We start from the raw sequence: 241591 nt of genomic DNA, 5'->3' as shown, positions 1-241591 counted from the left end.
AAACAAAAAAATGTTTCAGTCTCATGTGCTGAATCCCACGTGAGGTGGCCATTCTAGGTTGTGGATTTCCAAACCTCTATTCCTGGTTCTTGGGAACACTTTTCACAATCAAATAATCACATGACACAACCACACAGCAATGACCCATGACCCATAAACCAATGCACAACGGGACAATTGTAGCGCTAACTATACCATTTGTTCTCAAAATCTAATTGCATGCTGTTTATGTATTTAATTGAAATAAAAAAACTAAATCTGTTTAATTTGTATGCATACTTTGGGTCCTTTATATTGTTTGGGGCCTTTATATTGCAAAGCAAGCCACCTCTAACAGAAATCCGAAATTGCGGAATAAGCTCGTCTTTGTTCTTAAAATACAGACTGCATGTTGCAACAGTCCCGCCGTTTCACAGTCAACTCCCAGCATGTACTTAAAAAAAAAATCGACCTGGCTGCGCTGGAACCCACGTTCCCTTGACGAACAATTGCGTTTTGTTCAAATCCAAGTGAGCCCGGGTACCAGATGGTGCCACAATGGGCTTCGGTTGGGACAGGCTTGAGTTTAATTGGTGGGAATTTGAATAACTGTCACACGCCCGGCGCGTGCGACGTAAAAAAGCCGCTGTCGCAGGGCCGCTCCGTGGCGTCGTCGGTGTCACCGCGGGACGAAACGGCCGTTAGGGACTTAGTTCTCAGACCCCCGTCCCCCCCCTCCCTTCCCTCCACTGCCCTCCCCCAGCCCGGTCGCTCCGAGTACTCTTTTACATATAAAAAAATATATTATTGTTATTAATATCATTATAACTTTGGTAGATAGCATGTATAAGTCGAATATAAAATGTATGAATGTAAATATCATTTACATATATAGATATATATATAAAAACATTGAATGTAAGACCTGTTGCGCACGCGTCACACAGACACACACACATCCCCTCCATCCCCCGCGGCGTGGGACAGACTGTCTGCGCGGCACGCGTCGGCCACGAGCCCTCAACTCTCCCGGGACCCGCCACCGCCACACCCACCACCACACCCACTGCAAAGGGCGCTCGAGCGCGAAGCGATGCCACGGGATAAGGAGACGTGTTTAATTGGCGCGGACGCGTGCGGCTCTTTCGGCTTAATTGACGTTGCGGAGCACTGCGCGGACTTCACGGTCACATCAAATATGGGAAATATTTTTTTTTTATTACTATTGTTTTATTAGTGATAACATAGAAAATCCTTCAATTAACAGTTAAATCAACTTATACGCTTTGACATATAAAAAAAAAAAAAAAAGTGAAGTGATACACATGTGATACACAGCACACGATGCACACAGTGAAATTTGTCCTCTGCATTTAACCCATCACCCTGAGAGAGCAGTGGCCACCAACAGTGACCAACTGTTTTTTTTATTTATAATAAAATGTGAATAGTCCTGTGAGATAATATGTAAAAAAACGAAGTAAAAAAAGAAAAGAAAAGTAAAAAAGAAAAAGTCAGGCATATTGTAAATAAGAAAGCTCTTTTATATGTTTTACTCACACAGCTCGGGGTCCAACCTTTAGGAGACTCTGCCACCTATCGGCGACGTGAGGAACCGGGGTGTGTAGTAGCCTAGTGGGTAAGACACTCGCCTATGAACATGAGCAAGACACTTAACCCTAAGTGTCTCCAGGGGGGGACTGTCCCTGTAACTACTGACTGTAAGTCGCTCTGGATAAGGGCGTCTGGTAAATGCTGTAAATGTAACGTGTAAATGGTACCGCTTTCAGCCAATCAGCGCGCAGGCTTCTCTCCGACCAATTATTTTCATGCAGTCGGTTTCACTCACAATTAAAACCTTACAAGGAAATAAACTTAATTTAATTTAAACCACCTCAATCATCATTTGTGAATATTTTTTTTTAAATCGAAACGTGTGATTTTAACTGCCATAAATGTAAATTATGTCAAGTTGTTTAATTTATTGTGTTTACTTATTTTCTTCATTTTATAAACATTGTTTCGTTTATGGGTAGGAACCAAGTTACATTCCGTGTTGCACACAGTCACATTTAAGTGACGCAAAAGGGTTAAGAAGCTAGAAGATGCCGTAAATTAAAGAAGGCATAAATAAGTTGTTAAAGGTGAAAGTAAGCTGTGAAGAAGAGAAAGAAAAAGTTGGAAGTGTTTCGTGTTAAGTTTTGTTCTAAAGCAAATTTATTCCCTCACGGTTACGTGCAGCCAGCGAGTTTGACGGTGGATTTATGGTGTATTTATGGTGGATTTTATGGTGGATTGGCGGAGAAGTTTAACAAAGGAATAAATCCATCTGTGACTGATGAACCGCGTGTATTATCTGGAGGGAGTAAAAGGGGTAAACCCTAAACGAACGAGCCTGCCCCTTTAACGCTTGAGCCGATTTCGGCGGGCAGAATATCGCCGGAGGCTCCTCCCCTTTATGGATTATTCAACAAGTTGTCGTGTCGGAGTCGGCGGCGCCGAACTCGGCTTGCGAGCAGCACCGCGGCCGGGACGCCCGCTCGCTCCGCGGGGGGAAAGCGGTCGAGTCGAGTCGAGTCGAAGGGAAGGAAGGAAGGAGGGCAGAAAGACAGGATAGTTTGGTATTTCCCGGAGAACGGGTGACATGCCGCCGGAGCGTGTGGTAAACTCCCGGCTCGGTCGGAGGTAAAAGGCTCGTTTCAACGTTAATGTCGAACCGCCAGCGAAACGCGAGCGACTTTGGCGCAGCCCGTCTTTTTCAAAGGTGCTAACGCGGCTCCCAGACTCGCTTTTCACGCACAAAAAAAAGTATTTTGTTGAATAATTTACACCGCGTTCGCCTTTCGCATAATTATCACGCGAGGTGATTAAAAGTTGTGGAAATGGGCGCGTTTAGTGTTGAGTGTAGGCTGACGACGACGACGAAGGTCTCCCGCGTGGGAATCTGTGTAATGAAGGCGACCGCGTGTTAATTCGGCAGGAGAGTTACTACACGTTTGGCGGCCATGAACAAGGCGACGTAGGGCCGACTGCTCGCTGCCATGGTGGTGGAGCGGACCCTCCTGGCCGCCAGGCAGGGCGACGTGCAGGCCCTCAAGGTGCAGCTGGCGGACGGGGCGCTGCACGGCGGCCTGACGGACCTGCTCGGCGCGTCCCCGGTGCACCACGCGGCGCGGGCCGGGAGGCTGGGCTGCGTGCGGTACCTGGTGGAGGAAGCGGGCCTGGCCGGGAACGGCGTGGCCAACAACGGCGCGACGCCCGCACACGACGCGGCCGCCACGGGCAACCTGGCCTGTCTGCAGTGGCTCCTGACGCAAGGGGGCTGCCGAGCGGCGGTAGGTTCACTCACGGTTTTGCCGGGTGTTGGATGGGTTCTCAGCCTGTCCCTATAAACTGCTTTCATGACCTGATCACCGCCCCCCCCCCAGATAGTCCCAGATAAATCCGTCCTCTTAGGGACAATCTGTTTGGGAATACTCTGTTCATAAATGAACCCTCCAGGAATCAGCACCTCGGACAGCGGCGCTGCATTATTCATCGTATTTCATTTCGTTTTCATTTAATTTACAGCATTTATCAGACGCCCTTATCCAGAGCGACTTACAATCAGTAGTTACAGGGACAGTCCCCCCCTGGAGCAACTTAGGGTTAAGTGTCTTGCTCAGGGACACAATGGTAGTAAGCAGGGTTTGAACCTGGTTCTCCTGGTTCATAGGCGACTAGGCTACTACCACCCTATAGCAAAACACTATAGGTGTTTTATTTATGCTGTAATTAATTACTATAGGTGTTTTATTTATACTGTAATTATTTATGCTGTAAAGACGCGGAATGCATGTAAGCAGGTATCGGATGTCTGTACAGACGCCAGAGGGGGGTTGAGGGTTCAATCGAAGCAGTTTCATCCCTGTGTTTTGCTGTCACAGTTGGGCAAGTGTTTGTAGTATTTTGAGGGGGACTATGCTGCTGAAAGGCTTACACAACTCTGCCACACCAGCACACCTTAAAGCGCTGGTCTAATAATCTTATGGAACATGTTTACCGGCTGGGTTTAAGGTCAATAAACGAGTAAAGCCAGTGGCGTGGTTGTGGCCGTGCATGATTTTGAGACTGTTCCCATCATGCGTTGTTATATGAATGAATAGATCAGCATTTACATGTAGAACATTGCCTATTCATGTCTATTCTAATCATCTTGAAAATATATCGGTTGTGAATCAAGAGGATTCATTGGAGATTGCCGAAGCTGGGTCCCCTGTCTCACAATGAGGGTTTTTTTTACTGAAATTGCACAATGGTCAGATGGTGGTGGGGGGAAAAATTGAAGGCTGTTCTTGGCTGTCTAGAAATGTAAAAAATGCCTCTCAAAGCAGAAAGATTTATCCATGTGCAACAAAATGATGCTGGTTCTTCTGTTTTGAAATGCTTTTAGATGAACCTATTTACTGTTCAAAAGTTTAGGGTAATTTAGAAATGTCCCTGTTTTTGTTGGGAGACAGTAGTTATATGCATAAAAAATTAGTGAAAGCTCCAGTCCCGACATTGTATTTATTATGTTGTAAAACTTGTAATGATGGAATATCTACACACACGTAGAGAGGAACTTTATTAACAATTAACAGAGTTTCAGTGGATGCTGTGTTTCCATCCATTATTAGGAAACTATTTGCAATTATTTTAGTACAGCTGAACAATAAATGAGGCAATAAAACTGGTAAAAATACAACTAGTACAGTATCTAGTGTATCTGCAGATGTCTGATCATTATTTTCTGTTCAAGCCTGTGTCAGGTTTATTACGGACAAATAAGGACATTTTTAAATGACCCTAAACTTTTGACTGGTAGTGTGTAATTTAGACAAGCTTATAGGGACTGCAATGTATTTTAGAATCAAAGAAGTTTGTGGCGTTTCAACTCTGGTTTTGCTGGTTGCTGCTTTGGAAATGTATCTGTCACATGGCACACTGGGCAGCCATTTCAGCTGGCATGGCCACAGCATCGAGGCTGCAGAGAGGCTTTGCATGACCAGAAGACCTTGCCTATATATAGTACAGAGGAGACGGAATTAGAGCCCATTCGGCAGGAAGTGTGAAGGTGTTCCCTCACCACTGTGTGCTGGACAGTGATCTTTATGTCATAAATAGGACGACAAAACCAGAAGACGATGATGGGCCACCTTCTCTTCATGGTGTAATCTTTTTTTAAAATCTAATTACATGTAGGCATTTTTGCAGAGGGGTTATCATGGATAATCTGACCAATCTATGGCAGTAAAATGTGTGTGTTTTTTTCTTGATTAGCTGTTAGTTCTATTTTTTCTACACTCTGTGGGACTGGATGAGGATTTGTGCATGACTGAATATTGGGCACCCATGTCACCAGTTACATTTACATTTAATGCATTTATCAGCCCTTATCCAGAGTGACTTTCAGTAGTTACAGGGACAGTCCCCCCTTGGAGTAACTCATTGTCTTTCCTTAGACCATATATGAAACGGTGATGGTAGTAGCCTAGTGAGTACCACACTCGCCTAAGAACCTATTGAACCCATAAGTGGGTTAAAATCCCACTTACTACCATTGTGTCCCTGAGCAAGATACTTAACCCTGAGTGTCTCCAGGGGGACTGTCCTTATAACTACTGATTGTAAGTCGCTCTGGATAAGGACGTCTAATAAATGTAAAATGGCATACTGGGACGCCTCACAAGACCGCCTGATCCAGTCATTTTGCCCAAGCCAGTCAGAAGCCTGTTAAATTAAAATCAGTATAATAAGGCCTACAGTGCAAAGTTTGTGCAAAGTTAAGAACAAACAGCGATTCATTTGCAGCATGTAGCATGATTTAGAATGACGCTCTTTGAAAGGCTATAGAGTTTTGTGAGCTGTGTTGCCTCATTTCCGTGTTGCTAAAATGGAAGAGGTGGAGACTGCCATGCAGAGTAACCAGAGCACATTCCCTTTCTCTCACTGACATCCATTACTGGCAATCTATCTTCAGTGGCAAAATGGAGCACTTGAATGGCTGACACACATGACAGAACAATCTCCTTCATCTAACCGAAGGGGATAAATGAATGACACTTTGAACAGGCCTGACTGTTATCATAAATTATGTAATTAGATAAGGGTTTCCATGCCAGAGTCTTGCATATCAAGTATAGTTTTGGTGATACACCTATTTTTAATGTAATTACTGGAATGAAATATTCAGATCTGTGCTAGTTGTAGGTAGTAATAGTACATCCCAGGTCAAGGTGTTACCCTATTGTCATACATTTCTAAATATATGTGGAATGTTGGATATTTTTTTGTGCTTGGAATTAATTGTCAATATTGACTATTCAAAATTGCAAAGCTGTTAAAATAATATGTAAAAGACATAGTAGCTGTCTATGTTAAGGCACATATTAGGAAGCATGCAACTGTAGGTTCAAATGTCCCACTATATTACAACAACATTTTATTTAGCCCAAATTCACATACAGTGGGCTTTGACATGCCCTACAATTCACACTCCACACATTTTGACCCTTTGTGCACACAAGGAAAATGTTAGAAAGGGACCATGGCAGTGTGTAATGGCAAGGTTGTTATTAAAATTGTCCAAAATTGTGCATTGGAAAGATTAAGATTTAAATGAATAAATGAATGATTGTTATAAGCAATTGCATTTTAATTACATTTTAATTAGGAGATAATCACCATGCGAATGTCTGGCATTAGTTATAAAGTATGGGACTTGTGTTTTAATAGGCTTTATCATGGTGAGCTGTGACCGTTTGCATCAACACACGGCCCACGGTTCCATTTAAGCTGACTTGCAGAAAACCCTCGTCTGATTAGTTCCTCTTTGTTATCCTCTTTCAGGACAAAGACAGCTCAGGGGCCACTGTTCTGCACCTGGCTGCCCGCTTCAGTCACCACGAGGTCATCGATTGGCTGCTGAAGAGTGGGGAAGGGGACCCCATGGTTGCCACGGAATCAGGGGCCTTGCCTGTGCATTATGCTGCTGCTAAGGGTGACCTTCCCTCCCTGAGACTATTGCTGGGGCACAGCCCAAAGTAAGAGCTTTTAAAAATTCAGACAAGTCATGCTTTCTGTTAAAATCCTTTATAGTATTAATAATCTGGGCATCTGCATCAGTTTCTTTTTTAACAATGGGCTCTACCAAAAACATCTAACTGCAACGTCTCTGTAATTAAAGGGGTTATGGGAAAAGACTAATGCTACTGAAATGGAAAAAGGAAAAAAAAATTGAATCTGGTATTTACTGAAAATTACACATTATTATACACAGATAATTTTGCTGCTGCTGCAGTCTTGCTCCTGTTTTCCCCGGAGCCTGTGGCCTTCCCGCTAATTGCTTAAGTTGTTAGCTCCGTTTTAAGCGGACTTACGCAGAAGCTTCTCCTCTCTGTAATTTAGGGTTTAACATTTCAGACTGTTTGGTCTGCACACAAGATATTTGGACTTTAAAAATACTTTACTTTCCTTGTCTGGTGTTGGTGCCAAGTGACTTTCCCTCTTTGACCTGTGCCAAGCAGGTGCTTGATCCTAAGCCTCCGCTCTGCAGTGCCTTGATATCTCAGAACCACAAAGGAAATAGATTTTTTATTATTTTATTATTCTGCCATCATCAGTTCAATTGTTGTTTTCATTTGTATTTAGTACCTCATGAACTTTAAGGGGTTAATCAATGACCATCTCTTGGCACCAATTCAGTGGATGCTGGCACCCATCTTTTATAAAAAAAAAAGATCTACAGTACTCATTCCTGGTGATATAAGTGATATATTGTGCAGTTCTTTATATTACTGTGCACTGTAAGAAATAATGTGATAAATTGCAAGCCCGTTGTTGCTTATGCAATATACTTGCAATATATATGCAATGTCGCCTCAAACAAACCACTAAAGAAAGGATTGCTTGGCTCCAAAACAGCCAGAACACGAGGCAGCAGGTGGGTGGATAGGAGGAAGCAACAGAACATGCAGAGCTCAAACCAGGAAAGGAGGCACACAAAAGGAGAAAGGTGAACACAAAATGGTGAACAAATTCAAGATCTAGATCAAAACCAAGATGAGCAACCAACACAATGGCAGTTCCATTAAATCAAAACAGTCAGAAGGGATTGGTCTGTAGTATTTATAACAATGTTACAAGTGTTCTTTATGCATTAAAAGGAACAATTCTGTGGCCTCTCTGCTATTTATTCAGTGTGTTTGAATGTTGAATGTGTGAAGGGGGAATATCTGAACCTTGTCTTATCTGACCGGGTTCAGGTGGCAGTTTTGTTGCTGCTGTTAGATAAGCGAGTGGTGTTTAAAGCACCTATCAGTAATGGAACATCTGTGTTGGATACCCCTCTTTTCACATTTGGAGAAGAATTGCTGCTTGTTGTCTTCTGTTAGCCATCGAGGACCATAAAGCCATAAAATGATTGGAGGATGAGCCAAGCGGGCCATCTCTTTCTGCCGTGTTAATGTTTAACATGCCGTGACAGTGGGGCCTTTATTGTGGTTGTAAAGTGATTTGTAGTGTCGTCCATTGTTATCATGCCTTTTACTTATCAGTAAGAAGAGTTAGGCTATGGAGTGTGTTCTTGTGTGTGTGTGTGTGTGTGTATGTTCTGAGACTTGAATCAATAACCGAAAACCAACCGGGCACATTGACATTCTTAATACAGATCATATATGATAATTGTATGAAAGTTTTGTTTTTAATTTTATTTGTAGATAGGTATGTACTTAACTTTGTCATCAAAAAATGTTTAATGGTAATAATAATGCCAGCAATTGGCAAGAGCATGTAATGACTTTTTGAAAATGCCATGTACTAGAGACGAATCAAATACTGTCTGTCATTGCATAATTAAAATGAATGATTAAAACTAATGAGCCAGAAACCATTTCTATACCAGATGCCACCTCCTGTTGGTTCTGTAGATTAATTTCACAGTGTAGTTTATACAGCAAGCTGGAAATCTTGTGAAATGTGGCATCGCTATTATCAGTGGAGTCAAGGCAGTCTCATGAACGTGTTGCTAATTATGACACTGACACTGACTGTATCAGTGTAGTTAGCAGGGAAAAGGGGATGGGCCTTGACAGACGTAGATGCCTATTGGAACAATGGAAGCACAATTTATGAGACTGTGTGAAACTGCTCTATTGTCTTCTATAGCACACTGGGCTGCATGGTTTCGACTGTTGCTGATAAAATAAAAACACAATTTGAATCAGCCCACAATAAAATTCAAGACATTTACCACGAAGTAATGCAATCAATTAGTGCAGATTTAGAGCCTTTAGAGGTGCCTAGACTCTCCATCACTGCAGTGCAACAGTGGTTATGTACTAATATCAGGTAATAAAAGGTATGGAATTTTTAATCATTTTGGTTCAGATGATCCATTAGGCCATACAAACGGAAGCCATGGAGAACAAAGTTGAACACACCGATCTCAACCTCTGAAAACGACTTAATAGCATTTAGTCTGGGTGCATCTTGAGTGGATTTAAGCAGAACTCAGAGGGGACCGGTGACATATGGCCATCTGTAGGGCACCACAACAACTGTGTTCTTCATTAGAAGCAGCCATTTCAAAAAGGTTAGAGGCTTAACCAATGCTTACGATCGGTAACGTTTGCTTAAATCCATGTTTTCAGGTAGGACGCATAATTAATTTCCAGTTCACTCAGTGACAATTCTATCAGTATATTGGTCATTAATGATAACTAAAATCTTCAGAGTGTGTTGTTACCACAAATCCTATATTTTTTTAACAACAGATAACATTGCTATACTGAAAACCTGCATCTATACCAACTATGTAAGGAAAGAATGGGAGGTGAATAACTTGCAATATGAATATCTTTTAAGTATAAATATTTATGTACACACACTTGTGTGGGCCACTATCCTCCTTTCAGCATTACTGTATGTTTTCACACAGGAGGAGTTTCGGTTTTGTCCACTCTATGAATTATTTAAACAGGAAAAGCCACTGAGAGCTGAATTGTGCTCTATCAGGCGAAAGGACCATTAGTGTGACTATACCTATTACATTACTAATGACTGAGGTAACAGCTGAGATGCGACCTAACTGCTATTTACCAAATGCACATTCAGCTCTAGAGCATGCATTAAAACATAAATATATTTCCTGCTGTTATTGGTTCGTTGTAGTGTGGTATAAAAATCTTTTGGGTTTATACTCACTTTATGGTATGTGATGTGAGAGTGAGAAACACAAGTTTAACCAGGTCTATGTACAGGTGTATTTGGGAGTTTGTATGTATATGTATTTATATGTGGATGTGCATGCACATTTTAATTTAATCTATGGCAATTAATATAACCTTGGTTGTTCCAGTGGCTTAAAATGTGCAATTTCTTTCTTTTGCATGCTTGTATAGCAGTTTTTATATTAAAGGCCATTATTTGATCGATGTGTATGACTGTGAGAAGGCATGCATGAAACAGAATATATTACTTATAACTGTTTTGTTGCAGGCAGGTACTGGTGCATACTGTTTTAGTTTGTTATGTCTATGCATGTAGATACATGTGCGTATGTATTTGTGGGTATTTTGTAGGTGTGTGTTCGTGCGTGTATATTCCCTCTCATGCAGTGCCAAACTGTTGGGTTTCACTCATGAATGATTCAGCTGTCTGTGCACTTCCTGAGGTCCGAGCTCGTGATTAGGTGGCCTTCCTGTCTGAAATATTTAACACCTGCTTGTTTTTATGTGCGGCCTGTGGTCACCCCCTCTGCCCTGGTGATTAATGGCAAAAAATGTATTCGTTCATTGACGTGTACTAAGCAACACACGGTTTATTTCTGTTTCTCCAGTTGTGCATTCATGCAGCAGTATAAGTTGGTTCGTAACACTTGTGTTTTTAATGTGGCATTGAGGGATGGAAAGGGGGAGTGGCCAGCAGGTGTCTCACAGTTCCTATTCCTTCCTCCAACTCCCCTTTTCCTCCTTGCTTGTAATGCCATTTGTTAACCATGAATATGCACAGAACCACTTGAGGGCTAATCCTCTTAGGAGACTCTCTGCTAGCTTGTCAGTCAAGGTCCAAATAAAGCTTGGCCTTATGGGATTTGAGGGCAGGCACTTGCTCACTCCCTGAACTCCTGCTGCGATGCATGAGAATTAGCCTTCCTGGCCCCGCCACTGACAACTCTGCCCTAGGATCATGACGTCATTAGAGTCTATCTAAATGAATTTTTAGAAAATTCTCAACATAATTGTCACCACTAAACACTTCTGCAATTTAGAGTAATTATGAAAACTACATGGTAGTCTTCAAAAATATACAAAGCATATGACAAACTTGTCCCTTTGCAGGGCCGTCAATTTGCAAACAAAGAATGGTGCCACTCCCCTCTATCTGGCATGTCAAGAGGGTCACCTGGAAGTGGTCCAGTACCTGGTGAAGGACTGTGGGGCAGACTCAAGCATCAGAGCCAATGACGGGATGACTCCTCTGCATGCTGCCGCTCAGATGGGTCACAACACTGTTATAGTGTGGCTGGTAAGAAACAAGGGCAACCATCCCCATATCAGCAGTGTGGATAGATAAGAGCATATAATGTCATTAGGATCCTTATGATTTAGATAAAGGAATTGCCGAAATGGGAGGTCTAGGGATGCCAAGGGTATATTAACCAGCTGAACATAATAAGAAGGTTACTCATCTTGCAAGCCTGATGTGGTCATGTTGAGGGGGTTGGCTGAGAAAAGATTTTCCCAATGTGTTCACTCAGGTAGGTTTGGGTTCTTTCGGGAGTAAAGCAGACATCTGAATGAATGAATGATATGAAATGCAACACAGTCAAGCTAAATTTTTATATAGGTAGCTGCAGAGATTCAGTCTGTGTTCAGAATTTCACCTCTTTACCTTAATTCAGTGTCAGTTTTGAGAACTAATTGTTGTCATTTGAGTACAAATCAATTTTGTTCCTCTATAAGATGGGCAGAGTACACTTTATTTGTGTATGTATGTGTGTTCCCACACAGATGAGCTTCACAGAGATAAGCCTGGCAGACAGAGACAATGATGGTGCCACTGCCATGCACTTTGCAGCCAGTCGTGGTCACACTAAGGTCCTCAGCTGGCTCCTGCTTCATGGAGGGGAAATTGTTATGGACAGCTGGGGAGGGACGCCTCTCCATGACGCAGCAGAGAATGGAGAGCTGGAGGTGGGTTCAGTCCAGGAACCGGTGCAGTAAGCTCCATACAACAAAAAACCAAACAAAAAACTTATTCAAAAACTCTGTGGATCCTTCCTGATAAATTATAGAATTTAGTGCTAACATTTTAATCCACAAATACTGTCAAAATCGCATAGTCTTTGAAAAGTTTGTAGGTTATTTAAAGAGATTCCAAATGAAAGCTGTGTTGTTTGGGGTTTTATTTTTTTTGGCGGGGGACACCGGACCTAGAGGAAGTTTGAATAAGGGAGAAAAGCCACCCAGACAAAAGCATGTCTGTGTAACTTCATCCCCACAGGGAAGCCGTGCTGAGCAGGTAGATGCTGGCATTGTCTCTCACTTTAGGAGGTTCACGTTTTGCAGCTGTTGTGAGTGCATCGGCTTAACCCCTTTCTCAAGTCACAACCCTCAAGTGGCTCAGATAAACAAACATATGGCTGAGAGGAGAATGTTTCTCTTAAAGGCCTTCACCACAAGAAGAATGTAACGTGATATTTTTCAAATAATATTCATACAGTACATTTCTCTGCACGTATTTTGTAATGTTTTTTTATGCGCTCTATATTCTTTATTGGATAGACAATAAATTCAACAAATATATTTGTACTCCAATAATATTATATACTGTAATTACACAAGAGAAATAGCCTGTCCAATAATTAGTCTCTTAACTGGGTCAGTGCTTTAGATTTGTGTTATTTTCTGAGCTTCTGCCTCATATCTACTAATTGCAGGTTCCTTCTCCCTGGATCAAACTAGGGTCAAGTGTGTCCTAAGTGACGATTAGAATTCAGCTCTTTCATCTGTCCCTTTAGTGCTGTCAGATTCTGGTGGTAAACGGGGTGGATCTGGGCACCCGTGACCAGGACGGCTTTTCTGCTGCAGACCTGGCTGAGTACAATGGACATCCCCAGTGTGCCAAGTACCTGCGCACTGTGGAGAACATGGTGAGGATCAACATGACAAAGACTGCAGACATGGAATTTTGCATCTTATGGTGATGACGCCATCTCATTAATTGATTAAAAAATTATTAATTGATTAATTTTGTGACCACAGATCTGCTTTTATAAGACATTGGGGAAAAATACTTTGCTATTTAAAATCGCATGCTGCAATTGCCAAAGAAATATTACACCACTAGAGCCACTTTAAGCCAACTGGTGCTGGATTGTTTAACATGTTATACTGAACTGCTAGGAACACAATGCTTATTATTTTAATCTTCTTGAATCTCAGATATGGAGTACTAGCAGATTTTTAATGGCTTCATGGCATTACTGTGTATATTATTTCTGCTGCTCATGTTCATCTAGCAATAGTGTTGTACCTATTAGAAAGTTAAGAAAATTGGAAGTGACACACGTTTCTTCAAATTAGTTGATCGAAAAGGGAAGGTCAAGGCCAGATACTGGCATTAGCTAGAAAACCCCAAGTAATGTATTCAGGCCACAATGCTACCAGCCTAAGATGCTAGTACCTGATTTAAAAAGTACACCAGAAAACAACCCGAAAATCACATATTTAGTGAAGAAATAGAAATGTATTAATAAAAGAACTTTGTCAGTTCAGTCAAAGAGAGTTGTGGATTTTTTATCATATAATTTATCATACGCAAATATTGTGATAAAGCACACTATGCTTCTAATCTCATAAAATATTTTATTTGAGTTTGCAGAATGTATTTCATTCATGGATAGCTATTTTGTTTGAATTGAAATTAATGTTTAATTTTCAGACCAGTCAGAAAAAAGTAGTGCTGATGGAAGAAGAAATAACTTAGATTCTCCAGCTTGTGTTGCAGAGTGTGGAGCATCGTGTGCTGTCCAGAGACCCCTCTGCTGACCTTGAATACAAGCAGCCTGACTCAGGACATTGCTCCCCACATGCAACCATTTCCTCTACGCTTCCACCCGCACGCTTTGACCTGGGCTCACCCTCCAGCTCCATGTCCAACTACGACTCGGCCAACTCCAGCCAGTCCAGCACAGGAGAAAAGAGGAGCTCCTCACCTCCATCACGAATCCCAACTGGTCAGTACTGAGGATTCAGACAGCAGCAATATACAAAACAACTAATGTGCAGGCAGAAATACAGCATCTTGCACTACACTTGCTCTGCACCTATACAGACAATATAATGTTCATGTACAGTGCTAACAGTCATCAAATGGAAGATGAAATGACCATGTTATCATGATTATAATATATTTGCAGTATATGTCTTGATGTAGTTCAGCCTGACCAGAATTCAGCTGAGCTCTGTAAATAAATAGACAAAAGCAGAGTGTAAATAATACATGAAGGGATATACAATATGCCATACTCTGTGTATACTCAACATTCCTGCATCTTCACCACTAAACATGTGGTCCTAGCCCTCAGTCTTTATGCAGTGAGTGTGTGTTTGTGTGTGTGAAGCTGTCAGAACAATGGTGGGAAAGTTTGTGTTCAGTGGGGTGGAAGACATTTCCTTGGCTCTCACTGAGGTCCCATCTGCTTGTCATTGCAACACTGACCTCCAGTGGCGACACAGTGTAGAAGAAATAAGGACACAGAAGGGTATTGTTTGACTGGGAATGATGCACCCCCCCACCATGGGGAAAAAAATGTCTTTATAACTTTGCATTCACATTGTCACCATTGTGTACTGTGCTCCTAAATTTAAGTTTTACTATTCAGTATTTGCAATACTTTACCATATATCTATATTTTAGACCATAACCACATGAACAATATTGCCATTTATATTGTGAAGTAGCGTGAATTCATGTGGATTTTAGATGAATCTGGAAAAAGAGACAATCACCTGTCTGCACCTCTTTTCCAGGTGGGCCAGAATCCACCATCACCGACATGCAGACCTACATGGACATGCTGAACCCAGATACTTCTGCTGGTGGAGGAGACCCCAACAGTGGGCTACCACCTCCGCCTCCACCTCCATCCTTCCCGCCTCCTCCCCCTCCAGCTTCTGCCTCCCAGCCCCCACCTCCTCCGCCCAACTACCCCGCCCCTAAACCTCCGGAGGAGGAGTCGTCTGCAGAGATGTACGTGAAGGTGAAGAGCAACCTTCGTCGTGTAGATAACGACACTTCAAAGAGAGAGGTATGCTGGGCATGGTTTGCAAAAGTGTGCATACTATATCATACTAAACATGGCGAGTTGTACAAGTCTGCTAAGATCTTAACAGACTTGTTTTAATACCTTTTGCTAAATCTGTTTTGGGCTCAGGTTTGGCATGAACACATCAAGTAGAAAAACAACATTTATTTAGCCCATAATCAAATACAGTATGTCTCAATGGGCTTTGACTGTCCCTCTAGTTGACACCCCCCACACTTTTCTGCATCAAATATTCTGCATCGTGCATTGAGATCATATTTCTTATCTTTGCAATATTTCTAAGTTGAATGGATGCTAATGTCAATAAGGACACAAACTTTACTTCTGTACTTGATGAGATAGAAAGGCTGTAGGCCCAAATACAAGAGCCTCTGTCTTATCAGGGTCTAACTGAAGAAAGTTGGTGAGCATCCACTGTCTAATGTCCATCAGACAATCTGTTCAGCTGCTGTCTCTTGTCTGGCATTGCGGATCAATACAACTGTGTTTACAATCGGCATAGCAGTGAAAATGAATACCATATTTATGAATGATGTGACATAAGGTAACATAAAGGAAAAATAACATCGGACCTAAAATGGAACCAGGAGAGGGCTATTCCCTTGATCCCAACAACATTCTCAAACAACATTCTGGCTGGAGCTTACAGACAAATGAATAATTTTAAGAATAGGATTAATAACAGCAGGTGCTACTTGTTTAAGGAAACTTGTAGGAAGCAGATCCAATATTACATTGATTTGATGATGAGATTAGTTTAATTAATTCAGGCTATTTAAAGAGGCTGAAGTGTTCTAATTGGGGGTCTGCTATAGGAAGATTATTTTCTATAGTAATGTCAATATATTTTAAAAGCGAAAAGAAAATGTTCTGAGATTATCTCGGATTGTGGAATAGTGACCATGTCTTCTATATTTCAGGCAAAGTTCATTACAAGACTGTGCATGTGACCTATAATAGGAGTATAATAATAGGTTTATTTGTGACCTATAATAGGTTTTATTAAATTCTGTTTAACTACGACTGAATCTAGTATAGACAGGAACAAACAGGTATCTGTGAGTTATTAATTTAAAATTCAAAATTCCAAATGCAAAACTCCACATATTATATGATGTACTGATATACCCAGATATTGTACGCAACATGTGAAATCACTAAAATATTTTGCTCTGAAATTGAACTGGTATTTTACAGAGTATGACATCTGTGAGAAGGGGTGGGGGTTGCAGTGTTCTGTGGTGGTTTACACCCTTTTATACAGTCCTTTAGCTGTGTTGCCATTGGGAGGGCATAATTAAGGCCAAAGGTATTAAATGCAAGGAATTAGGTTTTGCAACAATGGCATGTTTGCATTGTGTGTCCCAGTACTTTGTGTACTCCAAATTCCTTTGCTAGACTGATACACCTTGAGCAACACCAAACACAAAGTTCACAAAAGAGGGACGGGAACAAAGCGCACTTGTGCTATTTGAAGAGTGGAATTTGACTGATTCGGAGATTGAGGGATTGAGATTGCCTTTGGGGTATAGAGTTGTTTGACAGAAACACCACATGTGTTTTGTAGCTATAGACATAAAAACATTAGCCCCATAACGTCTGTAGGTGCTGACAGCCATCCCATGTAGTCCATCCTACATGAAGAGGAGCTGCCTATGGCGATAAATTAGGATATAAGGGGGTTAAAGGGATGAAAGTGATGAAAGAATATTGTGAATTGCCTTTTTATAATTACAATTACATTAATTACATAAAACTAAATATGGTAGTTTTATGTAATTAAAGGTCCCATGACATGAAAATTGTGAGCTTATTTAACATTAATATGGAATATGACCTGGACTTTTTAGTTCTATCCCACGAGAACCATGATTTCTTGTCAGTGCAAAATATTGTGGTTGATGAATGGTGTTGATGACGTAATTTCTGTGAATGCCCCCTATAGGCCACTCTCCTACTCGTCCCGCCTCTCTCCTCCTCATTAGCATTTAAAGCCACACAGACACAGAAATGGCTCATCCTTGGGTGAGTGTCTGCCCCACAGCTGAATTTCAGAAAGAGACTTCAGATACAGTATTACAGGACCGCTAAAAAGAATCCCTTTAATAGTGTAGTACATCCATACTGCTATATTTTGTTATGTGTGTATTTGCTGAAGGTTTTAGTAACTTTGCTGTTTTATATGATCTGAGGACTGGAGCACTGAAAACTCAGTAGGACCTTTTTCTTTAGAATTTTAATAGCTAATAGATAATTTATTAAAAGTATAGTTAATTTTGGTCTTTTTTTGGAAACAAGGTGAACATGATTTTTTTTGTGTAATGACAATATGAGTCATCTGGATACTGTTGCACTCCATTAGACAACTACATACAAGCAATTTACAAATTCAAAGACTAAAAAAACAACATTTTAATCAGGTATATGTTCACAATGGCCAGACTATTCCTTTAATGAGCTGCAAGTCGTGCAGACCCTTCACGGTCTTTGAACTTTAGGAACAATGGCTCTGAGCATGGGCCGTTGGGGAAGACCTCTGAGGCACTAATGAGAGGAAGGAAGGGACAACGGACAGCGGTGTCCCTGCTTTTGGATCAGTGCACACTGCTGTTATTGTGCTCTGTTGGCCTTAACAAGAATTATACTGGAGGGGCCTGTCTGATGGGCTAAATGATGCGCTCAGTGTTAATTTCTCTAATGAAGCCTTTGGGTTTGTATTGTTCAGGGAGATTTTGCTCTTATTTCTATTTGTTTTTGTTTTTTGTGCTTTTAATATATTTTTTATGTTCCCACCCCAAAGATAAATGTAATGCCATGGCTTTCCTGACCCCCCCCCCACCTCTGAACACAAAATGTAATGCTAATCCTTACTGTCACATTACACCGAACCACATCAGACCTGATCCCAATCCTTTACCCTTTGAACCCAAGCAGCTGAGCCTACACATTCTCTCAGTCAAACTTCCACTGCCACACTGTATCCATCTGTGTGTGTGTGTTTTAATGACACTGTCCACCCACCTGAGACCTGCAGCCCGGCCCTCATTAGTGGCAAAAGCCCAGGTGGCCCTCCAGCCCCCCAGGGCCAAACATAGCTACTGTATTAATTGAGTTTACTGCTGCACAGCAGAACGCGCAGGTACCAAAGCGCTGTGACACTCGGGGAAAACCGCCTGCTCCGGACGCCATGGCAATGCACTCGGGCGAGGCAAACACCTCTGTGTTTTCGGTTCGACGCGCCGCGCGGCGCCGCAAAGATCTGACTGCCAAAACCACTCAGTACAATGAGGTGAAATTAGTGCGCACGCGGCATACCTAAAGATGGGCTTTCATCGTATATAATTGCTTGCATGACAATATATAATGCCACGCATCTATAATGCATGTTTTGCGGTTAACCCGACTCTCTGTGATCACTGTTAAAACTCAATACTGCGCATCACATGGTATGCTTCCTTTGCTGAACTTATTCGTAACATTATGAATGGTGAAACTCTAGCTTGTGAAGAAATTCACAAGCATATCTCCTACTCATGCTGCTAGGTAACGAAAATCCCTCCGCGCAGCTAGAGTATAAGGTAATCTGTAAGCCGGCGTGACGCGAGCCCTGGCGGCCATGTTGGAGCCACGGGCTTGCTTTGCATAAGGGGGCCCTGGGCTCCCTGCGCTCCGGTTGGTTGGATCGGCAGGCGGTGATGTCATAGTGCCACGGTGCAGTAGGTGTTCTTTATTGATGAGGGCTGCTGGGTAAAGGGAGAGGACAGGTAGAGTGACACAAGGCTGTTGCGACGCGGGGATCTGGTGACACCTGCGCATTGACAACACCGCTGGGCTTTTCACCGGAGCTGCGTGTGGAAGACGTCGGAAGCCGGACGGGTAAGAGGCTGGTTTTTGGGAATGTTGGCTTCTCTATAGAAACAGTAATTACAATGCTGTCTTATGTTAGGCTTTGGTGCAAAATTTGGGGAATTTTGTGTAAGCCATAGATTATCCTGTATGTAGGAGAAATCGGATTTTGTGGTGCTGAGTCTGGTGTGACTGCTGCGTTTATGACTGTGAGTAACCGGTTATTTTTTGGCATATTGCAATTTTAAGTAGTTGAATAAAGTGATATGTTTGAAATGACCATAAAATGTATAAACTGCTTAACAGTACTGCACACCAAGGGTGTCATTTTTTCCTCTATATGCCATTCCGAGTAAGTTTGTGTATGAAGTGTTTTACTGGTATATGTACTCTGATAAGCATGGCAGTAATTATGAATAGGAAAATTTGTGGCTGAGTCCGTGAGTGTTTGAGTGTGTGCGCAGCTGGGTGGTGTCCGGACGTAGAAATGGTCTCCTTCCCTGGAATCGTCACAATCAGAACCCCCACACCGCCCCATCTCATGTTACATTTCAAATGGGTCCAGTGGGAAAAAGGGCCTTTGACCGGAGCAGTGAGTTAACAATGGAATAATAAGGGAACATTACACCAGAGAAAGCCCCCCCTGATAAAAAGAGTCCAGGCTGTCAGTCACTACTGTCAGTTCAGTAACACAATTGTTAACAAATTTCTCTGCCATGTAATTTGATATCAAAATTGTTCACTAAACAATGTGATTTGAACATGGTTTTATATTAAGGAAATCGTTACTATTCTAATATAAGGAATAATAGATAATAGATTCAGTGTTACAAAGTAGTATTATCATAATGTTTTTTTTTAATCGGAATGCAGTCATTTGTGGCTGTTAGAAAGGAGGGACCTGTTGAGTAAAAGCTGAGTTTCCATGCAAATGAATTTAGGTAAATAATCTGGATTTACCTAAGTATTTACCTAAACAGCAAGAAAAAGCAGCTGTTTTCTTTTACACTGAAGACACGGAAATTTCCAGACCAGTTTCTCAGCAACATCTGCCCATGTGGAGATTCCTTAAGCTGTTTTTCCAAAAGGTTAACATTAGGTTAGAGGTATGTCCATGTTTAGGTCATTTGCCAAGGAACACTGCAAGGAATCTTCATGAAGATTTTTTCTTTTTTGTAAAGAATATGTAATTATACTTCACAGCATGAATTACAGGGAGATATTCAGAAAAAAAGAGAATCCAAACCATTTAAAAATAAATAATGAATGGTCTTCATAAATTAACAAAGAAAAAGTTTAATAATAATTAATTTATGAAGCCTACTAATTTTTAAGCCAAATAACTAATGTTTTATTTAATTCATTGTAGAAGACATTACATGTTTATCTCCTTTCTTTCCAAATCTCTCCATTGGACCATGTATCTATGTTCTCAGTATCAGTCTACCATTGGAAGTGGGTCAGGCCCATTACTTTGAGGAGGGGACCCTGGACTGGGTCATGGTGAGCCAGACAGATTAAGCAGATATCTGTGACGCCCTAGACCCTGCTGAGGTGCTCGGTTTCTGGGGGGCGCACTGGGGCCACAGTGAGCTCTTTCACCCGTCCACAACCTCCCAAGCCAGCCACTGGGCTGACCTTTGGTGGGGGAGCTTCATCAACCAGGATAAACTTGAGCTTTCCAATGAGCATTATTGTTTGTTTTTTATAAATCTCAATTATGTAAGTTCTGCTAATACGTTCTTATGCAACTTTGTTATGCATTTTCTCAGGCAAGAAAATAGTTTTTTTTCTGTCAGCTAAGACTCAAACAATCAGTATTCAGAATTTACCATGAATTCCCAATACAAAAGTAAACTATTGAATTAATGTACTTAGGCTCACACTAAACCTCTTAAGTTCCAGCTGTTGAACCAAGATTGGGATATTTTGGACTGGCACAGATTTAACATCAATCACTTTACTTCTGTCCCAGCTACAGAGGGAGAACCCTGAGCGGCTGAGGAGGGTAGACTCGAACAGGAAGTCACGAAGCTTCAGCAAACAGCCAAGCACTGGAGACTACTACAAGGCTCTGGGCAGTGACTCCGCAGAGCAACGTGGGATCAGGAGAATGGCACCAAATGAAGAGGTACCTTACAGATGAGGAATTCTGGGATATGTCATTTTTTCATGATTGAGGTATAGTGGATGATAAAACACAGTCGTTTCCAGTGATGTTAAGGCCAAATAATTAAATTAAGCCTTATGACACAAGGCTTAAATTGTCATGTTGATGTTAAACTTATGTTTGATCAACAGATATGTTGCCTGTGTTGAAATCCCATTTAAATATCTTAAGCTTGATTGGCAGAAGATGATTATTTAAAAAATATGAACAATTGTGGTATCATTGTAGCAGGACAGAAATGACGGTTCCACCTGATGGTACATTTTTATTTATTTGACCAGTTCCACAGTTTGTAGTCGTTGGTTGCTCCCAGTCAGACACTCAGATGTTCTTGTTATTTTATTTTTCTTGTTACACCACGGACTACACTGTTTCATCAAAGTGTATGACACTCTCTTATACAAACAGAAACACACACACGCACACACATGTCATCCTCTTACAAACCCCTGCATCACTTCACTGCCAAAACACTGAAGTGTCCACAGAAGAGTGTTTGCTGAAATTGTTGGTGACTTACATAAGAGTGCATAGGAAAGCACCGCGCTTTTGTCTTTGGTCTCATGCTGGCCACGCCCTCGATTTCTTTGAGATGTGCGTCACTCTCCAGCCCTGTGTAAACCTTAGAAGGGGAGAGAAACTGACAGGCCAAACATGACAACACCATCATCAGGGAAATAATGTGAGTTTCAGGAGTAATTTATTAGTGTGAATGTTGTTAGCATGTAAATAGTACAGACAGAACCTATGGGAGCTTTTTAAGAAATGTTTAAAATTAGTAAAATGTTGTATTCAGAGTTTAAAATAATTGACCTGAAAAGTCACTTTTTTTTACACAATTAGCTTTTAACAATCTTGCAGATGATGAATAAATGAAAGGTTTGCACTCAGTTGAGTTATAGTGTAATATTTAGTGGTTGATTAATGATATGTAGGCAGGCATCTTGCAATGCCTTCAAATGGTGTGCACGCGTCAGGAGGTCCCTAGTGAGGGGGGCGTGACCTCAGAGCTCTCAATGGAGTACACTTTTGACCACTCAGGGGTATAATCTTCATTGAGCCTATTAGCATCCCAGTGGGGCGTCTCCTGGTCCCTGCCTGACAGATGGCACCACACCCTGACCGCAGCTAATGACGGATCGCCGAAACGTGCCGTCTGGAGCCCGCGCCCATAATTAGGGGAGGGACAGCGGCACGTGCCGGCAGGGAGGGAGGGCCGGAGGTCGCGGGCCCTCAGATCGGTATCTTTGTGAAAGGCTGCAGATGGGCCTAATTGACTGGGAGGGGCAGACACGAGCGGTGGGAGAAGATTCCGGAAGGAGCAACAGATGTCCTATAACTCCTGCCGATCTGTTGCCATTAATTCCCAGTGAGATTGTTAAACCTTGCCCCCCTCCTTTTGTGCAGAGTGTATCTTTTATTGTGGAGCGAGTGAGGGGGGAAGGGAGGGGATCTCATTCAAAGCAGTGAAGCAATGCAGAGCCGGGCTCCTGGAGCAGACTGGACATTTGAAATGCAAAGTCTGAGCTTGAGTGTACGGCACACCGGGGTCATGGTGAAGGTGGGGTGTAGTCCTCATGTTACGTCACCCTTTTTGTGTGGTTCTTCATTGTTTTCATTCGTTTATTTACAGGGTTCAGCGGTCTTGGAGGAGACGCCGGAGAGCTCCCCGACCCCGGAGAACGGTGCGGCCGAGGAGCTACCCCTCCCTCCACCTCCCCCGCCTCTCCCCATGGGCAGTCCCAACCCACCTCCGCCCCCACCTCCGCCCCTCCCCACAGAGGCGCCTGTCTTACCTCAGAACACCTCCGCATCTTCCACCTCCTCTACCTCCGGGTCCAACGAGCGCCGCCTGTCCTCCTCTGGAAGTGAGTTCATTACTTCCTGTTCTTCGTCCGCCTCCGCCTGTCTGTACAATGACAGCGTCAATGCATGGGCATGTTCAGTCGTCATACTGGTCTTGTAGTGTTTGTTTAAGCCTTTGTGTCAATGGTAAGGGAAGGATCACATCTAATCCAACAAACCAGTCTGATCCAGCCTGTTGTGATTTTTCACTCGTTTCAGTTAAACCAAATCAAGTTTTACTGCTATTACCTTATGAAACGTGGTCCAGTTGTAGAGAGAGGCAGAATGCTTGTCATGTCACGTCTAAATACCAAAAAGTCTACATCAAACTGAATAGGTTAGCAAGGATGCACAATCATGACTGTTGGAAGGGTCCAGTGGTCAGTTATAGCTCTGGCTGAACTGGACTTGATTGAGTTGCTCCTTGCTTCTGTCACTGAGCATCATTGCCCAGAGCCCCAGAACCAGCTGATTTTGTACTTACACTACAACTACGGCCCTATGATTTCTGCCATGCGAACACACAAAGTCCAACAAATAAAATGGAATCAATCATAAAACGTGGAATTCCATATAATGGAGAAGCTGTGGCAAAGAGACTGCAAGTGTCAATTCTGGAGCACTTGATCGATTTGTTCCGCTCAAGCTCAGCGCAGGTCAGCAACTCTTTATCATGCAAACAAAACAGCTGATTCAAAATGTGATTTTATTAAGATTCCAGTTCATTATGCAAGTGGGAACAGCTTTTTTGTTTTCCAGGTCTTCCTAATATTTATTTATTTGATACGTTTTTATGTTGATTCCAAAAGGAAGAATGTGTAATATTGTGAAATAGTTCTTATTATTTACATGTAAATGCCCAGGCACTTTGTTGAACACTGATTAAATGTGATTTGTCATATTGCATTCACTCCATAAATCACTCCATAAATCACAGATTTATTCACAGATTTATTTAATTTGCAGTAAACCACAAGTTATGTATTATTATAATTATAGAAATAATTAAGGTGAGTATGCTCTAGTAATCCATAATAAGGCATCATCTACAAACTGTAGATGTTAGCTGCTACCTCTGTAAAACAGATCTACTGTGTAAGACAGAAATGCATAATTCAAAATAATTCAAACTAATCTATTAATGTCTTCAACAAAGTCTTGTATGCCCCTAAAATATCTTGTGCACGTTTATGGTAATAGCAAACGCTGGAGCCAGGCCTGGTTTGGTTTTTTTGATGTAGGCCCTTCCAGGCCCCAAACCGCCTCGAAACGGCCCTGCTCAAGGTACATTGCTGTCTTGAACAAACAAATGGTTTGTATTTTTTGCGGAATTGGCTACGTATGATTAGGCAAAAAAGTAGATGGCACAGACAAAGTAGTAAATCTTTGAAGTGCACTGGCTGTCCTGCCAGGAAGGCAGTGTAAACATGAACCACGTCTGGCTGTGCCTTTCCACATAACTGTTTAGAAATTTATGGCCCAGGGTCTTGTGTTACCTCCTGAACCGGTTTAGTATTCATTCTGCCATTTGCTTAATTGTGTGTCCTCCTTGACATTGCTGACACAGCATAATCTGCAATGTAGTGTACGGAATTATGATTTTTTTTTTTTTGTTTGTTTGTACTTTATTATTGGTGGCTGAACGTTGCACTTTATAGCCAAATGTGCACTGCTTTGTAAGTACAGTGTAAATTTCATTTGTGTTTTGCTGTTTGCTAAACGCTATTTTTATTAGTCTTGTGAAGCTATGTTTGTATGTCAGTTTAATACCTGAGCAGCCCTCAGACAACATGCATTTCTGTTAATGCAAATGATCACTTAGGGGGAAAAGCTGCTTCCACAGCCGCATACAGTTTAGCGCACGACTCAGTGCAGGTTTCAGTGGTTTTCGCTCGGCCAGCGTTTTTGTTTATGTTCCAGCCACATCATATTTGCCTTATCCAGCTGGCGCATGAATGTGGTGGGGATGTGGTTTTGTTCACTAACGTGGCTCTACTCTTCTCTCCTTCTGCTGTCTTTTCATCCTCTGTGCGGATGACTGTTTTCCTGCTATTATGTCACCGTGTCATCTCTCTCTCTCTCTCTCTCTCTTTATCTCCCTGTATTTCACCCTCCCTCGCTTCCGCTCCCTGTCTCTGGAACACCTGGCTGTTTGCATACATCCTCTCCTCCTGCCCCCTCTCTTTCTGTCCTCTCCTTTTTCATTCTGTACCCTCCCTCCCTTCCCTTTTTTTTTTTTTTTTTGTCCGTCCACACACGCTCCTCCTCCTTTTTTCCCTGTTTGTATGTGTCTTTGCCCTCTGCCTGTCCTGAAGGAGGGAATGTGTCTTCTGCTCACCTGTCCCCCCCTGCCCAGTCTCCAGGTCCGGAGTCCCTCAGGCAGATGAAGAGTAAGTATCCGGAAGCGCCCTGATTGCTTCCTCGTGAGAGGTGACGTTTGTCGTGTGTCCCTTTTGGCTGACAGTGTAGCGCATGTGCTGCTGAGACGCACATGTTTGCTTTGTGGAAGAACTGGTACATCCGATTTGTTTTCATTCATGATCAACTTAATGGGACTGGCACAGGTAATCGTTAGATATCAGGGATGAAGAGAATCTGGAAGAACGATGAATACTCAGCTGACGCGACCTAGGGCTGCGCCTACCTGAATAAACAATGCCTCCCTCCGGCGCCTGGCAGTGCCCGCCTCCAGAGTCCAACCTCCACCACAGCCCCCATGCTAGCCACACCTGCACTGAGGACCGTGGGCTGTGGACTGGGGACTGCTTAAGACCACACATGCACTGTGTCCACTCCCATAACCGAGAGGCTGAGGTTGAGACAGGGGTGGTTACCATGAGGATCTGTCGGGGTCCTAAACATGAAGGTATCTTTCACAGAATTAGACATTAATACAAAGCTACAGCTGATTACAGCTGTCATAATCTGAGAATTTAGGATAATTATTTTCTCTATTTAAGGATCTACAACTTTGTATGTTAATGATTCTAATGAATGTTGATAGTGATTTCAAATGGGCCATAAAGAGTTTACATAAAATATATTTTCATTAGAGACTTGAATTAATTTTCAGTTAGTTGTAGTCACACAATGTGTGTGTGTTCACATTCGCAGGTCATGGGTGATGGTTGTGCTTGTGAACTCTTTTGTTAAACAGTGGCATCACTGTGCAGTGTGTGTGTGTGTGTGTGTGTGTGTGTGTCCCAGAAAGAGCGAGACAGAGAGGGTCATGGTGATTGTGGACTTAAGTCCATTCCCAATTTGGCAGTCATCCGCTGTCGTTGTTAATTACCGCTGATTCCTTTTCGATTTCCCCCAACTGTGAGGTGCTTCTAATAGTCTCAGGCTTTTTTTTTTCTCATCAGAGCTGAGAACAGATAGAGGCAGCGGGAGGACAGCAGTGGGACAGGGGGTGAAGGAGAACAAGCAGATTTAGAACTCCGGTATGAAGGAAGGAGTCAATCGGTTGTTCGATTCAGTGCTTTAAAGGAGGCCCGTGTTTTTTTCACAGCAGGTAACGTACCAGTTACAGTTTTACTGGATGGTCATTTTGATATCAGCTGCAGCTGTAAGTAGATGCTTCATACATCAGCCTGGTAGCAGCCAGCCCTGTTGATCATGGATGCATATTGTGCATTTAGTTGTCCTCTTTGCCTCATTCATTATGCATTAGCTCTGATTATTCTGTTTATTCTCGTATTATGTCATGTTTATTCTCGTATGGTGATTGACAAGATGCATGCATATCATGTTTTTTTCAATTTTTACATCATTTGTAGTAAAAAAAAAAATTTGTAGTAAAAATTATTTTTATATTGAGAATCAAAAAATCTAATCAGTCATTTGTTTAATTGCTTTAATCTGATTTTTTACTGACTGTTGCTCTTTATATAGTATATAAGATTCCTGCAGTTTTAAATATTTGTTTGTAATTTAAGCTTTTCTGCATCCAATTTTGAAAACAATGGAGTACCTTTTTTATAATGTAGTTATTTTTGTTGATGTGTTGAAGTAGTTGTTCATAAATCTGCTACTGTTGGTGCAATATTGTGATCCTGGGATGCTGGGTGACCCTGATCCAGCCATTATGTTTTCATATCCTTTGTTTATTTGAAGTATTGCGGTTTCTGATTGGCAGGCTCTTTGGCCCTCTCTGGGCTGGACCAATGAAATATTTAGCCGTGTGGAGCTTCTATCCGTCTGCCGCTGTCATTCAGCAATTCTACTCTTTCTTTATCACTCCCTTATTCTTGTTCTCGTTCACTCTGTCTCACTTTCCCTCTGTCTTTGTCTCAGGTTCAAAATCCTTCAACATGATGTCTCCCACCGGTGACAACTCGGAGCTGCTGGCTGAAATTAAAGCAGGGAAGAGCCTGAAGCCCACACCTCACAGTAAAGGCTACACTACCGTCTACTCCAACAGTGGGACGCCAGGAACCAATGTACGTCCGTTCCTGGGCTAGTCCACCCAGAGAATAATAAATATTACTTGCAGAATATAAAATGTTTTTTTATAGGCCACATGGAATGACTTTTTTTTTATAACTATTAATCCAATTTATTTTTGTGGCATGAGTCGAGTGTTCCTCTTTTACTGACAGATTAACACAAAGTATGAATGCAGTAGGCTCACTGAGTGTTAAAATAGTTTGTCAGCGTTCGCACCAAAATTCCATCCATCCAAGAATAATAACCTGCTCTCATTCTTTTTAGAATTTTAGTTCATCATGTGCTTTCCCAGATTCACAAACGCTTGCCATTTGCTGTCCCTATGTTTCTTGCTGAAACACAATTTTGTTCGTAGCAGCAGCATACAATTTTCCATTCTCCAGAACCATTAGTGCTGTGTTCAGTTTGCTCAGTGTGTGAATATAAAGGAGCCGAAGGCGGTGGGCTGTGCACTCAAACTCAATGGCCTGTCAACAAACCTTTTGTTCATATGACAGCAGATCCCGGATGTGTGAGTAATTGTCTAGTGATGTGCAAAAAAATGGCGGTGTGTGTGGTTGTTACAATTCTCAGGAACAGTTAATGCTCATTATTAAACATTTATGATCAACAGGGAAAACGATACATAACTGTGAGACGTTTTTCTGAGCGGGTAACATTTCTTCATAACTTTAACAACTGTTTATGCATCTTTCATTTTACATGCCGGGGCTGTGGGGCATATCACTGAGCTGTCAAAAATTGTTCACTTTCCAATGCATGTTGCCTGATAAATCTCTTTCCCTACTGATATGTACTGAGTCATGTATGTATGTACTAATCAAATACCTGAAATGCTATGCTTAGTTTCAGAAAAATCTCTTTTGGGTTGTATTTGGCAATTAATCTCTTCTTAGTAATTCTGTCTTATGTGTCTATGTTTGGCTGCCATGTGAATTTTAAAGCTTTCCTCTTGGCTATGAACTAATTTCACACAATTATATAACATTAATGCTTTCTAATCGGCTAATTGCTCTGCTTTTAGTCAGGAGAAATAACTGTTGAATGCAAGGATGAAGGAAGTAATGTTTCTCATTATTCACTCTCATGCCTTTACAGCCTGACAGCCCCACATCGCCGCCACCAACCCATGAAGTCCAGTTAGCAAAGCCTTCAACACCACCTCCAGCCACCTCATGCCCTCCTACACCCCCCAGCTGCAACAGTCCAGTGTCACCCAAGACCCTTTCATCCTCCCAGAGCTGCGAGCAACTGTCTACAGTGTTGAATGGCACTGCGGGTACTGGGCAGACACGAAAATCTAGCCTGGTAGACGTGGAGGCCCTGGTGCCCACTCACGATGAGCAGGGCCGGGCCATACCCGAGTGGAAGAGACAAGTGATGGTGAGGAAGCTGCAGGTGAAAATGCAAGAGGAAGAAGATAACAAGAGGAAGGTAGGCAGAGCCACAGTGTTCCGGTTTTGTGGGATTGTGTGCTAAGACAAGTGATACGCTGTGGGAGTTGTTAAATAGCCAATCACATTTGCAGTGTATCAGATTCATGAAATAATTTCTAATAAATGTTACTTACACAGCGTATAACTAGACTGCTATCCTCCTTTCCCAAAAAAAGCCTGGTTCAACAACAATTGGATATGAAAATAAACCACTGTTTTCAAAAGGAGGGTAACTGAACCAGTGTGTGCATGACTTCTGTGTGTGTGTGCAGGTGTGTTGTATAAAATATATATTTTTTGATCATCGGAACTACATATTTTGATTGATATTTGGGTTGACATTGTGGCACTGATTAGACAGTATTTCTACAGTTTGTCCACATAGATATGTTTACTGTATGTGTACCCATAACAGATTTAAAAAAAATTGTGAACACTTTGTTGAAGACTCTTGAGGTTGATGCACTGAGAGGTTGATTGCCCATAAGCACAGTGGTCTCAAACAGCCACTACTTTTCATGTATGGCCTTGTTCAGTTACCTGAGGTAGCACCAGGTAAAATGTGCCTTTGTTGTGAGGATGTAAGTATGATTGCTTCTGTCACATGCTTTTAGAATCAACTAATATCAAATTTTACAACTCAGGCTTTTGGATATCCCTAATCAGAATAATTTCAAATAAATGTTACATTTCTGCCGAGGGTAGAACACTACACAAGAGTTCTTGATTCTGAAGCTCTTTTAGGAATAAATTGTAATATGGTTGCTGAAAAATAGTTGTCTTCTGTGACTAGTCTCTGTGGTTTGTAGGCAGATATTGTGAAGACACCAAGTCACTTACACTTTCGCTGGTTGCTGCATGTTTGCTATCTCTTTTTAACTTTAATTTGATTTCATGTAGACATTATCTGGAGAGTGTGGTGCAATGGATACTTTGAGGCATTGCTGCCCATCCCAGTACTAGCCACACTAACTTTATGCAAATCGACTCTGACAGTCGCATTTTGAAAAAAAATGAAAATGACAGTCACGTGTGGCTATCACTAGAGGATGGCGCATTGCAGCTCTAAGTTCTTACATGGTTATTCAGTGGTGTGATGCTAGGGCCTAGTCACACTGCAATGCATATCTCTGGGACACTTGCGATCCGTTTCCTATATCTCTGTAAGTCTGGCAGAGTACAAATACAAAAACCAAAATAAAGTCAACTAGTGATTTATTTCTACAGTGTAACTATCACACACAAATATCGAGGCCATATCAGTTGCATTTGAGGTCATTTAAAGAGAACTCTGAAATAATAGGTCAGTGCCATTGCACCACTAAATCCATGTACGTTTTGGAGTGAAGAATCTTATGAACATGCACAAAAGAGCCTGGACCTGCAACCTGAAGGACGACTTCCCCCTCCCTTTTTTGTTTCTTTTGATCCTTGCTCTAGTTTGCTGCCAGTGGATATTACCAATCCCAAGACTGGCATTACTCCCATGTGCACAACGCTATCCTTGGGCCGTTTGGGGAGCTCATGACGGAGGATGACCTCATCCGCATTGAGAAGCAGATTGAGAACCTGCAAGTCATGCACAAAGTGACAGAGGTGGAGAGAGAACTAGAGCAGCTGGAGCGTGAACTACATCAGCTGCTGCCGGTGTCTGCAGCCCTTAACAGCGAGCACTTTTCAGTCAACCCGAAACAGGTCCATGGGCAGGCCGAGGACTTACCGGCCTGGTGCAGCAAGATCTCCACTCTGCTCAAAAGCATGGCGATTCTGCTGGCCACTCTTGGAGGGAAGGAGATAGACATTCTGGATCTGGTTGCTCCAGGATACACTCATGACGATGCAAAGAACATGATAAAGGCTGGACAGGCCATCAATGGCAACATTGGGAGATCGCAATCATTCTCCACGAGAGAGGAGGTTGAGAAGGAAATAAAGCAGTGTGGTGTTTCTGTGAAGAACCTCAAAGCCAACTATGAGCTGCAGAACCAGTCCAAATGTGCGGATGATAGCCTGAATCGTGTGTACAAGCGCAAGAGGTCTCTCCCGGTGGTGAGTGAATGTGGTTTCCAGTCAGAACCCATCCTGGAAGATGACCTGCTCTTCTTACCATCTGACGTCCAATCTCCTGTCAGCAATACCGAGTGCTCAGACCTTGGGTCAACCCTGCCTTTAGTGGATGAGCCTCTTATTACCCCCACTCATGTCCCTGTCACATACACACCTACTGAAGGTGCATCACCATTGGCACAAGTCAATGGCAATGGTCATTCAGCTAATCTGACATTAAACCCAGATCAGATGACGCGGAGTCTAGAGGTGCAGACAGATCTGAGTTATGTCCAAGAGTGCATCGAGATGCGAAAGGAACGGATTGTCTTCCTCTTCCTCGAGCACTGGAGGAAGTACACAATGTCAGAATCCTACAGGCCTAAGTATGCTGGTCGATCAGGGAATCTGGGAGGTGGCCAAGACCTAACTCTGTCTGACATAGATGGAGACTTACAGAGTGACGATGACCGGCTTCTGTACTTCATGAAACAGAGGCAGGTGGTGGGCAACCTTCTGGGCCACTGGAGGAACATCATGAGCCAAGTCCCCACTCGCCAAATTCGCCGTCTCAGTCGTGCTCAAATGATCTACTGGCCAGAACACTTCCTGCCCCATATCAATGGTGGCCCAGTGGACTATAACAACCTCACTCTTGACCTCTTCATGCTAGGCTACTTCCAACTGCTTGAGATGAACATGTCTCGTAGCGAGAGAAAGTTCCGCCACCTGCTGTGCTATGAGATGTTCGATCGCCTCGGAAGCCACAGTTGGGAGCTGATACGCAGCTTCCATCGTGAGGTCATGGAAAGCATTGAGCATGGGGCACGAGACTGGTCAGATGGCTTTGAGGACATAAAGGTGAAGTATTTTGGAGATTCATCAGAAGGTGGAGGCTTGCTGAGTGCTTCTGAAGTTGTGTTGGTCCCTGAACTGCTAAAACAGCAGGGTCATGAACAGACAGTTACACCACAATCTCAGTCCATTGCTGGACCGAGTGAGGACACTGTCCAGACCCCTGTGCAAGATGCCCCGAAGACCAGGAAAGAGAGCATAGTGCAGGACTCTGCTCAAAGTTCAACACTGGTTTCTACTCAGGACGTAGCGGCAAATAATGTGACCACGGTAGAAGAACACATTAAGGAAGTCTCTCACCAGGCTGAAGGGCAGAATCCTGTACAAGAGAACTCTGTACCAAACGGCGAACAAATCCATAACGACGCTCAGAACACCTTGATCAATGGGACACATGACCCAGGGAATACCAGCTCTCCACAGCCACCTGAGGACATAACCCCGGTTCAGGCCCAGGCGTCTGTGCAACTAGTGGTGGAGGGTCAACCCGCACCGCCAAGTGAATCAGCGCTTGTAGCGACTGAGCCAAACGAAGACTCGATCCAGCTCATCTACGAGCTCAAGGAGTTCAGCAATGAAGAGATCATCAGATACATAGACCGCAGCTTTGCCTTCTGGAAGGAAAAGGAGGCTGAGCTGTTTGATATTTGACTGGAAGAGATGGTCTATAGGCAGTGAAGTGTTCTTGGATAAAGCTACAGTCACATGTGACTCAGGTTGGCTAGGTTGACCCTGAAGGAGGATTAGGAAGAAGGGCTAATGCTGCTCCAGCCCGCAGCATTAAACACAGATGAAGTCACTGTTGTGCTGCTAAGAAGACCACATAACCATTTTTGGTCATTTTGAGACTGGTAGTATTGAAACACAGCAGATGGCTGTTTAGTGTAAATGTATCATTTAAAAACTCTGCAATTTATCTTGAATAGCCTGTGAGACCTTTTATTTTCCAACTTGATTTTATGCTTATGATTTTTATGAGCAGTTGAAAGGTTTTGAGGTTTTTGTATGGAAAAAGTGTCTTGTTCTTTACTTATTTTATATAACATCCTTGTGTTTTTTCTGTAGTTAAACATTGTGTGTAATGCATTTTGAATTGAATGCAAGTGTAAAGCTCAATTTTGAGCAAATTTGTTTTTAACTTTGGCCTTGTAATTCCTTTAAGTCAGAGTTCCAGGGGGGAAAGTTTCATGTTTGTTTTTCACAGTAGCTCAAAGAACCTTTGAATTACAAAAGTTTCTCTCTAGAATTTACCCCAGAAAAGCCGTTCACCTGATCACTCAGTAAAATTCATCAATCAATTACAATTCCTTTTCTCAGTAAAATGTCATTTTAAAATGTGTTGTGACTTGTGTAATAGCTTGAACCACTTTGGCAATGTTTATTATGAGCAGGGCAGTCACACAATAACTATACTTTGTAAGATAAGATAAGATCAACCTTTATTAGTCCCACAAGTGGGGAAATTGCATTGTACTGATCAGTACTTTGGTAATGACTTAGCATCTATTTTTTTCCATTGATCAGTAAGAAATATTTGCATCATGGATTTTGGAAAATGTCATGTTTTGGTTTAGGAGGAGTTAAGTGTTTTATTATTGAGCAAGATCATTTTGTTGATTTTTCTGTACTAGTAAATAGTATTTGTCAGTGTGTGAATATTGTTGCTCCTTTGGCAAAAGAATGATTTTTAATTTGCTTTTGTATGGAATTTTGTGAGGTTTGCAATAGTACATAAGTGTGAAGTGTGTTATACACCTTGTCATATAACAAGTTTAATAAAGTTTTGAGTGTGGAAAGCATACTTTTATCATTTTAGAATTTTATGAACATGTTTGAGGCAAACCATTTTAAACTATTTAATTGCACATATAAAATTCAGACATAGATTTTTGGAAGGGAACAACTTTAAATTTTTTTATTTAAAGGAACAACGTTTTAATGTTCATTGTCTTGAAGAATTCCCCTTAGACTTAAATATAAGCTAAATATGTTGGTAGCATTTTACCATGTTGAATTGTAAAATTTTCTAATTATTAATTAATTAATTCTAAATAAAATCTAATGAAAATGATAAATATACATATACATAGGATATAAACAGACAGTATTTTTTCCTGCATGGAGTAATTGTTACATCTACTCATTTGCACGAGTAACCCTTTTAGTGCTGGCTGGTGCCGTGCAGGCAGTGGCTTACAGCAGTAATGAGGTTACATCACAGGTTGCGTGTGGGTGGCATGGCACAGTTAACTGTAGCCGTAGATCCTGAGCATTTGAGGTCTGAGGCTAACCAGCAAGGATTCTGTTTTCGGTGCTCTTTCAGTCTGTTCTGTAGATGAAGACGGTTCAAGACCAAGTACGATTCATTCATGCATAAATAGAGCAGCAACAAATGCATGCATGGCAAACACTGATTAGTGATTGCAAGGCCAGATAGCACCGGGCATGTTTTTGCATGTATGTGTGTTTTGGAAGGGATTGGGGTGTGTGTTACATGGTTTCACCTGATATATCAGTGTCGGATAAAACAAAGTATCAGCATTTCAGGGCCAGATCAAAACAGTACACGGTATGAGAAAAGTAAAAGTAGTATAATACAGTTCGTGCTCATCAGGTACGTAATCCCCTACAATAAGTCTTTAGGATAACTGTGCCAAATGTTTTTTTTTGTTTTTTTTTTGTGTATTTTCCCAATGACCTGTATCTCTTTCTTTCTTCAAATATTCCACACGTGGGAGATTTCTATTAATATTTTCATTCCATTATTCCCAGGGGAATAGTAAATAATTAAGCATAAGGATTATCTTACTTGGATAGCAGTGAGAAGCACTGATGAGGGCAGAGTCAGGGTAATCTATCTACAGCTGTTAGAAATTGAGATGGATGCCTTCTCTGCAGCGATCTGAGTACTCCGCATCTCTCAGTGTCTCTCTGTGAGAATTCATCGCAGCCGGTATGAATGAATCTGTCTGTGAAAGGAGAGAAATAAATCATTCTGAGAAAGGATCGTGATTAGGACATTTGGTTCTGATGGCGGCCCTTTCTTACCTCAGAAACAGTCCTAGAATAGTGGGAACGTTCAAGTGCACACTTGAACGTTCTGCATATTTCTGAAATTTAATGGAAAGGTTTCTTCCTACCAAAAGCTAACTAAAAAAATTCTGAAAACCCAGAAAACATACTTGATGTGACATGGATGAACATGGTCTATTTTGCCCTGATATAAAGCTCTGTGTGTATCTCAAGCAGGCAGTATTGTTTCACTGTTCACTGACAGAAGTCAGCGAACATTTGCATGCTATTAAACCCAAATGCACGTTGATGATGATGATGCTGAGAGCCAAGCGCATTGCATCCATTTCGGCAAAGCTTGATGTTGTCTGCATGGGTTTAGGAGGCTTTAGTGGTGGAACAAGGTTAGAAGTGTCTTCTGCTGTCTAAGTCTGAGGTATGCACACTGCACATTGGCCTTGTGTAATCTGGAATTATGCAGTAAAGTATACTTACTAGAGTTTCTTAATTTGTTAGCACCAGACAACTGTTTTCCCAGACAATGATTTAGTGCTTCTGAAAGGTATCAGTGCCAATGCTGTGGTGCTTTATGTCATGCTTGTACCTCAGTGACACTGAAGTCCCCGGTCTAAGCTAATGTGCACAATATCTTTCCACCTTGTGTTTCCTGTGTGCTCCCCAGGCGGAGGAGGAGGCAGCAAGGTTGGCATCAATGCCTGCATGGAGGAGAGACATCATGAAGAAGAAGATGGATGAGGAGAAGTAAGTGATCACAAGTGTTTTCTATTCCTTTTGTGTGCTATATTAAGCGTTTCTGCAATTATAGATCATAAATTGTTTTTTTTATGTTAAATAAAATGTTAATGACTGCAATATAATTAAATATAACTATAACTCCGGAAGTGTTACTTGCTTAAGTTTTGCTGTACCTTGTGGAGACCTTTTTTTTTTTTTTTTTGTACAGACAATGCTATTACTACATAATAAATGTTGCTTTTGTCTTTTACTCCTCCACAGGGAACTAAAGAGGTAAGAAAATATCCTTTCCTTATTTGTTTAATACCTGTACTTGTTGTTGGACCTTGCAGGAAGTTGCTGTTTCATTGGTAGCCATGTTGCCATCTGTTGGTAAAAGAGTACATTACACTTCAAACACAACTATTATAATCCATTGGTCCATAGGTTGAGACTTTTCTGCAAATGAAGGGGTGATGATAACATTACAGCTTTCCCATGACTACACTCAATTTTTTTATTGTTCAAAAGACAATGTTAATCATTTTTCTTTTATGAATGTCAGTTTACCAAATTATCAAACAGAATAAACATTAAATATATATATTTGTATCTATCACAGAAAAGAAGAGGAACGCCTTAAGGAGGAAAAAGATAAAGAGGAAAGGTTAGAGTTGGAGAGACTTCGAACCTTAGGCTATGATGAGACTAAGCTGGCACCATGGCAACGGCAGATCATATTGAAGAAAGGAGACATAGCAAAACAATAGAGACCCTGCAGCTCTCTCTGTTATCCTGACACACACAGCTTCTTCACAACTCTGTGAGACCCAAGCGGATCGAACTCTGCCAAGTGACGCTTAAAATGATCTGCACCAGAGTCATGGTCTTTTGCACACATACAACATTTTAGCATTAAAAATAAGTAGTATTTTAAAATGCAGCATTGGTCCTTAGCGCATCCTTAGTAGATGGTTACTTTGGATTGAAAGAGTAGCTCAAAGTAAGACCCAACATGTTAACTTTCTGGCTTTTTTTACTAAGAATCCCGAGTTTGCTTAATGCTAATTTGTCTCACTTGCACATTGCATTTCAAATATTTGGTTTTCTTATGTATGTGCAGCTACAGAACTGTTTTTGTCAATTCCATGCAACTGCATCCTGTCCTTCACTACATCCCTACCACTTCTGTGATATAATATTTTTTTTTACACTAAATGCATCACTATTATGTTTATTCTCCAGTACATTGGCAAGAAACATACACTGGCAGTAAAGACAATAAGTTCCAAAGAACACCTCAATCCAGTGAAAGTGATTGTCATTATGAAACACTGCAGCACAGCACACAGTGACACAAAAAAATGTGTCCTCTGCTTTTTTACCATCACCCTTGGTGAGGAGTGGGCACCCATGACAGGCGCCCGGGGAGCAGTGTGTGGGGGCGGTGCTCAGTGGCACCTCAGTGGCGCCTTGGCGGATCGGGATTCGAACCGGCAACCTTCAGATTACGGGGCCGCTTCCATAATCACTAGACCACCACTGCCTCAGTCACCTGTATGTTAAAATATATTGCTGCTGAGTGATGATATACCTTCCACTGGATATAAAAATGTTTTAAAATATGTGGGAGTTCTCTTTTTTTTTATTCTTTACTGAAGTATGTTTCACTTTGATGCCTTGACTTCGTAAGTGTGTGAAATTTTATCCAATTTCATGTTCACAATAACGAACCAGTGAACATCATTATAATGACCATAATGGTCACAGATATGAAAACACCCATTAATTGGTTGCTCCTTGCAGTAAATTAATTTACCATTTCACCATACTATTAAAAATTCTTTAATAACAGTTTCCCATAAGCTTATAAAAATGGAATGTAGATTTGAATTGTTGGTAGAGACTATAGAATATATGGACTTCAGAAATGTGCTGGATGTTTCTTTCAGAATCTGTATAAATGTGGTTAAGGATATTTGTCATTGTCATATATTAGGTGTACATTTTTGCAAATGTAAAGCTGTGTTAATATAATAGTGATGTATTGTCTGTGTATGGTCTGTTACCATTTGGAAACACCGTTGACTTTATTGGATGCCATATCGATGTTGAAAATTGATGACATGTAAACATCATTGCCATTAGAAAATTTTCTACACTTTAATGCTGTATATAGTAAGACCAGAACTGTTATGGCTCTTTACTGTAACTATGTTCTATAATATTGCTGTTACCAACCTTGCTAGAGTAGAACACTGATTCGTTCATGAAAAACTTCATTTTCAGACTGTCAAATATAATTTAATAAAAATTAAATACACACTTTGAATCACTTTTTATATTTATCCTTGTAATTCTTTAATTGTGTATGAATATATTCTGTATACAACATACCTTTTGACCCATTCATGTTTCAGACTGTTAGCGGATTTCAAGTTTATTCATTTATTAATTTTTCTTTGTTTATTATGTTTCTGTGACACGTAACTGAAAGAAGGATGAAGATTTTATTTTTATTTTACAACTAATAAACTTTTTATCATATTATATTATAGATACATTAATGTGAATGTATTACATTCCTAAAAAACTATATTACATTTACACATTTACATTTGCGGCATTTATCAGACGCCCTTATCCAGAGCGACTTACAATCAGTATTACAGGGACAGTCTCCCTGGAGCAACTTAGGGTTAAGTGTCTTGCTCAGGGACACAATGGTAGTAAGGGGGATTTGAACCCGGGTCTTCTGGTTCACAGGCGAGTGTGTTACCCACTAGGCTACCACCACCCCTTGTTTATATATTAAAGATTATAGATACCACTCAGCAATGTACAAAAGTTTACACTTAAAGCATTTCATATTAATAAAAAACATAACTAAAACTGTCCTGTATTTCAAATGCAACTTGTTGAATTAGCAAAAGTCTTGCCTGATGCAACGAATTCGCAATGATACGGAGTGCATGTTGATTGGTGCGCACATTCTCAGTCCGGCGTATCATTGGCCAGCCCGGCTGTCTCCGTGATTGCAGCCCCGCCTCTGCCATTAGTACGCCGTGCTGTGATTGGTGTCGTTCCACGCGTTCCTGATAGCGGCCAGCAGCGCTTCCGGTCCGGCGTGTGTGAGGTCTGGAAATCATGGCGGATATCGTAGCACTCTTCGCATCTGTCGGACTCAGCGAGCAGAAAGCGAAGGAGACCCAGAAAAACGAGGCTCTTAGCGCGGCTCTGAAGGATGCCATTACTCGGGTAAACATGCGGAAACGGAGCCAAGAGCAGCAGGGTTGCTAGCGCTCGTATAAATGAGCCTGGGCGTCAGGGGTTCTATCATTTCATCCTACTTATGGAAACGTCCTACCAAAGGCAACTGGGCATGCGCACGCCCATAAACGCATGCTGCCATCGCACGGTTTTCAAAGTAGTTAAAGGAAAGGTCAAATACTTGTGTTTCTGAGCCTTCAGAACAAACCTGTAGTTTTTGGACAGTGTCATAATTAATATTCAAACATTTAAAACACTGGTGGTAGGGCAATCTAATAGGTGTTTCTGAGCTGTCAAAACATACTACTTGTGGTTATGGACAGTGTAATAGTATCATTATTATATGAACAAGTTGCACATCGCATTTGTACAGCTAGCAGGAACAGTCGCTATTAAAAAAATCTGCTGCGGTAGGAAATTCTGACAAGGTAGGACAAACCGACAGAACACCTGTTCCAACGTGTTCTCTGCTCACATTAGCCTGTCGCAAACATCGCTGAAATCTATATACTGAACCTGTCGCCTAAACACATCTGAAGTTACCGAACCACGTGCCGGCTCGATCGACTTTTTACTCTACTTACAATTTATTTGCATGGAGAGGTCTGATTCTGTTCCGCGTCGCCAGGAGCTGCGTCATTTACCAGACGCCCTTATCCAGAGCGACTTACAATCAGTACTTACAGGGACAGTCCCCCCCCCTGGAGCAACTTAGGGTTAAGTGTCTTGCTCATGGACACACTGGTAGTAAGTGGGATTTGTACCTGGGTCCTCTGGTTCGTAGGCCAGAGTGTGTTACCCACCAGGCTACTACCACCACAGCATGTAACGCCAAAATATTCGCTTGACAGCGGTGTCAAATGACGTGTCGTAGGCGCAGATGGTTTCGGGGTCTGTGGCGATCGACAAGGCCATGGGGACCCTCCTGTATGGCATGGCGTCTCGTCTGAGAGACCCCAGCCGCCTCGGCTTCCTCACCGAATACATCGCAGAGCGCAGGATCAGCACGGAGCTGCAGCTGTCGGGTAGGGATGCGCGGTGTTCTGATGTTGAGGTGTGTGTGTGTGTGTGTTGACTGTTGTTTTTGCCTCAATGCAAAGCTGCGCTTGACTTTGTGAAGAGCCACCCCCAGGACCCCTTAGATCGGAGCACGTTTGAGTCTTTCTGTGGCGTGGGTGCGGTTGTCACACCCGAGCAGATTGAGGATGCGGTAAGTTAGCGCATAAAGCTTTTGAAAATGTTATTTCTTTGTTGTTATTATTATAATTATTTCCGTTTGGCTCCTTTTTCCTATTGCTTTCTTTTTCTGCATGCAGGTAGAGCAGGTGATCAAGAAGTACAAAAAAGAGCTACTGTCGGACCGATACCGCTTCAACATGGGCCTGCTGATGGGTGCGCTGCATAGGTCATTTTTATGTGGTTTAAACAATGTCCAGGTGGAGTTTACAAAATGCTGCTAATCTTAAATCACATCAATAACTAGGGAGTTTTTCACTTTTTCCCTGCTTGTCCCTTTCTGTTCAAATTCAAATTCTATTTGTCACATACATAGTCATACATGGTATGATATGCAGTGAAATGCTTTGATCAAAATGCTTTTGTAGATCAAGATTAAAGATTCTTTATTTGTCACATGCACAGTTACACAAGTACAACGTGCAGGAAAATGTACCTGGAAATGGGTTATTAGTTTAGATGAAAGAAAAAACTTTGAGCCAAGCAAATATTAAATAAATATTTGTATTAATTTTCTTGTAGATGAATGAGCATTTTTGTGCATGGGCGAACAGTGCCATGTCATTGATAATCATGATAGTTATTTCTGTTACAGGTGAAGCAAGGACTGCTCTCAAATGGGCTGATGGAAAGATTATAAAGAATGAAGTGGACATGCAGGTATTACCCTCTACTTTCAAGTGAGCTCTGCTAAAAAAAAAAAAAAATCCAGCTTTTGTCAGCTGTGTTTGCTCTGCTGTGGAAGCCAGTGTAGTTTTACTGTTAAAATGTAACATGCTTTTTTGACATTCATGCTGACTGGATCTGAGACCTTAAGCTCGACTGGTTTTAATGCACTCTTGATGTATTATGCAAGAAAAAAACCAGTGTGTATTTCTGCAACTATCAGGATTTTTTTTTCCTCCTCGCATGAATAGGTCCTCCACCTCTTGGGTCCCAAGACTGAAGCTGACCTAGAGAAAAAAGCCAAGGTGAGAAATGGAAACCTTCCTACTTGTAGCAGTAGGTTGCTGCCCTCATAGCCCCGGTGTCTTCGTGTCTAACAGTGACCAGAAGTGCTTTCTTACTTCTTTAGTTCATGTATTGATCATTTTGCTCTGCCACATTTTCCCATGTTATAGCTGCTGTGTAAACAAGCAGAAAAGGACACATCAGATGCATATCATATTTATGCAAATATGACTGTTTTAGTTACATTTCATTTACTTCGATTCCCAGACTCCCAAAGCCAAAGCGGCAGAGAAGGAGAAACAAGATGTGGAGTTAACAGCAAATGGTAAAGGGAGTAACTGTTCTGTTTGATGGGTGGATGGATGGATAGTCTGTTTTTCCACATCATTTTTTTCATTTTTGTGTTTTTAAGGAGAGGTGAAGCTGGAGGCCAAGTCACTCATGGAGCAGCTGAGAGGGGAGGCACTGAAGTTCCATAAACCAGGTGAACAGCCACGTAACCTGAAGCTCCAGTTGTTCCGTTATATATATATTTTCTTTATGGCTTACATCCATCCTGCTGTGTTACTGTAGGTGAGAACTACAAGACTGAAGGTTATGTTGTCACACCCAACACCATGAACCTTCTGAAGCAACATCTGGAGCTAACAGGTGGACAGGTAAGGGTGTGTGTGGTGACTTCACTCAGTAACAGTGATTTTCCACATGACTGATATGACTTTTCTTTCTTCTCAGGTCCGCACTCGTTTCCCCCCTGAGCCCAATGGCATTCTGCATATTGGTCATGCCAAAGCAATCAACTTTAACTTTGGGTTTGCAAAGGTATGGCTGAAACTGTGAGGATTAGTTTATTGCTCATTGCATTAAGCTTGTTCTCTGAGCCCTTAGCAAGGGATTGGCCATATGGGGGAAAAATTATAGACTTATTGGACGATTAGATTTTTATTTTTATTTTATTTAAAAAAAAAAAAAAAAAAAAAAAAAAAAAAAAATATATATATATATATATATATATATATATATATATATATATATATATATATATATGTTTTTTTTTCTGCTTTACTTAGCAACCTTAGCCAATCAGGATGCTCTTTGTCTAACATGGGTTACATGAACAGGCACTACGCAGTGCAGCTCACATACACACATTCTCTCTCTCTCTCTCTCTCTCTCTCTCTCCCTCTCTCCCTCTCTCCCTCTCCCTCCCTCCCTCCTTTGTGTCCGTGCTTCTCTCATGTGAGTGATGCACACGATACCGTCTTGCACAATGCTCTTGTTTGCTTTAGTTTCTGAGATATTTTATTGAATTTGTGGGCATAAGGGAGCCGCTATCAATATATATACGAAACTCATGGAACTTCTGAGATACTTGGGATATTTGGCAGCTACATGTCTAGCCTTAAAAGTAATGTGAATACATAGAATATGCTAGTTTCTGCCATTTTTTTTATTTTTTTATTGTGACCCGAATTACTGCCATAATTTTAACCAGTCACACAGTGAGATTTCCCCAGGGCATGCCGTTTCTGTGTGTGTAGCTTTAAAGGCTAATGAGGCGGAGAGTGGCCTATAGAAGTGAGCGGGCATTCGTGGAAATGTCATCAACACCATTCACCAACTACAATGTTTGGCGTAGACAGGAAGTGCTCATTTTTACATCCAATCACCGAGCAACTACAATGCTTTACATGTTTTAATGACTGTCTGTATAGTTACTTTTTATGAAGTGGTGGGAAATTCTCTTGGCCAACAAAGCACGAGAAACGGGAGGTAACCTTTTTCCTTATGACAACATAAGGGGAAGCAGAATGACCAAATCACTTTTTACAACTCTCGCCATTTCTAGACACTGCATTTCTAGACAGTCTAGGAGATTTTTATATATATATATATCTCTTTTACACTTAAAATGTGTTTCCTACATTATTCTTGTGTACAGATTTATTATGCATATGTATATTGTTTATGGCAGAAAAAATAAAAATAATCTGTTGCAGTCTAATGATGGAATCTGCTTCCTGCGCTACGATGACACAAACCCAGAAAAGGAAGAGGAGAAATATTTCACCGCCATCAAAGACATGGTGGAGTGGCTGGGTTAGTCTGCACATTCATGTAGATGTAGTAGCACCGAATTTTCAGTATTTATTTTGTATTGTATTCTATAAATAATGTGTTGTATTTCACTGTAATAAGTGGGGACTGTGATTTCCAGGTTATAAGCCATACATGATCACGCACGCCTCTGACAACTTCCAACGCTTGTATGACCTTGCTGAGGAGCTCATTCGCAGGTGGCCTTTCATAAACTCTTCTTCTCTAACACGCACTCGCACGTTTTCTTTTTTGACTGCTTTTTCGTTTTTGATGTGGCTACAGTTTCTATTTACATTTAGGCTGATTATCAGACCCCCTTATCCAGAGAGCCTTACAAACACTAGTTACAGGGACAGTCCCCCTGGAGACACTCTGAGCAGTGTCTTGCTCAGGGACACAATGTGTAAGTGGGGTTTGAACCTGGGTTATCTGGTTACCAGACATAGTTTATGTGGAGTTTGTTACCCACTAGGCTACTACCATCCCTACTACTAGGGCTACTGCTATCTTGCATATGAATTTATTCTGGCTAGAATTTATTTCTTGATTCGAGTGATTTCTATCAAGGCAAATCTCTCATCATGTTTTTTGTTTAAGTGTGTTGTGTGCATGTAATTTGGTAGACCTTGATGAAAGTTTGTGGATACACAGGGGCCAGGCCTATGTGTGCCATCAGCGTGGAGAAGAGTTGAAAGGGCACAATGTGCCCGCTTCTCCCTGGCGTGACAGACCGGTGGAGGAGTCGCTGGTACTGTTCCGCTGGATGAAGAAAGGTCTATTTGCAGAAGGGGAGGTGACCCTGAGGATGAAACTAGTCATGGAAGATGGCAAGATGGACCCGGTGGCGTACCGCATCAAATACACACCTCATCACCGGACAGGAGATGCCTGGTACACATACACACGCAAGCCAAGCTTTACAGCTGGTCTATTAGCTCAGTATGCACAAAAGCTTTTTTTTTTATTTATATATATATATATATATATATATATATATATATATATATTATAAGTAAGTTTGTTTTTCTGGCAGGCTTATTTTATTTTTATTTAAGATTTTTTTTCTAAAGCCATAAACTGTGATACACCACAGAATCATTCAAAAGTTTAGAAACACCTCATTTTTCCAGACTTACTTTCATGTACACACATTATGTTGCCTGATTTTGCCTTCTCTCTCTTCAGGTGTATCTACCCTACATATGACTACACTCACTGTCTCTGTGACTCGATAGAGCACATCACACACTCCCTCTGTACCAAAGAGTTCCAGGCCAGGTACGTGACCAGAAACAGGAATGCATGGCTTCAGCCTTTTGTGTTTTATTGCCAATTGTGGTCTGTCAGTCGATAAAATTTAGCAAAGAATTACTTGCTATTAACTATTAATACTAAAGCTTGTTGTAATGTTTTAAACTATTACAGAGACAAGAGTGGGAAAGAGACTCTGGTACGCATTGCACTTATGTTGTAAAGGGGTCAATGGTTGTAACCCATTCTCTTTGAATGTGTTGATTTCCTGGATGTCAAAGTGAATTGTGGGTCCATCTCCTTGTTTTGCTTGTGATTCCTGAGGAAGGAAGTTAAGAAAATATCAACCTTTTTTATTTATTTCGGGTTTATTATGGGTTGAGGCGTAGTCATGAATGATTAACAATTGGTTGCTTGCGTGCTCCCTGTATGGCTGACATGCCCACCAAGCATTGACAACGCGTACGTTTGAATGTACAGTAAGCAAAACTGGGATGTTAAATGCCATTAAATTCTTTAAAAAAAAATAAATAAATAAATTGGAAAACCCTACTTATTGTTTTTTTTTGTTGATCATGTGACACTAAAAGACTACATTTGTGTCTCCTTCCACTCCAGGCGATCTTCCTATTTCTGGCTCTGTAATGCACTAGACGTGTACTGCCCTGTGCAGTGGGAGTATGGCCGACTGAATCTCACCTACACCGTCGTCTCAAAGCGGAAGATCATCAAACTGGTGGAGACAGGAGCTGTAAGGTGAGAACTGATTTTACAGAGTTGTGCTGTGTAGGCCTGTTTTGGTGATTAACTCCTTGGTAATTTTGTGCTTTAGAGACTGGGACGACCCCCGACTCTTTACCCTCACTGCACTCAGGAGGAGAGGTTTTCCTCCACAGGCCATCAACAACTTCTGTGCACGGGTATGCACAGAATAATCTCACAATTATGTGAAATAATAGGAAAGCATGTAGACATAACAATTATGTTAAATCAATGTTTGGTTATCTGATATATAGATATTTTTTTTTTGTTTTTTGTTTCTTATCTTGCCGTTTCAGGTAGGGGTGACGGTCGCCCAGACAACCATGGAGCCGCACCTGTTAGAAGCCTGTGTAAGAGATGTATTAAATGAAGAGGCCCCCCGTGTCATGGCGGTGCTGGAGCCCCTTAAAGTCACCATCACTAACTTGCCTCCTGATACCAAGGTATGCATACAACCTGACCTACCCCAGTTATTACATGGCTCACTTAGTTATCAAAATTAATTGCCATTTACGGTCTTTCCAAATGAATTTCACCCCATAGAAAGAGGTGCGCGTTCCGAACTTCCCACTGAATGAAGAAAAAGGCAGCCATGTTGTACCTTTTTCAACAACCATCTACATTGAGCAGAGTGACTTCAGAGAGGTGGGTTCGCATTTCGTTTAATGTGTAGACACTTCCTGCATCAGAGGTTCTTGTTCCTCTTTCCGGTGCCTTGCATGAAATGCGGTTTATCAGTAGTATTAGATTGAGAAGCCCTCACTTTAATGATGGTAAAATGTTACAAGTATCTTTAAAAAAAATAATAAAATTAAATAAATTTGCCTTCTTTGTCCCCTACAGGTGATGGAGAAGGGCTACAAACGTCTGACTCCAGAACAGCCTGTGGGCTTGAGGCATGCCGGATACATCATCTCTGTTCAGCGTGTAATCAAGGTGGGGGATGAAACTGGACATAGTGTTAAAAGAACAAGAAGACGATTTATGACCTCTTCTCAGTGCACAGGCTCTTGTTTTGCCCTCACCATCCTAAGTACGATTGCTTTTTCTTTCAGGACTCTGGTGGCCGTGTGGTGGAGCTGGAGGTGACTTGCTCCGGCACAGAATCTACAGAGAAACCAAGAGGCTTCATCCACTGGGTCAGCAATCCTCTTCAGTGTGAAGTGCGCCTTTATGAACGCCTGTAAGTTTCTGGCAACCGTATCTCAAGGTTATATTTTAGTTATTTCTGTCATCTTATGCATCCACTGTGTGAAACTAGAGTTACGGACACAAGTGTCTATCTACATTGGCAATTGATGGAAGTGTTGCTCAGATTTGAACACTTGCATTGGGCTTCTTACTCTGTGATGTTCTTTAAACTGAGTCACACTTATTTTCTTCTTAAAGGCAATTTAGTGACCTTTTTTGACAAATGCGTTGTATTCTCCACTCTGCCTACAGCTTCCAGCACAAAAACCCTGAAGACCACACTGAGGTACCTGGTGGTTTTCTGAGTGACATCAATCCAGTGAGCGCCTTTTTTTATATTACTTATTACTTTTCATTGCTTTTATTCCATCAGTCATGGTATTAATGATGTGCTTTTTTTTCTTACCCAGAATTCACTGCAGGTGATAAGCAGTGCCTTGGTGGATCAGTCTGTGGCTTCATCGAAGGTCTTCGATAAGTTCCAGTTTGAGAGGCTGGGCTATTTTTCTGTGGACCCGGACACCACTAGCCAGAAAGTAAGATTCTGAGATATTTGAATGGTAGAGGTATAGTCCTCATTTTTTTTTCCACTGGTAAATGAAACATGGTAACACTTCATCATTTGTAACACGCTGTAACATTTTCTTTCTTTATTTTTTGCACAGCTGGTGTTTAATAGAACAGTTACACTCAAGGAAGACCCTGGAAAGATCTAAGGACTGCTTCAGCATCCAGTGAGCAACTGGAGGAATGGGGTTTCTGTTCTCTTTCTGCCTCCTTTATGTGCAGCTTCTGCTTCTGTTGAACCTCATGGAAATCTAAAATGAAAAAGAACATTGCACGAAACCTTTTAATATAAACTGGTTTTGTAAACACAGGGATGTGGTTCTTTTGATTATGAAACGTTGAATAAATAAGTATTTAAGTAAGAATTTTTAAAGGCACACTTTTTTTTTCCCGTTACAGCCCCCATTTTGGATTTCATAAATACAGTTTTTATTTTCCGTAAATTTTCACATTGTTGTGTAGACTCAGCTAGGCTTTTCCAATTATTAGTGTGTTATTACTAATTTCACAATGACAGTCATTTCACTTTCAATCCCTCTTAGAGGGCTCATTACACGGTTTTTAACATTTGAATCGGGCATGAATTACTTGACTTGCCAATGAACAAATTATGACCTCTAGATAGTACTGCTTTACTGCATCCTAAGTAAGAAAATAAAGCACGCGTAATTTTAGGTGGGAATAAAATTTTGAGCGTGGGAATTAACGACACTTTCAAAGCGCTTGAGATTTGACCGGTCCACCTTAAATGAGGTTTCGGGACGAATGTTATGGGAAGAACGATGGGAGGATCTTGCCCGGCACATGGTTTCCTGTTAAGGCGGAACGATCGTAACATGTTTGGTTTGGAATGTAACGCATGGGTCTGAATATTTCTTTAAATTTGAATTCATCTTCCGTAACTTTGTGTGACTGCGCGTTGTGGTGACAAAAAAACCCACCGTGTACAAGGTCACATTTCAGGAATGATGCCTTTTCTAAAAGACCCTTTATTCAGACGAAGTAACGCGGATTGGCCAAATCTCGCGATGCCTGCACGTCGCTTCCTGACGCCACCCGATTGGTGCAGCGGGAATTGTTGTAAGATGGCGCCCAGAGAGGTGTGTGTGTAAGAAAGGCGAAAAAAAAAATAATTCACAGAAAACGCACATTTGAAAAAGCGGAAGAGGAGACATATCAAGCGCGCGTTTTTACACCGACACGGCCGGCCGGACGGGGGGCGGGAGCGAGACGCAGGTGAGTGACGGAGCCAGCGCGGCAGTGCAGCGACCCACAGCCGCTCCTCCGCGGCGTCTCTCTTTGTGGACACTCGCGTTCCGTCGGCACGTCGGTCGCAGCCCGGGCCGCTACGGTCGCCTTCGTCCCCCCCCGTCAGCTGTCGTAGCCGTGCGTGTTTTCTGTATGGCTGCGCCGGAGCGAGGGTGGGCGTCCCGGGGAGGACCCGAGACGCAGCCCTCCGACGTCCCGCCGCAACGAGAATCTTCGTTTTTAAAGTCCAGACCTTTTACGATCATGCCCGATATTTTACCGAAAACCTTGGACCGGACACGATTATTGATTTTTAAAAAATTTGCATTTATTTAACAAGGCGCGTCTTAATTTAAGGTGGTATTTTTTTTGTTGTGAATGGATCTGTTTGTTTGACATCCGACGTGTCAGAAATATTTGATCATGCATCGTATGTAAACGTTCAGGGAATAAACCTGTTTATCCAACTCCAGGGCATTTGTTAAACTGCAAGTCTACTCATTTCTCATTATTGCGGGATGCTCCTTCTCCACGTCGTTGTGCGCATGCGCACGCACTCAATGGCTGTTTAATACATTAAATGTTGATTTCTGATGTGAGGACGTGTCAGTGCCGCCGCTTTAGATGACTGTCGTGGTTCCATCTTAATTTTATCTTGCACTGTGTTGCTGCGTAAATAAGTAATTAATTGAATTCAACATCTATTTAAGTGATGCATTTTACGATAATCCATCCCAGTGTAATAGAATCTGTAATAGAACTCCTTGAGGTCATTAAAAGCTTGTTCATACATTATATTTTATATTATATATTTATAGAATATCAACATCAATATCTTATCAGTATTAACCAGAGCCACTTATTTCAAGACCTTTCCTTGTTAAAGTCCATGTATGTATGTGATTTGCCATTGTTTGGAATTTTTTTACGATTTGAGAACATTTATTTGAATACATGAATATTTATGGCATTCAGCAGACACACTTTTTCTTCAGCGGTTAGAATATTGGCAGTCAGATCAGGCGGGAGCAAAATTCATTTTTTCCAAATGAGAAAGCTGGATAAATTGAAACCAGTTCTTTGTATGCTGTAATCCACGCCTTTGTCACCACCCGGTTGGATTACTGTAATGCACTTCATGTAGGGGTAAATGGCTCCCCCATCAATGGGGGCAGTGGTGGCCTAGCAGCTAAGGAAGGTTGCTGGTTCGAATCCACTGAGCACAGCAGCGTCCTCACACACTGCTCCACGGGCACCTGTCATGGCTGCCCACAGCTCGCCAAGGGTGATGGTTAAAGCAGAGGACACATTTCGTTGTGTCACCGTGTGCTGTGCTGCAGTGTTTCACAATGACTTCACTTTCACACGTAAACATGAGCACATTTCCCTATTTTAGCCTCATTCTACTGGTTGTCCAGAGCTTTTAGGATTCGTTTTAAAGCCCTCAATGGTCTTGCCCCATGTTGCCTGTCTGAGCTGCTACACCATTATACACCCTCGCGCTTTCAGCTCAGCTGATCAGCTAAAAAAGTATATTTTTTATTTGTATGTATTTATTTCCTTTTATATTTTAAATTGTGATATTTATTTTGATTGTTGCTATGTCTTTTGTCCATTGTCTTTTACTTTGGTCCAGCTCCAAGATTGGAATAATGATCAACCCTTGCATGTGTGATGTCTCCCAGTGGCCTGCAGGGGGCAGTAGGTGGCGCTGGACCTTGCCATGAATAACTCCATGGAGGGCACAGTGTCGTTTGAGGAGCTGGTGCGCGTGAAGGCACGCAGCGTACCCCAGCACCGTATGAAGGAGTTCCTGGAGTCGCTGGCCAACAAAGGACCGGAAGCCTTGCAGGAGTTCAGCCCTCAGGGCACCGACAGCAACACCCTGGTCTACCAGCAGGGGTCCAACTGCATCTACACTGACAGCACAGAAGTGGCTGGGTCTCTGCTGGAACTCGCCTGTCCAGTAAGAGGAATTGTTCATGCTTCTCCCTCATGCTTTCTAATGAACATAAAAATATTTATGATGGTGACTAAATGTGGCAATAATTTATTGACATGAGCCTTGCTGATAATTTACATAGGAATACGTATTTTAACATTCAATACTGTTATAATGGTGTTGAACTCCTCATTGGCTGGAGCAGGTTCAGGTGCAGGTGCAACAGATGCCACAGGAGCAGCAGGTATCGTCCACACAGGTCACCCAGGTCGCAGCATCGCAGATCTCCCCTCAGCTGACAGCAGCCATCCCCCAGGCTGGCGAACAACAGATACAAGTGCAGGTTGGTCCGTGCTGCTTGGCCACGCGTGTTCGGGTTTTATTTCCCCTGGTCTCAACATATGTCCCCTCTCGCAGGTGCAGATTCAGGGCCAGCAACCTCAAATAGGCCAAGTGCTACAGGTACCCTCCCCTTGCCAACAGCAGCAGCTGCAGGGCATTACCACGGCAACACAGCTGGTACAGCATGGTGAACTCACAGAAGAACAGCACCAGCAGGTAAAAAAAATCCTCTTAAAATCCTACTGTTTCACCATAGAGTGTGGATTTGGCAGAAAAGTGCAGGCTTAGATGCATTGACTGGTGTTACTTTGATTTGGATCTAGTCAAAGTGTAGCAGGACCATGTGCTACAGGGACAGTCATAACAGTAGTAAGTGGGGTTTGAACCTCTGACTTTGTGGTCATCTGGTTTATAGGTGAGTGTGTGACTCACTAGGTTACTACCCCCCTGTTTAAAAGTGCATGTAAGGTTTTAGAAAGGTTTGTCAGGTTAGAGAGCCAGTTGTTTTATGAGGGCGTGTATGACCTAACGGGTAAAGAAACGGACCTGTTATTGGAGGGCTGCCGGTTTGGATCCCAAACCACCAAGGTGCCACTGATGTGACACTGAGCAGCACACACTGCTCCCCGGGCGACTTTCATGGCTGCCCACTACCAAGGGTGATTTCGTTCTGTGCTTTCCCCCCCCCCCACTGATCTCTTCTCACAGATCCAGGCTCAGCTGATAGCAGCAGTGGCCAGTGGCCAGCAGATTCAGATCCAGGCTGTAGGGGCTCTATCCCCGTCTCAGGGCTCTCCACGTGGGGACATGGACAGGAGGACGGCGGGGATCGCCACCACCCCCACCTCAGCTGAGGTCGTCATCCAGCCGGCCAAGAAGCGCAAAGTGGACCTGCCTATCACTGTGTCATACGCGCTGCCGGGGCAACAGCTGGCGACTGTGTTGGCCATCCCACAGGGACAGCAACAGAGCTACCTGTCCCTGCGGCCGGACCTGCTCACCGTGGACAGCACTCACCTGTACAGCACTACGGGCACCCTTACCAGCCCCACAGGTGTGGGTACACACTAGGGCATTAACAACGTTTTTTTTCAGATCGACTTATCCGCAAGTTGTCGTCTGATGGTGTCATTTTTGCGTGCGCAACCCCAGCAGTTAACTACTGTATTTTACATTCCAATCTCCAGCTTTTTTTTGTACATCCCCTCAAAAACAATAAGTCCCCTTTTTAGCAGTGGGGCAAAATAATCCAGGCTGGAGGGCAGCATGTGACGCATGCCGCTGCATCTTTAGGTGTCTGACCACCTTCCATCATGCTGAGAGTGGGTATTTCTCTCTCAGGGGTCGTCGGTTTGTGCCTGTGACATCGACGTGTCGACACACACACACACACACACACACACACACACACACACATATATATACACATGTGCGGGCAGTAATTGCAGTATTGAAATCTGGTTCTGGCTTATGCCGCATCTGTGTAGGGATGGTTTTAGAACCAGAGGTAGGACGAGGGGGGGAGTCATAAACAATTATTGATGTGGTTTTGAGGTTGTCTTTCTTCTAACTGGTGTCTTTGGTTTGTCAGAAATGAAAATAAATTAATAATAATAATAATTTAAGTAACATAGGTCTATCAGTACATCAATACATTCAGTTATAATCAATTATCAAAGTAGATGCCAACTAATTTATTCATCGATTAGTAGTCATCATGCCATTATACATACAGATGTTGCTGTTGCTTAATTTGCATTGAAAGAGCGTGGCAGAAGGGTTTATCTTAGCGGGCTACAAAGGTTTATTACAGATCCATGACCTTTAATAAACCAAAATGTCCATGAAAGTCTAAAATGCGCAGCTGTTTTGACAACCAATCAAGTTATCAAAAAGATTAATCAATGATCTAAAGTAACCATTAGTTAATAATCATTTCTGTTCCTGTTTCTCTCCTTCTCAGGTGAGACGTGGACAATCCCAGTGTACTCGGCCCCGGCACAGCAGCAGGGCATCGCCCACATCGCCATTCCTCAGGATGCCTACGGCACCACCGCATTGCAGGTCGCTGCGCCAACACTCACAACCACCGATGACAAAGACAAGCAGCTAAAGATGGCGGTTGCCAGCGTCTCCACGGGTGCCGCTTCTGCAGTTTCCACAGCGACGTTATCCGGGGTGGTTGCGGGACAGGAGGAGACGGTACAGACGCTGGCGAACACACTCTTCCCTGCCCAGTTCATGAACGGAAACATCCACATCCCGGTTGCTGTGCAGACAGTTAATGGCACGTATCCTAACGCTACACAGTCACTGCAGATCTGGGACCCCCATCAGCAGCAAATTGTACAAGCGCAAGGGGGAGTGGCCACGGAGCACCAACTGCAGGTAAGGGCAAGAATGAATGCCGCCTAGCGAAGGTGATTGAATAAAAGCAGAGGAAACATTTTTGGGACAGTGGTGGCCTAGCGGTTATAGAAGAGGACCTGTAATCGGAAGGATTACTTACAGAGGAATCACTTCACTTTTTATATATGAAAATAGCTGCTTGCTCATGATTTGTTAGTGTGTTTGAAGTATCTATCCCTTCCTGCCGACAGGCTCAGGCTGTGACAGTGACCGAAGTGGAATCTGAGCCGCAGGCTCCACCTGAGCTGCTGTTGCCCACCTCTCTGAAGCCAGATGAGGGGTTGGTGGTCTGGAAGCTGTGGGCCCAACACAAGAATTCAGAGCTGGAGAAGAACGAGCAGACCAAACTTGCTCCTATTGGACGTGAGTCAAAATCTGAACAACACATGAGACTTACTCATAAAAACCCTGCTAAAGTTCCATAGTAAAGCTTTTGCAAAATGCTATCAATGGGTAAAACGTTTTATATAAAACCATGTAAACTACAATGCATGGAAGTCCAGAATATCAAGTCTAACTCTCTTTTTAGATTCGTAAACTAATGTAACCAACAATTTTATCACTGAAACATGGTGAGACAGTATAGCCTATAGCAGGGCAATTGTTTATCACGTTCCGCGGAATGTTCTTTGATAATTTCCAGATCTGTCATGTACAGTGTTTTATTACAAAAGTTATTATTAAGGTTCCATTGCTACAGTGCTTGTTTGCATGTGTACAGGTCGTCAGCTGCTGCGGTACCAGGAGGACCTGATATCCTGTGCTGTGGCCGAGCTGAACGTGGCTCTGGCAATGATGACAGAGGAGGCGCGAGGGATGGAGGGGGAGGCGTATGAAGCTGACGTACTTTACTACATCTTCCTGTGTATACAGAAGGTGAAATGCGGACAATAGAACCTTTCCACTGAAGAGGAGCTACTTCACAGTTCCTTTTACTATTGTCAGCAGTATCCCCTTTTTTGTTGAATTTGCAATACAGGATTTAGGATTTATTTTGGTTCCATGAACACCTCTTTTGGCGGGACTAATTTGGCTCCTTTACTGCTAGGGCCTATTACAATCCCAGTACCACTACTAGGAATGTAAATGTCCATTGATTGGCCGAATGAATGCTGTGAAAACACAGGGACTTGCCATTTTTATAAAGCCATGCAACACCATGTGGACATTCTCACAAACATTCCTAATGCCAGTTCAAATTCAGCCAGAAAACAAAAATGGCACAGGTGGCTACTTCCACACTTAATGAGTAGATTTTTTTTTTCCTCTCGTTTTTTTTGTAGTATCTGTTTGAAAATGGGCGAGTGGATGATGTGTTCTCTGACCCCTACTACTCACGCTTCCACCAATGGCTGCACAGGATACTGGAGCCATGGAAACCCAGCATTCATCCACTAGGTAAAAATACGATGATGTCACCCTACAAATTCTGAAACTACTATGAAGTAGGCTATCTGGTTCTTAAGTTATGTTCTCTGGAAAATTATGTTTTTATTTTTGTAGTCTTTCCCCATTCCATCATTTGAATTCCTTTCCTGATCACAACAGTAAATGAGACCAGTTTGTCAACATTCCAAACACTGTTATATGCAAGGTGAAGGAGAAATTTTTCATGGTTTCATCTGTCTTTGTAGGTTATGTCATGCCCAGCCATGTGACCGAAGAGATGCTTTGGGAGTGTAAACAACTGGGAGCACATTCACCGTCTACGCTATTAACCACCCTCATGTTCTTCAACACAAAGTAAGCGGTCCACAAATATGATCTCTTTTAAATACACTCTTGTGTAAAGGACACTGGTGAAAGGTGTGCACTGCCTCTCTGCTCATGGTTAATCAGCAGAACATAGTAGTACCCCTATAGCCCATCAAAATTCTTACAATTGTTATTTGTATTTATTATTGTTGTTATGATAATATGTATTTTTCTCTTTCCTAAAGGTATTTCCAGCTGATGTCGGTGGATCAGCACTTGAAGGTTGCCTTCTCAAAGGTCCTTAGGCACACCAAGAAGAACCCTTCCAACCCTAAAGACAAGAGCACCAGCATCCGTTTCCTGAAGGGGGCCGGGCCACACCATTTAGGCCAGAAAGGTGTGGATCAGTCCCTCTAAGCTTTTTCATGGATTGTTGTGGCCTGGTTTAAAAAAATTTTGTTTTTTTGTGGCTGAGGAATTTGAAGTGGACCTGCATTAGCTAATTTAATCTTTTTTTTTTTAAATATGTTTGTGCACATGTGTGAAGTGACCGATGACATGTATGCTGAACAGTCTGAGCACCCAGAAAACCCTCTTCGCTGCCCCATCAAACTCTATGACTTTTACCTCTTCAAATGGTGAGCACTCACTGAGACTGACTATAATATAATTGCTAGTGCTTCAGAAACAATAGCCTGGAAGCCTGTGCTCACATAAGCTTCTATGCAGGTTTTTATATACACACACACACACATACACACACACACACACACACAGTACAGGCCAAAAGTTTGGACACACCTTTTCATTCGATGTGCTTTCTTTATTTTCATGACCATTTACATTGGTAGATTCTCACTGAAGGCATCACAACTATGAATGAACACATGTGGAGTTATGTACTTAACAAAAAAAAGTTGAAATCAATGAAAACATGTTTTATATTCTAGTTTCTTTGCTCTGATCACTGCTTTGCACACTCTTGGCATTCTCTCGATGAGCTTCAAGAGGTCGTCATCAGAAATGGTTCTCCAACAGTCTTGAAGGAGTTCTCCAACAGTCTTGAAGGAGTTAGCACTTGTCGGCCCCTTTGCCTTCACTCTGCGGTCCAGCTCACCCCAAACCATCTGGATTGGGTTCAGGTCCGGTGACTGTGGAGGCCAGGTCTCCACTTTTTGTTGAGTACATAACTCCACATGTGTTCATTCGTAGTTTTGATGCCTTCAGTGAGAATCTACCAATGTAAATAGTCAGGAAAATAAAGAAAACACATTTAATGAGTAGGTGTGTCCAAACTTTTGACCTGTACTGTATATACCAAATATATGGTATTGAATCTGAACATACAAGCTTAAACATATGTAAATTTCAGTGTAGATTTTATTATGAAACTTTTTTTCTGCTCGCAGCCCTCAGACAGCAAAAGGCAGGAATGATGCTTTCTATCTGACCCCTGAACCTGTGGTCTCGCCGGACAGCCCCATTTGGTACTCGACGCAGCCAGTCTCGCGTGAGCAGGTGGAGCACATGCTCACTCGCATCCTCGTGGTGCGGGAAATACAGGAAGCAATCACCATGGCAACGGGGAGCCTGCAGTAGAGACTCTGCACACATGGACCTTTTTTCTGTTCTTTTCCACGTCTCTGTCTTCGGTTTTCAGTTTTCTGCATGTTCTTGTGTTCTCTGACAAGACACGGTCTTAATTACGCACATTAATGAGCCTTACAGACAGGAATATCTTTGCCAAAGTTTTGTCATTTTGCCTTCATCCATTGTTTGCTTAATAACTTTTAAAAGGTCTTTTTTTTTTGTTTGTTTTGTTTTGCCTTTTGAGTCTGTGACCAAACCCATGTAGAATACGTTACTGAGATTCATTTATATTATTTATATATTTTTTCTGACTTGAATCATTGTTGTTCTTCAGTCTTTGTCCAATTTTCTCTATCTTATGTCTTTCTATTTGTACCAAGCTGCACAGCGTTGCCAGAAATGATTAGTGACTGTGTGTCCTCACGGGTGCGGACACACAAAACCCACAATTCTCCTTTTAGTGTCAAACACCTGCAGAATGGCAAGGAATCCCACCAGTAAACAGCAGCACATTTGGCTCTCTCTGTGCTGAAAGACTCTGAGAACTTCACAGATCTTCACGGCTCTCATCTCTACTTCACAATAAAGCCTCTGTAACCTACGGCAACCTCACGCAGCCTGGTGTTTCATGGGTTGACCACAAGGTGGTGATGTGGTGAAAAGACTAAAGAAGACCATCAGAAATTTCTACAAGATGCTTCTTCTGCACATACAGATGTACATGGACTGTGGCCCTGGGAGGGACTGTATTATACTTTCAGATGTGTACCGTACATAAAAACAGACTTGTTCTGATTTCTCAGTCTGCTTAGCTTTACTTGCTCTCTTTTATGAACAGGCTCATAAGAAGAAGCAAGAACATCTTGTCTGTTGTAAACCTTCCAGGTGGGTTGCACCTTTTATGGGATGGGTTGAAACAATAAGTACTTTAATTAAACAATCAGAACTTGCTAGGCTCCTTTGGGCAACTCTACTGAAACTCCACTTTGCTTAGTGTCTTCAGTGAGATACTCCATCCAGACCACTGAGCTCCTCAATAGAGAGTCACCTGGTGTTGGTGATAATACACACAAACCCATCACAGTCCAGGCATTTCTCAGATGACTGAATCAGAGTACACCTCCTCTCCAAAACATACAGGGAGTGCAGAATTATTAGGCAAGTTGTATTTTTGAGGAATAAATTTATTATTGAACAACAACCATGTTCTCAATGAACCCAAAAACTCATTAATATCGAAGCTGAATGTTTTTGGAAGTAGTTTTTAGTTTGTTAGCTATTTTAGGGGGATATCTGTGTGTGCAGGTGACTATTACTGTGCATAATTATTAGGCAACTTAACAAAAAAACTGATCTGTTCACCATCAACATTGCGTGCAGCAGCAACCACAGCCTCCCAGACACTGTTTAGAGAGGTGAACTGTTTTCCCTTCCTTGTAAATCTCACATTTGATGATGGACCACAGGTTCTCAATGGAGTTCAGATCAGGTGAACAAGGAGGCCATGTTATTAGTTTTTCTTCTTTTATACCCTTTCTTGCCAGCCACGCTGTGGAGTACTTGGACGCGTGTGATGGAGCATTGTCCTGCATGAAAATCATGTTTTTCTTGAAGGATGCAGACTTCTTCCTGTACCACTGCTTGAGGAAGGTGTCTTGCAGAAACTGGCAGTAGGACTGGGAGTTGAGCTTGACTCCATCCTCAACCCGAAAAGGCCCCACAAGCTCATCTTTGATGATACCAGCCCAAACCAGTACTCCACCTCCACCTTGCTGGCATCTGAGTCGGACTGGAGCTCTCTGCCCTTTACCAATCCAGCCACGGGCCCATCAAGACTCACTCTCATTTCATCAGTCCATAAAACCTTAGAAAGATAATTCTTGAGATATTTCTTGGCCCAGTCTTGACGTTTCAGCTTGTGTGTCTTGTTCAGTGGTGGTCGTCTTTCAGCCTTTCTTACCTTGGCCATGTCTCTGAGTATTGCACACCTTGTGCTTTTGGGCACTCCAGTGATGTTGCAGCTCTGAAATATGGCCAAACTGGTGGCAAGTGGCATCTTGGCAGCTGCACGCTTGACTTTTCTCAGTTCATGGGCAGTTATTTTGCGCCTTGGTTTTTCCACACGCTTCTTGCGACCCTGTTGACTATTTTGAATGAAACGCTTGATTGTTCGATGATCACGCTTCAGAAGCTTTGCAATTTTAAGAGTGCTGCATCCCTCTGCAAGATATCTCACTATTTTTGACTTTTCTGAGCCTGTCAAGTCCTTCTTTTGACCCATTTTGCCAAAGGAAAGGAAGTTTCCTAATAATTATGCACACCTGATATAGGGTGTTGATGTCATTAGACCACACCCCTTCTCATTACAGAGATGCACATCACCTAATATGCTTAATTGGTGGTAGGCTTTCGAGCCTATACAGCTTGGAGTAAGACAACATGCATGAAGAGGATGATGTGGACAAAATACTCATTTTCCTAATAATTCTGCACTCCCTGTAATTTACTCATACATACGTAACTTGCTCTATCTGAAATTATAGTCCTTGGCCTGAATATTGATCCACACCTTAAGAATATTTGGATAAAATTGTGTTCTTATGTACAGTACACTGTCATGGTTTCTGTAATTTAATTTTTTTATTTCATTTAATTGTTTAGCACCATGTAAAATCGTTGTCCTTCCCAATCCCATCCCCTACAGTCACATTTGTCAGTTTGTCCAGGTTTAGCTCCATCTCCACCCTGGCCCATGGGTACACTGTATGAAACGATACTGTGATCCTCATGGAAGCTTCCAGACCACTAACTTTTTAGTCCGTGACTGCTGGAAGTGCATGTGTATTGTGTGTGTGTCTTATTTCAAGGCTCATGAAATTGGCAGAAGCAAGCAAATCTTTCCAAAATTCAGTCCATAGCAATGTCTCTGTGTGTTTGTGTCTGTCATCATGCGTCTATTGGTGGGTGTTTGCTGAGGTTTGTGGGTTTGTGGAGTGTGGCCGCATCCTCCTGAGCAGGTTTGAGGGGTGTATGACCCTCAAGTGCGTGTGAAGGGCCTGCAGGATGCTCTGAGATGGTTGCTGTGTGTGGCTGTGAGCTGTTTCTGATTGGTGGGCGCGTCGAGTCGATTTCCTGCTGTTCTGACTCCTGGAACGGGGCTGACTCTGCTGCGGAACAGATGTGTGCAGATGTGCACCCTGGGTCCTGTAGGTACAGGGACGATGTGACATTTCTTACTTAATCTCAATTGAGCAGAAATATATGTCTATATTAATGTGTGTGTGTGTGTGTGTGTGTGTGTGTATATATATATATATATATATATATAGACACACATACACACACACACATACTTACACACATTTACAGCATTTATCAGATGCCCTTATCCAGAGCGACAATCAGTAGTCACAGGGACAGTCCCCGTCTTGCTCAGGAACGCAATGGTAGTAAGTGGGATTTTAACCTTGGACTTCGTGTTCATAGGCGAGTGTGTTATCCACTAGGCTACTACCACCCCATGTTATTTTGATGAAATGATTCAGTGCACTGTCACTGGTTCTAAAGCTTCTCACAGTGAGTAGCAACCTCTAGAAAAATTAGGCATTACAAGTACTGCCATTATGTCAAGCATTAAAACAGAGTAACATAGTTCGTGTTTAACTTGTTAACACAGGAGGCAGGTTTATTCCTACTCCACCAGCGAATTAAAAGTGAGTTGTCACTGGACCCTCATTGCACGTCCAAGTCAACACCACAGTGGTTAACTGACCACAAAATCAGCTGAAGAGAAGGGAACACAGGTGAGGGCTGAGGACCTCACAAGATCTGGAGAGATTTAGCAAAGAAGAATGTTCTCCACAGCCTTGCTCTGTGTTCTCCAAACATATGAAAGGTCACAAGAGAAGACTCTGTGCTGCTATCTTGGTAAATTAAGGGTGTATAAAAGTCTAAAAGATGCAAATGTGCCAATAATAGTGGAATAGTTCTCACCGTGACTGAGGATCTTTATTGTCTGCACCCAGCCAGTGCAGCAGACACTTGTGTACACATATGTACTGTTCCTGGGAAAACACAATGCACAGGAAAGCAAGAAAATGAACGATTTATTGTGTTTAGGGTGAGAAAGTGGGTTTAGGCTGAGAAAGTGGGTCTTGTGTATGTTTCTGATTTAAACTGCACGCTTATTGCATTAAGTCCCCACCAAAAGTGTGGGTGTGTGTTTCTCACCAGCGTCTGCACCATGAGCACTCTGTGCCGGCGCAGGTCTTGCACTGTTGCCTTCACGTCAGGAAGTATCCCACGCACACACAGTTGCGTCAGCCACAGTAATGCTACGAATGAGCCCGAGCGACCTACTCCTGCACTGTACACACACACACACACACACACCTGTCATTATCACATAAGGTTCCTGACACACAGATACACCCACTCATAACCCAAGGGGGAAATGGAAACAGGAAGTCAGTTTGGTTGAGACGCACAGAGTGCGCTCAGATGGCGAGATTTCCAAAGGTTCAGCTGCTGCTCAAATGTTGGTGGTGGTTTATCTAAAAGATGAGGAACAACCAAATGCATCGCTGTGCTTTGTAGAATAAACAGCCGTGGGATTTAAGCAAGTGGAAACAGTTAAGATTAGTATTTCGTCATATATGAAAGAAATGGAACCGGCTCTGAATAAAATTTTGATAACATTAATCCAATGTGATTTATATAAACTCATAACTTTAATTATTTTTTTTTCCTTTTTACGCCATATAAAACCCTTACATTTTCTACTACACTATTATAACCAATCCATCTTTTTGTCAAATCAAGAGAGAAATAAACATTTATGTAAACTAAGTGGGATTTTCAGACCTGCAATGCACCACAGTAGGTCCGAGGCGCTGCGTGTTGTCCATGTGCTGTCGCACATGCTCGACGAAGGCGCCGAGGGAGGAGAGGTTGTGTGGGACCCCCTGGTCCGGCCAGCCCGGATACAGGTAGTGAGTTACCTTCCGTCGGCTGGAAGAGCCGCTCTGGAAAACATCAATATGCTTAATAGCCAAAACTGACACCATGTGGCTGGTGGCCTGTGGCGTAAGCCCCGTCTAGCATGCATGGGTTAAAGATCAGGGTGCACAGTGTGTCTCTCTCACCTGTTGCAGGTAAATAGAGGTGATGTATGACTCAGGGCAACGCTTGCATGTTGCTGTTGTTACCTGGATGTTACCATAGCAGCCTGTCCCTCTCTCTGGTGGCCAGTACTGATCGCAGAGAACCTGTGGGTCAGAAAAGGCTTAGTAAGACAAGTGTAGAGTACAAAGGCCATCAAATTACCTACGTTGGGTCAAGGCATTGTCGTGATGGATGAGGGTTACTGCAGCATGCCTGTGACTGGCAATGCACAGGAAAGCAAGAAAATGAAAGAGTTGTTGTGTTTAGGGGCATACCTTATCAAACGTTTATACACTACATGATATACACACACACCACCATAGGATGTTTATGGTTTTCCATCTTAAAATGTGGTGTGACATCCGTAGCATTAGATCACAACAACACTTTTGCTATTTTAGGCAATTAACTAGTCTGTTTTTTATTAGGGGTTGTGGGAAATGTTTAGTACAGTAATGTTATTATATAAACTGGAGGGTAGATCACAGACATGAGACATTTTTTCATCATCAGGTGAGGTGAAAGTGAAGTGAACACCCATTTATTGTGTTTATGTGATGCCACGGTGCACCTGGACCACAAGGTGGCACAAATCGACAGCAGGGGTACCAGGGGTACCAAAGGTGCTTCTGGTTTAGACCCATTATATGATTGGATTCATACATCAGTTGTATGGATGTATGGATATCAATCAGATCCATCCCTGTCATGCTGTGTATATGTTGCACATGTTTGTTTTCCATTTTTTCTTTTAGTTTATTAAAAAAAAATCTTCAATCATGTTCTGCACTTGTGCCTCCTTCATGCGGCATTACAATTCAGGATATCCAGGAACACTCCATGGTTGCTTGAAAACCACCTAGACATCAGTCTAAAAAAACGAATCAGTCTGATGTGGAGATCCAGTAAGGACGAAAGCAAACTGTGAAGCAGATCACCTTGTGTAGAGGAGGACACTTTCATTAGTCTCCTCTGTCTTTTGAATCCAAACCACGGACCACAAATCGCCGCTGCTCACCTTGCCGCTCTCCCTCAGAGCGGTGACCATGATGATAATGTGCACGTTCTGCTCCCACACCATTCTCCAGAAGTCAGCCATAGTATTTCTCAGTGGCCCTTGGGTGCAGATGAAGTCGCGTGCTGAGCTGCCACCCTAAACACACAGGCGCACACACGCAGTCAGTCAGTCAGTCAGTCCAGTCCAATGAAATACCGGCTGAACTGTTTTTTTGTCAGTCAATTAATAGGTCAAATGTTTTAGTACTGTCAAAGTAGACGACTAATTGTCATTTTGGGTGAAAAACACATAGTTCTCATGTTTTGTAGTTCTATGTATGGGTTGCATAGAAAAATAAAAAGTCACAATGGAGGGTTGGACTGACAGGAGAGCGTGACCTCTGAGACAGAGTTCACTCACAGGAACATAGCTGGCGTTGATGTAGTCTGAATGCAGTATGGACTCCAGCAGCGATAACCTCACCCTGGAGTGGTCGTCTGCAAGTGAAAAGCAAGTGTAAGGACCCACCTTTACCCTGGTGTTGCACTACAGTTCTGTGGCGGGCGCAACCTCACTCACAGGGTAAGATGTATGGGTATCGGTTCTTGTTCTTGTTCGCATCAAGTTCTCCTGCTCTGGTGGAAAATTCCTGTCCCACATCACACAGGTCCTGAAAATATAAATGGGCATTTTCTTAAATGTTCTTTATTTAAACTCTGGTGTTTTTTGACCTGCACCTCAAACTGCTGTTTATAGCCCGCGTTGTCATTGGCTGCAAGCTCCTGACAGTGCTGCTGGAATTCCTGTAGGATGTGTTCTCTGGAGAACGTCCGACCCCTGGAAGACAAGCACACTCACTAACCACACTAACCAATCTTCAATTAACTGTTTACTTTACATTTACAGCATTTATCAGACGCCCTTATCCAGATCGACTTACAATCAGTAGTTACAGGGACAGTCGACCCCCCCTGGAGCAACTTAGGGTTAAGTGTCTTGCTCAGGGACACAATGGTAGTAAGTGGGATTCGAACCCGGGTCTTCTCGTTCATAGGCGAGTGTGTTACCCACACCTACCAGCCCTACCTGTTCATCTTATAATACTCCCCACAATATCAATAGGAGAGCATGTCATATTTTAATATATTTCAATAATTGGACTCTACGGTTGTAAAGATTCACAAAATTATCTGTAAACTCTCACAAGCATCATATCACAATCACCGGTGGGCGTCATTCCATTTAAAAAATGATGTATTTCCAGTTTCCCAGTTCTCTCACCTCATGTTCTGAGGTGTTGCCAGGTTTCTCAGCTGTCAGAAAAGTGATGTAGGTGAACCAGGATTTTCAGGTTCAAATCTCAGAAGAGCTTAAGATGCTCCAGCTCTCACACCGCAGTGTCATGACTCCAGAAATCCCATAAACCTGCATGAACAGAAAGAAGAAGAAAAATCCCTTGGTGACAAGCCATTGGTGTAGGTGTATCATTTGAGTCCTGTTAATTATAATGACATATAGTTGATAATTCATACGTATCCATTTTAATCCTTGATTTCCTAGCAGACTGGAATAGGTATCTGGTGTTATTTCTCTCCATTCCAAGCTTCATTTGTTGTTCTGCTTCTTACTGTACTGTCTGTGCGCCTTTGTTGGCTTTGTTTTGTGTTGGCTTTGTGTCTGATTGTGTCTAATTTTCTCGTTTTGCTCATTTTCTTGCCATTTGCTTCAGCTGGGAAGCATGTAGAATTATGTTTTGGTTCTTATCTTATTTTAATCTCACACACACAGTAGAAAAGCAGGGATCTTCTACACACAGTTGTCTGTTCTGGTTTTAAATGAGCCTTCGTCCATTTGACCGCGGCTCACAACACCACACAGCTCCAGGCACAAGCTGGCAAAAAAATCTGCCCTGACAGGTTCCCACACACCTTCACCACAAACAAACCTCTTACAGACTTACTTACCTTCATGGAGCTATCCTCAGTGATCAAGAACGTTAACTTTGCACCTCAGATCCCATGTGGCTGCGGGTCTAATCCATGCGGTGGTGGTTCTGACTGGATGAACATTTGTATCTGAGTAAAGAAAGAAGACACATTTCCTGGTACCTGTCGGTCCGGTTCCAGCTACGTAGCCTCCGCCGGCTCCCAGCCTGCCGTGCAGTGAGAAAGGGGCGTGGTGGACACCGGACAAGTGGGTGGAGCCGACAGATGGAAATCCTCAGGGCGGGACTGTGAGAGTTTCTCTCTTGCTCACACTTCCATTCAGTGTCTCTGTCGCATCTTAGATTTCACTGGATATCCAAGTCAGTCCTCAGGGCCTGGCAGCCAGTCTAAAGACGTCTTTCTGGTCTCTGTACCTGGTCAGGTGCACTTGCTGACAGGAGCTATTATGGTGGTAGTGGCCTAGTGGGTAACACACTCGCCTGTGTACCAGAAGACCCAGGTTCAAATCCCACTTACTACCATTATGTCCCTGAGCAAGACACTTAACCCTGAGTGTCTCTAGGGGGACTGTCCCTGCCACTACTGATTGTAAGTCGCTCTGGATAAGGGCGTCTGATAAATAATGTAAATGTAAATGAGCTGGTTATCGGGCCCTCCGGACCGGTTAAGGATACGAATCGGTATTTTAATCACGAATTCAGATCAGATCAGAATGTGGGTTCAGTTCGGGACGCTGGACACACGTCTCCACTGCTCACCACTGCTGGACACCAGACAGAGTCACGACCGTCCCCTACACCTCACTAACAGGACAGTCTTCTGCATTCTGTGGACGTGCAGTGCCCCCTAAAGGAAGGAAAACGGGTTCTGCTGCACCTGCATAGAAAAAGGATGTTGGAAAAAGTATTTGCACCGATTTTCAGGACGACAACGTGGGCTGCGATCTTGTAATTATAGACAGAAGGTCCACGGGTCCGAAACTATGCAAGATGAATAAAAAGCAATTTGTCCCACTGATGCTCAGCTCTGGCCCGTTTAAAGGGAATCTAGTTTTTTATCAGACCACAACTCGTATTCCTGTCCGGGTTTCCCGGGAACTTGTCCCACGTCCACTGGGGACGTGTGACCGCGAGGGTCGAGCGTGAAAGCGAAAGGAAGCGGATCCCGACGTGAACGGTACCGTCCGCGGGTCGACATCGGAACTGAAGAAACAGAATAAAGAGGACGGAAGCGGGGTTAAAACGGTATTCGGAACGTTTCGCTGCTTTCCGGTGTTTACGAAGGTATGTTTACGACAAATGACGACAGAACAACTTTAACTTCTGCAATGCAATCTATCTATCTATCTATCTATCTATCTATCTATCTATCTATCTATCTATCTATCTATCTATCTATCTATCTATCTATCTATCTATCTATCTATCTATCTATCTATCTATCTATCTATCTATCTATCTATCTGTATATTTTGGCATCTAGGGAATATACACTTGTCAGCAACAAATCTTAAATATCCTTTACATTGACATAAATATGTTAGTGTCCTGATATTCCTAATGTTGATTAAACCAATTTGTTATGCTTAATTATATACAAATGCAGAAAAAAAAAAGATTACTTCACTATCGCAACCTTTTCTCCAACTCCTTCACAAGGTCATTAAAACATCCATCGGCGCAACCAGAAGTCCTTCAAAGCCCAGATATGGAGGAACGTTGAGGAGGGGACGGTAAGTCTGTAAATGACAGTCTGTTTATGAAGACCTTGCGAGTTTGAAGATTTATGTGTAGAAAAATGAAGTTGTTAGACGCCTATATCAGTATAGATCAGTTCTATATCACAGTCACTCATTCAGCTGAAATGGTCTAATGATGTCTAAGTTTGAAATGTTCCTGCTATTTTCCAGCTATTTTAGGGCGGAGTGCCGGACTGTTTGTTTTTGTCCACGCTGCTCTCGTATGGATGGTTCCTCCTGTATTAGATCGGCAGCTTTATTTGTGGGATACAATGCCAATTTTAAACCATTTTTAACCATTTCTTTTCATATTCCTTTAAGAATAAGACCCACTCATGTGCCTTCGGATTCATGTCTACTGCAAACAACAATGAACCCTTCAAAGTCCAGAGATCTTGTGAGCAGATGAAACCAGAACGAGACACCCATTGTTCAAACTCCAAACACGTCTTTCATTTTTAACACGGTGGATTAAATCTCCTGCAGGATTCAGATGGCATTTAGAAAATCCCGTCTGTGCATGTGCACGTCCTCCTTCTTCTTTGCAGGCATTTCCCTTTGAGGGAGGGTCATTTCCTTCGCTTTCACGGGACCGCAAGCCGGAAGGGCCCGCCGTCCCTGTTCTCCAGACGTCCTTCAGCCACCAACAGGAGCAAGGGCGGGAGCTCCACAGAGCCGATGGAAGATGTTGCCAGTATGCAGAGCACCCTGATGCTGTTCCTCTTTTGGTTTGTGTTGTTGTGTGAGAGGGTTGTGTTTTTACGTTTAAGTTGCATTGCAGGGCTGTTTAAAGATCCCGATAACATGCATTTCATGCTTCCAGTGATCAAATTTAAAAGAAGCCACGTCTTGTTTCTAATATAATTGTAAAGGCCCTGGTGCTACTTGTTATGTAAGCTCAGGAGGCAGCTCTCAACTCCTTAAAAGCGGAGATTCCCTCTAATGTATCTGGGTTCGACAGGCAAGAAAAGACAAAAGGAGCTTCCCTGCTGCAGCTATCAGGAAAAGAGCAGCAGTTACTCCAACCATATAGTAGCATTACGCTGCATTCCATGCATTTCACGCATTTAATATCGTGAAATGTAATCGAGATGTCAATGGATTGCTTAACTTTCATCAACAGCAAAGACCATTTCCGCAGCAGAGACATTTAGCACCAACTCTGCTAAAAATACAGATCACAGTAACATGCTGGTTTGCCACAGAACCGTGTGAAGTTGCAACTCTTTGTGTAGGACGCTGTGTGTGTGTGTGTGTGTGTGTGGTGTGGTGTGGGGTTTAGATCCTCGGTGAAGCTGCTCATCTGTCACAGGGTGGCAGTGTGAGGCTGACACAGGACGTTCAGGACCCATGACGAGTTTGTGGCCATTTGCATCTCGGCGTCAGCATCGTCATCATCATTTAAAAAAGGACACATTTCATAACATGTTTTCCAACAGCCCTCCACACGAGAACACCACCTTCTCAACCCCTCCATTTCATTGGGCTCGAGAGGCTTCTGCGTCGGCCTGACCTTTGATCAGGATTGTTGTACGCTTAAACAAGCCGTTGAGTCAGATGAATTTTACTTTCTACGATTTTTGTTCTTCCTCTTGCTCACCTGCTGCTGCCTGCAGCTCAAGCGACACTGAACAAACCGCATAGCAACACCCAGACACACAGCGGTTATTTCAAGAGTAAATCTGATCTTAGACTAAATAAAAAAAACACGCTCTGCTAAAATGTGGAACATGCACATTTAGTCGGATGTGCAGCGACTGTTTGTTGTGAAGATGAAGAGACGGCAGCAACATTTTATTTTTTATTATTAATAACACATTCTTTATATTCTTCAAAATCAAAATTCAATTTGCCATCGAAAATGTTTATTAGCTGACATTGAGGAAAAAAAGGCAGAAATATGCATTATTGTTACAATAATTCTCAATAACTAATGAATGCATTTAGACTCACTTAATTATTTTAATAGACTTCAAAAGTAAAAAAAGCAGCAGCTTATCTTGTCAAAGGAGGGATGTTGGTGTTTAATTCAACATATAAAGACATGGAATTTTACCTTCACCTTCATATTAAGCAGGATTAGCATTAATTTGCATTTATAGGAATATATCATAGCACAGAAGGGACAGGGACCAACTTCTTCTTCTGCGTTACTGGATATGGACGCATGTGAATGGGAAAGAACTGGCTGAATCGCGACATAAAGCTGTCCCCCTGTGCTAGGACATATATGCAGTTATACGTGACAGACAACTGAAAGAGTGAACAGGAGAGTGATCCAGTTATCTGTCACTGAAGGAGGTATAAATGGTTCCGGACGACCCCTGGAGAAGTGCCGTTCGCCTCCGCTTTCTCTTTACTGTACGTGGGAGTCGGAGGAAATCCCCTCGCACCAAGTTATCACTCCCCAACCCAGATCCCAGGCCCCCCAGCGACTCCCCGTCTCATTCTCTCCCAGCTCCCCGCAGACCACTTCCTCGCGATCTTTGATTGTATTGGCTTAAGTGTTAAGAACTAGGATGGAGCGGAGACTGGTTGCTCTCCGTGGGGCCTGGAGCCAAGTCTGGGAAACCCGGATGACCTCCTGATCATTCATCCTGATAAATTCCCAGGAAAATAGAGACGGCGGACTTTTAATTACATGGACTGTGCCCTGAAATTTGTTATCTGATTAAAACTGTGTGTGTATTTCAGAAAATGTACCAGTGTCTGAAGACTCCAATAGACAGAATCAACCTCATCTCTTCTTCACGGTGAGAACTCTATTACCTGCTGACCTTTGACACTGAATCTGAGGTTAGCAGAAGGGCGGAAATCCTTTTTTTCTTTCAACGTTCTTTTTTTCTCACTTTCTTCTTTTCTTCTGTCTCTCTTTCCTCCGGAGCTTTACCAGCAAAATAATTCCCCGAACTTGTAAGATATCCTTTTACACCAACACCCTCCACATCCCAGGATGAATTTCAAGTGGGGTTGTGCAAAGACAGAGGAGAATGGTGGGGAATTAAAAATCTATTTGAGTGCTGGCCAAGTGTGAAAATGAGAACTGTTACCAGCGAATGGTGCACAAATTAGATTATGATCCGGCAATAATCCCAGCGCACTTGGACTGTGTCCGATGGGGCTGGTGGGAGATGAAGTCATCTGTGGTAATGAACATTTTGGCTTTTTCCTTCCTGCACTGGTTTTGTTCTCCTGCCCTCTCGCTCTCTCTCTCTCTGTATCTCGCCCTCTCTCTTCTCCGTCTCTCCGGTCTGCTGTTGGCTGCCATTTCTCATCAGGATTATTTGCTTCTTGTAAGCGCGTGCTAGCATAAATCCCACCAGTGATGCAGAAACAAACAAATGAGACTAAACAGGATGAAGGCGAACAATGACAACAAGCTGCTGTGACCTGTAGGGTCACGCTGTGTCAATTTCTCCCTGAGCCCAGGCGCCTGACAGCGGACTTAAATGCTGTTAAATTGAATTGTTGTCACCCCTCGCTCTCTCCCGGGGGAAGCGGGCTGGGAAGTTGGTGTCTGGCAACTGTCCCGAATGCTCCGTGCGTCACCGTGCTGCTGTTCCGTTTTTCTCCTTCCACCTCACAGGTGTTTCGGGGAGATGACGCCTTGCGCAGCAGCACCATTTGCGACCGCGGCGGCGAGGGCGGCAGACAGACACCAAGCAATTCAGAGGAAGAGGAGGGAGACTGAGGAGGTACACCATGCACGCTGAAGTGCCGACCTAACCACCACCCATCGTAGCAGATCACTTCTAACTGCAAGGGTCTGTGAGGGGTTTTAGGCATTCTGGTTTATCAGTGGCCTAGCAGCTGCAGTCTCAATAATAAATGTACCGTAATAAGGAAATCAACCAAAAAACTGGTTTAAAAGAATCTATGACTTCCATAAAGATTGGTGAATTGACTTTCTGTCACCTACTGGTGAGGACTGTGCACAACCATTGCAGGAGCAGTAAATGACGTGTATAGAACTCATTAATTAATAAATACAACACATATGCTGCGTATGTGTTGTGCACTTTGAACAGTTGCAGGAATGGTGCGTTACGTTTATACCGTCAGGAGTTGCTTCAGGGAGCAATTAGAAAACGAATGAAGTGGTTTTTAAGTGGACTGAATAGCACACAGTAAAGCACCCCAGATGATGTATCTGGCCCATGGGCCAGTCTTGGAGACATGTACTGTGACTACCAGACATTTCCGAGCCCTGCTGAATAAAAGTAAAGAAGAAGATGTCCCCATACTTTTGTCGTCTATATAGTGACCACTCATCACCTACCGAATCTTTTACTTCTTTGCCACTTAAGAGTCCAGCCTCAGGGGTGTGTGGCCAGAGTGTTAGCATATTTGGCAGATAGCTTTTAGGTCACTAATTAAGACATTTAAATCCAGATGGTAAGACCACCAAGCCAACCAGCGCCCTAAACGAGTAATTAGAGAGTTCCACTCTGACCCCCCTCCCATGAACACCTGCTGTTTGTTTCTGACACTCAGAGGTCCTCAGAGGGCAGGAGCATTGTAGGGACTGTTCATTAGGAGAGCCCCGAGAGGGTGTGTGCGGTTTTGGGGGGTGTCAGTCTGTACTGAGACGGCAAGGTTGTGACTCATGCCCTTCGTGTAGGAATGTTCGTGCCATCTCTGACTCATGACCCTCACTGTGCTCCTTCACACCACACGCGCTCATCTGACCGGCTATCCTGAGTAGGGTAGTGAGGTGTGTGTGTGTGTGTGTGTGTGCGTTTGCATGTAAGCTCATGCAAATGCGCTCTCTCGCACAGGCACATGTGTGTGCATGTTGCTGCGTGTTCGTGCACTAGTTTAGATTAGAGCCTACACTACAGTCTACATTAGCGCAGCACATGACAGTGACTCAGTGGGTAGAATGAGAATAGCTCCCAGTCCTCCAATCTCCATGGTTACCGCTGGTGAGTAGGTGCTGTTCAGAGCTGATTTGGTAACAGGTAGCTGAAGCGCGCAGCATTGCTGTGCATGTACACACACACACACACACACACACACACATAAAAAAACAGACACACTTGAAGGCTGGTGCAGTGCCTTGAGAGGAACGCTGTGTTTGGGGGAGGGGTGTGTGTGGTTGAATTTAGTTCGCAGATTCATATTGATTGGCAGGAAATTTTTCCCATTCAGTGACACCCATTATGCAACCTGCTATGTAACAGTTTTATGTAACGGGAAGAGAGGTCAAAACAAATAGCTATAGACTATTTTGAGTCCGTGAACGTGTGTGTGTGTGTGTGTGAAGGGGATGTTGCGTCTGCGCGTGTGTGCCGATATTTCATTCGGAGTGGACTGGAGCGTGTTGGAGTGCGACTGTGTCGGTGTCACAGTGTGTGTGTGTGTGCACCCCAGGTTACCGTGTGTATCTTTTGAAATCACTCTGGAAAGGTCACGTACTAATCCTCCTGAATAAGTTATGGAGTGTGTATATTTGTGTGTGTGACTTTACAGTGGATTAGCGGCACAGCCAGTCTCCCGCTCTCGCTGCATTCCTCGCTGCTAATCGAGGAGGCTGATTGAGGGACGAGGAGAGAAGGTCGAGAGGGGAAAAAGGGATGGGTGGTGGTGGGCGGGGAGGGAGGGAGGGGTCGGGGATATCTTTAGACTACCCGTCCTTTACTGAAGGGCTCAGTTAAAACCTCACATGTGCTTCCAGGAGAAGCTGACAGCTGGGCTCTGCGCAGAGGACATGGGAATCTCATTACGGGGATCTTTTCAGCTTTAATGTGTTAATAAGGTCTTTAAGGGGTGTTCCGCTTTAAAAACATCAAACGCTGGATTCCCACAGATTCCACTCGCTCAAGCGATCGCGCGTTCACACTCTTTCCTTCCTACATCTATCACACACACATTTGAGATTGGCACCTACTCTCAGAATTTTCTCGACTGACTGTAGGCTAGTCAACCATCAACCTCAAACTAGTTACTTTAATTATGTTTTCTTTCTCTAAATCCAAGTTTAGAAAAAGTAGGTGTCCATGGCCGACGGTTCTCACACCCCCTGCAGTCATTAAGTGCCAAGTGTCCCATGTGCAGATGTCCCACCAGTTGTCCCACAGGTTCTCCCTTGTTCCAGAGTTAAGGAAAAACTGTTATGACATGATGATGTGAACACATTACACATTGATTCTGTGATTATTGCATATCAATTATATAAGTTTGAACATGATTTGGTAGTGGTGGGCCTAGCGGGCTGTCATGGCTGCCCACTGCTCACCAAGGGTGATGGTTAAAAGCAGGGGACAAATTTTGCTGTGTCACTGTCTATGGTGCTGCTGTGTTTCACGATGACAATCACTTCACTTTCACTTATAATTTATATACATTCACAGATAAATTGGTATTTGCTCTTGAGTGACAGGTGTACCGGCAGGACTGTGACACATGGTGATGAAGATGCTGATAGTTTAAGACCCGTCCCTGGAGCGGCCCATCCAGCTGTCCCTACGGGAGAACCTGGCTGACATCGGCCTGCGTTGCGTGGAGGCCATGCAGGAGTTCATCCAGGAGTATGACTACAAGGAGAACACACTGATCCCAGATGAGAAATGAGCTTCAACACGCCGACTTCACTGCAGACAACCAGCTCCACATCACTGACCTCAGACCTGGCTATATTGTAGTAAATGATTAACAAGCTCTGCTACTGGAGGGAAATGCTATTGTGCCACAGCCTTTGTGTCCGTTATTATTATTTTTTGAATGCAGCGATGTATGGTGTCTTGTGTGGAAACACTGAAGACATCCCTGAGCATGGAAATCCTGACTTTAGCATTAGCTCCGTGCTGTTCTTTGTTCTAATGGGTTGCAAGATGATTTTAATAGGACAGCATATGTATTTTATTTGTAAGTTATTTAAGATAAAGAAAAAAAAGAAGAAAAAATAGCCGTGATAGAGGATAGAATAAAATTGTGATCCAGTGCCTGTGTAGAAGTATTGCCGGGTGAAAGTTAATGTTTCCGCTGAGAAACACTGAAAATATCTCATCAATATTTTGAATTGCCAAAATGATCATGCTCATGCACCATTGTACAATTCAAATACCCCTAGTTCACCTTTGTACTTCCCCTTTTGTTTGTAATTCCACTGATACAAAATATGATATATTAAATATATATTAAGGTTGTATGTTAAAGTTGTATCTAACACTGGATATTTAAAATTAAATGTGTACATTAAATCTTCTGGTTAAATCTTCTGGTTTTGTCTGTCAAGATACATTTAGAATATTACTGCTTATCAGATTAAGAAATTTGTAAAGTCTATCATTCTGCTAATGAAATGTGTGTAAACTGATATAAACATGACTTGACTATAGTCTTCAGTAACTCTGAACACAAATATAATAGACTGCTAGTTAAACATGTTTTCACAATGGTTGAATATGTGTTCTGGTGATGTTCCCTGGAGACCAGATGAGGTGACTGATGAGTACTGACAAATACAGTTTCATTTGACATTTTTGGTCCATAAAGCCAAACAACAGTCCTCTTGTGATGTGTACTGCATTTTAACCATCTATAGTATATGGAAACCCTCTTTCCATAAAATATTTCCGGTTCTAATACCAAAAGTATGTATACAACAAGTATACGCTGTCTGGGCAGGAGAAATGGGCAGATCTTACAACAAATGAGCAAGCATATGTCCATGTCTGGACGTGGTCACCGAGAGTTGTCTTATCCAATTAGCACAAGCCTGTGACTGGAACACAAGTCAGCCCGGGGAGCATATTGAGGAAGGAAGCGGGTTAGGAATGCCAAGTAAATGGTCAAGCCAGGGAAACTACTGAGGCAAAGAAAATCCAGAAATAGGCCTCTAAGTGCAAGGCGTGCTGGTGCTTTTTCGAGCAGTTTCTCCTTTTTTCATTTTTTTTTTTGTAAACACAGTAGATATTGCCATGTCCCGAGAGCACCTGCAAACCTTTTCTTTTGTACTAGTTTTCACGTGCAGGTTATTGAAAAGACTTATGCTGAAGACGTTTTCTTTGTGTGTGCTCAATGTGTATAGTTGAGTTGGTTGAGGATGACACAAAAGCTTCTTGTGCCTGCTGTTCACATTCTTAAATGGAGGTGGGAGGAAAGCCTTTATGGTGCACAGGCACTCAGCTGGAAGAGCGCAGCACTTACGTTTTTTTTTTTTTTTTTGTAAATCGGGGCACCGAGCTCACAATGTGTGTACAGCACCACCTCCACGTAGGTGGCACCGACTCGATTTGTCCCACTTTTTTTTTTTCTAAACCAGAACGGTAAAGGCTAAACAATAAAGAATGATTTCATCACTAGCAAAAAGTATGACATTAGGGAAATTAAGCTCATTTGTGTACATGAAGTTAAAAATAAACTAGGTAGGATACTAATTATATTCAGTTGAGCAGTTTGGTAATACTAGTTAATCAGTCGGTCAGTGAATATAGTGAAGTGATTGTGAGCAGTGGGGGAGCAGTGTGTGTGGACTGTACTTTGCTCAGTGGCACCTTGGCGGGTCAGGATTCGAACCGGCTACCTTCTGATTTCGGGTCCACTTCCTTACCCGCTAGGCCACCACTACCCCACATGAAGACCGAGTACGGAGAGCAAAGCCAGTAAGGAATCATTGCTTGAATATATAATACGATAAAACAAACCACACTGTTGCTCAGGTCTTTGTTTGAAGAATCCATTATTTTTCAAGTTTAAAACTATTTTAAATGTGTTCATTTTTTCAAAGAATTTCCTCCTGCACTAGTGTTTTAGGATTAGAAATATGCTCTTCTACAGGTAATCTGTCAAAAAATCTGCCCAACTAGAACAGCTTCATATTCATCATATTATTTATTCATAATTAGAAATAACTTATTCTGCATGTGGATATTTTCAATGATGAGGCTGCGGTAGAGCAATTTGACAAAGAAATAGTGACAGGAGTGACAGGAGTGCACATTCCCCCACACTAGACACAGCAGAGGGTTTGTGATGATCTGGGCAGGAGACCAAGGGAATATGGGCTCATGCTTATCATGAAAACTCTTTCAAGATGGCTGGAAAAGTATCCCAGGGGGCTACTTTGTAAAGCTGTTTGGTGCCTTTCAAGGGTTGATCAGAGTCAAGAATAAAATATTTGATTATTATTAAACATTAATCTTTAGCACTTTGCACTGGATTTAATTTCCAGATGAAGAAACAGCACCAACATTAACAGAACGAGTCCCTCTCAGCTCAAGTGCATTGATGCAAAAGGAATTGTCATTTAAGCATACAGAATATTGCAAAAAAATAAAAATGCATGAAAGTGTGTCTTCATTTAGAAAATGAAGCAAACAATCAGCTTTTTTCAGCGGCGATCTCCATCTTTTGGTACTCATGCTTAAGAATATTCAGATGCAGATGATTTACTCTAATAATCCTTTAATTCCAATACAAGACAAGAACAGCAAGAACACATGCAGGCAGCTTGGTTTCTACATCCTATGATACAAATAATGCATCTGAAGATACAAAATATATAAATATTTAAAGACCATATTTACATTACATTTACAGTACTACACCCATAACTTAGAGTACTTTATTTCACTGTACATCATTTTTTAAGAGTTGGTAAATTGACGACTTGGGGGTGGGGAGTGGGGTTATATTGCATGAAACAGGACAATACTGAACATCGCTGTGCTGGAAAGGCCAAGAAGAAGAAGAAGAAGTAGAAGAAGAAGAAGAAGAAGAAGAAGAAAAAAACCTGATCATATTAGCCTGTCCTTGGTGCCTTATGGTACAAGCTTTAGGAGCAGAAAGGGCAAGGAGGTCTATTTATACAGCGACGAAGGTAAGGAAGCACACTCGCGCGCACACACACACACACACACACACACACACACACACACATACACAGAAAAATTCACATCCAAACAGAGGCCCTGTTTCCTCAGCACACTGTCCAGTAAATGGGAATATAACCTGCTTTTCCGTAAAGCTGTCCTACAGAGGCTGTACGATCAGCCAACGAGTCTAAATCACCATCTAAACCACATCACTTCCTGCAGTTGGTGCAGAACTATGACTAGCAACCCATAATAGCAGCTCTGATTTGCTATCTTGCATTAATTTACAGCAATGTTTCCGGGCAGCAGGATTGGTATTTGGTGAGACTCGTTAAGCCAGGTTTCAAGTCCTCCAGAGTCACATGACCAGGTTCCTTTCAAATACATTCTGTCTGTCCATTCTCTGTCCAGTCCAACCCGCACACACAGAAACAGAGAACATTCTTATTGCACAGTTTTTCTACAAACATATTTCTGAGCTCTTAGACATATAATATGTAATATTTAAATAGGTAAATGTGAATACTCTCGTACGTCTGTGTGATATTTAGGTAATTGAGTCCACTTCATCCTGTGCAGACAGTTGTATCAGGGTTATTTACACACATAATCAGAAGGTAAGAGCTGTTGAGCATATGGACGGTCCAGAGCAGCGGGGTCTTACAATATATATAGCATTTCCTATGGCAGTAGTTCTTGTGTCATTTTAGACAACTGGGCTCCGTTAATCCAGTAGAATCAGGCAGCATCCAGCCTCAAAGATTCACACATACACACTGAAAAACATCAAATGAAACACATACAGAACACACACGCAGTACCTCAGTTGGGGTACATGCAGACGTACAGTACATGCAAACTGCATGCACACACACACACAGACACAAAACAAAATAATAATAAAAAATATATAAACCTACACAAAAATGACACACATGTGACCTTACACACAAATGTGATATAAACACACACACTCACACTCCTAGGAGATGATGCAGTTCTTGCTCTTCCTGCGTCGGCGTGTGTGGAGTTGGCCATGGACTCCAAGTGCGGTCGGGCTGTACCTGTGCCTCAGCTCCTCGTTGTCAAGGTAACGGAGTGGGACGGGCCGGGGAATGGGCTCTCCGAGGAAATAGCCTTCGTCTCCAGACTCCTCTGAAGACGAGGAGCAGGTGGAGCACCAGTACTCCTCCTCCCCAGGCTGCTCCTCCTCTCCAAACCCATTCATGAAGGGCCCTGTGCGTTGAGCCCCCGCCCCAGGGTTCTGAAGAGTGAGGTCAGAAGTTGTCCGAGGGCAGGGCCGGGGGTAGAACTGCTGCCGGTACCCAGAATTCCCCCCAAAGGGATCACGAGACATTCTAGAGGAGGCGAGCCGGTCGTAGTCCTCACGGAAAAAATGCTGTGGCCCAAAGTCTCCTTGGAAACTAGCCCCCTGGGCAGCTAGGTGGAGGGCATTGTCGGAGCGAGAGCGGCGTGACTGGCGGTTGCCGCGGTGATGGTGGCGGTGATGGTGGTTGTGATGGCGATGCCGTTGCTGTGGAGTCTCCTGTCCATTACCTCTCCGCTGCTGTGGAACCCTTCGGTCCATCGCAGGTGCCATGTGTACATTACCCATGCTCCCCGCCAGGCCCACGTGACCTTTCATCTTCTCCTGGAAACTCACCCCCCTGGACTGATTCCAGTATTGGGGCGGGTACTTCAGCCGCACAGGCATTCCCAGGTCAAAGAAAGGTCGCGAGGCAGAGGTCAGCGACTCTGTGCTGCGGAACTGCATGGAGGAGTTGAGGGTTCCCATGTTGCTCTTCTCAGACACATTCATGCCTGAGTCTTTGCTCAAATCTGGCATGGAGAACCTCGAGAGATGTTCCTGACGCTTGCTGCCACCATCCAGTGAGTTGCCTGAGGGAGGAAAGAACACAATTAAAAAAACAGAACAAAATTTAGGTTGTTAATATTTAATATGGTAAATAATAATTTTAGGAAAAACCCAAAATTGATCAGTGTTAGACTGTAACCATAAGGATCTCGGATTAGGATGTTAGGTTTTTGATTGGGAGAATGTAAATTAAGCTAATTAAGAATGACCACTTACCCCCAACCCATCATTTTACCAATTCTTTTTATTAATATATTCTATTATTTCAGATTGTTACAGTTTCTTATTATTGTTTTGGATTGATTTAATTTTATTTGTTGTACTATTCATCCTATTATGATGGTTTACTACATTAACAAATCAAGACATTTCAAGTGACCCCAAGCTTTTGAATCTGTCATGATTGGCATTTCGTGTATGAGATGTGCTTTGGAAATAAAGCTCCTTCTTCTTCTGTCTTATCACTGTGGTACCTGTGGCGTAGGACACAGACAGGGAGTCCATGGACCCGTGTGGAGTCTGCTCAAGCGGGGTGAGCTGCTCACTGTAGCTCATCTCATTAATGGGTGTCCGGCTCCGGAGCAGGGGTGGCCGGACCTCCCGTGGAAACCCTCGGCCACTGATGCTGCGCTTGTCAGAGAAACCAACGGCACGATTGGACGTCTCGTTGAAGCTCATCTGAGTCTTCAGCTTTGGCGCGCGGAACTCAGGGTCTTGGCCATGGTGCATCCAGTTCTCGTTGAAAGAATGGCCCCTCAGGGCGGCCATGACCGGTGGCTTTTTGGGATTGCCCTGTGGGGGCTCCTTGGGCCAGGGATCTGGGAGGGTGGAAGGGTGAGGACCCTGGCTGGCCTGGCTTGGGGTGGAGACATAGGGGGGGCGTGGGTTGCACTGCCCCAGAAGCTGGTGTGGGTTTGGAGGAGCAGGAGATGGGTCCCTCTTAGGGGTATCATAGGGGTATGGCTCATCACGGCTCATCCACACGGCCTGTTCTCGGTTCAAACTTGGGGTGCGACTTGGGGTGCGACTTGGAGTGCGGCTGGGCGTCCAGCTGGGGGTACGACTCTGGGTGGGGCTGCCGACCGTTAGGAGATCCATCTGCACCGACACAGGGTCCATGTCGGTCGAGAGACGGTCTGGGTTACTAATGGACTGCTGCAGACTTTCACTCTTGGCTTTGCTCCCGCCGCTGTGGTGACCAATGCGAGCGCTGCGCCGCGACTGGCGGGAGCGGGCGCTCTGGAAGGCAGAGTCGGAGGAGTCCGACTCTTCTGGCTCTTCCCCTGCACTGCAGGAGCGTGAGCAGAAGATCTGGCCCTGCTTCGGCAGGAACGGGCGGCCCAACAACGACTGCTTACAGCGGGCGCAGCAGAAGCACTCCTCAGTCGCGTGCCAGTGCTGCCCGTCATACGTCATCTGACCCTGGTCGATACCTGCAGGCAAACAAGAGCCAACCATTGTTCCCATTACACAGCTTAACCAAATGTCAAGATAGTACATATCAAAGATCAAAGTCCTGCTTAGGTACATAAAATTAGTTTAATGGGTGACCTCACTGATTTTAACATCACATGTAGTCTGGTGAGAGTTTAAATCACTTACAATGAGGAAATAGAACTGACAGTGAAGTGAAAATGGAGTGATTGTTGTTGTCGCCATAAGCAATTTTATCTGTCTGTCTGCAGATCGACAGATGCTTGTCTTTCGTAAAACACTGCAGCACAGCACAAGGTGACACAACGAAATGTGTCCTCTGCTTTTAACCATCACCCTTGGTGAGCAGTGGGCAGCCATGACAGGCGCCCGGGGAGCAGTGTGTGGGGACGGTGCTTTGCTCAGTGATACCTCAGTGACACCTTGGCAGATCGGGATTCGAACCGGCAACCTTCTGATTACGGAGTCGCTTCCTTAACCGCCAGGTCACAATTTAATCTTTAAAGTGTATCTTCTGTGTGTCAGAAATTAGGCACAACACAAAAAAGCCACAACTTCAAAATACTAACAAGAAATTTAACCTTGCTTTTCATCACTTTATTTCTGTCAGTCCTGAACAAAATCTTGATGCGCCCCAAACACTATTTTTTTTTATGTAGCATTTATGTGCCTTATGTAGTTTTATGCAGCACAAGACAATGTCCCATAGTTTTGCTTCAATTTTTACCATGGTTTCTCTGATAATAAATGCTCAGATTTTACTGAAGTTCCCCTTTCCAGTATAATTGATATCAATGAGTTGATGTTAATACGAGTTAATGTTTTATATTTGTTTCATTGTCTTCATTTTCAAATAAACTAGAAAAAGTGCAGAATGATAATTCTGCATGCACACAGAGCCTGTGACCTGTTTCACAGCAGCGCTGTGTGTTTCCCCTGCTGCAGCTGAGAAAGCTAATAATCTTTAACTGGCTCCTTCTGCACCTCACGGCTTTGATTTTCACTGGTCCCAGTTCACTCGTGATGCAGCACCAGACCCAGACAAATAAAAAAAAAAATACAGCGCGTTCCTCCCTGCGGCACGCTCTCCGAACAGCTGTGCAGCACCCTGCTCCAAACCACATTTTTAATCAACACTGTAACAGCCATTGTTTTGCCAAAAGGATTTTTCTTCCGTTTGCCTGTACCCGGTATGATTCGAGGTTGTCCGGCATTGAGAACGTTCCGTTGTATCAAATGTTAAATGTGTCAGAGCTGAAAAGCACCTGCTGCATGGATGAAAATGGGGCTGTAAAAGAACCCAAATTCATTTAAAAATGAGGAAAAAAATAACATATACAGCCTAGAGCCAGATGAAACGATGGCTTTTATTAATAAGTAATTGAAAAGCAGAAAGAACCAAAAGGCACAGACAAGCAATAACTGAGATATTAGTCAGCAAGAGCAAGAACTTGAACAGAGGAATGAATGACAGCAGACAGGAAGAGCACGTAAGACAGCGAGGAGGAGTACCTATATGCTCCCCGCATGCATCACAGTACTCTGCATAGAGCGACTGGAAGCAGTTGCAGCAGTGTGGCCGGCCGTCCTTCATGATGTAGCGCTGCCCACCCAGCGGAGCCGCACACTCGTAGCAGCAGAAGTGCTTCATGTGCCAGTGCCTGCCCTCCGCCTCTGTGCACTCATCAGCAAAGATGATCTAAAGTAAAAAAATCAAATGCAATAAAAACACACCAGGCACGATACCAACAGTCATGGTATGTGGTGCACCAGGGGTGTAAAGACTTTGTTGCTTTGCTTTACAGGGGACCGTGACCGTTTCGCACAGAATCCGTTCAATGAAATCAATGAGCCTCTCCATGGTGTCATAGCACAGCAAATCAGTGAGCTTTGCCATAGTGAAAAATTGACTTGTGTGTGTGAATGAGATAGGGCATCTGCTTTGGCAGAGAGCTGGCTTTGATGACCATCACAAACACAACCTGCACCTATTACAACAATCGTTTGATAAGAACTTAACACCTTAAATGCATCCACGTGAAGACTATTGCTTTTCCTATGGAATCAGATCAAATGCGCACAATCCAAAATACACAAATCTATGTAAGATTACACAGATTTCTGTGAATGCTGTTGTTTTTATTTGTAAATTGTTTAATTTGTATTTACCCATCGCTGGATTTGCTTGTGTGATTTTCAGATTAGTCCTTTTAATCAACCACAACAAGGCTTTTCAAAGAAACATTCACGCAGGTCAATGGTCAACGTTCAACATGGCCTGGCGTATCGCTACTCGATAAGAAAAAGATTGCTATGGTCCCTTATCAATTTACCTGCCCATTTCAGCCTTAGATTTAATTCACCTAAATTCTAAAGTCTAAAAACATTGATCAGTGATCTGATTCCATATTTTCCCACAGTTGTATTCCTGGATCCAGTGGTAAGCAGTCATTTCCAGGGTGCAAAAAGCACAATTCATGGATAAAAGAACTGATTATGTTGCTGAGAGGATGAAATTAAAGTATTATTATGCATTACCATCCATGCCATGTGTGTTAAATCATTTAAAAATAATTAAAAAACATTTTGTAATTAGAAATATGCTTACAAGCAAATCATTTGCACATGACACTTACATGCTAAGAAATGAATGTTAGTTATGAATGTTAACTTATCACAAATGTACATTCAGGGTAATGATGACTGAATACTGAATATTAATGCCATAAATGTATCATTTATTTGTATATACTGAATATTAAATTGCCATAAACGTATCATTTCTTTGTATATTTCCTGGGGGGGGAATTTGTCATATTGGTGTTTTTGCATATTGGTATGTATCTGAAGGTCAGATAACCAACCTACCTCATCGCAGGCAGAACAGCGAGGTTTGAGCCTCTCGGAGTGGTGCCTGCCGCAGTAGATCTTTCCATCCTGGTGGAAGTAGATCAGGTCCACCAGCAGCTCGTCGCAGACACAGCACACAAAACAGTGAGGGTGCCAGCACAAGCCGTGGCCCACCCGTGATGCAAACACAGCGATGTCGCCTCCATTTATTTGCCCTCCACACTGATGATGAATGAGACAAAGGGAATGTTCAATAAGCCTATTAGTTGAAATAATCATCTAAATTCTTCTGTCCTCATAATTCGGTGGTTATGTAAGAGAAAATCTGTCCGCTACATTGGATTGTTAATTGTTTTCCTGAGCATGTGATGAGTCAGTATATTATTAATGCAGTTCCCTGTACACAAAGCAATAATGCGGTGTTGTGTACTACTACCGTAATCACATATCTGGCTGTTAAGATTAGATGTGTTGTTACTGGAGTACTGATGCCACTTCAGTAGTTGTGATTTAGTGCAGCGTATATGAGTTGATGCGTGTAAAGCAGGGGTCTCCACTGTCAGGGCTACCCTAATGCCAGGATTTGTGATCCCTGTGTCATGCAATGTTCCATATAAGATGCTTCACCGATTTAATAATTAGATTAAAAATATTAATTTTTAATTAATATGCCACAAGGTGCTTTGTTGATATCCTGTCAATTAACTAAATTACTTGTCAAATTGTCAATTATTACTGATTGAACTCAATAGATTAAATAATTTATTGAGTATGAATGTAATGATCCTGCTCAGAACAAACAAATTTAATAGCATTTCGGTAACCCACACCCTCTCACATGTTGACTTTAAATAAGGATTAATTTAGTGCAGTATTAAATCATTAACATTAATTTCTGATGTGTGTTGGATGTACCTGCTCACAGATGGCTCCTGTGATTGTCAGTGGGAGGGGCCGGACGCTGCCACGCCCCAGATTGTCTCGTTTGCGCTGATTGCTGAAGATCTTGAGCTCTCTTTTCTCCTCGTCATCCAGTGTGTTACAGTAACGCACCTGACAATGATAACAACATAATACATTTTCTACGTAGTTACCAATATCCTGTGTATTAGCTGGCACTCAAATTCTGCTGTATTTTGGCGGTAGAATCCTGTGGATTCTGCCCAAAAATACATATATACTGTATTTGTTTTTGTTCTTTTAACTATTTGAGAACAGCGTGTTGACTTTTCTACTGTTTTTTTATGTCTTAATGAACAGCACAGTTCAGTTTGGTGGGCTGTAATGTCCACACTTTTTTGGTCTTTCATAGGGTGTCAAAAGTCTGTTACATGCTGGCTTTTAAATACTACCAAAACAGCCAGGTACTACCCTGACCTTGACCACTGTGATGGCTACATGGGTCAGACTTGTTCTATCCAGCACATCCCACAAATGATTTATTGGATTGTTAAGGCCTCAAACTCAATGTTGTGTTCCTCAGACCCTTTTTGAACCCTTTTTTGTGGTTTGCCAGGGCACATTATCCTGCTGAAGAGGGCACCACAACCAGGGAGTGACATTTCTATGAAGGGTACATTGTCCTCAGGAATGCTTGAATAAAACCGTGGCGTTCCCTTTTCCCATGGGGCATCCTGCCCGTGGTCAGATGCGGTAGATGAGACCGCAAAGACACGTCTCAGTAGCTTTGGGATCCTGGAGCACTGAGAGGCAGACTGAGGAATGATAACCTGCCTTGATATACATGTTTATATCAGTGAATATGACCACTAATTTAATGCTACTTCTACACATAATGAATGGGGTGTTGTGAGCTTTGTTTATTTATTCAGTTCAAATGTTTAATTCATATATTCCACATTTATATTAACTTAAAAGAGCTATCCATGGTGCTTATAGTAATGGGGGTGACATTACATATTCAATTGATACATTACACAATAAAGTCAAAATAATTGCACTGTAAAACACTAGTATTCACTGTCACCAGTATCACTAACTGCAACTCAGGACTGTTTTACTTTACTCTCCTATCATCATTTTTTTTCCATCGTTACCAGCACTAAGAGCACAATTTCACAAACGGGTCATTAAAAATAGACTCTGAAGTCCCAGGTGGACTCCTCACATGAAGCTCTTTCCAACCAAGCAGCCCCCAACATGAATTTCAATTTAAAACTGTAAATACACAAACTCACACTGTTGCTGGCGTGGCGTCTTTCTAGAGGCCTGTAGAGGCCTGTACAGTAACGGCCGCTCTTCACTGTCGGCTCAGTAAGTTTAAGATCACCTCAGCAGCACTCAAGATCATTAGCCGTCAGTTTATACATCAAGAAACGGAAGTGCGGCGGCGGCGGTGTGCTAACCTCGTTATCGTGCGGTGGGAGCTGGTGCAGGAGCTGCTTGAGGCGGTGCTTCTCGCCAATGCTGTTCACATACGGCACCTTGTCCTCTGGCAGGAAACTGTAGTACTGATGGACCTGCAAGGAGACAGAACCACCCATCAAATTTCAGCCACCTCTGCCAATGTCCATTGACTTTTAGGTGCAAGGCGGGAGAAAATTATAGAAGCAAAATCTTTTCACTTTAGCAATATTTAGAATTATAGCTGCTGTTTCATATCAGCATGAAGAAATGACAGGCAGTATGCCTGTAGTACATTTTTGAATATACAAGACTGTCCTGCTAATGAAGAGTATTACAATAAGTGACTGAAGAAATTGAAATAGTGGTTTATTACATAGATTTGAATTTTGTAGCATTAGAAATGTTACTAAGAATAATTGAAAAGGACCATTATATTGACAGATTAAAAACCACATTAGTTTGAATCATCCTTGCTTCTGACTTATGATCTGGTTGTTAGGGTTCATTTCACTCATCAGGGGGTAATACCCAACATCTTACAGCCCTGAATGGTGTCTTGGGTCTCCAAAGCCACATTCTATAATAAAAAGCAGTGACAGGAAATAACCAATCCCGCTTGCGAAACGGGAGTTGGCTGACGGGCAAAAATAAATCAAGTTCACACACAGAAGCTGGCAGTCACCAATCAACCTCTGATCTCTGATGGTCACCTCAAAATCTGATCAATTCCTGCAGTCTGAACTAGGCTTATATGGAGTTGTTAATGATAATTAAAGCCAAGAGGGTAGAAATAAAATGTTTTTTTTAGATATATTGAGGTCCAACTAGGGACAGTTTACATTTTGCCATCCTGTTCCTCCGGTCAGCTCTGTATGATTTGCTACAAGGGTGCTTATTGTTTTGGCCATCAAGCTGCCGTTTGGTCTCGCTGTTCATCAATTTCTCAGCAAAAGCCTATTTATGTCCCACAAGCTGTTCCAAGCACGTTCTCCGAATCATGACAGTAAATTGGGCAGAGACGCGTGTTGATAATTAAGGATCCGAGGACAAGAACGCCACGCAGATTCAGGAATAAGCAGTACAGTATGCAGCAGTAGGCCGCCGGAAGCCGGCTCGCTGCTGGCCCCAGCGCCACCGGCTGCAGCCTGAGCTCAGCTGGACGTGCCGCCGCAGCCATGTCTTTTGTTCGACTTCAGAAAGGAACGTCTCCGGCTGCTCCCGATGCTCTGGAGTCTGCGCGCGTGGCTGAGCCAGGGGTTATGGCAGTCCCGTGGGTTCATTGCTGAAGGAACCTAAGCGCACGCGATCCCACTTGTCGGTCACACTGGAGGAGACGTGGGTGGGGTGGGCGGGGATTGGTGGGTACGGGGACCCCAAGATAGGCACTTTTAATGCTGTTTACCTCAGCAAGTCTGAAAGACTTGAAAGAAAAAAAAGAAAAGAAAAAAGCTATTTGAAAATGCGGCCCTTTGTACTCCTCACATTTTCCGCCGACCGAATACTGCTGAGTAATTCAATATAGAGGGGAAATGTGACAAATGCGACGCGCGCCGCATCTTGTAATCTTCAAGCGGGGCGTTGTAGGGGCGTCCGACCTTGCCTGTTAAAAGCTTTATCTGTGTGGCTGATTGTGGACTGAATTTTATCCACTCATTACAGGAACCCGCGGGATCGTGCACACACCGAACACAGATCTCTTCATGGCCAGGTTCCGAGCGACACCGGCGCCCATGCAAAATGCATATCCCCATTTACGCTTTTCCAATGACTGAGCAGCCGCACCGACCTCCAACCGACGCCCGAAGCACAAAATAATACAGGAGGACATGGTGAATAATGCAGCGCCTGTAACTCCTACACTGCGCCAGCAGAAACGGTGATATGGAGGCTACGTGTGAAGGGGTGGGGAGTGGGTAGCGCAGCGGTGATGACGGGGAGGCTACAGGCTGGCAATAAAGGGGCGCTGTGGTACTGAATTAGACATATATCTCAGATGGAGTCTGGAGAGGCTTGTGTCTGAAAAGAAGACCCAGCAAGACAAATGCTGGACAGATGGAGAATTGAAGCGGTGGCCATTTTACCCCCAAACCCAGACGGAGAGTCAAAACAAGCTGTGCTTTTTAAAAAAAAAATTCTAGATATTCTGAGGTTATTATGTCTGATGCTTGTGCAAAATCCCATATCTCAAGTCTCATTTAGCTTTGGAAAAATACAGTCAAATGGCAGACAGGATAATAGCAGCTCTCTCTCCGTCACACACACACACACATACACACACAGAGAGTGTAAGGAGTTGTGTTGATCACACCATCAGCTATAAGTAAGAAATCTGCATATCAATATGCGCAGCATCAAAGGGAGGCATCATCCTCACAGTCTATTCAGGTCCAGCGGCATCATTCTTTCAACAAAGGTGTGTGTGTGTGTGTATGTGTGATGTTTACGTGTTGCTCGCATGTGTAACATACTCAACATAACCACGTGTGGGTGTATATATAAGCATGTGCATATGTGTGAAACTCTGTTAGCAATGTTGTTTTTTTTTTGTAGTTGTTTTTTTTGTGAGTGTGTGTGAGAGAGGATAGGAGGAAAGGAGAGAAAGTCGTTTCTGGCGCTGGGTCTGAAGAGCTCTGTCAGTATCCTGGCAACAGCCCATTGTGTACTTAGGAGGTGTGTGTGTGTGTGTGTGTGCGGGAGGCAGGTAATTGGCCGGACCGGATGAGCCTGGAGCTGATAACTGTGACACTGCCAACTGTAGATACCCTCAGAGATACTGGGATAATCACGGGGGGTGGGTGGCCACAATGAGGATGGGAAGGGACTTTGGGACATGATGATGCTCAAGTTAGTCGGTAGATTTTGGTGGATAAACACTGATTGCAGTCTCGTTGGGTGAACAAAGGAGGAGCAAGTGAACCATGACAGTGGACTTGCTGTCAAGCACTGCAGATGTACCACACACTGGACCTGAGTTTCCTCCCCATGTGCCATGTGATGAGAACTGGCCTGTATTCTGGGAGGTGTGCCAGAAAACTGGCCTGTTTGCTGGGAGCAGTTCAGTGTCACCATGACTGCGACATGTATAGGTGGTAGCAGTATAAAAGAAAAGTACAATGCTCTGTTTTTTTTTAGAATCATCAGAATCATTAAAGCAGAAGCCGTCTCAGCAGCCTTGTATAGTCTAGAGTGATGGTTTAAAATTTGTATATTCTGAACTACTGCATGTGAATTCAAGATTAAAGCCCTATTTGAAAAAAAAAATGCTGTATATTGCCTTGTGCACAGTATTGCTATGCATCATGATATACTGAATCATAACCCCCCCCAATACCATGATATGCAAATTTTCTTCAGACTCCTGTCACTAAGTCTAAAAGCTGCATTGACACACCACCTTGCATCCAAAATCTTGAGTTTCCAGATGTCATCGTCCCCGGACAGCTGAACATTCACACTCAAACATAATATTTACATCAAATTTAAGGCAGATGCCCCTGGTGTGTATCATAAATGCATATAGCTCTGTTATCAGGGCATAGTCCTAAGTCTGAATTCTGCTAATGTGCTCTTTTGAGAAAACAAACAGAACTTGCCAAATCACTGATAAAAAAAAATTACCAAAACAAAAAAGCCCTGCTCACTTGACCTTTCTCGTGTCTCACATGTGTCACGTCTTCAGCCAAGTTTCTCTCCCTCAATATCCTGTCTTCCTACTGCAGGACCCTCTTCATTCTTCTATTAAGATCCCTGGACCCCCTCTCTCTCTTCTCTCTTCCTCCCTCACTCTCTTTCACACACACACACACACACACACACATGGCCTTTCCTCGAGGACCCACGCTGTGTTGAGCTGAGGCACCGCCGCCGGGGGCCTCCAGGAGATTAATACTGTGGCCCCTCATTCATGTGCTGATAAATCCACTTTAGGACTTAATTAAAAATAACAAACTGGGCTCTATAAATAGGTTGATAACCCCAAAGCCCCTCATTGTCCGGCTCCACGCATCAGTGGGAGACGGAGTCCTGTCTGAGACAGCGGAGCACAATGAGTAATGCCATGCGAGGTGACGGAATTATTATGATACAGCGTCCATCTCTGGGGGTCTGTGACTACCCCCCCACTGGCTGAACAGCACATGGTGCACATGGTGAAATTTGTCCTCTGCATTTAACCCATCACCCTTGGTGAGCAGTGGGCAGCCATGACAGGCGCCCGGGGAGCAGTGTGTGGGGACGGTGCATTGCTCGGTGGCACCTCAGTGGCACCTTGGCGGATCAGCATTCGACCTTCTGATTACAGGGCCACTTCCTTAACCACTAGGCCACCACTGCCCCAGGTGCTGTATCTGCTGGTGAGCAGCATGATGATGCTACTACCATAATTCACTTTTTATTCACATTCTTGTGACCCGAGTAGCGTTTTTGTCCAGGACTTACAGTTTATCTACATGGTAAAATCATGCCTTACAGCTCCAGAAAATATTCCGATAATATTAAAATATATTACGAATTGACTAAAGTCCATGACAGTCAATTCATGTCAATTATTTCAACACCAACACACCTGACTCAACATGATGAGATACTGACTAGATGACCCCCTCAACCAAACCTCACCAACCAAGGAATGGTTTAAAAACTGGACTAAACTCTGTCCAGAACCATCTCCTTTCATGACTGTTGAAGCCATCCTCAGTTAAAATTAGATTATTTAAAAGTTTGTATAACTGTGTTTATTTAGTTGTTTAGAGACTGTAACATTTGATTTGGATTATTGTATTTTTTTAGCAATTTCATCTAATAAAAGTTATGATCACAATAGGAAATTAGGAAGATTCACATGTGATCAGTAGATCATGTTATATTTTAAACAGACACAATCCCACAAACAACTGACAATTGAGTGAATATGATGCTGTGGTCACTTTATTTTATCCAGGGTCATATTCCCATTAACACAATGCTCTTCAATGTCATCTGCTGCAAGCAAAGCAATGGACCCAGAACTCGGTTCCGCTGAACATAACCTAACGTCAGCCCATTCAAAGTCAATGAGAAGTGTCTACACAGGACTCAACCTATGACATGAGGTTTTCATACCTGTGAACATATGCAAAGTATGTATTAAGCATGCACAGCGTGTATGGCACCCATAAAAGCAAATTCATCTAACAACCCCAAATCTCACCTGTTCGGGTTTGAGGCCCGGGGGAACCCAAGCGTATTCCTCCAGCGCACAGCCTGAGTCGTCGTCGGATGTGGAGTTTCTCTGGAAGTCGTACATAAGCTTAGTAACTGCCTTCTCCATGTCCAGCGACATCACAGCCACGACATGCTGCCCCCCCCCCGAGCAGACACTCAACTCAGAGACCTTAGAGCCCAGAGACAGAAAGAGATGACACAGGGGACGTTAATGATTGTACATTTCAATCTTTTTGAGGCAACACTCACTGATTTTTTTGTCGGCTGAATTTCATATTCTCTGTGCAGGTACAAATCAAATATCTCATGCACCGTGCCGAATGACGGCAGTCATTAGGCGAAAGCATGGCTCTTGAACTCACTGCTCACTGAGTGAATAAGACATGCTAGGTCCAAAAGCTGGGTCGCACGGAGGAGGAATGAGGAAATTATGTACGGATGCACGTACGGAGCGGCGGGCGGACAGCCAGAGATCGCGCGTCCATTAAAATTCATGACAGCAGTCACAAACTGAGAAAATACAGGATCTGATGATGTCCCGCAGAATTGAAATGATCAGCAATCTTGCCCTCCTGGCCCAAAGCTGTCAGAATCGAAAATGAGCGCCAGCACACAGTGATACTTGTTCAGTATAAAACAATCTATTGAAAAGAGGGAGAATGGGGATTGTGGACACCTTTTAAATCAAAACACAGGTCAACAGTTCTCCTCCTGCAAATAAGGACTATAAGAGGGGTTTCCAGCTCTGTCTTCCACAGCCGGGTGCTGCAGCATTTCATCCCTTCTGTCCGTATAACTACTGTCCAGGGATTGTTAACAGATTAATCATCATGCAGCAGGTTGGAAGCCCCATGACCGGGATGGGACTGAGAACCATCCACACGCTCTCCACGACCATAAGCTCTCCTATCAGGGTCGCAGGGAAGCTGGAGCCCATCCCAGCAAGCCTCAGGCACAAGGAAAGGACAATGCCAGGAGCCAGACGTACATGCTCACACCGCGGCTAATGTACCTCACCCATGTGCACACGGTCAGAACAAGCCAACCCCTGAGAACACAGCAAATCTGCTAATGGTCCTTTCACACAAATGACAGGCTGCTAGGCCTGGCATAAAAACAAAAGAAAAGAGAAAAAAAGTGCAGGAACTGAACTCGAACAAACAATATAGTGCTGCTGGGTCGGCGTTGCATCCCATCCTTCTCTTGTTCTGACATTCAATGAAGAGAACCCATGAGATGTGACCCCTGTGCTCCATCTTGTTTGAACTGCACTCAGTGCCTTTAAATACTACCCTGCGTGGCCCTTTGAGTCTGCAGATATAGTGCCAAAGTAGCAAAGTTGGCCTTCACACAACAATGTTTCTTTCTACACAATGTACAGTCCACATATTGGACTGACCCTGAGCAGATGAGGTCCTACAGATGAAAAAAGGGGTTACCAGTCTTCAAGGGAGATAGTCCACAGGAAATGAAGGATGCATTTGTAGGAGTATTTGAAACTGGACAGAATTGCTGGCCAATTGGAATATATGGTCTTCAAATGGAGCCTTATGAGGTGGTATAGCCTCAAACTGGTTATAATGCATAGTACTGTCAATCCATAGCTATGCTATACTATCACCCATGTCTCAATATGCAAACATAGGAAGGAAATGGCTCTGCAATGCCAATACTGCACATCACAGACGACAGACCTTGGTAACAAGTCAAGCTGTGAATTGGACAGCGCTGTTCATTTGACATATTCTGTACATTTGTTCTTAGAAACTTGCTTCTTCCATCACTTCTGGATTTGTAGAGCACAAGCCGAGCATCTTGTCCAGGTTAAAATGGGTTTAAAATGCATACATGCTGGAAAAGCTCTACGCCTTATTGCATTATCTGGATGTGTTTGTCAGACTTTGAGAAGTTTAGTGCGAAGTAAGTCTGTGTATTATTCAAAATCTGGTTTTAATTGTCAAATTGTGATTTCTTAGAACCATTTGGAACCATTTACTCTGTTCTAACCTATATTGAGTACAATACTTTCAGGGGTGAAGAAAAGCTTTTTATGTTAAAGTATCAGTTTCATTTTGGCAATAAAAGTTTTAAAGTCTGTTCTGTTGCCTGAGAGTATTTGGCAGCCAGACATGAGGCAGCATCTGCTGTATAAGAAGCATATTGGCTCGGTGATTTATTAATTAATTGCTTACGTTTATTAGCTTACAGCTGGATTTATTAGGGTAACATACGTTCCTGCAAGATGAGGGACTATATTAGAGTCAATTTAAAACCACAAAGGAGCTCTGATGTAATATGAATTGTTCTGGCGTGAGCTTCTCTCCTCCTTGCTCTAGGGTACACCTGCGGGTGAGCAAGCGCCTGTTCACACCACAGGCTTGGTGGCTTCACTATGGCGTCACTGTCACTTACGTGGCATCACCGTGACATCACACTACTGCTTTCCAAACAACCGCTCTCGTTGTCACACATACACACCTCCAAATGCTATTTTAGCACCTCGCTTTGTGCTTAGGGTGAACTCATCCTGTGACAGCAGCGCTGGCGTTCCATCAGCAGGAGCAGAAGAAACAGAAAAGAAGAGAGATGACGGATGGATCAAGGGAAGGATAGTCACGTGGGAGTTAAGTAGAAATGGTCAGGTGGCGGGAATCACACAGTGCCACAACACAACGTACAGGAATGGGTCTCGATAATCTGCGGCGAACCAGAGCGATAGAGAGCTGCTGAGTGATGATCTGTAAAAAAAAAAAAAAAGAAAGAGAGAGGTTTCGAGACCAGCTGATCTTCCCACACTGGAGCCTAAACGCTTACTGCGACACACACTCGTCCAGCCTACAGAGACACTGTGCAAAAGGAAAAGCTTGATACAGACCTGCTAAAGACCCTGGCTTCCCCTCTGAATCCAGCCAACACAAAATCACAGAGAGAGAATAGAGGAAGAGAACGCGAGAGAGAGAGAGAGAGAGAGAGAGATGCAGCAGAAATGCGATGAAATGAAGAAAGAGAGCATAAAAAAGGGTTGCTAATGCAGAGCTGAAAGAAATTATTTTCTCTTTCACGTGTCAGGCTTAATCCAGCCCTCCTCATGCGTGTTTGTGTGGGGGCGTGTGAGAGAATGAGGGAGCAAGAAAGAGACGAGAGAGAGAGAGAGAGGAAGAGAGAGGAAGAGAGAGAGAGCAAGAAAGAACTCTTATTTATGTAAAAGGCAAAATGAGTGGACATTCTAGGCTAAAGCAGAGAGCCTGCTCATTGATCCTATCATATTAACTGTTTACACACACACACACACACACACACACACACACACACACACACACCCCTCAAAGGCTGTTTTCACATTTACTTCATCATGAAAATAAAACTAATCAGACTGTGGCACATCCAATCAGCTAAATTGCTATTTCATTTCCCCCATTTAATGAAACACAGCTTCCAGCAGCAGATCCTCCCAACATCATCCTCGTGAGTTAATGGTCGTTACGACGTCATCGCTTCCTTTTTCTATTGTTTAGCATTGGGTAGAAGTGCATTAGTTGGTTTCTATATTTGCAAATAAAGCCACTAAACAGCCAGCCCGGCAGACACACGAGGAACGCTGCAGCAACCCTCACCAGAGGGTTGTCTTTCGGGGTCTTGTGAGCCTGCTCTCGACTCAATCAGCACCAACAAACAGCGGCCCTCGAGAAATGACAAATGCTTCGTAATGGCCCTCTAATTGTGGCGGCTTTGTCGATTACAGGCCGTCATTAAGAAGGCGCGCATGCACTGCTGTATTCTCAGCTGTGCGGCTGCACTCTGCAGGGTTATCGCCGCCGGTGCTTTTACCAGTGAGTCAGTGCACAAGTCATTGTGCCCTCTTGTACCATTTATACTCACCAGATTAGTCACAGAAGGCATAAAACTGGCTTTGAATGGGGGGGGGGGCAAGGGGTGACCAGCTCCCCATTTAGAAGAATGAACTCTCCTGCAAAGGTCTTCTAAAGTCATCGTGGAATTGAGACAGTTCCTTCACACTGAAATTGAAGTGCCTAGATGACATTGACGCTGTGGTAAACGATGCAGTTTTGATTTGTTCCATTCCACTATGCTTCATGCAAGTAAGGAAATGACTACATGGATAATTAGATGGAAAAAGCTTCCAAGTTCCCCAAAACAACACAGAACAAGGTCACTTAGCAACAAGGTCACCTTTGGTCATATAGGATAACCTTGTTACACTCAACATCTGATAAAAATCTGTTTAATATATTTATGCGAGTGCATCTATGTCCTCCCGTTCTACTGCTAAATGAAAAGTGACTTGTGTAATTTTTGACACAGAAGTTTGCACTTTTCTCAAGTGACATTGTTTATGTGGCTGTCTTCGCCAAGTTTCTAAACTGACTCACCCAGGTCAGGATCACAGGAAAGCTTGAATCTATTCCATTCACTGGGCACTGGGCAGGCCCAGTGCTTCTTCTGATGATTGCATTGGGGATGACACTGATAACATTCCACACTAATCAGCCATTCAGGCGTCTATAACGCACAGGGACACCATCACCCTGGACGTGTAATCACAGGGCAAATGGAATCGACTCTTTCTGATTTCTCATGCGAATACTAGCCTGGATGTCTAAGAAAATCAATGCTGTCAACGTCTTCTTTTAAATCACAGACCATGCGAACCTGGGAAAACCTTACATTTATGGCTCTTATAAAGCAATTTTCTCCGGGTCGTCTGATTCTGATTCTTATGCAGAGCCACCCTTTCACCTTTTTCTGTCTAGAACCCAAGATGGATTCCTCTCCATTAGAGAAAATATTTTCCAGCAGACCATTCCCTCGGGTAGAGCTGCCACTGAGTCAAATGTATAAATGAACGCAGTGATTAGTATAAGTGAGGCGTCAGCGGTGCAAACTGGCCTGAGGTATAAATGTATCCAACAGCCATTATGACCCCCACCTCCTTCTCTAACACATTAATCGTTCTGATTGGCTACATGATTTTATTCCAGCCTCTAATTGTGATTCATTGTCTAAGTTGGTTTAAAAATGGACAATCAGGCTGAAAGGGAATGAATGATTCCCCTTATAGCCACTTTTTCAATAGAAAAAGCATGGAATTCAATAAAAAATAAAAAAAAGGAAATGTGCATGTTGGTTTGTTTTGTAGTGTTACAGAACGGGAAGATCATTACATTTCTACATTAAATTGTTTCTGTACGACTTTGCACGACCCAATAGACTCACTAGCAATTGTGAACTGCTGAATTGTACTGTACTGGCAGCCAGATTTGTTTGTCATATTCTGAAATCTGATGAGCCCAGGTAAATAGGGAGGAGGAACTTTTCCCTGTTGTGTGGACAACCATCCGCTGTGCTGACCCCAAAGTGGAGAAGCCAGAGAAACTCTACTTTCTTAGCTCTACTTTTTTAAAATGTGCTTTCAAGAAGACCTTGCATCTTAAATTATCTATTTATTTCTAAACGAATTCATATTTATTTGTGACAATAAAGCTTTTTGTCTTATAAAAATAGTCTGGTTTCCTTTTTGCACACACACACACACACACACACACACACACACACACACACACACACACATAGATGGAAAGAGAGAGCTTATCTAGTGACATTTCAATTCCACTTTATCTGAACTAACATTGGCCCTGCATTAATGTTTAAAGATAATGGCCAGGGTCTGTCTGACTGCTGCTTCATTAAGTAGCAGAGTGACGCTGAGCCACTGGCATTCCAGAACTCTCCTCTCTCTCAGCACCAGGGTTCTGGTCGCCATAGAGCTCGGCTCAGCACAGCGAGTCTCCGTGGAAACCCTGTGCAGCCAGCCCCATCTTCTGCTGAGTGAGAATCGGGGCGGGAGGGGCCAAAAACAGGATATCCGTCATTTGCTGAAGTGGTGGCGAGCAGGGCGCAGTTAATGAATACAGGGATCAGAGAAAGCTAGACACACACCAAACCTTGTCCACCGACCACACACACACACAGAACCCTGTCCACAAGCACAGTTTGCAGAGTCAATTAAACATACAGGCACACACACACACACACTGGCCATACACACAGTTTGTCTTGTCAATTTGCCACAAAGACACATATGGAAAGAGAGCTCTGAGGAAAGTTCATCACTCATCACTGTCGGTCGTTCTTTAATCAGTCGGCAATCCAAACACTCCTCCACTGCAACACTTGGCCCTCCTCACCTCCCTCCTCTTCCTCCGCACCAGACAGCAGGATGAGATGCTGCCACGGTAACTAAAGACAGTTGTGGCCAAGTGACAGAGGAAGGAACTTGATATATTTTTCAAAAAATATTTCAAAAAATCCATCTTAATAATTGTGAAAATAGTCTGACCAGCCAGACCAAACATGATGTACCAAACATGGTGTTCCAGAGGGGAATAAATAACTGTACAATGACAACCAACCAGCTCTAATGTAATGTAAATGAGCATAACAAACCTGTTTTCTTCCTGGAAGCAATTACAAACCATTCTGAAACATGAATCAATTACCTTCGCTTTAGCTTCTTTCTTTAGAAAAAGTCACTTATTTTTACTAAAAAATAAATAGCATTATATTATCAAGGCAATAAGCTATGTGGAGCCATTAGTCATAAAATAGACCAGGGACTGTTTTTTTTCTTTCACTTGCATTCCTATTATCTGGCAATTTGCAATTAGTACCCTCATTTCATCTAAATTGTTCGCACAAAAAAAAATTGTTGACTCATTTTCCCGCAGCACGAGTTCAGTGCCTGGGTCATATAATTGAGCCCCTGATTAGCTAATGAAGGTACAATATGCTGATATGTCAAACCCAAATGTGTCTCCATCCTTGAGTTTTTAAGCACAGGACCTACTGTAATTGATATTTCATTGATTAATCTATTAGGTGGTTGTTTTAAAACAGACAGAGAAAGACATGAAATATCATGAATAATAGAGTTTTATATTGGATGTTAGCTAAAATATAAAAATTGAATTTATGTTATGATGTAACATGAAAACAAATGAACTGGATGGTGCTAGTATGGACATTGGAAAAATGGGCAGGGATTGGCCTAGCAGGTAAGGACGTGGACACATAGGGCGTGGGTTCAAATCCCAAACTGCCACGGTGCCACTGAGGTCACCTTGGGCAAGGTAGGTTTTGTTGTGTGCACCTTTTTAATAATAACAACCACTTAAATTTGCACAAAATTAAGTCATGCATGTTTTAGATTTAGACAATCAAGTCTAGTGCAGTGTTGTTTGCATTATTTTCTAGTGCAGTGTTGTTTGCATAATTATCTTTTATCTAAGAAACAATTGGATTTTTGCAGCAAATCACACATAAAAATAAATAAAAATAAACCAATCTCTTCTAATCAACAAACCACCAGCTGACATGCTGAAGCGTATTTGAGGAGGTTATCAGCCTTTAACAACACTGCTGTAACTACTGATTGTAAGGTGCTCTGGATAAGGGCGTCTGATAAATGCCATGTAGGCTGTAAATGTAGGCTGTGGACATTCAAATTTACTCACCATGTCTCTCATTCCATGCCACTCAACATCTAATCGTAACATTTATCGTCAAACACATCAAATAGATGAAATTAAAATGTTGATTTTGCCCATTTTGTGCTTGTTAGTATTCAAGGACCCTAGGCATCTTCTCAGGGGCAGTGGTGGCCTTTAGGGGCAGTGGTGGCCTAGCGGTTAAGGAAGCGGCCCCGTAATCAGAAGGTTGCCAGTTCGAATCCCAGATCTGCCAAGGTGCCATTGAGGTGCCACTGAGCAAAGCATCGTCCACACACACTGCTCCCCGGGCTTCTGTCATGGCTGCCCACTGCTCACTCAGGGTGATGGGTTAAATGCAGAGGACACATTTCACTGTGTGCACTGTCTGCTGTGCTGCTGTGTATCAATCACTTCACTCACTGACAATCACTTCACTTTAACTTCTCTGCAATCAGTCAAGCATCAGTGTCGGCGTGATGGTGCACCATAAAGTACATTAACAAGTAGTTAATCACATGAATGTAAGCAGGATCAGGGCTTAACATCTAGTTTCTGTGAGATGCTTAAGTTGTTTCTTTGAGAATAATTAATTTTTTAAATAAATTCTAAAACATGTAGATTATGCCTTATGGTGTAAAAAACAGAGCATCAATATTCATTTTTTAATATCAACCATCACACAATTTTATAGATTTGTAACCATTTTGCCATGTATCATTAAATCCATATTTATAATTTATTCTCTTCAAAAGAACATTGTTCTGCTGTGTAATTTCTGCTTAAAACTAGTCACTGCCACACATTGTCCAGTGGTCTATTACTTTCATTAAATGGTGCAAAAGCTATTTTTTAGATATAAAATCAATACAAACTATTTCTTAGCCAAGATATGTAGTTCATTAACAAGTTGCGGTTGCCATGGCAATGCATCAGCGAAAGCAGCATAAGCATTTGTTCCTGCAAATGCCCATTTTCCAGAGCAAGCTATCAGTCTGGTTTGGCTGCATGTATAAGAGCATCATGCCCCTTACTAACCCACACTTAACACACACACATGGATCAAATCACTAAATGAAAGCTAACTACACATCCACACAGGGATTAAAATGGCACCCCCTGCACAGATCACCTCAAGGCCAATTCCCACTGTAATCCAATCAGGGTGGCTAATCCGGAAAAGGGATTGATAGTCTGTCTCTGTGTTGTGTGTGAGTCAGAGCGTGCACTAAATGGAAAGTGCGTAAAGTGTGAGGGCTGTGCCACTGCAACGAAAGAGGGAACAGAACAAAGGGGTAGGAAAAAAGCAAGACGAAGGCAACAGAGGATTAATAACAAAATCCCATGTAAGAGTCGCATTAGGCCGATCTGCAGCATCACCATGAGTGAGCTAATGAGTGAGAAGGCAGGCAAGAAAGAATGAGACAGACGGGCAATGTTCAGCCACCGATTATTTGATTGGTTTTTGTTTTTTTGGTTTGAGACCCTTACAACAGAGAGTAAAATAGATGTAGATTATACATTTACAAGCTCCTAAGGTAATAAATATTCAAACTGTGTAACTGCATATATGAAACAATTTTCTAAAGGGGTAACCTAGCCTTCTCCTAAATTTAAGAACATTTATTTATTTTATGTATGTCCCACAAACATAGTTTAAACCAAACCAAGGGTGTATCATTTTGATAATTATTAACATAAAGATATAATTGTTTTGCCAGTGCTGTGCATGAATCCATTCAATAGAGATATGTTTTCCACACTGATGAATGTGAAGGCTGATGAAATGACTAATGTTTATGTGAGAATGAACAGTTTTTCAGCACTCTAAAAAAGTAGTGTCAGTACCCAATTCACTCTGATTGCTCCATCCATTCTGCACAAGTGCTCTATACATCTGGAACAGGTCAGCCAATGAGGATGAATAATTTCTGATTTGACAAACCAGCATGGCTGGTACACAGTGGTACACATGCATTTTTTGAGATGAAGTTTGTTTGAACGATTCAATCAGTTTTGTTAACAAACAAGAGTAGATTCAGCCTAAAAAATAAAAAATTGCTTATTACAAAATCAATGTACATACTCTAGATCATTGTATATAGTTATTGTAACTGTGAAATGTATTCTACATAAAAACAGAACATTGAATGTCAACTCTTTCATTATTTGGAAGAACTAGCTATTGAAATAGCTATTTTAAGTGTAAACTAGTACAGCACAGTGTTACTATTAGTAAGTGAAGTGAAACACTGCAGCACAGCACACAGTGACACAACGAAATGTGTCCTCTGCTTTTAACCATCACCCATGGTGAGCAGTGGGCAGCCATGACAGGTGCCCGGGGAGCAGTGTGTGGGGACGGTGATTTGCTCAGTGGAACCCTGTCGTATCGGGATTCAAATCGGTAAGCTTCTTCCTTACCTGCTAGGCCACCACTGTACCCTAGTAATAGCAATGAGTATTAATTAGAAGTGGAAATAAGTAGTAATAGTTTTTCATTATGAAAATGACAGGCCATCCCACAAGCACCTGCACACACACACACACACATACACACACAGACCAGCTGGCAGAAGAGAGCACATCGCTCTACATTTTACACTCAGCAATTTTTGTTTTGTGTGTGTGGCTGAAGCATTTGTGTCTCGGGCCGCTGGGTAAAATGCAAGGGTTAGCATCTTTGAAATATAACATGCGGTGCCAAACACAAACACACACACACACACACACACACACACACACACACACACCAAAAAATGTGAGAGAGAGGGAGAATCACACAGAAGCTGCCAAATTCACTCTAAGCCTTCAGATCCCGATTCCAGATGAATGGGAGACAAGGGCATATGCCTTTCTAATTTTACTGGTACAGAGGAACCGCAAAAAACTTCAAAAGGACACACACACACACACACACGATCTGTGATTCCACAAACTGTAAGAGTGCAGCATCAGTAGAATCTTACATAACACTCATCTGGCTGGATACGGTGCGGTGATCCTAATAAGGACTGCCAGGGCCTAAAGATAAAACACGCCACCAAAGGCACCACAGAACACACACGCACACACACACACACACACACACACACACACACCTTCTTTTGTGTTTTCTGTGGCTATCCTTGACGTGTTAATTGCCAGAAGACTGCTGCAGAACACTCCTTGGCTCACCCCTCCCTGAAAAAGAACATTTCTCTGCCACTGAAGGCTGTAATTACACACTGACAAATTTCTGCTCCTTTCAAACACAATCTGAAGAAAAAAAACAAAAAAAAACGTGCACACACTTTCTTTTGCTTCCTCCTCCTCCTCCTCTCTCTCTTTCTCTCTCTCTCTCTCTCTCTCACACAGACACACACACACACACATACATACACACACACACACACACACACACACAGTGTGTGGGATGCCCTGAAATAGAAGTACCCTCTCACAGCAGGCTACTGGGCCAAAGGATTGAGTACAGCACAGCGGATGGGGGCTGGATGGATTATAGGTTTTCGTTGCTCTAGGTGTGGTGCCAAATAAGTAAGATCCTTCTGCCAAAGTGTCCCCCTCCCCAATCTGGCCCCCCATCTTCGGAGACAGGTGGTATAATGAATGTGTGAAGCGAATAAACAAATACAGAGAAGGGTGCTCGCTCTCTTTACAGCAAAAAAAAGCAAGAAATATAACAATGCAGGACACAGAAATGCACAGATGAACACACATATCCACACGAAACCAGAATCCAGATCAGTCCCCCGGCGGGCAGTGATTCAGAGGATGACGTTAAAGTGTGTTCGGAACACTTCCAACACTCTCGCATGCTCGCGGGCGGAATCTTTAATCTAACATACATTACTATTCCGGCAGAGCCTGGAGAAGAGCTTGTTGCTATGCCCGTTTTATCCTCTTCCTCTCCTCCTTTTGCCCTGTTTCTCTTTCACTCACTCCCTCCCTCTCACAGACCCCCCCCATCATCCTCGATATGCTCTCTCTCTCTCTCTCTCTCTCTCTCCAGAACTCTCTCCTCCCACTCATACCTGACAGCTGCGAGGTAAAGTTTCCACCACAATGTTCCGTTCACCTGCTGAACCCTTGCAGGTCATTCATGATGACCACACACTCACCTCACCTCGCACTAAAATCCATACCATACCTGTGAGAACAGGCGGTCTACGAATTATGTCTACGTATTATAAACGTATCTGTTACATACTGTTGTGGAACTATATTTACATTATCCAGAGCCACATACAATCAGTAGTTACAGGGACAGTCCCCCCCTGGAGACACTCAGGGTTAAGTGACACAATGGTAGTAAGTGGGCTTTGTTTGTGGTCTTCTAGTTCATAGGCGAGTGTGTTACCCACTAGGCTACAACCACACTACATAGCACACGGGAGAAGGGGGGGGTGTTTGCTAATGTCACACTCACTAAGCTGAACATGAGAACCCTTGTATAAATGTCCCGATAATCTCTCTGCATGTTTGGCTTGGCCGTGGTCCCGACATGTCTACAGCAGGGAAGTGCACAGTCATACCCCGTGGACGACGAGTATTAGGATTGTAAAGATGTGAGAGGTGGGTAGTTCGAAATAACAATACAAAATGGTAGTTTGTTCCTCTTTCTCGAGATACAGAAAACTAGCAGACATGTTTTGTGTGTTAGTGTAAATCCTGAGGATGCCACTGGTCCTTACACTAGCACAAAAGCCGCCATGCTAAAAAAGCAGTGCTGTGCTAGGCACCAGTTTGAAAATAGTGCTATATGTTTAAAAGGAGGTGGCATCAGCAGATGACGAAGCCTAAACCGCAGTAATGAATCAATCTTTTTTTGGGGAAGTTGCAGACCGGCCACCACCAAAAGCACCCTCCCCACCGAGCCCTTTAGCTGAAAAGCAGGAACATTTCCTGCTTATGAGGACATTTGGTTCTCACTAAGATAAGGATAGGAGGACACACACATTCACAACACACACAGAAATCCACAAGACACTCTCTCGCCGACTGATTTCCCAGCGCCACAAAGTGTACGTGTGGAGGAGAGGGGTTCTGGCTGCTTCTGATGGATGCGGCTAATTTGGTGCTGTTCGACCAAATAGACAAAAAATGAATGCAAGAAACCCACAAAGCAGCAGTCATGTGACCATGACTCACGTGCTCCTAAAGGTTCTGCTACATCTGCACCTTCCTCTAACAGCCTACACAGATCACGTTTTCTTCGAGCACGCTGAATAACAGACCTTCAACAGGAGGCTTTTCTCTAACGCCACAATGGGCTCCTTTTTCTCTTTTTAGTTCCTCTTACTCTGTTCTCAATGTGTCTTCTCTCAGCTAATAATGATTTCTGGCAGGTTATTAGGCCTCCTAACATGTGATTACTTGTAACGGCCCTTTAACAATGATCTCTTACCATCTGGGCGTTAGCGCTGTGCTGATGGGGCCCTGTCAGGGTTCTCTGCGTACCCGGCTGTTGTCTGCGCTCTTGGTCCATTTCGCAGCCGATTTAAAAAGGCACGAGTAATACAACGAGGAAACATCATTTCCCATTTCCTGAGATGGTGCTCTGAGAACGGGGCGAAGCAAAAGACAAAAGGTTCAGGCAAAGCTTTAAATCGATTGTTTGCCGGCTGAAAGGGAGTGCCGTTAGGTACGAGGGCTTTCATTTACCGCCGAACATCATCCGTGAGCTCCACGCGACAGGATCTTAAAAGGGTAGAAACTCAGAAACACAGGCAATCCTAACAAAGGCGTGGAAAACTTGTTGGACACATGACTCATTTAAGCCCAGTCTTGTCTCATTGTCAGAGTGATTTTTTTTTGTGTGTCTTTTTTGTTGTTCTTTTTTTTTTATTCAGTATTGCCTGTATTGTCTCTCGGCGCTGTGAACAAAAGAGTAGTAATAACTCACGTCAGCATCAAAGACTCACCATTAAAAAGTGACACCCTTCCATTTGCTAAAATACGAAGACAATGCTCCGGAGACAAACCGAGAAATCTCTGTACGTCAAGAGGCTGGCAGAGAAGGCCGACTGGGAGAATTACAGAGCAGGAGGGATGGAGGGGAGCTGGAGGGAACTGGGATTTTTATCCTACCTACAAATAAATCGGAATCAGAGTCACGTTTAAAGGCATTACACTGTATACACAACAAGTGCTAACATGCATATTGTGTGGAATTGCACAAAAAATATATATTTGTATATTTTCCGGGGTTTAAATTTAACCGTATCAAACAATTATTTAGCAAAACCTTACAAAGTTGGGATATGTGTGTCATTGATTAGAATTTTTCTTTTCACTTTTCTGTTGTTTGATGTATTCCATTTTCCCTCCAGGTGAGTGAGGACGATCCATATCTAGTGATTTAATGTAACATCGGAGATTGCTAGATGGCATGATTTTATTCCATTGCGCTCATTTTTAGGCAGCTATGCTTGCATAATTTGCAGTGCACTGAATGCGGACAGTAGCCTGTCATGTGGCCTACATGTGACAGTGAATGTTCGCTTTTACATGTGCATGTTTTACTACAATCAGTAATTTCATGTTGCACATAATTAAAGCAACAATTAAGATTTTGTCATAGACAACACATATTATGTGACCCTATGTGAACAATCAGAATTTAGTCCATTGCTGCATTGCCGATGTGGTGCGGTATGTAATAACCAGTGTAGGTATGGTATCACCATGTCAAAGTGGTCAATTATTTATAAGGGCGATGGCAGTAGGGAAGAAACTGTTCCTGCATTGGCTTGTTCTAGTGTGCAGACTTCTGTGTCGTCTGTCAGAGGGGCAAGTTAAAAAATACAGGAAATGGGAGTTCGAAAAGTCAGTGTAAAACAAACAGCAATAATTATAACAATGGCTAATTGGCAGTCAATATTTAAATGAACCTAGATGTGAGATGGTGCCTCCTGTAATATTTCTCAGTTCATATATTCTGTAAATGTCTAATTCCAGATCTTTCTGTTGAAGCCTACATCATCTTTGCAGTCCAAGATGGCGGCATGGCGGTGTGATGCGACAAGAGGGAAAATGCGCTGGATCTTGTTTTACACAAACATTGCCCCACCTCCATCTCGGCCAATCAGACCACATCACTGTTATGCTAATTTCATCATACAGACTGCTCGTCAGGCACTCAAAATCGGTTCTGTAGAAGGTGAGAACCTGGCCAGCAAGAGCCATTTCTGGTCTTCAAGACTGTTTTAAGTGCACAGACTGGCAAATGTTCATGGAGTCTGCAACTAATGGAGACAACAACTTACGCTTGGAGGAGTACAGAACATCAGTGAACAGCTACATCAGCAAATGCACTGATGACATTACAGCCTTCAAGTCCATCACCACAAGACCAAACCAGAAGCTGTGGATGACTGCAGAGGTATGTAAGCTGCACAAAGCTAGAGACTCTGCTTTTAAGAAGGGTGACATGGTGGCCCTAAGAACAGCAAGGACAAAACTCAAGCCATTACGAGGACAGTGAGGACAAATCTCAAGCCATTAGAGCAGCAGTGTGCACACGAGCAGAAAATCCACAGCCACTTTCAGGACAGCGGAGATGCATGTGGCAGGGCATCTAGGCTGTCACAAGCTACAGGACTAAAACCTCTGCCTGTGACAGTGGCCCCTCCCAACCAGATGCGCTGAATGACTTCTATGCACGGTTCGACACATGGAACATCATGATGAAGTTCTTTGAGAGGCTGCTCAAAAAACAGTCCCTGCTGCCCTCCACCCTCAACCCACTGCAATTCGCCATTCGTCCAAACCACTCCACAGACAACGAGAAGCTGAACAGTCTGACCACCTCCCTCTGCAACTGGATCTTGGACTTCCTGACTGAGAGAAGTCTGTCCCGATTGGGAACAGCATCTCCAGCAGTCCAATGCTGCTCACATGATGCACAGTTCCAACCACATCATCAAGTTCTCCAATGACATGACAGTGGTGGGTCACATCAGCAAGAACGATGAGTTAGTGTACAGAGAGGTGGTGCAACGACTAACAGACTGGTCTAAGGTCAACAATCTGTTTCTGAACTTGGACAAAATGAAAGAGATGATTGTTGACTTCAGAAGAGAATGGAGGGACCACTATCTACTGAACATTGGTGGATATTCTGTTCATCAAGTACACAAAGTTCCTCTGTGTTCATCTACAGAGGAACCTCTCTTGGTACCTCAACCCCAGCTCAACAGCAGTGTCTCTACTTTCTGCTGAGCCTGAGGAAAGCCCATCTCCGACCACCCATCCTCACCACCTTTTTTAGAGGGACCATTAAGAGCATTCTGACCAGCTGCATAACTGTCTGGTTTGGGAACGGCACTGCATCGGACCGCAAGACCCTACAGCAGATAGTGAGGAAAGCTGAGAAGATAATCAGAGTCTCTTTTCCCTCCATAATGGACATTTACCAAACAATCAGCTTTGTGAGGGACTCTACACATCCCTCACATGCACTCTCCACACTCCTGCCATCTTAAAAAAAAGGTATCAAAGCATATGGGCCCTCACTGCCAGAATATGCAACAGCTTCATTCCTCAGACCATCAGACACTTGAACACTCAGGGACTTTCCTCTCTGAACCGACAAACACACACTGTACCTCTTATGTTCAGAACATATCTCTATTACATTTCTATTACAGCATTATTCACACATTACCACATCAGCATTTGCATATTGTTACTCAGCACCTTAATTACCATTTTTTTTGGTGCTGCCTCTCTTCTTTGCTGTCTACATGTTTTATTTTATGTTATTCTTGTTATTCTTGCACTGCCTGTGTCCCATGTTTGCATTTAATGTAGGCGGTTTGTCTTTATGTCAGCATGTTACTCTGTTTAACTGTTACATGCAGCACCAGGTTCCGGGGAAATGTTGTTTCGTTTCACTATGAACTGTCTTACATGTATGTAGCTGAAATGACAATAAAGATCAACTTGAACTTGAATTTAAAACCTTTCAAGCCAAAAAATCACCTTGTGATCCTTATGCCAGTTCTCAGGCTGTCCTTCCTTGGACCACTTTTGGTAGGTTCTGATCACTGTATACACTGACTGTATGATGTTCCGAACCAGTCGTCTACAGTTTGGCCTTTGTCAACATTACTCAGATCCTTACACTGCTTCCAACACATGGACTTCATCAACTGATTGTTGAGATGCTGCCTAATTATATCCTGCAGCCTGACTTCAGTTCTCAGTGCTGAATATGAAGTGAAATGTATGAAGCACGTCTAATGAGAGAGGGGTGTAAAAAACTGCCTTCATAAACATGCAGCCAGTTGTCTGCTAGAGCAGGCATCAGAATGTATGGAGATGCTGAAATCAAGTGGAAGCACTTTTTTGTAAAGATGACCAAAAAGATAGACAGACACGCTCATTTTGCCTGGCACGCTCTAAAAAGCACATTCAGCCAGAAACCACATTTGATTGATATGAATAAACGTTGCCCCAGTTTTAACATGTTAATTTTTAGACGTGGTTTGATTACTGGCATCCATTATCCAAAATGTCATTCTAATGTCATCTTTAATTTTTGCGGGCTGTGCGCAAGCGGTGATGTGTTTGCCGTGTAAATCTGTTCCTTGTTATCTTCCTGCTATTGGCATTCAGTGTCTGGCCACTTGCAGGGTAATACACTCGGAAGGTTTGACATCAGTACGACTAAAGAAGGGTGGGAACAGAAAACAGCAGACGCAACAACAGTCCCTTAAGAGCAAAAGGATCAGTTTCTGTTTCTTTTTTCTGTCACAAACATGAGCTCCTTTGATGGTTCCAAAAGAATCCTTTCAGAATTGACTGTACAAATTGCATGTGGATGTACATATTATGCTGTCACGGTGTGGTAAAGGTGACAACAAATCAATATTGCCTTCACCATGTGATGAATCATTTAAATCCGGATGGGAATTGTGGCTTCCAGGATCACAGCGGCCCTAACCGCAGGACAAGACTGTCACTGAATGGTTGATGAGAAAATATCAGTAATGTGTCACGTTCTGTCATGTGATCTCAACCCAACTCATACATTGTAGACACCACAGCAGTATGAATTTTGGCAGCTTTTTAAAAATATATTTAAACTGATGAAAAGTAGTTACATTTCCGTCAATTATTTAATCAATGTTTACTCTCCTTAAACGTATTCAATTAGGTTAACAGTTTACAAAATACAGAATTTGAATATTCATAAATATTCAGTGGCATGTTTTAACTAAGAAATCATACACTGATATCTTCAGTATCTACAGTATTGGAACGGATGCTCAGATATGCAGGCAAGTGATCTCACTTGATCATCTAAATACAAGGAGTTTAGCACTTTACTGATATTCTTTGTATATTTGGTATAAATCAACCAGATCATACATACAATAAGGAAAATATTAGTTGTGGCTCCCCTTGGAACGTAAAAGTGAAGGAGGTCTCTTGTCTTGCGTCTGAAACATACTGCAAAAGGATCTAACATAAACTGCAATTGAAAGTGTAGTATTTAATTCAATCTAAATTCATTTTAGAACCATAATAGGAGTCTCTAAGGACTGGTTTAGCATAAGGCCACCCTCCACTGCTAATGAAATCAGTTGAGGCAGCAAAACTTGTTAAGGCCAGAGACCCTCTCTTCAGAAAATCCTTTTACGTTGGGTTACTCTACTTTTCATAGCAGCAGCACTGGAGTCAAAGCTATTTAAAGAAATGCAATTATTCCCTATTTCATTTGTGGTTCAGCAGACTGTTTCTCAATCGTCGACCAAGTCAATAATTCTCTCTGGTCACACGATCAACTCAACTTACTATGACCCTGGGCGCTAACAGCACCCTTTAAACACCAGGAATTATTCAGCTATTAATAAAGTAATTACATTGAACAAAGCCATGAAAAGAGACTTTGGGTTCACTGATGCATACTGGTGATGTTAAGGGGGCTTAAGTTCTTAATTCTGAATGAGGAAAGAGCATTTTAACATCTCAAAGTTAATGTGAAGTGTGATATATGAAAGGTTCAGACCCATCAAGGTCTGCCACATAGCTGCCAATTCTCATTGCACGACATCGAGTGGCCTTTCCACTGTAGGAAAAATCATTACAGTTGCAGCAAAACTCAATTACCATCAATCCAAGGTTGGCCCACTGAGAAAGCCGACTCGAAGGTCACCGTGTTTGGCTCATGTGCGGAATGCTGGCCTCAGGGCTCCAGGGCTCATGCCAGAGTCCATGGACAGTTGATGGCTGCAGTTGGGGCTTGGATTACACATGACAAAACATGTGGTCCTTCGCACTGTTCCTTCCGGTACACCTACATTTCCCAGGCCACATGGCAGGTCAACCATGTTCAAAGGAATTTGGCATTTTTAGCAGAGTTTTTTTTTTTTGTAGAAAAACAGAGTAGACATCATTTGAAGCTGATTTGCTTGCGTTATTTTGACCCCTGCAAATTTTCAAAAGACTCCCCGCAGAGAAATGGCAGACATTTCAAATCAAACGCAGATCTATTCAGATTCCAGGCCTCCCGTTCCTCCACACTTATCGCAGCTCCAACACAACACCAATACACACAAGCCCAAATGCCTTTTTGAAAAATGCTTGCCAGTCAGCAGGACCCCATCTTCAGAGGCATTTTGAAGGGGGTGAGTATTTTTATGACAGATTGCTGAGATGGCTGATGCTGCCAGAAGATCCTACATGAATATTAAACAGAAGAACACAATACGAGAGGAGGACAGACAGATGAACAAATGGACAGACAACATGTTGGAACAGATGAAGACGAGCAAAATACATGGAGAGAGCATGCAAAACACAGACAGATAGAGCCTACTGTTCACTCAACACACTCAGGCGAGAGACGGAACAAACCATTGGCCATTGCATTTAAATCCCCCAATCCTCCCCCCAAAAACGGCAGAAAACGTCTTTATCGTCACTGCTGTCGTCAGCACCATCGCACCGACGCTCTATATGTCAGTGGTGTTGTGCCGTCTCAGATTCACAGTCCGGGTGAACGGCTCTGACTCATGTCTCTTTACTGAGTCGGCTCAGATGCTGGCACCAGGCTCAACATGAAGGAGAACATAACATCAACTCAGGTGCCAAGACTTTACCCTGCCTGTGCTCCTCCCAGATGCCATACAGACTTGCCCAGCAACAGGGCCGAGGATAAGAAGAAGGGAAGCCACTGAAATATTAACCCAACACAATCGTTTAAAACGAATGAAGTTCAAAGACAAAAGATGCTGCATCTTTCACCATTTATAGCATATTTTCAAATGTGAAAAAAATTCATTCTGAGATGATCATCAAACTCTTTTACATTTACATTTAAGGCATTTGGCAGATGCCCCTTATCCAGAGCGACTTACAATGTGCTTTCAAGTTACCATCGAGGAAGTGATCAGTTCTAGTTCATTAGGACCCTCAGCTATGAATACAATCTTATTCGCTCTTGTTGTAAATTCTGTACACAAGTTAGACAATAAGAACGTTACAAGATAATCTAAATATTCTCTAAAGAGGAAGGTCTTCAGCTGCCATTTGAAAATACTCAGTGACTGAGCTGTTCTGACCTCGAGGGGAAGTTCATTCCACCACCGAGGGGCCAAGACAGAGAAGAGTCTAGATGAGTGTCTTCCTTTTACCTTCAGAGATGGAGGGACCAGGCGAGCAGTACTGGAGGGTCGGAGTATACGAGGTGCAGTGCGAGGTGTAATAAGGGCTGTGAGGTAGGATGGTGCTGCTCCATGTTTGGCTTTGTAGGCCAGCATCAGTATTTTGAACCTGATGCGTGCAGCTACTGGGAGCCAGTGGAGGGAACATAGCAGAGGGGTGGTATGGGAGAATTTGGGAAGGTTGAAGATCAGTCGTGCTGCTGCATTTTGTATTAGTTGTAGAGGTCGTATGGCACATAGAGGTAGACCAACTAGAAGGGAGTTACAGTAGTCCAGTCGTGAGATTACTAAGGACTGAACCAGTATCTGGGTGGCCTGGGTTGACAGATAAGGGCGGATTCGTCTGATATTGTAGAGAAGGAATCTACATGAGTGGGAAAGATAGCTGATGTGAGTCGAGAAGGAGAGTTGGTTGTCTATTTTAACACTTCATGATGAAGTGTATGTCTATGAATGACTTTTCTTAGTGAGGCTAAGGTCACTTCTCCCCAAGGTTTTACTGGTAGTGCTTTAAATTAAACAGGCTATTCTGGATATGTGCAACAAGAGTGAGAATGTAGAGCCTTTGAGCATCTGGCAAGTATTACATCCTGGTGCAATGTATTGTTCTGAAAATGTTAACAGAGGTAATGGTTTTATCATCCAACAATAGCAACCAACAGCTTGAATCTATTCTTGTCTATTTTTCCATAATGGAAAAATTGGGACACATTTAATGTTTTCCCCGCCCCGATTTTTCCTAATGTTTCATATATTTTCTTTCTGCATATACAGAGGAATTTATTAGCCAATTAGTGCAGGAAGCAGCAGATGGCTGTAGAAGAGGAGGCAGATGGGAAATGTAGGCGAGAACAGGGAGGTTAGCACCTTACAGTGACACCTCAAACACAACTATGCAGGACCAAGGCCTCCCAGCATCCTCTGTTGTGGTGCTCAGGGAAAAGTAGGGGGTGGGTGTTTTTTATGGATGGGCTTACACCACAACATCACTGGGTCCACACCTAGACCATTAGGAGCTTAAAAACCCGAGCTAATCTGATATCGGAGCGTTGCAACACTTTTCTGCCATCGTACCAGATGGAAGCAGCTGACTCTGCCAGCTACCAGCCTCCAAGGAGAAGCTGGAAGCCATCTGAGACATGGATACTCACACACACACACACACAATTTGCAAGCCTTTGTAGATGCAGCACTTCATCATCGCAGTTCGGTATTCTTTGCACATGCGTTTGGTAGGCAGCTTTTGTTTGTGTGTGTGTGTGTGTGTGTGGGCTCTATTTTCAAATGAGGTAAGATTAATGATTAATGACCAAGTGTACCTCAACCAGGCACGAAGGCATTTCCAAGATCAATACTTCATGGTCTGCCATTGGTTTGTCTGTCTAAGGGGGTCTTTTCAGGTTTCCCTCTCACTCCCATATTATAGAAATGATCCCTCGTTCAAGCTTGAGATTCAGCTTAAGACAGAGGGGGAGAGTAGGAAGACAGGAGGGAAATCCAGGGCTGAGCGAGGGAGAAATAAAGCCCCCCACTCATTACACCCTTATTTAGCAACAGTCTGTCTCCTGTCTCTCTCCCTCCACCCATATCTCCATGCGCAGATGTGCAGGAACGGCTCCCACCACAGACACACTGCAGTGCTGTTGCTGAGTAACTGCAGCATCTCATTCAGCCAAACACACCCTCATCTACCAGTTAAGTGTGTGTGTGTGTGTATTGATATGCACATGTTACTGTGTGTTGACTGTCTTATTGATTTTATAAGAGGCAGAGTGTACACCTAACTCTCCTGTTGGTCACTTGTAGGTTGTCGTGTACATGCGTCTGTGTGTAAGTCTTTTGTGAGTTTGTGTGTGTGTTAATTTATTAGTATGCGTGCGTGCAGAAGAGTGCCAGCAAGCGTCTCAGGAGGTCGTGCAGCTGTGACTGGGCACATTAAACCCCATCTGGCTTCTTCACACGCACACCCCAACACACTCTTTCTACTTCAACAGCAGTGCAATCAGTGAACAACAACGTATGATACTGGAGGGAACAAACTTCTGAAATCAACCAACCAAACCTTGACTGGCTGGAGAGGACTGGCTGGAGGCTGGTCCTCATCAGGAAGTCTATTGACTAAGACCATTGATCAGATCAGGAGTGCTTCTGCAAGTTTTTTCACATGACGGGAATAAGAACAATGTTGTTTGACTGAATGTGTGTGTAAATTTAAACTTGTCATGTGTGTAACACTGCAGATAAGAATAAATCCTGGATAACATGGCCATATTGTGTGTGTGTGTGTGTGTGTGTGTCAAGGGCCTGTTTTCTCCCTCTCTTCAAAAACCCAGTGACTGCAGTGGTTTGTGTTTTTAGATCATGGCTGTAATAGATGGGCCCCCAGGTGGCTGCATAAAGGGCCGAACATGAAGAGCTCCTCACACAGAGGCTTGGATGAAGAGGGAGCTTTAATGGTGCCCAGTGCAGCATTTCTTTGCCGGGGTTATTAAACGGTGTTTGCGTTATCTGTCCAACTGCGCATCCGACGATCTGATCCCACCCCCGCCTTGTTGCATGCAATATTTATTTATTTTTTGCCTCTGCTGTGTTATAATGAATAACACCATCATCATTATCACAACCTTCATAAACTGCCAGTCCCAGTGTTAAAATTACTGATGTGTGGTTCAAATTTCAATACATCCTAAATCTGAGGACCTCTGTCCTGTCGGCCAATAACCTTTCAGTGGTTCACAACCAGTCCCTTGACCAATCATGCCTCAGACCAAGACCCCACTGAAGCAAAAACAAACCTCCATGTCCAATCATGAGTGGAACAAAAAAGCTCTTTAGCCAATCATTTCTGTGGGCGTGACGACCCCTGGTGCATTTAAGGCTCCAGCTCTGCAGCCACGCTGCGTTGTCATGGCAGTCACGTAAGCAATGGGTGAGTGTGTGGGTTATTAAATAATAAATAAAAAAAATGAAAAAGAGAGAAAGACTCTGACTCAGTCATTACTATGGTAACCAAAAGCAGTTATGCCGCTTCAGGCACCTGCAAGTGATCTGTAACACGCCTATAAACAATTCAGCAGGGTTTAGCAAAAAACTCCTGCACACGCAATACACACCAGCACAACCCACATGCACTGTTCTCTCTGAAGTTGTGCGCGCGTTGGGCCACTGGCGAGCCGAGTTTAGACCAGTGAAGCCACTTCAACTGTTGCTCTGAGGAAGGTGTGCTGTTCCCCTCTCATCATTATACAGTACATCTGCGTTTCTATGGTTACTCACTCCTCCAGCATCCATGTTTCTGACTGGTAGACAGGTGGCAGCATCAACGTGCCACAGACCGGTGGTGCTATTCTTCAACAGTGTATACACACACACACACACACACACACACACACACACGCAAAAACAAATAATAGGTATGCAGCAGCTCCCTCTTTAATTTATAATACATCCTTGTGGTTATCATGGTAACAAGTATGTAACATATGTATTATAAATGTGTCTGTTTCAGGCCTGAACCATAAACCTATAACCATGTTGACTAATTCTCCTTTTTTTGAAATCTTATCAATCTTTGTGAAGACATTTGGTCCCTACTGGGATGTAAAGGTATGAACATACACTTGCACACAAACACACACACACATACACACACATACACACATTGTAAGTCATTCTCATGGTCCTTCTTTCTCACTCCTCAACTCAACACAGTTTCCATTCCTCCTTCTTTCTCCTGTGCTCCTCTCTCTCCTCTCCTACTCTCTGCGTTAAAAACATGGATCACACTTCACCACCCACACTCTCACAGAACAGACTTTCAGAGGATGTGTGTGAAGCAACACACACACACACTCATACACTAAAAAGCAAGTATGCAACACAAAATTGGGCTGGAAACACAAAAACACACACACTAATGCGTGCATGCACACAGATACACACACATGCAAGATTCTGTATTTTTCTATTAGTAGAAACTTAAAAGTGCACACGAGCTTGTGCCACACGAGCCCAGGACTAAACCTTACACTTATTACGCAACACAGCATCATCTCAGCAATGACAACAAAGCCGCAACTCAGCAGGGGAGAGATGCTGCGCCCAATATGAAAACTTTTCTGAAATGAAGCAGAGGAACTGGCATGGTGCTCACCTTTTCTTCAGATCTTTTTGCCGTTCTTCGTTTTCCTGTTCCGTGCGTCTGCTGCTGCGCTGCTCAGGGACGGACTGCGAGGGAATCGGGCGGAACGAGTGAAAGCATCACAGTGAAGGAGGGAAAGGCGCTGCTGCGACCAGCCAGGTTCCTGTGATTACAGAGAGATGGCAGACTTTCAGCAGCATCTCCCTCACTCCCTCCCTCCCTCCCTCTCTCTCGCTTTCTCTCCAAGTCTTTCCCTCCCTCTCTCTCTCTGTCTCTCTCTGTGTGCGCTGCTGTTTCACAGATTGACAGGCAGTGGAGGTGGATGGACACAACGCGTACAGGGCTGTGTGCAGGTCGCCCTCACAGTGTGCGCATGTGAGGCAGATTGTGCGTGAGAGAGCATGTGTGAAATAGAGAGAAAAAAAAGCCCCGCTGGAGCTGCATGCTACACCTCCCTCTCCCAAACAGCCAGTGGGAGTGAGTCATCTGCTCACAGCCAATCAGAGTGCAGCACAATGACACTAATTACGAACACAACGAGCTTCAGTGAGAGAGAGAGAGAAAGAGATTTGGGAAAAAAAAGAATAAAAATTAGAAAAAATATTAAAGGACAGAGGGAGAAGGGATGGCATGTGGGCGGGGAAGTGTGTTTATGTGTGTGTGTGTGTGTGTGTGTGTGTGTGTGTGTGGTGAACTTCACACACACATAGAATACATGAGTCATAAGACACTGCACATCAGTAGCTGTGCGCTATGTTATGCTGTGTCTAAAGAGCCATCACGTTGTCTGTAAAGGTTCAACAATTCTCCCAAATTCCCTGCTCACAGCGAAAAACCCAGAGGTTCCTGCTATAAGCCAAAAAGTTTGATGCCAATGGTTACTAATTTTGGCTGAATCTTTTTGTCATAATATTAAATATAGGAATGTTCACTAGTTCACCAAACAGGATTGTGCATAATTTAAACGGAAGAAGGGAGGAGACAATACCCTACATTAACATTTACATTTAAGGCATTTGGCAGAGGCCCTTATCCAGAGTGACTCACAACTTGCTTTCAAGTTACCATCGATGAAGTGATCAGTTCTGGTTCATTAGGACCCCCAACTATAAATTTTATTCACTCTTGTTGTAGATTCTGTACACAAGTTAGACAATAAGAAGGTTACAAGTTAATCTAAGTATTCTCTTGAGCTGCCGTTTGAAAATACTCAGTGACTGAGCTGTTCTGACCTCAAGGGGAAGTTCATTCCACGACCGAGGGGCTAAAACGGAGCAGAGTCTAGATGAATGTGTTCCTTTTACCTTCAGCGATGGGGGGACCAAGCGAGCAGTACTGGAGGCAGTGCTCAGAGTGGCCAGATGGGGTGGTTTGAATGAGTTTTTTGGGGGGAAAGTGGTGCAGAAGTATCGAGTTCTTATTTAATTAAGTTATAAAGTGAAGTGATTGTCACATGTGATACACAGCAGCATAGCACACAATGCACACAGTGAAAGTTGTCCTCTGCATTTAACCCATCACCCTGAGTGAGCAGTGGGCAGCCATGACAGGCGCCCGGGGAGAAGTGTGTGGGGACGGTGCTTTGCTCAGTGGCACCTCAGTGGCACCTTGGCGGATCGGGATTCGAACCGGCAACCTTCTGATTACGGGGCCGCTTCCTTAACCACTAGGCCACCACTGCCCCCCAAGTTATGCAGTTAAATAGAGTTTTGGTAGTTGAAACAATCAAGTATTGCAACGTATCATGGTAAGCGTGTTTTAAACTGTCCAGAAATGTCAACCACTTCCATGGTTTCCTTTTATACTTAAAACACTAAAGCTTGTCTTCTGGATTTAGGACATTACACATCAATAAAAAGGGCATACTTGACATGACATTAGCAAACATGCCCCAAGCTACCTTTGAATACAGAGCTTTTTGTGCCATAGCACACGTGAAACCATAAACACAAACAGAGCCACCATTTGCAAGCAAACAAGTCATCAGTGGACATGTAGCAAATTCATTATATTGCATAAATTGCAACACACAGAGCGGCTTCCTTCGTTACAAGAATCTACAGTTCGTAGAGGTAACAATGACCTTACACTAAAGGACTGACGTCTTGCACCTTCTCACATTTGCAGACAAGTCATTAAGCAGACTGTGGTTTTGCCACAGGCCCTGGAGTCTTGCACGGTCACTATTTGCAAGACTGTGAATATCTTTAGCCCACAGCTGCCTTTATGCCAGAAAGAAAAAAAAGAGAAGGTACAGCATTAAATGAGCGGCACTGCATCCTATTGACTGTTGAATCTTTGCAAGTTGAATAAAATTACATTAAAAATGTTTTAAAATCTGAAAATCAAAAGTTATTTGTCAAAATCCCTGACAACTTTGCACCAAACTACATGTTTTGGTGACAGTGAATTCATTTGTCTTAGTAATCTGGGTCATCCATCAATCTTTCATCAGTTTACATGACACTCTTACTTAACTTATTCAGTCAATACTAACAGGTTTAGTCCCAACATGGTTCTCAAGAGCACAATGAGTAGTGATTGGGTTGGAACTCATGACTGTGGTACAGCTGGTTGATACATGTTACCCATGAGTTTGCTTAGTCGTGTGGGAGAACTAAGGACTGTCTCACCTATAGGAACTGCTCAGCATGGGAAGAGACATGAGGTGACTGTGAAGAAAAATATCTGATTTATCTCATGTACGTGGATGGATAAAATAAGGAATGGAATTGAAAATTGTTGGAACAAAGTGCTTGTAATTAATTTGCTAAAAATTAGGAGATGCAGTGGGTATGGAAAGTATTCAGACCCCCTTAAATAATTCACTTGTTATATTGCAGCCATTTACAAAAAACTTTAAGTTCCTTTTTTTTCTTGTTAATGTTAATGTTTCCTCGCTAACCCCGTATTGACAGAAAAACACCCCCACAGCAAGATGCTGCCAACACCATGCTTCACTGTTGGGACTGTTTTGGACTGGTGATGAACACTGCCTGGTTTTCTCTACACAAACATAAGTGTGGGTAAAACTTGATCTAGATCAAGTAGTTTTAATTCTCAATTATATTTATAGCAATTATATATTTTTTATTAATGTTGCATTGCTATGTCTCTACTCTTATACAGCCTTATGAAAATTAGTTCATTTTTTTCAACCATCTCTGCAGCAATCAGACCTGTATGGTAGAGTGGCCAGACAGAAGCCATTCCATTGTAATAGGCACCTGAAGGACACTCAAAATTCTCTGGTATTTGGTGTGAATGCCAGGTGTCACGTTATAAGGTGTCACGTCATCACCAGGCCAATACCATTAGTACAATGAAGCATGGTGGTGGCAGCATCATGCTGTGAGGGTGTTGTTCAGCTGCAGGAACTGGGAGACTTGTCATGATAGAGGGAAAGATGACTGCAGCAATGTACAGAGACATCCTGGATAAAAAAAACCTGCTCCAGAGTTCTCTTGAACTAGACGGTTCATCTTTCAGCAGAACAATGACCCTAAGCACACAGTAAAGATATCAAAGGAGTGGCTTCAGGACAACTCTGCGATTGTCCTTGAGTGGCCCAGCCAGAGCCCAGACTTGAATACGATTGAACATGGCTGTGCACTGACACTTCCTATGGCTGTGAATACTTTTTGATGATGGCTGGAGTTGACACGCAATGTTGTGAGTCTGGTAAACCCAACAGCGGAGTGGGACAAAGAGGTCTGCCTTTTTTTCTGCGAATGTAAGAACAAACCACCAGTGATGCACGTTCGGAAAAGGTCAGGAGAAACTAAATATCTTACTTGACTGGAGCTGATGAGCAGAGAAGTTTTTATTTTTAATACATTTGCAAAAACAACAAAAGTAAACTTTTTTCACATGGTCATTATGGGGTTTTTATAGATTGACTGTAGATCTTTTATAGATTGACTGTAAGTCTGATAAGGGTCAAGTGTGGGGGGTGTCAACTGTAGGGCCTGTCAAAGCCCATTGAGACATACTGTATGTGATTTTGGGCTATATAAGAAATAAATGTTGTTGTTGTTGTTGATAAATGCTGTAAATGTAATTATGGTCTCCTGTCGCATTTAAAAGATTTTCTTGCTCCACTATTAAAATAGGCATTCTAAAAGACTGGAGCGAAAATATGAGACTGTGTTGCGTAACATTTTATGAAAAGTTGCATAATGCAAAGCTATTTTTGTTGCCGAAAGTGTGTTTAGGTTGTCAGAATTCATCATTCTGTTTGATGTAAGGCTTGAGTGATGTCTTCACTATTACACTGAAATTTGCCAAAAGAGGGGTGACATCATTTGGTAAGAGCTCTCTTTCAGAGCAAATAATCTATAATTCATCAACTGTAGTTTGGCCAATTAATCACAGTCTAGTTGTCTGACTTGTGAAGACCTTGTAAATAAGAGCTGTGTTGGGTGTTGAAATTTACACTACAGCATAAACAGAAGAACTTATGACAAGAACTTACACAGGTTAAATATGGTTAAATATGGGCGGGTGTGCCTGCTTGAAATGGGAGGTGAGGGAGTTATGTGTGACTGAGGATGTGATTGAGACAGGATAAAAATAGATTTCTGGTTTTACAGAAGGTGTGAGGATGTTAACTTAATCACCCCCACTCACACACACACACACACACAGGAGTCTGCCCTGTCTGGCCACTTTGTATCATACACTGAGCCAATAGCGCTCTACGTAATGACTCCAAAATCCATTCTGATTTGCAGAAAGGGAGAGAGACGATAGGTGAACCACAGAGAGCAAGAGAGAGGGAGACAACATGAAAAGGGCACCGAAAACAAACATGGTCGAGCAGTAAAACATCACTACTGAGGCCAGTGCGCCGACAACCTCCACTGACCACATAACAAGCATAATATGGTGATTAGTAGCCAGACACCCTCCCTCGCATGTTCACTTCCTCCCACCCACTCGGCCAACCACAGGCTGCCCACACGGACCGTGCTCACCTGCCACTGCCCTGGTGGAGCTCCACAGATGGACAGGAGGAGGAGAGGTAGGCGCCGTCTGCTGAGACACACACGTTGCATGATGGAGCACGATTTGAAGTGAGAGAACTGAGGGTGACGGAGACACATGTCTCTGTCATGGCCCCTGTTGTTAGTCACTGGGTCCGAACCAGGTGAAAGGACAGCATTTTTTCATGCTATACCCCAGTGAAAAGGTCACTTAGATATCATTTTTGATTCTCCGTTGTATTTCATATGCAATTGGAATAAAGGATATTTACACAGGTTGGGAGGGGCCGAGATGACACTAAGAAGTGCCATAACAGCTATTCATTTTGGGAAAAGTTTTTTTTATTTTTTATTATACATATATGAGAGTGTGTTTCTTGGTCCAGGAAAATGGGGAGGGTGGCATCAGAAAGGGCATTTTGCCAAATTAGTTAGTCGTCGCCACAGCAGGTCAGCCGGTCTGTAGTGATGTGAGATACCACTGATTTCGTTTTTGGCCACCAAACAGGCTGGGATACCATTGTGCTAGTATCGATCCGATTCAATATTTTGAAATATTGAATCGGATCAATATTGAATTATCAATATTTTGGACTGATCTGCACATCCTTACCAGTCTGGCAGTCCGCAAAATTAACTCGTCAAAAGTTTTACGCTGAGTGCCCTTCCTGACTTTACTATTGTACTTTACTTTAATGTATGTACTATTTCACATAAAATATTTATTTCTCTCTTAATGACTTGTCAAAACCTATGCAGCCTTGATACTATGGGTTAATAATGTGAAGTGAAGCTGGCAAGCCTCCTTTTTCCAGCAAATTAGCGCACAACAGCACAACTTGACAGACAACGTTGCTGCTAACTACTTACAAGACCCTTAAGGTAAGTAACATTTTGAAACCTCTTCTTAACTTACGTCGAGATGATGAAATTAATAGTTAAACAATTTCCCTTTGATGCTGCTTTTACATAAAAGTTCAGTCTAACTCAATTTGCTTTTCTCTGTATTAAGCTAAAAATTGTGCCGCTAAACATTTAGGCAGGCTAACTATTAGGCTAGCTATTGTTTAACAGCCAACAAAGTGAAAATGTGGAACTTTGAAAGTATTGATTGTGTTAAATTAAACAGTGATATTTTGTGTGGTTTCGAGCCATTTTAGCACTTTAGCACTTTTGGTTTGGTACCTGTCCTTTTAGAATTGTTTATAAGCCGTGCTGCTGAAGAAGGAAAAACTGTCCGGTTTTGCTATTTTTAACTTTCAGAAGAAAAAATCAAGCTGATGCTAAACCTGGGTGGACAGTGAACTAAAACTAACTAAAACTAAGTAAGTTTTTTTGGTTGTTCGGGTTTATCAGTCCAAGATGCATCTTTGTGAAATAAAGTGTCATGCTGCTGCTGTTTTGTCCTTGTGCTAAAATAAATTTTCACCGTAATGTAAAAATTGTTACAGGCGGTACCTGGCAGCCATACAGAAGCAGCAGGGGGCCACGGCGGAGGACCAGGTCCTGGCCATAGCAACCCAAGGACTCCCACTTCCCACCAGAGATCCAACAGAGCCAGGAGGGCCAGGACCCGCTAAGTAGCCCCCCGGGAGTGAGTCAGTCTACCACTGGGCAAACAGCCCTAGATGCTGAGAGCCACCAATGCACTGGCACTCGGGGGCATCCTTCACCGGCAGGGAGTGTTGAGGGGGGGAAAATTGGCCTGAGATATGAGGCGGACACCAGGACCCGACCTGCTACTTAGTCATAAACAAGCAGGCACCCACATACACAAGCATACGTTCCCACCCTCATCCACACATATGCATATATTCTCACTTTGACCCAATATGGAGACATAAAAATACAAAATGTGCTCAAATGTTGTTCTAAAATGCTTTTAAAACAAGGGTATGGAGTTGACTACCCTCTACCCTACCACAGTTGGTGTCATCTCGGCCCCTCCCATGTCTGAGATAGATTAAAATGCACATCCTATTTTTTTATGCTCAGATAACATTCAAAGGTTTTGTTCTGATTAATGAAAATCGCTCAGCAAATTGCCATACCCCATAGACTAACATCTTACTATTTCTCTCTGTCTTTAAAGGTGTTCATAATATGTTAAATTGGCTGAGATATAACAGGGTAGCGGCAGCCTGCCCTGCCTGTCAGTAATGTTTAATGTACCTCATCCTTCTTGCTACTGCTGCCACCATTTACAGCATTTATCAGACACCACTGCATCTTGGGAGATAACCTCCCAAGTTTTGCTAATTCAGTTTCTAATGCGCTTTCTAATAGCTTTCTGGTGACACATTGTTTGATGGAGTAATTTCCAGTGTGAACAAATCTGTCACACCACACCTTTAAATTACATTTTTTTTGTCACATACATAGTCATACACAATATGATATGCAGTGAAATGCTTTAAGACCCATCAGATTCAATACCTTGGCACAGGAATCAGAGCTACGCAGAATCATGTACTTCCTGATTAGCACACCACCTACACACAGTTTACAAGTTTGTTTACAAGTGTGGACAGTTGTACAGCTGGGATCACAGTTTGAATTCAAGCTGTCTTGGTTGAGCCCAACATTCCCTTGGCTGATAAACGATGGTTACATTTACGGTGACATCTATTCAGTTCACAGATGCTGTTTTTTGCTCACAAAGATGAGGTATCTAAGCACAGGTTGGTAAAAGTAAAGACATTCTGAGATGAACAACCAGAGCTGCAGCTATGTCTCCAGGAAAAATTGTGTAAAATTTTGTGTTTTTTTTCTCTGAAGGTGAACTAAAATGATAAAAAAAACAACAGGTTGGAACATATTTGAAGATTGTTTTGAATTACTAACCTGTGTTGTAATACCACTGTAAAACCTCACGCAAGAATGAGAACACAACTGTGAAACGTATTTAGAATAGAGAAATGATTCAGGTCTGTATTCAGGTTACCTTTTAAAATGAAACATTTTAAGAATATATAAATTAAATCTGCTTCTTGCCCAGTCAATAGAAAAATATTATTAATATTAATAATGATATTTTGATGATAATGCCAGTTGATGCACATTAAAATGTGCTGCACAATCCCTGATGTGTATCTTAACAACTCTAGATTTGAATGCATTATATTACATTAAATATATAATATACTACATAATTTAATCATTCATAAAGCCCAGACCACAGCAGGAACAGTCTCTAGGGTTTTCTGCAGGTTCTCCAGTTTCCAAAGAGTGTGATGTCAGATTGCAATGGGTAGTGTTCTGCCTTAATTTCTATAATTTTGCACATGCCTGGGCCGGGCTCGGACTTGCATCGTAAATAGCGATCTGATTTTGCATTTTGATTGCCGTGAGAAAGATTCTGAGGAGGTGAAACAGAGGCTAGCCTCTGGCATTTACATTTTGGTACATTACTTTTTACATATACTGAACTAGAGCACATCTATGGCAATCTAAACTGCATTCAGCCATAACTACTGATGACATAACTAGTGGTGGCCTAGCGGTTAAGGAAGCGGCCCCGTAATCAGAAGGTTGCCGGTTCGAATCCCGACCCGCCAAGGTACCACTGAGGTGCCACTGAGCAAAGCCCCGTCCCCACACACTGCTCCCCGGGCGCCTGTCATGGCTGCCCACTGCTCACTCAGGGTGATGGGATAAATACAGAGGACAAATTTCACTGTGTGCACCGTGTGCTGTGCTGCTGTGTATTCACTTTATTCACTTTACAACTGGCATGTCCTCATCCAGCTCACCTTACAAAAAATACCCCTGCCTGAAAAAAATCATAAGAGACAGACACGAGCATAAAAAAAAAGGTTCAGAGAGGGAAGGGGATGAAGAGGGGCGGGCTGTGAAAATGGAGTTCATGCCTCACTTGATTGACTCCATCTTTTGTGTGCTGGCATCAGAGGTCAGTCAGCCTGTTTACAGCTGAAGAGAATCTGTCACTCCAACCCAAACAACAATGGGGCTGCTCCACCAGCTCTGAAAACACCAGAAAGCTAACGGGCTGTCAAGAGATAATGTGCTGAAGCTGTTTATCAACCTTATTCAGGGTGGATGACGGTGAAACTTTTTCCCCATATGGTCACACACCCAGTTTCATCTACTTTCATGAGTTAAAAGATGGTCATATTTCTCCATTTTGTTACTGCTCTGGATTTGTCCAGGAGGGCATGGCTCATGTTATGCTTCTTTTAAGCTTTGAAACTCAATTGTTACCCAGATACCGCAAGACTCAATAAGCATCCCGTGGAATAATTAAAGTGATTATATTTAAAGATCATAATAATATCAGAAAAATCTGGGGATTGATTTTAAGCAAATAAAATTTAAACAGAGAAATGATTGTGCTCCCAAAACAAGGCAGCAGAAAGCAGAAAAACACAGTGAGGGTTTGGCTGACTGTAAGGCCCAGCGTGTGAAAGCAATTTGGGAGCACAGTCTGCACCACTGCCTGACAACAGTGAAAACCGCCAGTGAAAGTGTCTGCCCTTTTTGGAAATCCCTTGAAGGTTTCTTTGAAAAGACATGTTTCATAAGACCTGCTATTCTATCCTGAGTCCAGTCTTTAAAAATTAAAAAGTCCACTTTCCCTGTCCCTCTCTTTATTGGAGATTAAGCCTTTATTGAAGATCTGGTTCACTGCCTCTAGGCCAGCTTGCAGGGGGGTTCATCTGAGGGTCTTTCAGACTGTGTTCACACACCCAATGGAGCAGTGAGATCCTGCGATGTGTGAAGCCCAGAAAGAAGACGGTGAAGGTGTGTGAAGTGTGAAACAATCCACCTTTCACTCACACCGTCACAGACAAGTGCATCCATCATGAGAAGCATGAAGGAGGAAATCCCTGGCTGGCCACGGTGCTCAGCCCATAAATAGAGAAATCTAACATCACAGAGGTGTTAACGGCATCTCCGGAAGAACACAGAGCCCTGTGGCTTGTGGGTGAACATGGGTTTCACATGCAATCATCCATACAGACAGGCGACAAGTAAAAAGCCCTGAATAAACCAGTTGAGAAACTCATTCGTTTTCAATGCATGTCTTGGCTCCACTTGTCCCTGCAATTCAACATAAAATGACTGTGAGCATACCCTATTAATGGGTTGGGTGTATTCCAAGATATGCCCCATCAAAAGAATACAAAAATCACAGAATGTTTGATGATTATTATAACACTGTATATCAAATGAAAAATTGTGTATTGTATATCTGTAATTGTCAGTTTGCTTAATTGGTAGCTAATGACAATGGTGCTACTTTTATCTTACTTTACCCCTTACATAAACACATATACTGAATGATACTGAATTATGGATACAAACAGTCCTCTGCAAAGGTCTTTGACCATCCGTAATTTCTTCACCGATTGCTTAATATGTACCATATGTCAACCTTAAAAAAAAACGAAAATAACTGACACAGGTCTTTTTTGTCCCATCAGCAGTATCTAGAGAGCACATAAAAATATCTGAGATGTCTTTGGGGGCGAAATGAATGCTGAAATGTTTCATAATCTGAAAGTCCATTAGAATCATAGAATTAGAATCATACAAACTCAAAAGACCCGCAATAGAAACCTTTATTCTCTCCCCAGTTAACCCCCTAAAGCAAGTAAACTATCTGCATTGACAATTCAGATTTGGCCATAGATGTGAGTGAATGGTGGGCTCTGGTGGGCTGGCATCCTGCCCTGGATAGCTCCCAATGTCCTGGGATGGACTCTGGCACCCGCAACCCTAATCTGGGGTGCTGAGTGAGTGAGATGATTTGTTATTGTTTTACAATGGGTGTGAGTGATATACTGAGTGAGTGACAGAGACAGTAAATGTAAATGTACTGTAGTATAGCATGGTGTATTTAACATTGCTGTATACTGATCGTTTGCCACTACTTTGTCAGTGTACATTGTTATTTTTAGCTTTACTATAAAGGAAGTGACTGTCTTTACATCATGTGCTCCAGCTTCATTAGTGTGGTGTATTGGGGCGAAGATGAAGTCTTCTGACCCAAGCTGTGACTCCCCCACACACACTCTGACTTTGTCTTCAAAGACAGGACTTCGTCAAAAAACCTAGTGTCCCTGCTCACAGCCACTCATAAAGGGCTTGGCTATGAGCTATTGAAGTGTGACTTTGAGGTGGAATTATGGAAAGAAAAACACCTTTAATAGCAAAACAGACACACTTCAAATATCCTCGCTCAATATCCACAACCATACCAATTCCCTGCAACACATCTGCATTCAAACATTCCAAGCTGACAAAGCCCACAAGAGGTCTCACATCTGTATTTAAACTGGGAACAAACTTCATCCCTGGATTGAAATTGGGTTTATCACAGTCCTTTATCGTTTTATTGAGTTTGAAAAATGCTGGGCCAATACCATGGAGTTTAACTCATTCCAGGATTATTGTTCCAGAAATAAATTTAAGCAGAAACTAAAAATCTTGATTTGTGATACAGGGATTACAAACCCAAATCACTGCTCAGATGCCATAACATTTTTACTTGTAGCTACTGATACAGATGTGTACTGAAGGATAGAGTAAATTTTATTTGGCTATTGTCAAACACCCCAAACGTGAGAGAACCCTTTAAAGCACTCACAATGACTGATGACAAATATGGGGTTTGAGGCATTTAGGCAACAAAGATATGCACACACACTCACACGCACGCACACAGTCCAGCCATGCACAGAAGGCACTAAAGGCTGTAACCAGACTCCATGGCATCCATTCTGATCTCATTCACTTCCCGTCCAGATGCCACAGTGTTTCTCTAACAACCACCCCCTCAAACACACACTCATACATATCATACATACAATCCAATCTCATAATTTTCTCATAAATCTCATAAACCTGTATCTTGGTCACAGTATAAGAAAGAAAACATGTAAAATGTTTAAACTGAGACAACATGCCAGTGTAATAAAAGAATAAAGCCAAGTTGAGTTTGATGACAGCAACCGGTGCCAAGAAATGGTGCCACCATAGTGTATCTTCCCCTCTCCTTGGAACTAAGGAGACTGTTGTCCCATTGTTGTGTGTAACAGGACTCTAAGTAGGTCCTGTGTCCTCTTCTCTTTTGCGTCTTTCATTTGATAATGCATCAAATGTTCGGATGGTGTAAGGTCTGGACTGGAGGGAGGCCGGCTCAATATAATGACACTTATGGTATGAAGCTATGCTGTTGTAACAGATACAGTAAGCATTTTTTTCTGCAATTTGTAAGGCCTGGATTGCCTTTCCTAAGGCTTGGAAATACCTTTCAGCAATAACACACTAATGCATCCCCATACCAGCAGAGACGCAGGCTTGCGCACAGATTCACAGAAAAATTTGATGATATAATGAAATTCAAAGTTGTAAAACTGGGTAACATTATTCTGCAACTGTTCAATATTTGCAGACACTCCCTTGGACAATCTTTACTTGACCCTCGTCCAATCTTTATCTTTTATATTACTACTAAAAGATGTTGCAGTCCAGGCAGCAGACAGAGAGCGGCTTATATATACATTTACATTTAATCACATTTATCAGATGCCCTTACCCAGAGTGACATACAATAAGTAGTTAAAGGTACAGCCCTGAAGACACTCAGGGTTAAGAGTCTTGCTCAGGGACACAATGGTTGTAATTGTGATTTGAACCTGGGTCTTCTGGTTCATGGGCGATTGTGTTACCTACTAGGCTACTACCCACCCTTTATCCAACTGCCCACCCAGAGAACCCGGTAGCCACTTTCACTTTATTGAGACTGTGTCTGTTCCCTGCTCTAGAAAAGCTAAATAAATTAAACCTAATCGTGCTGTTTGTCACAATAACTACATCAAAGTTTAATCACAATTACTGGATGACCCGTAATTGTGTTGGTGATTGGTCCCAAAGGGGCGACACATGGTTTGACAAAATATGGATTGGAGTGTGCTGGTTTTTCAACTTGTCCTAGTGCATCTGTAAAGAATTTGGGTCTGACTTTAGATTCTGATTTATCATTTGATTTTCACATTCAAAATATTTCCAGGATGGCATGCTTTCACCTAAGAAAGATTGCTAGAATTATCTAGCAGTTTAGTTCACACATTCATAACATCTAGACTGGGTTACTGGACATGGCCGACCTCCATGGATTGTCCTACTTGGCCCTCTGCTGACCCCATCTGATAGTCACCTGCTGGGACGCCAACACTCTCCATGGATGCTAATTCATTATACACAAGTGCACTCCAATAACATTCATATGCCATCATTTTTGGATGTATTGTATTGGAATCCAGTACTGACCAGAGGAGAATTGGTTGTCCTTGCTGAGTCAAGGTTCCTCTCAAGGTTTTCTTCCTGTTAGAGGGAGTGTTTCCTTTCCACTGTTCCACTCTGGCTTGCTTACCTGGGGCTTTGAGCCCTGTTCTATTTGTTAGGTGCTTTGTGACAATGGACATTGTAAAAAGGGCCATATAAATAAAGATTGATTTATTGATTGAAAAAAATTATATGAAGAACTTGTGGTTCATTGGTGGGTGTGTTTCCCGCTTATGTACCAGCACATAATGTGCTTTGCAACTATACCTTATTATTTCAGTAAACAAGAAGGTCTAAAGCTATCACATGCTATATATTATCAACAATAAGCAATGATCACTGTTCATTATCTTTTCCCCCTGGAAATTGCATCTAGGTTGTAAGTAATTTAAAAAAAGAATTGTCTATGCACTTCCGTTTATGCTAGTGAATTGGTATACTGCCCATTCACCCTAGTCGAAGTACTAGGGGAAAATAGCTACACGTCCCGTTCAATGCACACCATATAAATATATATTTAAGGAAGTAATCAGGATTAAATAAATATATTAAGCAAACATCTTGTGTGAGGTGACAAGAACAATAACAATAGATTCATTTTGCTCCCTTGTAGCTCTAATCCCCGACTACAATAGAACAGAAGGCCAACTGATTTAATTGGAAAATGGACATATGTTTGCTAATTGTCATATGTTGATGAATAATGTTATATTATGACATAACTTATCTACTGACACTATTAGCTCTGTGCTCTTATTTAATAAATGCCCGTTTCTCCCCACTAATGATTTAGCAGTCTGCTCCATATTCACAGCAAGCCTCCACCAGTGAGCCTATCATCGCCCGTTGGATATTCACACAGATCTGGAGTCAGCTGTTTTGTAGCAGGCCTGAGAATGCGGTGCTTCAGTACAGCAGACATAAGCCAGTCATAAGCTGAAGCCTCATTCCCAAAGCCTCAGAAGATCCATCTGGCAGTCTGCACCATTCACGCCCCTCATTAGTGCAGTTGACGGCCAACAGTGAGATTTTGGGTTTGATTCGGCAGGGGAGATTGCAGGGAATCATTTTTTTGCACCTGAGTAAACAATATGGTTTAGTCCCTGTCTCTGCTGGGTTGTGAATTTACCATACTGAAATATTGAAGACTAAAACCTCTGTCAGGATTGCCTGCAGCTGGGCTCCACACCGGAACCCAATCCTGACGCCCCATAAATGCCGGAAGTTTCCGCCCGTTCGGGGTCGCTGGCATTTTCGTGAACTCAGACATGAACTTGACCTGGTTTTGTGTCATATGTGTTTTTGAGTTCTGGCAATCGCCACACGCCTACGGGTTAGTTTATGTTCTTCATTTAAGTTAAATTGTTTTCGGCCACCGCGCCATTGTTTATTTGTATTTCTTTGTTTATTTGTTAATAAAATCCCCTTCCCAGTATGTCAGACCTCTGCGCTTCCTTCCCTCGTAAGTCCGTAGTCGTGACAGAATGCCAGCGACCCACCCAAAAGCGCAGAGGTAAAAAACAGAGGAGAAGAAACGCCGCGAAGGACGCAGCCCGGCGCGGTGAACGCGGACACCAGGGGAGAGACGCGCCGCCCGTTCTGGTGGAGCGTTTTCTCCCCGAGAAGCCGTGGTACGCGGCGCCGCGTGATGACGTCACCCCCGGGAAACTCCGCGAAACCCGGAAGCGACAACGTCGGCGGGTGAGTGGGCGGAGCGAGGACGTTGGCGTCGGCAGCAGCGAGGAAGTGACGTGGGCAGCGAGCGCAGTAGATGCGACCCCCACGATCTTCGCCATGTCGAGCCAAGAACTCTGCGCTCTGCTGGCAAGGCTCCCCGTGGACTGGGACGACACGGACGACGACGAGAGCACGGGAGACGAGAGTTGGGCTCCGCCCATCGCACCAGTCTGCGATCGTCGCAAGGTCCGTGGGGACCCACGTCACTTCCAGGGGGGTGAGAAGCGACAACAACGGCGGCGTCCCTCCAGCGAGGGGATGGGCAGCCTCCAGCCCGAATGGCCAGAGTACTGTCCCTGGGAGTTGATCGCACCCTGGGTCCAGGATGTCCGCAGGGTGGACGACCCTCGGAGTCACAGGTGGGAGGACACGGATGACGAAAGCGACAATGACGTGGATTTTCGTTGGGCAGTCGGGGCCGGGATGGCTCCACCCAGCGCGCGCGTCCGAGATTGTCGCGACATCCGTGAAGATCCACGTGACTTCCGAGGGTATGAGGTCGACACGGACCAACACGAGGATGACGCCGATTGGGCAGTCGGTGCCGGGATGGCTCCGCCCATCGTGCCCGTCCGTTGCGAGGTCCGTGGAAACCCACGTCAGTCCCAGAGGTGCGACAACAGTGAGGAGGAGGACAGCGATGCGGGCGTAAGCTGGTGGAACAGGGCGACAGGAGGTCGCCAACCAGCAACTGCACTGTCGGAACTGCCTCACAGGGAAGATGCCCTCCCAGTTCCAGTCGCCGACCCGCCTTCCCTCTGCTCGGACGTTCCCCAGCTGAACGGCAGCGCATCACCAGCGCCCCTGCATGCTGGAGAAGACGTCCACCACCCCCCACGCCACACGCCCACCACCATCTCCAGCGACGCTGCCTGGCAGCAGGGAGAGACCGACAGGAGTTTTCGGGACTTCCAGCAGAGACTGAGGGCGGAGTTTGATCGGCCAGAGCCTGAGCCAGGGATCGAACTCTGCCCCTCCACCACATCCAGCGCCAGTCAGGATCCGGGGCAAGAAGACCAAGCACTGGTGGGCGACGAGAAGGTCGCGCCTCCCGAGATTCTGACTGTGCCCCCTGAGGAGGTCCCGGAGAGCTCAGAGAGGGAACCAGACGACCCTCTCTTCTGTCTGTCTCTGTCTGTGTGTGTGTGCGTGGCATATGTGTCCGTATGTCGCCCCCACTTCCCCTCTTTGTGTCCACCAGATGGTGACCCAGCAGCAGAGCCGAACCCCAGGGAGGGAGTTCCCAACCTGACTGCACCGGTCCAAGGCGAGGTGGACGAGCCCCAAGGTACCCCTAAGTCCAGCCGGGGGGGGTGCTCCCCCAAAGAATTTTTTGGGGGGGTGCAGTTCGGGTTGGGGACTCCTCCTGAGGTGAGGGTAGGTGGGGAAGCGATTGAGCTGGGTCCTCCGGTAGCCGGTGAGGAGGGTGGGCCAGGCATGGGCCTGCGTCTGCCTCCAGAGGGGTGGAGCGCCATAGAGCCCCCGGGTAGGCATGAGGACCCAGCTGGGTACAGACAGGAAGGAGGGCCTGCTTGTCCCAACGGACGCAGAAGGGGCTAGCCGGATGGGTTCTGGCAATGCCCCCCCCTTGGCACCAGGGCCGTTGCAGCGAGCGGAGTGCTGCATAGTCCCAGAAGGCACCAGCCTGGGGTGCCTGGAACAGTCGCCGGAGGCTCTGGGACAATCTCCCTGTGAGGTGCAGGGGGTGACACAGAAGTGTCAGAGGGACGTGTGGAGACAGGGCCCACATGTACCCAGATGGATCGGCCCTGATTATTGTGTGCAGGTACGGGAGTCCGGGGCCGCCATGCGGGACCACGCCGGGGGAGCCAGGCCGAGGTTCCGGGGCCGCCAAAGCGGGACCACGCCGGGGAGGCCAGGCCGAGGGTCCGGGGCCGGCCACGCGGTGACCCACGCCGGGGAGCCAGGCCGATTCCGTCCTCCAGCTTTCCCGGACCTCCTTTTCTCCCTTCCTCTTTTCTTCTTTTCCTTCCCCTCTTTCCCACCTCCTTTTCTCCCTTCCTCTTTTCCTTTTCCTCCCCTCTTGTCCCGCTCCTCCTTTTCCCCTTCCTCTTTTCCAGTCCGCCACGCCTGACCACGCCGGGGAGCCAGCCCGAGGGACCGGGGCCGCCACGCCTGACCCCCGGGGAGCCAGCCCGAGGGCCGGGGGGCCCCACGCCTGACCCGCCGAGAAAGAAAGAGGGAAACGGGGACGAAAAGACTGAAAACCGAAGGGGGAGAAGAGAAGAGGGGAAAGGGGACAGCACGACGAAACGAAGGGGAGCAAGACAGAGGGACCAGGGGCCGCCACGCCTGACCCCCGGGGAGCCAGCCGAGGGACCGGGGCCGCCACGCCTGACCCGCCGGGGAGCCAGCCCGAGGGACCGGGGCCGCCACGACTGACCCCGCCGGGGAGCCGGACCGGGGCCGCCACGCCGGGGTGACCCCCCGCCCAAGGGGGAGCCAGCCCGAGGGGCCCGGGGCCGGCCCGCCTGATCCCCCGCCGGGGGAGGCCAGCCCGAGGGTGACCGGGCCGCCACGCCTGACCACGCCGGGCGAGCCAGCCCGAGGGACCGGGTCCTTCCAAGGGAGGAGGATACACAGCAGGGCAGGAGGCCCTTGTGGTTGCCGCCGTCCGCCCCGCCGCCTCACTGATGGTACTGTTGGGGCTCCGAGACGTAGCCCTTGGCGGGGGGGCTCTGTCAGATTGCCTGCAGCTGGGCTCCACACCGGAACCCAATTCCTGAACGCCCCCATAATGCCGGAAGTTTTCCGCCCGTCCGGGGTCGCTGGCATTTCGTGAACTCAGACATGAACTTGACCTGGTTTTTGGTCATATGTGTTTTGAGTTCTGGCAATCGCCCCACGCCTACGGGTTAGTTTATGTTCTTCATTTAAGTTAATTGTTTTCGGCCACCGCGCCATTGTTTATTGTATTTCTTTTGTTTATTTTGTTAATAAAACCCCGTTCCCAGTATGTCAGACCTCTGCGCTTCCTTCCCTCGTAAGTCCGTAGTCGTGACAACCTCACTCTTTCTATCTTTGGGGAACTCTCGTGTATCTCTGAAAATCAACCACCAGCTTTTCATTTTTCAGAGGTCAAGAAGTTGCAAAAGATCAGCCCTAACACAAATGAAATTAAGGTATTTTAGATGGTTAGAGAGCGGATTAACAAATAAATTAAGCATGCAGACAGCAGGGCTTTGTGCTAAAGGCTCTGCTTGTGAATAGCTGTGCCCGAAAAATCATGAGAGCGGGTTGCAATAGTTCCCTCATGACTCGTTTACAAACCGGCCCTCAGAAGTGATGAGTCAGCGAAGGAGGGGAGATTCTCTCACATTCCATTTGGCACCCCATATGGGACACTCACACACACACACACACACAAAGCACACACTCCATCAGTTTGCTTATTCAACTTTAAGCTTTTCTCTGAAGAGTTATTCTGCCTCTTCTGTACTTTTCTCCCTTTCGTTTTAACACACCTCACCCCCTGTTTTATATCAATCACTCTTTCACACACTCTCTCCATCACCTCTGTTCGCTGGTACTCACTTCAACTCTGACTCAGTAAATCAGTCCAGCACGAGTCCCATTTTCCTTCAATTCCTTTCCATCAATACCCAGAGGCATTTCCATTCAAAAGCTTTAGTGAAATAGCACAGGTAGACTCTTGGGGTGTAGATGTGCACCACGCACACGCACACACACACACACACCACACACACACACACATACACACACACACACACTACACAAGCATAACTAACTAAATGAAATTGCAGCTGTTTAGACTTGTGGCCAGGGGCTGCCTCGTTTCATTAAGTGTATAACATACTTTGTGTCTGTGTGTGTGTGAAGTGAAGTGTTTCTCGAGAGAGGAAGACAGTACTTGGTCCATAAATAGCCTCCAGATAGAAGGAAGAGATCCTAACAGAAAAGCATTTGAGAGGGGGAGGAAATAAGAAATGAGACAGTGCTACAAAAAAAAGTGATCAGGGAGGAACAGAATAAAAAGATGATGAGTGAGAAGAAAGTGAGAACATGAAACCTAATAAAATGAAGAAGAATGTAAGACAGAGGGGTTTCGTTGAATCCTGTGGACCACATCTACACGGAAAAGACACAGAGTACCAAACTATTCACTGTAAGTCACTGGAGATGCCCACCATCAAAAGTATATTTAGCATACTCCATTTTCCACTGCACTGATGGCACTCCAGTGCCGAATGATAATTTGGAGCCACGTATTACTCACTTAAATTAATGGGCTCAATAAATGGTAGCAAAAACCCGTGAGATTCTTGCTCCCAGGTGGCTGGACATATTGAGGTAATAACAGATAAAGAAAACTGGTGTGTGACCTGCTGAAGAAATGAATGTTGTACCACAGTTACTTTGTGTAGAAGGCGTGGATTGTGACGTGGACACAGTGTTGTCACCCGGCTCACTAAGCTATCAAGTCAGTAAAAATTGCTGACTTGATATCTCATGCCGTAAAAAAAACAGAGGGGAAGGAGAAGACTTATTGAACTGTTTAAAGCATGGGACTTGTCCCCTCTTGGCAATTTGAAAACCATGCTCAATATGGACAAGAAACATAGAGAGAAAATATACACACGGAGGCATGGATGTTAGCAGCAGATCCTGCAGTCAGTTTGTCAAGCTTGTTTTTTCCAGCACATTCCACAGATGCTCAAAGTAACATCCAGGTCAGGTTTCCCAACACTGCCCCTAACATCACTGCCTCAGGCTTGCCTCCTTCCCATAGTGAATACCACTGCTTTCATCTCTTACTCCGGTAAATGATGCACAAGCATCCAAACAATTCATCAAACCAGACCACCTTCTTCCATTTTTTTCCACAACCCAGAGATGTCACTCAGCTACCTTTGGTGGGGGACGTTTCAACATGGGCTCTCTGACCAATCTGTTGCTACTCATCCCTATACACAGCAAGCTGTGATTTATGCCATGTGTTAGGACACCTTTCTATCAGAACCAGCATTGAGGTTTTCATCTTTCTGTAAAACAGTAGTTCAGACTGGCTTACCACCATGCCATCAAGGTATCTTGAGAGAACATCACCATGCTTGTTTTTCATTGGACTACTTTTGTTAGGTACTCGCCTCTACATTATGGATATGTTAAGATACTAAGATTTTTGTTGAGGAAGCACAAATGCTTCTTGAGACTAGGTGTCAAAGAATCCATTTCTCCTACTGAGTGTCTGTAGGTGATAAATACTAATCAGATGGTTTTGTCTGTGTGCTTAGTGAATTTTAGAGTAACCTTGGGCTGCAATGCTGCCTAGGAATCTGTACCAAGTGGTCATATTTTCTGAATTTCTGGTTTGGATCTGTCTTCACTCCTAGTCTGCACACAGACCTGCTGTTTTTGGAGATGCTCTGATTCAAACATCTCTCATTACAATTTGGCCTTGTCAAAGATGCTCAGATTCTTACGTTTACATTTGTGGCACGTAGCATGTCCCCCTGGAGTAACTCAGGATTAATTGTCTTGCTCACGGACACAATTAGTGGGGTTGTAACCTTGTGGTCTTTGGGTTCATAGGTGAGTGTGTTACCAACTAGGCCACAACCACCCCCACACCTGCCCACTTTTCCGGGTTCCAACTTGGAGATCTCACTCTGCACTTGTTGCATAATATGTCAAACCTTCAATTATACAACCAGATAAACACAGATATTCACCTTTCCATGGTTTTAATGTTGTGGCTGATTGGTGAGGCAATGCAAACAACCATTGTGTGTCAGTCTGTATGATAACTGTATGATAAAGAAAGAGGCTCTTGTTTCTGTTAGCACCACTCTTTCACCCTTACTTAATGTCAATCTTTCAACATTAAAAAATCTTATTAATTAAAGGGAATTAGCAGAACTATTTCTTCTGAGAGAAAAAAAAAGTCATACCTTCTTCTTGAGAACATTCTTCTTAAGAATGATGGAAAACAGCACCAAACAACATGAAATATTCCCCAAGTTGAGTAAAACCAAGCAAACACAGAAAATGAAAGACTATTAGTTTATGGACCAGATTTATACAGCCTCTAGAGTGATATTAATCTTAAAATTAAACAAAACTCCACCCATCTCCACAACACTAGATCTCACACTGGGACAATCAAGATTAGAATGAAACTGGAGGATTGATAAAGAATGTCAGACTCGCTTTATTTCTGAACCCAGGGAAAAGAAAGTGGTGCTCTGGGGTCCTTTCCGAAGGGACTGTTGCATGATATCCCCGAGGTTTGAAGCAAGTTGGAGTGACAGCGTTCTCTGTCTGCAGTGGGATCAGGAAGCAACAGGGTGGTTTAGGAGGGCCGGGGTGAAACATGGGTTGAATAAAGTCAGTATTAAAATGCTGGCGTGTACACACTGCAAGACTGTGATAGAGAAACGCTGGGGACTTTAAAGCCTCAGAAGTGACTGTGATATATATATACAATGATGTTGTTGTAGTGTTGCGTGTGTTTATTCCGTATGAATGTTTATGGTACATACATGAGATTCTCAGGAGCAGGGTTTCAGTCTCAGATGCATGAGCATAACATGTTTAAAGTGTGAAAGAGTGGAATGAAATCCAGCCATGCCTGAATGAAAACAATACTTGGTCAAAAACATTATCACAAAGGAATATGGTCAATTATCATTTTTTCTCCAGAAATCTTAACATCGCTTGTTTGTGTGAATCTTTTGATAGAAAACACTTACATGCATTCTGTAACAGTGTTGGCCAGCAGAATAGGGAATTATATAGATTTCATTGTGAAATTAAGCCTTTAAATGAGCACAGATGTCTTCATAAACTAAATGTGCATTATACTTAGTGAGAAGTGGGCAGCCATGACAGGCGCCCGGGGAGCAGTGTGTGGGGACGGTGCTTTGCTCATTGGCATCTCAGTGGCACCTTGGCGGATCGGGATTCGAAGCGGCAACCTTCTGATTACGGGGCCGCTTCCTTAAGCGCTAGGCCACCTCTGCCCCAGGTGGGCAGGAGCTGTTGAGGATCTCAGTCTTTGATTGCTCTGCCAATACCCACATGACCATTCAACAGTCAAGAGCAGACCTAAAATAGCAGTCATATCATCCTATCACAAGAAAACTGGGCCTCTGTCTCAATCCAGCAAAGCCCTGTGTGTTGCCTGGTGTGTTCTAAGGATGCTCTGTTTTGCGTACTTCAATCAATCAACAATTTTTACAATGGAACAAAGCGCCTCACATTAGTGCAGTGCTCAAGGCCCCAAGTGAGCAAGCCAAAGGCGACAGTGACAAGGAAAACCTCCCTGAAAAAAAAACAGGAAACTTGGAAAAAAAAAAAAACAAGGTTCATCAAGGGGAACACAGCCTTCTCTGGTCAGCACTGGATTCCCTGGGTTGTTCACGTCAGGTTACAGATGTGAGCTGCAGTGTGAGCAGGGATTACCAGGAATGTCAGAAGGTAGCAGTGTCCAGTGTCCATACGACTTGAGAGACCATCCAGATATAAACAGGAATATTCTGTGAGACCAAAGATTTTCTTCTAGTTTACACCAGGATGTCTCAGGGTGAAATGTACTGTCCACACAGGACAGGATGGTGTGAGACAGAAAAAAAGGTGTTTTTGTAAGAATGTTGGCTAAAAGACTCTCTGAGGCATTACAATCTGAGCACCCATTTTCTTTTAAAAAACACATAAAACATCATAAATAATCTTTAATCTAATGTTTGGATTAATTCTCGAGTCTGATTAGGTGGTTGGTGGCAGTGTTGGTCATTTAATCACTGTTCTGAATTAGTAAGCAGGCCCTTTAGGCAGAACAATTCTGAACAATGACTAAAGATATAATTTCAGTGATTTGCCGTCACAGGTACGTGGTTATGTAACACTTAATCACAGCTTTGAATGTGACTCAGCCAATCAGAACCAGAACCATCCGGTTTTAATGCACTTCACGAAGGCGATGGACCTCTGATTACCACTGGGGGACTCTATTAACCCTTCTAAATGCACACCTCATCACAGATTATACCTTGCAGTGTAAAGCCTGAGCCACTGACCATGATGAACATCACCTTTGAAGAGATCAATCCAAAGCTGGCTGCTTCTTTGAAGGTTTTCATCATATATATACGGTCAATCTCAAATGTGAGGTGAGTGCCTGGGCATTTCCAGTCTTCCTCTGTGTTGGGAGAAAGAATAGCTTTCATTCCATTTCCTCCTGAATCAGATTACAAATTTGGTAGATGACTTTTGAAGTGTGTTTAGAGAAGTAGAAGAGGGAAGTAGCTGTCATCGATACAACCCTGGATTAGCAATCAGCCGCAACCATCTCCTCTACCCAGGCAGAGTGAGCTCGCATCACACACACTCATGCATATTTATTGCTGATCGCTTCCCTTCAGCGTTTCACTGTAAGGTAGAAAAACTGCTTCACGCAACGGATATAACGGTTAAGCTTCTCCGCATGGCACCCGCAGACTTCAGAGGCTGAGAGAGAGCCTGGGAGGAGGTGGGTTTGCTTGTGCAAGGGTGGTCTGTGAACAGGCAATACTTGACAGATCAATATTAAAAACTCCCTGGAGAGCAGGGTCGATGGGCCGGACACTCTTGCACACGCACATTCTCAATACATAGCGTGCACACACAAATATTTATCTTTGACTTGAGACACACACACAGACCAGGCATGGACATGATGGATTATGCACCTGCAGGGTTCAGTGTTGAACCTAAAGCACAGGTTCATTTTCAATGTAATATCGAAAGCTAAATGAACATGTCTACCCACTGATATGGGTTCTGGTGCAAGACAAGGGCAAAAGGAAAGAGTAAAGACATCAACTTAATATATAAAGGACTATGCTTTCCAGGGCTAAATAAGACTGTGTATGGGGTCATATTCAGTATTTTTACATTCAATGGTTTGCTGACCAGAATGATTAACTGCATGTTTGACTTGTTAGTGGCCAAAGTGACATCGTGCCTATAGAGGAGCTCATGTTTGCCTGGACAAGGGCTGTTACGAGCATACAGAACAGATAGAGGAAAATGAAAAAGGGTGGAGATCCAGAATACAGGAATAATACTGGTTAATCACCCCTACAAACTCTATTTGCATGCAGCAATTACCAGAGGAGCTGAAACATCAAAAGTTAAAAGGAAAACCCTCCAGGCCGCAAGGGGACAATCCATGAAGCAAAAGCATAAATAGCCTTTTCACTTAGTTTAAAAAAACATTTTCCTTTCTTTTGACACTCATCTGTAGCTTATGGAAGAAATGTCCATACTAAGAGATTAATAAATAAACCTCATATCCAGAGAGAGGTCGGGTGGCCCTGTTACTGTGGACAGTCTCCAAATCCTGGATCACATCTCAGCTCCCCCATCTGTCTCCACTGTCTGACCCCCCCTCACACACAGACATACAGGCCCATAAGCACAGTGGAAACACAAGCTCACAGGAACCTGAGATAGGGCTCTGAGATTCTGATAAAACACTGATCCTACATGCTGTCAGGGTAGTGGAGTCCACTAGCTCACCAGCTATCATGTTCGAGCGTCTGTACAAGGCAGATGTCAGCACATCAAACATGGTGTTCTGCTTCAAACTCTGCTGATCACTGAAATGGTGGTGCAACCGATACAGGAACAGGGGTAAAAAAGGAAATTGAGAATGAAGTGGGTGTCTGTGCTTCCACAGATAAAGCAAGAATGCTGATCATGAGGAACAGCACAAGATGATATCTTCAGATCTAGCACTGATCAACAGACAGGCGTGCACACACAAACACACACACTCACGGCGCCTTCTTTACTCTGCTTTTCTTATTTCACTCTTACACAGAGGGAGAGAGGCAGTCAAAAACAACGTTCCACAAAGGTGTCAGGATACAAAATCCAGAAAAAACCCACTCACGCTTACCTTTTCATGCACACACACAAGCAGGGCATGCAGAGTTTAAAGGCAGGGTGGAGATGGGGGTCGGGAGGGGGCGGTCTCAGCAGGGTTAAGGACATGAAAGACAATGAATCGCCTCCTCTCCTTCAAACGCATTAAAACACTGCAGCATTTACAACAAACACGTTATGTACTCAACCTTATGTATTCAAGCTTTATGTGTTTATCTGGGAAGAATCCCATCGGATCAATGCACACTGATTGCTCTGAAGTCTGCCTGCCGTGGTCATTTTATTGGCTATTGGGTACGTTAACAGGCCGATTCTCTCTGCCGCGCATTTACTTCCTCCTTCTGCAGTCATCAGTCACTTTGGGGCCGAACACATTTCATCATCAAGTCATTCACCTCCCATGGCTAATCCAATCAAATGCCCCAGAGGCAAATCGAGGGGATCCAGCTGAGCCAATCAGCACGTAGAGCTGGAGGGACATGTTTCTTTCGGCCTGCATTCTTTCACACACACACACACACACATGGACACACACATACTAAGCCATTTCTCCTCCTGTGATTATTGGACACTGCAAATGTTGCAAATCACCCATGTAAAAAAAGCTTAATTGAGCTAATCTAATCACAATTACTGTCCCCAAGAAATTTCGAAATATTCTTATTTCTGGGGCGCAGAATTTGACGGTGTGCTTCTTAACGGCCTCTAACGGCATCCACCGAGGGAAGGAGTAGAATGATTCTTTAAATGTTATACAGTGATTAATAAATGCAGAGTTCTCTAGACATGCATCCAACTTTCCAATTGTTACTTTGCGCGTCCGACATTGATAGGAGAGGGTTTTAATCATGCTGTTGGCTCCATCCGTTTTAGAAGCATAGTTTATATAGTCATCCCCAAAGTGCTAAATGAGCCCTTAAAACAGGATTCATTTTCACTCCCAGGGTTCCACACAGTCAAACTCAAAGCCAGTTCAGAAAAAGGTCTGAGCATCAATCACAAGTTTCTTACAAATGTCAGGCTGACTTCTCCAAGTTCTCAAGTTTACTGACAAACATTTACAGCAGAGGTTCTGTTTTGTTCGGCTAGGCAACTTAACACCCGCAGCAAAGCATCACTTATGATTATGAACCGAAATGATCAGAGGATTTATCCACTTGCGGAGAACCATGGTCCAGACGTGTGCGACTCATGTCTTGTCTGCGTTCATGTGCTCTGCTTCACTCTGAGGAGATCCTCTGGACCGTGGGCCGTCTATCAAATGTTAATTTGTGTTGTGCCATCTGAAATGTGAATCAGAAAAATATGAACGCCAGACAGGGGAAGGCCAGTCAGACTGAATCCATGAATCCAAATTTTGTTCTTCTACAATGCACAAAGAGATTTATTGATAATGTTCCCCATGATTTATAAAGAAGACGAAATAAAAAAAAATTCCCTTACATGCTGTCAACACCAACATCTGGCCGCGCACACACATACATACTCGTTTAAGCATTTAAATAGTCATTAAACCTCAGCAGCTGACACAGAGACAGACAGACAGAACGCCTGGGAGGACAGAGCTGCCTTTCATGTTCTGCTGAAAGCCGTGAGCAAACACACAGAACAGAGTTTTTTTCACCCTGCAGATGTTAGACGAAGCCACAGGGGGAAAAAACACACACAAAAAAAGACACAGACATGCAAGGTCGTGAACGTGCACACACAAAACAAACACATTAATCTTTCATCATCCCTCCATTTATCCTGATTTGTATGTCTCAGTCTTCACTGCCTGCCTGTCTGTCTCTGTATGAGTGTGTCTGTGTGTGTGTGTGTGTGTGTGTGTGTGAGAGAGAGACCACGGCCGTTGTGTTACACTGGTCTCAAACCTCAGGCAGGACACAAACCTCTGTTGTCATGGAAACGGGTCAGCACCGACCTGAAGCCTTGCTGTGTGTTTATCTCCGAGCAGTTGTTTACAGACAGCGGCCAGTTAAGATTTTACTGGAAGCATTCTGGGCCTGGCTGAAAAAAGGGACCGGCAGCTGCTGCTTATGGCGCCACCTGGTGGAATCCTGGGTACATCACCTGCAAAAAGATGAAATCCCATTTTGAATTTAGCCTTGACAAACGTAGCAATCCCCAAGTGCTCAGTTGTCACGATAGTCTGTTTTAACATTGGCATGTGAACTAGTGGAGAAATGGGAGATCAGTGGGAGGGTTGAGTGGCAGGTTCTAAACATGGTGTAAAATACAAAACCATCAATGCACTCAAGGGTAACAAAATGATTTTGCATTCACAGCCATTACAGAAAGGGGTGCCAGTTGAGGTGCGACAAACACAAAGTGCAAGAATATTTAATGCTGGAGTTGATATGGAACATCAGCGGACCGATGTGCACACCTCTGTGAAAAGACTGTTTTAGGACAGAGAATATTTTGGCTGCTTTTACGGAAAAGCATTGCAGACATATTGCCTCACTTCTTGTTTGGCTGGGATTCCCCAAGAGATTCAATCACATGAAATGTTTGGGGGAAATAAAGCCCTCAGGGTGCTGTGACAAAGTCAAGTGCCCAATTTAGTGTCAATACACGGACCCGCTGCTCAGACATGGACTTGTGTCCCGTGATGCCACCATCGATTGTGTGTGAGAACCAAATGATCGCTTCTGTCTCAATACTGCATGACTCCAATGTATCTCAAAGTAACACAGGATGACAGAAATTCAATATGGTCAAGCAGTGTGTCTAAATGACAAGTTTAATTTAAATCAGACACTGTAAAGTCAAGATGTATCTTGATTCTGCCCTTATTGGTTACACCTTAAAATATAATGGGCTTGTAGTAAAAATAATCTTACTTTTGCAATGAATTTGGCCTAAACCAAAGAATGAGACATAGATTATTGTAAGACCATTTCAAACTATAACTTTTCAGTGAACGGGCTAGAGAATTTTGGGGGCTCACGGCAAACATGTACATTCTAGGGTTCCATAATTGTACTACTGTACCCCTATTTCTAAAAGTGGCCCTGATGTTTTTCATCATGTCAGCATATCCTTGACATACCCAAATACTTTTTCCACATTTTTACAGGTTACAATCATGTAGATTTTCTTTCCTGCAAACTAAGGTTTTAATCCAGTTAAACCTAAATTGTGGCAAAATTATTCAAAGTAATTATTTTCTCAATGATGAAGTCTTATGTTGATGCTGTCTAATGCTGCAGTTGGAAACAATAATAATTGTAATAATATGAATAATCACACCATAAAGACATGTGGGACAAGGAACGGACTGTCAAAATACACGAGTAAAGGGCAGATATAAGATATGAAATCTATAGCTTCTGAGCTCACTTTAGATAAACCCAATACTGTGCATTACTGAACAGCCAGTAAAGGGCAACCCTCAGAGATAAGAGGCATCAGTGAGACACACAGATATTCTTTTCTTTTTTTAAATCATAATCCTGCAGATATGCGCATGTCCCATCTTTCTTTTTTTTCTTCCTTCCTTTCACACCCCAACCAACTAAAACTCACTGTTCTGTTTTCACATACCCAAGAAGCCCTTATGGGCCAAAAGACAGCAGCACTTTCTCATCAGTGAGTCACATCCGCTGGCCTGTTTGTCACAGAACCTGCCGCCCAATCTGAGCTGTGCAAGGGTGAGAGAAGTCCAGTCATTATGAGGCCAGAAGTGATATGAGCTTATCAATGTGGCAACTTTCTGTTCATTCACTCACACACTCCGGGCCACTCTCTCTCGCTCACAGTCCGTCTTGTTTCCTTTTAGTCAGACCCCTCTTGTTCTCTGTTCAAGGGGCCAAGAGGCTGATTAGAGCAAAGCAGTGGGGTGTATTTCACTGAAGCAGTGGAGGAGGAGGAGAAGGACGCCAGGCAATGATCATGGGGACCAAAAATAACACCACCTGCTTTTAGCACAGACTATGGAGTCACAGCAATCAAACACATACGTAAAAGCACAAGAGCAAGCACACACACACACACACACACACACACACACACACACACACAATAGATATTGGGAAATAGGGAGAGCATGAAAGAGAGAGCGCACCAACATGAAAACATGAAATGCAATGAAGGCTGGACAGCAGCGGAGCTTCCCTGAATCCGTGTTAAGTGACTGATGACCCAAAGCAGCCAATAAAATAAGTTGACTTAACACTCACTCTTTTGACTTCTGACACATTCATTCACACAAACAAGAAAAGGGCTCTTTGCTATGAAGCCATTTCTGGAAAAGTTGGAACTAACCACTAACACAGGCACTCTCATTCATTTTGGCTCAAGTGGGTCATGTAAAACTTTCTTTGTGATTTTATTATATAGTACGTCAGGAGGAGAGGAATAAGAAGAAAAGAGTACCCTAAAAAAGAAGAGGCCACTGCACAGGTTGAATTACAGGGGAACTGGTGGGAAGCTTGGCTCCTCATTTGAATGCCTCCCTTGGAAAAAGTATTTTTACAGGTAAAATTTTATTGGCTGCACTTCAAATTCAAAAAATTTGGAATTTTTGCACAGGAATGTCAACTTGTTGTGTCACACTTTCTATACATCCTTCAATACATGGTGTCATTGCACCAAAGCCTGAATTAAATGGGTGTTCTATTTGAAGAATTCAATAATCAAGAAAAAAAAAAATATTCAGTGTTTTGTTATTAACACCATTATTAACCTTGCTGTCACACACATACACACTTACAATAGACAACTACATACTCAAACTACACATTGTGTAGCTCTACATCTTCTCCCAACTTTCCACCTCGATTTATAATGTTCTTTTGTACTTTAATAAAGAGTTCTTCTGTTGCATAATGGCAGAGCAGCATTGTCATAGTGCGCAAACTACAATCAAGCACAGAAAGATCATGTGCTCAAATTTAAAATGCATCACCTAGGACACAGCAACCACCAAAGATTTTCGTTTGATTTAGTTATTTAGTTATTTGTCTGATATTAATTGTCTTGGTGTGCTGTGGCTGGCGCATCTGTGAAGCATCAATTAATGTACCAGTGCCTTGTCACTGTCACTGTTTTTCCATTGTTTTTCTGCAGAACATTATTAAAAGAGAAGAGCTCAATACGGTTCCTCTTCCTGTGGCTCCTCAGACACTCATTTCACATCCCTCTCTTATCTGTGGAAAACAGCCATAATATGCACCCTGCTTAAAGGCCACAATCAGGCTGATGCTGGGTATTAGCGGTTTCTTTATATTTTTCCCAATGTCTGAAAATGACTTTGTATGGAAAATGGCCCAGCTGTCTTACTGACTTCAACCAGTTTAATTTATGAAGTAAAAATTATGAACTTATAATAACTTGTAATTATACGTTATCCATAATAATAAGTACAGAAATAATTCTGAACTTCTTCAGAAAGGAAGGCGCTCCACAAATTCAAATTTTATTTGTCACATACACAGTCATACACGGTATGATATGCAGTGAAATGCTATTGCAAATGTTGCAAGTAAACAATGAACCAATATGCAAATATTGCAAACATAACCAAATATTATACTTTTATGTCTTTAACATAAAATATATGTAACTGGTAGGGTGAAGGTGTGCAAATGAGTAACAGACAATGTTTAAAGAAAAGAAAAAAAGAGCCATAATAATAATAAAAAAAGCAGTAAGGTAAAAAGCGCAGTGATTTTGTGCAAAGTGATTTTGTGCAAAAGAGTCCGGAGTGATTGGAGGTGAAAGTGCATGAGTTCTATGTACTGTTGTTGAGAGCTTGGACAGCCTGCGGGAAGAAGCTCGTCCTCATTCTCTCTGTGTTGGACTTCAGGGAGCGTAAGCGCTTCCCTGATCGCAGCAGAGAGAAGAGTCCATTGTTGGGGTGGGTGAGGTCCTTCACTATCTTCCTGGCCATCAGGTCAGCGATAAAAACTATTGGCTGCCCCCTCCCCACCCTGGAACAAATTTACACCTCACAAAGCCACAAAAAGCACATTTCTCAGGACACCCCGGTCATTGCCACTTCCAGCAGAGCAATGAAAACCAGGACAAACCCCCTTAAAAACAGCTTTTATCCAAAAGCAATCCAGACTCTAAACTACATATGTGCTATATCTCCATAAAATGTGCAATAGACAGAAATGTGTGAAAATAGCAAAAAGGTGATATTTAAAGGATGGTTCAGGATATTATCTGATAGTATCTTCATATAAATAAAACCGGTTTTGATTCATTCACTGAAGCAGGTCTGCATGCTGTGTTTCTGTACATGAATAACTTCTTTTCTACACTCTCAGCACAGTTCAGTGAAAGCTGCGTGTGGCAAATAAATTAGCTGAATCTGGGGTGAATTACACCAATCATCACAGTGCCAATCATCACTAGGCCAAGCAGGCATGACTGATCATCACCAGACTTCAAATGAGCCTGGTGGCCAGTTCTGCAGAAGGTGTGAAATAGGCCTCACCAGATTGAAAATAAATAAATGACATTAAGCAAAGTTCAAGCATGTCAAATTCATGCAAAATTGTATTTTATTAAATGTTTTCTATCCTAAAACTCACCTAAAACTCACCTCTCCAAATCAAGGTTGTGGATGTCATTACCCATCCTGGGACACTGGACACCAGCCCACCACAAGGAATTTTATAATAATTATTCATCTAATTTTCAATGACCTGGCTTCTTGTTCTTTTTCTCGTGAGATCTGGCAACAGTGCTTTCCAGAGTAATTTGTTTCTTTGAACCACACTACAATTTCTTTTTTGTCTACTTCTGAGAATAATAAGTAAGAAAAAAAGGGAAATCTGATGAAAAGGGCTCTTTGAGCCCACTGTGACAAGATTAAGGAGAACAGATCAATTACAGATAAGCTTTTAAGCTAAAGCGGCTAACTTACACATATACTGAGCTATAATTAGAACTGAGGTTATCGTGTCAGCTTTTTAACAGCTTTGTACACTACTCAGCCAGTGGTTAAATTTGTTCCCAAATTTACTACATGCTGCACTTTCACTTTATTACATACCATGCAACACAGAATAAAATTGGGGATATGGTCTATTGAGTTATTAATTTTGTACACACTGCACACACTATAGGCAAAGGCGCCTTCATCATAAAACAGCTCTTACTCCATTTGTCACTTGGAAGGCATAAAATGAGGAGAGAGATTTAGGTTTAGTTTCCAGTGATCGATAGGGTAACAATAAATAAATAAATAAATAAATAAATAAATAAATAAATAAATAAATAAATAAAACGCAATAGTAATGTGGTTAAATCTATAACAATCAGGTGGTTTAACTGGATTAAAACCTTAGTTTGCAAACTGTGGTACCACTAATAGTACTTGGGCTCCCTCTAGTGGTGTGACAGGAGACTGATTTTTGTTTTTTGATATTCATGGCTGTTGGGTGTAGTTATTATTCTTAATATCCTCTATACATTTTCTGCATTATCAACATTATATAATAATATTCATATATGCATGATGGAGCACCACCCAGTTCAAGGGCTGCAGGGGGTGGCTGCGAGATGTTGCAGTCACTGCCCTGCCACCAGGAGACGTTCCGATTTAAAGGGGTGAATCGTCAAGGAATGGTCGCACCCGGCTGATGATCCTGCATCCAACAAATCCACTGGAGGAGGTGCATCAGGCAGTAATGCCAGAAGACCCAGGTTCAAATCCGACTTACTACCATTGTGTCCCTGAGCAAGACACTTAACCCTAAATTGCTCCGGGGGGGGGACTGTCCCTGTAACTACTGATTGTAAGTCGCTCTGGATAAGGGCGACTGATAAATGCAGTAAACGTAATGCCCAAGACCTACCTGTATTTTTGTATATAAGGAATAAAATTGACTCCTGTGTAACCTTTACCTTTTTTAATGTTGGTCATAATGGCGATACTTGGAGAGCCAAACATTTGTAAAATGTTTGTGAAACGTTCCATTCCACAGGATTACTGTGTGGAAGTGATATTTTCTCTCATTCAACCTTTGTATCCTTTTCCTTCAAGTACTCTACTAAGTTCACCTATAATGTTTTAAACTGGACTGAAGGACATCCTCTATGAAACAAGGTTACTTTCTCCGGCTTCATTCATGCGGTGGTGTTTGTAACTTTTGTCAGACCAAAAAAAGAAATCTGAGCTATTCATGGCAGACTCATGCATAAAAACATTGCTCTGTAAAGTCTGTCACGTGCATTTCAGCCTTGACGTTTTTGCTGCAAATTACTTCTTTGTGAGCACCAAGGAGAACAGCCTGAATTTCTGTCTTGCAAGAGTTAAATACCTCATAAAATGTGTTTATTTTTGAAAAAAATATGAACTTGTTTCAGTAATTTCATATTTGTGAGTATATTTATTTTCCCTAAATAAAACTGCTAAGTGTGTTGCACAAGCTTTCGATATGTCACTCTGCATTATGGGACACCAATCTTAGGAGTGTTCTTCTGGAGCTGGGTTATCATAAGGTTGATTTTCCAATAAGAATGGTGTCTATTAGAGAAAATTATGTTACCGTTTAGGTTTTACTAATACTGCGGGGAAAGATGCGGGGGAAGATGAAGCTGTAAATTCTCATATTACTAACAAAGCGAAACAAGCCCTCATTACTACACACACACAATCAGCCAATGTTGAATTATTTACAGGAGAGCTTCCCGCTCAGATGAGGCGACTTGGTTCTGTCCCTGCAAGCCGGGGTGCTGGGAAAGCAGCATTACATAATTACTGTTACCAAGCATTCAGTTTCTGTAATTAAATATCTTTAAATAGGGACTGCACATAAGTATATTCAGAAAAGATCTCACATCATCAACTTCATCGGCACAGACCCATGTATTCATATTTATATTTCGCGCACACACACACACACACACACACACACACACACACACATATATTAAAACCGTGAACATTAGAACATTACACTGTGAAATTCCTTTATCTGTTCCTGCCTGACTACGCTACAAACAAGAGCTCAAATTTACCCTGCCTAGTGGTTAAGGAAGCGGCCCCGTAATCAGAAGGTTGCTGGTTCGAATCCCGATCTGCCAAGGTACCACTGAGGTGCCACTGAGCAAGGCACCATCCCCACACACTGCTCCCTGTCATGGCTGCCCACTGCTCACTCAGGGTGATGGGTTAAATGCAGAGGACAAATTTCACTGTGTGCACTGTGTGTGTATCACGTGTGACAATCACTTCACTTCACTTCACTTAAAGCCCCCCTTACATTTACGGAAGTCGGAACACGTGTTCAGTGGGCGTGGTCAGCGCAGGCCCCGCCCAGTCACGCTCCACCTTCCTTCGCATTCTGTCTGCAGTCTGTCTGTTCAGAGATACTTTATCCGGGAGGGCATTGTATGTCAGGTCGCGATGTGATGTTTTCTTAAAGTTGGTTAACCGTTATGTCCTACTGTTAAAAAGAAAAACACATGTAGAAATGTAGGTTTATCTGAAACACTGGGCTTAATGTGTTTTTAATTATATCTGCTGGTGGTGAGGCTGGATGACGAGCTGCTAACATCCCCTGGTGCTGACAGGAAACACACAATCTGTTCCTCCTGCCCAACACCAGGCGGCAGCGTTCACAATTTTTCCACTAGAGATTTTCGAAAATATATATGGTGCTCAATTTAATGTTTATGAAGTCAAGTCAATATATATATATAAATATATATTGGTTCATGTTAAGATGGGGTCGATATGGATGGACCACAAAGTGCTCAAAAAGTGATGGGCTAAATGCAGAGGACACGTTTTGTTGTGTGCACCATGTGTTGTCACAATACCAAAAGAAACAACTCACTTTCACCACCTGTTACGTACACGGTTCACGTTGCCCGGACGGGGGTACTTACTTACCGGATGATTCCGGCAGAGGGCGCAGGTCCCTCAAAAACCGCCAGCGTGGGCAGCGTAATGACGTCAGCGCTCGTCGCGACAGCTCTGCAAATGCAGCCTGACACGCACCGCATGCTGAAATGTTCTAAAGCAGGGCTCACCAACCCTGGTGCTGGAGGGCGCTTGTCCTGCACGTTTTTTTTTTTTGTCGTTACCTTCATTTAGCACACCTCTGTACTCTGTACTCAGTACTCAGTACTCAGTACTCTGTACTCAGTACTCTGTACTCTGTACTCTGTACTCTGTACTCAGTACTCAGTACTCAGTACTCTGTACTCTGTACTCTGTACTCTGATCACCTCCGTACCCTCTGTACCCAGTTCTAGAGTTGAATGAGGTGTGGTGGAACATGGAAAGATCTAAGCTGTGCAGGACTGGTGCCCTCCAGGACCAGGATTGGTGACCCCTGTATTAGAATAAATGATTATTAAGGTTACGAATGTGAGACACACGCAGATTTGTCAAACTGACATGTACTGAAATATTTTAATACCAAAAGTAAAAATAAGTATATGCTCTGGGAACTACAAATTATTATAGTTTTTCTGTGAATCCAGTGACTAAGCAAACATTTTTATGCTTGTGTCAGAACGTCTGCATCTGCTTTAATTTTTCAAAAAAACTTTTACTTTAATGCCAGCATTCACTTGAGCACTGGAAACCATTTAGTATTTAAGCACATCTGTAGTGACAATGTCTCTTTTCTACAAATGCGCTTAAACTGTTTATAAATCTTCTCATGTTTTGTTGATGTACTTTGTACATCTTTTAGTTTTTTGTAAGTTTAAAAAAATTTTACTGTGGACAATTGAACCGCAATTGTTCTTTAAGGGTGACTAAATGCAAATTCCAGCAGAGCACTCTAATACTCAGTAACACCGGCCCTAATCTGCAAATCCCTTTAATAAAGCCACCATCAGAAAAGTGCTGAGGCCTTCCACAGCCTACCTATAGTTAAAGGCCGTTCAGAGATTTCTTACTTACTCTCCTTTCTTCAGTGTTTGAAATACAAGAGAAACGCACAATGTTAAATGTAAAAAAACAATCACAATTTAGATTATGGTTGGCATATGTTTTTAAGTACATTATTAACATTCAATCATTTTGTTTAGTGGCCTTTTGTAAATGTAAGGAACTGGGCTTCTTTGTGGAAATAATTCAATTAAATTTGTTAATTAATTAAACATGTAAATTTCACAAAAGAATCAGTAGTATATATATATATATATATATATATATACACACACACACACATACACACATAAAACTGTTGATCCTTTTGTGAAATTTAAAAGTTTCTATAATTACCAAATATATATACATATATATATATATAAACATACATACACACACACACACACACACATACATATATACACATACATATATATGCAAATTCATACATATTAGTACTTTGTCCTCAAAAAATCTTGATATTTTTTGTATGCAGTAAAAAACATTGTCATTTGTAACTCATTAATTAATTAGACCTTAGACCCAAGACCTTAATCAATAATTAAATAATTAGACCTTAGACCTTAGTTATGAATAATTGAATCCATAGTCAATAATATTGAATGAATACTAATATAATCTAACAATATATAAGACAATATGAAAACATAATATGAAACACATTTGAATGGGTTCCTTATGTTCTTTTTATATGAAGCACAGAGTTTCTGAAAAAAGGATATACAGATGAACATGACTAGAAAGTGAGATAACAAGGGAATAAGACATAGTGTGAATGTCATGAGCTGTTTCTGGTAAGAAGGAACTGCATTGTGACTGTAAATGTGGTTTAAAACATTCTTTTCCATTTTTGAACCTGCGCCCTCAAGCGGAAAATAGAAAAAGATGGATTTCACTGATAGAATGCTTGAAGTGATGCATTCAGCATAAATTCAGTCAAATCACCTCCCCTAGTAATTAATTCATTCGCAACTTACAAAGTAGTCTGTGTATCACGTGTAAACAATTAAGAGAACAGGATATACACATATTTAGCAGTAATTTGAGTGCTGAGTGCATGTATGCTTCAGGGAACTAACCACTGTACTTCAAATATACTCAGACGGGAGGTCAAGACTGGCAGCTGGATGACCTGTATCACCTGCATTTCAAATGTGGGACTATTCATTTTTAACGATAATTGGAGCAGCAGGGATTAAGACCATAATCGCACCTCATCTGAGACAGTCTAACAGGTATGGGCAGGTGCAACCTTAATAACTTGATGAGTGGCCAGTTATGCTTGCTATCTGCATTGCTGCCCGGGATTATAATATTAGTATTGGCCTAGATCACTTGTGTGCTGACAGACTGGAAAAGGCTGGTAATCCCAGGTGTGTCTTTATAAAGCGTTGCAGAGACACCCCCAGTCCATTTGTAGCAAGGTCCGGCTTCATCCACCTCTGTCCCCCGCAACAACCCAGGAAGCACTGCTGAAGGGGCTGAGCGCCAACACCAGACCGCAGCCATGAATGGAACAGAGGGCCCGTTCTTCTATATCCCCATGTCCAATGCCACGGGTATTGTGAGGAGCCCGTACGAGTATCCGCAGTACTACCTGGTGCCGCCTTGGGGATATGCCTGCCTGGCTGCCTACATGTTCTTCCTCATCATCGTTGGGTTCCCCATCAACTTCCTCACACTGTATGTCACCATCGAGCACAAGAAGCTACGCTCACCACTCAACTACATCCTGCTCAACTTGGCTGTGGCTGATCTCTTCATGGTCTTTGGAGGATTCACCACCACGATGTACACCTCGCTACACGGCTACTTCGTCTTCGGTCGCCTTGGCTGCAATGTTGAGGGCTTCTTTGCTACCCTGGGAGGTGAGATCTCGCTCTGGTCCCTGGTCGTGCTGGCCATTGAGAGGTGGTTGGTCGTCTGCAAGCCCATGAGCAACTTCCGATTCGGGGAGAACCATGCCATTATGGGTGTTGCCTTCACCTGGGTGATGGCTTGCAGCTGTGCCGTGCCTCCCCTGGTCGGCTGGTCACGTTACATCCCAGAGGGCATGCAGGCATCATGCGGAGTTGACTACTACACACGCGCTGAAGGCTTCAACAATGAGTCCTTTGTCATCTACATGTTCATCGTTCATGCCATCACTCCCTTCACCATCATCACCTTCTGCTACGGCCGCCTTGTGTGCACCGTGAAGGAAGCCGCCGCCCAGCAGCAGGAATCCGAGACCACCCAGAGGGCTGAGCGTGAGGTGACACGCATGGTGGTCCTCATGGTCATTGGCTACCTTGTCTGCTGGTTGCCCTATGCCAGCACAGCTTGGTGGATCTTCACCCACCAGGGCTCTGAGTTTGGCCCCGTCCTGATGACCATGCCGGCGTTCTTCGCCAAAAGCTCGGCCATCTACAACCCCCTCATCTATGTCTGCTTGAACAAGCAGTTCCGTCACTGCATGATCACCACCCTGTGCTGTGGAAAGAACCCCTTCGAGGAAGAGGAGGGAGCCTCCACTACTGCATCCAAGACCGAGGCCTCATCTGTGTCCTCCAGCTCTGTCTCCCCAGCGTAATCACAGTCTTCAAGCTACCCGGTCTGAGCTCCACGAGCCACCGTGCCCCCCGAGACGAAGAAGAACACTCCAGTCCAGAGAAACGAGAGGCCGCTACCATTCACCGAAATAACAACCCTGTTGTCGTTTTTTTTTTCTTTCTTTTTTCTTTTTGTATTTTTACAAAAACCAGTTGGTTCAACCCTAAAGACAGTTCTGACAGAAAGCAGCTCAAGTTGTTTCTGTATGTACAGCGAGTCCAACGTCAAGCTACATAAGATGTTTTTTTTCTCTCTCAAAGGCAGCAAAAGGAAAATATCTTACTGCTGTTACAGTTGGACTCTGTAAGTTACTGGCTTTATTGTGATTGTAGAGGCATGTAATCCATGGCAACGTAAAATAAAACGCACTTTGCAAATGAATTGCTCAGTTCATGTGTTAATTAGTCTGGAGTGTTATGACCAATATGTTACAATAGTATTTTGAATTCAAATAAAGCTGAATTGCTTACAAAGATTGCTGATGGTGTCTATATCTTCGTAGAGATATTGGTATCAGCATTCACTAAAATTTAGATTACCTACAAAATTCATATCTGTCCATTGTTGTGACTTTGGTAAGATAAACAAATCGGCATCAGTATGTGAACTAAATTCTTCAGTGTACTTGAATTAAGGTCAAGGATTGGAGAAATATTTAACCTAGCACATTAACTTATGTAGTTATCAGGGCTTTACTGGGATGTCACCTTGCATTAATAGATTGAAGGGATTTATGGATTATGACACATATATAACTCTGAGCCAGTTTATGATGATTAACAAATGACACTTCTTTCTGAACATTCCTGGCCGACAAGGTCACTGACATAAGAAGATTATTTTATTATAATAAATATTGTGGCTCACCAGGTTATCAGCATGAACACACAGAGTGACCCCTTGACAGTAATAATGTCAGGTGTAGTTTGGGAGTTTACAACTGCAGTCATACATTTACATACATGCCCTACTGACACTAAGAGTAAGAAGTTTGGAGACAACTACTCAAAGCTGGGACGTGATGAGAAAAGGTTAAACAATGTTTTGAAAGCAGCACATTTCTGCAAATTTCACGCTCAAGGCACAACTACCTTGCTTTCCAAGTCAGGAAAAAGTTCCAAAAAGTTATGGAAAATAAAGAAGGTATGAAGCTAAAGAGAGGCAACTGAAAAATCTGATTCCTGGAACACACTTTCTTACCTGTGAGAGAATCTTCTAAACAGACCCTTTCATCATTTCCATGGCTTCAATAGACTAGTTGTGTCCAAATGCTCCACATGTGTTCATTCATAGTTTTGATGCCTTCAGTGAGAATCTACCAACGTAAATGGTCATGAAAATAAAGAAAACACATTGAATGAGAAGGTGTGTCCAAACTTTTGGCCTGTACTATACATATATATTTTTATGTCATTTATTCAGAGTCACAGGTACAGTTTCCCTGGAGACACTCAGGGTCTTTCTCAGGGACGTAAATGTGGTTTGAACTTTTGTGGCCTTCTGTTTCAGAGACGAGTGTCTAACCCACCACCATTAATGTCTATCATGACAATATCAGGCTATGATTTCTATACAGCAATGGGACCTTGGGAAGGTCAGACACTTAATGGTGTCTATTGTCAATGGTGTCTATTCAACTTTCTAGTTTAGAGCAGGATTCTGTTATAATTTTTGTTGCATTTTTCTGTCCACGTGATTAGCTTTGATTTGCTGTTGGTTGCATGCATCATAAGTCAATCAAGTGGTCAAACAATTCCTGTTTATGTTCGGATCATGAAACTACCAGCAAGAGCCATAAATGTTTACATTTATGTTTCTAATTTTCTTTAAAAAAAAAGCATAATTGTTTAAACTATCCTGGTGAATTTGTTAATTTCTCCCACATATAAAGAAATGTTGTTGAAATCAGTTCCTCACTGACAGGGCATCTGTGGTAAGTATGAGTAAAAGTGGTTCAGAGGGCTCTGATCCACACTGTGGGAACTTCACTCGCATGGTGAAGCCTGCCTTCCAGAATCTGTCCAGCGTTATTTTAGCCCGGTGATAACTTATTCATGATGGAATCAGGTGGGACCTTGTTAGGCTTCTCACCATGGCGCTCCACCTGGAGATGAAAGGTAGTGAGGTGAGGTGAAAGGTGTGCATTTTTTTGAATGAACAAGCCAGTCACATGATAGTTGATTCGACACATACAGTTGGAGCCCAACTGACCTTAATGTGTCTCCATAGCAACCAAAACTAATGTAGAATGTGCTGTGAATTCATTATTTTATGATCAATAATAAAACATTAAATGCCTTTCATTTATCATCAAACCACATCCGCAGCAATAACTGCATTTATATTTATAGCTATTTCATTGGACTACTTTTGCTAGGTACTCACCACTACATTACCGATATGTTAAAATACTACTGTTTATATTTGTTGAGGCAGCACAATTGTTTGTTGAGACTAGGTGTCAAGGAATCCATTCATCATTTAAGCATGTAATATATCATGTAATCTGATAAATACTTTGTCAGTGTGCAATTTGGTGAATCTTGTGTTGAACCAACTGGTCAAACTGACAAGTAAACTACTTCAGAAAACTAGGAAATGGAGACTAAATATTTTTTGAATATTGAGTTTGGATTTGTCTTCACCGATACACTACGCACAGACAGGCTTTTTTGGCAGATGCTTTGATCCAATTCATTACAATCTGGCCTTTTCAAAGATGCTCACATTTACATTTATAGCACTATATGGCATTATTATAGCTGATGCCCTTATCCAGGAAGACTTACGATCAGTAGATACAGGGACAGTCCCCCCCCTGAAGCAACTTAGGGTTAAGTGTCTTGCTCAGGGACACAATGGTAGTAAGTGGAGTATGATCCTGTGAGTTTTGTGGTCTTCTGGATCATCGGCGAGTGATCCACCCATTCATTCAGTATTTCATGTAGCACACTGTGACAGCAGGATTTCCTCACATACATTCCTTTTCCTTCTTCTGCCTTCACGAAAAAGACTCAGATGTCATTCCAGCTCCTGTCAGATTCCACTCCAGTGCATGGAATACGTCCTTGTACTGTTTCCATGACAACCGCTCATCAAGGTCAGCACGCTCTGCCCATCCTTGTCAAAGCGATGTTTGGCTATGATGTCTCCTTCACACATGAAAAGACTTTATTGACCCTATGAATAAAAGCAGTGTTGATAGCATCTTTCCAGCTTTTTGGACATGACTTGGACATGATTTGTGCCCTTATTTCTTTGGCAGGTTTTGCAAATCATACATCAGACACATTTCAAAACTTGCATACTGCGTCCTAACAACTTGTTTAGTTGGCTATTTAGCATCATTGTATTTTCTTTCTTTCTTTTTTGTACCAATTTCAGCTGTTTTTGATGTAAATTGGATTTTTGATTCCATTATGACCAGTAATTTATTATGGAATTTTAAAAACATTGTTTTAGTTTACACAGAAACAAATCCATTAAAATAATAAATAAACGATCACTTTGTACAAGAAAAACCAACCAGGAAATTACAGAACAGGAATATAAGATGCTTTTCTTGAATGTTGCTTAAACCAGCCCCTTCCTGTCACAAGCGCCCTGACTGGGAGGCACTGAGGCAGGAGAAAACCGCGGCAACATCTTCTGATCTGACGTTGCTTATTTTTAGCATTACACTGCCACTCTTGAGTCGCCGAAGATCTGTTCAGTCAACAGGCAGGTACATTGCACAGAATATCGAGAAGATGCTGAGGCATGGAGACCAAAGTGGTACAGTTGATCCTCCAAAACTGCTCATGGTACAAAGTTTTGGTGTTTGTAATACTAATACTAGCACAAATGGCTTCTATATCAAAATTACAGAAGGAAGTTCAATTGAGCTGCTATTCAGACAACTGGCTAATGATGTGCAATAGCTGGAAAAAATCACAGAAACACACACCACTCCCATATGAAGCGCTGGTGAATTTGTATGGAAAACTTTATTTGATAATAAAAATAGCATTCACAGACTTCTTTTTGATAGCTACATATACATTGTGATCCATTTGAAGGAGAAAAAAAGCTTTACTGGGTAAGTCCACATCTACTTGTACTTCAGACTAATGTTATGTATAGCCTCATGGTTTTACATAAAGCTATGAACAATGTAGTGTGTATACATATGCATAGTGTTTTATAAAAAGAAGAAAAAAAACTGGCCCATATACATATACTGTTGTTATTATTATTATTATTTTTTAATCGACACAGAAAAGCGTTAAGTCTGGATACATTGGGGATGACTCATAGAGAACACAGACTGCATAACAAGTGCTTTTACAAAGGCAGGCTAACAATCGAGAGAGAGAGAGAGAGAGAGAGAGAGAGAGAGAGAGAGGGAGAGAGAGATATCCAAACCCACATACATACAGTAGCTTCTCGTCCACTAACACAGTCCCTTCTGGTCCCGGACATCGTCCTCGCCATTGCCGTCGAGCACTTGGTCCAGAGCGTTTCATGTTTTGTTACCCCCCCCCCACCCTCCCCTCTCCTCCCCCCAAATCAGAGATATTAACACAAATCACGTCCCCTCGCCAAAAAGGGTTTCCCGTAAATTCTCTTCTGTACATGAAAAAAGGCAACAGTTTGATGTCTTCGTCCACAGGTTTCTATAGTTACATACAGTAGTAAAATTCTGTACAGGTGATGGTATGCTGATACACCATTAGTTACAGTACCATGGCAACAACTGTGACAGTGGCGCACGCGCTGCGTTGGTCAAAAAGTTCTTAAAATCTTCCTATTGTGTTCCAAACGGAGTGAGCACGCATGCACACACAAAACACACACACACACACAAAACACACACACTCCACAGAGAAAACTCTCACGCACACGCACATCAGCCGGTGTGGTGGTACAGCTAGGCTCAGTTGGGCAGATCGACTTTGTAGCAGAATGCTCCAGTGGTGTCTGACAAGTCTTTGATCTTACTATTAGCACAGGGTGCCGTCACCGTGAAACAGAGGAAGGACGCAGTGGAGAGAGGATGCTGTCGGCCAGAGAAATACACACACACACAATTTAATTTCCCACATTCACACAAGGATTCCAGTGCATTTTAATGAGCCGCACATCTACCTGACATTAAACCCAACCCTAGCTTTCAGGATGAACATGGGGTTGTGCTAATTTTATAGGCAAGGACCTTCATGTCCTTGCAGAAAACCCAACAGGGAAATTATAAACGTGGCTCCGGGCTGCTTTGTGGTGGTGCAGGTATGGACACATTAAGCATGAGCTCATAAACGGCTTGTAGACGGAGCAGTCATCAAGAAGGGGCCATTTTTGTTATTGATAATGCTGTAGGAACAATTGACATTACTCCTAAATAAACCTCAAAGTATGAGAAAGATATTTTTCACATTGAGTTAAAAAAACAAACAAAAAAAAAACCAGGACCTATCGCCACTATACCTGTAGCACGTCCATGGCTTGTCAAGACATTTTGTTCCTCACAGCCTGCTTCAGTGCAGCATACGTTCATGTGCCAATTTCCCTTTTTTTTTCAAAAATAAATATTTTAACAATACCTGTTTGTTTTTTTTAAATATATTAATTCGTTCATTAACATAGCATGTTTATTTTTTGTTTTCAAATACAGGTGATTACAGGTACACACACACACACACACACACTGCTTAATTTCATTCAGAGAATGTACAGACCCCTGGAGGGAGGGAGGTTTGTGCTATTGTCTGACTGGTAAGCCAGAGACAACCAGTCTGGAATCAACGCGCCAGCTTACACAGTACTGCTGGTGCAGACATGACAAAGTCAAATTACCAATTTAAATAAAAGAACATACAAATAGTCTGATCTCGGTAGTTTTAAAAGGTCAGGACTACTTTCACTAGATCAGAGCCATTCTCCCCACTCCCTTCTTATCATACTCTATCTGATATAAAACATATGTATATATAAAACAATGAAGGATTGTACTTTTTTTCTGTTTATGGGTTGCTACGCGGTTATTCAAATGAAGAAGTCAATTAAGCACCCAACCAATCAGGCAAACCTTCAATTAACCAAACCCAGTCACCGTGTCACTTTATTAACCAACCAATCATTACCATCTTGGCGACCACTGTAATTCATTTCAGTCAGTGAAGCGACTGATCCTGCAGGGCCGTGGTGGGGCTCAGATGCTGAGGTCGGGGTGGTTCTCTTTGTAGAACCTCCTCTTGGGTTCAGGGAACTGGCTGGGACCTCGCATGGCCATGTGGCCATTGGAGCCGGTGGACTTGAGCGTGTTGGTGCTGTAGTAATCCTTTAATTTGGGCATGGCCATCTCCTCCCGGTAGCTGCTGCAGCAGCTGCTGTCCGAGGTGGAATCGCAGCGGTAGCGCCTCTCGGGCGTGCCGTTCACAAAGCAGCGCTCCCCCCTGTCGCCGCGGCCGCCCGGCGACGCGTCCCACAGGAGGTTCCCGTTCTTCAGGCCGCGCTCGGGCGTGCGTGCCTGGGGCAGGCTGTGCTGGAAGGCCTGGCCGTTGTTGGCTCTCTCCGGGGTGGAGAACTCCGCCAGGAGTGGCTCGTTGCGGCAGCCTCTGCTGGGCGTTTGGTGTTCCCGGGAAGGCCGGGTGTAGGACAGCCGGTCTGGGGTAGCCGCCTGCCTCAGCAGGCTGTTACTAGACTGGCGGGAGGGCGCCCGCTCCGGGGTGTGGTCACGGTGTGACCGTTCTACGCGCCGGTCCATAGATTTGGCGCGGCGGCGGTCAGGTGACGAGTTCTTTGGCCTGGTAGGCGATCGGTCCAGGGATCCCCGGCGGACGTGAGACCCACCCCGAGCCTTCCGTTCAGGAGAACGAGCACCGAGCCTCCCGACCGTGCCAGCCGCGGCGTGGTGGTCCCGCTCGGCAGACTTCCGCCCGAAGCCCCCCTCCTTACGCAGTGTCTTGAACAACTTGGCGATGCCGCTCTCCGACTCGGACTTCTTAACCTTGCGGTGGTTGTTTTTCTTGGCATCGTCAGGCGAGGGTGGGCGCTGGCTGCCGTGGTTGTTCCATGTGTGGTGGTGGTGGTGATGGCCTGGTGGTGGTTGAGCGTAATCCCTCTCTCTCCCCCTCTCCCTCTCTCTCCCTCTCCGCTGGTCCTCGTGTTGTGGTGGTGCGTGGTAGTCTGGTGAGTAGCTGGACTCGGGTGGAATGTGGAATCGGCTGTTCGGTGGCAAAGTTCTCACTTCCGAAATATTTTTCCCGGGTGAGGGAGGGTACCCGTCATTGGGCCCGTCTGAAAGAGGAGGGGGGAAAAATGTCAACCACAGAGTTTCACAGTGATTTCATCAGAGATGTACACTCCAAAATGACAATTTTCTTTTTTTTTTCTGGACAGGTCCCACATATATCTATACGATTTCTCCGACTCTCCTTCAGCGGCACTTCATTTTCAGAACTGAGCTTAATGATATGCTTTTTATTTTTAAAGCCACTTCCGAAAATAAGCCCGTCAGGTAATTAGGAGAGTTTGAATCTTCACAATAAACTCTGGCAGCCCTGCTAGTTTCTTTTGCCTTAGAGTGTACATCTGTGTGCTACAAGCCACAGGACAGCAGCATCATATTCAGCATACAGCGATGCTCTAGTCAAGCATACTTGTTCATTGTTTTTTTTAATAACCATAACCATCATGCACCATGCACAGGCACATCATGTACACATATAAACAACAATATAAAATAAAACACAGGGGTGGGACATAAAGCTGTTGACAGTGTTTCATTATTCTTCCTCTGGTGCTAAATTATTCGTACTCTGGTATCCAGTATGTAACCGTGTACCAAGTCAGTTGCTGAATGTGTGTGAGAAATTCTGTTTTTATAAAATTATTTCCTGGAAAGAGTTTATTCATATGTGAAATGAACTTGCACTCCAACATGTACAAATCTTTTGATTACCGCACAATATATTAAATGTTTGTACTTTTTCCTTCTCCTTCAGTTAGACAGACTGTCTCTACTCTATGGCACTATAGTGATGTTAAATCTACTTAAAACATATTTTGTACATGCACTGTATTAAGGACAGGAAAACAGAGCACGGTGGAGCACCTTTCACACGCACAAGCACAGCAAATAGATCAATTACCACAACTGGGAATGCAATGATCACAACACCACAACAACATGAAAAAAAAAACCACAACGGCACAGATTTTCAGGCATTTCCACTGACAACGCTGTGACCAGGAGGTCAACTGTTGGTGGTGAAATGCCTGCAGCAGGGGTGACAGTCCATTCTGCAGAGGTTTAAAAGGTCAGGGTGCAGTGCATTCTGGGTTAATGGGTTAATTCCGTGACATGGCTAGAGTGAGCTACATAAATCCACACAGCGGTGGCGTATTACATGTGTAGAGCCACAGCTGAATGGCACTATGATGGCTACACCACCGACTAGGAACACACTCAGTGGGTCCTTTATGTAGCTGAAATGGTCGTCTTGAACCATGAAGCAAAGATGGAGGAACTGCAGAGGTGAGTGAGGTAAGGTGAGGGGCAGGATGGGAGGTAACAGCTCTGGCAGGCTGGTAGACATGGAGGACACAGAGACAGACTGTGGGCTACAAACCGTGGTCTGATTTTGGCCCATTAGGTAGAAGCAGGGCTCGCCCAGCTTATCATTCCTCATACATGCAGTGAGATGAGGGGCCATCATCGCTACACGCACATACGAGGAAGAGCCCAGAGAGAGAAGAAAATAGAGAGAGAGAGAAAAAAGAGAAATATTTAGCTCTTCAGGGTGGATAGAAAACAGAGAACAACACTTTGGTGCTAGTCTTCTCCACATAGATGTCTTTGTCAACTGTAGTCCCTGTAGACTGCATGTTTGCCTGGATTCATTAGAAGAACACAGTAAAACACAACACAGTCGAACCGTTCAGCAGTCTTTGTGGTGCAGTCGGGTGATTGAAGCTCAGAGGAAGTGGAAACGGAGGAAACACAACTAGGCTATCAAGATTTCTGCAATGTAAGCAGTTTGATATAGACAGGGAAAGGAACAAGAAACGTAGTGAAGCATTATAAGGGCCTAGACATGAGGCTCTGTTCGTGTTTTGCCGCTTGCCATACTGCCCTTTAAAGATCAAATGTCCCTACAAAGTTAGAAAAATACTAGAGCCAAGAAAGTGTACATATTTGACAGGGGGTTATGGGTGATTCGCATCTGTCCACTCACCGTATTCAGGCACGGAGCCATCACCCCTCTTCAGCACCAGCCTGGCCCGCCGGCCGCCATTTTTGATGAGCTCGATGGCGCGAGAGTGCTTCATGTTCTTGGTGCTCTCACCATTGATCTCCAAGATCTCATCACCAACCTGCGAAACAAGACGAGCGCACAGATGAGGCGCTGACCCATAGGTGCTGTCGATTTAGTTCGGGTGATCAGGGCCCTTTTATAAGTGAATCCGTGTCACCTGTTTTTCCCGCCATTGCACTGTTGTTTATTTTTGTTATAAAAAAAACGTCACTAAATGTATGATGCTGAGCGCCTGAACAGCCCCTGATGTGGCATTACAGGCTCTAGGTCCTTACCCTCATCTTGCCATTTCTGACAGCAGCACCCTCCTCCGCCAGCCTCAGGACGTACAGGTCCATGTTGTACTCCCTACCTCCCCTCAGACTGAAGCCAAAGCCTTTACTGTCTCTCTCCAGATCCACTGAGTAAAATTCAGCATCCTGCAACACACATAAAAACAACAGGAAAATACTTTCAACACAGCACAATACACAATAATGTCCTCAGAAAATATAATATATCCTGAAGGACAAATAGGTAAAATATTCAGCCAGACATTGAAAGTACCAGATATTTACAGGCAACAGATGCATGAGGTTTTGCAAGGTTATGATCTCATTAAATTCTCCTCGCTGAAGTGGACCTACAATCAACCCCCACATCTTTTCTCAGATTATGTAGAATTTTAATGTGATTTTTTGGAAAACACAGAAGACTCCACAGCGACACAAGAAGGACAAACAAACCCCAGAGCATCAGTGGACCTCATCTCACCCACATATGGTAGACACCCAAAAGCTAAATTCCCAAAGAAGTCCCTCTAAAACTCATCAGCATCTGCCTTCATGTACCTCATATGCAGGAGATAGAGGAGATGTGTACCTGTGTGGTCTGAGTTTGGCTGTTAGGTTGGGAGATCTGTTTAGGTTTAGCATTGTTCCTGCAAAACAACACATGGTCAGAATACTCACAAGTGACTTACAGATTTGTTTAGTGTTAAGTTTGAACATGACAGAGGTAAACGTTTCAGGTTGAGAAAGTAAAAATCATCCAGTATTTCTACAATAGGACTCCACTGTTTGGTTGGAACAAAAAAAATGGGGTCTTTTATATTCTGGAACGGGAAGGTCTACCTCTGGTGCATGATGTGCATGAATGTGACTCACCTGGTGTCAGAGTTACTCTGGGGTGTGTGCGTAGTGGTGATTGTGGCTATCTTCTCTGCATTGGTTAGAAGAGAAGCATTGGATGACTCTGTTCAGAGGAACATATCAAGAACATTATGGGAAAAAGGTTGTACATAAGTTTTATTATTATTATTACTATTATTACTATTATTATTGGGTGTCATCCACATCCTGTACTCTTTATTGCATTCATACTGGAATAGAATAGTCAAGATAAAATAGGGATCAATTTTTAGATTTTTTACATGCCATAAACTAAATACTAAATGTGTTTTTTTGTCATTGTAATACACAGCATAGCACAGCACATGGTGCACACAACGAAATGTGTTTACCCCATCACCCTTAGTGAGCAGTGGGTAGCCATGAAAGGTTGACATGGGGAGCAGTGTGTGAGGATGGTCCCTTGCTCAAAGGCACCTCAGTGGCATCATGGCGATTCAAGACTTGAACCCGCAAACCTTTGTTTATGAACCCTTCCATCTTAAAGTGCCTATCGGTTTCCATTGCAGGGATAACAGGAATCTAATACTGCGAACTAAGGAGAAATATCCAGCCAGTATAACTATAACTATGTACTAGTAGGTTATTTCCTTTCTTTCTAACTTTCTTTCCATCTTTAATGTTTAAAACTGTTACGGAAGAACTTCTGCTACATCAGACCCTCTAATACCTAAGATCATCACCATGCTACTGAACCGCACTCTTCTCAACAATCATATAATCAAAGAGATGCCACTTAGCTCAGTCAACTGAAATAGTTGATGTGCCAGTGGCCGGAGCAAGACCGGCCTCATTACCACTCTTCAACTGCCCACGGTTACGGCTCAACAGACCTCTGGCTTATCCCCCTTCTCTTCGCATAACAAACATACCCGACCCTAGAAAATATTCCCTGTGTGTTTCTATGTTCTCAATGCCCATATACACACACACACATATATATATATAAACCCATATTATTATTACCTATGTATGTGTGTGTGTGTATATATTGAGTTTAATTAAAAGTCAGACTGAGCTCTGCCTTAAGACGCTGCTCTCTCTCTCTCTCTCTCTCTCTCTCTCTCTCTCTCTCTCTCTCTCTCTTTCTAAATAAAATTAAATAAATAAATAAATAAATGGTGTATGTATGTGTCCACAGGTGTAAATCTCTGTGTGAATTTTACCCTAATGAGGATTGAAACAGCTGATTGGGCCATAATTTTCCAAACAAAGATGCCCTCCTGCTCTCAGCAGGCCTTTCAACCAGAAGTCTTACAGCAGAGCTCAGTCTGACTTTTAATTAAACTCGCTCTCCCTCCCTCAGCATCCCTCCTTCTCTAGCTCACTTCCCCACATCCCATCTGTCCCAGGGGAGCCGTTCCGAGCTGCAAAGCTAAACCAAGGAAGACGTCATTGGTCCGCGCCATAGCCAATCAGAGCCCGAGCGCACTGTTGCATTTTTGTTCTAGAACCTGTCAGAGGAGGAGGGGGGCAGCTTCATGAAATAAACATACAGCTGAATGCATTAAGCCCTGCGCCGGGAGTAAGACGTCGGCGCTGCATAGCAACACATGTGACAGCACTTTTGTCAAAGATACGCCACGTATCCCCTGGGTTTCCTCTAGACAGGTATTAAAATAACCATCCCACAGTTATTAACAGTACATTTTCCAAACATACATATTTCTTTAGACTGCACTGCAAAGCTATGAGTTAATATTTCAGTGCTTGTATAGTTCTTGCTGTTGGGGTTTACATAATTTTACAAATTAACTGCACTACAGTAATGAACCAGTTCATTTAAAAACTGCACTGATTACACTATACTTACATGCTAGTAAGTAATAAACAATCAAGCAATGTTATTCATTACTGTTCATTGTGTAAAGGCCTGTATATTTATTACAATCTCAGTAGCAATGCGTGGGTATGTGTGGGAAACTACTACTATGGAAGAGTATGTGTGTGCCCGTGCTTCTCATGAAAGTATGAGACACTGTAAATAATTAAATACAAATGAATTATAAAACACACTCTCACACACAGAAGCTCACACGTACACACATATATGCTGTAATAGACACTTGGGCGGAAACACACTCAGTTCACTCTCTTTCACACAAACACGCCCCGAAATCATTGACTCCGGGTGACTCACCGTCTCCTGGTATGATGCGCAGCGTGACGGTGTTGCCGGCCTCCTTGATGAGATTGACGATATCCGAGTGGGACTTGTTGGTGATGGAGCAGCTGTTGACGGCCAGGATGCGGTCTCCCACCTTCAGCCTCCCGCAGCGGTCAGCCGGACTGCCCTCTATGATGCGTCCTATTTTGTGAGGCATGGCCACACATGCATTTCCAGCTTTGGTTTTGGAATGAGTACATGTGTGTGTGGTTGCGTGTGTGAATGGAGGTGTGTGAGAGGGATTGGGAGATTGATTTTGTTAGAAAGGAGGAGATGAAATGTAACAAAGATGTAAATGGGGGAAGAGGAAAAAAAAGCAAAGAACAGAATTATTTCCAAACTAAATCACCCGAAGAAAGACAGGTCTGCCGAATGTTCAATCAAGCAGCCAATCATACAGCATTCTGGTCTGAAGATTACAGCTGATTGGTGAAGCAGAGTGAGGTCATTACTGAATTCATGGGATTGCAGGAGTAACTGCAACCAGGCTTCCTGACAGACAGACACACACACTAACCAGTATTACACCTTACAGGGGCAGTGATTTAAAGGTCTAATCTACAGGGACACACTCAGGTTCAAATATGAATTTCTGTTGGTGTGCCTGTTTATGTGTGTGGAACCCACAGCACATCCCTATATCTTTCATGGGTCCTCCTTCCCGTCTATTCCTCAATCCCGCAATTCCTCTCCTTCTTGTACTAAAGAATCAATGAGCACCAGGAGCAACATCCCCCACTTATCGACAGGACACTGAGTGATGCCTGGTTTTCTTCAGCACAAGGATGCATGGAATGATTAAAAGAAGGAGCTCTTCATTTTTCTGCATCTGAGGCTCTGTTCCCAGCCTGCTTCCAGGAAGAGGTGGAATTTCTATGCTGTTCTGCACATCTCGTCCCTAGACAATGCAGTTCCATATGAAGCTGCCAGGCCGACACCCATCAGATATTCTGACACTTCGGCCTCGGGTCAAGATACAGCAGTACCAGAAAGCAGAGTGATGATGAGGCACACACCAGCATACATACACACACGGTGGAGACGTAGCTCAATGGTGATCAGAATCATAGCAACTTAAGAACTACAACATTTAACACAGCACACAAATAAGCAGGACAAGTGACGGGTTTATAGAGTCTAGAAGAGGGAATACTGTTTTCTATTATTATTGAATCTTTACCTTTAGGCAACTAGCAAAACGCAGGTAAGCAGTAACACACAACCGCACACTTGGATTAGTCAGTGCACACACTGCTTTGCAGATGTCACGTCCCATTATAGTAACTCAGGCAAAAAGCAACTCCGACAGACTTCACCTGAGCTGCGCTAACAGGGGGAGCACCTGACGCCACTTGCAGGGACATTAGCATTCGGTGAGCCCCTGTGTTGACACTGCACCAAGCAGCAGCGCAATCTAAGTAAAACAGGCAGGAAGGCAGGCAGACAGAGAGGCATTCTGACCCAAAAAGATGGTTAGCGGAATCATTGTCATGCAAACTGATTCGGCTGTAAATTGTTCACTATATAGGATTCACTACACAGTAAAATAGTGAAAGTGAAGTGATTTGTCATTGTGAAACACAGCACAGCAGACAATGAAACGTGTCCTCTGCTTTTAACCCATCACTCTTATTGAGCAGTGGGCAGCCATAACAGGCGCCCGGAGAGCAGCTCAGTGGCACCTCGGCGGATCGGGATTCGAACCGGCAACCTTCTGATTACGGGGCTGCTTCCTTAACCACTAGGCCACCACCACTGCCCCTAGTTAAGAGATGAGGGGAAAAAAGCGATGCACACGGCACAGGAACATGAAAAAAGAAGGTGCACACATGACTGAGCGTTGTAATGACTGTAACACTATGTAATTAAGGACTGGATATTTGTTGTGAATAAAGTTGAAATTTGTTGAACTTTAGCTATTTTTGCGCTGAGCCTCGTGGCAAGCGTGCCGTGTTAAGTGCCACTCGCTCTTTTTTGTTTTACAGTCTGAACTTTTCTTACGCCCTGCCCGTTCAATGCCCCAGGGGGTCACCAAAACTCCAGTCTCTCACTCACAGTAGAGTCGCTGGTTGAAAAGTCGCAGTCATTGTGATTTTGGTTAGATTTCTGCTTTCTAGGGCCTACATATGAACCAATTATCATCACACCATGTCTGCTATTTCTTCAGTTTTGTTCTACAGTTGGCAGAAAATGAAAGTGAGCCCCACAAGTGAGTAGGTGTGTCGAAATCTGTGACACAGACATATAACACACACAGCAGTTAACTCTTGCTTACCGAAGGTGGTCCCCGCATCCGGTCTTGAGACGGACGAGACAATGACAAAGCCAAAGCCCTCATTCTCTCCGCGCTGGATCTCAACATCGTAAGGCTGAAGGGCAGCTGGTGCCACTGAAACCACCGCACTTCCACTCCCACCCCCTCCACCGCTGCCAATGCCGCTGGTGCTGCCGGAGCCTGAGCTGACTGTGTTCAGGGAATTCTGGGAGCCCTGTGGCGTACGCTTCTCTTCTGTCAGAGAGGGGGCCTGTGTGCTGCTGTGGTGGGACGATGCCGGGGATGGAGGAACGTCGGTCTCACTCTTACACACTGAAAAACAACAGAAGCACAACGTTAGTAAGAGTACCATGTGTGATGTCATTTTTGAGCACCATACTGTGTTCTCACTTGTCTTTAGAAGGAACACCTACATTATAGACACTGTAAAGCTGAACATGTTGGAGCTGTATCCCACTGCTGCTTTTTACACTGACATGTACACTCATATAAATGAGTGGTCAGATGATGCCTTTCGACCAGTGAGAAAGGTGCAAAAATATTGTGGAGATGCAGAGTTAAAATGGCCATTATGTTTTGGGTATGCTGGCAACTAAAGCAATGTCTGGGGTGTGGGACAACTTTGACCGTGATATTAATAAATGTATAAACAACATATTATTGACAAAGTAAAATAGCTGTGTGCATGCGCACATTTGAATAAGGCTGGAATAAGAGCTTTTTATTTGTACAAGCTGGTAGCCAAAGTAAGCAGTACAACACGCCCATTTCTTACTTACTGACTAGCAAGAACACGGCTGCTCACGCTCTCTGACACTGTCCACATAGGAAGCAACACTGATTGACAATCAATTTCACATGCTATTGTGCAAATGGAATAGACAACAGATGTAAATTAAAACCAGAGGCAATTAGCAAGGCATCTCCAATAAAGGCGTGGTTCTGCAGCTGGTGACCACAGACCACTTCTCAGTTCCTTTTGCTTCCTGGCTGATGTTTTGGTCACTTTTGAATGCTGGCGGGGCTTTCACTCTGGTGGTAGCATGAGATGGAGTCTACAACCCACATAAGTGGCTCAGGTAGTGCAGCTCATCCAGGATGGCACATCAATGCGAGCTGTGTCTGTCAGCATAGTGTCCAGAACTTGGAGGCGCTACCAAGGCCAGTTGATGAGGGCCTCCTCCACGCCTGACCAAAACGTAGGAGGCCAACAACCCACCAGCAGCACCGCTACCTCAATCTTTGAGGTATCAGGGGAAGCACTGCCAGAGCCCACACTGTGCAGCAGGTTTGGCATTCGCCAGAGACCAAACACCATGTTTGGCAAATTCGCTCTGTGCCCTTCACAGATGAAAGCAGGTTCCCACTGAGCACATGTGACACACGTGACAGAGTCTGGAGTCATGGAGAACATCCTGCTGCCTGCAACATCCTCCAGCATGATCGGTTTGGCAGTGGGTCAGTAATTCCTCCATGGGTTGATAAATTTGATTCACATCAATAATATTGTGTGATTTTCTTGTCATCACTATGTAAGGAACAAAATATTTAATAAGAATATTTCATTCTTTCAGCTCTAGGATGTCTTATTTTGTGTTAAAAATTTTTTGAGCAGTGTATTTACATCCAACCTGCTCAGTTCCTTTTCTTTCTTAGTTTCGCAGGCCTTTCTCTGAAGTGAAGGCTGAACAGCAAGTTGCCACTAAAAGTGAATGTAAATATTAACATCGTAATGCCTTTTTATGTTTATGTCTGATATTTATGCATCTGCTGCTGGTCTGGCCCATCTGAAAATTTTTTAAAGTCAATGTGTCCCCTGAGCTTAAAAGTTTGCCCACCCCTGGCCTAGAACATAACTCCTCTCACATACATGGCACACCTATGGGGCAGTGGTTGGTCTGGTGGGTAAAGAAACAGACGCGTAATTGGAAGGTTGCCGGTTCGAATCCTGAACTGCCAAGGTGCCACTGAGCAACGAACCGTTCTGGCGTACTGCTTTTCATGGCTGCCCACTGCTCCCTCACAGGATGGGTTAACACACACATGGTGTGTCAAATGTGACAACTAATCATTTTCATCTTTCACCTAGGAGCTAATGTGGCATTGTGCAGTTATGGTGGCACACCTACCATAACTACTCTTTCGGCGGACAGTCAGGTTAACATGGCCTTGTTTGGCTGCCTGCTGCATCAGCTGAACCACCAGCTGGTGAGACTTGCCCACCACGGCTGTTCCGTCCACACAAATCAGCTCATCGCCCGACCGCAGACGCCCATCTTCATCCGCAGCGCCATACTTCACTATGTGGCCGATGTAGATCTGCGATTTAAAATATCAAATAAGTGTTACTAAATAACAATTATCCATACATTAATAATAACAACTCAGTTATGTTATGAGACAAAGCAATGATGCAGGTCTTATGAGAACTATGTCATAATTGTTTAAGAAAATAGGTGATAAACAGAGGGGATAAGCAGGTTTATTTTTGAATACATAAAGGCTGTGTCAAAATGTGTAAATGTGAATGTCTCACCGGCTCCCCAGGTTCATTTCCTCCCAGTATTCTGAAGCCAAATCCAGTGTCCTTCCTCCACAAGAAGATGTCCTGCTCTTGAGAATCTGGCACTGGAACACACACGGATAGGTAATAGTGTATACCCATATCAGTCAAAAATGTCTTATCATTCAGGGGAGATCTCGCAGCTGTTATCTGCGCGCACACACACACACACACACACACACAAACACAGAAAAAGCCATTATGGCTTTCAGCAGAGTAGTCCAGCAGAGGGCAAAAGTAATTTGGTGGCAATCTGTTAACCAAGGCAGCCAATCAGCACACTCAGGCCATTTCTCCTCTATGACCCTTTGGGCGTGTGCAGTGAACAGGTGTGATGCACGTTGGAGTGTGTGTTTGAGTACATGATCTACACCTGTGTATATCTGTGCAAACATTTGAAACACAGGCAAAGACTTGACCGACAAGTTGCAGGTCTCTCTCAGCCCATTAGCCCCTCCCCTCTGATCCTGGCCGGTCTCCCCAGCCCAGTCACCTAACAGAGCCGGCCTCGCTGGCGGGCCATCAGCCAATCACGGTAAACCATTCAAGCGTGAGGTTGCCACATGACCCTGGAAGGAACGGGCTCCGCAGGACTGCGCACATGGCTCATTTAACAGTCCTGGTCATCACACGGCCCCAGCATGGATCGTTTCGCACTCCTGACCATTGCAATGAGCCAGCAGGGATCGCTTAACAGTCCTGGCCGCAGCAGAATACCAGCGTGGATCGTTTAACAATCCTGCTCAGACTCTGGCAGCCTCAGTGGCTGCCAAGGAGATACCACATTAAACGTTTAGCAGACAATCTGCCACAGACACACGCCCAAATCAGCCAGCAATTCCATACAGACGCCATCAACATGAATCCCAGACTGAACCCAGACAGACCAGCCTACAGTTCCCCCAGTTCAACAGTGTTGGATCACTTTACATTTTCATTTGATGGCATTTAACTGATGTCCTTATCCAAAGCAGCTTATTATCAGTCCCCCTGGAGACACAAGTGTCTTGCTCAGGGACACAATGGTAGTAAGTGGGGTTTGAACCTGTGACTTTGTGGTCTTCTGGTTTCCCCCATATCCCAATATCCCACGTGATCCCACCTTCTCACCTTTGATCCACCTTCCACACCTCAACATTCATCTATATTCTCTTCAGAATACACAGAGGCTAAGGACGCCAACATGAGCCTGGACCACATTCAGTAAAACGGCTGATCTGTGCTTTCACAAGAGACTATTAAAGCAATATTCATACCTGCACCCCTCCAACATCAACATGAAAGTATCATATGTATTTTTCCAAAAGAGAATTCTGAAGAAAAGAGGGCTGATCTTGTGAGTCCTGTTCTCAAAGCACCAATTCAACACAATGAAAGATGAAAACATTAAGATTTAAAATGCTCCTATCATCTCATAATTAAACAACTGCTATGGAAATAGTGAGCTGCACTCTCTCGTGTGAAGGCATTCAATTTGAAGTGAGAGATTTCAATCGAGATGCGCTGCGCTGAGGTTCAAAGATCGATATTTCATTACGAGACTAATGAGGGAGTCCTTGACCCAAATTTTAACTTCATAAATCACGTTTGTAATTCTTGCAGAATGATGAGTTCTCCTCCTTACCAAAACCAGGTCAAACAGCCCACTGATCTCTCCACTGATTCTGTGTGTTTGTGTGTGTGTTAGATTAGTTAGTTTTTAGGTACTCACTCCTGCTCTCATACATGCTCCTCGACTGGGCCCAGATCTTGAAGGGATCGGGCTTCTTCTGAAGGGTGGCGTCAGGTGGGGGGTCATGGGTAGGGAGGCTGGGGAGGGGCTGGGTTGGGGGCGGCGGCACCGCGGGGGGTGACGCCACGACCTCTGCTGGCACAGGGGGCACACAGGGCACCGCGCGCAGCGGCGAGTCGGTGTGGACGCTGCGCTGGCTACACACACTGTGCTGAGAGCTACCCTGACTGTCCTTCCGCTCCAGCTGCTGTACAGGGGACAGACAAAAAAGAAATCAGTCACATTAATACATCGACAAAAAACAAAGAAAGATTTTTTTGTTCAGTACATTAATTCTACACTGATTTATTCTAATTAACCCTCAACAATAATTAACCAGTCAGCTCATTTTTGATTACATAATTTGTACACTTGCCCTGTTCCAATACTTCATGTTTGAGTCTCGCTCTCGGTCTGAAAGTGCTGGTTACGTAATGAAATGCTCTTGAGCAAAACTGCGCAGAGTAAGGATGCAGAACAAAGGGAAAAAATGAGAGAGAGACATAGACCAGGGGAAGATGTGGGAGAAGAGAGCGAGATGAAGGCAGAATGACACTGTGTGATGCAGGAGGAAGAGGAGGAGGAGAAGAGAAGTGTATTGAGAGGCGAGCAGAATGCCAGAGTTAGATGTGACAAAAGAACAGGTTACAGGTGGAAAGACGGAGGCGGCAGGGATGGAGGGGGAAAGGAGAGCAATAAAAAGAGGGAGGTGAATACAGAGAGAGGAAGGACATAATAACACAAGGTCAGTCTCTGTGTGTGTGTATCTGTTCAAATGTGTTTGAGGCAAGATGACGTGTCGGTTGTGCCCACACACCGGTCACTTTAGTGTTCTTATTCACTTCCTCTTGTGGAAAGTTTCTCTCTCTCTCTCTCTCTCTCTCTCTCTCTCTCTCACACACACACATACACACACACAGCCTGATGCTCTCCTAGCAATGAATGGATCTATCAGTTCACATGGCCTTTCCTTTATATGGTCACATGACCACCATGAGGCATCTGCATCCGATGTCGTACAAACACCCCCACCACCCAACACACACACACACACACACACACACACAGAGAGAGTAACAGTCACACAACTAGACACTACTGAGCTGTTTATGTTAAGATCCGGCATCCCAAGGGAACTTTGCTCATCTTCTCTGTTCTGCACTCTGATTGGTCAGGTTTTCTCAGGCTCTTTACTGCCAAGCTGCCCTTCAGTCTTACACACTTGTGGTAAAAACCCCCACCATTTACCAATATTATCTCATTCACTCACTCTGTCCTGCCTACCAGCTGGTCACCATTATAGACTCCATCAGACCAGCACGGCGTTCATTAATCAGAGGGGGGACGGGGTGAGAGGGAGAGACGGACGGAGGTAAAAATAGCGAGAAGGTGAATGCCGGAAAAACACAAGACCTACATGCGGATCACACAGGAGACAGGAAGGAAAAGCTTTCGTACTCACCACCAGTTTGGGGCTCCTCTTGGCCGGCACCACTCCTGTGAAACAGCGGCAGAGGGAGAGAGAGAGCATTAATGACCGGCAGTGGGGGGAACGACAGATCGGGAGATTAAGGAGTGAGGAACCACCCTTAATGCAACCTGCAGCGCTTCGGAGCACCCGAGTCTGATCGCAACAGCCTGCTCAGCGCCAGCAATCCTCCTCCTCCTCCCCTCTCTCTCTCTCTCTCTCTCTCTCTCTCTCTCTCTGTCAGTAGGCTGGTGGTGGATGGAAGGGCAGTGGTTGGTCTGTCTGCGGTAATGATGCCTGGCTACTGAGGCATCTGAAGGCTGCCTGCTACATACACGGATCCCTCCACCACTCCAGAGAGAGGGAGACAAGAGGGAGGAAGAATTTCAGCAGAGCCATGGGAGTGTGTGTGTTTATATACTGCTAAAAGTGTCTCCCTGCACAGCTGCTGGAACACAGTCTCTTCCTCTCCATCTCCCGCTCAACTCATCTTAAACCATTTTACATCAGTTCACTCCATCTGTCTGTTTTGCTACTTTACATGCCATCTTTGTTATTTAATTGTGCTTCGGTAGCACCGCCCACTGCTCTCCATCTAGCCCACCCCCCAGCAGCCACACCCCAATACAGTCAATCATGCTGTTCACACAGGAAATTACACACTGAGTTACTCGATTAATTTAATATTGCAACAGAGTCGTTTATTAACCAACACCAGATGAAAACTGGGGTTCTGTGTCTGCGTTCATTTGGTTTGGCTTTTCTACACACGCACACACAGAATAAGCGCAGCAACAAAGAACCCCGACACTATTTTGCTGCAGGGGGTTTTGCTCTCCATATTGTACTTATAGTGTAGCTTTAGCCATTTTTGGCACAGCTTTGAGACCCATGAGAGAACATTGCGCTTTAATTAATGAGGCTAATGAACTCAACCTAGATCAGTAAGCACGTCTCTGCATCGGTAGCAGGGATGCCTTTTTAAAAACTGATTTAATGATAAAAGCCAGATGTCTGTCTTCAGACTTCAAATACACAGCCCAGAGGAAGGGTTTCACACTGAAGAGCCGCATTGACCCCTGCAGGCCTGTGAATACGGCCTTGACTCCTTCTCTCTCTCTCCGGGGATGGAGCATTTATTAATTTTCCTTTAAAAAAAAAAAAAAAACTTAACACAAGAAAAGCCCACAGATCTTCCCTCTGAACCTCTCGCTCAGGCGGCTCCTGCACATCGTTCAGTGTTCGAACATGAATCACCGCCCCATGCTGCTGAAGAACCCCGCGGTAACATTTAGCCAATGCTAATCAAACGTTTCAGCAGCTCGCGGACGCATCGAGAATTCTCTCAGCTGCAGTCACTCCACTGCAAAGCCTCGCTTCATTAAATGTTAAAAACTTTCTGTTGCTGCAAAGCCTTTTCCTGCCTCTAACCCTCCTCCTCCTCCAGCTCTTCCTCCCATGATACATAATTCACTGCATTTCAGCCTCACTTAGACAATAGCGGCGAAGGACAGCTGGGAGAGCCCAACACACGGGGCTCTGCTACTACAGCCAGCGATCACATGACCTGCAGTTAGCTCACGACCAATCAGACGCCGCGCAGGGAGCAGGTGGTGGTAAAAGATCACGTTTTTTTTTTTTTTTTTTTGTCTTTTACTCAAAACTTCAGAGAGGCTCAGAGAGAGAGAGAGAGATAAAGAGGGAGAGACCTTTAAGGGACTCTACTATAACACAGCAAAGCAGTTTGGAACAAGAATGCCATACTCACAAAACATACACACAGATTTAAATAATCTCAAAATGACAAACATGGTATTATTATATTACACATTTTATTCTAAAGTACCCACTTATTAAGCACTGCGTGTGTGTGTGTGTGTGTTTTGTAGCTGAATGTGAAGTAAAGGGTGTGTGTAGCCTGTTGAGTGTGAGTTTTTAGACTGTGAGCATGTGTGTGGGCTGAATTTCATCTCAAACTGAAAGGATGTACCAGCCATCTGTCGCAGACTCATCGTAATCTCCGTTCGTTCACACACACAGACACACTTTTATATGAGGGTCAGAGGAATAGCTGTTATATATTTGAAAGTGTCATCATTATATAGATACGTGTACTAACTATTGGCATAACAGAATATGCTAGAAATGTAATATGAATTCATTGAGTTTACAGAAAATGCATCATGATATATAAACCTCATTTTGGATATAAAATTACTTAGCAGTATAGCAGCATGAGATTTTGATTTTGATCTCTCAGCCCTACTATCTACATAGCTATCTATATATCATTCTTTCTTATGGGATAGAACCTGCTGCAGCCCTGCAGAGCATTGCCATGGAAACAAAAGGGAAGTAAGATGGCGCAGAGATTCACGGCTGTGCCCCTGGGTGTTTGCATGCCTGTGTGTGTATGTGTATATGTTATGTGCATGGGAAGATGAAGGAGAGCAGGGGTTCAGCTTTACACACACCGACAGTAAGTCTGTCTAGCGAGGCTTGTGGCTGGTCACACACACTTGCGAAGACCCTGGTAATAACTACATGGTATAGTTATTATACAAAATCCTTATTTCCAAAATCTAACACCACCTCAGAAGCCTAATGAGGATCAGCAGAACGACCAGACTTTCTCTGAAATGCTGTGAGCTCCTGTCTTGGGGACGACACTTGACTGTCTGCTCCTTGGCCTGCGCTCTAAGTTGATACAGCGTTATTGTCCTGCTTTGCTGGGATCTTAAACTAATAATGCGGCTCCAGAGCAATAACTCCCTCTTTCAGCTGTCATTAGTAGCAGGTCCACACCCGGAGTGCAACCTGCTTCCATACCTGCAACCTAATCATCTCAGTGGAGGAACCCACAACTTTGTGTTTTTTTCTGTTAAACTAGTCAATTGCCACATTGAGTGAAAAAATATGTATGATGTCTAAATCGTGAATGCATTATCTGTATATTTTTTTTAATTCATGAGTAAAACAGTTGTGTTGAGTCATTATTTTTCTCTTGCAATAATTCTGGGTGATAATTATTTCAGTGTGTGTGTGTGTGTGTGTGTGTGTGTGTGTCCACGTGTGCACAAAGCCAGATTACAAAATATATTTCACAGTATATGTCTTTGTAAAGTTCTTCTATTTAAAAAAATGCATTCTAAACAGAAAATATTAAGTGAACATAATAAAGAATACTTGGTTTCGTATCACTGTTACATCCCAGCCCTGTCAGCGTGTAAAAAAAAGAACCAGAACAAGTGAAGGGTGGTGTCACTCATGACTAGAGTGACCCTTCACTCACATCTGCCAGCACTTCGTCATAAATCACATAAACGACATTTTTCAGGAGTAAAAATAACAGAGCAGGTTAATTGGATGCGGTTGTAAAGGTAGTCGTTCCCGTGGCGACACGGCCGGTCTCCAGGTGACCTTGGCTTGCGGGGGATGGACTCGGTTGTCACAACATTGATGACTCACGCAGAGAAAGATTATCACCACGCTAATAAGTAGCAGGAACAGTACAACAGGAACACCCCGCATGGGCGTGTGTTGCCTTGTACAGTTTATTAATGATGCTGAAATTAAAGAAATGAATCTAAATGAGGCTAAAACATGAAACCAAAGTCCAGAAATATATATAATGATGATGGCCTGTGGCTACAGCAGCTGTATAAGTGGACTGGATGTCATGTGGTGCAATCTTCAGACTGTGGGATCCTTTGGAAAATATACAAAATCCCAATGAATAATGGCTTATTTATTAGGATGCTAGAATAACAAAGCAAGAAAAAGCATTTGCATTCAATGCCTCCTACCAAGTGAACGAGGGCAACATCCAGTCAAACTGAACACTATGACTATAATTTGTGACAGGGTCAGAACTTTACAAGAGGGTCAGAGCACACTGCTCACTGTTAATATTAAAATGAAAAAGGAACATGATGAGCACAAACTGTGATCTTCATGAACTAGGGTATTTCATGGTTGCGTGCAACAATCCCCTAACCCCAACCATAACCCTAATCTTCAAATCTGCATTTCTGCAACGGCACAGCAGGGGGTGCAAGCAAGTTACAAGCAATTATGAATTGATATTTTCATACATTTCTTATGAAATGCTGTCACAGTAGCTGTGTTTTCTGCACACACAAATAGTGCCCCTGCTTTCATCATAAGCTAATAATTATACATCATATACACACACACACACACACACACACACACACACACACACACACACACATACATTTCACAGCTGAAGTCCCCCTGAATAGATCTCTGAGGTGAATCACTGCTAAAACTGAATAACCATGGATCACAATATATACACATGAGTGTAATCATGTTCCAAGTCATCCATTCACATCTGCCTTCCAGCTCTCTATTACAGATTTTTTTTAAATGATGACTATTGACTGTTTACAGACACTTTCAAATAACACCTACTCTGTCCAAAAGAATACACACACACACAGAGCTATGACGGTGCCCACATACGCCTCAAAAACCATGCCACTACACTCATTCACCCATCACACAGACACACACACCACCTACGAATGCTTCCTTCAAGTGCGTAATTTAACCATTTCCCCCCTTAACAATACAGACACATACAGACACTTACCCCTCTGGACGAGCATGGTGACCTCGCTGCCACGGGGACATTTGCTGAGCAGGTCCACCACCTGGTTGTGACTCATGTTCTGCACATTCCTCTTGTTCACTTCCACAAGAATGTCCCCTTCCTTCAGCCCACGGCATCGTGGGTAATCCACAATCTGTTTCACGCGCTGGCCACCGCCCGTCAAGCTGTCGGCGATGGTGAAACCAAACCCTTTGTCGCCTTTCTCCATGTGCACGGTGATGAGTTCTGGTTGTGTTGCTATGGATGATGCCAACGTCACCACGTCACTGCCGTAGCTCAGACAGCCCTCCCCAGCTACTGTCTCTGGACCAGTGGGGCTGTAAGGGCGGGGTTCGCGGTTCCCGTTGTGTGACCCCACTTGGGAGACACCCACCAACTGACTGCCATGAGCAGACGGTGAGTCAAAGCCCTCCTGGCCATTGACAATTATAGGTTCTTTGTCCAGAATGGCCACAGAGGTCACCAGGCTAGTGTTGGGATCGTCAGGGTCAAAGGGCAACGGGTATCCACGACACAACTCGAGTTCCACTGTGGAGCCAATGGGGATTGACTGGAAGATCTTCACCACCTGGGCATGGGTGTAGCCCAAAACTATGGTGTCATTTACACTCACGATCACATCACCTGCAAACAAACACACACATGTACAGTATTAGCCTCTGTTTTTGTTCAGGCTGAAAAAAATATAAATAAATAAAAGAAATAAAATGTTAGCTCACTTAAAGTGTTAATCAGTATGTACATGTGATTTTATTCTGTTTATATACAGCCATTATAATAAAAGTGAACAGGGTCAGAAACATATTTTCCCATTAACGTCGCATATATGCATTCTGTGGAGGCAGAATTTAAGAAAATGTGTCGAGAACATGTATTAAAGAACAGTTATGATATGGTATGTTACATTAAGGTAGTTAAATACTGATACCATCTTAATGGCAATAAATCTGGCAACACTGCAGTGGGGGCTCTCTGCAGCTATTTTCTCTTTTACTGACAATGTGCATAACATTTATTGTGGCACGTTAACTGTGCCATGTGTCAACTGTAAAAATAAATAGTGGAATGTGCACACAATGTGTGTAAGTGTGTGGGCATGCATAAATACCTGTTTCCATCTTGCCATCCTGAGCAGCAGGCCCGTCTAGCACCAGACTCTTTATCTGCAGGAACTCGTCCGGCTCATCGCCACCCACCACGGTGAAGCCAAACCCACGCCGACTCTTCTTCAGTTTTGTGTTGATGAACGTGCCTTTGAGTTCCGCAGGGTTACGTGTGAAAAATGGCTTACCGCCTGCACACACACACAAAAACATTTTCAGTACATGGATGCAAGCATGCCGTTGCTCCCTCTGCTGGATGGGATGGTGCTATTGCTATTAGTACACTAAAACTGATTTTAAAAAGCCATGGCGATACTGATCTAAATGATCAAATGATGATAAATGACATGCATCTGTATCCTTAAAGGTCCCCTGACATAATTATTTTTTTTTTATTTAATATAGGTCGTTGTGGTCCCCTCATACTGTATTTGAAGTCTCTTTCCCAAATTCAGCATTTTGGTGTCTGTAACTTTAAATTCTAATGAGGACGAGAGCGGCACATAGGAGTTGAGGGGACATTTGTGGAAATTACATCAACACCATTCACTGGCTACAATGTTTGACGCAGACAGGAAGTCATTTTCCAGAAAAAAATTATTGCAATGCTTTGCACGTTTTCAAGCCAACATGTTTTAGGGGGTGTGCGGGAAATGCATGAGAAACAGCCCTCTGAGCTGCAGCTCTCTGAACGGTGGTGAAACAGAATAACCAAAGCACTCTTTATACATCTCTCCATTTCTTGCCACTGCAAGACCATAGACAGACTAGGCCAGGTGTGGGCAAACTTTTAAGATGACTTTTAAAATTAGTCAGCACCAGATGCGTAAGTATCAGACATAAACATAATAAAGGCATTACAAACATTAACTTTTAAATTCACCAATAGTTGAACATAATCGGCAGAGGCCAGAGTCCGTTTCAACTCTGCACCTCCTCACCACTTTTGCATCTTTCTCGCTAGTCGACACGCATCACCTGACCATTCATTTACCACGCAAGTCAGTGTGAAAACCCGTCAGATTCTGGCAAAGGTCTTCAGCTCCACCTGCGCCTAATGCGCCACCTGGTGGAACACCAAACATTACAGGACGAGTTCAAATGAGAGCTGTCATAATTCCGACTTTATTTCGGCAATTCTATTCCAATCTTCAACGGGCCAGATGTGGCCTGTGGGCCACAGTTTGCCTACCCCTGGGCTAGAGAACTTGTATTAATGTTACATAATCTCACAAAGTGAAATTTTCAATTTCCGATTATAATAAAAAATTGCAATCTACATGCCACATCTGCACAAAATGTCCAATAATCATGATTTTTCCTCTTTAAACTGCTGAACTGAAAGGCAGTGAACAAGAAGCAAGAGTTAAAAAGGCCCCATGGGTGAGTAATGGAGAAGCTATTTCTGGGTTGGAGACACAGGTGTGTGCTCATGACTTTGATGAGTGAAGCCAGGAGTGCACAGGTAAGGTGAGGTGTGTGTGTTATTGCAGGTTTGTGTGTGTGCGCACGCATTACGTTTTGTTCCTGGGACAGGAGGAAGAGGAGGTCCCGTCTGAGGGTCTCTGTAGGTCTCTAAATGGTTTGGGGCATAGGAGGCGAGAGGAGCTCCTGCAGACGAATGTTCCTCTATCCATTCTGTATGGAGAGATGGGGCAGATCATTACACACTCACACACAAAAGAACCAGCATACAGAAGCACTGTGAAGATCTTCATTTAAATCATAAATTTTTTTATAATATAGTTTAAACAAAGTTTATGTTTTTATTTTCTTCAACAAATTACTGACAGAAATACATGCACATGCAGCCTAGTAAACTGCATCTTATTTCCTTAAAATAATTATGTAAAATCACTGAGCTGAAAAGTAGGCCAGAACAATATATTAATCATTTAAACGTCATAAAATATTTATTTTATTTAAATTATCAAATTTCATAAATCTGCAAAAGTATAGAAGAAATACACAAATCAAATACACAAATCCAGATCATTTACTCACAGTTGAAATGATTAACTTATGTACCACAAACAACAAATGTACCAGCTAATAAGTACTGTGAGCAACATCTCAAAACGTAAGATTTGCATTCAAAAGACAGGCAAAAATCCACCAATACCGTACCAAACAAAACTGAGTAATTTTATTAATGTAAATTACAGGTTCTGGACAGTTAGAAATACAAAGTCAGATGTGGAATAAATGTAGTGAAGGTTCAGATCACCTGAATTAAAATATAAAACATAATGGTACATTGAATGTCTAGAACAGATCTGGGACGGTATTGTTGCACCTTGTCTAAAAAAAAAAAAAAAAGACACACACAAATAGAAGAAATGAAGCGCAGTGCGCAGGACGAACCTCGGACGTAGCGCTCACCTTCAGGTGGCTGCTGGGACTGGAGCTGCTTTTTGCGCCGAGCCTCCAGCACAGGATTCTCATACTGAGTTTTCCTGTTAATATGACTGAAGGTGGGGATGGAGATAGGGAGAAACAAAATTGCTTTTACTAAATCATTATAATGTTGGTGCACTTGTATAAAACAATCTCATGCATGCAAGAATGAACAATTATATATACACATGTGGAGTACTTACTCTACATAGTAAACACCATATACCGGGTCATCTATCCTTTCCCATCCAGCTGGTAATTCTAGAACAGAGAGAGATCGAGAGAGACAGACGTTACTCGTTACTACCTTGTGTTGATTTCATATGATTTTATATGGAGGAATCCACGTTTGCTAACCCCTTTTGCATTAGGAATAGAACCAAGGTAGAAGACAACGTAGACACTAACACATGCTCATAATGCCTGAGAAAGTCAGATTTCATCAGGAAACTTGTGTCTGTGTGCTCACCTCTCTATGAAAGAGTGAGGGAGTTTTTTTCTTTCTGTCTAGTGTCAAGTTTCACAATCGATGGTCGGCAAGTGGCTGCATCTAATCTGTCTGATAGAATTAGCCAGGCTGGTGTCGGCCTGAGCACTTAAAATGTACAAAGCCGCAAAGACACACACAACACACACACAACCTCAGTATAGTCATTAGGCCCTGTGTTGAAGGAAGTGGAACGTTTTAGTCAATGAAGCCCAGACAAGCTTAAATCAGTCAACGAGAGGGGGAAAACATACATTTTCCATCTCAGTGTGTCAGTTTTAATAGCAGGCAGGAGGTGAGGGGCGAGGTGAGAGGACAAGAGAAGAGAGGAGAGGAGGTCAGCCTACTGTACCTAGGTCATTGTCTGGTTCCTCAGTGTGTACCCCTTCTTCTCCAAGTGCAAAAAGAAGTCAAAGAGAGATGCAGGGAGGAGGTTTTCGGGAAAAAGAGATAGGTTTCAGAACAATGATATTAAATCACAGTGCGACTGGGGACAAATGTGTTAGAAATGACTGATTTACAGGTCAGCAGGGTTAAAGTGGGAGCAACTGTGCTGCATCAACATATTTTTAACAAACATTCACACACTGTAGATATTATAGGGCACTGCGTGCAACCATGTACAGCCAGCAGGTGGCGCAATTCCCATTTTTTCCCCAAATCTTGGCAACGAGAAGATTTTTTTTTGAGCTCCAGCTTTATTTTACAATATCAGGATTTCTTGTCGAGCCATCCCTGTGTTCCTCATCATGTGTACTACACCCACACCTAAACACAAGCACAAGGATGTTACTGATGTTAATCTAAGATACTAGAGAGGTATTGGTTGCTGTGTTAATGAAGAAACGTCTTCATTATTATGCAATGTGCCTTTTCTATGCACATGTTTTGCGTGAGGTGAGCAGATTTATTAATAACAAACTGAGGTTGTGTGTGAGCTCTCTTTATGCACACATGTGACATACCACAAACACACTCACACATATAATAATAAGCATTATAATAATAATAATAATAATGCTCAAGAGCTCCACCTACAGTTGCTTTCCCTCCACTACACATGTGGCAGTTTACTGGCAGACAGAAAACATGCACAAACATTAATGGAGAAGACTTTACGTTCGGCTGTCTTACCATCATCCTCACACTCCTCCAGCGGCTTCGGCTCTTTGTCTAAACGGGGGTCCATCCATGAGGTTGTTTTAGTGTTGTGGCTGGAACAGCACAAACCAAAAAACTGTCACTATTCTGAAAGTGAAAGTTAAGTGACTGTCACTTGTGATACACAGCAGCACAGCACACGGTGCAGAGAGTGAAATTTGTCCTCTGAGTTTAACCCATCACCCTGACTGAGCAGTGGGTAGCCATGACAGGCGCCTGGGGAGCAGTGTGTGTGGGAGCGGTGCTTTGCTCAGTGGCACCTTGGTGGATCGGGATTTGAACCGGCAACCTTCTGATTACAGGGCTGCTTCCTTAACCGCTAGGCCACCACTGCCCCATTCTTGAGCTGACTCACTGTGGGATTATAAAATGAATAAAAACCGGAGCCCCACATGAACTGTGCAGCTTCATCTCAGCATCAACGTAAAAACTAATCTCATCATAAGCTTTACGTGAGTCTTTACTCGTCACCACTGGATATTGTAAAAGGAATCCAGCTGTCATATTTCTCTCACCCATCTTCCCTCCTCTTGTTCTACAGTTTTCAGAAATAGTTATATATCAAAAACACTCTGATCATACTACTCTATTAATAGACCACCATGACAATTAATGCTCTACGGGCCATCCAGTGTTCTTTCAAAAATCATGTCCTTAGTCCATCAAACAATAAAGATTGATTTGGTTCTGTACTATTTCTGCTCTTTAATGCAAAAGAGTTTTTTTTGCATTTATACATGCCTCCTGCTCTACACCAACCTCCCAAAAGAAACCCTTAACCAGTCATCTATTCCCATCCTCAACATAAACCTTACAACACTTACTTATTTTATTTGTTACCTAATTTCTTTTTACACACCAATCAATCAATCAATCAATCAATCAATATGATGTTAGTAGTCAATTTAGATCAATTTATATAAATGAATTGCTCCTACAAAGGAATAAGAATGTCATGTAATAAATGTGTACACGCCAACATGTTCCTCATTTGACTACATTTAAGAACTTCCCATGGAGTTTTCCAGAGTAGAATACAGAATTTGTCTATATTCAAATTGACAAACCAACATCCAACACTGGACTATCAAGGAATCCCAGAATGGAAGCACGTGAGCACCAATGGATATCAAGGCATCAAATATTCACTCACCACATAAAGAGGCACAGTTCAAAGTCTATGGATTGCATCACCGCTACCAATATATAGAAATATAAATAATGTCATACAATCATTCAAAAAGCAGGATATTATTAAATTAATTATTCAATTAATTCCATTCTTTTCCAGTTTCCCATTCTCATAACAATTCTCACTGTACAGCAAATAATGATCAGAAATCGGTGGCAGGAGTTGTGGGTACTGTAGTTCTTACTCTATAAAGTAGACCTCTCCGTTCTCTGTATAAGCCATCTCCCAGTTGTCAGGCAGTGGCCCGAGCGGGTCCTCTTCCAGAGGCAGCTGAGCATGCTGGGATCTGGCAGGGGTAGCCGGGGGCGATGTGGCGGCGTTGTTGAGAGCGTAGGAGGGCGCGTTCTCTCGCACCACACCATGCACTTCCTGCCGCCCGGAGTCTCCTGCACACAACAGGGGAGAGGGGAAGAGACTACGCGCTAAGAACTCTGGGTAAAGGAGGAGGAGGAAGACAGAAACAGAAACCGTTTATGTTCTGTTCAGATGGACCTTACACGCCCACCTTCTCCATTGCTCTTCTTTTGAGTGTGCAGACATGCACATCTCTTTTTTTCTGGCTCACACACACACCTTCATGCAAGTCAAGGCCACCTTGAGGTCTCAGGTCACTGCGAACATTCACACACATTTCCCCCCATGGCCCTTCAGGTATTTAAGATTATAGATAATTGTCAGTCTCACCCCCCACACAGATTTAGAAACATCCCATACTCTCAGAAGAGCCTGTACTCAGCAAAATATCAGGCCTAAATGATGAACTGCATCAAATGCTCATTAGCTGATTAGAAAGCATGTTGACAGTTTTGCAGATACATCGCAGGACACTCTGGATCACATCTGGGCAACATGCAGTAAATATGTTATTATGAAAATGTTAAATTTGCATTTTAATCTGTCACAGTGCTCAGGCTATTCAAGCGGCTGACTGTGGTATGTTTCCGGCATGATGTGCTTTTTTTTACAGAACTGATAAATGGCCTAACCCTCCCCTATTATGAATTTATTTTTACTTTTATATAGGCCTTTGAGGTTCCATAATACTGTATCTAAAGTCTCTTTATGAAATTCAGATGTGGTGCAGAATTACAGCCACTTTTAGCCAATCACTAGATGAGATTTTGCCAGGATGCGCGTTTCATTGTGTGTAGCTTTAAATGAGCAGTAGAGCGGCGGGACAGCTGCCTACAGAAGTGAGCGGACGTTCGCAGAAATGACGTCATCAATACCATTCACCACAATGTTTGGTGCAACAGGAAGTCGTTTCCCGGGAAAACAAAAATCGTATTAATAATCTCACAAAGGGAAATTTTCATAATATGGGACCTTTGAGGCAAAACCTTCCAGAAGGGGGTTGTCACATTGCTCCCCCCTATTTACCTGTGAATGGGGTATTACAACAGGACAATAAGCATCATTAACTAACGACTAACTACCTAGGACTGTTTCCTGCTGACAGGCAAAGAGGATGCAGCTCATTTGATCTCTGCATATGCAAAGATCCAGTGAAACCATCTACATAGTATTTTCTTTTTAATGCCACGTTCAAGGTAACAAGCCAATTCATCACAGACACACAAGCACACACACACACACACACACACACACACACACACACAAAACCACTCAGACACACTGAGGCCCTCTGGTCTCAGCATGAAATCTGATTATTCAACACACCCCTTCTCGCAGCCAGACGGCACTGTTATGTACCCTCACAAAGACAAAATCACCATCACAAAGGCACACACACACACACACACAAATCCTGCTTCCTACTCCAGCACACACATACTTAGCAGCATTAGCACACAAAACCCCACCAAGAGCCCTATCAGTAAAAGAATGCACCCATCTGCAGATTTGCTCCAACCTGTGAAAGTGTTGTTCATGTCTGCAGTGTCTTCATCCCCGTTGTCCACTGGCACTACTCTTGCATGTTGCATGTCATTGTAAGACTTGGTGCGCTTGGGGGTGGAACTCTGGGAGCCTGTGAGGCCGTCTTGCAGTGCATCCTGGGTAATCACTGTACCACAGGGGGGCTGGCTTGGCGGCTTGGGCGTTCCATAATAGTTACCTAGACAACCAAAAAAGAGGGCGTCGGGGAGGGGGTTAGTGGTGCAGGACATTAGAATGCTTGAACAGAGAGACAGAGAGAGGAAGGGAGAGGAAAAAGAATCTATGAAATCTCTGAATCTTAGAGTGTGAGGGGAAAGCATAATAGCCAGAACAATCCCGAAGTGAATGGTTCCTCCAGTGCAAAGGGGGCAAAGAGAGGCTGGGCTGCCTGGTTGGGTCTGGCAGGCTTTGCCTCCATTGTTCAGAAGCATGAGGAATACGTTTTCAATTCAACACTATACCCGAGCAGGCAAGTAGCAGTTCACATCATTAAAAAATGAATTAATGCATAAAAACAATAATGATAAGCAGGTTTCACAAAAAATGCTTTTGATAAATTGCAGAGCTGGAAATATCCCAAATCCGTGAATAAACATGAGTGTGTTCGTGCAAAAGCAAAAAGTTTCTCTCCAGTCCCTTAGACAACGGGAATGATTTTCCAAAAGTCTTGAAGGTTTATGCTGAACACTTATTTATCATTCTATCATGTTAATGAGCATCTAATGAAGCAGCTTTTGATGATGACAATAGTGAATAAAGCAGTCATGAAGAAGCGAGATTCATGTTTCTTGCATTGGATTCATGAAAATGGCCTCCATCTTAGTCTCCATAAAAGAATAGGTGCATCCAAACTTTTGACTGCTAATGCATGCAGTATATTTGCACATCTGTAATTTTATATTTTAAAGGTTAAATATGAACCCTTTAGAGAGCTAATGAGGTCACTATGAATTGATTTGTTCACCTTAGAAATAGGTCTTTATATTTACATGTGGAGCAGTGCTCTTCCATGTAGGTTGCCATGTTGTAGCCATACCCATAGTGAAAGTGATTAGTTGTCACGTGTGACACATCACATCCCCTGAGGCTGTGAAAGGCTGTGTGAGAGCAGTGTGTGGCAACGCTGTTTTGCTCAGTGGCACCTCAGTGGTACCTTGGCAGCTCGGTATTCGAACCAACAACCTTCTGATATATATACATACATACATACATACACATACATACATATATATCTTTCAAAATAAAATAACCTGGAAACTTCATTAGTTAACAGAAATGTAATTCTTTTGTGCTTACTGTGCAGCTCAGTGGTTTGGGGTCGTTGAGCACCTTCTGGGTTTTAATGTGAGCTTGAATCCTGCACTGTGTGGAAGCAGCTACTGGCCTCCGAATGGACCTATGAGTTCTTCTCGTCTCAGGTTACAAGCTTTCCTATCATTCCTCTCATCAATGTTCTGACTAATTGCTGCTTATGGGCAGACGCTGCTGGGGAAATGGTGGGATTAGCAGGCCAAACAATGACAAAATCACTCAGCCGGCCTGCCAGGAGAGTGTTTACTGGAGTCTGTGTGCCTCTCACTGAGTGAATCAACTCAGCATATAGGCTGACTATCCAGTCTACTGTAAGAGCAATAACAGAAACAAAATATTCATAAATGGTGCATGACCAGTTGGAAACATGTAAACCTGGATTCCAATTATTTGAAGAGGATGCTGAGTTGCTTTCTGGGCCCACTGATTCCCGTGGTCAGGTATTTATCATGAACAGAGGCAGGGTGGAAAGAGAGTGGGAGAGAGACAGAAATTGTGTCCAGAACATAGGTGGGGCCAAGAAGATTAAAGCTGAGTGCCAGGGACACGCAGTGTGTGGAGGGGAGGTGTCATGAGTCTTAAGAAGGCCAGCCATGTGCATGCGTCTGCTTCTGTCATCCGTCTGAGTATCTATTTTTTTTTGCTTCTTCTTAAAGGGTGTTCTCACTTTCTTGGAACTGATTTACTGCTTACGAGCGATCTTGGGATCACCTCTGCAAATCTGCAGCAAATCCGGAGTTATCTATTAAGATGTGCAGGGTAAAGGATTAAAGCTAGCCTAGTCCCACCACAGCATTCCCATACCTCTCCAAGCTGCATTTTGTTCTGTCTTTATTTGCAAACCTTTGCTGAACTTGTGGTTGCTTGTTTATGTCGTGCCACATGTTCACTGGATTATTTTACACTTGACTTGCAAAACCTTGCGTGCATTACAAGCATCTTTTCTGTCAGTAAGAAATAGAGTAGAAACATCTTGAGACTACAGATGGAAACAAAAAATGTCATGAAGACATTGGTACGGATCCCAACCAGAAATGAGAAAGCAGTTAAAACTGTATACAAAGCATTTATAAGAACAGCAACTGCCTCTCCTGACAGCTTTAACAGTCAGCAGTACCTCCTCGGTGCTCAGTAGAAGCAATGAGCAAATCCACTGCTGGAGGGCATGCAAGTTCAAAGATTACCTTTCAGTCAGGTGAAGACAAGTCTCAGTTGTGGCTAGACAGGAAGCATGCAGCACTGTCCCCAACCCAGAACGGACCAGCGGTGGACTAGTCAGTCCGTCTCATTTTACAGTCCCAACCTTCCCGAACCAGGTGGCCCATGTTCAACAGCCTGACCCTGGTCTGTACCTGAATAAACCTGACCGGGGTCCATTGACTTGAATGCCAATAGCCTGCAGGTATTTCCTTTAACCCCGCGACTTCAATTAGCATAACAATGACTTAAAGAACAGGTAGCTAATGAGATCGAAATCAAAACCATGAAGATGACAACAACCTGATATATACGCAAAGTTTCATAAACGCAGACACAATATTCTTTAAATTGGACATGTAAAATTGTAGCTAAGGTTTTGTGTTTATTTATGTCAGTTTACATATATTTATACATATATACATTTATATTTTAAGATTTTTTTGTATAGTGTTCTTTTTATATATGTAATTTTGGTATAGTTTTTTCATTCTATTTATTTTTGCTGCTTTTATCTTTGACTGTCCACTTTCTGTAGTGACTGAAGTGTAAATTTCCCACTTTAATAATGATGGATGGACAGTGGTGGCCTAGCGGTTAAGGAAGCGGCCCCGTAATCAGAAGGTTGCCAGTTCGAATCCCGATCCCCCAAGGTGCCACTGAGGTGCCACTGAGCAAAGCACTGTCCCCACACACTGCTCCCCGGGCGCCTGTCATGGCTGCCCACTGCTCACTCAGGGTGATGGGTTAAATGCAGAGGACAAATTTCACTGTGTGCACCGTGTGCTGTGCTGCTGTGTATCACATGTGACAATCACTTTACTTTATTTCACTTTATGGATTCTTTCTTATCTGTCTTTCTTTCTTTCTTTCTTTCTTATCTTACTTCTAGACTATTCATTTAAGAGGGTAATTTAGTCACATATGAATGTGCAGTTGTGAATTCTCATAAACAGAAACACCCTGCAAAAGTGTTCAAGTCAAAACTGAAAACAACATAATTATAAGTTATAATCAACATTCAGTTTTATGTCTACATATCAAATAGCAGTTTTTGTATTAATTTATGATAAAAAAAAGTTGCAGCATTAATAGCAGTAATTTTAGTTCCAGCTGACCCTTTTTAGGAGTGAGAGAGTTGTGTATAACGCATTGTATTTGATACCAGTTGGAACTGACCCCGTAATCAGAAGGTTGCCGGTTCGAATCCCAACCCACCAAGGTGCCACTGAGCAAAGCACCGTCCCCACACACTGCCTGTCCTGGTTGCCCATTGCTCACCAAGGGTGATGGTTAAAAGCAGAGGACACATTTTGTTGTGTCATCGTGTGCTGTGCTGCAGTGTTTTACACTGACAATCACTTCACTTTCACTTTCATGTGATGCTTCTACTACACTGATGTTGTACTTAACCTGGCACCTTAAGTCAACTTATGGTGTCAATTAGTATATAAAATATAATTAGTGTATGTTAATACAATTCATATAATTCGCCATTTGGAGGTACAAAAAAAAGGAATCTTATGTTTTATTCCATTTACCTTCATAAGTTCCTATTTCCAGCAGGGTCCCACTCTTCTCCAAATCCAGGAACTCCTCAACAGACAGGAAGTTGTAATCGACCCCCGCAATCTCTCCTTCGCGTGGGGGCCGTGTGGTACCTGTGAAGGATAGAGGAGACAAAGGGAGCTCAGACAGCGTTTGTTTTCATGGCATGTTCCATCTGAGATGTTCTAGTAGAGTCCAGAGAAACAGCTGTTCGCAGCTGTTCAGTGAAGGTCTGCCCATTCATCATGCATACCAGCCCAGCAATGCAGCATCTGCGTGGCCTGGTAAACCGGAGTGTCAAGGCTCAATTTTTCACCATGCAGACTATGAAAACACAGCTATGTATTACTGCAAGTTAATCAATACCCGACTGGCAGTACGGCTTCTCTGTGTCGCCTGAAATAAGATGGGAGTCCATCTGATTTTATTGGAAAGTGTTCCTTCATCACAACATATAATCTCCTGAGAGGCAGAATATAAAACCGAGTGCAGGACAGAAGCCAAAACGGAACCGACAATCGCTGATATTTCTACTAAAATACGCACATTGTGTTCAATTGTGAGAATCAATTGTATTTGATATCAGTGCAGATAAAACAATCAGCAGCAAAATTAAATCTTAACATCCAAAGTCGAATCTGTTTAACAAACCTGCATAAGTAGAACATGATCACATGGGACATTTGACTTTATCATCAATTTTCACACCTCTGTTGATTTCAGGGTTGTCCACTCACTTAACCTGTGTGTTTCTGAACAGTGGAAGGAAAATGGAATATTTAGGATGGGATTGCAACAACCTGTATAGAAGTTGTTTTCATCAACAAATTTTTTGCCCGCAAATCCTCATCAGCCAGCCAACGCCGTACAAAAAATCTTTTTGGATGTTTCTGGGCTATCACTGGCTAGTTTTAAGTCTGTGAAGATTCTCAGTCATGCAGGTAAATTTGTCTGAAAGTTGAGTCATGGCAACTGGACTTTCTTTCTTTAATGTAGCGACGTTTCATTCTGCATCCACAGAACTTTGTCAATCTTTATCCTGAGATTGTGAGACTTTGTAGGGCAAAGGAAGATTTGTTAACTGACAATTAATAAAACAAATGACCAATGAGAGAGAGAACGTGGGATGAAGAGATGTGCAGTACAGCTCAAAGCAGGACACCTGGTCACCTAGAGTTGGCAGCTCTCATGTACAGATCATGGCACTCATTGTACTCCATTAGTCACATATAGAGCCAGAGAACACAAGCCACAACAAAAAACAATATTTTAAAATGAGTGGAGGGAATAAAGGTGAGACACAAAAAGTGAGCAATGCATGTCTATGGAGACATGGTGTTTCCAATTTCCAATCAACTTTGGCAACCTTGGTCACCCTACACTCAACTCTGAATGGTCCCAGACACAGAGTTTCCGACCTCTAAATGCAGGTACTGTGCTATATGGTGTAACATACATGAACACTGAGGATTTTGATGGTGGCCCTGCTGGTAATAATGGTCAGGGTCCGTCAGGAAGACATCTTGCATTAAAGCATTTAGTTTTTTTATCGTTTTACAACAAATTACAATAAAGCATTAAATAACTGGTAAACACAGGTTTCCAGCAGAACTAGAAAATAAGGAATATCCATTTTATGGTACATGATGCCAGGGAGTAGGGTGTTACTGATTAATGACATGCGGCATTATGAAACATCATTAATAGGTCAGTGCAGGTTTAACACAAAAGGGAGGTTATTGTTTTGAATTTTCAATATGGCTGCCGCCTTCTGCAGCTGTACTCCTGTCTGTCTGGTGTGAGATTTTTATTGGTTGCCATGGTACTCAACACAAACAAAATGCCATGGTAACAAACTCAGAGGAAGATGATCTAGCATGGAGCTTTCACACTCAGACGAGCAGTAGAGGAAAAATTCTGAACGTTTGTCATATTCCCAAAGCTGTGAACCGCTGCATCACATTAGCTTTGTCCCAGTGAAAATGACAAGCAGGGCTATGAATATGTACAGTGTGTGTGTGTGTGTGTGTGTGTGTGTGATGATGCACTGCGGGCAGTGTGGTGTTATAGAACAGAAGCTCATATCAGAACACATTTCAGTGAGAGTTTCAGACAGCCAACAAGAGCCTGACATTTCTCTGAAACAGTCGCATGAAGGTACAAACATGTCCAAAGCTTGAACTTCAGTGCAGCATTGTGGGTATCGCCCTGTGCCAAATATATGCAGCTAAATATGAAACAGCTCAGCACATGAATAAATAAACATCAAATATATTTTAGCTAAACCGTGATGCATAAAATATGAAGATCTCAGGAGTAACTATTCAACACAAATATAAGTACGGACAAAATTATCCATAACAAGGTGTATTTTATCAGCATTAAGCCAAATTATACTTTTACTAATATGTTATTATAGCCCACCTGCTCCCAAACCACACGGCAAATGTCCTGGCAAAGTAAAGAAGTTGCTTCTACTTGGTACCAAAAGAGAGTCAAGCCAAGATGAGTCAATGCCATGTGAGAGGAAAGTAAGTAACGTACAATTACAATGGTAATTTACTTCAGTTTTTGGTGGCCTGTTCTGCAGAAGTGACAAGCTGGGATACAATAATACGCCCAAGATGGAATAAAATAAGCGACAAGAGTCTTGCTGGAGTCATTTCACGCTCCCGTCATCTAAACCTTTTACACCAATACTAAAACTGTTGTATTAACATAGGTTTTTATGTATTAGATGAGGTCAATTTCTAACCAAACAGGAACCAGAAAATCAGGAACAACTTGTCTAAGGTAGACAGTCTTGGTAAAATTTAGTCTCTGACTAAAAACTCTATGATACAAGAAGGTTTTGGATGGTAGTCTTTCCAAAAACTCTTTTGAAAATCTTTTAAAAGATGTTTAATGTATGGTAAGCAGGTTAACACCATTTTGATAAAGAACAGACTTTCATCACACATTAATTTAGATTAATCTTGGTGTGTTTGGTTGTCCAGGGACTCCGATCAAATATGGTAGATGTTTTCTTTCCATGTCGTTACCCACCAAAAAATCTACATTTTCCTCCATTATGAGAAGTACATTTCATGTTTCTGCGAATTACACACATTATAAAAGTGAAAAGTGAAAGTGATTGTAAAGCACAGCACACGGTGCATACAATGAAATGTGTCCTCTGCTTTTAACCATCACCCTTGGTGAGCAGTGGGCAGCCATAAAAGGTGCCATGGGAGCAGTGTGTGGGGACCGTGCTTTGCTCAGTGGCACCTTGGCGATTCAAATTTGAACCGGCAATCTTCTGATTACGAGTCCTCTTCGTTACCCGATAGGTCACCACAGCCCCAAATGAAGACAAATGAAGGATGCTTGTGCTTGTCACGTTTGTCAAGAAGCACATACAGAAACAGATCCAATAGATTAATTCTGCTTCAGACCTGCCAAGCGATTGGACACACAGACACACAAATGTACAAGCAGCTACATGAAAACAGTCAGACAGTCTTTGTTGCTAAGGACAACCTCACATCAGACTCATCAGATCTTTTACATTCTGCTGTGGGGGTGGGGACGCAGGGGATCAGCGCTGATGGAGAATACGCCAGGAGAAAGATGACCAGGGAAGTCACTGACGACAGCTTATATACACGAGTAGCAGTTACAAAAAGACATATCAGCCCAAAACTCATGAGAATACAGCTAGCAGGCAAGACAAATATGTAAATTAAATAAAGAAAGTACATATAAGGGTACCCACACCACTCTTCTTATTGTTCATATCTCCTGGTGCTCAAAATGTTCTCCTTTTTCAGTTTTTCCAAATGTACATTGCTAACAACCAATCAATGAATAGCAGAGCTTACACAAATTGTGCCACTAAAGGTGCATTTTTAGACATTTGAGACAGTTCACAAAGTCAGATCTATTTAGCTTTATAGCGCAGGCAAACCTTTTTGCTAGGCTGAGAGGAAAACCCCATTCCACCAACAGTAATATGACAAGGTGCCTGAATGATGTTGCTTAGTTACATTTACGGCATTTATCTGACGCTTTTATCCAGAGAAACTTACAATCAGTAGTTACAGGGACAGTCCCCCTGGAGATACTCAGGAGTTAAGTGTCTTGCTCAGGGACAAAATGGTAATAAGCTGAACCTGTGACCTTGTGGTCTTCTGGTTCATTGACGAGTGTCCAACACACTAGGCTACTACCACCCTTAGTTGATCACTAATAGAACTTTTTAATCATAGAAGCTAAATCTACAGATTCTCTATTTATTTTAAGTAAAAAAAATACATATTACAGGACTAACCATTGCATAATCACATCCAGCCTTGTGTCTATAACTGCAGAACACCCTTCCCAACAGTGAATTTTTGCTTAAATAATGCTAATTTAGGAACACATAATATATTTAAAGCCATTTCTAATTGAAGAGTGAGCACTACACATTCACAGTTAATGATTTTGTCACTTTACAAAGCCAATATCTGCAGTCATTTTCTATGCTACTATAGGTGGTTATAGTCCACAGTCGATTAGTAGTCGTTTAAGTGTGATTTTTCTGAAGAATGCATGACAAGCACAAGCATAATGCAAGGTTAAATTAAATATAGGTTTCATGTATAATTTCAGTGGAAAACACCCTCAGGATGATCTGAATTGGTTGCTTATCTTGATTACATAACTCATTGCATTTTGAATCAGTGGAGCCCATTTTGAAAAATGTTTCAGAAATGGAAGTGTGTCCATATGACAACAATGTTGTAACATGGGCATTTATAACAGAGAAAATACTAAGCGAGAATCTCAGTATATGAGACAAACACCAGCAGCTGCCTTACTGACTCTTAGCTTCGTTTAGTGGCCACAGCATGAGGGTCATTATTGCTTTCCTTTAAGAAGGTGTGCACCTTTTGAGTACACTTCTTCGGTTTTTGGGGGGATTGTCACTCCCTAAAAGGCCTGAAGTTAGTTTATTTACTGTGAAATAGTGAAAAGTGAAAGTTGAATCCATCTAAAACTATTTACCTGTATACTAAGGGTGCAAATATATGATTACTCTTCATTACGCTTCTTTGAAATGTAAAAAATAAAATAAGATACTCTTTGTCTTAAAAAATGTTGCCAGTTCTGACATATTTTAACCACAAGTGCATTTCTACACTCCAGCTCTCTCACTCTCTGTCTGCTAAGTCTTAATAAAAGCACAGTTAGTGTCTGACAAACTGCAAACATACAGACACACACACACAGACACTGGTGTTTGATCCAAATCATCCCACAGATGAACCCTATGCTGAGTATTTGGGTTTCAGGCTTCTTCTCGCTGCCCACACTGACTCTGCTCTGCCTCCATCTGTCTGTGCAGCTCAGTCAGCCTTGACTTCATCTGGGCATGAGAGCTGTGTGTCAGTATTACTGAGGCCAACGTCCCATAGCTCTACAGAGACGAGAAAAAAAATGAACTAGGACACAAAGGCGCTGCCTGGAATCATACAGGGGGAATATTGGAAGTCACACTTCAGAATTTAATCCAAAGGACGAAAAAAAAAAACGTTTGCATTCAGGATGGAAGCTGTTAATCCTGACACAAATCATCTAGTGCATTCCCCACGCCAAATTACACTTGTGCATTATGTACACTCGTAGAGTGCGCACACACATGAGCCCTAAAAATAGGGCCGAGTGTCATTCGGTGCATAAACGCAGTTCAAGAGGTGTACAGAAGTAGGAAACGCTGGTCACTGTAGTCCAGCAGTGACCTAAATTTACACTGACTCACTCACTCGTTCACACACATACACACACGTTCACATCATTAAAGCATATGCTTGGCCTTTGTGTGTGTGTGTGTGTGTGTGTGTCTATTGCGGTTCGGGTGTGACATAGACAAACAAGGGCAGTGGGTGTGTGCTGGGTGAGGAATTGAAAATGTGGCAATTTATGGGCAAATGGGAAGGAAAAAGAAGCAAAGAGCACAGCCGAAACACGGGGAGGAATATAGAGAGACATAAAGATGGAGACTTCAAGGAATGGTGTCTCACACACTGACACGCTGACAAACTAACAATGAAATGTAATAAAGCTGAAAAGTAAAATCGCACGGCAACAAATGACCACAGCAGACACCACAAACAATCCACACCAGGAATGCAGCCTCAGAAATCTTATACAGTTAAAGTACAGAAAGCTCGGTTAGTTTGTCCATAATTAGAGGTAAGTAGATGAAGACGAATACAGAATCGATATCTCTACAAACCTCTGTCTGCTCCTCAGAGAGGCAGAAAGAACAAAAGAGAAATGGATGTAAGAGCTGTTTAAATGCCATATCTGTTACAGAATCCTTTCTTTCTGTAAGCGTGTCTATAGGACTCAGTTCTGTCAGGGAGATTTTAGTGGGAAGCTACACTCAGACACGTATTTGGGGCTTGGGTGTAGGGCTGTGCGATACGGCATAAAACTCCTATTGCAATAGGAGTATATGATTTGATAAGCAAATTTAAATGTAACTCTAAAGGGTAACGTGTCCATAGGAAAGGCACTGCAGCAGGAATTTGTATAATACAACTAAATCAAATAAGATAACAAAATAAGCTGTCTTGGAAACTGTAGCCAGTACTGACATATTTGTATAAATATGAATATGTATAATACATTTTTTACAGATATATAAGCGTATAGCACAACCATATACAACATTGGGGCAATGGTGGCCTAGCGGTTAAGGAAGCGGCCCCGCAATCTCGTGCTGCCAAGGTGCCACTGAGGTGCCACTGAGCAAAGCACCGTCCCCACACACTGCTCCCCGGGCGCCTGTCATGGCTGCCCACTGCTCACCAAGGGTGATGGGTTTAAAGCAGAGGACACATTTTTCGTTGTGTCACCATGTGCTGTGCTGCAGTGTATCACAACGACAATCACTTCACTTCACTTTCATAAAACAATATCTGGGTAATTCTACTGAAAGTAAACTTTCTGTCACACCCACACTGATACACCAGATATTTGTTTTATGCGAGTGATTGTATACAATTTTTGCTGTAGAGTTTATATTAGAAATATTGTCAGAAAATATTTAAATAGCACTATGCTTGTTCATATTTTATCATGCAGTCACTTCAGGATTTAAAATCATGAAAATAATGACCTTTTTTTGCATAGGGCACCAAACAGGCTAGGACCCAAACCCACTGTCAGTCCCCAATCGGTGCCACTAGCCCCATCGGTTCCGCACTTGCCGTAAAAGCCACCATGTTACGGCCTAAACCTCACCCTGCACGCGCCAAACCGATCAGGCAAGTGGATGTGCACAGCAACCAGCGGATTACTGACAAATTGAAGAATTGTTTTATCTTATTTCTTGGGTCTGTATTTTTAAACTCTAGATTTAAGGATTACTAGTTGTTTTTTGTTGATATTTTTTGGAAACTCAAATTTTGGACTTTTTAAAGTTCAGAAACACATTCTAATTTTCAGTAACCAATTGAATGCTGGCCGCTTTACCTGAGAGGACAACACCCAGAATGTCTGCAGTCCACACTACAGGCCTTCTCGGGCACATCACAAATCAGCCTGACCTTTACTAGCCCAGCATTGCATAACAAGCTGGCAATTCAATTTACTTCCATAATCGTATTTCAAATCTTACAAGCCAGTCGATAGTGCACTTCATGAAGACACGGCGAAAGACCACAAGGCCAGAGCCACGTGAATGCTTAATAACTGGGCCAAATTAATACAACAGAATGCTGACAATACCATTCACTCGTCAGTCAAGCCCTGCCCAGTATAGCGTAGAAGTGAACTATGCCATTATAACAGTTCTGACGAGTCGAGTCAAGGACTCTACAAGGTGTCATGTTTTGTCTGGTATTGAAATACCGTAACGACAACAAGGAATGCCGTACTTGGTCAGCCACAATGTTTCGGTAGGTGGTACGTGCCAATGCAGCATCCACATGAATGCAATACCTTACCATCACACTGCCTCAGCTGGACAGCCACCTCGTCTCCTGCAATACAGCCAACAGTCCAAATGATAACAGTGATAACACAACACCAATTCTGGGACTGACAACTTAAGGCAAGTTCAGCTTTAAGAGGCGGACACAATAGAAACATACAGCAAGCCCACAAATCATTTATACAGCTACAGCTCCCTCGGCCCACCCTTCTGTTCGTCCTTCTCTTACACAAGTCTCCCCTTTCTGTGTGTGTATATGTGAGTTTGTATATATTTTGTTACCTGTGTCTCATGACTGAGTATACACATAAAGTAATGATTAGAGTGTTTTCTTTCTAATACCAACCCAACCTAGTTCTCATTTCATTGTATCCTAAATCACAAACTCACACAAAAGGCTCACAAATGACCAAGACACAGACACAAAATGGTGATATGTGAAACCCTTTCTCTACACTGTGTGACCTCCTCATTGTCTGACAGACATCGGCTCCACCAAACATCTGCCACTTTTAACCCTCCTTAATGACTACTTTAGGAGATGGCGTGTCTGTGCAGTGTGTTTGTGTGTGTGTGTGTGTATGCGACTTGGCCATTGTGTCTGACTGGTCAGTCAAGAATCAGGTCAGTGAAACTCAATAATAATCCCCCGTCATCATTATAGCTTAAAGCATTAAGGAATGCAGGGTTCTGTGATTTGGCCAAAGGGGAACCACTGATTCAGATGAGACCTGCTGGTCCTGTTCTGCACCAATCATATATAAGAACACACACACACACAGAAATGTTCACACTAAAGAGAGTACAGGAGCACAGGAGATTCAGTTGACGCAGCATTCCGAGCGCAGTCATCAATTACAGTAGAATTGTAATCAGCCTCTGCTGTCAATTCTGGCTTTTCCATGTTTGCACAATCAAGGTACCTCTGCTCTAGGGAAAATCAATGTGATATCGGCATTTGACAAAGCATCTGCCCTTGCAGCATCTCAACGTGTCAGACATCGTGCCGTCATACTAAGAACACCACCTTCCTGGAAAAAAAAACAAAACCTCCCTCTTCTGAAGGGCTTCTAGTCGATGGCTACACAGTGTCCAATGCAGTACATCCGATCATCTAATCATTTCGTCATAACTAAAGCAACCGATATTGGAATATTGCTGCAAATAAGACAACAATGCACTGTGATCAGAGTTTCGCTCATGATTCCGCCCTACGACGCTACGGGACAGTTGTACCTCCGTCTCCAGGCCTGTAGCCGCCTCTGAGCCTCATTAAAGGAAGTGGCCGCTGCACAGCGGCGCAGACACGCCTGATTTATGAAGCAGAGCAGGGGGATAATCAATGGAGGAGAGGAGCCTCGCAGGCTATGAAATCAACAAACATCACTAGAACATTTTAATGCTAGATTAATTGCAAACCATCAGTTAAACACATGGGTCTTATAAACCTTCCCATTTTTGGTGTATCAATAACCGAATAAACACTTTATTGGTTGTGTTAATACATTAAGTTTGTTCTTCTACCATCCATAAGTCTAAATAAATGTACACTTATCAGTTAACCATATTGAAGCAATACAGATTTTTTTCAGTTTTTGAAGGTGAAAGTGAAGTGATTGTCATTGTGAAACACAACGAAATGTGTCCTCTGTCTTGTGAGGTGCGCAGTGGGCAGCCATGACAGGTGCCCGGGGAGCGGTGTGTGGGGACGGTGCCTCGATCAGTAGCACCTCAGTGGCACCTTGGTGGTTCGGGATTTGAACCGGCAACCATTAGGCCACCACTGTAGTTATTGATAATAGCTACACTAAGATGAGAGCTCTAGGTACCGATGATGCTTTTCTCACTGTCAACTTTACAGACTGGGGCTAATAGGGGTTATCTGGCTGTAACTGTAGATTCAGGTTGATAAAGGTCCTCTTTCTGTGAAAGAAGCAGCTGAGCTTTTGAGAAAGTCTAAAGATAAGGTTTACTGCTCTGTAATGGCCAGGCTGGAGCAGAGATAAGTGTCTGCTTGTAAGGCAGCATTATGAGGGAATTTGTTTACTCTGGTCTTAGGTGAAGACTAAGACTGCTGGGTTTGTTTTGCAGTAATGTTGCAGACAAGGGTCCACCTACTGTAAGGCAAAAAGGTAGGATATTGACAACTGTCAGTAGATTTAATTATTGATAACCATTAGCAGATTGACTTATGTGCAGACTGGATGAGTATTAGTAAGATGAGGTATTGATAAGGGTCTGTACAGTGAGTATTGATTAGCGTTAGCATGGTGAGGTATGAACAAGCATACATACGGAGAAGAATTGACCAGGGTTTGTATTGCAAAGTGGGTATGGGCATTTACAGGGTCAAATGTTCAGAGGTTAGCTCTGTGTCATGGCCTGTGCTTCAGATTATGGGTGGGTGACACAGTTGAACACAACAAACATGACTCGCTGTTTGATTGGTCTGGGTGCTGACTAAGGCTACAGCGACTCCTCCAACTGGACGTGTCACATTTCTTTGAGCAAGATGGTGAACAGTTCATGGACATGTAGTGAACAAGACATGTAGTGGACATGTCAAATCCCCCCTTGTTGACATAGTGGGGGTAAAATGACCAGCTGCAATTAGAAAATTTATAAAAAAATGCACAAATTACCACAATGAATAAGTAATTATCCCAATTGCTTTTGTCAGTGTTAGAAACAAATGTGAAAATGCTATACCAATATAGCTCCTTACAATCAATACTGTCACAGCCAATACACCTCCAGCCCACCAGAGAGCACCAGACCAGACAGAGAGACGGCAACCCGGAAGAGGAAATGAGAGCGGGCAGCGTAGAGTATAAAAGTCAGGTAACTCCGAGGAGACGCTGCCCGCTCTTTGAGTTGAATCTATTCCCCAGAGACGCTAGCCTTTTTTTCCCACGCCCAGCTGACTAGAATCCACGACCACGACCCTTGCCTGTCCCTGACCACGAGCCTTGCCTGCCCCCTTTATTACGAAGATCTACGGACGGATTCCACCTCGACACCACGACCTTCGCCTGCCACTGACACTGAGTTTGCCTGACCCTTGTAAGAAGACGATCTCCCCGCTACCCCCCACGAAGCCCTAGTTCCCTCCACGCCGCGCTGCGGCGCGTCCACGATTCCACTCCCGTTACCTCCGGCCTCCCTCTCCCCGACCAAACGCTTCCGGTCCTCCTCCCCAGCGCGTCCTATGTCTGCTCCCCGTGCGACGACTTGTCCCCTTGCTCCCAGCATGCCTGCAAATGCGTCCCCGAACTCCAGCAGTGACAGTAAGAGCGGGCACTCTCCTGACGCAGCAGGCATGTCCACCATGCAAGAGACGCTCGGTCAGCTGACCGCGTTCCTACAGCTGCAGCACATCGAAATCCAGGATCACCAAGACACGCAGCTCCAGCAACAACGCGCACTTCTCCAGGTCAGCTCCGCTCTCGCTGACCTTTCGGTACATGTCCACGCGCTGCAGTCCCAGCCCAGCTGTCCCGGTCCTGCAGTCGCCACTCCAGAGTCACGTATGTCCACCCTGGCGGGATTGGCCCCCCCGCCACTTTATGACGGTGATTCCAAGAGTTGTCGTGGATTTATCACGCAGTGCCGGCTGCTTCTCCGCCTCCAAGCCGCCCACCTCCCTGACGAAGAAACGGCGGTCGCGTATATAATTACGCGGCTGACCGGACGCGCGCTGGACTGGGTCACGCCGCTGGTAGAGCGACGCGACCCGATCTGTCTGTCTGTCCCCGCCTTCCTGGACCGCCTCCAGACCGTGTTTCAGGGAGAGACCGGGCGGCGCGCGTCGTCTTTGCGGCTCCTGTCACTACGTCAGGGAAATCGGAGCGTAAGCGATTACGCGATTGAATTCCGAACCCTGGCGAGCGACAGTGGGTGGACTGACGCCGCGCTCCCCGCCGCGTTCTACCACGGCCTCCGGGAGGCGGTGAAAGACGACATGGTAAATCGCGATTGGGGAACCACGCTGGACAGTATAATCACGCTGGCCACGTCCATAGACAGACGTCACGCTGAGCGCGACCAAGAACGGCGTAGCCACGCCCCTTTCCACTGTGCCCCCGCCGCGCGCCTGCATGACGCCCCTAGGGCTCCGCCCCCCCGTCGATCCTACGAACCCATGCAAATGAGCCGAGCCCGACCCCCACTCACTCCCCAGGAACGAAAGCGCCGAGAAGAGCAGAGACGCTGCTATTACTGCGGAGAACCTAACCACCTCAGCGCCGTCTGTCCCAACCGCCGAATAAAACCACACCCATCTGGAAAAAACCCACGCTTCCCTGAGGTCTGGAGTCCCCTGGCGAGGACCAAGGCCATTCCCAGAGCCACCACCCGCTGCTCACTTCCCATCATCGTCTGCTGGAATAAACCCAGACCCGGCCACCATCAGGGGCGAGCGCTGGTGGACTCCGGGGCGGCCATGAACTTGATCGACGTCGATCTGGCCACCCGACTCCAGCTCCCTGTCTCCCGGTGTGATCCCCCCCGTGCGGTTATGGGACTGGATGGCAGCCCGTTGGGCTCAGGCAGAATCCTTTTCCAAACCAAACCCCTACTAATCTGCCTTGAGCCCAATCATGTGGAAACCGTGACATTCTACTTAACCACGACCCCCCATGACCCAATTGTGTTAGGATACCCATGGCTGACCACCCACGAGCCCCACATTGACTGGACCACAGGCACCATCAAACAGTGGGGACGCCAATGCATCCACCACCAACAGGCCACACCCCCGAACCGCTCTGGACCCACACATGTAGCAACGGTGAGACTCTGCCACGCCCCTCAACCCATGCCATGCTCCCTGCCTAGGACCAAGACCCCGGTCCAAGACTGCAAACCACGCCCGTTAGCTGAAACCACTCCCCTTAGAGACGATGTGACCCAAAAGCTGCCAGAGGCCACACCTCGATCTCCACTTGACACCACCTCCTCCTTACTGGGGGTACCTGAGTGTTACCATGACCTTGCTGCGGTCTTTGACAAGGACAAGGCAGCAGAGCTGCCCCCCCATAGACCTTATGATCTGGCGATTGACCTGCTCCCTGGTGCCTTACCACCACGAGGCCGACTGTACTCGCTCTCACTTCCAGAGCGAAAGGCGATGGATGAGTACATCACGGCATCCCTGGCTAGCGGCATAATCCGTCCTTCCACCTCTCCAGCTGCTGCCCCGTTCTTTTTTGTGGGTAAGAAAGACGGGGGACTGCGGCCATGCATTGATTATCGGAAGCTGAACGCGATAACTAAAAAGAACCGGTACCCCCTCCCACTTCTGAACACCGCCTTTGAACTCCTGGCAGGGGCCACCGTCTTTACTAAGCTGGACCTCCGGAATGCATACCACCTCGTTCGGATCCGGGAAGGGGACGAGTGGAAGACGGGTTTTATCACGCCATCCGGACACTATGAGTATTTGGTAATGCCCTTTGGTCTCTCGAATAGCCCAGCCGCCTTCCAGGCGCTCGTTAATGACGTCCTCAGAGACATGTTGGATCAATTTGTGTTCGTCTACCTAGATGACATTCTAATTTACTCACCCAACCTCTCGACCCACATCTCCCACGTCAGAAAGGTCCTCCAGCGCCTTCTACAAAACCGTCTCTTTGTGAAATTGGAAAAGAGTACTTTTCACGCAGCTGAAATCTCCTTCCTGGGGTTCCAAATCAGCCCCCAAGGAATTGCCATGGATCCCATCAAGACAACCGCAGTCACGGACTGGCCTGTACCCACCACCATTCGTCAGCTACAACAGTTCCTCGGATTCGCCAACTTTTACCGTCGCTTCATCCGCAACTTCAGCAAGGTGGCACAACCCATGACCTCCCTCCTTAAAGGCCAACCAACCCGACTCCACTGGAACCCCCAAGCTCAGCAGGCATTCAGTAAACTCAAACAGCTATTCACCACGGCCCCCATCTTATTCCACCCAGACCCCCAACTCCCATTCGTCGTTGAAGTTGACGCGTCTAGTCTAGGAGTGGGGGCGGTACTATCGCAACGCAACCCCCTGGACCACAAATTGCACCCATGTGCCTTCTTCTCCCGAAGACTAAACCCGGCGGAGCGGAACTATGATGTCGGGAACAGGGAACTCCTGGCCATCAAACTGGCCCTGGAGGAGTGGCGCCATTGGCTGGAGGGGGCAGTCCACCCATTTTTGGTACTGACAGACCACAAAAATCTGGCGTACCTCCAAAACGCCCAACGCCTTAACCCACGGCAAGCACGGTGGGCCTTGTTCTTCACAAGGTTTGAATTCACCGTATCCTACATCCCCGGCACCAAGAATGCGAAGGCTGATGCCCTGTCCCGCCGCTACACCCCAGAGGCTGAGGACAATCCGTCCTCCCCTATCCTCTCCCAGCCGTTCCTACTGGCCCCCGTACGCTGGACCCTCATGCAAGAAGTGATTGCGGATCACACACACCACCCCCCACCTCGGACCACGCCTCCCAACCTCACCTACGTGTCACCCCCTCTCCGACCACGCGTCCTACAATGGGGGCATGACACTCCATTGGCCGGACACCCTGGACGTCAGCGCACCCTGGCCAACATTCAGCAGACGTTCTGGTGGCCAGGCCTGGCCTCAGATGTACAGGCATACGTTGCCGCTTGTAACACCTGCGCCTCACACAAGGCCGACACACAAAGACCCCAAGGCCTTCTCCTTCCCCTGCCTCGCCCCCATCGCCCATGGTCCCATGTCTCCATGGATTTCATCACGGGACTGCCACGATCAAGAGGGATGACCACCATTATGGTACTTGTGGACCGTTTTTCCAAGATGGGCCGGTTCATTGCCCTTCCAGGACTCCCAACAGCTGCGCGAACCGCCGACGTCGTCCTCCAAGAAGTGGTACGGCAGTTTGGACCCCCAGTAGACCTCCTCTCTGACCGCGGCCCCCAGTTCATCGCCAGATTCTGGCGTCACTTCTGGGGACAACTGGGGGTATCGGTCAGTCTGTCATCAGGGTACCATCCCCAGTCCAATGGCCAGACCGAGAGGGTCAACCAGGAGGTGGAGACCTACCTTCGCTGCTACTGCTCGGGCCGACCAACCTCCTGGTCCCAACACCTCCTCTTGGCGGAGCTCGCACGGAACCAGCACAGTTCCTCGGCCACAGAGCGCTCCCCCTTTGAGGTGGTCACTGGCCTCAGACCCACATGGTTCCCCACGCCCATGGTCGAGGGACCGGTGCTGGCGGTCAACAACCGACTCCGCCAGCTCCACACGGTCTGGTCCCAAGTTCACCGGGTCCTCAACCGCACCGCGGAGCGCATGAAACGACAGGCGGATCGCCGCCGTCGGCCGGCCATCATGTACCATCCCGGAGACAGAGTTTGGGTCTCCACCCGAGGCCTGCCTATGCCGTCCAGTCCGCGAAAACTAGGACCCCGCTTCATTGGACCCTTCAGAGTGACTCGACGCATCAACCCGGTTGCATATCAGGTGGCCATTCCACGCACTCTGCGTGTCAGCCCAGTCTTCCATGTCTCCCACCTCCGTAAGGCTCACTCATCCCCTCTGCAACCCCCCCCATCTCTGCCACCATCTCCGCGGCGCATCGACGGCTCTCTGACCTACACGGTCCGTCGCCTCCTGGACGTCCGGAGGCGGGGCCGCGGCCTAGAATATTTGGTGGACTGGGAAGGCTATGCACCAGCGGATCGGTCCTGGGTTCCCCGGCGGGATATCCTGGATCCAGCCCTTCTCCTGGATTTCCATGACCGCCACCCTGATTTGCCGGGCCCTTCAGGAGCCGGGCCTAGGAGGGGGGGCTCTGTCACAGCCAATACACCTCCAGCCCACCAGAGAGCACCAGACCAGACAGAGAGACGGCAACCCGGAAGAGGAAATGAGAGCGGGCAGCGTAGAGTATAAAAGTCAGGTAACTCCGAGGAGACGCTGCCCGCTCTTTGAGTTGAATCTATTCCCCAGAGACGCTAGCCTTTTTTTCCCACGCCCAGCTGACTAGAATCCACGACCACGACCCTTGCCTGTCCCTGACCACGAGCCTTGCCTGCCCCCTTTATTACGAAGATCTACGGACGGATTCCACCTCGACACCACGACCTTCGCCTGCCACTGACACTGAGTTTGCCTGACCCTTGTAAGAAGACGATCTCCCCGCTACCCCCCCACGAAGCCCTAGTTCCCTCCACGCCGCGCTGCGGCGCGTCCACGATTCCACTCCCGTTACCTCCGGCCTCCCTCTCCCCGACCAAACGCTTCCGGTCCTCCTCCCCAGCGCGTCCTATGTCTGCTCCCCGTGCGACGACTTGTCCCCTTGCTCCCAGCATGCCTGCAAATGCGTCCCCGAACTCCAGCAGTGACAAATACATATCAATTTGTTACTATTGTTACATGTCCATAAAGAAACATTTCTGCAAGCCAGACACTGACCTTGAGAGCCTTGAGAGCATTTTAACAAACAACCTGCCCAAAAGCTTGCTGGTACTTCTTATACATGCTTTCTTGTGTGTATTCATAACCATTTAATTATTGAATAAAACGTTTGTGCATGTGCATCAAAGCTACGACAATAAAATGTTAGATTGAAACTATGCTTCTCCAGTTTTTAAAATTTTATATTATGAGTGACAAGTAAAGCAAGCACAGTTTGGCACCTACACAAAATTCATGTTTCAGTCTAATGTAAAGTCCACACATTCCCTAACTAACTTGGATGTCCAAAGTACTGATGAGGCTGCAGCAATATCTTGTTCAAAAAACAAGACATTAAGGTAAGGAAACAGACCCGTAATCCCGCCAAGGTGCCACTGAGGTGTCACTGAGCAAAGTACCCTGGGCAGTCCGCTGTTCACCAAGGGTGATGGTTAAATGCAGAGGACACATTTCGTTGTGTGCACCGTGAGGTGTGCGTTTCACAATGACAATCACGTCCTTTTCACTTTCACAAAATATGTGGGGTTTGGGAAATGATGAAGGATAATGTAGTCATTATACTATACAAAGCTGAGTATACATACACAATAGTTTCTATTCAACAACAAGAAATAATACGATCAAAGAATCAATATTTTCCAATTAATTAACACTATCTGTGAGTCATATCCAAAACAATCAGTGACATAAACTCCAAATGACACTCTTAATGATATGTTAAGCCCATGGCAGTCTGATACATTGATTTGTACCTGCTACAGGAGCCATAATAATCAAAGTTAGATTAAAAGTAGAAGATTCATTTTTTAAAGATGTTGAAATCCAGATATGCTTCACCATTTATTTAGCTGAAGGCATGATCTTTCTGACCCTAAATAAGAACCATTGTTAACTGGTGTATTGTTAAGATGGCTGCCACGTGGCAAGACTTGCCTTCAGGGATTTATATTTGAACTTGCATTTTTGAATGTTTTTCAGATCTAGAAAGGTGGCAGCTCATAAAGAAACGCAGGCAGCTCATTTCACTGGTGTCAAAGTTCAAACATCAGAAATTCATTTTCCAAAAAAAACCCCGCCCCGGTCCTAACTGAAATAGAACGGTAAGGGTTTACAGAGCAAAGTATTGATAAGTAGCAGCATTGATCAGGTAGCGAGTGAGATATTGGAGTGTGTTAGTGAGGTATAGATGAGTTTTAGTAGATTAGGGAGCGGAGCAATAGCAGACATGAGGTATTAATAAGCAGCGCTAGTCGACTGGGGTATTGACGCGCAATGCGAGCTGACTGAGGTGGCATTGATGGGTGTTTGCAGACCGAGGCACGAGGCGTTAGGAGATTGGGGTATTGATGAGTGTTGAGGTTGGGTAATGGGCTTTTGAGTCTCCAGCTGAGCCGCTCCCGAGTGTGTCAGTACAGAGGGATCAACAAGAGGCCGGCGAAAAACAAGGCAGTCTCAGACAAGGCCATTTAAAAAAACACACACACACACACACACACACACACACACACACACGCAGAGGACATTATTAAACCAGCATGCGTGCATGGTAATGCATTTACACATTAAAACATTAAAACACACGCGATTCCTTTCTTTTAGACAGCAGAGATAAGCCAACACAAACAGATCACACACAATGCAGGCACACATAACCGGCTATTCTTTCAGCCACTGCCTCACAGCTGAGGCTTCTGCTTTCTAGTCCAGCACCCCAGTTGCCCCCCTTCTCCCTCGGCCCTTTCATTTAAGGAGCAGGGAGGTGGGGGGGGGCTGCATGGGAAAGAGGAGAGGAAAGCCACGAGGTCTGGAAAAAAAAAAAAAAAAAAAAAAAAAAAAAAAGCTTAATTATCCAGGCAGCTAAAGTCCTCCGTCGATGGCAAACATTTCCATTCATCTCCCGGTCGCCCCTCCTCCCGCCAGCCGCCCGCTGCAGACGGCCACACTTCAGCCCCGAGACGCGAAGGCAAACATCGGAGGGAGAGGGGGGGAGTGAGGAAGGAGGTGCAAGAAGGAGCAGGTGCTCAGCGGAGAGGGAGAGAAAAGGCGCGAGTGAGACTGACCGACTGAGAGAGAGAGAGAGAGAGAGAGAGAGAGAGAGAGATGAAAAAAGGGGAGAACGCGAGGGGGGAAAAGACATGGTGGGTCGGCTCTTTCTTTCTCTCCGGCCACCCGGCAGCCATGAGGCTAAACGTCCTCTAACAAAAGACAAGTGTGTCAACAGATCAGCGTTAAAATTCGGCCGTACATTCACACACGCGCACACACACACACACACACACACACACTGCGACGCCATCGCGATGAAACGCATCACGGTTCATCAGTATCACACACAGCATGAACAAACACTCACACAGCGACATGCCGGGATTTCAGCTTAACACACACAGAGAGGGGAAAAAAAAAACGACTCTTCCCACTGGTGTGCACACACGCACACTCCTCCCTCCATCCTCCTCTCTCTATCCCTCTCTCCACCCCAACCCCCACCTCCATTTTAATCCCGGAAGCTGCCGTGTCTCGCTCCGTGTGCGATAAAGGGGAGAAGATGAAGGTATAAAAAAAAAAGTCTGAGCTTTACCTCTCCGCAGCAGCTGCTACTCTTCCTCTCCTCCTCCTCCTCCTCCTGCTCTCATCCCTCACTCATCCAACCTGCACTGTGTCCCCAGCCAGCGTCCAATCTCAGCCTCTCACCCTTTACCCGTCCCTCTCTCTCTCTCTCTCTCTCTCTCTCTCTCTCTCTCTGTGCTGAAGAGCTGCTGCCCAGCGCGCAGGCTAAGCCAGAGTGAGCCACACACACTCCGCACACGCCAGCTATCGTCTGAGAGAAATCTCTGTCCAGAACACAACACACACACACACACACACACACACACACACACACTCATACAAATCTCAGCTCAAAGCTCCTTCTCTTCTGCTTTTATTCGTGCGCTCTGTTCGTTTTAACCTGGATGTTCTCTCTACTCGCCCACCACCCAACCCCCCGTCTCCCTTTACACACACACACACACACACACACACACACACACACACTCACACACAGATCATAAATCAGACTAACACATCAGGTTTGCTTGGGTCATGTGACTGGGGCAGTGTGTACGATTGGTTATGTGTGTCTTACATTGGTGAAAATGGTAAAGAAACGGAAAGGGAAGTGCCCGTGTCACTACTGTAATTGCTGCCATGGTGGGTCCAGTACACCGTTACCCAAGATCTAAACCAGACCTGCTTTGCAATGACAGCCTGCAGTCCTACGGCCAGTCTAAACTTCCAAGTTGCATTCAGAAGCCTCTTCCTACACACGCACATTTTATGTGGGGGGATCATGAAGGTGTAAAGGCCAAATAATGACGGACTCGGGGGGGATGGATGGTTTCCATTTCATGGGTCGGCTGTGCATTTGCATAAAAGCTCTTTACTGCAACACAGTGGGGCTGGGCGGCGCACTGGCGATTCATCATGGCCGAAATATGGATTTCATCACCCCCACACAGCCCTGCAAGCCCCCAACGCTGACACCACACCGGCTCTGCACGCAGTGGTAAACATCACATCCGCATGGATTTCTTACACCTCAGTTTTCGTTATTTTTAGAAATGAGAAAAGTGAAGTCAATACACAGCACGAGCGCATCAAAATTTACATATGTCCTGGATTATGGTTATTGTCATTATGATGATGTTTAATTCAATTTCCAGTTGAGCGGAGAATGATTGACTGATAAAACCTCAAATATCACCACAATTTGACCCTATTAGATTTATATTGATTAATACAGTGTGTTATAAAGTACAATATTATTATATTATAACATGTACACGTTCAGAATGCTGATCACATATGAGGCCCATTGGAATCAGCACACGGAAACATTCCACAGACACCGAGATACGACATGACACCTGACCGTCTGGAATTAGTGACGCCGCGTCGCTCTGCTGACAACAGCTCAGCAATCACTGATATTCAGGTGGAGATGCAGGCCTGATGTACGGCTGAGTCAGTCAGGCCACAGCCCAGAGCCAAACTGCGACTCAGTGTACATGCACACGCACACACACACACACACTCACACACACACATCTCTATAGCCGTGTGTTCACATAAATAACACATTCTCTAGCTAGTACAGCATTTAAATTTAGTGAAAGTGACACTCACACACACACACACACACACACACACACACTGGGTTGCAGACAACCAAAAGCTCTGCAAACGAGAGGTGAATTTTTAGAACGAGGGATGAATCATACTTTGCTCCATCATTGTTTCACTGTATTTTAAAGGGAAAAAAACATCAGAGCTATTTTAGACTTAAATCAAATGACAACTTGCACACTTTCTCTTTCCCCGACAACTGTTACCAGAAAGAGCAAAATGGTCGGGAAGAGAAACAAAGTTCAGCAACATGACAGAAACATCATGGCTCCTCATCAACACAGGAAATATGGGAGGTAAGGAAAATGTGATGCAAACTATTTATTTCAATTCTACACCCTTAACCCTGAAAAACAACAAAAATTAAAATTCATTTCATTTATTAAAATCGTAGGAGGCACCAACCTCATATTCTGAATTAACACAGTGGGTCATGTTCTCATTGTGCTTAATAAGATGTGGGATGTTGGGGATGTAAGCTTCACTAGCTCACCAATCAGAATTCTTAAATAAAAGTGCTGAGAATGTATCTCTATGTTTGGTCTGGTAGTGGGCGTGGTCCAGATATGACAGCTTACTGAGATCACATTTGTGATGTGTGCTGATGGTGCCAAGATCAAGTAGCATTTTGAGCAGATAAATTGATGGGGAATGGAGAAAAAATGACATGTGCAGAATAGGTGTTGAGGAAGCCAATTATTACTATAAGTGCTTTATGTTAAACGCTTAACAGGTTTTTGGACAATTGCGGACTGAAACAATCACTTATCTTGCAACACTGCTACTTTGCACATCTAACACATTGACACAAATGGGTTAAAATTGCCAAGAATGAGGACGTGGTGTGCAGGAAAACTGTCATCCCCCTGGACTGGTTTAGGTTTAAACATAGTTTATAATAACATCATTAAAGTTCTTCTTCTTGGTGACAGAAACGATGACACTAGAAACGAAATTTGGTTGATGGGTGGATCCTCCTCTTCATGATACAGATAACTGGAGAGGAGTCATATCTTGTGTCTGTCCTTTTACTTTTTGGTAAATGCTTTGAAAATAGGATTCATTGTGTGTGTTTTTTCTACATTACTGCAAATGAATAAAGATGAGCAAGAAATTGCTACTGGGTTCTAGCTACCAATAGCAAGCTGTACCAGACTTTTTATTTGAAATGAACTTCATGGATGAATGTCTTTTTACAATGTAGGGTTCAAACCCACTCGCTACAGTATGTATGTACAGCATATGCACAATATGTTCTCCTTTTATTTTTTACTAACTCAACCAGTCAGAAGTTGTTACTGAACTGATGCCTATTATAGAGTCACGCCTCCACATGCAGCACAGACCCTCTACAAAACTGCACACCTCACGGAGGACGAAACAACCGCACTGCACCCCGGTGACACACTTGAGATCCGAGGACCTCCACGAGAACCAAGCGCACCTCCCTGCTGATAAGACGGTGTGTCTGTCTTTTTGTTTTGCAAAAAACATCATAAAATGCCAGACAAATGGGAACTCCCCAGCCCCACCAAACACAGCAACAATAAACAACAACACAAAACTGTATAATATCTATGCACACAGAACGGCTTTTTTTTAATTATTTGCATTTTGCCCATATCACCAACAGATAGACACATTCGTTGGGCCCATTATTTGGTGTAAATATAAGTACTGCTCTTTCTCCTGTCCATAAGCATTATAAATAACCTACGATACTCTACCTACTAAACTACAGACTCTGATTGTACACTGAAAAAAAAATGTGAACACTTGCTAAACGTAAAAAATGTAAGTAATCTCACACCTAATATTCTAGCATTGACGTAATGTAAATAAACAGGTTACAGCAAGTTTGATTGGTTTATTTACATTACGGCAAGTTTAGCCAGCGCTCACTTTTGACAGTGTATGGAAAACCGTAGCTGAGTTTTTTCTCATTACAGTAGTAATAGTAGTAGTTATTTTTAACTTTACTCTAATGTTACTGACAGCAGGTTTGTTTGGTTTATTCACATTATGGCAATGCTGAAATATTAGGCGTGAGAGATTAATTAAATGTTTTTAGGTTTAGCCAGCGTTTACTTTTTTGAGGATCCAAAAAGCACAGAAGACATATGACATGTGAAATGAAAAAAACACCCCGGCCAGCAGTCAGAGATTTCCACAATATTCATACTTTCACATTGCATCAGGATTCATTTCCAGGGTTCTCTATCTCTCTCTCATACACACACACAAAACACAGACATAAAGCACAGTCATATACAGTTACAGTTCACAGCAAAAAAAAAAGTCCTGAGTAGTACAGAAGTCTGTGTGCTTTGCAAAAATAAGGTCACAAGAGACAACAATATAAAAATGTAATAATAAATAATCAAATAACTCAATAATAACAACAATCAAAGAAGGGAAGTGCTTTTAAGGTCAGAGAAATTTATACAATCATAAGGCATGTTACCCTATAACCTTTTAAATCTAAACTCCACAACAGGGCTTTTTTTTTTTTTAAATCAGTTCCCATATTCTGCACCATATATCACATCACAGGTTACAACATGCTGAGCACAACAGCCCAGTTCAGGGTAGACTGCACTGCTGTACAGCTCACACAATGGAATACATTTCCCAGAAGCCCCACTGCTCGCTATAGAGGGGATGAGAAAATAAATTCCAGCGGCAGTGGCCGTTTATTGCAGAGAATCTGGGCACGTCGTTTGTTTAGTTATAATGGTTTAATCCGGCTAAATTTTGGACGTGGGACTTGGCTGTGTAAAAGGGAGGAGAATCGAGAGAAGGAGAGAAGGACGCTCAGCACCTGTCCCCTCTTCATTGGTATTCAGCACGGCCCACTTTACTGCTTTTTTTTCCTGTTTACCTTCCCTGTACCAAGCCGCACTCATTCTGCAGCAGTGACAGCCATGCTAGCACTGCGCCGTGAGCACATACCACACACCAGATACCGTATGGATACACACACACACACACACACACACTGCTGAGCAGCCGGGAGACGGTTACACGGATGAATGCTGACCATTAAAACAAAAAGCATCCTGCAATGCAGCACACACACACACACACACACACATACACACACACTAACACACTAACACACAATGGCGAGTGCCATGCTTCCCCCTGCCGTTTTCTCAGAAAAGCCCTTTTGTTCCCGGAGCATCTGGACCTGACCTCTACTGTTTTTGCCTGAAGAAGCCCCCCCTCCTCAAGCCTATTAAAAAAAACAGACCAAAAAAACTGTTCCCGCCCTTTCACCCTCTTACAAAGACATACATTAACACACACACACACACACACATTTCGACTACGAAATATCTGTCTCTTCACTGTGAAAAGAGGGTCTCTGTACCAACAGGCCTTCAACGTCAGAGGAGCCTGAAGGATAAACTAGAAAACGGAGATACAGAGAGTGTGAGAACGGAGGGAGAGAGGGAACGAGTGAGGGAGAAGGAGAGAGAGACAGAGCGAGAGAGCACTAGCCATCTGTCCTTCTGAGGCTGGATGTGTCCCCCTCCCCCTCCCCCTCCCTTTAGTATCTCCATAGCCTACATTCATCCCTCTCTCTCATACACACACACACACACACACACACACACTCCAAAAATCTCACTTCTCATGCATACACCTCACATTTCTTATACACAAACACACACATACACACGCGCCTCACAACAACCATCACATGGCACAACCATCAGATTCCTTACCTCGCCTCCCTCACTGATCTCTCCTTAAATTCTGTGTCGGTACACGCTCTCTCCCTCACGCCGGCGTTATCAGATCAGCGCCGCTGCATCACATTTAAAATCCCCGAAACCCGCCAGTTTCCGGCAGATGCGGGACGTCTTCAGCGAGCCGACAACAACGAACCACGTGCAGACCGATGCAACAAAGGCCCTTCCTGTTATTCACACACACACACCGCTGCTAGAACCAATTTCCAATCCCAATTCCTTAGGGCCCTTCCTGGACTAAGATGAAGAGTGAGTACGCAATCTGTTCTGACAATGGCGGTTTAATGCAGGTTTAATTGAATTAATCCAGGTTTCATGTCAGAGAATCTCCACAATGAAACCACAGTGTAACTATCACAGTCCCAGCTGAGATTCGCACAGAGCAAAATCCTTCAGGACTCCAGAACCAGCGATTCGAACCGACCAGCATTAGCATTAAGGTTAGCATTTGGAACATGACTAAAGCACAAAAACATTATGTTAGAACCCACAGAATTAGTGTCTGTGGCAAAGGTTGGCATGATGGTGGCCATGGAGTCCAGATTGAGAATCGCTCCATCTTTACACTATTTTCGTGAAAAAGGATCACAGATTGACATCTGTTTCATTAACACTGGACTTCAGTGCGGTCAATGTCACATTTGAGGTGTCCTGATTGGTTTTGAGACTCGTCACCTGTTGTCATAATTCGGCCCAATTTCCATTAACCACGCCACCGATCAGCAGGCCATTTGGTACACATTGTGCCCAACCACCGCCTCATCCAACAGGCCTGGTTGCCACCAGCAAGAGTGCTCGTTCCCAAACCAGCAGTCTTAGTTTTAGACCAGTACCAGAGCACATCATCCCAGTTAAACCAGCGTGGCCATATTCTCAGCTGCGGCCAAAGCCGCAGACTCCAGTCAAACTATGCGTCTCTTCAATAAGCCCAGTGTTCCTACAGAAGCGGAGGACTTTCGGTAAATCACCACTGCGTGCATGTGTGAATGTGTGTGTGTGTGTGTGTGTGTGTGTGATAGTACTTGCCTTTCTCGTCAGTGCCAGAGCCCAGAGCCCTACTGATCAAGCCGTAATCCTCTCTTTGTGTTAACGGCAAACAGAAAAATGTGTCCAAGACAATGATCCCTCGCTCGACAGACAAACCGGCAGAGAGGCAGCCGAGAATGAGGGGGGAAGAAAGAAAAGGAAGAGAGCGGTGGCAGAGGACTGAAGCAGAGCGGGGCAAAGCAGCGAGAGCGGAGGGGAGAGAGAGAGAGAGAGAGAGAGAGAGAGAGAAGCCACAAGGAGACTGACTCTCAGCAGAGGATTTGAAGAATGAGAGAGCAGAGCGAGGGAGAGGGAGATCAGGTGGGGGAGGGAGAGAGGGTGGGGTCTAAAGGGATAACAGATAACGCTGCTTTTGGAGCAGCAGCTGTGCAGCTCGAATGAGAACGACATAGAGAGAGAGGGGGAGAGAGAGAGAGAGAGAGAGAGGGGGAGAGAGACTCTTGTCACTGGCTGACATTTACGGCTAATGATAACAAAGGCCATCTGCAGAAGGAAGCATAGAAGGGGGACGTTCACACACTCACAGACCATGTCCCGAGGGCGCGTGCACACACACACACACACACACACACACACACACACACACAGACCTCTGGAATAACAACAGCAACAAGCACCTGTTAGCACCGTCCATAACGGTAGACAGGGCGAAGTGGGTATACAGCAAACAGAGAATGAAGAATTAAAAACTGGATGGAACACAGACACTGAAACTGAAATATGTTTTTGTATAAAACTGTAAAAAAAATATTTATATCAGACAAATATCAGAAAAAGACACGTTTGCCCCATTAAACATGTGCATAAATATAAACGAGTTGAAATGAAAACTGTAAAAAATAAAGCTGCTTTCAGTATGGACCTCTGTTTTTAAGCAGACAATTTTTATGTTGCACTGTGCAATGCTATGTATTAAAACAGCATGACAATGCTTCATGTAAAATCTTCCAGTGAATCAGAATCAGGAATTAAGCCGGGGTCAGTAAGCATCCTTTCTGCTTTCTGGTTACCGGCAGCTACTGAACGTCATTGTCCATACTGGTGACAATCGAATGCTTTTCTATTATTAGATAGATAGATAGATAGATAGATAGATAGATAGATAGATAGATAGATAGATAGATAGATAGATAGATAGATAGATAGATGATGTGAACATGCTAGGCAGGGTGAACTACACTAGTTCACAGTTTATGTAATTTGATTGTAGATTATAGACGAGCCTACCTTACAAACTGTAGTAGGGGGGTGTGTTGAGGGTGTGTTGAATAATACACTCCGTACAGCATGTCCATCCGTGCTGCATTCGCTGTGTTTGGCACCACAGAGAATATAAATGCGACATTAACACCAGAAAATAACGTGCTGCTGTGAGCGGAGCCGGAATTATCAAATTTGTTTAAAGCTCATGAAAGTGTGACGTTGTTAGGATACGTTTTTCCATATTAATGATTTAGGGGCAACTGATTTGCATGCATAAATGATGTGTTTCCGGGGCAACTGGCAGACTGTCTGACTAAGCAGACCACTGTCTCAGAGGGCCGATAGACAGATAGATAGACCTGCTCTGTCACCCAGCAGCAATAAACACTCGCACACAGAAGGAACTAGCTACATCCCCCACTCACACGATACAGGCAGACTCACAAACCGCTTCTCCCTCAGCCTCCGTCACATAATCATGGAGGAATTCCATTTCCAATATCAGGACATCATAATCCCGAACACCAGGGGATTTACAATCACATGGGAGAGGCGGAGGGAGAGCGTAATGGGGTGGAAAAGGAGCGATACGAACAGGGACCACAGTCCCAAGACCATCATGAAATTGTGCCACCATCCTCACAGTTATGTGTCTTTAAAAAAGCACGTGATGTCAAACCCAGAAAAACAGACTCCCTCTTTTTTCTGCCGTGACACTCAGGCTACACATCTCAACCGAACATGCTGCACACGAACATCATCATCAAAGCCACACGTCCTATCAGCACCGGCCGGGACTTATTTATCCACACATCGCCATAGCAACAGTCCTGAGGCACACTGCTCTGCTGGGGTAGTTGGGCTCTCAGGTGCAATAAGGTGCAACTAATCAGCCAACTGGGTGAGTGTGGGGGGTATTAACAATGGGGGCGGAGGGTTAAGAGGAAGGGGGTCACCTGAGTTCAGCGATAACCGGTTGAGACCCAGAAGCAGAGAGTCATGAGAGGATGAAAAAAAAATATATGGAAATGTCAAAAATGGGAAAAGCGGGAATGGGAGGCTGCAAAAGCGTCACTCACAAGGTACGGCGTGGCGGTACAGGTTGTCCCTGATGACCTGCTGAAGCTCGTAATCGGGCGACGACTTGGGGAACCGCAGGCTGAGGTAATGCTTCAGGTCCTTGTTCAGACGGTGGCCTGTGGGAGAGCGAGGAGACAAATAAAAAAACTTTACATGCGGGTCAACAAACGTGCCGTACTTGATCAAATCAACCAGCGGGTACAGAGTGCTAACGGACGCACGGAAGATTCCAGCCACCGAGGTGTGTCTTTTTCTGTCTGTGGTAAATGCAGATGCCCCATCTCCCTGGACAACCAAACACTCAGCACACCGAACATGTTGCCATGGCAGCAGATGAGGCTGTTCATCAAGCCTACGGTCTGCACAACAGTATGTCTTACCATCTCAGCCAAAGCACCAGAACATCTCTGGGGTGCGAGGACAGGCTGTGCTGTATGAGACGTGATTGCCGCAGACTGTGACCGGTCCAGAACAAACTGCCAATCTGGCATTGCGAAGAATGACATGCCAACTGACACCCAGTGCCGAATGCAAAACACGGATGCAAGCTGTTCTTTAATTAATTATCAGTAATAGACAAGAGGCGGTGCTACAACGACAGGGGACAGGGACATGGCTGCAGGCCTCCATAAGCGTCACTCTTCACATTTACAAAGACACGAGGTTACATGATTCAGCTTCCGCTATGAAAAATAGTGCCATCTATAATACAGCTGTTGGTGCTGTTGCTAAGCAACTTGGTTCAGTCAGCAGTCATGGAGGAAGCAGCTGCCTGTCCCTTTACCTTGTGACCAGTAAAACAAGGCACGCTTAATAGCATTTAAAGAGATGCAGATATGAAAAATGATGATGGCAGAATAACTGGGGCATTATTACGAGTTCTGAGGACAAACAATGTCGTATTTGCGTACAATCGTACAACGACGTACAATCACAATGAAAGGCATTAGATAGTGGTAATTTCCGAAATACTATTTTGTAGTAAATTCATTAACACACTCTAACAAAGTTTATTTGATAAAGCTGGATAAGTAACCTCCTCTTGTGCACATTTTCTTTTTTTGAAGAAGATTGATTCTTCATTTGAGAAAATTTCTTAGTTAAAATTTTTAATTACGATGTCTGAACAGCAGGATCTTGGTTTTATTTAAAACCAAGAAACACTGCAGCATTCGGGACTAAGGGTTCTTGGCAGTTCTAATGTTTGTGGTGAACATTGACTCTGGTCTTTGCTACTGATCTTCTGCTCCACTTACCACCATTAAACATGCGGGAGCTCAAAAGGAGGAGTCCAAAAAGTAGATCAATAACTGATGCCTGGATACTTCAACCACTAGTCTGACCTGTCAAGTAGTCAAGTGGCTTTCTATTGACAGGAGGGACAGATGGATGGCCGAAGGAGCAGATGAGAGTGAGGAGCACAGGAAGCTAAATGAAAAGGCTCTTGGTGGGAGGAGCCATAAAAGTGGAGGAGGTGAAATGACTCATGATAATGAAAGCCTGACCATTTGGTGAAACATTAACAGGGTAAACTCTTGATCCTTTTGAGCATCTGTGGGATCTGTACATGTCACTAATTTCCATGTAAAACTTCAATGTACTTCAAGTACTTCAATGTTCACGTTGTAAGTCGCTCTGGATAAGGGCGTCTGCCAAATGCCGTAAATGTAAATGTAAATGTACTTCAATGTAAACTTAGTATGACATTTACATTGAGGTGGTAGGTACTTTCTTCAAGCTATTTGCAATAATAAAGCATGGCTGCACAGTATTAAAATTCATATAAGTGACACCAAATAAGCTAATAGCCAAAGCCTGATTTTTCCACCCGTCTGAAGTCCTTCCAATGAACAAAGTATATTTTGTATATTTTGTCACCCTCTTCTCACTCTTTTTTGCTGCATTAAAAAAATCCATATTTCTCTTTCATTCGTGAGAAGGGGCCTAACAATCAGCATGAAGCACTGTGGAAATAATTAGCCTTTCACCATGAAGAGCATGTGAAGCCTCGTGCAAATCTAACAATTATATATAAATAATTCAGTTGGACAATATGTTTAAAATGATTTAGCTCTATTTAAGGACGTGTGAATGTGCATGTGCCAGAAAATGCACTTTCAGTGCTGGACGACGCGTCGTGGTGCAGAACGTGGACAAGGGAACGGGAGGGACTTATTAAAATCCATGTGTCATGATAAGCATCCTGTATGGTTGTTAGCCATCAGCCACACCAAAACGGACAAAGACCACTTTCCCCTCTGTCTCTGTCTCCCATTTCTTTCTCTGCAACAACAACGCCCAGCCAGGTACTGTTATAGTTACCTAGCAACCAGCCAGTGCAGACAACAGTCCCTGGCTGGCCAGTCTCTTGGGCAAACAAAAAAAAATGGGAAGAAGAATAAAAAAAATTTATATCAGAGGGTAAAAACCAATTGCATGAAAAGGTAGCAGCATGATGTCTCACCACTGTGAGTGACTCCTGTCATCTTGTCTTCACTGCTGCTTGGTGCGTCTCTGGTGGAGAAACCCTGAGGTCAGCACTGCCTGCGGTTCCATAGGCAGTTAGTTTGGGGAACCACTATTTTATTACCGGAGCGACTCCTGCTGTCAGTGTGCCACCTACATGTGCGCAACTGCGAGAGAAGCCAAGGGCAACAGCATGTTCCTCCCACGCGGTATGTTCCCTTGGCGATATTTGCACCTTGTAGTTGAAAAAAAAAAAAACTCTACTGCTATGTGTGGAGGCGTGTGCTAGACCTCCACCTCCTAGTCTGAAGCCTGCACTGTGGTGTGGTGGAATCCTACAATGCTTTGGAAATTCAGGATGACACAGTGGTGCAATGGTTAGTGCTACAATAAGGAGACCTGGATCTGAATAGCTCTTCAGAGGATTTCTGGACCAAATCATCGTCATCAGGGACCAGTACTCAGAAGGTGACACTGAAGTGCCACTGAGGTCTCACCATCCCCACACAGTGCTCCCCAGGTGCATTTCATGGTTGTCCACTGCTCACCAAGGGTGATGGTTAAATGCAGAGAACACATTTCATTATGTGCACTGTGTGCTGTGCTGCAGTGTTTCACAATGACAATTGATTTTAATGTAAATAATATGTTATGATAATATGTGATGTTCAGTCAACTATTAATTGCTGGCAGATTTATACTCACCATCATCAGAACGGAAAACTGACGGAAACCTTTTTACTACCTTGGTTCTCAAAAACTGTATGATATGTTTTTATTTTATGTTGATCAGGTTTGAGAAGAATGGAAGAATACCTTGCTAAGACACTTCACATGGCTATCCACTAGTTGCTATGGATGACCACAATTTCTAAACCAAATCCAAGCCCAGTTTTCACTTAGTTGGTTTAACAAACAAATATTTTGATTGGTCTTTCAGGCTTCATGCCTGAATCGGAGGTACAGGAAGGTAGGTGAGGTGAGGTATTAGAGTAGGTGTGTATAGAAAATTGGAAAATGAATGTTAATTGATCCACAAGCACATACTGTTCAATAATGTAATAAGAAATGCCTTCATCTAATGACCACATAAGAATCTGTATTAGCTACAGAATGCTAAAGAAGATGCCTGAGCATTCGCTGCAGCTCCCAAAAGGAGTGAATTTATTAGCACACAGATTCAAAGCTTCCCATGAATGTAGCGCTTTCATTGTGTGCTACATTACAGGAGGGCTTCTGGTTTTAAACAAAGCTGTGTGTGTGTGAGTGAGAGAAAGAGAGAGAGTCCATAAGGAGATGAGTAGAGACAACCATAAATCAATCAGCTTATCAAATATGTAATATTTCCCAGTGGGCCTGGGGACCAGTACATGTTCTGCCTTTGATCTGCAGCAGACCTCCCTGCAAGCACACACATACACACACTAAGCTGGGAGTCCTATGGGCAGACTGAGATGGGACCCTGATGGCATATGATGGCTCCATGTAATGCACACACACACACACACACACACACACACACACACACACACACACAAGGAGGTCATGCAGTTGCACAGATACTGACAGCAGCAGGGTACACTGAACACAGAAAGGTCAACGTGTAATTTTTAGAGAGAGCGAAAACATGGCAATGAGGTAGAAGACAGAGACATTTAAAACAAAAAATAATAGAGAAAGACAGAGTGAAGACAGGCCAGGGGGTGGGACTTGGGCGGGGGATCTTCATCCCAAATAAGATTGGATCATATACCCGCTGTGTCAGACATCCCACCCACATACACACACGCTCCTGGCCTGCAGAAAACATTACATAACTGTATGTCTCAGTCACTCACAGAGGAAGGGGTTCGGAGCCTTTCGATAAATACACCCACAAAACACAATTCACACCCTGTAACACACAAACCTAACACAAATCACACACATCGCACATTATACTCCCATTATACCCCCATAAACATTATACACATACATGTAAAGCACAAAGAGAGCTCAATGAAGTTGGAACTGGATTTCGAGCAAAATCATAAAAGCACCTTCAACAGGTGAGTGTGTAAAACACACATGCTGGCAGGTCAAGCATACCATCTCTGGCCTAGCAACCCCAGTCTCCATCTCCCGGCAGCCATTAGAGAGCATTTACACTGCTGGGCCCATTGAGGGCTAAGCTTATTTTTGACTAAGCTGTGAACAGGACCATCACAGATTAGAGAGGGCTGAGGCTGGTGCTTCATTAGGGCAAAAAAAAAAAAAACCCCACAGCACAGCAGCTGCACAACAACGGCGACACAGAGCAGCACAGGGACAATATCACCATTCTTTCTGATTAAAAAAAAGGACAACAAATAAAGAAGTGGGGGGCTAAGCATCCCTCCGTCATAGAACCTGGCTGCTTATTGGTGGAAAAGCAATACATCATTGTGATCATTAACGCTGGGGACATTCTCATGGTGACACTCAAGGTTTATGGGGGAAATGGTGACAGGTGACATCCCAGGCATCATATGAAGGGAGGCGTGTGCTAGGTGAAGAAATGTGCTGGAATGACACCCTAATAACCATGTAGGAAATGGAGTAAATAAATACTTAAACAAATGAATAAACTGATGTTACAAAGTCAATCTCCGGCCAGCTATTGTGGGCCTACGTGATGTGTGTGACTATGACTGTGTCTGCTGAATGTGTGTCTGTGCATTTGTGTGCAATTTGGCATTCTGCTAGTGTCTCCATGCTCAACACTGCCCTCTGTGTGTATGTGTGTGTGTGTGTGTGTGTGTGTGTGCGTGTTAGAGAGAAAGAGCACATCAGCTCAACGCTGCCCTCTGTGTTTTGTTTCACTACCAGCTGCTCTGCTTCCACTCGCCCCATCTCCATAGCAACCCATTGCCCTTGGCCAATCAGATGCTTTGTGTGTTTTGTACACTGCTGCCACCTAGTGTCCAGCCTCAGATCTACAGAACAAAATATAAACACAAGCGGCAAATAACCTTTTGCGTGAGGTGCTAATTCTTTTTTATAACCATGACATAAAAGTGATATAAAATTCGGAAAGACTTCACACAACTGGGACAAGAGAATCAACATTCCTATGTACATTACAGAAGCCCACCAGTGATGCAGTTCTGACTCCTGACGGATAAAACTGGTGATAAGACATGTTAAATTAACTTTCATGTTGGGCTCAAACTGAATACAGATTTCATATCAACCCTTGGACGTCCCTTGCACATCCTGATTAGCCTCATTTCAGAAGCAAGGATTTAGTTCTGGTTGTGCATGTTTCTGTGCGTACACAAATTATTTCAGCACAGCAGTTATTTCAGTTGCCAGGTTGTAAGAAAACAATGCAACTAAAGATGTACAAGATAAATAGCAGATTAAGGTAAATCTATACTTGATTTCATAGCCAAATTAAATTTATAGTAATAGAATTCACACAATAAACAGAAGATTTAAAGGGTATTTTCATATATACTAGAGCATATATATCATATATCACCAACCTTGGTCCTGGAGGGCACATGTCCTGCACATTTTTGTCATTAGCTTCACTTAGCAAACCTCTGTACTCTTTGTCACCCAGTTCCTGAGTTGAATGAGGTGTGGTGGAACATGGAAAGATCTATGCTGTGCAGGGCCCTCCAGGACCAGGGATGGTGACCCCTGTATTAGAGTATATGGTTGAGTACATGCACATCTAGAGAACATTTTTGGGGGTATGCTGGGGCCAATTAATAATTTTTTGGGCTCAAACATAGTATATGATGATTTTTAGAGAACCTGCGTATTCTGCATTCTCAGTACATTTAATGAGATACGTACTGTAGCAGTACCTCCCCCAGAGGAGCAACTATGAAAACTTTTGCATGACATCTTACTTGTTCAATCAGCACGTATGACAGAGATGAATCCCAAACCTGTCAAATGGCACCCACACCAAAATTGTTTAGGCTTTTTTAGTCTCAGAAAATGTATACAAATCAGGTGATAAACTTTAGCTGAGTTGCAAACATGCTTTTCACGCGATTTAAATGGTCAAGCTGTTTCATAGGCTGCTGAGTGTAAAAACAAAAGCCTGACACAATCCACAGGGTTCCAATGTGATATTCTCTGAGGCTTAAAATGACTCTAGTAGTGGTAAACAGGCATCTGGTCACAAGCACGTGGCCTCGCTCCAGACAAATTACAGAGAATAAGAGCTCTTTCACTAAGGGTCTGGTGCGTGCAAACCTATTTTCCCCGGGAAAAAAGCGGGAATGAAGTTTAGAGTTACACCATGATGCTGAGCTCCTCAACAGAGGTCACATAGAGTCTGTGAGGCGTGAAACCCCAGATGGATCGAAGCCACTTCGGACACACTCTTGCACACACTCCGCATACAGAACTCACAAACAGCAAGGTCAACACCCTGTTTCCCATCTGTGTTTACACTCTTGTTTAGGGGTGACTTACAGACACATTTTTATGTCTTTGAGTAAACTAATGGTAAAAAAATATGAACATGTATTAGTTGAATAAATCTGTAAATACTACTATGTAACAAGACTTTTCTAACATCAAACTTGTGGACAAGTGGACATTCAATACACCTCCTACACACACACCATAAAAGACCTTCACATATCCTAACCTTACCATGTCCTGAACCGATTCCATAATCTGATGCCACTCTGTGCAGACGGAGTGGTCAGACAGGTTTGGTGGGCCTTCACTGCACCCGGCTGTAAGCTGGGTGCATTCCTGGGAGGACCTGAGAGAGACCTGCACTCAGCAGCTTGCTCACGTTACACTCGCCGGGAGAGCCAGGGAGGAAGAGAGACAGCATTCATCCACTAAGAGCAGTCAGAAATCACCTGGAAATTGCCTTTACTAGACACACATTCATCTGTCTGTGCTGTATATTTTTATTCTTTTTACAAAAACTGTATTTTTACTGAATAAAAGAAAATGATACTATCATAACATTATAAACAGAATAACAAATTAATTGGTCAAAAACATCTATAAATATATCATAAAGTATAAACAAAAAATTATACAGAACTAAAAATTATACAGAATAAAAATATAAATTAATTTTCTCCTTCGTCCTCAAAGCCAGGCCCTCCTTGGACCCCCCTCTAGAGCCGTGACTGAAAGAAAAATGCCAAGAGCCAAAAACATTAACTGAAATGTTGATACATATTTGAGTAATATGTACATTTTAGTCATGTTTTATTGTGCAGATGGGTGCAGTTACTAAGTCTTTGTTCAGCATTAACATACTGAAACTTTAGCAAAATGAAAGGATCGCTCAGACGTCCAGCAAAACACAGCATGCTGCTACATTCACTGCAACAAACACAAAAATGATTCCAATGTTATGAAGATTGAATGGTATCCAACCACAAACTGAATTTAATCAGGTCTGTGTTTGGATCTAATCCTTTCTGAAGACTGAGAGCATGTCAGGTCTCAGGTCAGGTTGAAGAATTCGTCCACAACAGAAACCTCCCATTTTCACTCTCATCAGCTCAACGAACGCTGCAATCATTTCGCTGCACGCCCACAAAAATCTGCAGTTCAGCCGTCACAACCATGAAGCATGGCTTCATACTGTTACAGGAACTCATGCTGTTGTGGGAAATGAAACAATGCCTTCGACTTCCATTGAGTAATTACAGGAGAATCACTGCTGTGATTACAGGGAAGGCTGCAGTCCCAGCCAACAGGGACAAAATTTAGGTGTCAAAGTTCAAAGAGCTAGACCAGATTTATGGCTGAGCTTTCTTCTGTCGAATGCATATGCTTATCTTTTCTTCCAGGTGAAACTGAGGCCTTAGAGCAACAGTTTCTACATGGTCTTTAGATTCGCTGCTAAACAGCATGGCTGGTTACCTCCAAGTATCTCTGTGTGTAAAATTTACATGCTCTCCCTATGTTGGTTGTGTATGAGTGTGTGTGCACCCCACCCTGGGTTAATGCCTGGCCCAATGTCAGGATTGCCTGCAGCTGGGCTCCACACCTGACTCCAATCCTGACGCCCCATAAATGCCGGATGTTTCCGCCCCTTCTAGGTCTCCGGCATTTTCGTGAACTTGACATTGTAACCGTGTGTTAGTATTTTCAGTTCTGGCAATCGCCACACGCCTATGGGTTTGTTTACGTTTATTCCCTTTTATTTCCCGTTTTGGCCACCGCGCCATTGTTTATTTGTATTTGTTTGTTTATTTGTTAATAAAACCCCGTTCCCAGTATGTCAGACCTCTGCGCTTCCTTCCCCCGTAAGTCCGTAGTCGTGACAGAATGCCGGAGACCCCCCCAAAAGCGCAGAGGTAAAAAACAGAGGAGAAGAAACGCTGTGAAGGACGCAGCGCGGCGAACGCGGACGCCAGGGGAGAGACGTGACACCCATTCTGGTGGAGCGTTTTCTCCCCGAGAAGCCGTGGTACGCGGCGCCGCGTGATGACGTCACCCCCGGGAAACTCCGCGAAACCCGGAAGCGACAACGTCGGCAGGTGAGTGGGCGGAGCGAGGACGTTGGCGTCGGCAGCAGCGAGGAAGTGACATGGGCAGCGAGCACAGAAGATGCGACCCCCACGATCTTCGCCATGTCGAGCCAAGAACTCTGCGCTCTGCTGGCAAGGCTCGGACGACGACGAGAGCACGGGAGACGAGAGTTGGGCTCCGCCCACCGTGGGGACCCACGTCACTTCCAGGGGGGTGAGAAGCGACAACGGCGGCGTCCCTCCAGCGAGGAGGTGGGCAGGCTCCAGCCCGAATGGCCAGAGTACTGCCCATGGGAGTTGATCGCACCCTGGGTCCAGGATGTCCGCAGGGTGGACGACCCTCGGAGTCACCGGTGGGAGGACACGGATGATGAGAGCGACAATGACGTGGATTTTCGTTGGGCAGTCGGGGCCGGGATGGCTCCACCCAGCGCGCGCGTCCGAGATTGTCGCGACATCCATGAAGATCCACGTGACTTCCGAGGGTACGAGGTCGACACAGACTACGACGAGGATGACGGCAATTGGGCAGTCGGTGCCGGGATGGCTCCACCCATCGTGCCCGTCCATGATCGTTGCGAGGTCCGTGGAGACCCACGTCAGTCCCAGAGGTGCGTCAACAGCGAGGAGGAGGACAGCGATGCGGGGGTAAGCTGGTGGAACAGGGCGACAGGAGGTCGCCAGCCAGCAACTGCACTGCCGGAACTGCCTCACAGGGAAGATGCCCTCCCAGCTCCAGCCGCCTTCCCTCTGCTCGGACGTTCCCCAGCTGAACGGCAGCGCATCACCAGCACCCCCGCATGCTGGAGAAGACGTCGACCACCCCCCACGCCACACGCCCCCCACCATCTCCAGCGACGTGCCCAGCCCCGTGTGGGACAGCCCAATGGTCCCAGGACCCTTCAGTGGGGCAGCAGACACGGATGAGATCACCATTATCCTCACGTGTCTGACTGGATCAGCATGGGGCTGGAGCGCAGCCCTCTGGCAGCAGGGAGAGACCGACAGGAGTTTTCGGGACTTCCAGCAGAGACTGAGGGCGGAGTTTGATCGGCCAGAGCCTGAGCCAGGGATCGAACTCTGCCCCTCCACCACATCCAGCACCAGTCAGGATCCGGGGCAAGAAGACCAAGCACTGGCGGGCGACGAGAAGGTCGCACCTCCCGAGATCCTGGCTGTGCCCCCTGAGGAGGTCCCGGAGGGCCCAGAGAGGGAGCCAGACGACCTGTCTGTCTCTGTCTGTGTGTGTGTGCGTGGTATATGTGTCCGTATGTCGCCCCCACTTCCCCTCTTTGTGTCCACCAGATGGCGACCCAGCCGCGGAGCCGAACCCCAGGGAGGAGGTTCCTGACCCGAACGTGCTGGTCCAAGGCGAGGTGGACAAGCCCCAAGGTACCCCTAAGTCCAGCCGGGGGGGGTGCTCCCCCAAAGAATTTTTTGGGGGGGTGCAGTTCGGGTTGGGGACTCCTCCTGAGGTGAGGGTAGGTGGGGAAGCGATTGAGCTGGGTCCTCCGGTAGCCGGTGAGGAGGGTGGGCCAGGCATGGGTCTGTGTCCGCCTCCAGAGGGGTGGAGCGCCATAGAGCCCCCGGGTAGGCATGAGGACCCAGCTGGGACAGGCAGGAAGAGGGCCTGCTTGTCCCAACGGACGCAGAAGGGGCTAGCCGGATGGTCTGGCAATGCCCCCCCCTTGGCACCAGGGCCGTGCAGCGAGAGGGGCTGCATAGTCCCAGAAGGCACCAGCCTGGGGTGCCTGGAAAAGTCACCAGAGGCTCTGGGACAATCTCCCTGTGAGGTGCAGGGGGTGACACAAGACGTGTCAGAGGGAACGTGTGGAGACAGGGCCCACACGTACCCAGATGGATCGGCCCTGATTATTGTGTGCAGGTACGGGAGTCCGGGGCCGCCATGCGGGACCACGCCGGGGAGCCAGGCCGAGGGTCCGGGGCCGCCATGCGGGACCACGCCGGGGAGCCAGGCCGAGGGTCCGGGGCCGCCATGCGGGACCACGCCGGGGAGCCAGGCCGAGGGTCCGGGGCCGCCATGCGGGACCACGCCGGGGAGACAGGCCGAGGGTCCGGGGCCGCCATGCGGGACCACGCCGGGGAGCCAGGCCGAGGGTCCGGGGCTGCCATGCGGGACCACGCCGGGGAGCCAGGCCGAGGGTCCGGGGCCGCCAAGCGGGACCACGCCGGGGAGCCAGGCCGAGGGTCCGGGGCCGCCAAGCGGGACCACGCCGGGGAGCCAGGCCGAGGGTCTGGGGCCGCCAAGCGGGACCACGCCGGGGAGCCAGGCCGAGGGACCGGGGCCGCCATGCCTGACCACGCCGGGGAGCCAGGCTGAGGGACCGGGGCCGCCACGCCTGACCACGCCGGGGAGCCAGCCCGAGGGACCGGGTCCTCCAAGGGGAGGATACAGCAGGGCAGGGCACCCCGCCGCCTCCACTGATGGTACTGCTGGGGCTCCGAGGACGTAGCCCTTGGAGGGGGGGCTCTGTCAGGATTGCCTGCAGCTGGGCTCCACACCTGACTCCAATCCTGACGCCCCATAAATGACGGATGTTTCCGCCCCTTCTAGGTCTCCGGCATTTTCGTGAACTTGACATTGTAACCGTGTGTTAGTATTTTCAGTTCTGGCAATCGCCATTCAGTCAACAAAACTAAAGTGATTTGTACATCCTGTCACCGGTCTACATTGAGTCAAAAATACCACTTTCTAGCGAAGTTCACATTTGATGCAGACAGCACACATCCACTTCACCAAACGCGGACCACACTGGATATTTTCCACAGAAATAAATGGACAACTGTACAAGTAACAAACTTTCAGAACCAACAGATAAATGGGTAGCTACTAGGGATTATTGGACATCGGTCAGTAATCATTTCTGAAATGGTTCCATTCATATTTTATAAAATATTTAATTTAAATGATTTTTTGGTAAAAAAAATTCATTGTAATTTTAAAAATGACTACTTACTGTCACTTACTGTTTGTTTATATATATAAATAAATAAATAAAAAACATCACAATGTTATCATGCAGCACAAATGTTATCATGCATCTTGCTGCCAAACAGAACTGTCGGCGTGCACCAGTGATGGGAACTATCACAATACAGAAGTTATCATACTTTCATTGTGCTGCATTTAATAATTCAATGTGTGGAATGCAGCCTGACTCCTCTCCCAACTAAATGGGCAGGTCTGACCCCGTTTCCATGCTTGTGCTCCATGTTGCTGAGTCAGAGCATGGCATGCTGGGATACAACACGAGGCAGTGCACTTCATGCTTCAAACAAATCTGCTCTCATTTGCTAAATTTAGCTAAAGGAGTCCAGGCCCAGTCATGCAATCACCCTACATGAGTGACTGAGCAGAGCATGGGTAGGAAAACACAGGAATAAAATTAACCATTGAAAAGAAAAGAGGGAACGATACAGCGGAAGGGCTGATGGTAGGATAAGGAAGGAAGCAAGAGGCAGGAGACAATAGTGGGACTCTTTCCAGTTTTACATTGTTGAACACATCCCAGCATTCACAGACTAAACAAAGGCTCGAATCAACATGACAAAATTGTTTCTTTTTTAATCGTCTTTCCCAAACTTATCATTATCAGAGGAGCAGCACACAATGTTCTCGTACCGAACCAGAAACAGAAAAAGGTCACAGCAAAGCATACCCTTCTTCCAGGCCAGCAGCTCATGAGCTGATAGGCCCACTTTAACGGTAATCCACTCAAGCAGGGAGACCAGCTTGTCCCCCACCCTCCTGTACCGGGGGACACACCAGCATGGTTTGCCACATCTTGCAACCACCCGCTCCTCCTGTGACCCCTCCTAGCACATTTGCACATCTAATTCCTTCTGCCTTCGTCTGCTCCCATTAGGGGTCGCAACACAATGTACACCAGATGCCCTTCCTGGCGCAACCCTCCCCGTTTACCCGGGATTGGGACCGGCACCAAGGAACATATTTCATATGTTCATATACATTTACTATCCATCATTGGTACGACCCGCGATGGTGGGGCGGGTTTGTCTTCTGTTTCGTCTGCTGTCACGTGCAACTTGTGTCAACAGCTTCCATCACACACTACAGCAAGTACCAGACCTCTCAGTCGTAATTGGTTTTAGCACGTCCTGCTTGTTTTGTAATATGTCTTAATGAACTGTGTTACACAGCATAATAAGGCGGTGTGATGGTGCTGAAAATAACAGGAGAGGGAGACAAACACTGCAGCAGCAATCAGCAGGACATGACCTGCAGCAAATCTCCAAGATTAAAAAAAACAACAAAATTATTATCATCTGCAGTGGTTAATGTGGCACAAACCTACACAAATGTCAAAGATCTTTTAGGCACTTATTTATGAATAATAGTTAATTAGGCTTGTGACATGTCCCTTGCTAGTTCATTAAGTTGGCTTCCCAAGAAAAGCATCCTGAAATTCCTAAAATTGATCTTATTGCAAGCGTCTAGTGGTGCTTCCTTTAATAACAATGGTTTCAAGTTCTGATTGTGAAATTTGTTTATTTACACCTATTTATTTCTGATGCTTTACATTCATATGGAGGTTTCGCCTATTCTTCGACAAAATGTCCTCAGATCTAAAACTATAATATATAATGTTCAATATTGAAGATTTTATGGTGAACCATATGAGGTCAGCCTTGTAATAAGTTTTTCCTTCAGTGCTCTAGAACCCCTAAATTATGCACAATAACCAGAGTCAGGGGTTTTTAATTTTATGTGCCTGGATGCATTTGGAGGGACTGTGGTTGGCCACCTAATGAAATCAGAGTATATACCCTCCCTCAGAGCTCTGTAGAGATAAACCTCAGAGCGTCTGGAAGAGACAGATCAGATCTCTCACAATCTAATGAAGTCTACTGGCGCTCTGCAGATTTCCAGTAATCTTGGCTGCACTATAATTTCTGAATGCACAAAAATGGATTGAGCAAAATGTAGCAAGTTGTGGCAAAAACAGAATGCACCTAATGTTTTATTTGTTTTCACTAATAAAGTAAATATTTGATAAATGATATTACTGACAACCCAAAATATACTTATGTTATATGTAATAAAATATTTAATTTTATGAATGAAAGTGAAGTGATTGTCATTGTGATACACAGCACAGCTCAAGGTGCACACAACGAAACGTGCTTTTCACCATCACCTTGGTGAGCAGTTGGCAGCCATGACAGGCGCCCGGGGAGCAGTGTGTGGGGACGGTGCTTTGCTCAGTGGCACCTCAGTGACACCTTGGCGGATCGGGATTCAAACCGGCAACCTTTTGATTACTTGGTTGCTAGGCCACCACTGCCCATTATTCATATTATAATGGATCATATACATCCTATTACATCCTAATGCATAAATCAATGCTGCTGTTATATGATTAATGTTCTAATACTCATGTAAATGTACTGTACATATATGCAGACTAATTAAAAATTGTTTAGAAGGGAGGCAGAGAAGTGAGATTTGAGAACATGAGCGAGATTAGACTGAAATAACATAGAAAACTGGAGCTGGCCAATGGCAAGCCTTGAAATGATTCATGCGATTTCATTATCACAACTGTCAGAGAGAACGTTCCAGAAGAGCTGCGCAGTGACCTTGCTCCCGAATGTTCATCTGCTCTCCCAGGATGATGCAGAGACAATAATGAGAGCAAAGCAAACATGTAAAGAGCGGCACAGCACAAACACCTGAGCTGCAGATGGGACAGCAGCACTGGCCAGCAGTATACTGACTACTGTGTGTGTGTGTGTGTGTGTGTGTGTGTGTGTGCGTGTGTGTGTACACATACCCACATAGGCTAAAAAATGTAAAACAAAAATAATAAAGTCTTTAAAAAGCTTATGTATAAACTTTAGCTTCCACAGGAGACACATCTATTGTCTATCTCTAATCCTGAGCAATGTCATCTGACCATTAGGGTTGCTACAAATAAAAATGTAATAAAAGTGGAATGAGTGTCAGGTCAGACATAATAGTTGTTTTTGCGTAATTATAAGAGTATAAGATGCCGTGCCTAATCACTAATCACAGGAAAATCAAATACCGAGTATAAAATCTGTTATGATATTATATTGTATTGTTGCTTTTGGTGTCTGATATAGATATATAAAACCCACAGTTATTCTGTTCATTTTTTCATTTTGAGACTTTTTATGGTTACTGAGAGTGGTGATCATCATCTGTCCAGGCATGCTGCTGAAGTTAAAGTTTAGCTAGGACAGTCCCCTGTCTCTGAGCATTTATTTTTTCAGCCAAGAAGCACTGATACATGAACTTCGATTCACTTTTAATCAACGTGATGCAACGTCAAATGCAACGTCCTGGACAGGGACAGGACAAGGACCATTAAAGGACAAGGACAACATTTAGAGACAAAAATACACAAATTCAAACATTTGCACTAATCACTCAGCCTTGACAACAGGGATTATTTGTCCTTAAATTGTCTTCAGCACAGCCAGGGTGTGAGAGAGCATTTTTTTTAAAAAAGCAAGAGACGGAACTTTTTCTTGTGCAGCCGGAAGCAGTGAGGTTTGGATTTGATTACACTACAGCGGTAGCAATGCTGTCCTGAGGCAGACAGCAGGTGGCCTATAGCTTCACAAGCCCTTCACAAGTCAGAAATAATTCTAAATTACAGACAGGACAGGCAGTAGAGTAGTGTAGACAGGACGCACACAGGCAGCAGTTACCAAGCCGGTGCTGCAAAGCCAGCTCCTGCCCTCTTAATGCCCTCCAAATGCACGAATCCAGCAGGGGTGTGTGTGTGTGTGTGTGTGTGAAGTGATTGTCATTGTGAAACACTGCAGCACAGCACACGCTGCAAACAACGAAATGTGTCCCCTGATTTTTACCATCACCCTTGGTGAGCAGTGGGGAGCCATGACAGGCGCAGTGTGTGGGGACGGTGCTTTGCTGAGTGGCACCTCACCCTGTTTCTTTACCTGCTAGGCCAAGCACTGTGTGTCTGTGTTCATCTATGTCTAAGGTTTTGTCCTGAAAGACAAATGTCTGAGACACATTTTACAAATATAGATACAGACATAGTGTAAATACATGAACTTAGAAAACAGTCCATACTATGTAGCCACTAAGAAAACTAAGAATTATATATATATATATATATATATATATATATATATATATATATATATATGTGGTGTGTGTGTGTGTGTGTGTGTGTGTGCGTGTGTGTGTGTGTGTGTGTGTGTGTGTGTGTGCCAAAACAATATGTGCCAAAATAATATTATTGATAACGGTGTGAAATTACAATCCAGAATTGTACAAATTACTCAGTCTGCTTGCACAGGCCAAACAGGAGCAGCAGGAAGCAAAGTTGTCTTGAAAAATAAAGAAAACAGGAAGAGGACGTGTGTGCTCCTTCACTCTGTCTCTCATAGTAGACAGTGTTGAGGTTCACCTCTGACCTGCTCCAGATGAACAGGTGCGCCTTGGGAGACAGAACAAAAGCACAGAAACATGAGATGGACCCTGGTGTCCTTGCAGCTGAAAATGTATAATGCGGTCCTTATGGCATGTCAGTGGGTTACTGGGTGTGTGTGTGTGTGTGTGTGTGTGTGTGAGTGTGCAACCCTATCAGCTGTCATTTAAAGACAAAAAAGCCTTGCAACGTTTATCTGTAGGCTGTTCTCTCGTACTTGTGCCCTATATTATGGAAATCATCACCCCAGCCTGCCGCTGCTCCCATGGCAGCACATCTGTCACACTCCCACTTTCATCCAGTTGCCCTGAACCCACTGCTACAGCATTTGTAAAAGTTTCTGCTTTTTATTGGCTATATCACTTCAGCAAACTAAAACAGCTTGTGAACTTAAGGTCATGTTGTCAATGTCTGACAGTTTGTCAATGTGCAAGTCTAATCTGAGTTTTAAATAAAAGTATGTAAGGCATTTTAGAGACCAGGTTGAGACAGGAGCCTTTTTGTAAATAATTAATAAATAATTAACTAGATTTCCTCTCTAAGATTTGCCTTATATTATATGGGTTTAATGCACCAGGCTAATACAGCCAATCACAACCTATTATTAGAACATGTAAATGATATTATCCTATTTAAACTAATAACTAACCAATAATGTACAGAATCATTTTTGAAATCATGTACTAAATCTAATAAAAAAAATATTCTTGCTCCATCAGCTCTGATCTGTTCTGCTATCTCTCTCTCTCTATCTCTCACTCTCTTTCGCTCTCTCTTAATAAGTAACACATACACACACGTACAGTACAGGCCAAAAGTTTGGACACACCTTCTCATTCAATGTGTTTTCTTTATTTTCATGACCATTTACATTGGTAGATTCTCACTGAAGGCATCAAAACTATGAATGAACACATGTGGAGTTATGTACTTAACAAAAAGTGGAGATCTGGCCTCCACAGTCACCGGACCTGAACCCAATTGAGATGGTTTGGGGTGAGCTGGACCGCAGAGTGAAGGCAAAGGGGCGAACAAGTGCTAAACACCTCTGGGAACTCCTTCAAGACTGTTGGAAAACCATTTCAGGAAAACCATTTTCACAACCTCTTGAAGCTCATCGAGAGAATGGCAAGAGTGTGCAAAGCAGAAATATTTTTTTGTTAAGTGTGTGTGTGTGTGTGTGTGTGTGTGTGTGTGTAAATATATATATATATATATATATATATATATATATATATATATAGAGAGAGAGAGAGAGAGAGAGAGAGAGAGAGAGAGAGAGAGAGCATCTGTTTATCTCATTTGCTGCCTGTTTTTGGTTAGTCCAGATGCAAAGCGGAAGGGGTGGGGATGCTCCGGAACACTTCACAATCAACAGAGCTTTGAAAAAAACAAACAGTCGTGAGAGGAATCTCAGCGTATAGCCCATATTTCAGTCTTTCTATTGTTTCTCATCAGCTGGAGTTCATACATACTGGAGTTTCCACCACTGGTACTCACGACCTGTCCTTCTCTATGCACTTCTGTCTCCATAGCAACCAAGGGTCAAACCTGTGCAAATATGACAGGAGGTGACAGGAGGTGAGACTGGTGTTTACACTCATGTCAAGCTTGGGCAAAAGGACTGATATCAGGTCAGACGAATAGAGAATGTGCTATTTTTCATCTATCAAATATTTATAGACACACTCACAAACGTATATATTAAGACTTAGAGTAGTAAGTATGCAAAAAAGCATTATTACTGCTAAAAACCTCTAAATAACATCCAAACTAAAACCCTAACCCTAAAAGATTGGTTCAATATTGGTTTTGGGGTCCACCAAAACACCTTAGCAGAAAAGGCCATTGTTGCCATTATGTCCTTATTAAAATATACATACAGAACACACACATCTCACGACAGTCATCAAGGCTTCAGTCGGAGTAAAGTTTTACACGACTGAACAAAGCCAGACATGAGGAGGATTTCAGTGCTTCCACCCATCTTCAGACACACACACATAAACAAACACACACATGCACACGCACACATGCACGTTTGTGTGAAAAGTATAATGGAGACATTAGCCATGATTACTGCACACTCTCTCTCTCTCTCTCTCTCATTCCCTCTCTCTCTCACACACACACACACACATACACACACATGCACACGCCAGCATCCCTGCCCGTTCCTGCTGGGGTGACACCTGCTCCCCTGGCACCAGCGTGGGCACCTGAGTAGCCCAGTATTCAATCCGTCTCTCAGACAACCCCCTCCCTGGACACAGTATGTGAGAAGAAATTAACAGGGGATGAGAAGACGGACGATTACTCAAGACTCACAGACAAAGCCACATCCCAAAGCTTGCAGCTCACATAAACACACACACACAATTTCTATAACACAACTTTTCTATTTATTTATAATATATTCATTATATTACAGCACCTAGCAGGTCAGTGTTCCAAAACTGGACTGGCTAAAGGTCCCTCCCACGTCCAAGCAGATTAAAATCGTATGTTGCAGCTTCATTGCGAACTGTGTGTGTTGCAGTCCTGCGTGTATCAAGGAGTGTAAAATGCATATCACTGTGTGTGTGTGTGTGTGTGATTGCGTGCACGCATCAGGAAGGAAAGGGCTTTTGTGTGTGTTGGTGTGATCAGAGGAGGGCATCTCCGTCGGGGGGTAATTTAAGGCAATAAAAAACCAACACAATGGAGTGTGTCCATCCCGCGGGTCTGAGATAGGACGACAGAGACGGAAAAGAAAATAAAGAAGTACAACATTTGTCGGACATTGTGCCATTCTCAACACTACGCCAGATGTGACCGGACGCGGCCACACCAGCTACATCAGGGGGTAAAAAAAAAAAAAGTGGCCCAACCGAGTGAAGCGGGATACAGATGGCCGGCCTTTACTTTTGGCTTCTTGTTTATCGGTAGAACCGTCACTCATCTCCTGTGGTGCAATAACAGCGTGAGCTCCTCAGGGTGCTGCCCTTCAACCTCTCTGAGCCTGGCAATGAGCTGTGTGTGTGTGTGTGTGTGTGTGTGTTGGAGTCGGGGCTAAAAGGTCTGAGATGTTGTATAGGGGTGTGTTTGCTCTATTACACTCATTATTACAAAATAATTTGTAGGATTTTGAAATATTTAGTAATATCGCCCTTATAAAGAGCGACTTACAATCAGTAGTGACAGGGACAGTCAGGGAAAGTTTGAACCTGTGACTTTGTGGTCGTCTGGTTCCTAGGCGAGTTACTCACTAGGCAATAAATAAAACGACAGAGCGTTGTGGAATTATGGGTAAAATAAGATAAGGACAGTGTACCAGGTCACTCCTAGACTCCCCCTTTATTACAAAATAAATTGTGATTCCCTAAAATCTACACATTACAGTCAAATTAACTCTGAGGTCAAATTTACAAAAAACAACACATCCCACCAAAAGCTGTTTAAAATATAAAACCACAAATCCTGTAAAGTCTGATCCCGTTGCAACGTCATCAGAGACTTTTGGACCCGAAACGCCGCCATAAAGAGCTGAAATAAATCAGGTGAACGTGCGGTGGCTGGAGTAAAAAGCCTCTTGCAGAGGAAGTCGATGGTGAATCATTAATGTCCAGGATCAGACGTTCACTGTTTACTGTTGCAAGGTTCCACATGACACTGCGGCCGTCACAGTTCACGCTGCATCAAGTGCATCTGACGTACGAATGCCACTCCAACTTCAGCGCTGCATTCAAAAGCCTTTCCTCCGTGCCACAGGTTCTACAGTCCAGTGTATTGTCATGAAACAGCGCTGTGAAGTAGGTGGGTCCATTATATTTCTATGGTACTTTGTTGATTTAGTTGGACAATTATGGCAGCTTGGAGGTGGGGGTCACATCTGAAGGTCTGAGCAGCATTCCTAATTCCATCTGTGTTGCCAGTGTTCTTGGACAAACCTGTTTCACCCCCAAAAATCACCTGAGTCAAGGATCTAAAGTAAGTATCAAAGATCACAGACTCGAGGCTTGAAGCAACAGAGTAACGTGAGAGCCTTGATTCAGAAGGTGTCACCTTGAGTACACCTGGTCCTCAGCGGCAAAACATCTCGGCGTGGGCCGTACCTGGCGCCCCAGCGGGCGGCGGCTGATGTGGCCTCCGCCTCCCTGGTCAATTATTAATGTAGCTGGAGCACATAGCTTCTGTCACCAAGTTACATTACAAAACAAACACCTGTTGTGCTCCGGGGCAGAGGGACTAAATGTGAAGCCCTGCGTCCCTACCAACTTAACGCTAATTGCGCACGTACACACACACACACACACACACACACACACACAACACACTGTTAGCTAAGCTCCAATAATACGCTGCGCAATATGACCCAGTCAGCAGTTGCCAGGTAACCTGGTTGGTAACCTGAGCCTCCTTGGAAGCCTCGGAGGAGACGAATCCCACCAGGAACCTCACATTCCCAGAGTCCAGACAACAATGTTCTCCTTTATTATGCGCCTTATCGCCACAAATTCGGGTTTCGGTAGGTAATGACAGGTTGGGGCACAGGCCCCGGGTGAGAATGCAAATGAACCCGAAACGCAAATGTGGTCGTTGACAGTTCACAACAGACAAGGCGCTGAAGATAAGAGGCTAAACGTGAACATCAGCACCATCCACTGAAACTCCTGGAATGTGGTGAAGAATGCAGGGAAGACCCAGAGAGGTGTGTGTGTGTGTGTGTGTGTTAAAACAGGACTGATGTAGTCCACACTATGAGTGCCTGTAAGGTTAAGAGAAGCGTGAAGGAAGTGTGTGTGTGTGTGTGTGTGTGTGTGTGTGTGTGTGGTTAAGAGCCGTGTCACAAGTCATTAGTGGACTGAGGCACACAGAAGGGCCACCGAAACTGTAATGTTCTTACGTAAGAGTTAATGATTTTCCCGGAGACACACACAGCGACGAGTCGAGCAGGGCCATAGAAACAGGGAGCCTGTATTTGTATACGTGTGTGTGTGTGTGTGTGTTACTGTTGAAATTGACAGGTATTTCGCTCACACCGTGCTCTCACCAACTCAGCCCGCTGCACCCATAGCTTCAGTTCACAAAACCCATGAAAGTTCACGCTGAGTAAAGAGCAGTAAAACACCCGCTCCCGGTCCTCACAGGAACCTGTAATTAGGATCCGAGCGCGCGGCTTCCAGACGGGGCGGTTCAGGGGCTGAGCGAGTTCAGGCCTGGACTGCCCGGAAACTAGTGAAACTGCTCACTCGCGCATATATATATGTCCCCTCGGCCGGCTTCAGAGCCCGGAGACGGCGGACCATGGGCGGCGGGTCAAACTCATCAAACTCCCAGCGCGCGGCTTCCAAAAATAACCCGAGCCGCCTGGGACACCGCCTCCCCCCGCGCCGGCTACATCTGTCTCCGTTAGCCCGGGTTCGGGGGGGAGATCGGGGACACGACGCTCCGTGGAGACAGGGCCCCGTCGGAAGGCGGCGCAGCGGCGGGGAATTTTACGCCACGCTTTGCTGAGCAGTCCGATTTGGGCCGGCGGGCGAGGGGGTCCGGCGGAGTGTGTGCGGTGTGTTTACGCGCGGACCCGGAGACCGCCGCGTGCCCGCGGCCTGCCGGTTCCGGCCTTGTGCCACCGCGAGCTCTAATCCTCTGCGTCAGTGCGGTGGGGGGGTGGGTAGGGGGGGGGGGGGGGGCATGCCTCTCGGTGCGGCTGAACATACACGCCGGCGCAAGCTGGACGACCGACTGTCACAGCGGCTTCCCGTCAAAGCGCGATGCCGGGCCGAAAACAACACAGCCGCTGGAGCCTGGCCTACTTTCCCTCTCCGTCCTTCTGTCTCCACGGCGACTCCCTTCCACCAAATCTGACTTCGACGCTGGCCAGGAGTGGCCAGGCAAGAAAAAGAGGCTGTTGTCACCCTAAAACACACACACAACTCTGCTTCCGTTATACGGGGTGCTCGTGTGTATGTCTGGATCTACATGTGACCCTTGGGTGCACAAAATGAAGAAATAAATGGACACAATTCGACCAGAGGTCACCAAGTGTCCCTCCCATTTTACCCCTTCTAGCTGGTCTACCTCCATGCACCATCCGGCCTCTACAACTAATACAGAATGCAGCAGCATCTTCATCCTTCACCCCAAATTCTCCCACACCCACACCGCCCCTCTGCTACGTTCCCTCCACTGGCTCCCGGTACTGATGCCAAGCATGGGGTAGCACCGTCCTACCTCACAGCCCTTACTACACCTCCAGTACTGCTCGCCTGGTCCCTCCACCTCTGAAGGTAAAGACGCTCATCTAGACTCTTCTCCGCCTCGGCCCCTCGGTGGTGGAATGAACTTGCCCTCGAGGTCTGAACAGTATTTCCAAAGGCAGCTGAAGACCTTCCACTTTAGAGCATATTTAGATGAACTTGTTGTCTCACGTGTGTATAGAAACTACAACAGAGTGAATAAAAAGACTGTTTCATAGTCGGGTTTCCCGGTGAAGCAGAACTGATAACTTCTTGGATAAGGGCGTCCGGCATAAATGTGAATGTATTTTTTTTTTTATGATTATTATTATTTTGCGCGTTTGTCGTACGTACCTTGCCTGACCGTTTTGAGCCGGACGGGGCTCCGGCAGCTCTCGACGAGGGCCAGGACGTCGTACAGCGGCAGCCCCGACACGGCGACCCCCTCCACCTCCAGCAGCAGGTCCCCCTCGGACAGCCGGCCGTGCTGATAACGCGCCACATCCTCCCGCGCCTCCCCGACGTGCGGAAACTCGCCGCTCTCCGCCGCGCCCCGCAGCGACACGGTCAGCCGGCCGCGCTCGTCCTTGCACACCGAGCACTCGGCGACTTTGTGGGCCCAGTGGTTCTTCTTGAGGAGCACTTTGGACATGGTGGCGGGCGGCGCGGGAAAGTTGGCTGCGCGTTCAGCCGCCCATGGCACCGTCCAATTTAACTTGTCATATTTTAAGTTTTTTTCTCTCTCTCTCTCTCTCTCTCTCCCACGCTTGTCGAAAAGTCAAATAATCCCGAGGAGCGTCCGCACGAGTGTTTTCCTTCTGAACGTGCTTCGTCTACCTTTAAACAGGTACGCCGGTGTCGCTCCAGCTGACGCGCTCCCGGCGGGATCCTCGGACAGGTCCAGGGACGCATGCGCGACTCCAGCGGGGGATCTGGACACACCTATTCCAGGGTCCCGACGCTCCGCCCCGGCGGAGAGGACCTCGCCGAACGTCCCCCGTGCGCCGGTTCAGCACGTCGAAGTCACGAGAGCGGGAGAGACGGCGCCAACGAGCAGAGCGCCGGCTGCTTTCCATCATCCCGTTACCATCGAACCACACATCGGCGCTCAGATCTGCGCTCTACATCACAATGCATATGCATATGCATAAAAAAAAGTGTTTTTTTCTCAAGACATATATTTGTACATTCAACAATTCATTGTACAGCGGTAATGATGGGCTTCAGTAATGCGCAATACAAAGCAAATGGGA

The 241591-nt window shown here is 43.9% G+C and overlaps 9 protein-coding genes across 36 annotated transcripts; 6 read left to right on the top strand and 3 right to left on the bottom strand.

Annotated features, from left to right (window-relative positions):
* Window positions 1–2449: 2449 nt before the first annotated feature.
* On the top strand, window positions 2450–37157 carry espn (espin). Of its 5 annotated transcripts, none has more exons than XM_028993149.1 (15): window positions 2450–3314; window positions 6850–7043; window positions 11340–11526; window positions 12012–12194; window positions 13022–13153; window positions 14011–14239; window positions 15036–15313; window positions 21153–21308; window positions 22981–23215; window positions 25508–25582; window positions 27489–27634; window positions 28740–29075; window positions 35673–35752; window positions 36008–36019; window positions 36348–37157. In XM_028993149.1, exons 1-15 carry the CDS (start codon window positions 3021–3023, stop codon window positions 36493–36495), a joined length of 2685 nt encoding a protein of 894 aa, XP_028848982.1. In that variant the 5' UTR covers window positions 2450–3020; the 3' UTR covers window positions 36496–37157. The 5 variants fall into 5 exon arrangements, with proteins under 5 accessions (XP_028848982.1, XP_028848981.1, XP_028848980.1 ...); XM_028993148.1 differs by having other exon boundaries at window positions 13999–14239; XM_028993147.1 differs by having other exon boundaries at window positions 13990–14239.
* LOC114797898 (espin-like protein) lies at window positions 29740–33573 on the top strand. The gene has a single exon (XM_028993153.1). It carries the CDS (start codon window positions 30602–30604, stop codon window positions 32627–32629), a length of 2028 nt encoding a protein of 675 aa, XP_028848986.1. The 5' UTR covers window positions 29740–30601; the 3' UTR covers window positions 32630–33573.
* Window positions 37158–38827: 1670 nt separating the features above from the next.
* Window positions 38828–47418, top strand: qars1 (glutaminyl-tRNA synthetase 1). Of its 2 annotated transcripts, none has more exons than XM_028993581.1 (23): window positions 38828–38983; window positions 39870–40020; window positions 40096–40205; window positions 40312–40387; window positions 40827–40891; window positions 41149–41202; window positions 41450–41507; window positions 41595–41666; window positions 41756–41841; window positions 41918–42004; window positions 43183–43282; window positions 43401–43479; window positions 43934–44173; window positions 44468–44560; window positions 45152–45289; window positions 45366–45453; window positions 45592–45738; window positions 45839–45940; window positions 46139–46231; window positions 46351–46478; window positions 46739–46805; window positions 46897–47022; window positions 47152–47418. In XM_028993581.1, the coding sequence occupies exons 1-23, from the start codon at window positions 38873–38875 to the stop codon at window positions 47200–47202; spliced, it is 2322 nt and encodes a 773-aa protein (XP_028849414.1). In that variant the 5' UTR covers window positions 38828–38872; the 3' UTR covers window positions 47203–47418. The 2 variants fall into 2 exon arrangements, with proteins under 2 accessions (XP_028849414.1, XP_028849415.1); XM_028993582.1 differs by having other exon boundaries at window positions 38870–38983; window positions 39847–40020.
* Window positions 47419–47972: 554 nt separating this feature from the next.
* Window positions 47973–57068, top strand: LOC114798274 (glutamine-rich protein 1-like). 2 transcript variants are annotated; one of them, XM_028993824.1, is made up of 13 exons: window positions 47973–48289; window positions 49938–50267; window positions 50449–50586; window positions 50661–50801; window positions 51294–51639; window positions 52549–52973; window positions 53186–53357; window positions 53716–53870; window positions 54278–54392; window positions 54629–54737; window positions 54935–55086; window positions 55237–55327; window positions 56099–57068. In XM_028993824.1, exons 2-13 carry the CDS (start codon window positions 50025–50027, stop codon window positions 56286–56288), a joined length of 2277 nt encoding a protein of 758 aa, XP_028849657.1. In that variant the 5' UTR covers window positions 47973–48289; window positions 49938–50024; the 3' UTR covers window positions 56289–57068. The 2 variants fall into 2 exon arrangements, with proteins under 2 accessions (XP_028849657.1, XP_028849656.1); XM_028993823.1 differs by having other exon boundaries at window positions 47974–48289; window positions 49987–50267.
* Window positions 57069–58944: 1876 nt separating this feature from the next.
* On the bottom strand, window positions 58945–64662 carry LOC114798496 (receptor-type tyrosine-protein phosphatase V-like). The gene is made up of 11 exons (XM_028994260.1): window positions 64404–64662; window positions 63721–63864; window positions 63177–63276; window positions 63019–63109; window positions 62860–62936; window positions 62461–62595; window positions 61424–61546; window positions 61143–61303; window positions 60510–60645; window positions 60273–60343; window positions 58945–59483 (listed from the first exon to the last, which is right to left on the bottom strand). Exons 2-11 carry the CDS (start codon window positions 63723–63725, stop codon window positions 59234–59236), a joined length of 1149 nt encoding a protein of 382 aa, XP_028850093.1. The 5' UTR covers window positions 63726–63864; window positions 64404–64662; the 3' UTR covers window positions 58945–59233.
* A 617-nt stretch (window positions 64663–65279) lies between these two features.
* On the top strand, window positions 65280–73342 carry LOC114798896 (uncharacterized). 7 transcript variants are annotated; one of them, XM_028994989.1, is made up of 7 exons: window positions 65280–65668; window positions 66044–66117; window positions 66445–66520; window positions 66672–66851; window positions 68818–68876; window positions 69710–69818; window positions 72506–73342. In XM_028994989.1, the coding sequence occupies exons 3-7, from the start codon at window positions 66494–66496 to the stop codon at window positions 72533–72535; spliced, it is 405 nt and encodes a 134-aa protein (XP_028850822.1). In that variant the 5' UTR covers window positions 65280–65668; window positions 66044–66117; window positions 66445–66493; the 3' UTR covers window positions 72536–73342. The 7 variants fall into 7 exon arrangements, 3 of the variants coding, with proteins under 3 accessions (XP_028850822.1, XP_028850820.1, XP_028850821.1); XR_003751139.1 differs by having other exon boundaries at window positions 66445–66817; XR_003751138.1 differs by adding an exon at window positions 69196–69269 and having other exon boundaries at window positions 66044–66851; window positions 68818–69116.
* Window positions 73343–75350: 2008 nt separating this feature from the next.
* Window positions 75351–140957, bottom strand: prickle2a (prickle homolog 2a). 5 transcript variants are annotated; one of them, XM_028994490.1, is made up of 9 exons: window positions 140859–140957; window positions 114003–114153; window positions 89657–89839; window positions 84468–84581; window positions 83017–83154; window positions 82120–82323; window positions 80764–80950; window positions 78291–79250; window positions 76924–77840 (listed from the first exon to the last, which is right to left on the bottom strand). In XM_028994490.1, exons 3-9 carry the CDS (start codon window positions 89786–89788, stop codon window positions 76924–76926), a joined length of 2652 nt encoding a protein of 883 aa, XP_028850323.1. In that variant the 5' UTR covers window positions 89789–89839; window positions 114003–114153; window positions 140859–140957. The 5 variants fall into 5 exon arrangements, with proteins under 5 accessions (XP_028850320.1, XP_028850323.1, XP_028850324.1 ...); XM_028994491.1 differs by lacking the exons at window positions 114003–114153; window positions 140859–140957 and adding exons at window positions 92149–92211; window positions 92349–92373; XM_028994487.1 differs by lacking the exons at window positions 114003–114153; window positions 140859–140957 and adding an exon at window positions 102583–102715 and having other exon boundaries at window positions 75351–77840.
* A 10241-nt stretch (window positions 140958–151198) lies between these two features.
* LOC114798119 (rhodopsin) lies at window positions 151199–152777 on the top strand. Its single transcript, XM_028993539.1, has one exon. It carries the CDS (start codon window positions 151312–151314, stop codon window positions 152374–152376), a length of 1065 nt encoding a protein of 354 aa, XP_028849372.1. The 5' UTR covers window positions 151199–151311; the 3' UTR covers window positions 152377–152777.
* Window positions 152778–158009: 5232 nt separating this feature from the next.
* On the bottom strand, window positions 158010–241250 carry LOC114797687 (membrane-associated guanylate kinase, WW and PDZ domain-containing protein 1-like). Of its 12 annotated transcripts, none has more exons than XM_028992668.1 (24): window positions 240693–241250; window positions 217694–217810; window positions 190033–190152; window positions 185958–186161; window positions 184269–184515; window positions 182866–182945; window positions 182084–182122; window positions 181448–181505; window positions 181212–181315; window positions 180366–180485; window positions 178853–179038; window positions 177724–178368; window positions 173100–173134; window positions 171578–171845; window positions 169840–169931; window positions 169433–169622; window positions 167304–167615; window positions 165002–165205; window positions 162838–162925; window positions 162554–162611; window positions 161968–162111; window positions 161612–161750; window positions 161006–161094; window positions 159484–159671 (listed from the first exon to the last, which is right to left on the bottom strand). In XM_028992668.1, exons 1-24 carry the CDS (start codon window positions 240988–240990, stop codon window positions 159618–159620), a joined length of 3891 nt encoding a protein of 1296 aa, XP_028848501.1. In that variant the 5' UTR covers window positions 240991–241250; the 3' UTR covers window positions 159484–159617. The 12 variants fall into 12 exon arrangements, with proteins under 12 accessions (XP_028848491.1, XP_028848494.1, XP_028848495.1 ...); XM_028992669.1 differs by having other exon boundaries at window positions 182084–182119; window positions 184269–184470; window positions 240693–241249; XM_028992658.1 differs by lacking the exon at window positions 161006–161094 and having other exon boundaries at window positions 158010–159671; window positions 240693–241249.
* Window positions 241251–241591: the final 341 nt, after the last annotated feature.

Source organism: Denticeps clupeoides, chromosome 10, assembly GCF_900700375.1.
Source record: "Denticeps clupeoides chromosome 10, fDenClu1.1, whole genome shotgun sequence".
Classification (NCBI taxonomy): domain Eukaryota; kingdom Metazoa; phylum Chordata; class Actinopteri; order Clupeiformes; family Denticipitidae; genus Denticeps; species Denticeps clupeoides.
The sequence above is the reverse complement of the archived record's forward strand: the minus strand, read 5'-3'. Positions and strand labels throughout refer to the sequence as shown.

What these genes read in the sequence shown, in the direction of transcription:
- espn (XM_028993147.1), top strand. Translation starts at nt 3,021, where the DNA reads ATGGTGGTGGAGCGGACCCTCCTGGCCGCCAGGCAGGGCGACGTGCAG. An exon ending in TTGCTGGGGCACAGCCCAAA is followed by an intron (nt 7,044 to 11,339) that starts GTAAGAGCTTTT and finishes GTCCCTTTGCAG; the next exon opens with GGCCGTCAATTTGCAAACAA. An exon ending in GTCCCTCAGGCAGATGAAGA is followed by an intron (nt 25,583 to 27,488) that starts GTAAGTATCCGG and finishes TCTTTGTCTCAG; the next exon opens with GTTCAAAATCCTTCAACATG.
- LOC114797898 (XM_028993153.1), top strand. Translation starts at nt 30,602, where the DNA reads ATGACGGAGGATGACCTCATCCGCATTGAGAAGCAGATTGAGAACCTG.
- qars1 (XM_028993581.1), top strand. Translation starts at nt 38,873, where the DNA reads ATGGCGGATATCGTAGCACTCTTCGCATCTGTCGGACTCAGCGAGCAG. An exon ending in TGAAGGATGCCATTACTCGG is followed by an intron (nt 38,984 to 39,869) that starts GTAAACATGCGG and finishes GACGTGTCGTAG; the next exon opens with GCGCAGATGGTTTCGGGGTC. An exon ending in GCTGAGGAGCTCATTCGCAG is followed by an intron (nt 43,480 to 43,933) that starts GTGGCCTTTCAT and finishes GTGGATACACAG; the next exon opens with GGGCCAGGCCTATGTGTGCC.
- LOC114798274 (XM_028993824.1), top strand. Translation starts at nt 50,025, where the DNA reads ATGAATAACTCCATGGAGGGCACAGTGTCGTTTGAGGAGCTGGTGCGC. An exon ending in TGCTGGAACTCGCCTGTCCA is followed by an intron (nt 50,268 to 50,448) that starts GTAAGAGGAATT and finishes TGGCTGGAGCAG; the next exon opens with GTTCAGGTGCAGGTGCAACA. An exon ending in CAAACTTGCTCCTATTGGAC is followed by an intron (nt 53,358 to 53,715) that starts GTGAGTCAAAAT and finishes GCATGTGTACAG; the next exon opens with GTCGTCAGCTGCTGCGGTAC.
- LOC114798496 (XM_028994260.1), bottom strand. An exon ending in ATACCCATACATCTTACCCT is followed by an intron (nt 62,937 to 63,018) that starts GTGAGTGAGGTT and finishes TTTCACTTGCAG; the next exon opens with ACGACCACTCCAGGGTGAGG. An exon ending in CTCTGAGGGAGAGCGGCAAG is followed by an intron (nt 61,547 to 62,460) that starts GTGAGCAGCGGC and finishes TCTGACCCACAG; the next exon opens with GTTCTCTGCGATCAGTACTG.
- LOC114798896 (XM_028994987.1), top strand. Translation starts at nt 66,257, where the DNA reads ATGATGTCTAAGTTTGAAATGTTCCTGCTATTTTCCAGCTATTTTAGG. An exon ending in CTGATGCTGTTCCTCTTTTG is followed by an intron (nt 66,852 to 68,817) that starts GTTTGTGTTGTT and finishes TGTGTATTTCAG; the next exon opens with AAAATGTACCAGTGTCTGAA. An exon ending in AGAGGAGGGAGACTGAGGAG is followed by an intron (nt 69,819 to 72,505) that starts GTACACCATGCA and finishes CTTGAGTGACAG; the next exon opens with GTGTACCGGCAGGACTGTGA.
- prickle2a (XM_028994487.1), bottom strand. Translation starts at nt 102,663, where the DNA reads ATGGACCAAGAGCGCAGACAACAGCCGGGTACGCAGAGAACCCTGACA. An exon ending in CAGGAGCCATCTGTGAGCAG is followed by an intron (nt 82,324 to 83,016) that starts GTACATCCAACA and finishes ATTCATCATCAG; the next exon opens with TGTGGAGGGCAAATAAATGG. An exon ending in GTCTGTGTCCTACGCCACAG is followed by an intron (nt 77,841 to 78,290) that starts GTACCACAGTGA and finishes TTCCTCCCTCAG; the next exon opens with GCAACTCACTGGATGGTGGC.
- LOC114798119 (XM_028993539.1), top strand. Translation starts at nt 151,312, where the DNA reads ATGAATGGAACAGAGGGCCCGTTCTTCTATATCCCCATGTCCAATGCC.
- LOC114797687 (XM_028992658.1), bottom strand. Translation starts at nt 240,990, where the DNA reads ATGTCCAAAGTGCTCCTCAAGAAGAACCACTGGGCCCACAAAGTCGCC. An exon ending in GGAACCAGACAATGACCTAG is followed by an intron (nt 181,506 to 182,083) that starts GTACAGTAGGCT and finishes TCTCTGTTCTAG; the next exon opens with AATTACCAGCTGGATGGGAA. An exon ending in GAAATGAACCTGGGGAGCCG is followed by an intron (nt 169,623 to 169,839) that starts GTGAGACATTCA and finishes TTTAAATCGCAG; the next exon opens with ATCTACATCGGCCACATAGT.